At 46.4% G+C, this 288358-nt stretch overlaps 2 protein-coding genes and 2 pseudogenes across 9 annotated transcripts; 3 read left to right on the top strand and 1 right to left on the bottom strand.

The window, feature by feature from the left end:
* The first annotated feature begins 87045 nt into the window (after positions 1–87045).
* Positions 87046–270969, top strand: LOC144122116 (uncharacterized). Of its 7 annotated transcripts, none has more exons than XM_077655643.1 (6): positions 87046–87336; positions 134303–134564; positions 149194–149337; positions 154135–155565; positions 166762–166967; positions 270362–270969. In XM_077655643.1, the coding sequence occupies exons 1-5, from the start codon at positions 87313–87315 to the stop codon at positions 166962–166964; spliced, it is 2064 nt and encodes a 687-aa protein (XP_077511769.1). In that variant the 5' UTR covers positions 87046–87312; the 3' UTR covers positions 166965–166967; positions 270362–270969. The 7 variants fall into 7 exon arrangements, with proteins under 7 accessions (XP_077511769.1, XP_077511767.1, XP_077511768.1 ...); XM_077655641.1 differs by lacking the exon at positions 270362–270969 and adding an exon at positions 167605–169086; XM_077655642.1 differs by lacking the exon at positions 270362–270969 and adding an exon at positions 168050–168176.
* Positions 109065–113588, top strand: LOC144122119 (uncharacterized; annotated as a pseudogene). Its single transcript, XR_013312809.1, has 2 exons — positions 109065–109139; positions 109273–113588. The product of XR_013312809.1 is annotated as an uncharacterized LOC144122119 (transcript).
* LOC144119349 (uncharacterized) lies at positions 117708–118714 on the top strand (annotated as a pseudogene).
* Positions 204211–233082, bottom strand: LOC144120344 (uncharacterized). Its single transcript, XM_077652713.1, has 4 exons — positions 232988–233082; positions 214795–214817; positions 213596–213637; positions 204211–204450 (listed from the first exon to the last, which is right to left on the bottom strand). Exons 1-4 carry the CDS (start codon positions 233025–233027, stop codon positions 204211–204213), a joined length of 345 nt encoding a protein of 114 aa, XP_077508839.1. The 5' UTR covers positions 233028–233082.
* Positions 270970–288358: the final 17389 nt, after the last annotated feature.

Below are 288358 nucleotides of genomic sequence, written 5' to 3'. Positions count from 1 at the left end.
GCTCCTCAGGTCGTCGGACTGTCGCAGTGGCCGGTGAAGAAATAGTGTTTTGTTTATCTCTCTATGTGTTAGTGCACTTCAGGTGCAAAGATTCTGTTGAGTTGTAATCTCTCACTATTACTTTGCACGAGTTGCATTGTATTTGAAAATCACTACGTGTCTGCTCGTATGAGTATTTGCGAATTCCTCTGTATCGTCTCTTCGCTGCATAAACTTTGTTTTGTTTTGTGAACCTTTGGCTCCGACCCATTCTCTGGCTTACGACCGGCGAAAGCTGGGCACCAAACGACCAACCCTCTTGTCGCTTGGTAGCTGGTCTCCGGCTGAGTTTGCCACGCTGAGAAGAGGGCATCTACTTTGAGACCGAGACCGCTACCCCCACACGCTCTAAGGGTGTCTGGGAGCTCACGCAAAAGGGCGCGAAGTGATGGCAGAACGAGATATTTTCGGGCTTGTTGGTTCCATCCTCAGGGAAAAAGGAAGCCTAAAAAGATAGGGACTGAGAAGGACCGACACATACAGTGTTAACGAGAGTCTCTGCACGAATATAGGCCACAGCATTGATTGCTACGGCAGTCGAACGACCGAGAGAATACAAAAAAGGGCTGGTTTTATCAGAAACATAGTTCAAAAGATTATATTGTAAGGCTTATTGGTTAATTACTCTGCGAAGAACTAGGCGCAAGAACAACGTCTGAGAAGGAAAGACACATACCCGCTATCCAGAGTTTTCTTCTGACACTGGCTACCCCAGCAATGGCGACTACAGCAGTCGAATATTCAACAGAAGAGGCAAAAGGGCAGATTGTTTTAGAATTGTAATTCAGAAACTTAGATGTCTCGGATTGTTGGTTAATTATTCAGAGAAAAAATGAGGCTCAAAATAGACAACGGCTCAGAAGGACCGCCACGTACACGCTAACCAAAGTGTTCTTGCGGCAATGTTGGCCACAGCAATTACGACTGCTGCAGGCGAACGATCGACAGAACACGCAGATGGCCCGGTTGTATCAGAAATATAATATAGAAGAATAGATGTTTGGGCTTGTTTGCTGATTACTCATCTAAAAACAAAGCGCAAAAATCTGCTACATTGAGGGTGGAAGGAATCAGCAGTGGTCTAAACCTTTATTTCGAAACTCACCCTCCACACCGTTTTCTGTCTTGCGAATCGTTTTTCCTGAGTAGACAAGGACTGAGGTCAGACACATGCAGCACTAACGAGAGTGTCCATGAATAATTAATGGGCAGACCAATGATGACTACGTGGCCGAGCGATTGACAGAACACGGAAGAACTTTCTGACGGGCTAGTTGGTAGATCTCTATTAAACAGCGTGCGCTAACAGGACGTATGTTGTTCCGTTTTTACTGTTTTTTTACGTGCCTTTTACACGCCGCTGTACGTGCCTTTTTAAGTTTCTTCTTTTACATATGTCTCGTGTTGTTCCTTACGTTTTCTCTGCTCATGTTTTTGCACTTCATATCAACCGTTATCTGCTCATGTTTTTGCACTCCATATCAACCTTTATCACTCTTTGGTCACCTGTTGTTGCTTTCAGCTTTTCGGTCTGCATGGCGAGCTTTGTTACGCCACGTGTTTTTGTTTTTATTGTTTTTTTTTGTTTGCCACTGTTTGAAGTTGTTTTCCTCTTTCATTCTTTTCGCACACCCTCACCCCAGCAGATATAAAGGAGCGTCTGGCATCCTTTCCTGTCATTAAAGTTGGAAGTTGCGCTTCTTTCCTCTGTCTCCAAGTTTCCTGTGTACGTCCTGTTAGCGCACGCTGTTTAACACGGAAGAGTGCCGGTTGTATTAGAAATGTAATTCATAAGCATATATGGTCGAGCTTGATGGTTCATTACTCATCTAAAAACTAAGTGCAAAAATGTGCTACTTTTAGGGCGGAAGGAATCAGCAGTGGTTTTTCTCTTTCTTTCGCGACTCACCCTCCCCAACGTTTTCTTACTTATCCCATTGTTTACTTTAAAAACTGTGCTTCTGTAAAACCACTCGGTAATCTGGTGTCTTCAAATGAAGGCTCAGTCAGAACGAGGGGTGTCCACCATCCACCTCCACCCCAGAATCTCAAGAAACAACCCACGAGTCACTTCTTCAACGCACTCCAATCAGGTCACCTACCAGCCACTAACCTCGACACACCACCCCAACCAACCCGATATCCTTCATCCTCCATAAGTGCAATCTACCACCATAAAGCGTTTAGCCGCCTTGAAGTGCCCTGAATCGAAAGGCACAATTACTTACGCGAACAAAACAACACCTACAGCAAACGCTCTCGCGAGTAAGGGTTATGCAAATTTCTAAACACGAAACTACTTACCAGCGCAATGGTACGGGCAAAATATGATCGTTTTGCTAATTGAAGATTTTACAAAAAATCCTCCGCAGAATATGTGTATGCCTGGAGTAGCTGCTTCTTCAAATCAAAATTATAATCGTCTATTCACCTAAAGTTTTCAGTACCTTCTCTTCGAGAAACGATACACATAATCCTCTAATAACGTCGCCATGCAGAATGCTGCATAATACCGGAGCCACACAAAAGGAAATACAGATTCCTTTCTGTTGTGTTGTGTTGGGTTTAATGGCGCATAATTAACTAAGGCTATCATGAGCCAGGCTCAAGGTATAAGGAATCCTTTTCTGCAGATTTTTAAAAAGATAAAAAATAATGGCGGTGTAGAAAGCTTGAAAAGTGTTTTTTGCTTCTACCTAGTATTCAGAGCAAAAACAAGATTGATAATTGGCTAACATTAAATGTTGCAAAAAATGTCGGGCAACCTCATCAGCCCTTCTTGGCTGGGCAAGGACTGGAGGACCCCAACCAATCAAAATAAAGCAACCTCAGCCCTTTTATCCGCAATGAGAAAGTGGTTGAAGCGCACTAATATACAAGCAGACCTGTGGGCAAAAAATGTTAGAGCCTTTTGAGAAATCCGGTTTCTTTACAAATTCAAAAACACATGATATATCAATAAATGCATCATCTCCTTAAAGCAGTGCGGGATGAAAAGGAATGCTTTCCATGTAGAATTTAGTAAAGTACTTCTTGCTTAGTGTTTGTAGTTTCGCACAAGAAAATTAACTGTGGTTAATCGTAACTTCATCTCCGCATTCTTTACATACCGATTCATCTTGTTTTGTCAGTAGGAAATGGTGTGTGAGGTGCGTGTGTCCTATACAAAGACGACTGATAATCACTTTTTTAAAACGTTCCTAGTGAGTGCAGGACTTCTATTCACTTATAACTGGTTTGACATTGTGTAGTTTGTTTTTTACTTCGTTGTTCCACGCGGACTGCCATTTCTGTCTTATGTTGCGTTGTATTAAGATAATGCAATCTTTTAACGAACCATTTTATTTCTTTATTACCTTATCACGCGATTGAACAGGGAATAAGTCTTCTCTCTTTCGTTGTCTTTAATTCTGATATGGCATGGTACCGAGCAGAGTTCTAGGTTTTTGTCCTTTAGCTGTGGCTGTTACTATGCTGTGTTTGCTTTGGTTTATGGGGGTTTAACGTCCCAAAGCGACTCAGGCTATGAGAGACGCCGTAGTGAAGGGCTCCGGGAATTTCGACCACCTGGGGTTCTTTAACGCGCACTGACATCGCACAGTACACAGGCCTCTAGAATTTCGCCTCCGTCGAAATTCGACCGCAGAGGCCGGAATCGAACCGGCGTCTTTCGGTCCAGCAGTCGAGCGCCATAACCACTTAGCCACCGCGTTTCTAAAGTTGAGAGCTGTAAGTAAACTTAGCGTGTCGGTGTAAATAATAATGTTTTTGATGTTCTCCTTTACTTTTTGTTTAATAACTACATATACGGCGTAACATTCGGCAGTGAAGATTGATGCAGACTGTGGAAGCCTTACTATCTGATTGCAATTCCCTTGTACCACTGCACTTCCAACGTAAGCATCTGTTTTTGAGCCATCTGTGTAAAAATCTCTGAAAGTACTGTATATTTCCTCGAGTGCAAGAAATTCTTGCAGAATATGTTTTTGTGGTTTTTGTTTTTTCGAGAACTGTGTAAGAGTAAAATTGCTTATTGTAGGAAAATGATTACATGGAGGCAGCGGATCGCGTATTCGAGCAATATCAGGTAATGTGTCCAGTAGGCCGAGGTTTTAGCACTTCTCTTCAAAACGCAAGAGCAGTATCTTAGTAGTCTGGGAATTGTTGTCAATGAGTGTTCTAGATGGGCACTTTGTTGCTCTTTGGTGAGAGATATGTTTAGGCAGTGAACGGATCTTGAGAATGTATCAACACGTTAGCATCGTTCTTCTGTCTGTAAGTGATGCTTCGTTAGTTTCTACATAGAGTGTTCATGGAGGATGTCCTATATGCACCAGTGGAAAGACGCAAACTTGAATGATGTACTGGATCTAATCGTTTAAGTTAAGATGGTCGCGCTGACCCATAAACTATACATCCGTAACCTAAGGTAGAACGGTAAATTTCTAAAAGGCATATCCTATCAGAACCCCAGCGTTTTCCGTAAAGTACCTTAAGTATGTTGAAGGACTGGGAGGCTTTCTTTTTTAGAGCATAATATGGGATAGGAATGTCAACTTTTTGTCAAATGTAATGAACAGAATTTTTTTTTATTATTTATAGGCAGTTCGATATTGTTTAGATGTAAGCTGCGGTTGGATTGTAGACCTCGTTTTAGTGAGAACAGTACGCCCACTGTTTTCTGTGTGTAGAACTGGAATCCATTTTGGTCTGCCCCTGTATCTAGTTGTTTACTGTTAACCGTGTTAGTTTCTCGCATGATGCTACATTGGATGATGTACAAGCTGCTTGAGGATAGTCAGCCTAGACTGAGTACATCATGAACTTTGAAATTATTTTGCTTATGAAATTCATTTTCACAATAAGCAATGTTGGGCTTAAAATACATTCTTGAGGAACCCCGTTCTCTTGAACGAAGTTCCTATAAAGGGTTGATCCCAGGCGTACTTAAAGTGAGCGGACGGAAAGAAAGTCATTCAGGCAGTTCAACATCCTGCTGCGGATACCTAGGTCTCCTAAATCGTGGAGGATCCCAAACCTCCAGGTTGCATCATACGCTTCCTCAATATAGAAGAAAACGGCAAGATAATGGTGTTTGTGTATAAAAGGTTCTCTTATTTGTTTTCGAAGAGAACTAAATGGTCGGTCGTTGAGCATTACTTTTTATAACCGCATGGATGGACATCAAGAACTTCGCGGGTTTCAAGGACAAATGTTAATTTTATATTAAAGATACTTTCAAAAGATTTCGCGAGACAGCTTGTCAGGGCTATCGGCGTATAGCTACTTGGGGAAGTTGGTGGTTTCCCACGTTTCAGAATTGGCACTATGACGGTTTTCTTCCACTACTTATGTACTTCTCGTTCTGTGAATATTTTGTTCAAAAAATTCAAGAGTGCCTCTATGGCAGGCTGGGAAAGATGAGCAAGCATTTCGTAGTGTATCTGGTCGTGTCCTGGAGCAGCTTTTTCGGCATACAGTACTTTTTTTATTACTTGGAGGGCAATTAGACAATGGTCTTTTTTTTATTTACACCTCCGCTTGTTAGGAACTTGTGTTTTTCGGCCGTGCTTTTGTATTTCAGGAACGACTGCCTATAGTGTGATGAACTTGAAACTGCAGCAAAGTGCTCCCCTAAAATGTCTGCCTGTTCTATGTTTGTATGTGTGCCGGGCGTTGTCAGAAAAGGAACTGTGAAGGGTGAGTAACTACCATTTAATTTTCGAACTTGCTCGCACATTTACTTCGATGGGGTGAAATATTTATAGATGACACATAAGCTCTCCAGGATGTTTTTTTTCGGCATTGCACCGAATATACTGTGCTTGCGCTCTCGCCTTTTCGAAAACGATAAGGTTCTCGTTCATGTGTTGGGTATCTGCGAAAGACTCCCCACGCTTTATTTTTTTCCTTTTTGACCCCTTGCATTCACGTGTGTACCACACTTTGTGGTTTTGACGGACCACTCCTGATTATTTTGGGATTGTTAAGCGTGCGGCAGTAAGGATGCATGATGTGAAAGCTTCATTTATTTCGTCTATGCCGAGATCTTCTAAAGAAATATTCTCTAAACTGGCCTTTTCTCTAAACAATTCCCAGTTAGCGAAATGTAATTTCCAACGGCGTGGTTTCGCTGGGATGACTGCTGGTGAGGATGCCGGGCTTATTATGACAGGAAGGTGATCGCCTCCATACAGGTTGTCAATTACATCCCATTTAAAATTGTTAAAAACACTTGGTGAACCAAAAGATAAATCTAGGAAGCTCATTTTACCACTGCTTGGAGAACAGTAATTATGTTCGCCTGTGTTCAGGAGGTAGATATTGTTGCCGAGGATAAGATCTTGTAAAATTCGGCCTCTGAAGTCCGTTTGCTCACTTCCTCAAAACCTAGCCTGAGCATTAAACTCCCCAATAAAAAAAAGATGCGGTTCCGGCAGTTGTAATGAAAGAGTTTCTAAATAGTTAAGTGTGATGGCTAGTTGAGGTTCAATGCATATGGAACAAACTGTTATAGTTTTAAAATTGAGGACAGTGACAGCAACGGCTTGATATGTTGTTTTAAGGCCGATTATCTGAGTTGCACCACACCCCTGGACCACAATGGCGGCACCTCCTGAGAGCCTGCTTGAGTCCGCTCGGTGTCAGCGAAAGACTTGGTACTTTTTAAGAATATTTTTTCCTGTTTTCCTAGGTTAGTTTCCTGGAGACAGAGTGCTACTGGGGAGAATGAAGTTAAACTATCCGTTACGTAAGAGTAGTTGTTTAAAAGTTCACGGCAGTTTCATTGAACTGGAAATGCCATGACTAGACTAGTTGGGGATAAGTTTTAGAAACTAGGTTTGTGGGTCTTTTGGATCTCTTATAGAGAATTTATCCCTTTTATTGCGCTCAAGAGACCTTTGTCTCCGCTGCAGCGGGGGCAAGGGAGGAGTTGTGTCCATCACCTCACGCGAGGTTCTGGAAGACCGCGGCTTGGCCGCGGGTGTGTGCGTTTCAGACATCCCCCGATGGGGGGAAGTCCTGCGAGATGCCTACCCGTGGACCGGCGCCCCCTGCTTTCGAGGTGGCAGAACAGACTACGCTGTCCCTACCTGAGGCGTGGATGGTCCTGCCCGACTCTCGGTCCAAGTCACCTGGGCAGATGCCGGAGTGCTGTGTGGTGCCTCGCCTCTTTTCACAACATCAGCGAAACTTGTTCTGGCAGTGGAGGAGAATGAGCCTTGTGAGTCTGCATATCGCCTGCGTGCTTCCCTGAAAGATATATTTTCTTTCGTTTTAATGGCTATGATTTTTTCTTCTTTCTTCTAGGATACACACGCCCTGGAATATGCCGGGTGGTCACACTGGGAGTTTGAACAACAAGGTGTGCCGTTACATTTATCTGATTTGTGATCTTTTGAAGCGCATTTCGCGCATCTTTCGTGGCCGCGACAGCTGAGCGAACCATGACCGTAATTCTGGCATCTGAAGCAACTCCAAGGGTTTGGCAGGTGTGGGCGTACATTTGGTTTCATGTACCCCACTTCTATTTGCTGCGGCAATGTACTGGATTTGAAGTCAGCACAAAATGTTTGATTGAGATTTCCTTGTTATTTTTACGGATCTTGATTCTGTGTATGTTGATTACTTCTTTCTCAGCAATCCCTTCCTGTATTTCTGCTTCTGTTAAATGAAGGAGATCACTCTAAGGCTGACTCCAAGGACTGTGTTTAGGGATCTATGAGCTTTGATGGAAACAGGGATATCCCCTATGGTTACAATGTTCGGAAGTTTGGAATGCTGTACAACATTTGGCAGTTCAAGTAACAAATCACCGCTGACCAGTTTGGTTACTTTGTAATCGGAGCCCAAGGACTTAGATACTATGAAGAGGACAAAATTCTTGTTGGTGTGTCTTCAACGTCGATGTGTACCAAAAGGTACTTTGGAAAGCTTACGTTCTTTTTCAAAGAAGTCAGTTGCCTCGTACCACCCTCTTTTTTGAGGGCAATAGTTTGGTGGGAAAGGAGGAGCCATGAAAAAATTTGGGCTGTTCGGCAGTGGTGCCAGCCACAAACCATGGAGCCCAACGAGGCCTACAACCTGCAAGCAACCTGCAAGGAACCTGCAACCAAGTTCTGCAAACGTCAGCTAAACACCACGACTATAACCAAATATTGGGCAAATCAGTGTAGCACCACCACACAATGTTAACCCTAGCCGCCAGGATAGGAAGAAAAAACCAAGAAGGGAGGAGAGGACAGGGCAGTTGCAAGAAAGAGATAGGAAAGTTAAAGATGCAGGAAAGGAGGACAAAGGCGAGTGCTGATTTCCCCCGTTCGGGTCAGGCCGGAGTTGCCGTCTATAGGAAGCTGGGGCCAAAGTGTTTTGTTTCCTCCGCCAAGGGGCAATAAAGGTCCAAACGCTCGGCATCGGCTCAACCTCCAGGAACCCCTTTTCCCCGACACGGCGATGCCACGCACTGTTAAGCGCGGGTGCTCGAGTCCGTGGTGATGCACGGTTCACCATCATCCCCTTGCAGACATGTCCCTGCGGATGCTCGAGAACCCGTGGTGTCGCCACTCACCAACGCCTGCAAGCTGCAGACGCCAGCCTGCGGGGAGAAGCGCAAAAATGAAAAGGGTAGAGAAGGACTGACACATTCAGGGTTAACGAGATTTTCCTTGCGAGACTACTGGGCACAGCAATGATGACTACGGCACTCCAAAGATAGAGAGAACACTCAAAAGAGTCACATTTGTTAAAGGGACTGCTGCGTTAGAACTGTATATCAAAAATGTAGTGTTTTAGTTTTTTCGTTAATTCTTTGGGGAAACAACAACGCCCAGAAAAGTCAAGGACTGAGCAGGACAAATTCAGCGCTAACGAGAGTGTCCGTCCGCGACTGGTGGCCACAGCAATGATGGCTAAAGGCGCGCTCACATTAGCGGGAAAACGCGCAACGCAGGACGTTTTCCTCGTGCCACTTCCCGCGCAAGCCGGTTTCTCTCCCGCAGACAGCCTGCTGTGCCGTCCCGCAGAGCGATGGGTACGGTACCTATTTTTCCCGTGCCGCTGACGAGAACAGCCAATGGGCGCCTACCGTGAACCGTGACGTCGGTCCCATTTCAGTGACGCCCATTATGAAAAAACCTGGCGCTAACAAACGAGGGAAAACGGAGGTGGAGGCTGCGCGCGTCCGGCCGGCCGGCCGGGCACTCGGCGGCTTCTTTGCCAGCATAAACATGCGAGTTGAGACGGTGCACAAGCGACGGTGCAGAAGCAGCTAACAAACAAGTATAAGTACCAGCCATCCTCGAGACAAAAAGGGCGACGAGAGAGGAGCTAGCAGACGATCAAGACGACGACGCGAGAAAAGGGTGCGCTTTCCAGTCTTCTCTGGTGTCACGTGACTATCCCCTTCTCTTCCTGCTCGTTCGGGTCCTCCCTCAGCACCTCCTCTCTCCACATTCCAAGACAACCGCAGCGATAAAACGCGCGCAGTGTGAGCGTCATTCTGAGGAGCTGCGAGGCAGCGTCGACGTTGACGCTGTGCCGGTGCGGGAAGCTTCCCGCTAGTGTGAGCGCGCCTTAAGGCAGTCGAACGACCGACAGAACACGCTAAAGGGCCTGCTTTTTAGGAAATGCAATTCAGAAATGTAGATGTCTGGGCTCATTGGCTCATCATTAAGGGAAAAAAACATGGCGCCAAAAATACAAGGACGGAGAAGGACAGACAAGTACAGCGCTAACGAGAGTGTCCTTGAGCGAGAAGCGGACTGAGTAATGGTGACTACGGCTGTTGAGCGATCGACAGAAAACGTAAAAATGGTGGTTGTCGACCGATAGACAGAAAAGGAAAAGAGCTGGATGTAGACGCAATTGTATTCAGAAGAGCAGCTGTGTGGGATTCTTTCATTATTCAAGAAAGAACTAAGCGCAAAAAAGACAAGGTCTGATTAGGACAGACAAATACACTCTCACGAGAGTTCCGTCTGTGAATGGTGGACACAGCAATGATGACTACGGCAATCCAGTGATGGATAGAACATGCAAAAGGGCCGGCTTCGATAGAAATGTAATTAAGAAGAATGGAGTCTTCGGATTGTTAGTGCATTATTCAGGGAAAAAACAAGGTGCAACGAAGACACGAGCCGAGAAGGACGGACACATACAGTGTTAAGAAATATCCTTGCGCGAGCAGTGGCGAGAGCAGCGATGACTACGCACGTCAAGCGATCGGTACAATACGCAAACGGGTCGTTTTTTTTTAAATGTACATTAGAAAAATATACCAATGGGCTTGTTAATTCAATACTCAGGAAAGAAATGAGGCGCAAAAAACAACAGGACTGAGAAGCACAGACAAATAGAGAGCAAACGAGATTGTCCGTGCGCGACTGGTGGCCACAGCAATGTTTTATTGAAAGTTTATTCGGCCATATTACAATATGCCCCCGGGGAGAGGCAAAAGGAGGCAGACAGAGCGTGCCTCCTGACGAGGCCTACACCCCGGCTTACACATCTGGACACTGGTGACTAGACGGCAAATCATGTTTACAAAAAAACAATCATTTTCAAGAAAAGAACAGCACACTTAAGGGTATCAAACCTGATCACCAGACAAGAGAGAAAGACATTACTATAATGTTAAAAAAACAAAAAACATGACATCGTTACGCCCGAACTGTCTAATCATAAATGCAACACAGATAATAACTAAAAAAACGAAAATAATTAGAAAATTTGATAACAGGCACTGGAGTATAATAATACAGACAACAAAAAAGAATCAGTACCAACTAGACTCAAGTAATCGCAAAATTACAAAACAGGAAAGAGCAACTTCAATTTTTTCTTAAAGGCAATAGAGCTCGTAGCTTCTTGAGCCATAGTCAGTAAAGATGGGTGCGCATTACATAAGGCTGCAATTTGGTTAGTTACACTTTGTGTTCCATAATTCGTTCCGGATCTTGTAGCAGATAGGGAAACCACGCGGAATTCATATTTAATGTTTCTAGAAAAGTACATATTCTGGAAAGAAGTGAAATCCTCCTTAATTTTATACAACATGTGAATCGCTAAGCTAAAGTTGTAACAGTCAAGGAAACTGCGTGCATGAAAAGTTTTGAAGAGGTTTGTTTCATCAGTTGGATTTATACATAAGGCACGTAAGGCTCTTTTCTGGAGGGCAAATAATTTATGTGAATCAGTTTTATTGCAGGTACCCCATACTAGATTGCAATATACTTGACAAGAGTGCACCAAAGCAAAATATAATTGTTTTCTAACCTGCATTGGTAAAAGGTGTCTTAATCGGTAAATCACACATAACGATCTCGCCATTTTCAATCGGATGTTGTTCACGTGATCACTCCACCCTAGATCACAGCGGAAATACACACCAAGAAACCGAATGCTATGCACTTCTTCAATTCTTAGGTTGTTAAAGTGAAGTGAGATGTGGTGATCTACTGGCTTATTTTTTGGGTGGAAAAGCATGAATTTTGTTTTGTTAACATTCAATTCAAGATGATTAACAGAAAGCCAGATCATTAACTCTTTCAGCCAGACATTTGATTGCTGCGCAAGTGTTTGTAGGTTAGTGCCTGAAAATAACACGTTTGTGTCATCAGCATACAACACAATATTAGTAGTTAAAGGAATATTAACAATGTCATTGATGTACACAATGAACAAAAGGGGCCCTAGAATAGAACCTTGGGGCACGCCAAAGTTTACTAAACCAAATTCAGATTTTAAATCGTGTATTTTCGTGTATTGCCTCCGTGAATTTAAATAACTCTCAAATAGTTTATTGGCAATTCCACGAATTCCGTATATCTCTAACTTTTTAAGTAATAATGAATGCTTAACCGAATCGAAAGCCTTTCAAAAAATCAAGAAATATTCCAACAGTGTAAGGTCTAATTTCAAAATTCTGAATTAAACAGTTTTTTATGTCTAATAGTGCTGTTTGGGTTGATTTACCTTGCTGAAAGCCATACTGCTCTGCGCAAATTAAATTTTTAGCTTGGAGGAAGCTATAAACTTGCTTGAAAAGTATACGCTCAGCTACTTTTGAAAACAGTGGCAGCACTGAAATGGGGCGATAATTATGCGGGTCCTTTTTCTTTCCCCTTTGAAGACCACTGTAACACGCGCAAGTTTTTCAGGAAAGACTCCTGTGAGCAGCATTCTATTACAGATATGTGCGAGAGGGCCAGCGATATTTCTAACAACACATTTAATCGGAAAAACGGCTATTTCGTCATCACCAGGTGAACAAGTGTTCCTAAGAGAATTTATGATGGATTCTACTTCGTTCAATTGAAGTGGGCGACAGAAATATGGAAGAATTACTTCTGGAAAGCATGTATGACTCTACTGTTCTAGTTGCATAAGAATGAGCAGCCCCGTGATGAGCTCCAGCTACTATGAAATGATCGTTAAGTTTATTGGCAAGTGAAACTCCCGTGTAATTGACTCCATTAATTCGTAGTTCGCAGGGAAGATCCTTTTTCTTATTCCCTATGATTGCATTGATACCTTGCCAGATCAATTTAGAGTTGTGCGAGACTGCCGAAAACTTGTTTTTATAAAATAAAGACTTCGCCTTCTTTAAATCCATATTTAGTCTGTTTCGAAACTTCTTAAACTCAATTAAATCCTACGGGTTTCTAGTTCTTAGAAAACGAGAAAACATTTCATTCTTTTCATCAATCAGTTTCAGGAGAGCACTTGTATCCATTCTTTCCTTGCCTTTCTATGCCTTTTTATAGTCACAATGGTGAAGGCTGCATCGTAAAGTTTTAGCAGTTTTTCAATAAATACTTCATACGCTGGTGTAGGGTCTGTTTCATGATATACTTCAATCCAATTAGTAGACGACATCAAGTTACAAAATCGGGTAATATTATTATCATCATAAATTCTCCGCACGCGGAAAAGACCGCCAGGATTCTTTTTCTCTGAAACAAGTGAAAAGATGGGCAGATGATCGCTGATCCCTGATGACAAAACACCTGATGTAGTTCTGTTTGCCGGAATACTTGTAAAACATAGATCAATTAGTGTTTCGGAGTATTTTGATTTGCGCGTGGGTAAATCAATAGTATTCTCGCAACCATTAGAAAGGAATATTTCACTTAATGTGATCTTTGAAGGAATATCTTCCATAAAGTTAATGTTAAAATCCCCAATTACAATAATGCGCCACTTATTAAGGTTTGCTAGCTTCAGGAAGGACTCAATACATCTAAAAAAGTTGTCCACATCACCTTGAGGCGGGCGATACAGTGCCATTATGATAATGTTATGAAAAAGTATGCATACTCATTGTCATTGTCACGAGGAAATAATCAGGCACATTGTCAAAAGATAAGTGGTTCCGGACATATAGAGACACACCACCACCACGCCTGCCGTCTCTAAAAACTGAAATTGGTTTGTAGTCACCAAGCTGAAAAACATCTGAATTTGTATGAAACCATGTTTCTGTCAATGCAATGAAGTCAAAATGAATGTTAAGTTTGTGTAATTCTGCTTCTACTTCTTCGCCTTTTTTTTCAGGCTCTGGGAATTTAAATGATAAAAAGACAAAGTGCTACGAGAATTGTAGGCATTACTCTTCAACATTTTGTTGAATGACTCAGAAGTGAAGTATGCCATTTTTGAGCAAGTTCACTGCGCAACCTTTTAGCTTAATGCATTTAAATTATTTTGACGACGTCTTCCTCGCAAGCGATCCTGATTCCCGTGCGCCTGGCTGTTTCCGAGCAAACACCTTTCCTTCCCTCGACCAGACAAACTCATAGTTCATTTCTTTAGCTTTCTTTTTAGCGAGCCACATTAGTTTCTTGTTGAAAGGGGTCAGGTGATCAAAAAACCTGACGTCGTTATCACATTCTTTTCGCTTCGCGAACCAGTCTGCCTTCGTAGATCGTCTGGCAAAACGGATTAGAAGTACAGGGACCCTGTCCGCCTCGCAAGGAAGACGATGTAGCCCTTCAACGTCGGTTTCTGCAATAGAGGGCAACTCAAGTTTCCTCGCAAGGTCGTTAACTTTGTCAGTAAAGCAGCTGAATGGGCTAGTTAGTTTTGCATCTTAGGTTTTGCATCAGCGCTTGTCCCCTTCTTTCTGTCTGTGTTTGCTTGTGCGCTGTTTTTCACTAAGTCGTTAACTTTGCCCAGCAGCGTTTCACCATCGGTAACAGGCAGTCCATGAATTTCTATATTTTGACGTCTACTGTACTGATTTAGGTCGTTCAGTTCTTGGCGAAGTTTTTGAATTTCAAGTCTGTCGTGGTTTTTCTCAATGATGTCAACTCTGTTGCGAAGCAATTCAATTTCCCTTTCATGCCTCTCCGATGTTTCTAGTAGTTTGTCGTAGGTGTCAGACGTGTGTTGGAGGGACGTTTCGATGTTTGAAACAGTTTTCTTCAAAGTTGTCAAGTCATCGACTTTTGCTGTAAGGTATGCAAGTGATTTACTGATGTCACTAAGCTGCTTGCTTAAACCAACAGGAGTCTGATTACTCTGAGATGCGCTACTGTCATTGGAGCGAGACGCTGGTGTACGGCATGTCAAGCATTTCAGAGCTTTTCTTGTTTTAGCGTCTTTACTTTTAAAAACCCGTTCCCCAACTCCGGCACACTTTCCAACATGATATTTTTGGCAACAATCGGCACATGTCACACAGTCTTCACCTTCTTCAATAGTCTCATAACAAGCAGAGCAGAGATCATCCTTCTCGAGCGGCATTTCACACACAGAGCTGGACACTAGTGCAGGGGCAGCAGCAGCAACGGCAGGTAAGCAAAAAAACGGAATCAAGTAGCAAAAAACTAACCTCCGAAGTCAAAAAAAAAAAAACGCCGCTTGAACACTTTGCGGTTGTTCCTACCGCCGCCACCGCTGCCCGATGAATGAAGAAGTTGCTATTCCAGGCTTTTTATGAATGGTCAGGAGGGGGCGTAGATTGAAAGTGCTGGCCGGTAGGGGGTGTATCTTTTCCAGATGCACCCAGCGTAGCTGAACTGAAGATCATACGCGTTGCAGTTATCTGTGTATAAGATGCGCCGATTTAGTGAACCGGTCGGCACACCCGCTGCTGCCAAGTGAGGATCAACTGCGAGGCACAGTTCCTTTTGCAGTCGGCGCCTCTTTCAGGCAGCCAATCCTGGTCCACGGCTCGCTGGCGTCACACTGGAAGCCATGGCATTTTACAGATGAGCGGCGATACGTGCGATAGTCGAAGAGATGTGGCACATGCTACGGGGATCCGCCGAAGATGCAGACCCAAAGCCACCGGGAAAGGCAGTAGTGTCCTCCGCCGTCGCAAAACGACGCAGGCAAAAGACACTCCGTACCATGGTGGGCCACCGTAATAAGTGAAAGTTCCTTCCCGCGCTTACCACAGTTACAATAAGTGCCTTCGCCGAATGCTGCTTGATTATGGCCGTGTAAGGCCGGACTGTTTCGTTCGAACGAGAGAGCGGGGGTGACGCGGAGACGACGCGGCAAAGAACAATGACTGGAAGGAGCCGAATGTCTCGCACGAACGCTTCCGACGTCTCCCGTACATGAACAACGGCCAGAAACCAAGCGCCACTCGCACTGGAGTCTCTTTAGGCCGGCTCCTTCGTGTGGTTTGAAACCCGCGCGCGGAGAAAAATGTGCGCCCGGAAAATATGTGCCTAGCTCGTTTCCCGGCAGTCGAACGATCGGCAGAACATGCACATGGGCCGGTTGATTTAAAAATGTAATTCAAAAGAATAGACGTCTCAGCTTGTCGGTTCATTAGTTATAGAAAAACGAGGTGCCAAAAAGAAAACGAGCAGGAAGAATATGCACACACAGCACCAACGAGAGCGTCATTGCGCGATTGGTGGCCACAGCAATAACGACTACAGCAGCGAACGATCGCCAGGATACGAACAAATGCCGGTTGTGTTAGAAATGTAATTAAGAAATATAGATGTCTCTGCTTGTCGGTCCATTAGACAAGGAAACGCGAGGCACACAAAAGACATGCATGGAGAATAATATACACATGCAGCACTAACGAGAGCGTCATTGCCCGACAACGTGGCCAGAGCAATGAATACAGACGTCGAACGATCGCCAGGACACGCACAAGGACCGGTTGATTTAGAAATGTAATTCAGGGCAATATATATTTCTGCTTGCCGGTTCATTGTCAAGGAAAAACGAGGCAGAAAACAGAAGGAAAAAGAATATACACATACATCACTAACGAGAGTGTCATTGGGCGACTGGTGGCCACAGCAATGATGACTACAGCAGTCGAACGATCGACAGAACACGAACAAGGGCCGGTTATTTTAGAAATGTAATTCAGAAGTGTAAATGTCTCTGCTTGTCGGTTCATTATTAAGGAAAAAACGAGGCACACAAAAGAAAAGCACCGAGATCAATTTTACAGATGCAGCAATAACAAGAGTGCCATTGCGCGTCTGGTGACCAGAGCATTGTTGACTACAGCAGCCGAACGATCGCCAGAACACGAAAAGAGGCGGTGTTTTAGAAAGGTAATTCAGAATCATAGATCTCTCTGCTTGTCGGATCATTAGTCAAGGAAAAGCGAGGCACACAAAATAAAAGCACCGAGAATGATATACACGAGCAGCACTAACGAGAGCGTCATTGCGCGATTGATGGCCAGAGCAATGTATACAGCAGACGAACGATCGCCAGAACATGCACAAGGACCTGTTGATTTAGAAATGTAATTCAGAAGAATATATGTGTTTGCTGGTCGGTTCTTAGTCAAGGAAAAACGAGGCACAAATCAGAAAAAGACAGAGAAGAATATGCACATACAGCACTAACGAGAGTGTCATTGGGCGACTGGTGGCCATAGCAATGATCACTATAGCAGTGGATCGATCGCCAGAACTCGAACAAGAGCCGATTGTTTCATAAATGTAACTCAGAAGAATAAATCTCTCTGCTTGTCGGCTCATTACCCAAAACACGAGGCAGAAAAAAGAGAAGGACCGAGAAGGATGTACACATACCGCACTAACGAGAGTGTCATTGTGCGCCAGGTGGCCATAGGAATGTTGACTACAGCAGTCAAACGATCACCTGAGAACGCACAAGGGCCGGTTGTTTTAGAAATGTAATTCATAATTATGCATCTCTCTGCTGGTCGGTTCATTACTCGAAAAACGAGGCACAAAAAGGAGAAGGACGGAGAGGAATATACACACACCGCACCAACGAAAGTGTCATTATGCGCCTGGTGGCCATAGCAATGTTGACTGCAGATGTCGAACGATCGCCTGAGCACGAACAAGGGCCGTTTGTTTTAGAAATGAAATTCATAAATATAGATCTCTCTGCTTGTCGGTTCATTACTCGAAAAACGACTCACAGAAAAGAGAAGGACAAGAGGAACATACACATAACGCACTAACGAGAGTGTCATTGCGCGTCTGGTGGCCAGAACATTGTGGACTACAGCAGTCGAATGATCGCCAGAACATGAACAAGGGCCGGTTGTTTTAGAAATAGAATTCAGAGGTATAGATCTCTCTGCTTGTCGGTTCATTACTCGAAAAACGACTCACTGAAACGAGAACGACCGAGAGGAATATACACATACCGCACTAACGAGAGTGTCATTGTGCGACAGATGGCCAGAGCAACGTTGACTACAGCACTCTAACGATCGCCATAACAAGAACAAGAACCGGTTGTTTTAGAAATTTAATTCAGAAATATAGATGTATCTGCTTGTCGGTTTATTAGTCAAGAAAAAACGAAGCACACGGAAGAGAAGGACCGAGAAGAATATACACCACTAACGAGAGCGTCATTGCGTGACTGGTGGCCAGAGCAATGACTACAGCTGTCGAACGATCGCCTGAACACGCACAAGGACCGGTTGATTTAGAAATGTAATTCAGAGCAATATATATTTCTGCTTGTCGGTTCATAGTCAAGGAAAAACGAGGCACAAATCAGAGATGGACAGCGAAGAATATACGCATACAGCACTAAAGAGAGTGTCATTGAGCGACTTGTGGCCACAGCAAAGATCTCTATAGCAGTGGATCGATCGCCAGAACTCGAACAAGGGCCGCTTGTTTTATAAATGTAATTCAGCATATAATTGTATCTGCTTTTCGGTTGATTAGTCAATGAAAAGCTAGGCACAAAAGAGAACGACGGGGAAGTTTATACACATAGTGCACTAACGAGAGTGGCATTGCGTGATTGGTGGCCACAGCAATGATGACTACGCCTGTTCAACTATTGACAGAACCCGCACAAGGGCCAGTCGTTTTCGTAATGTAATTCAGAAGTAGAGATATCTCTGCTTGTCGGTTCATTATTCAGGGAAATAGCAAGGCACAGAAAAGAGAAAGGCCGAGAAGATTATAATCATACAGCACCTACGAGGGAGACAATGCACAAAGGAAGGCCACAACAATGATATACTACGGCAGTCGAACGGTCGCCAGAACACGCACAAAAGCCGGTTTTTCTAGAAATGCAATTCGGGAGTGTACATGTCTCTGCTTGTTGGTTCAATATTCAGAGAAAAAGGAGGCGCAAAAAAGAGAAGGATTGAGACAACTATAAACATACAGCACCAACGCGATTGTCATCGCACGACTGATGGCCACAGCAATGACGACTACGGCAGTCGAACGATCGCCAGAACACGCAGAAGCGCCGGTTGTTTTAGAAATGTAATTCAGAAGAATAGATGTCTCTGCTTGTGGGCTCATTCGTCAGGGAGAAACAAGGCGCCAAAAAGATAATTACTTAGAAGATTATACACATACAGCATTTACAAGAGTGGCACTGCGTGACTGTTGGCCACAGCAGTGATGACTGCAGCAGTGGATCGTGCGCCAGCACAAGAAAAAGGGCCGGTTTTTTTAGAAATGTAATTCAGCAGTGTAGATGTCTCTTCTTGTTAGTTCATTATTCAGGGAAAAACGAGGCATAAATAAAACAGAGGAATTGAGAAGATTATACACATACAGCACTAACGAGGGTGTGATGTACGGATGATGGCCACAGCAATGATGACTACAGCAATTGATCTATCGGCAGAACACGCACAAGCCCACGTTTTTTTAGAACTGTAATTCAGAAGTTTAGTACCTCTGCTTGTCGGTTCATTATTAAGAGAACAAACGAAGAACCAAAAAGAGAAGGATTAAGAAGATTGTACACATCCACCACTAACGAGATTGCGATTGCTCGACTGATGGCCACAGCAATGATGACTACGGCAGTCGAACGATCGCAGCAACACGCACAAGGGCCGGTGTTTTTAGAAATGTAATTCAGAAGAATATATGTATCTGCTTTTCGCTTCATTAGTCAAGGACACACGACCCGCCAAAATGAGATGGACCGAGAAGGTTATACACATACATCACTAACGAGAGTGTCATTGCATGACTGATGGCCACTGCAATGAAGAATACAGGACTCGAATGATTGACAGAAGACGCACAAGGGCCGATTGTTTTTGAAATCTATTTTAGAAGTATAGATGTCCCTGCTTGTCAGTTCACTAGTCAAGGAAAAACGAGAAACAAAAAAGAGGACGACCGAGAATAATATACACACACAGCACTAGCGAGAGTGTTATTGCGCTACTGATGACTACAGCAAAGATGACTACGGCAATCGAACGATCGCCAAAACACGCACAAAGGCCGGTTTTTTTTAGCTATGTAATTCAGAAGTGTGGATGTCTCTGCTTGTCAGTTCATTATTCAAGGAGAAAACGAGGCATAAAAAAGAGTACTGAGAAGATAATACACATACAGTCCTAAGGAGAGTGTCATTGGGCGACAAGTAGCCACAGCAATGATGAATACAACAGTGAATCGATCGCCAGAACACATACAAGGCCAGGTTTTTTCAGGAATGTAATTCAGAAGCGTAATGTCTGTGCTTGTCGATCATTATTCAGGGAATAAATGAGGCACAAAAAAAAGAAGGATTCAGAAGATTACACTGATACGCACAAGGGCCGTTTGATTTAGAAATGTGATTCAGAATTATAGCTATGTCTGCTTGTCCCTTCATTATTCTTGGAAAAACGAGCCACAAAAAAGAGAAGTACTGAGAAGATAATACACATACTTCACTGACGAGAGTGTCATTGCGCGACTGATGACCACAGCAATAACGACTACCGGGTTCGAACGATTGACGGAACACGAACAAGGGCCAGTTGTTTTAAAAATGTAGTTCAGAAGTATAGATGTCTCTGATTTTCTGTTCATTAGACAAGGAAAAACGAGGCACACAAAAGAGAGGGACAGAGAAGAATATACACATGCAGCACTAACGAGAGCGTCATTGCGCTACTGCTGGTCCGAGCAATGATGACTACGGCAGTCGAACGATCGCCAGAACACGGACAAGGACCGGTTGTTTTCAAATCAAATCAAATCAAATCAAAAAATTTATTTTCAACATTGATACAATGTTGATAGCTTCCGTGACAAAAAGCTGTGAGGACAGCTTGACTAGATCAGGGAACCATTTTGGCAGCAGCGACTTCATATGCACTTCAATAATTCAAATACAAATGAAATGTGCAACAGACTACATACATTGTCCTACTTACTGAGTACAATAGTTAAAATGCAAGTGAATATTGTAATGGAATACACGGACTTCATTCATCAACTTAACTATGCCACAAAAGAACAATGTGCACTACAATCAAACTACGCAACAAACGAATAAAAATTAGTACCATAAAGAGTTTGACATGTGAGATCCCGATGAGAAGGCAAACACACATACACACTCACTCTGTATGCCCAATTTCACAATTACCACTCAAAATCATAAAACAGTCTTAGAAAATTGCCCAGAAACAAACATGCTGCGCAATGCGGTGCGCGTTAGGGCAATGGAACCAGAAAATTGCGTTTTAATCTTGTTTAATAGAAATGGTACGTTGTACGTTAATGTTTGCAGAAGATAATTAGTGCGTGGCCGCGGTACGAACCATTCCTCAGACGACCTGGTTCGATATGTGCGAGTTTGCAAAGTAAGAGTACACAGTTCCTTCAGGAACTGCTGGTAAGATACACTAGAGAAGTACAGCAGGTATAGTAGACGGTAATCGTAAATCTGTTGTATACTGACCAACTTGAACTGAGTAAAGAGGTCATGAGTGTTGTGAAAGTATGAAACATTAGCGATGCAACGAACAGCTTTCTTTTCGAGCCTATGTAGTATAGTTATGTTTTTTTAGTAGTCGTGGCCCAAATTAACGTGCAGTAGTTAATGTGGGACCGAAAGACGGAGTGAAAAACTTGAAGTTTAATGTTAGTTGGAAAAATAGCTCGAGATCGACGTATTAAGCCAACAGCGGAAGAGAGTTTTTTCACCAGTTGCTGTATATGCGCATCCCAAGTCATAGGGTGCGATAGTACCACTCCTAAAACCTTGTGCTCTTTGACTATATCGATTGTAGAGCTGCCCAAGCGGAGCTCGCCAATCAAACTTACTGGTTTGTTTTTTGAAGCAAACAGAATGGCTTTTGATTTTTTAGGATTTATTCTTAAACAGTTTTTGCTCGACCAATCAAGCAATTTGCAGAGAGTTTCATTAGCGGTATGCCGTAGGTGAGAACTATTATCTGATGTGAAAAACAAGCTGGTATCATCAGCGTACAAAACAAACTTGACATGCTTATCAATACGAACCACATCGTTAACATAGATATTGAACAAAAACGGTCCCAAAACGCTGCCTTGAGGGACGCCGCATGGTATTTCTTTAAAGGACGACCGACTGCCATCGATAACTACAGATTGCATGCGTGTTGCAAGGTGCGACTTTAATAGTGAGTGGGGTACGCCCCGAATGCCATAGTGATACAGTTTATTAAGGAGAACAGTATGGTTGAGGCAGTCGAAAGCTTTGCTATAATCTACAAACACCCCAAGCGTCAGTTTATTCGCATCCATGTTTTTGAGTATCAATTCCTTTTGAATCAAAAGGGCGGACTCGGTAGAGCACCCTTTTCTGAACCCATGCTGACATTCAGAAAGAAGTTTATGCTTGGTAAAAAAGGGGTCGAGACGAGACAGAATAACTTTTTCAAGACCTTTTGAAAACACTGGGAGAACTGACACTGGTCGGTAGTTGGCAGCATCATTTTTGTCGCCGCCTTTTTATAACTGAAACTTTTGCGCGTTTCATGTTTAGTGGAAAAAACCAGTCTCCAAAGCAAGGTTATAAATGTGTACGAGGGCTGGACAGATGACGTCGAGGACGTATTTGACCGGTCGGACCTGGATATTATCTATGTCAAGGCTTTCACTGTTCTTTAGTGACGTAAATATGTTGTAAACCTCAGCTGTATTAGTTGGCACCATAAAAACAGTGTTCAAGAGGTTGTCGTCAAGGACGCAAGACGTTACAGAAAGAGCAGCATTGTTAGTCATGGCAGTTATGTAGTGGGTGTTGAAATGCTCTGCTAGAGCACCCTCAGTAAGCAGTTGACCTTGGACAGTCATCTGAAACTGATTAGGCGCAGCTGTACGCAGGCCGAGTGCGTCGTTCACAATCTTCCAGATCCGATCAGGACGAGATGTCGAGGCATCCTGAATCAGCTGCTGAAAGTACTGCACTTTGGCTTTCCTTAGTTCTGATGTGATTCGATTGCGTAGTTTCTTGAACTCTGCTAATATGGAAGGCTTACGCGTTTTTAAGAACAGGGCGAAAAGCTTATTTTTATCTTGAATCATTTTTACCTGCTCGATGCCGATCCAAGGTTTTCTTATCGATCGACGCTGCCTAACAGATTTAAGTTTGAAGCATGCCTTGTAATGGGCAGAAAAAATAGTCATAAAAGTGTCGTATGCTTTATCTGTAGTACTTTCTGCAAAAACCTCAGACCAGTCAGTGCTAATAATTTTATTCCTAAAATCATCGATACTGGTGTCATTTATAGATTGAAAAATGAACTTTGAACGAGATGGTTTGCGACGCACAGCGACGTCTGAATAAGCCATAAAAACAGGACAATGATCACTGAGGCTGCAATTGACGGTTCCGGCTGCGGTTACTGGTGTGTTGCTGTTCGTAATCAATAGGTCCAAAACCGATGAAGTTGTTGATGTGACACGCGTTGGTGTTTTAATGACGTTTTGAAACCCACAGGCTGCAAGTTTGTTGTTCAGTTCAGTAGAAGAGGTATTACCTGCAGTAACATTAATATTAAAATCTCCACCAAGAACTAGCCGCAATCGATCGAAGGATGCATATTCGAGTAGGTTATCCACAAAGTCCATGAATCTTTTAACATCGCCTGAAGGAGGTCGGTATACGACAGCGAAAAGAGTGCTCTCTTGTTGCAAACAAAGTGCTTCATAATGTTTGGTGATATCGGTAAACTGGGACACCTTCTCACTTGATAAACTGTCAGAAATGTACATGCCAACGCCGCCACCACGCATGTCGGTTCGATTGATAAAAAAATTATTATAACCGGGTAACAAAGGCGCACAGTTGCTCGTTGTGCACCAAGTTTCAGTTAGCATGATAACATTAAATCGGAAAGAAAACTTATCAATGAAAAGAGCAAATTCATCGTGTTTTTTTGCCAGAGAACGGATGTTAAGGTGAATAAAGGATACTGTGCATTTTGCAGATGAGCACAGTTTAGCTGTTCTAGGTTCAACAAACTGCTGGTATAAGACATCAGAAAGACTGAACATTTTATGGTAGCTGCAATTCGCACCGCTTCATTAACAAAACCATTCAGGATATCTTAGTAAGGTCGTCCACAGACTCAATGTGAACAACATCGCTACCCTCAGTTTTCCGTGCCAATATTTTGCCATTGCGTGTCCACACGAACCGCCATTCACATGCTTTCTTACGTGCAATGACCGATGACAGCAGCTTTTTTAGGCTTGGACACAAGTGTTCGTTGACGAACACTGGATGGCTGCTTGCAGAGCTATCTGTACCGTCAGCACTGCTGTCAAACAATCCTAGACTTTCATTAGTGATGCGCTTCTTCCTTGATTTTTCTAGAACTTGGTCACGTTTCCGGCGACTTCTGAACTGCACAACAATATTGCTCGCAGCGAACTTTTTTGTTTCTTGATTTTCGCTCAGCTCAACAATGTCGCTCTGTCGAGCATTCCGCGCTGACACACGATGGCAGGCCTCAATATCTAAAGGCGAGACAGGTTCGCCGACAGCAGTACCAATTTTACCAACAATTCACAAGTGTGGATGTCTTTGCTTGTCGGTTCATTATTCAGGTAAAGAACAAGGCACAAAAAGAGAAGTACTTAGAACATAATACACATACAGCACTAACGAGAGTGTCATCGGGCGACTGGTGGCCACAGCAATGATGACTAGAGCAGTGGATAGATCGCCAGAACACGAACAAGGGTCAGTTGCATTACAAAAGTAATTCGGAAGTAAAGATATCTCTAGTCGGTTCATCAGTGAAGTAAAAGCGAGGCACAAAAGAGAAGGACTGACAAGATTATACACATAGTGCACTAAAAAGATTGGCGTTGTGCGACTGGTGGCCACAGGAATGATGACTACGGCTGTTGAACGATTCAGAGAACACGCACAAGGGCCGGTTGTTTTAGAAGTGTAATTCAGAAGTATAGATATCTCTGTTTGTCGGTTCATTATTCTGGGAAAAAACGAGGCACAGAAAAGAGAAGGACTGAGAAGATTATACACAAGCAGCACCTACGAGGCTGTCAATGTACGACTGATGGCCACAGCAACGATGATTACGGCAGTCGAACGATCGCAGCAACACGCACAACGCCCGGTGTTTTTAGAAATGTAATTCAGAAGTGTACGTTTCTAGGCTTGTCGCTTTATTATTCAGGGAGAAAAACAAGGCACAAAAAAGCGAATGATTGAGAAGATTATACACATACGCACAAGGGCCGGTTGATTTAGGAATGTAATTCAGAAGTATAGATGTCTCTGCTTGTCGGTGCATTAATCAAGGAAAAATTAGGCACAAAAAAGGAAAGGACCAAGAAGATTATACACATATAGCACGAACGAGATTGTCATTGCACGACTGAGGGCCGGTTATTTTATAAATGTAATTCAGATATATGGATGTCCCTGCTTGTTGGCTCATTAGTCAAGGAAAAAGGAGGCATAAAAAAGAGAACCATTGAAAAGATTTTACACATACAGCCCGAACGAGAATGTCATTGCCCGACTGGTGGCCACAGCATTGATCACTACAGCAGTGGAACGATCGCCAGAGCAGGTACAAGGACCGGTTGCTTTCGAAATGTAATTCAGAAGTACTGATGTCTTTGTCTGTCGGTTCATTAGTCAAGGAAAAGCGAGGCACAAAAAATGAGAAGCACTGAGAATATTATACACATACAGCACTAACGAGAGTGGCATTGCGCGACTGGTGGCCGGAGCAATGATGAATACGGCACTCGAACGATCGACAGAACACGCACGAGGTGCGGTTGTGTTAGAAATGTAATTCAGAAGTATAGATGTCTCTGCTTGTCAGTTCACTAGTGAAGAAAAACGCGGCGCCAAAAAGAGAAGGACCGAGAAGAATATTCACATAGAGCAACAACGACAGTCTCATTGTCCGACTGGTGGCCAGAGCAATGTTGACTACAGCTGTCGAACGATGGCCAGAGCACGCAGAAGGGCCGGTTGTTTTAGAAATGTAGTTCATAATTGTAGATCTCTTTCCTTGTCGGTTTATTACTCAAAAAACGATGCAAGAAAAAAGAGAAGGACTGAGAGGAATGTACACATACCGTACTAAAGAGTGTCATTTTGCGACTGGTGGCCAGAGCAAAGTTGACTACAGCAGTCGAACGATCGCCAGAACACGAACAAGGGCCGGTTGTTTTAGAAATGTAATTCAGAAGTATATATTTCTCTGCTTGTTGTTTCATTTGTGAAGGAAAAACGAGGTACACAAAACAGAAGGGTCGAGAAGAATATACACATGCAGCACTAGCGACAGTGGCATTGCGCGACTGGTGGACACAGCAATGATGACTACGGCAGTCGAACGATTCCCAGAACACACACAAGAGCCGGCTGTTTTAGAAATGTAATTCAAAAGTACAGTTGTCTCTGTTTGTACATTAGTTAAGGAAAAGCGAGGCAAAACAAATAGAGAAGGACTAAGAAGATTATAGACATACAGCACTAACGAGAGTCTCATTGCTCGACTGATGGTCACAGCAATGATGACTACGGGTGTCGAACAATCGCCAGAAAGGGAACAAGGGCCGGTTGTTTTATAAATGTAACTCAGAAGTAAAGATGTATCTGCGTGTTGGTGCATTATTCATGGAAAAATAAGGCACAAAAAACAGGAGAGCCGAGAAGAATATACACATACAGCACCAACGACAGTGTCATTGCGCGACTTGAGGCCAGAGCTATGATGACTACGGCAGTCGAATGTACGCCAGGACATTCACAAGTTCCTATGTTCTTAGAAATGTAATTCAGAAAATTGATGTATCTGATTTTCGGTTCATTAGTCCAGGAAAAACGACGTGCCAGAAAGAGAATGACCGAGAAGGCTATACACATACATCATTAACGAGAGTGTCAATGCTTGACTGATGGCCCCAGAAATGATGACTACGGCACTCGAACGATCGACAGAACACGCACAAGGGCCGTTAGTTTTATAAATTTAATTCAGAAGACTACATGTCAGTAAATTCATTGATGGTTCTTTGCGTTTCTTCGGAGGGCCAGAAGAGCTCTCCAAACGTGAATTCGACGGTGTTGAAGGAGCAGACGATTATCGATGCCAGATGATGAAGACAAAGAGAAAATATATTTACTGGATGTACAAGGGCAAACTGCGTTAGAAGTTGAGTCATACAGACAGTCAAACTGTAACTGAAAGGAAAAGATCTCACACAGAGAAACTCGACACGATCTTACTCATCGACACGAGGTTAGAATCTAGGTCTGTACAATTACGTTCCCCTGCACGGAGCCTCTAGCTCAACTAGACAAGACAGCCCTCCAATGATTTTACGTGCAATTTTAATGCTTGTGCAAACAAAGAAGTTAGCTTGCAAGAGTGGCATTAAAGAAGTTAGGGCGGTCATATTCGAGGCCCGCCCTAAGCTTCGATAACCAATGGAGGTAGCGACAGCCCCTGAAGGTTGGGCCCACCTCCGAGCGCAGGGCTTGGCTAAAAATAAAACGAAACACGTACAAAACATATTGTGAAAACCCTCTCCCCGGGGGGGGGGGGGGAAGTCTCGTCCTTATTGCTTGATGCTTTCCCCTTCCCTGCCGCACCAGCACGTCGCCTCTCGAAGGATGAAAAGTTGTTTTTCAGCTAATTGGCGGGACCACTAATCCACTGGCTCGCCGCAGGAATGTCAGACGGCGAAGAACCGCGGCGCATCGCTGCCATCGAGAATGCCAAAAAAGAAGAAAAAAAGAGGCCCATCGCAGAATGCGAGGTGGTTCGCATTCTGCCGCAGCAGGAATGCTGCCTAAGACCAAGCGGCGCCATGTGCTCGTTGTGTGCGCCTCGCATGCTTTCTTGGCGCTCTTAAAAAAGCCAGGTGCCTTGAGCAGTCACAGTGGTCAATCAGCCAGTTCCTCCTGCGCCTTTGCCACTGCTTGCGGGGGTAGGGGGGGTGAGCACGCGGGAAGGGGGGGAGCGTAGACTGGAGGCCCGCAGTGACCGCAAGCCAAGGGAATAAAAAAAATGTACGCGTTGGTGAAGCGTGGCTTTACAATGTCTCTGCTTGTTGGTGCATAGTCAAGGAAAACGAGGCACGAAGCAGAGAAAGACCGAAAGAATACACACATACAGCACAAACAAGATTGTCATTGAACTACTGATGGCTACAGATATGATGACTACGGCAATCAAATGATCGCCAGAATACGCACAAGGGACGGTTTTTTAGATATGCAATTCAGAAGTGTGGATGTCTCTGCTTATCGGTTCATTATTCAAGGAAAAAAGAGGCACAAAAAGCGTAGGAGCGAGAAGAAAATACACATACAGCACTAACGAAAGTGTCATTGCTCGACTGATGGCCACAGCAATGATGACTACGGCACTCGAACAATCGCTAGAACACGAAAAAGGGACGGTTGTTTTAGGAATTTAATTCAGAAGAATAGATGTCTGCTTGTCGGTTCATTACTCAAGAAAAGCCTAGGTGCCAGAGAGGAGGACCGAGATTATACACATACAACACTAACGAGACTGTCATTGCACGACTTGTGGCCACAGCAATGATGACTACAGCAGTGAATCGATCGCCAAAACGCGAACAATGGCCAGTTGTTTCATAAATGTAATTAAGAAGTATAGACGTCTCTGCTTGTTGGTTCATTAGTCAAAGAAAAGCGAGGCACAAAAAAGAGAAGCACTGAGAAGATAATACACATACAACACTAATGAAGGTGTCATTGGCCAACTGGTGGCCATAGCAATGATGACTACAGCAGTCGATAGATTGACAGAACACGCACGACGGCCGGTTAATTTATAATTGTAATTCAGATCTCTAGAACTCTGTCCTGATCGGTTCATCAGTCATGGAAAAAGGAGGCGCCAAAAGAGCAGGACTTAGAAGATTATACGCAAACAGCACTTAAAAGGCTTTCAGTGCACGACTGATGGCCACAGCAATGACGAATACGGCTGTCGAACGATCGCCAGAACACGCAGAAGGGCATGTGTTTTAGAAATGTAATTCAGAAGAATAGATGTCTCTGCTTGTGGGCTCATTAGTCAGGAAAAAGCAAGGCGCCAAAAAGATAATTACTTAGAAGATTATACACATACAGCACTTACAAGAGTGGCACTGCGTGACTGTTGGCCACAGCAATGATGACTACAGCAGTAGATCGTGCGCCAGCACAAGAACAAGGACCGGTTTTTTTTAGAAATTTATTTCAGCAGTGTGGATGTCACTTCTTGTTAGTTCATTATACAGGAAAAAACGAGGCAAAAATAAAACAGAAGAATTGAGAAGATTATACACATACAGCACTAACGAGGGTGTCAATGTACGGATGATGGCCACAGCAATGATGACAACGGCAATCGAACTATCGCCAGAACACGCACAAGCCCAGGTTTTTTTTAGAAATGTAATTCAGAAGTTTAGTATCTCTGCTTGTCGGTTCATTATTAAGGGAACAAACGAGGAAGAAAAAAGAGAAGGATTAAGAAGATTGTACTCTTTCAACACTAACGGGATTGTGATTGCGCGACTGATGGTCACAGCAATGATGACTTCGGCAGTCGAGCGATCGCAGCAACACGCACAAGGGCCGGTGTTTTTATAAATTTAATTCAGAAGAAAAGATGTATCTGCTTTTCGGTTCATTAGTCAAGGACACACGACCCGCCAAAATGAGAAGGACCGAGAAGGTTATACACATACATCACTAACGAGAGTGTCACTGCATGACTAATGGCCACAGCATTGAAGAATACAGGACTCGAATGATTGACAGAAGACGCACAAGGGCAGATTGTTTTAGAAATCTATTTCAGAAGTATAGATGTCCCTGCTTGTCAGTTCATTAGTCAAGAAAAAACGAGGAACAAAAAAGAGGACGACCCAGAAGAATATACACACACAGCACTAGCGAGAGTGTTATTGCGCTACTGATGACTACAGGAAAGATGACTACGGCAATAGAACGATCGCCAGAACAGGCACAAAGGCCGGTTTTTTTATATATGTAATTCAGAAGTGTGGATGTCTCTGCTTGTCAGTTCATTATTCAAGGAGAAAACGAGGCATAAAAAGAGTACTGAGAAGATAATACACATACAGCCCTAACGAGAGTGTCATTGGGCGACAGTATAGCCACAGCAGTGATGAATAAAACAGTGAATCGATCGCCAGAACACATACAAGGGAAGGTTTTTTTAGAAATGTAATTCCGAAGTGTACATGTCTCTGCTTGTCGATCATTATTCAGGGAATAAACGAGGCACAATAAAAAGAAGGGTTCAGAAGATTACACTCATACGCACAAGGGCCGTTTGATTTCGAAATGTGATTAAGAAGTATAGATGTGTCTGCTTGTCCCTTCATTATTCTTGCAAAAACGAGCCACAAAAAAGAGAAGTACTGAGAAGATAATACACATACATCACTGACGAGAGTGTCATTACGCGACTGATGGCCACCACAATAACGACTACCGGGTTCGAACGATTGACGGAACACGAACAAGGGCCGGTTGTTTTAAAAATGTAGTTCAGAAGTACAGATGTCTCTGCTTTCCTGTTCATTAGACAAGGAAAAACGAGGCACACAAAAGAAAAGGACCTAGAAGAATACACGCATGCAGCACTAACGAGAGCGTCATTGCGCGACTGGTGGTCCGAGCAATGATGACTACGGCAGTCGAACGATCGCCAGAACACGGACAAGGACCGGTTGTTTTAGAAATGTAATTCAGAAGAATACAGGTCTCTGCTTGCTCGTTCATAGTCAAGGAAAAACGAGGCACAAAATAGAGAAGCACTGAGAACATAATACACATACAGCACTAACGAGAGTATCTTTGCTCGACTGATGGCCACAGCAATGATGACTGGGGCACTCCAACGATCTCCAGAATACAAAAAGGGACGGCTGTTTTAGAAATGTAATTAAGAAGAATTAATGTCTCCGCTTGTCGGTTAATTAGTCAAGAAAAAATGAGGCACAAAAAAGAAAAGAAATGAGAAGATTACACACATTTAGCACTAACGAGAGTGTCATTGCGCGACTGATGGCCGCAGCATTGATGACTGGGCAATCGAATGATCGCCAGAATACGCACAAGGGCCGGTTTTTTTAGAAATGTAATTCACAAGTGTGGATGTCTCTGCTTGTCGCTTCATTATGCAGGTAAAGAACATGGCACAAAAAGAGAAACACTGAGAACATAATACACATAGAGCACTAACGAGAGTGTCATCGGGCGACTGGTGGCCACAGCAATGATGACTACAGCAGTAGATAGCCAGAACACGAACAAGGGTCGGTTGTATTATAAATGTAATTCAGAAGTATAGCTATCTCTAGTAGTCGGGTCATCAGTGAAGGAAAAGCAAGGCACAAAAGAGAAGGACTGATAAGATTATACACATAGTGCACTAAAGCGATTGGCGTTGCGCGACTGGTGGCCACAGGAATGATGACTACGGCTGTCGAACGATTCAGACAACACGCACAAGGGCCGGTTGTTTTATAAATGTAATTCAGATGTATAGATGTCCCTGCTTGTTGGTTTATTAGTCAAGGAAAAACGAGGCATAAAAAAGAAAACCATTGAAAAGATTTTACACATTCAGCACGAGCGAGAATGTCATTGCACAACTGGTGGCCACAGCATTGATCACTACAGCAGTGGAACGATCGCCAGAGCAGGTACAAAGACCTGTTGCTTTCGAAATGTAATTCAGAAGTACTGATGTCTCTGTTTCTCGTCTCATTAGCCAAGGAAAAGCGAGGCACAAAAAAAAGAGAAGCACTGAGAATATTATACACATACAGCACTAACGAGAGTGGCATTGCGCGACTGGTGGCCAAAGCTATCATGAATACGGCACTCGAACGATCGACAGAACGCCCACAAGGTGCGGTTGTGTTAGAAGTGTAATTCAGAAGTATAGATGTCTCTGCTTGTCAGTTCACTAGTGAAGAAAAACGCGGCGCCAAAAAGAGAAGGACTGAGAAGAATATACACATACAGCAACAGCGGCAGTGTCATTGTACGACTGGTGGCCAGAGCACTGCTGACTACAGCTGTCGAACGATGGCCAGAGCACAACAAGATCCGGTTGTTTTAGAAATGTAATTCGTAATTATAGATCTCTCTCCTTGTCTGTTTATTACTCAAAAAACGAGGCAAGAAAAAAGAGAAGGACTGAGAGGAATGTGCACATACCGCACCAACGACTGTCATTTGGCGACTGGTGGCCAGAGCAAAGTTGACTACAGCAGTCGAACGATCGCCAGAACACGAAAAAGGGCCGGTTGTTTTAGGAATGTAATTCAGAAGTATAGATTTCTCTGCTTGTTGTTTCATTTGTGAAGGAAACACGAGGCACACAAAACAGGAGGACCGAGAAGAATATACACATGCAGCACTAACGAGAGCGTCATTGCGCGTCTGGTGGCCAGAGCAATGACTATGGCAGTTGAACGACCGGAAGAATACGCACAAGGACCAGTTTTTATAGAAATGTAATTCAGAAGAATATAGGTTTCTGCTCGTCGGTTCATAGTCAAGTAAAACGAGGCACGAAACAGAGAAGGACCGAGAGGAATACACACATTCAGCACTATCGAGAGTGTCATTGCGCTACTGTTGGCTACAGCAAAGATGACTACTGCAATCGAACGATCTCCAGAACACGCACAAGGGCCGGTTTTTTTAGATATGTAATTCAAAAGTGTGTATGTCTCTGCTTGTCTGTTCATTATTCAATGATAAAAGGAGGCATAAAAAAGTACCTAGAAGATAAGACACATGCAGCCCTAACGAGAGCATCATTGGGCGACTGGTGGCCACAGCAATGGTGACTACAGAAGTGAATCGATCGCCAGAACATATAGAAGGGCAGGGTTTTTTAGAAATCTTTTCATAAGTTTACATGTCTTTGCTTGTCGGTTCATTATGCAGGTAAAGAACTAGGGGCAAAACGAGAAATATTGAGAACATAATACACATACAGCACTAACGAGCGTGTCATTAGGTGACTGGTGGCGACAGCAATGATGACCACGGGTGTCTAATGAACGCCAGAACGTGAACAAGACCCGGTTGTTTTATAAATGTAACTCAGAAGCAGAGTTGTCACTGCTTGTCGGTGTATTAGTGAAGGAAAAGAGAGGCAATAAAAAGGAGAGGACCGAGAAGATTATACGCATACAGCACTAACGGGATTGTCATTGCACGACTGATGGCCACAGCTATGATGACTACGGCAGTCAAACGATTGACGGAACACGAGCAAGGGCCGGTTGTTTTCAAAATGTAATTCAGAAGTTTAGATGTCTCAGCTTGTCGGTTCATTAGTAATGGAAAAACGACGCATAAAAAAGAGAAAGATTCAGCAGATTATACACAAACAGCACGAACGCGAATGTCATTGCCCGACTGGCGGCCACAGCAATGATGACTACAGAAGTCGAACGATCTCCAGAGAAGGTTCAAGAACCGGTTATTCTAGAAATATAATTTTGAAGAGTAGATGTCTCCGCTCGTCGGTTCATTAATCATGGAAAAACGAGGCGCAAAAACACAAGAAACGAGAAAAATATACACTTATAGCAATAGCGACAGTGGCATTGCGCGACTGGTGGCCACAGGAATGATGACTACGGCTGTCGAACGATTCACAGAACACACACAAGAGCCGGTTGTTTTAGAAATGTAATTCAAAAGTACAGTTGTCTCTGTTTGTTTGTTCATTAGTTAAGGTAAAGCGAGGCAGAAAAATAGAGGACTAAGAAGATTATAGACATACAGCACTAACGAGAGTCTCATTGCTCGACTGATGGTCACAGCAAAGATGACTGCGGGTGTCGAACAACCGCCAGAAAGAGAACAAGGGCCGGTTGTTTTATAGATGTAACTCAGAAGTAAAGAATCTGCGTGTCGGTGCATTAGTCAAGGAAAAATGAGGCACAAAAAACCGGAGGGCCGAGAAGAATATACACATACAGCACCAACGACAGTGTCATTGCGTGTCTTGAGGCCAGAGCAATGATGACTACGGCAGTCGAATCAACGCCAGGACACGCACAAGTTCCGGTGTTTCTAGAAATGTAATTCAGAAAATTGATGTATCTGGTTTTCAGTAAATTAGTCAAGGAAAAACGACGTGCCACAAAGAGAATGACCTAGAAGGTTATACACATACATACTAACGAGAGTGTCAATGCACCACTGATGGCCACAGGAATTATGACTACAGCACTCGGACGATCGACAGAACACGCACAAGGGCCAGTGGTTTTAGACATGTAATTGAGAAGAATACATGTCAGTAAATTCATTGATGGTTCTTTGCGTTTCTTCGGAGGGCCAGAAGACCTCTCCAAACGTGAATTCGACGGTGTTGAAGGAGCAGACGATTATCGATGCCAGATGATGAAGACAAAGAGAAAATATATTTACAGGATGTACAAGGGCAAACTGCATTACAAGTTGAGTCATACAGAATGTCAAACTGTAACTAAAAGGAAAAGATCTCACATAGAGAAACTCGACATGACCTTACTCATCGACACGAGGGTAGAATCTAGGTCTGTACAGTTGCGTTCCACTGCACGGAGCCTCTAGCTCATCTAGAGAAGACTATACAAGACAGCCCTCCATTGATTTTACGTGCAATTTTAAAGCTTTTGCAAACAAAGAAGTTAAAGCAGCCATATTCAAGGCCCGCCCTAAGCTTCGATAAGCAATGGAGGTAGCCACAGCCCCTGAAGGTTGGGCGGCCCAACTTCGAGCCCAGGGCTTGGCTAAAAAGAAAACGAAACACGTACAAAAAACATTCTGAAAACCCTCTCCCCGTAGGGGGGGGGGGGGTGTTCTCGTCCTTATTGCTTGATGCTTTCCTCTTCCCTGCCGCACCCGCACGTCGCCTCTCGAAGGATGAAAAGTTGTTTTTCAGCTAATTGGCGGGACCACTGATCCACTGGCTCGCCGCAGGAATGTCAGTCGGCGAAGAACCGCGGCGCTTCAGTGCCATCGAGAATGCCAAAAAAATAAAAAAAGAGTCCCATCGCAGAATGCGAGGTAGTTCGCATTCTGCCGCAGTGTTAATGCTGCCTAAGACCAAGCGGCGCCATGTGCTCGTTGTGTGCGCCTCGCATGCTTTCTTGGCGCTCTTAACTAAGCCAGATGTCTTCGGCCGCCACAGTGGTCAATCAGCCAGTTCCTCCAGCGCCTTTGCCACTGCTTGCGGGGGTAGGGGGGGAGCACGCGGGTAGGGGGGGAGCGTAGACCGGAGGCCCGCAGTGACCGCAAGCCAAGGAAATAAAAAAAATGTACGCGTTGGTGAAGCGCGGCCTTACAATGTCTCTGCTTGTAGGTGCATAGCCAAGGAAAACAAGGCACGAAGCAGAGAACGACCGAGAAGAATACACACATACAGCACAAATAAGAGTGTCATTGAGCTACTGATGGCTACAGCAATGATGACTACGGCAATCAAACGATCGCCAGAATACGCACAAGGGACGGTTTTTTAGATATGTAATTCAGAAGTGTGGATGTCTCTGCTTATAGGTTCATTATTCAAGGAAAAAAGAGGCACAAAATGCGTAGGAGCGAGAAGAAAATGCACATACAGCACTAACGAAAGTGTCATTGCTCGACTGATGGCCACAGCAATGATGACTACGGCACTCGAACAATCGCTAGAACACGAAAAAGGGACGGTTGTTTAGGAATTTAATTCAGAAGAATAGATGTCTTCTTGTCGGTTCATTACTCAAGAAAAGCCGAGGTGCCAGAGAGAAGGACCGAGATTATACACATACAACGCTAACGAGACTGTCATTTCACGACTGGTGGCCACAGCAATGATGACTACAGCAGTGAATCGATCGACAGAACACGAACAATGGCCAGTTGTTTTATAAATGTAATTAACAAGTATAGACGTCTCTGAATGTTGGTTCATTAGTCAAGGAAAAGCGAGGCACAAAAAAGAGAAGCACTGAGAAGATAATACACATACAGCACTAACGAGGGTGTCATTGGCCGACTGGTGGCCACAGCAATGATGACTACAGCAGTCGATAGATTGACAGAACACGCACGAGGGCCGGTTGATTTAGAATTGTAATTCAGATGTCTAGAAGTCTGTCCTGATCGGTTCATCAGTCATGGAAAAAGGAGGCGCCAAAAGAGCAGGACTTAGAAGATTATACGCAAACAGCACTTAAAAGGCTTTCAGTGCACGACTGATGGCCACAGCAATGATGATTATGGCAGTCGAACGATCGCAAGAACGCATGTAAGTGCAGGTTTTTTAGAAATGCAATTCAGAAGTGTACATGTCTCGTTGTCGGTTCATTATTCAGGGAAACACGAGGCACAATAAAAAGAAGGATTGAGAAGATTATACACATACGCACAAGGTCCGGTTGATTCAGAAATATAATTCAGAAGTATAGATGTCTCTGCTTGTTCCTTCTTTATTCTGGGAAAAACCAACCACAAATGAGAAAAGTACTGAGAAGGTAATACACATACATCACTAACGAGAACGTCATTGCGCGACTGATGGCCACAGCAATTATGACTACAAGAGTCGAATGATCGCCAGAACGTTAACAAGGGCCGGTTGTTTTATAAATGTTACTCAGAAGTATAGATGTCTCGGCTTGTCAGTTCATTAGTCAAGGAAAAACGAGGCATAAAAAGGACGACCAGGAAGGTTATACACACACAGCACTAGCGTAGTGCCATTGCACCATTTATGGCCACAACAATGATGACTACGGCAGTCGAACGATTGGCAGCACACGCACAAGGGCCGGTTGATTTAGAAATGCTATTCAGAAATAGAGATGTCTCAGCTTGTCGGATCATTATTCTTGGAAAAACGAGCCTAAACAAGAAGTACTGAGAAGATAATATACATACAGCACTAACGAGGGTGTCATTGCTCGACTGATGGCAACAGCAATGACGACTACTGGTGTCCAACAATCGCAGAACGCGAACAAGGGCCGCTTGATTTATAAATGTAACTGAGAAGTACAGATGTCTCTGCTTGTCGGTGCATTAGTGAAGGAAAAGTGAGGCACAAAAAAGGAAAGGCCCGAAAAGATTATACACCTACAGCACTAACGAGATTGTCATTGGGTGACTGGTGGCCACAGGAATGATGACTATTGGTGTGGATCGATCGCCAGAATACGAACAAGGGCTGGTTGTTTTAGAAATGTTATTCAGAAGTATAGATATCTCTGTTTGTTGGTTCATTATTCAGGGAAAAAACGAGGCACAAAAAAGAGAACGACTGAGAATACTATACAGATACAGCACTAACGAGGTTGTCAATGCACGGCTGATCGCCACAGCAATGACGAATACGGCAGTGGAACGATCCCCAGAACACATACAAGGGCCGGGTTTTTTAGAACTGTTTTCAGAAGTCTACATGTCTCTGCTTGTCGGTTCATTATTCAGGGAAAAACGAGGCACAAAAAGAGAAGGATTGAGTAGATTATTCACATACAGCACCACAGAGATTGTCATTGCAGGAATGATGGTCACAGCAATGATGACTGCCGCAGTCGATAGATTGACATGGCACGCAGGAGGGCCGGTTGATTTAGAATTGTAATTCAGAAGTATATATGTCTGTGCTTGTCGGTTAATTAGTCATGGAAAAACGAGGCGACAAAAAGAGGACTTAAAGGATTATGCACATACAGCACCACCGAGATTGTCATTGCGGGAATGATGGTCACAGCAATGATGACTGCCGCCGTAGATAGATTGACAGAACACGCACGAGGGCCGGTTGATTTAGAAATGTAATTCAGAAGTATATATGTCTGTGCTTGTCGGTTAATTAGTGAAGGAAAAACGGGGCGCCAAAAAGAGAATGACTTAGAAGATTATGCACATACAGCACCACCGAGATTGTCATTGCGGGAGTGATGGCAACAGCAATGATGACTGCCGCAGTCGATAGATTGATAGAACACGCACGAGGGCCGGTTGATTTAGAAATGTAATTCAGAAGTATATATGTCTGTGCTTGTCGGTAAATTAGTCAAGGAAAAAGGAGGCGCCAAAAAGAGCAGGACTTAGAAGATTATGCACATACAGCACCACCGAGATTGTCATTGCGCGAATGATGGCCACAGCAATGAAGACTACGGCAGTCAACCGATTGACAGAACTCGAACAAGTGCCGGTTGTTTTAAAAATGTAATTCTGAAGTTTTGATGTCAGTTTTTGTCGGTTCATTAGTCAAGGAAAAACGAGGCACAGAAAAGAGTAGGACCGAGAAGAATATACACATGCAGCACTAACGAGAGCGTCATTGCGCGACTGGTGGCCAGAGATATTTTGACTACCGCAGTCGAACGATCGCCAGAACACGCACAAGGGCCGGTTGTTTTATAAATGTAATTCAGAAGTATAGATGTCTCTGCTTGCCGGTTCATTAGTCATGGAAAAGCGAGGCAGAAAAGAGGACTGTTAAGATTATACACTTAGTGCCCTAACGAGAGTGTCTTTGCACGACTGGTGGCCTCAGCAATGACTGCGGCTGTCGAACGACTGACGGAACACGCACAAGGGCCGGTTGTTTTATAAATGTAATTCTGAAGTATAGATGTCTCTGCTTGTCGGCTTATTATTCAAAGAAAAACGAGGCACACAAAAGAGAAGGTCCGAGTAGAATATACACATGCCGCACTAACGAGAGCGTCATTGCGTGACCGGTGGCCAGAGCAATGACCACGGCAGTCGAACTGTCGCCAGAACAAGCACAAGGGCCGGTTAATTTAGAAATGTTATTCAGAAGAATACATGTCTGCGCTTGTCGGTTTTTAGTCAAGGAAAAACGAGGCACAAATCAGAGAAGGACCGAGAAGAATGCACATATACAGCACTAATGAGAGTGTCATTGCTCGACTAATGGCCACAGCAATGATGACTACGGCAGTCGAACTATCGCCAGAACACGTACAAGGGCCGTTTTTTTTTTAGAAATGTCATCCAGAAGTGTGGATGTCTCCGCTTGTTGGTTCGTTATTCAGGAAAAAAACGAGGTATAAAAAAGAGAAGCACTGAGAAGATAATACACATACAGCAATAACGAGAGTGTTATTGGGCGACTGGTGGCCGCAGCAATGATGACTACAGCAGCGAACGATCGCCAGAACACGAACAAGGGTCGGTTGTTTTAGAAGTGTAATTCAGAAGCATAGATGTCTCTGCTTGTCGGTTCATTACTCAAGGAAAAGCGAGGCACAAAAGAGAAGGTATTGTATTGTATTGGGATTTTTTGCCGCATAAGCATCCAAGCTATCATGCGCCAAACACATGGTATAATTTATTTCAAGAATTGGGTGTCCTCAGTGAAAATCCTTGTCCGGGAAAGTACTTCGAGGAGCTCAAATAATCAAATGTAGACCTATGCCTTCTTCTCTGGCCTGAGAAAATGGATGAGGTGTATCATAAAATGCGTCAAACCAGAGGGTAAGAATTTTTAGAAATAATAGTTCTGTGATAATATATTTGGTTTAAAATTGCTGCGTCTTTCAAAAAACTAAAAACTGATGAAGTTCTTACAAGTGGATTATCTCCTAAAAGAAAGTTGAGGTGGAAGGGAATGCGTTCAGTGTGGAATACGTTAAAATATTTTTTTCCTCAGCCGTTCGAGTTGTGTGTACGAGAATAGAATGTGATTTGCTGTTAGCTCATCTCCACATTTCTCACGTAAAGGTCTGTCTTGTTTTGTCATTAGAAAGTTGAGTGCCAGGTGTGTGTGCCCAATACGGAGACGTCATAAAATAACTTAGATGAAACGTTTCTGGTGTGAGCATGACTACCATTCTTTTATTAAGGGTTTTACTAAGTGTAGCTTAATATTTCTTGCTGTATTCCATTGGGACACCCATTTATGCCTGATATTACACTGTACCAGCTTCATGCCATCTTTGTGTGGAATGTTCACGTTCTTTATTTCTTTAATTCGAGCTTTCGCAGCACATGCATCTGCCTCCTGATTGCCTGTGATTCCGATGTGGCTTGGCACTCATCAAAGTTTTGTCTTGTCCCTGTGTTGTGTCTCTTCTTATGTTATGAATGATGTCACCGATTTGTGGTGTAACCGTATTTCTATGGTGAAATGAGGTGAGTACGCTCAGAGAATAAGTGTAAATGATTCTATTCACAATGTTCTCATTTATAATATTTTTTCTATAGCCACACAGACTGCATAACACTCTGCCATGAAAATGGATGCGTACTCAGGCAGCCGTATTGTTTTTTTTCCCAATTATTTTGATCCACAGCACTTCCGACGTAGTGTGGAGATTTTGACCCATCAGTATAAAATGCTGTATATTTTCTGTATTTTTCATGTAGGGTTAAGCATTCTTGTAATATATGCTTATGTGGTGTTTTTTTTATGAAGCTGTGTAAATGTGAAGTCGCACATAGAGGGCAGGCAGTACCAAGGCGGAATTGGGCCAGGTTTGCGGGCAATGTTAGGCAATGTGTCCATTACATCTATTTCTTGGCATTTCTCATCAAAGCGCAGAAGAGGCGGTCTGATTGCCAGAGGTTTGTTGGTAAACAGTGTTCGAGATGGGCACTTTGTAACTATTGTGTAGCATATGTGTTTTGTTATGGAACGAATTTTAAGAATGTATGAGCATGCGAGCATAGTTCTGTCTGTGAGTGATGGTTGATTAGTTTCATCATCAAGACTATTTGCGGGCGACATTCTGTAAGCACCAGTTGAAAGACGTAAACCTAAGTTTTGCACTAGGTCGAGTCGTTTTGAAGTACGATGGTCTTGCTGAGCCATACACTATGCAACCATAGTCTAAATTGGAACGCACTACAGAGCGATAAATCTGTAGAAGGGATACCCGATCAGAACCATAGTGTTTATGTGAAAGGACTTTCAATATGTTCAAATACTGCGATACTTTCTTTTTCAAAGCGTTTATGTCTGACTGGAAAGTAAGTTTTTTTATCAAAAGTTATGCCTCGGAATTTGTGTTCATTCTTAAAAGGTAACTGGGTTTTGTTTATGTGTAGAGTGGGATCTGTCGGTTCGCCCCATTTGAGTGAAAGAAGTAAGGCCACTGTTTTCTGTGTAATAAACCGGAAGCCACTCTTGTCTGCCCATGTTGCCAGTTTATTTATTGTAAGCTGTATTTGTCTTTCGCATGTAGATATGTTGGAGGATGTGCATGCTATCTGAAGGTCGTCAACATAGACAGAATGCATAATAGACCTCGGGATTATTTTCCTAATAGAATTCATTTTTACTACGAAGGGTGTTGTACTTAAAATAGATCTTTAAGGTACGCCATTCTCCTGAATAAAATTCTTTGAGAGGGTTGAGCCTAGGCGCACGTGGAAAGAACGGTTTGTTAAGAAGTCTTTTAAGCAATTCAACATTCTGCCTCGGATTCCAAGCTCGGCAAGATCTTGAAGAATCGCGAACCTCTATATCGTGTTATATGCCTTTTTTCAGTCAAAAAAGACTTAAAGACCGTGTTTTTTGTGTATAAAAGCTTCTCTGACGGTATTTTCTAGAATAACTAAGTGATCGCTAGTGGAGCGTCTTTTTTTAAAACCACACTGATTGATATCAAGAAGGTCACAAGATTGAAGGACAAAAGTTAATCTGATGTTCAGGACACTTTCTAACGATTTGGCGAAACAACTGTTAGAGCTATGGGTCTGTAACTGCTGGGGGTGGTTGGTTCTTTCCCGTGTTTACAAAATGTTACAATATAAGCTTTTTTCCAGACTGCGGGTAGTTTGCCTGATACCCAATTTTTGTTCGAGAATCTTAAAAGTGCATCTACGGCACACTAGGAAAGATGGGCCAGCATTTCATAGTGTATTTGGTCGGGTCCTGGGGCTGTTTGTTTGCCGGCAGAGAGTACTCTATTGACTTCCTGGAGGGTAATTAAAGTATTGTATTGTTCATTAGCACCTCCATGCGTTGGGAGTCTTCGTTTTTCGGCCATGTTTTTTCATTCTAGAAATGACTGGGCGTAATGTGATGAGCTAGAAACTGCAGCGAAGTGCTCACCTATTATATCTGCCTGTTCCCTTATATTTGTTTACCAGGTGGTGTCACAAGTGACATTGTGTATGGTGAGAAGTTGCCATTTAGTTTTCTTACCAGTTCCCACATTTTTTTATGTGATTTGACTGTTTATGGATGACACACACCTCTGCCATGACGCTCTCTCAGTATTAAGACGGGCATACCGAGCTTTAGCTCGTCCCTTTTTAAAATTTACTAGGTTTTCGTGTGTGGGGTACCGGCGAAAAATAACCCAAGCACTATTTTCTCGTTTTTTTTTTTGCATCTTTACAATCTTGTGCCCACCAAACTCTTTGATTTGGTCGTACCATTCCTGAAGACATTGGAATAGCCAAGTGTGCGGCAGCTAAGGTACAATCAGTGAACTTCTCATTTATTTAATCGATGTAAATATTTTTAAATCTATTTTTTCTAACCTGGCTTCTTATCTAAAAGTTACTAGTCAGCTAAAGAGAGCATCCAGCGTCGCAGTTTTGTCGGGGTTATTTCAGGTGCAGATGTTAGTCTAATTATTACGGGGAGATGGTCACTGCCAAATGGGTTGTCTACGACATCCCATTTAAAATCGTTAAAAACAGACGGCGATTTAAAAGAGAGATATAAACAGCTCATTTTCCCTGAAGCAGGAGAGCAGTAAGTGGTTTTACCGGAGTTCAACAGACAAATATTATTGCTCAGAAGAAAATCCTCAATAATTTGTCCTCGGGCGTCCGTTTTTTCACTCCCCCAAAACGAGGAATGTGCGCTAATATCACCGACTACCAGATACGGCTCTGGCAGCTGCTATAAAAGATTTTCTAATTCTGTATTGTTACTATGAGATGGGAGTCCAGGTAAATACAACACAGTGTATTGTGTGTGAGCAGAGTAGCTGCAACAGCTTCAAATTTAGTCTTTAGTTTGAGCTCACGAGCCGGGACACCATTTCTCACTATGATTGCAACGCCACCTGAGAGCCGGCTTGCGTTCTCTCGGTCGCGGCGAAATACTTTTTTTCTTGAGTACATTTGTGTTTTGGGGGCCTTAGTTTGTTTCTTGGATACATAAGGCCACGGGTGCGAATGTGGCTAAGATGTCTTTTATGTCGTTCAAGTTATTAAATAATCCCCTACAATTCCAGTGTACCAGGAATGTCATTTTGATTTTTTGGGGGATGTATTTGAAAAATTAGGTCCCTATTTCTTTGGGGCCAGTTATTACGATTTTTGGTTTTTTCTATCAAGAGAGTTCCGCCGCCGCTGCAGCGGAGGTGAGCTGTGTGCTACGTCCATCACCTCGTTAGAGGTTCTGGCACGCCGCGGAGAGCCCACGGGTGTACTGCTGGTAGGCTTCTCCCGACTGAGAGAAGCCTTGCGGGCGGCTGACCCGGAGGCCGCCGTGCCCATTTTAGAGCTTGGCAGGGCAGCCTTCGCTGCGTCTGACTGGGGCACGGATGGCCCTGCCTTCGGCTCACTGAGTGTGTGGCCTGGGCAGATGACGAAGCCTGGTGTCGTGCCCTGCCCCGTCGCACCACATCGGCGAAATTTGTTTTTGCCGTGAACAACCCTTACAAAAATGGACATGGAATCTTAGTTGAGTTTTCATGGGGTTCTTGTGGACTCATCAGGATGTCGACAGAAACTCCGGTTCTGTAGAGAGACCTCCATTAAAACCACACGAAGCGTTTGATGCGCTTTTACATCAGAAATTTAGTCCATACAAAGTCGTCAAAGATATTGATGTATTTTCACCACAGAAATTCATCCAATATAAATTCCTGAGATATCTTTCACGTGATTTCACTACAGAAATTCAGTCCACACGAACACAGCAAAGTTCTTTATGTACTTTAAATACAGAAATCCAATAAATATAAATTCTTCACATATTTTTGATGTGATTTCACTATAGAAATTCGGCCCACATGAACACATGAAAGTTCTTGATGTACTTTCAATACAGAAATTCATTCAGTATAAATTCCTCAGATATTCTTCACGTGTATTCACTATAGAAATTCAGTCCACACGAACGCATGAATGTTCTTGATGTACTTTCACTACATAAATTCATTTAGTACAAATTCCTCAGATATTTATCATGTGATTTCACTATAGAAATTTAGTCAACCCGAACACATCAAAGTTCTTGATGTACTTTCAATACAGAAATTCATTCAGTATAAATTCCTCGGATATTTTTCATGTTATTCTACTATAGAAATTCAGTCCGCAAGAACACATCAAAGTTCTTGATGCACTTTCAATACAGAAGTTCATTTATTATAGATTCCTGAGATATTTTTCATGTGATCTCACTATAAGAATTTAGTCCACTCGAACACATCAAAGATCCTGATGTACTTTCAGTACAGAAAATCATTCATTATAAATTCCTCTAATATTTTCCTGGGATTTCACTATAGAAATTCAGTCCACACGAACGCATCAAAGTTCTTGATGTAATTTCAATACAGGAATTCATTCAATATAAATTCCTCAGATATTTTTTATGTTATTCCACTATAGAAATTCAGTCTGCACGAACACATAAAAGTTCTTGATGTACTTTCAATACAGAAGTGCAGCTTGTCAAAACAGCGCGCCAGCTCAACGTCACTCAGCGAAATGCGGCAGCCGAAATATTAGCAAGAGAGGTGGTTGCCAGAGCTAACCTTCGCGGGCCGCCGCTAATTCCCGCGAGGGGAGAGGCACTTGAACTTCCTTGCTTGTCCAGTCCGCCGGCCAACAGCCCGCCTCTCGATTTGGTGACGCACGAACACGTGAAGCGCGGGACGCGGGCGAACAGTCCGTCGTGTGAATCGGCCACACTGGGCTAAATGACCTGTTCGTTCCTAGGCGGAACCTTTAGAGCATTGCAATAGCGGAGCGCAAGCGGGCATGTCACGGGGTATTTTTTGCTTATTTCGCGGGTACCTGCAGAGTGAAAAAAAAGCCGATACATAATATATGGAAAGTTACAAACTGTTCAACTGGACGTTTCGTGGACCGTTCCACAACTTTCTCATTGGCGGTTTCCGCCTATTTTCATTGCTTGCGAAGTTGGCTAATGAATCTCGACTAATTATGCTATAAAGTACAATACAAAAAAACTGTGACATGCTTCATATAATATCCAGTAATATGCATTTGGTCGCGTCGTCTTAGAGTGCCTCTGCATAGTTTTAAACACTGGTTAAAGTTAGCTAGGACACCCTGTATATATTATGCCTTGTATTTCTTCACAAAATAAAGTATTTCTTCATAAAAAAAACTAGATGGACACATCCTACGCGTACCGGCGGAGCGCCTACGCGCACAGGAGTACGCTGGATTCGGTCGCGCGTGCGCAAAGGGCGACGCGCGCACAGGCGCTTGCGGGCACGTCTGAAGAGGGGTCCGGTTTACAACAATAGGAGGACCGCGTGGCTCTCGGGGACTCTTTTCTTCATGGCTTGAACCTCTCCCAGGTTCCTGGAACTTTTCTTCGCCGTTTAAGTTGTCCTTTTTGAGCCCCCAAATTCCCTTTCTTCGCGCTTGAAATTCCTTCGGTCGGCACGAGAGGGCAAAATTAAGTCAGGGCAAAATTAAGTAGCCAAGAAGACAAGGACTGAGAAGGAGAGACACAAACAACACTAACGATAGTGCCTGTACTCGACTGCTGGTCACAGCAATGATAACTACGGCACTCGAACCATCGAGTGAACACGCAAAATGGCCGGTTGTTTTAGATATGTAATTCAGAAGAAAAGATGTCTGGGGTTGTTGTTGCATTATTCAGGGAAATAACGATGCGCCAAAAACACAAAGACTGGGAAGGAAAGACAAATACAGCGCTAACGATAGTGTCTTTGCGCTACAGGTGGCCACAACAATGATGATTATGGCACTAGAATGAACGACAAAACAGGCAAAAGGGCCGGTTGTGTTAAATGGCCGGTGTTTCTAGAAATGCAATTCAGAAGAATAGATTTTTGGGTTCGCTGGTTTATTACTCAGGAAAAAAACGGGTAGCAAAGAAGACAAGGACTGTACGAAGACACACACAGCACTAACGATAGTGTCTGTACTCGACTGGTGGTCACAGCAATGATGACTACGGCACTCGAACCATCGACTGAACACGCAAAAGGGCCGGTTGTTTTAGAAATCTAATTAAGGAGAATAGATGTCTGGGCTTGTTGTTGCACTATTCAGAAAAATAACGCTGCACAAAAATAAAAGGACAGGGAAGGAAATACAAATACAGCGATAACGATAGTGTCCTTGCGCTACAAGTGGCCACAACAATGCAGATTATGGCACTAGAATGAACGACAAAACGGGAAAAAGGGCCGGTTGTGTTAAAGGGTTGGTTTTGTTAGAATTGCAATTCAGACGAATATATTTTTGGGCTTGTTGGTTCATTACTTAGAGAAAAATCAAGTCGCGAGGAAGACAAAAACCGAGAAGGAGAGACAAGTAGAGCACTAACGATAATGTCAGTACTCGATTGGTGGCCACAGCAAGGATGATTTGGGCACTAGAACGATCGACTGAACACGCAAAAGGGCCGGTTGATTTTTTTTTTGATACTGTAAGTCCCATCAGGGACTGTAACAGGAAGGGCTCTGAATGATACAGTTGTAGTGCTCATGTTGGTAAGTAAACAATTTGAACAATAACATATGGCAAAATAGTAACAAAATTGGTTAGAGAATTCAAGTTGAGGTAGAAATAATAGGCGCGAAACATGATGACAAGCATACCAAAAAAGGAAATCTGCTGCAGTTAGTGTTGTATTTTCAATCTAGGCACAAACAAAACGGTAAAAATAAACAGGACATAAAAGTGTGGAAAATGAGAATAACTACTGGGAAACAAACAGGTGATATATAACCAGGACAATGAACGCATCTAATGATGAGCTGTTAGTAATATCTATGTTTAGATTGTTCCATTCTCGTGTAGCTCGAGGAAAAAAATGAGCATTTGAATATGTCAGTACGGAATGGAAACTCGTTTAATTTGTGTGTGAGGTTTTGGCGGGTCGATCTAGTTTTTGTGGTCGTTATGTGTTTTGTAGCGGGCACTTTTAGTTGGTTGTGTATTAGCTGATACAAATTTTAAGTCTTGCGGATTTTGCTCTGTTCTCCAGGGTTAGGAGTTCTGCACGTTTTAGTAATTGTGTTGGTGAGTCTGTAAGGGAGTGTTTAATATATACACATCTTAGTGTCTTTCACTGCACCCCTTCAAGTTTTTTAATGAGCTTGTTAGTAAAGGGAAACGAAACGGTGTTGCCGTATTCTAGAATTGGTCTGACAATAGTTTTATACGCTAGTAATTTTGTTTCAGAGGGTGCTAGTTTAAGGCGTCTGTTAATGAAGAAGACTTGTTTTAGTGCATTAGATGTGATGATATTAAAGTGCGAATCCCATCTGAAATCAGAGGTTAGTGTCACACCAAAATACTTATGCTCAAAGACAAAAGCAAACTTGTTAGCAAGTACCAAAGTCCCTACCGTATTCTTCAGCAGACATGCCCCGCCAATTACCTCATCGAACCCCTTACGCCATCCCCTGATCATCGTCGCCGAGGCCGCGCCATTGTCCACACGACCCGCCTCAAACTATACCAAGACCCCGCAGTCGTCACATCACCCTAGGCCGCCAGGATGGCGCCCTTTCGCCCGGGGGGAATTATAAGACTGGACACGGGATTTGGAATCTTCAGAGGCTGGCGCTCAACGAAGAAGACGACGAGAAGCGCCGAACATTGCGAAACTCGAGCGCCAAACGCTCCTTCCCTCGTGCGTGCTCTGGACTGACCGCTGCCGCTGGTCTGTGCCTGGACTGTACCACTGGTTGTTCGCGACGCAGTGCTTTGCAAGACGTTCCTTATTACACAGCTAATAACTAGCAAGAGAAAATCATTTGAAAATTGAAAACAGACTCTGGAGTGTAATCATACAGGCAACAAAAGAATTACTTCACCATCTGGACAAATACGGGCTCACTAAAAGAAAAGAAAGAAAGACTACAGGAGGCCGCGACCTGCGTAGAGAACTACGTAAAAGCGAGAGGGCTAGCATGCTCCACCGAAAAATCAGAACTGCTCAGAGTCTGGAGAGGGAAACAAAACCGCACAATCCCGAACAGCGACGAGCTTAGGCTCAACGTCTACCTAGAGGAAAAACCCATACCAGAAAAAACACTCCTAAGAATCTTGGGCATGTGGATACAATCAAACCAACGGTGTACACATGCACTTGCTCTACTCAAAGCTTCCACAGTACAAGTTGCCTGCATGATCACGCGCGTCTCCCATAAACGCTCGGTCATGCGAGAAGAAGACACGCTAAAGCTGGTCAGGAGCCTGGTGATCAGCCGAGTCACCTAGAGTCTTCCATACTACAACCCAATCAAAAGTGAAATCCCACATATTGATGCGATTATACGCAAAGCATACAAAACAGCACTCCATCTACCGCAACGCACATCCACAGAGAAGGTTTTAGCACTGGGACTTCATAACAACTTTGAAGAACTGAGAGAGGCACAACATGTCGCCCAGTTGCAGAGACTACAACAGACTCCGTCTGGCAGGGAGCTTCTGCAGAAGTTGGGATGCAACGAACAAATACAAGAAATCTAGCGAACCGCGACTATCCCGGACGGCATACGGGGCACAATTAGAGTGACCCCCATCCCCAAGAACATGGACCCCAACGAAGAACGCAGAAAGGCGAGAGCCCAGTACATCCAAAAATCACTAGCCCGCCAGACAACAACGGTGTATGTGGACGCAGCCACATACCCCAGAAGGACGGGACAAAGCAACCCCAACGCGGTAGCGGCTGTGATAAATTCGGGCATGCGGGAAATCATCAGCGCGCCGCTACGGGACTCCACGGTAGTCGAGGCTGAAGAAGTGGCCGTCGCTCTAGCGGCAGCGGAGGGCTACCGGACTAAGCGATCCTTAACAATACTAACCGACTCTCAAATGGCATGCCGAAACTTCATGTTAGGCAGAATAGGTCACAGAGCGCTCCGCATACTCCGCTCTGGGGACCGACCCAAACTAAGCACAGATGAAGAACCAATAAAACATACGATAGTATGGACACAGGGACACGCGGGAGTGGAAGGCAACCAAGCGGTCGACAGGGTAGCTCGAGGGCACACGTTTTACCGAGCTCGCCCCACAAGCGACCTCGAGGAAGCCGAACCTGTCCCTAGAGATAACTCGGCAATCTTAAACCACTACAAGGGCTGCAGGAAACGGTACCCCCCACCACATAAATCTCTCTCCAGGGAAGACGCCGTCGCCTGGAGGCTGCTACAAACGGGCTCATACTCGAATATAAATACACTCAACAAAATACAACCCACACAATACGCAGACAAATACCCATGGTGCCATGAAACACCCACACTCTATCACATAACGTGGGCCTGCCAGAAAATAGAGGTGGCACCAAAAATACCAAACCCAAGTGCGGAGCAGTGGGAAGGAATGCTCTCCAGCGACCGTCAGGACGTCCAACTTGGGCTAATCCTGCGAGCACAGCTGGCAGCGGCATCCAGCGGAGCCCTGGACTAGGGGCAGACGACCATTGCTAAGAAGACGGACGACACAACTGACTCCGCCAATTTGCTCACCTACTATCTAGAGCTCAATAAACGTTTTCCTTCCTTCTTTCCTTCCTTTAACATTGACAAAAAGAAACAGTGCCAACTGAACACAAAAAATCGCAAAATTACACAACAGGAAAGAGTTAACATCAACTTCTTTTTCATGGCAATACAGCTCGTAGCTGTTTGAGCTATTTCCACTATAGATGGGTGCGCATTACACAAGCCCGCGATGTGGTTAATTATACTTTGTGTTCCATAATCCCTTCTGGATATTGCAGTAGATATGAAAAACAATGCACAATTGGTATTGTGTGTTTCTAGAAAAGTGCATATTAATCTAGGAAATCAGGAGTAAAAGTTTTATTTCGTGGTGTCCACCAATGGGAAGTTAGTGATGCAATAATTTTTCAGGTTTCCCGATCGAATGACCTCGATAGGTAGCTTTTGGTGCTCGAACAATTCAGCTACGGTGGCGGCACTCCAAGCATTATACCTTCGAGCGTATTTGTATTTTGTGTGCAACTTAAGCTTGAAAATATTCAGCAGCGCCGCCCTTGACTATCGCAGTGAACGTAGAACCTCCCTGGTTTCAATGTCGGCTGGCTTCTTCCTAATGCGACGCCATAACGAGCCCCTCTTTTCCCTATTCATGTCGGCTCCTTAGCTAAGCGTGGGCCTCTGTGGCAACCTTCATCCCAAAGGTACCATAGTAGCGTTCTCGCTGAGGTGTCATCTTCACCGCTCGATCCCGTCCCACGTCAAACTTGCAGGTATTACACGCAGCCGCTATAGCCGAGATTTAAGCAGGGTAATACCCTGAAGGTTACGCTGCAAGCAAAACACAAATACATTAAAAAGCAGAGGTTTGGACGGACGCCGTCCTACCTATGCTGGTAGAGCACAATACGCGAGTTACAGAGGTTCTCATGCCATCGCGGCACGTGGTTGACGTTTAGTTTACTTTGTAATAAACTAAGTTTCAGGCAAAACATAATTACACTGCTTAATTTCTATTCACTAATTAAAGAAGAATACGTCCGCCATGCTTTCCTTGGTTTGAACGCTTGTTGTCTTCACTGATATGTTATGTCATATAACGACCCTTCACTTCCTTACAATTGATGGCTGCCAAGATATTGATAACCCTAAATATTACCCAAACAGCCACCGCTGTGGCTTAGTGGTTATAGTGCTCGGCTGCTAAACAGAAAAACGCGGGTTCGGTTCCGGCCGCAGCGATCGCATGTTGATGAAGGCTAGATGCTAGAAGCCTGTTTAGTGTGTCATGTCAGTGCATGTTAAAGAACCCACCAGGTCGAAATCATCTGTAGCCTTCTAGTAAGGTGTGCCTCATAGCCAGAGTTGTTTCTGTACGTTAACGGCCGTAAACGAAATATGACCGTAAGCTCATTTACTGTGACTACCGCACGGAGGGGCAAGATTAACACTTGACGACGTCCTGATGTTTAACTACAATAGCCTAATTGTTTCTTGTGATTTTCTCAAACGACTAGGAAACTTGTGTCCAATGTAAGAGAAACCCTATTGCCTTTCAATTTGATTCAGTTATTCTCTCAGCTTCTTGGTCAATTGGTTTGCTCAGTGGCTGATTTTTTGTCTGTATGTCGCTACTGTTATTGTCCAAAATGTGCTAGATAATAAAGCTTTTATTTGATGAGTTTTATTCCCTTATCGCCTCTTTACATATACCGCTGCATTTTTCTGTTAAAGCAGAACCGCGCTGATCGGTCCTGCAAAGCTTTTATATAATATCTCTGAGATGAGAAGTGAGCTGCCGGAGGCTCTCTACATAGAAGGCACAGCAAATATTAGGCCAACAACGCAACATATCAGTTAACAAACGCCATTGCCAGAGGAATATACAAAAATAAAGAACGCAAGTTTTTCACAAGTTATATCCGGGTTTCGTGTAGATTTTTTATTGGTTTCGTCGTCTCCAAAGCGCACACTCTGATGTCACCTGAAAAACAATTGCCGCGTAACGCAATGGACACGTAAACCTTTCTTATTTGTGTTAAAGGTAGTTGATCCGCTGATTTTGGATCCACTGAACTGCTTGAAACTTTATTCAGACCTCCAGTAGAAACTCCTCAGAACCGTTGCTAAAAGTCAGATATAGGCACCGTTTAACGTTAAGGGTTGCTTTGTAGCGCGGCGCCAGTCGGTCGTTGACTTATCAGTACTAACCGACATCGCACATTAACCACTCAGTAGACAGCTGCCAGCTTATCTCTTTCAGTGGTGTCAGTGCCTTCCTAAGAGTAAGAATACCAGCTTTTAACAACTGGAAAGGAGACAGCATTGACCCTGTTGTCGTCTAACGATAAGATATATACACTCCAGGCAGGCGAAATAGTTTGGAGGACCAGCTGCAGTTCTATGCACCTCGTCAGACGATAACGCTGCAACGTTTGGGGCCTGAAAAGGCAGGGTTTTAACAAGTAGTGATACGATATGACGGGTTTAACGTCCAAGACAATTACGTGGGTCTTGACAGCTCCCGTAATGGAGGGCTTCGGAATAATTTGGATAACTTGGAATTTTTTTTAAAGTGTACTGACATCGTACAGGACAAGAATCGTAATGTGGCCGTCGCGGCAGGGATACATTCAAAATAAATACTTAATGAAGTTCTTCCTTTCCTACGATAATGTTTCCTCATAATTCCCGCATTCACAGGTAGAAGATCTCTCATCAAATGCAACCACATTCCACACCACTTCCACTGCATAACAGATCCTGTGACTACCGCGTATGAGAAATGAAAGACAAATGAAAATATATTCAGCGAACGCCCATAACATGCACGGATAATTCTCACCATTTTTCACAGTGGGCCTTACGGACGATGAAAACGCCGGGAAGCGGCGAAGTTCGACCGGCATTTCAAGAACGCCGTTACCCACGGTGCAGTGGCGCAACAAAGTTTTCCAACATGGCTGCGAAATACATGCGCTTTACAAAAGCTTGCCGGCAAAGCAACCCTTGCAGTCCACGTAACTATTCGGTATAGACAGAATTTTTGGGCCGCAGCGTCGAGAGTACCTGCGTTTTCAAAATTATTAAAACTGATATATATTTTACGTATGATGAGCTACACGCCTCTCAAAACATAAGAAGACTAATAGTAATAACTAAATAGTCAACTAATTATTACTAATTAATCAGCCTACTATTTCACACACCTTAGCTGTACTGTGATGCGCTGCGCCGCTTACTATGCTATCCAGAAAAAGTGTTCCAAAAAAAAAGGCACCTTAGTGAACTAAATTCTTTCTACTGACTCAAAAAGCCTATTTTCAGAAATTGCCGAAAAACATGGGTGAATCACTAACTATAGTGATTTTGTCATTCTCTGTGTGATATTCATAGATCGCGGGGCGTTCTCAACCAATCCTGTCGCAGTGGTGCAGCGACTACGTGACGCGCCACTGCCCCAGCCTATGGCTGTTTCCAACACACGCACTGCAGGGGTTGCGAGATCGTTTGATGCCGCGGCGGGTACGTGTGCCTATTTATTTTTTATTTGCGTATCATAAGGGTCTGTAAGAGCATTAAATAGGGGCAGCTGTTGAATACAAAAATCTGCACAGTACAGGCAAAGTCATAAAAAAAACCAAAACCAGGAAAGGACGCCATGTATAAAAGAGTGAAAGAAAAAAAAGAATAATACAGTACAATGATGGCGAAATAAAAACATATTGTTACAAAACACAAGTGATGTGAACTGGAAAAATTACGCCGAAGCACTTATGAAAAAACAACGCTTCAGGCAAAGCTGAATACAAAGGAATTTTGTTATAATACCCTTGAGATTAGAAGAATGAGTGAAGCGAAGAATGAAAACAATGAAAATCGTTTATAGGTGCAACGCTAGCCCGCCGCGGTGGCTCAGTGGTTGGGGCGCTCGACTACTGATCCGGAGTTCCCGGGTTGGAACCCGACCGCGGCGGCTGCGTTTTTATGGAGGAAAAACGCTAAGGCGCCCGTGTGCTGTGCGATGTCAGTGCACGTTAAAGATCCCCAGGTGGTCGAATTTATTCCGGAGTCCTCCACTACGGCACCTCCTTCTTCCCTTCTTCTTTCACTCCCTCCCTTGTCCCTTCCCTTACGGCGCGGTTCAGGTTTCCAAGGATATATGAGACAGATACTGCGCCATTTCCTTTCCCCCAAAAAACCAATTAGTATTAGTAGTGCAACGCTAGATGGGAATGAATTCGTTTGAGCTATTGCTATTATGTGTTTCTATAATAAATTCTTTCGGTATGGGTTTATGTCCCTCCCCCTTGTAATACTCTCGCACGAGGCTCCTCATAGGTTGCGTAAATAAATAAGTAAAGAGGTGAATTTAGGCATTTTTAAGTGTGGGGGAACACTGGTTTTAATCTATAAACGTGATATGTCCTAAGTTAGGTGTGATGGGCTGGGAAAATGTGTGAACTAGAAAATGACGTGTCGCTGTGGTACAGAATGTGGAAAAAATTTGGCCGGACTATTGTTTTGCGCATGGCGAGCGATGGCATATTGAGGGTACCTTCCAGATTGGTGACGCTTTGAAATCGTGAATAAGATGACAGGGTGAACTCTGCTGGTTTGTTTTCCACCGCTTCGAGGTAGTGACGTGATGGGGATGTCAGATGATAGATGCGCATTCCACTGAGGGACGGATGACCGACTCATAAGAGAAAAAGTCTGGTGGCACGATTCGCGAGGTGAAGTCGTAACTTCAGGAAGCCGAGTTTCTTTAATGCCTTTTGCGTTTGGGTTCGATATGGACGTTACAGAGGAGTTAAATATTATTCGAAGATAATTTAATGTTGAAGCTGAGTCAATCAGGGCATTGCTAATTTTGTATATGTTAACCGGTGGTGCTAACGTACAAAAATGAAAATTAGTTTTATAGGAAAGGAAATGGCGCAGTAACTGTCTCACATATCTCGGTGGGCCCCCGGACCACGCCGTAAGGAAGGGACAAAGGAGGGAGTGTAAGAAGAAAGGTGCCGTAGTGGAGGTCTCCGGAAATTATTTCGACCACCTGGCGATGTTTAACGCGCCACTGACATCGCATAGCACGCAGGCGCCTTTTTGCGTTTCGACGGACGCGAAACGCAAAAAGGAGCCCGTGTGCTATGCGATGTCAGCGCACGTTAAACGTGAGGCAAATTTGTGACTTCTTTTCTGCACGTTGATTTTTATTTGCCATATAATGCACCATTCGGTTAGTTTGTTGTGGGAAGGCGGCAGGTCAATAATAACGGTAATGTTTGTTATTTTATTCTTTGTTATGCAGGTGTCAGCGACTTATCAAATTGTCGCATTTATGTTATTTGCTGTCATTAACATAAACTAAATATTTAAGCTGACCCGACACTGACTCCTGTGGCACATCTGACGCGAAGCGCACACGACTCGAGGTGTGCTTTTGTTTTTCGAAAGTCTAATATGCGTGGGTTGGTGTCCAACTATATATGAGACAGATACTGCGCCATTTCCTTCCCCAAAAACCTATTATTATTATTATTATTATTATTATTATTATTATTATTATTATTATTATTATTATTATTATTATTATTATTATTATTATTATTATTGGTTGTGTTTTTTAGTAAAGTTTGTGATTACAGATATAACCGCTGCGGTGGCCAAGTAGTCGAGCATCCGCCTAGCACGCGGGACGTGCGGAGTTCGATCCCCAGTGCCGCCGGGTGCCCACCGGTGATAGAATGGGTACAAGCTTTCCCCTGGTCAGGTGCTCGTCCTCTTTATGACGAAATGCTTGAGAAATGGGTTTTAGACCCCATTTTGAGAAAGTGAAAATACTTTGTGTTTGGTGCTCTTTGGCCGTAGATGCCCTTGCGCCATAAAGAAAAAACCCATAATTATAATCAGATTACGGATATTTAACCTTAAACGATTGTGGGGGCGCATGCAAATGCTTTTGGAAAATCTGTGGTAGTTAACGCACTACCTTCTTTCTACAGAAGGTTCGCATCGAGTGATTTCTTTTACTTCTGCAAGCCAGGTAGGCGTTTTTGTTGTTGTTCTTATTGCCTTAGTGACGTCAACATTAACAAAAACACCTACCTGACTGGCAAAAAGTGATGCTTTCATGTAGGCTCTCTTCTTTTTTTAAGCGCCTATTCACTTCTCGTGTGACCCACGTGTCGTCAGCGCGTTATTTTGTTGTCAATTTTGGAACACCTGAATCTTCTATCTCTTTTAACTTACCGAGAAATGTACACAAGTTCTGAGTGATCGCACGACTACCAAACCTCTCCGAAAGCCCTTAGAAATGATCTGCAGCATTGGATGAACTTTGCCGAATTCAAGGTACGCATAGTTAATACTGACTTTTTTTCGTTTTTGTTTTATCCGCTTGCGGAAGCAAGAACGATCAATGTACAAATTTATGGTCACTTACTTCTAAAACCTGGGTGTTTGCAAAATAGTGGTGGTGGTAGTGAAAAGCATTTATATAGCCATATATACAGAAATAGGCTTAGGGAGAGGCCACTAGTGGGTCTCGCTCCTTACAATAGAAGGCGGAGTTCCTCATTCCAGGACCTGTTGGTCCTGACCGCTGCGCAGGTCCGCCGAACCAGGACCTGTTGGGCCGACAGTTACTGGGAGCCGTGCAGGGCCGCCTCACAGTCCTCTTGAAGTCTAACGTTCGACGGAATACCGTCTGGTCAGGATGAAGCATAATAACAGGGTGAAGTTTGGGTCACTGACCAAGTCAAAAACAAACGAAACTGACGTTTCGGGTCCCGTACGGGACCCTTGTTCACAATAAGACTGTCAAAGAAGAAGGCGGGATTATATAGTCTTCAGGATTGTTCCTAATCTTTTTGCGTAGATATGTTGAAGGGAGCCTTGATTCCTGTTCAAAGTATCTTTCGTCGTCTGGATGACTAATGATTCTAGATGCAGTCTATTCAAATTATTTCTTTCTGTGGCTACAATCTCCGCCTCGTCCCAGGCTATCTCGTGGCCAGTGGTCAGCACGTGCTCGGCGATAGCGTTCTTTGATGCGCGATGGTTCCTTACGTCACCTTGATGGTCTTTCATTCGTCGCTGGAAGTTCCCGGTTTCGCCGATATAGACGGATGTGCAGTCATTGCAGGGAACTTTGTAAACCACACCAGGAAATTTGGCGCGTGGCAGGGGGTCCTTTACGTTCACAAGTTCGGCACGTAGCTTGCTTGTTGGCACGTGGGCGATGTGCACTCCGTGCTTCCTGAAGATTCGGGAAAGGGTTTCACTGACTCCAGGTACATAAGGAACTGCAACACGCTTCATGGTTTTTGCGCTTCCATCTCGTTGTCCCCTCGGGCGTTGCAAGTTTTTAGACATATTGTTCACAAGGTTCCTGGGGTAACCGTTACGCTCGAGATCCCTTTTTATCACCTTGAGTTCGTTGCTGAAGCTTTCCGGGTCTGCGCAGACATTTCTTGCACGGTTCAGTAGTGACGAGATAGCTGATCGCTTGTGAGCCAAGGGGTGGGACGATTCAAAGTCGAGATATCGTCCGGAGTGCGTCGGCTTTCGGAACACGCTGAAACTTAAGCGGCACGCGGCACGCTTGACGTTGATATCCAAAAATGGGATGCTGCCATTCATTTCCTTTTCCACGGTAAAATTTATAGATGGCTCCATGGCATTGAGATGGTCAAGGAAGCTTTGTAGATTCTGCTTGTTCAGAATGCAAAAGCAGTCATCCACGTACCTCAGGAACACCTTTGGACGTGGCTTGAATGAGTTCAGGGCTTTGCTTTCAATGGCTTCCATTGTAAGGTTGGCAGCCGTCACTGAAATTGACGCTCCCATAGCAGTGCCAAAAATCTGCTTGTACACGCGACCTGCAACAAAAGGTTCGTTGTCGCCTCGCTTGTCCGCCGATCGGAGAACCTCTGCTCTACGCTGGAAGAGAAAGCGACATGTCTGGACACAGTTCGCCGCGACCTGATGGCTTCGGGTTATCCCAGTTCTTTTATACGAAAATCCGAGGACCGCCTAGCTCACCCGCCGCCTCAGCAACTCCAGCGAGAGAAGAAGAAAAGGATTCCGATACCCTACTTCCCCGTAGTAAGTGAAAGTTTATCCCGCATATTCCAGTCGTACGAAGTTGACGTCGCACATGTACCCACGCGGAAGCTGCGACACGCGATGGTTACAGTGAAAGACAAAATAAAGAAGGAGAAGTTCCCGGGCATCGTGTATAGGGTTCCCTGCGCTGATTGTGAGCACGTCTATATCGGTGAAACAGGTGATTTTCGGAAAAGATTGCAGCAGCACCACAATGACGTCAAGAACAAGCGCGTGGCAACAAACGCACTGGCTAATCATGCTATCTCCGAGGGCCATGCCATCGACTGGGACGGCACGCTGTGATGGTCGCTTAGATTTCTTTACCTTTCCTGCCCTCCTCCTTCTTTTTTCAGTGAAACGTCGACATATAAAGGCGCTGCCTGGTTTCAATTAAATTAGTTGTGAGTTAGCGCTTTGTGTCTCGTCCTTGTCTTTTCAAAGTGGTTTGCATGCTCTGGCGCTATTTTCTTCAAATAAAGTATGCACCAACTCGCCCAAAAAGAAGTGTTAATAATAATTGGAAAAGAAAATAGCAAGACGACAATGCTTTACCTAGAATGTTTTTATATTCAGACGACGGCAAACACGCTTAATCGCAACGAAGGCAATCTACCCCCGATATACTCCCGCTGCTTGCGTCATATCATGAACCTTATTAACTTCACCCCTGTCTTTCTTTCATTGTGAACAAGGCCCCCGTAAGCCGCAGCCGAAACGTCATCTTTTTAAAATTGGTCGGCGCTGGAATATTTTCCGCCAAGATATCTAGTCTATGGCAGGGCAGTTAAAGTCGCTGCCTAGTATTTGGAGGCAATTAGGGAACTTGTTCGTAAGCTGCTCAATTGCTACATTGAATGAGCCGACAAACTCAGGGCGGCTGTCTGGTGGCCGGTGACAGACGCCTAAAAAAATCAGGGGGCACTTTGTTGACCTAAAGTGCGGTGAGGCGAAAGCGTTTAGCGCGGTGTTGCTGCTTGTGTCACTGATGTGTGGTTAAGGTGTTAAGTACGTACACAATTGTCTGTGCATCTTAAATGCTGGAGACACTGAAGGGCACTTGAGAAGCATCCGTCCCGTCTGATTCGACGCCTTTCTCCAAACACTCTCCAGCGTCCTACACGAGCAGAAGTACATATGCTTTGGTAGGAAGTAGCAAAGTAAAGTCCGCTGAGGCGAAAGCGTTTAGCGCGGTGTTGCTGCTTGTGTCACAGATGTGTGGTAAAGATGTTAAGTTAGTACACAATTGTTTGTGCATCTTAAATGGTGGAGACACTGGAGGGCGCTTGGGAGGCATCCTCCTGATTCGACGCCTTTCTGCAAACACTCTCCATCGCCCTACACAAGGGGAACTACATTTGTGTTGCCAGGAAGTAGCATAGTCGTTAGCCCGCTCAACTGCGGAACGGAAGGCTGGTGGTTCGAATCCGATCGTGCACAAAGTTTTTCTTTTCTTATCGAGTTGAAGACTGTCACGGACGGGCCGACGGACGGACACCGCGAGCATGATCTATTAAAGGCTTTCGCAATAATACACCGTAAACGGTTAAATTTCAGGGAATCCCAAAATGCAACTACAAGGCCGAGTCGAGAGCACTAATAGACATAGACGGCTGATAATCTTCCTAGATGGATGGATGGATGGATGGATGGATCGTCCCCTGTAACTGCGTTGTAAGTTATTAAAACCCGCCATTTTCTTTAAATACGTCTTCCTAGATTATGTAACCTCTCTACTTTTGGCCCACCTCTTCCAACATTTTTTACTAACTTTCACAGTGCTAAGCATGCCACCTGGTAGAGTGGCAGTCCTATATTCTCCAAAAATTAAAAACAGTGAAAGGAGCGAAAGATCTTCGTTACTGATGTGATCTGAACGTAAAGTTTTTTGTGCCAAGAATATTATCTGATAATGTGGCATGAAGTATACGTTTCAGGAAAGATACTGCGAAATTTCGCCAAGGGCAAGGACACTGGGCTCCAATTAGTTGGCGCGTTGTAGGCAGTCGCAGGCTATCCTTCAGATTGGCTCTTCTCTACTTCTTTTATGCAAATTACACTGTCCGAGGCAGGACCGTACCGGTAGATCCCGCTGAGAAAATGCGGCTTGTTGAAGCGTACTGAAGAGAGAGTTCCATTGGTTTTTTGGTTTTGTGCCGCGAAGTCACGCACCTTTTTCCGCTCAAGTTTCACCATTGGGTAAAAAACTTCTAACCAAATTTTAGTTGACTCCGAGTTCTTGAGCTTGCGTGCGATGCGCTTGTTCGGTCTCCCCTGCATCTAGGTTCAGGTGGGCTCTGAAGAAATCTTTAACAGCTCTTTCCGATTCAGCGTAACCAACATGCCGTTTCTCATAAAGTCATTTTATGATGAGGTTATTACTTCTCATTCCGTTATTCATACCTTCAACTGCTCCCTTAAGCTCATTATTTATCTCTATGTCAAATTTCACTTTGAGCACGGAATCAAGGCTCTTACGTCTTGGCGCTTTCTCTTTATGTTTTCCAGAGCGCTACCACGGGCCTTTATGCTCCTAATTTCTCGTATGATCTCACTCAGAGGGGCAGAGATTTCGCCGGGGCATTCACAAAGTAATGTCAGAACTTCCTCGATCTTTTCTTCCTGGTTAGCGCGAAGCACTACGTGGGCAAAACACCCAGACATAAAAAGCAAGGTAGGGCCAGGGAAAAGCCTATTTGTAGTCTGTTCGGTACAGGAAAGAGTTATCATTATTGTGTTTCAACTTATTGTAGGAAGAAAATGAGCCGATGCGCACCCGATACGCGGGAACATCGACAGCCATTTGTACAGCTGATGTACTCTATGGCGGGGGTTGACGGCCACAAGACTTTGCACCCTGGGAATTGAGCAAAGTAGACGCGACGCCCACCTAGAAAAGCGAAGAGCAGAAGTTCAGTATCCTCCTCCAGTGGCTGCATGCGAAGCCTACCTAGATTAAAGCAGAGCAGAAGTTCTGTGTCTGCTACCAGTGACCGCTAATTCAAAGACAGTGATATCGAGATGATGTATTTGTAGGGTCCGGGCGCCGTATATTTTGCTGTTGGCGGTGCTACAGAACGTTCGGTCACCGCCCAGACGATCACGCTGGTGATGACTTATTGGATGGCGACCATGCGAAACTTCGGCGGCGAGCAGCAGCCGGACGCTGGGTCGGCGCGAGGCGACCCGCTCCAATTAGAAAAGCGAAGAGCAGAAGTAGAGTACGTTCCAAAAGCGGCTACAAATCCCGACTGCAAATGCTACTGCTTTCGGCACCGGGTTATTTTACGCTACTTCCTGTTCTCCCAGCTGGGACTGCTTGAATGGTCGGAACAAAGCGAGGACGTGGCTTTCTCGGGGCTCGTTATCGAAATGCAGTGATCGAATGTTTGTTTGGTTCATCGGTACGACTTCTTAGAACATAAATTCAAAGTAGCGGTATGATTAACTATCCGGATTTTTAAAGACAAACGGCCGGCCTCAACCCACACGTTGCCACATTAAGGTACAGGAGCCTACTCGTACATTCAACCTTTGCTAGATCAGTATTGTGCACAGACGCTCTGAGTGTATGAGGTGCGCTATGTAGAAAACGTGATTAACTGCGGCCACCTTGGGTTCATTCTCAAGGGCGTTTCCGCATCTTTCCTGCATGAGAAACACTGCGTTCGCGGCCGGGAGTCGAACCCGTGCTCTCGTGTTGAGTAGCAGGACGCCTCCGCCGATACGCGCAAGCACCGAGAGTGAAAAGAAAATACGTGTGCAAAGTACATTTAGTCATGCGACGCGAAAATGATTTGAGAGAATTCCCCTAGCGTTTTTCCAACCAAGCTCATATTTTACGTCGATAGCGACGAAGCAGAGTGGTTGGAGATATCATGGAAAGACCGGCGTGCATTTGAAGACGTAACATACTAACGCAGCTGTTAATTGGGCTTAGCGAATGTCGGTTGAGAACAATTGCATTCGGCCAGCTAATGCACCGGTATTAACATCAGTATTTCCTTATGCATGAAATACTCCACCAAGGAATCAAAAGTCATAAAAATTATGCAGGTGCTTATTCCTATTTTTTTATAACTAATTTGACATCGTAACTTTCTTGTACTTTCTGGAATCGGCGAAAAATTGCCATCAGCTGTGGCTGCACACTTCTTGAGGCGAGTGGAATATTGGTTGGATAGGCTGAACTTTCTGGGAAATTGCGGTGACAACAATGTCCTAAGGGCGGGGTTGGCCTCTCAGTTCGCCAGATGGCGCTTCCCGGCTGCTCCACTCGCCTCGGCGAAAGTTCTGTCGCTGCAGACTGCAGTTATTAACGCGACAGCGTTAAGGGCCCCATGTCGCAGGAAAGCCGGTGTCGTCAGCGGCATTGGCCGTGAGAGAAAAATCTCTCCTCCTCCTCGCAATATACGCCACTGCCCCAACAGATAGCGCGCGACGGCAGCGCCTCCCACTCGTCTTCGGGCGCAGTGGGGCTGTGCGGGCACGCAGGAACCGCGTGGTGAGCGGCGAACAACGCAGAGCACATCCAAAGCACGTTCACTACGAAGCTTGCGGTTTGCTGCCACCGTTCGGAGCGGAAGCTATGCTTGCGTTCGTGGCATCGGGTTTGTCGAGAACGATGTGCCGACGAACTACGACTGCAACTTGACTCCCGCGCGCTTCGGCAAGGCGCCTGGAAGCGCTTCTACGTGGTTTGCCGCTCCGCGCGTCCGTTTCACCGTATGCAGGAGAGCGATTTGTCTAACGGGCAATGCGTCGCGCCGAACGGGCGATGGTGTTCCGTAGACTCCCTGGCAGTGCTGCAACACGCTTTCGCGTTCCACTCTCAAAGGCGACGCTTAAGCGTCCTCCGATTTTTTTGCCTCAGCGTACAACCACGCAATACCCCGTGCTATTGCGTTCAACGCTTGTACATGTATTAGCAATACGAGCGGGAACACGGGAGCCTGTGACCACCTCACTTCGCTTAGTGCTGTCGCCGGGAGGCGGCGAGAATCGTCGGAAGAGGCGCGTTCCCAGTAAGCATGGCTGGCTGCGCTATCAGCGCATGCCTCTGGTTCCGCCGGCGCAGCGTTTTACGAAACGCGGAAAGCGCGCTCTCCCGTTTCCCTCCAATATTGATTCTATATTACTACAGTGCGAACACTATCAGTGGGCGCTCTGCGCGATGCCCGGCTATAAGTGTCAACTCTGGGGTACATTTTCAGACCGTGGGCATGAGAGACTTTACCTAAAGCTGCATTAAAATCCGGAAAAACTTGTCAATGTTACCATTATTATCGAGGTTAGATGCGAGCGAACGAATCGCTAGTTGCGTAACGGGGGAGTTCCTTTTCTGAATCCATGCAGAAAAACTATTGAAGATGAAATGCACTGCTATATTTATTTATTTCAGAGCAACATCTTGTTTCATTAGTTCCCAACAAGAAGGCGTTAAAGAAATACTAGGGATCCTTTGAGATAAGTAGGGACTGACTTTTAAGAAGAAAGATGCAACTCGTGGTCTTGTCCAGTTGTTTGTCAGTTGTACATTCAAGAAACAAAGGCGGAAAATGATAGAACACAAGTTAAGCAGTTTTATGGCTGCTAAATGATAAAACCAGCCACAACCGTTCAATGTTTATTTTCGGTAGTTTCCCTATTTGTGTGGTTGGCTTATAATTTATAGTCCTACTATACGCTGAGCACAGGGCACACGGGCTCTTCACCACGTCTTTCATAGAAGCACTGTGAAATCATCTTACACTGCGATTTCTTTTGAAAAGTGTTGTAAACAACACTCTTTAGCTTACAGAGAAGCATTTGCGGGATGATTTTAAATCCTGAGAACATGTGATTTCCATCCGCATGGAAGTATATTTATACCATGGAAGGGAACAATATACAAATGAGCTAAATAAAGAAAACCAAATAATTCAAATGAAACCCGCACGTAACAAGAACATGTTGTGAACAAGGAGAGAAAGGTGTGAGAATGCTGTTTGTTATGGTTTAGCGCTGTTTGTTTAAATGGAGAGGTGTGAAAAAAACTTGAATTTAAACTTAGTTTCTTAATGTAAAGGATAAAGAAAAGAATGGGTTATTTTTTTAATCTATTGGTCATGCCTACGGTATTGCCGCGATATGCCTAAGGGTCTCGGTCAGTGGAGATACGTTCGCGTTCTAAGACACACTGGCATAACTTCAAAGAGTTCGGAGCTGTCTATTCAGCTATGAAGGATTGATTGCTTTCTAATTTTTTCTAATTTCTGTTTCCAAAATCAAGTTATCTTCCAGTTATTAATTTGGTTCTCACCATCCGAATTTTTAAACTGCCGTTCAAAGCTGCTCATTCCTACGTCCTGGCTTCATGAATTTTTACGTGTTAGTTTGCTGGTCCTTTTCCGCCCCTTTGAGTCGGCGCTGTTTTTGTGAAAATATTTAAATACCTTAGCGGCTCAACTCTTATCGTCCAATCTCCTGCGGCGTTCTTGATGGAATACTTTACTCTCCGCTTTCTGCGCTTGAAATGATACCCGGCCCATATCCCCCAGTTGTGCCTCATTTCTGGTTTTGCCGTGATGCCCCATACAAGATGAGAGGGGATGAAAGAAGAGGAATATGACGTCGTGAGGTGCTAAAAAGGTACAGGATTCAAAGAAGCGGAAGGCGACGTGCAGAATATAAGGGTTTATAGAATGACGTGGCAGAATACGGCAGAGGAGCAGCGAAGAGAGTGGCAAGATCGAAGATGAAGCTTCGTTTTCAAGCCAGTGTTCGGAAAATTGGATGGTCTCAGCAGGTCAGCAAAGCTTCGTCTGGGAGGGCGCATCGCCAGCTGCTGCGCTGGTATGGCGGTCTCGCTTGAACAACTGTACTGCTCTGTGGGCCCCAGCTGTGCCTGCGCCTGTTCCTCGGTTTCAGCGCCTTCAACGACCACCTGCAGCCGTACACCCTTAACAACCAGAGATTTCTTTGATGCCGACTACGGCGCCAACTCCGACGCCAGTATATAAGACACTCAGTGGTGGATCCTGAGAAGCCGACGCCTTCCATTCTTCTGTCGCGCCCACAGCCCAAAGCTAACAGCGCTCAAGCCTCCCTAGAAAAGCACACCCACAAGACTTCAATTGCCATGAGCAAAAACTCTGAACACTCTTCACACTTACTCTTGTTTTTTTTTAACCTTGTTGAACCGAGGACGAAAGGGGGTTTACTTAGTTGCGCGTATGTTAGCACTTTGCAGAGCGTTAGATTAAGAGTATATATGCGTGTGATTTCGTAGTAGGTTTTGTATTGTAGCCTTTGTTGTTTCATCAATAGCATCACCCTGACTAGGTGGTGGTATAAACATTATTGGCCATTAAAAATGCAGGTGGGGGCAGAGCCACCTCCCCCCCCCCCCCCCCTCATGGCTTATAAAAGGGGCCCGCGTAGCAGGTGTCTCCCTTGAAAGTGGTGTACCAGTCGTTGGAGAGCCAGCCTGTTAGCGGCACTGGTGATGGTGCGTCTCTGGTCTTGTATTGATGTCCTTACATGAGCTGTTTCCGGTAAGCGAGTGCCACCTCAGGGGGAGGAGGGGAGGGGGGATATGGGCAAGGGGAGCAGGTTAGCATTACATGTAGGAAATCGGCTGGTTTGCCGCATAATCGACAGGAAGCGGAGAGAACGTCGGGTAAACGTCCCCGCATGACAAACAGGTACGGTAGTGTGCGATACTGAAGCCTCTGCCAAAAAGTTGATTGCGTGGCCGATGGAGATGGTTGAGGAGGCGCGTATATCTGTCTGTTGGAGCGGAAGTGTTGTATAATGTCTCTGAAGTTTATCAGGCACTCCCTTTCGATTGAGGCGACGGATTACTCTCCCGCCTGGAGGGTAAGATCTTTGGCGAGGGCGTGCGCCTCCTCGTTCCCGGGTAGTCCCGCGTTGGCTGGCGCCCAGTTGAGCGTTACTATTCTGGTGGAGTTCAAGCCCCTTAGTATGTGGCTGGCTTGCCGAGAGTTGCGTTCAATGCTAAAATTTAGGATGGCTGTTTGCGAATCAGATATAATTTTGGTGGAGGCCGAGAAGAGATGGCTAGAGCGATAGCCGCCTCCTGAGCCGCGGTTATGGATTAGGTGCGAATGGTACCTGCCGTGATAATGCAGCCGCCACGGCGAATAGTCACTATTGCTGCATTTACGCCTGATGCACAAAGCGAGACATCAGTGTATGTTACACTAGGATCATCTCCGTAGGTACCGCGCAGAGCCAGGGCCCAAGCCTCCCGGCGCTTTTTCTCACGCTTCAGATGTATGGTTTTAGGGAGAGGGGTATCTGGAGTGCAGGTCGTGTAGGAGTGGGGATTGGGTCAGTGCTGGATATTGTGCCCAGGGCTAATAGGTGAAGTGGCTGCAGCAGATCTCGTCCCGCTGGGGTGCGTGTGAGTGGATAGTTGTGCATTTTTGTTGCTTCACGCGTAGTTCCTGGAATGTGATGTGCATTCCTAGCCGAAGAGGGACCCCGTGGAAGCGCTTTTTAGGAGGCGTAAAGCGGCGCGCGTGCTGCTCCTAATGAGGCCGTCTAAGTGCTCTCTATCTTTCGCTAAGAAAGGCAGGTACGGTAGTGCGTATGTGATTCTGCTCCTGATGTAAGCCTGTGTTAGTCGAAGCGTGTTTGGTTCCCGTAGGTCCGTTTTCCTGTGTGTCACACGTTTGATGAGCCTATTTTCCTGCTGTGTGTGCTTATGGAGTTTTTGGATTGTATCAGTATGAGAGCCGTGGGCCTTCAGAAAAAGGCCTAATATGCAAATCTCTGGGACTGTGGGAATTGACTCCGCACCTAAAGTGAGCTAAATATTGTGTAGTGTGCCAGACATTCGGTGGGATTCTGATTTCGCGAAAGGACATGAGAGTCTTCTGTCATTAGCATAGGTTCAAACGATTTTCAGCGCTGTTCGTAAGCATTGTTGTATCTCTACGTCGCTACCTCAGAATGTCCAGAGCGTTATGTCATCGGCATAGAAGCTGAAGTGTTGGCTGGAGATCGAACTACGTAATTTGCGTAACCCCATCATGGCTACGTTAAAAACAGGGGCAGAAGACCGGTCCCTGTGGGGTGCCTCGTGCAATCAGGGAGATGTCGCGTAGGGAGTGCGGGCCGAATGAGAGATTGGCAGTACGGTTGGCGAAGAAATCGCGAATGCAATTGTACACGCGTTCCCCAACATGGAGGGTTTGAAGGTTCGTTAATACAGCGGCATGAGTAACCGGACCGAAAGCCTTAGTGAGGTCTACCCCCAATATTGCTTTAGTGTGCTTCGTTTTGGTCTCAAATATCTGATGTTAGAGTTGCAATAATACGTCCTGCGCTGCCAATCCTGGTCGGAAACCGAACATGCTGGAAGGCAGTAACTGATTATTCTCCAAGGAGTTGTTCAGTCGCGTCTGATTAACATCCTAGATGATTTTGGCTATGGATCAAGTTAGTGAGATGGGCCGGATACTAGCCTCGTTTAGCGGCTTGTCTGGCTACCGACGCCCCTTCACCAGCCCTATAAAAGGATCCGGCGGCAACCTCGGACACATCAGAGAGGTGCTGGCGGCCGTCTGTGCTACTGCTAACCGTTTTACTGCACCGATGCAGATGGGAACTCACGCATTCTTGTGATATGCTATTCTACTGTATTATATGGTTGCTGAAATGCTCTGGTGCGTTGGGTTTTGCTGATTCCTATATGTGACACGTTTTCTCTAAAGCTTCCAGTTGAAATGGGGGACGATGGGGCTCGTTCATTTGACAGTTTTTCTAAGGCACTCGCAGACGAGGCACCCGAAAGCATTAAAAAAGTTACCAAGGTTCTAGTTGATACGACCTCCAAATTTATTAAGGCTATGACTGAAATCAAGGTCACAATAGGCAACTTAAACTCAACTGGCGCGGCTGTACAGGCTTTGCTGGTAGCCGTGAAAGAATAAATTGATGATAATAACACTGCCTTTTACGATTTCAGAACAGAAGTTAAAACGCTGAAGGAAGAACTCACAGGGTAAAGAAGAGCAATCAGGAATGTCAGCGAGAAAACAATAAGCTGACGAATGAGGTGAATGAGCTAAAAATTCAGCTGATTGAATTGAAGCAGTATAGTAGAAGAAATAACACTGAACTGAAAGGCATTCCTGAACCTGATAATGAGAACCTCAGCAACATGATGATGCAGATATCCACACATCTACAGGCTTATCTTTTTTCTGGGGACATCGATGCGATGCACCGTGTTCCAACAAAGTCAAAAGGAATTTCTAATGTAATTGTGAAGTTTAAGTCAAGGTCCCCCCCGAGACAAAATCTTGCAAGCTGTGAAAAAAATAAGCTAAGTACTCCTGTGCTTGGCTTCTCAGGGAATGATCCAGTTTTTGTCAAGAAACACTTGGGTCTTGAAAAAAAAGTTTTACTCGGAAAGGCTATCGGAACAAAACGCGATAAGCGATGGTAGTATGGATGGCTATCCGAGGGCAAAATTTTGATGCGAAAAATGAAAACTTCAAAGGTAATGCTCATAACTTGTGAGGATAATGTGAGAAAAATTGTTTGATTACCAATGCTCATAATTTTACAGTGACTCTTTTCTCCAGCAATGTCTCTGATGTTGTTGATCTATCACGCAGTGATAAAAATACATCAATATTTTGCATTATCCGCCGTGGAAAAAAAAACCTAAACCTTCTGCTGGCCAATTTCGCAAGACAACCAGACAGACAGACAAGTCGATTGACGTCGAGCACTTACCGAAGCAAGGTTGCAAAAGAAGGAGCAAGTTACGCTTCCTAACTACAACATGAAATCTTGTTCGAGAAAATCGAAACACCGAGGAGAGGGTGTTGTCCCTTTTTGTTAAAAACGGTCATATTTTCTCGTGTTTGGCACCAGTCACAGCTGTCAGGACCTACAGGCAGAGAGAGGCAAGGTGCCACGAAAGCTGTGAGCTTTGTTTTAACATCGCTGAATTCCATTCCCTAGGGAAGAAACTGCAGTCTGCAATAAATTATAAAAAATTAAACCTTTTTTTTCATCAGCGAGTTAGAAAGAAAATAATCGAGTGTAATTAAATTTCTCCCTGATGCAGCGATGGTAAACGTCGTGATAAATGCAAGCCTGTTGAAGCACAAAAAAAAAAAAGAAAAATACGCCTGAATGCGACTCGGGACGGAAACCTACACTGTATAATGTAGCAACAAACAACAATCCGAGAAAGCTTCAATTATAACATCGATTAAATGCATGGACTATCGACTGGAACGTAAAACATACGCAATTAAGTCAATGCTTCCTTCTATCATAACAATAGGTAGGTTTTCCTCGATGCTATATTCACGTGCAGTGTTGTCATTAGTACTAGATTCGATTATTTCAAGAGCTTCTATCCTGGAGACCTTTGCCGGCCGGCATCCCGTCAAAGTTTTGCTGATTCTCTTTTGAGGCATTTGCTTTGTTTGGTTAACATGTGCGTTTGATTGTATAGAGGGAACTGCGCGCCGCTGGTTATCCGCGGATGTTCCGCGGGAATTTTTTCCAGCTCTAAGTTTACCACATGAGTGAAGGAATGTACAATCAGGTGGTCTATAAAGTGTACCTCGCACACCGCTGAGTGCAGTTGTAGCTCATGATCCGTACTGTGAAGGGCGAAACCACATTTTTTAAACAGTTCATGGTCTCGTGGCGCCGAAAACAGCGACATTTTTGACCCTTCACTTCCATGTCTACAGCCAGACTTACGGCTCGCCGGAAAGCTAGTGATACCGCATTTAGTTTTCGCTAGTTAGAGAGCTGTTTCGCTTGTTCCGGAATCGTCAAGAGCTTCTCCGTGCACTGCAATATGTGCACGCTTTGTATCGTGATAAACTCATTTTCATCAAAGGAAACAAATAACGAAATACACCGCTTTTACGAGCGCAGCTGAAGCGTAAGCACACATCATTCAGCCGTTTTCTCGTTCTATTGGTGAAACAAGCATAAAACTGCTACAGTGTCTCTGTGTCATTAAATAATTGCTAATGAGCTTCATTTCAGCTAGATGCACCAGATATATATATATTTACAAGATTGTTTTGAGAGCGGCCGAGTAGCAGACGACACGCGCCGCAACGATATGGCACTAGTCGCAGCGCCATTTTAAGGGGAAAGCCTTTATTGGCTCATTGTTGTCCATCCATCCGTCCGTCCGCGAAATCTTTCACACTATAGCTGCCAGTCAAACGCGGTTAAGGTGTCCGCCATATATGAGACAGGCGTCATGCCCTTTCCTTAAAGCCAATTTTCATTTCATTTTCATACCCTATCGGCGCGGTTCGAGTGTCCACCGAGATATGTGAGAAAGGCGTCATTTCCGTTCCCTAAATTGTCCAACGGGCAAGGCTTCACGCCGATCGTGCGGTGGCGTTCCGTGGACCCCTCAGCAACGCTGAAACACGCTATCGCGTCCCAATCCACACGCTACCTGAACGCCGATCTGGAAGGATGCCACCTAGACGCCCTATATAGTCTTTTATCCACATCTTCACCACGCATCAGCGACACATCCAGGAACACCGGGCTAAAGGCTTTTGCCTCATCGCACTTTAGGGAAAGAAAGCGCCCCATGAATTTTAACGCAATAGCGTGAAGGAGCTCGTGTAGCAGAAAGGCCGGTGCCGGCGTCGGCGGCGTTGGCCGTGAGTAAAAAATCCTCCTCGCACTCCTCCTTCTCCTCCTCACAACGTACGCCACTGCCCCATAAGACAGCGTGGCTCCTTAGCTCATTCTAACTCCCTCTCCCCCGCGACGCAGCGCGCGGCTAGCCCTTCCCCTCGTTTCTCTCCCACTTTCCCCCTCCCCCACAGCGCAGCGATCATGCCCTCAGAAGAGAGAGAAATGCACGCACTGTGTCCCCCTTTCCCCACCCAACAAGAATCACAACTCGCGCGACGGCAGCGCCTCCCGCTCGTCTCGTTCGAGCGCAGTGGGGCCGAGCGGACACGCAGGAATCACGCGGTGAGCGGCGAACAACGCAGCGCATATCCAAAGCGCGTTCACTACGAAGCTTGCGGCTTGCTGCCCGTTCGTTCGGCGCGGAAGCTGTGCTGGCGTTCGTGGCATCGGGTGTGTCGAGAACGATGTGCCGACGAACTGCGACTGCAACTTGAGTCTCGCGCGTTTCGGCAAGGTGCCTGGCAGCGCTTGTACGTGGTTTGCCGCTCCGCGCGTTCGTTTCACCGTACATACGTAGCAGAGCGATTTAACGGGCAAGGCGTCGCGCCTAATGGGCGATGGCGTTCCGTGGACTGCCTCGCAGTGCTGCAACACGCTGACGCGTTCCGCTCCTAAAGGTGAAGCTTAAGCGTCCCTTTGTCCGTTTTTTTGCCGTCATGAAGCGGAGCAGCAGTGAACTACTAAATATGCAACACCTACTAATCTATAGACCGTACCCAGGTGGTCGCAATTATTCCGCAGCCCTCCGCTTTGTATTTACTTTACTAGTTTATAGTTCTTGACAACTCTCCAGACTGTAGATCCTGACTATGCCCTCACCTTTTTCAGTTAATTTATTCAGTCTGCCTGCTATCCCTATACTTCCGCAGCCTAGCAGATGCCGGGGCTGGCAAAATTCTTTTCCTTCTTTTTCATTATTTTGAGTAAAGTACTACTACTACTACTCGACTACAGTGCCTCTTTCTCTCTTCATTCCTCCCACCTTTTCATATAACCTTACTGCGCGGTTGTGAGACAATTACTGCGCCATTTGCTTTCCTCAAAACCACATTTTCGAGGCAGCCCACGATAAAGCTCGAAGATATGTCGGGAGTGCTGAGGGTGCTAGCTCGAATGTCGGAATGACAACTTCCCTTTCCAATCTACTCCTTGCTGTTGCCGGAAATTTAGTGTCCGATAACTTAGACCGACATTCCTGGTGGGGTTGATTGCAATGAACTGCCATGTGGCTCCCAGACTTTTTTTTACGTAAGGAAGAGTTCGCTAGTTCTCTCGTTAAAACAGCGCCCGGTCTTCCCGATGTATGCGTTACTGCATGTGAGGGGAATCTGGTAAACAACTCCGGACCGATGTTAGGTGTATTGACTCGAATGGTTTACTGTGCAGGTCGCCTGACTCTTGCGGTTTACAATCGGTTATATTTTAGACAACTTACATGGGGCAGAAAACACAACGTTAACATCATACCTGGCTGCTACCTTTTAGACATTGTGCGGAAGTTTGTGGATGTATGAAATGACCGCCTAACCTTTCTTTTCTTGGGCACCTTCCCACCTTCGCCAAGCTTCGCTTTCTGGAGTGACTTCGCACAGGCCTGATATGAGGAAAAGTGAGTAGCCAGCAAAACGAAGGCATTGAATCTGGTTGTCGGAGCCATGTGTCCACAACTTTTTGCTAGTGACGCATGAAGGGCACCAGTTACGCCTGCCCGCTTGACAAGTTTAGAATGCGCACTGTCGAAGGGTAACAAACCTTTCTTCGAACGAACGGTTTAGGACCAACACACACGCTCGCAGCTAAAAACCAGCATCAGATTTAGAAATAGTGCCCTGGTCCCTTTTGTCATTTCAAACGTGAAGTTCATTCTACCAGAAGAGGCCTTGAACACACCGACAATGTCCTTGACGGCTTCAGTCATGTCGATGGCCGCTGCATTGTCAAACACAATGAGAAAATCGTCCACGTAACGATGGAACTTGATTATGTGCTTGTCATGTAGGTGTTCTTTAACTGTTCTATACATGGCGGTCAAGACAGCACTTGAGAGCACTGGGGCGACGGAAGAACCAATACAGATTCCCGAACTGTGTATCAGGAGCTGGTCAATGGACGACACTACTGTGGGCTGCAGGTTAATTTTCGCTCTTAGCCTACTGATTGTGCCTATTGCCCAGCAAGTTTTCATTTTTATTCGTACTTTGAATTTGCACCCGTTTTCATCGCCATTTGACCTTCGTCATCGTCGCGTTTCATCTACTCTTTACCACCCCTGGCACCACCGATGTTTAGGGCATAAGAATGGCGCACATGCACCAATCTTATGCATTTGCGCTTTCTCGCCCTCTTAGGCAATTTATTTAGCTCCAAGATTTCGCTGCATTAATAATAATAATAATAATAATAAGAAGAAGAAGAAGAAGAAGAAGAAGAAGCAGAAGAAGAAGAATTGGTTTTGGGGGGAAAGGAAATGGCGCAGTATCTGTCTCGTATATCGTTGGACACCTGGACCGCGCGCCGTAAGGGAGGGGATAACGGAGGGAGTGAAAGAAGAAAGGAAGAAGAGGTGCCGTATAGGAGGGCTCCGGAATAATTTCGACCACCTGGGGATCTTTAACGTGCACTGACATCGCACAGCACAGCCTTAGAGTTTTTCCTCCATAAAAGCGCAGCCGCCGCGGTCGGGTTCGAACCTGGGAACTTCGGATCAGTAGTCGAGCGCCCTAACCACTGAGCCACCGCTGCATTGACGTACTAATTTTCGCTGCTCGTGTTTCAGAGCTGTTGATGTTTAAGGCCTGTAGCTAGTTCATACACACCTTTTATCTGTGGTCCGTTTATCAATACTATAGTAGATGCTGACGTCGTCCAAGGGTCGCGTTATAAGTGTCACGTGACAACAATGACTTGCGAAATAGTTAGCGATCTAATCCAAGGGTCACGTGAGCAATGTTAGTGTGGCAATGACATCTAGGAAAAAAAAGTTGGCGACGTTAAATCGCAAATGCTTTCCCCTTTCTCCAATGGAGCAGAGTGCAGTGCTCCCCATTTTTTCTCCTCCAGCAGATAGTAATTTTTTGACCAAGCACCTAGTGATTTTTTTGGGGTTGACATGGAAACCAGCCGCGAACTTAGAGGGAGCTGCGAAAGCCGGGGTGACGGTGGAAGGCTCGGTCCGGCTTGGCGCGGCACTGCGCACGTGTTTTTGCCCCATTTTGGAGTGTACAGCTGCACTGCAGTGCTGTTTTTAACAAGTTCTTTTATTTTGCACCAAGGCCTCGTGTTTGGCTATCGTCGGCAAAGTAGAACGCAGCAGGTGAGCGCTGCGCCGAGTGCAGCGCAATGGGAAGAAAGTGCTCCGTGCCGGACTGTAATTATCACTACCGGACATCTGCGGAGCGTGTGCCATTATTGGAGGCTCCGTCCTACAATGTTCGTTTGGAGAAGTGGCGCAGTGCGATTCCTAGGGCAGACCGGACGTTAATGCCCACTGATTATATCTGCGCCAAGCATTTTGCAGAGGACGCGATATCCCGGGCATATTACGCCTGGGCATATTATTAAAAAAATCACCAACTGTCTTACATGTAAATGAGCGTTCAGTTAAGAGAAGAACAGCACAGCTGAGGCAGCACTGACCAATGCAAAAAACAGAGGAGGCCTTATACACCCAAATAGGCATCTTCATAACTTATTGAAACAAAGTGGACGTTTGTTTGCAGCATATGCAGGCACCCAGACTTTCTACTGGGACACAATCGATGGTGTTCTTGACACCTACACCATCACTATGCCATGCGATAAGCACGAGGAAGAAAAGTGGCTCATTTGTTTCACTGCTATGTTAGATGCGGATGAGGCAGGATTGCAGGCAGGTTAACATGAGCATTAAAAAGTAGGCTCAAGAGAAAAGAAACTAGCTAAGCTTGGTTCCTCTCAGCGGCAATTTTCATTAATATGCTCCTATTTGCCACAGTTATTGCGACTTTTGATGTTTTCATTAGAAGGAAAACTATTGTCCGAGCAGTGACACTGTGTACATATTGAACATTTCATCCAGTTAATGCAGTTTTTTGTTTGCACTGGGCATATGGCGTGCAATAAAGTTCTGAAATTTTTCATTCTGTTTTTTATTTGTGGGAGTATATGTCAGAGTAAACATCTCAGATGGCGATTTCCTTATGCTTTTTTCACCTAATTGCCCTGCCTATCCCTCTGTCTGTCTGTCTGTCTGTCTGTCTGTCTGTCTGTCTGTCTGTCTGTCTGTCTGTCTGTCTGTCTGTCTGTCTGTCTGTCTGTCTGTCTGTCTGTCTGTCTGTCTGTCTGTCTGTCTGTCTGTCTGTCTGTCTGTCTGTCTGTCTGTCTGTCTGTCTGTCTGTCTGTCTGTCTGTCTGTCTGTCTGTCTGTCTGTCTGTCTGTCTGTCTGTCTGTCTGTCTGTCTGTCTGTCTGTCTGTCTGTCTGTCTGTCTGTCTGTCTGTCTGTCTGTCTGTCTGTCTGTCTGTCTGTCTGTCTGTCTGTCTGTCTGTCTGTCTGTCTGTCTGTCTGTCTGTCTGTCTGTCTGTCTGTCTGTCTGTCTGTCTGTCTGTCTGTCTGTCTGTCTGTCTGTCTGTCTGTCTGTCTGTCTGTCTGTCTGTCTGTCTGTCTGTCTGTCTGTCTGTCTGTCTGTCTGTCTGTCTGTCTGTCTGTCTGTCTGTCTGTCTGTCTGTCTGTCTGTCTGTCTGTCTGTCTGTCTGTCTGTCTGTCTGTCTGTCTGTCTGTCTGTCTGTCTGTCTGTCTGTCTGTCTGTCTGTCTGTCTGTCTGTCTGTCTGTCTGTCTGTCTGTCTGTCTGTCTGTCTGTCTGTCTGTCTGTCTGTCTGTCTGTCTGTCTGTCTGTCTGTCTGTCTGTCTGTCTGTCTGTCTGTCTGTCTGTCTGTCTGTCTGTCTGTCTGTCTGTCTGTCTGTCTGTCTGTCTGTCTGTCTGTCTGTCTGTCTGTCTGTCTGTCTGTCTGTCTGTCTGTCTGTCTGTCTGTGAGCTTCGAAAGCGTCCTCGGCTGAACGCTGACCCCTGCACACTTGAGTCCAAGAGCCATTTAGCCTGCAGTGGAAATAAGCTTATTGAAAATTATGCCTGTTCTATGATAAATTGCATCGGAATAGCAATGCCGTTTTCTCAATCTTGCTCGCGGGGACGAACCAGTGTGTTAGGAGCGACGGGGCATAGTATGCGGTAAGCAGTTGTGGTACGCGCTATGCTAAATGTGTCTGATATCTTGCGCAGGCCGTCACACCGTCGCAGTATCTCGCGCCCGAGTTCGGATCCATAAGTCAGGGAACGTCACTTACAGTGTTCCCTTCTGCGCCGTCGGCGTTACGATGAAGCATCGCTGGATCAGCTGGGCTTTCACATGGTTGTTGTAACCATGCAAACGGTGCTGCCAGCCTTGGAAAGAACGTTTTACAGAGAACAGGCAACCATAGAGTGCAAACTTCCGCGACGTTCTCAGATGGGCTGTTTTGATTGGTCCTCCTAAGTGTCGGCATTTGGAGAGTGAAATGAGAATTGGAAGCTGCGCGAAAATCGAGTTGAGGGCAGCATTTTGTTTGCTTGTATTTTGAAATTTCTTCATTGAAGAACTCCCGTTCCTATGCACCGATTCTTGTAAATCTTTTTGATTCATCATCCGTGTGACATAAAGAATCCATCTGAAGTGTAACCGGCATCCGTTCAAGCAATGTTTCGCAGCCCATTTAATGTGGAAAAGCTTGCCTTACAAATTAAGTGCCTACAAATTCTAACTCATGATGGCGTATATTCTAGAGATTGCCAGTCGCGAGTTACGTGTATGTGCGAAGAAATACCTACAACTATTTAAACAAGTAAACAAGAAAGCAGAAAAATATCAGCTGCAGTACGGAAAAGCTTGGCCGGAAGGGCTGCGTGCTCCGTCAACTGCAGTACGGAAATCTCAGTAAGAAGTGCAGCGTGCTTTGCCAGACAACCGATGTGGAGGTCGGAGTGGGAGCGTGAAAAGCGGCTAAAGAGAGGAAGGGTGCATGGGAGCCTGGAAATTCCTCGACAGGGTGGCGACATCATTTGGGGTACCGATGAGTAGGGCAATGTGGAAACGGGAAAAGGAGGTTGCAGTGCAGGCGGGAGAAGTCGTCAAAAATAAAAGACGCGCTGCACGCTGCGGGCGGCAGCTGCGTTGGGAGTATTTCCGTGACTATGTGCTCTGTACGCGCTGCGCACTGCAGCGCGCGGCGCCGCCATAGCGGCTAGAAGGTAAATTGTTTGGTAGGATATTTCTGAACGTTGAACCTTTACACCAACCTGGAAAAGAAGGGTTTTGGTACCTGCCAGTGTCGCGGGCCGCTCCTTTTACAAACGGGAGAAAATCGCATTGGCGACACATCGCACACTAAATACACAACTGCGGCAAGCAATTAATACGCAACACAGAGAAGAAATGAACACCCCAGAAATACACATGAACAGTGAATAAAATGAATAAAATGAATAAAAATATCTAAGAAAGAGTGGATATGATCACATTACAGTTTAAATAAGCAATAAAGGCCATATATAAATAACCAGTAAGCTAGACTCATGGATCAACTTTTTAGTTAAAGCGAGAAATTGGTTCACGTGTTAGGAAAAAATCCAACGCCGTACAGTTAGAAGCAGTGCAGATTTAGTGGGGCATACGGTGAATTGTACCGTGGACAGAATAACATGGACTCACTGCACGCTTCTGCAGAACTAATACGACGGGTTTGCGGGTGAAAATTACCCCATTTTGACATTTATGAAAAAATACGATTCATGGGGTTGTGCCTAAATTAAGGCAGAAGCCTCTCTGTACGCTACGCCAGTGAATAAATTGATTTGAACCAGCTTGGGTCTACAACGAGCATTTTTAAAAAAAAGTGCCTTACATAGGCGTGTGAAACTGACTAGGTGGGTGTTGCTAAAAACGTGTGGCCTGTATAACCTGAAAACTAAGTTAATTTTTGAATAATAATATCGTTTTATATTGGCCTACAGAAAATCGCGTGATAGCATTAAGCGTCTCAAGACGGCCGCTCTCTGAAAACAAAACCCGTGCATATCGCTGTTCGTGACTCGGGTTTGCATTTGGAGTTGTCGAAATATTTTCGCCAGCAATCTTCTGACCCGTTGGTGGGCTACTTCTTTTAGGACGGTAAAAAAGCTACGTAAACGGTTCTTTATTTTTTCAAAAACTTTCACTCTGCTTTCTAATTTACGCACTTCTGGATTTACTATCTTCTCCCTAGCCAAGATTTAAGAACTACTTTTAAACTAATTTTTTAGGACAAACAAACTGTAGACTATACCAAACAGTTCCCAACAGCACTCATTTGGTTTTCCTTGACTAAGACAACGCCTTTTTTAAAATAAACTTGCCTCACTTTTGTATTCTTCGACCCGAGGCTTGCAAAAATTCCTAGACTTAAGAAGTTCCCGGCGGGTGCAGGGCTAATGTAATATACCTATCGCTCATCTGGCCATGCTAATATGATACAAAGACCCCTTGATCAAGCATGCTGATGCCGCGCGAAGACGGCATATGCGGGCTAAACGGATGAGCATATATGCGATCGGTGCATAGGTGCACAAAATGCGGCAGTGGTCGTATACAAGTAAATCATGACTATATAGCGTAAGACGAGGTGAAGAAAAATTAGTTTTGTAGCATACAGTAGTGCGAATACTTTACATGAAGCAATTAAATAAAAACTCTCAGGACAGTATAATGTGTAACAAAGTCGAATGCTCGGGTGTTCGCTGCAGAGAAGGGAAACAATTTTTCAGACATCTTATTCTGTTTCGCAGTTTTAATTTTTAGCGGAGCGGTGACAGCCTTGTGATCACTAAGGGAGGTGGTTTGCTGATTATCGTGGATTATATCATTTGTTAACCCTGTCACCCTGACCACCTGTAAGTGAATGATGTACGTACGCACCTGTCATACTGCCTCATAGGAAGATATCGATCGTGCTTGCTGAAATCTTGCTCATGAATGCTCACAATTTTCGATCGGCTTGGGGTCATGCGTGAAGAATCACAGTCACTCCAGTCGCAATTCTAGCGCACAAATTAAGTTTGTTTGCTTGCTCAAGCGGCCCCGTCCCGTAGCAATAAAAATTCCGATTCGACCTGAGGCTACAACACGCTGGCCGCCCAAACCACAGAAGCTATATGTCTGGTAGCGCCTACAAATGAATTAGCGGAAAGTGGTCTTTCTGAACACGGGCACGCGTGGATCTGCTTAGAGACTTGCACTGTGCATGCGTCCAGCGAGTCTCCTTGTTGGCTCCGCTCTCCTGGCGATCACTTCACGTGAGGCAACGGGCCCCTCAACTTCTAGAAAACTCCCAGGTGTTGCACAAGCAGGGTTCACTCAGCAACCCAAGCGTGCGTTTCGGGACAGCAGGTCGTTCGTCGTTGGGCCCGCGCGCACGTACGGCGCACGCGTTTTGTCCGAGCATGGGGGTGGCTTAACCACACTCGACCCAGCGCATGACGATCGAGAGAACCGAATAAGGGATTACGTGCTGCGGATGGCGGTGCGGCCGCCGCCAACGACGATGACTCAAATCTGACAGACTAAGGAACTAAGAGCGCACGCTCAGTGTTCAAGTTAAGAGAGCTACGAGAGCTTCAAGTGTTTACATCGGTCTGCTTACCAAACGTGGAGAAGACCAAATGGAAACATCCCTTGGATGGATGGATGGATGGATGGATGGATGGATGGATGGATGGATGGATGGATGGATGGATGGATGGATGGATGGATGGATGGACGGACGGACGGACGGACGGACGGACGGACGGACGGACGGACGGACGGACGGACGGACGGACGGATGGATGGATGGATGGATGGTGGATGGATGGATGGATGGATGGATGGAAGGATGGATGGATGGATGGATGGATGGATGGATGGATGGATGGATGGATGGATGGATGGATGGATGGATGGATGGATGGATGGATGGATGGATGGATGGATGGTGGATGGATGGATGGTGGACGGACGGACGGACGGACGACGGACGGACGGACGGACGGACGGACAAACGGGCGGGCGGGCGGGCGGGCGGGCGGATGGAAGGTAGGAGCGGCGTCACCTTTGAAACGGGGTGATGGCAGTTGCCACCATGCTCAGCTTTTTCCTTTTATTTGTGTTCGTCTCTGTTGTAAGTTATTAAAATTCGCCATTTTCTTTAAATACGTCTTCGTACACTTTTAACCTTATGTCACCTCTCTGCTTTTGAGCCACCAATCCTCCAATCGCCTTTTGCTAATTTCCGCCGCAGATTTATTTACAGGACTATTGTTCTTTCTAAACCCTAGGGCCTCAGGAAGAGTGACTATGCCTGCATCGACACCGGGATAGATACCATCACATCAGAGTATGAGGTGGCCCACATGCCACCTACGTCATGTCATTTTATGACATCACAACCCGCCAACCAGACTGTGAGCAAACAGCCCACTGTGCCAGGTTGTCTCTTAAAATTAATTATTCGTCGCGAGAGGTTACCCTTGAACAGGAACCGGGTCTCACAAGCCCCACCGGTGGTTCTGCTTGAAACAGCTGCCTACCGGGGCAGTGGCGTATCGCTTAATCGCTGCATAATTGCGACAGGGGTGGTATAGGGACCCCTATGAGTGTCAAATAAAGGATGACCAATTGCGGATATATGAGCACGTGGGCAGAACCTAGGCAACAGTGAAGAAATACTTGCGCATGAGGGATCTCTAATGCAGTCGCACTGTGCCCTGTAGGCCACGTTAAGCGTTATGTGCTTGTGGAGCAAATAAAAGTGCCCTTGACTGCAAATATATAAACAAAGAGGACAGAAAGCTTCTCTTCACCTCAAAAGAGCTAAGTTCTAAAACTAGTTTCGGGCTTCTCCCAAGTACCTCCTATATAGTACACACATCGATACGCCACAGCACGCGCTTGCATATACATGCTTAGTACATACTTGCATACATAAACGCATAATAATCTAAGATAAATTGAAGTACTAAACAATGATCACAAAATATTCAATACGTAACATCACGTCACTGAACACTTTGCGGGACGCCGTCTACGGTAGTGCAAGCGAGTTTCGACAATTTTTCCTGAAGCGCTGAGGGCTATTTTGACAAAATAAGCAATGCCGGTGTTTTTCAAATTTCCTACTAGAAAAAATGGCTTAGCCATTTTGTATCTAGGAAACAGAATCGCTCCTTCAAAGCACGAAATAGATACATACATCGCGAATACATACGTCGCGAAATACGTCGCGCTGCGCAAGTGCTCTCTGGTGTTGTAACTTCTTCCATCTCTAACGCTGAAGAATGTTTAGTACAGGACACTGCAGCCATATTTTCGATACGGAAACAACTTTAGACTTTAAAGCAAGCAATGATATTGAATGAAATTTGTTTTTTGAAGAACATGGCTGCAATTCCGTGACCATGGAAGTGTCTGCCTTGCGTTAATTCATAAAGGCTTTGAGCCATTCCTGTCATTTTTGTCAACTAGGGGCTGAAAATATAAATGCTGAAATTTTCAGATTTATCCCGAGAGTAGATCATGATGTAGACATGAAACTGATAAATTCCAGCAAAAATAAAGCTCAATGAAAGAGGTTAATTATTCCATGAAATTAAGCTCGGGTGATCAATTTTACGTGAAAATAAAAACATGGTTTAAATTTATCAGAACAAGTGAAGTGTGACTTTATGTTAAGTTAAAGGTGACTCGAAGCTGAGAGGAGGACATATAAAAAAATGCAATCATTACAAAGATGAATTAACGATGCAATGCGGGAACCTCAGTGACGCGATGTTCGAAAATGTTCAAGGCTCTCTATCAAAGAATCAAGAGTAGTGCTAGAGAAGGTCAGTTTTGCCGTTGCAACCCGTACACGTAGTTTTCTGATGCTTGAATGTTTATCGGGCTTCGGTGAGCGCAACAAGTATTTTAGCTTGCTTAAGGAAACTCCTTATTACATTATTAAGTGCTACAGGTAAGTGAACAGTTTTCTTTTTTTTCGACATAAGCGAAATCCAGAATACGAAACTAAGTCAGATCGTACTATGATTGCATAGCAATCATATTTCTTTCCTACGGAAAAGCTATGCTAAGGAAATAGGCCCCGCAAGGCCTCAAAAACCTCCGCGCAAATTCCGTGTCAAATCAAACATGACCCAGATCCTGTTAGTGTGCGCAACAGATGAGCCAAATGCAGTAATCAGATCCTCCTTTCTCAGGTTGAACCTCTACTCTTTTCTCCTGCGCCACGTTTCTCTTGTCAGCGTTCGATATGAGAGGTCTGAGGGAAGTGTGAACCGAGGAGACGAGGATAACAATGGGATCATTAGTCCCACGCTGAGGAAACAAGGTTGTGCCTCTGCTACATTCAGCTTGAAATTCTTTAGTTAGGCAAGTTGGTACTGGCTTCACACATTCAATATTGCTAGCGAAATCACAGGCACGCAAATACAGGACTAGTAGTTGCACTGCCTTTCTGTGGGCTGTCTTCGTTTACATTTTTGCTAAAAATCAATTCTTTATGATGGTACCGTGATACAGGATGACTTTTGGAGCTAATACATTCTAGAAAGTTTCATTTTCGGGTACTCAAGTGGGAACACACGAAAAGAATGCTGTCGCGTCAGTACTTGAGGGAGGAGCCTGCTACTGACTTTTCTTTCATGCACTGAAGCACCGCGTAGTGCCTTGAATTGCAGAAAAAGCATGTTCTACTACTTTAAAGCATAATCATCTGCTAAATTCACAGCATAATCATTATAACCATTTTTTTCAAAAACAGACCATCAGATATTATTGTGAAAAAATATTCTTGGAACAAAACTGTGCTGTGACGACCCCCCATAATGCGCAGGTCCACACGGGACGGAGAGGCAAAGAGACACCGTATGGCTCAGTTTAAACGAACAGATATATTCAATAATTACACTTGATTATGACTATACATCAGAGGCTGGGGCGTCCGAGCTTACGTGCCGACGACTTCATGGGGACGATGGAGGGGCTCCGGAGTTGAGCTCGAACGGTTGCTGGCAGAAGCTGCACGCCGTCGGGCTTCGGCGCTGAAGGCCCCCTTGGCGAACGATGTCGTCCTGAGCGTTGTTTCTTCCGTCTACGCCGCGCCGTCGAACGCGGACCCTCGTAGCACACACAAGGAACGTCACAGTGCTAAATTTAGAGTTTCACTTCGAAAACATTGCAAAATTTAAATAGTGAATTTCACTAAATTATTTGCATCATTTTTCAGCACATGGTGGCTTCCAAATCACGGACAACAGTTATGGCTAAATTATCATAATTTACTTCATTTACTACAGCAAACACGCCGAATCTCTTCTCCCCAAACTGCAGTATATAGGAAGATGTGATTTGCAATAGAAAATGCTGCCGTTGTTTTATCAGACTGGTGCCGCAGCTAATACTGTTAAATGAGTTTCGTAGTCTTTAACTAGTGCGTTGAGATTGTGCTTTTTACTTTAGGGGTTGTCAATTTTGTGTAGTGATACAAAGCCTATGACATCGAGTCGCTACCCTCCATGCATTCGTGGCTTTCAGAAGTGTGTACCAGACAGGGGCGCCCACCGTTGATAAGTGTGAGGTCACCAATTTCGTGACGCGATGGCCTCCCCGAAAGACTTTATTGTGCTGGACGAAAACTAAGCAGTAACCGTTTGCATACTGAACCACATTTTGTGAGGATTCTTCTTCCGCTTTTTTGTTGCTGTTGCCGTTTGTAAGCCCAGCCTTTGAGTCCAGTCTAGATGTGAAACAGCACTGCTTGTCGGCTGTCTACTTTGAGGCTACAAACTGCAGCTCCCAATGAGAGAGCTACGCAAGAATTTATCGGGAAATTGATCGCTAGAAAATAACGTCACTGATTGTTGCAGCGTAGCCTGAATTAATAGATTTAGAGCAGAGAATCAAATTCTTTACAGCTTTCTGTGTAGCAAGGCAAAAATTCCCGCTCATATTGACGCCATCACCGTGAGGACTTCGAAAGGAGCACTTAGAAGACTCTTAGAAAAAAAGACAAGTCATCTGGTTTTTGCTGGCAGTAAATTTTGATATTTGTAGCATCTTTCTTCCTCTTCGTGCAGTACAAATTCCCATGTATTGTCAAAAACACAAAAAGATGCGAATAGGCTAATTCCATTAGCATTCGCTTCTGTGTCTCTCATCAGGCGTAGTTCATGCAATGTGAATAATGAAGGAGAACTGCTTCTACCTACTGCTTTGATAATTCCACAGCATCGCCATTCATATAAATAAATATGAGGCTGTCGCAACAAAAACGATCTTCGAAGTCACCATGTCAGACGCGAAATATTGCAGTTTCTTCAAGGAGGTTGATGTTTTCTCGGCCTTCATTCTCTCTCGGTCTTCATGTCTAGCTGCCAAATTCTGAAACATGTAGTTTACCGTTAGCGAGCTGCAACACATTCTTTTATTTGGCATATCATTTATGATATGCAGTCATGCTTTTGTTTCGGAAGTATATGACATGTTATTTGGTTTTCATAAATTCTGATCCCCTATTAATGGCTTCCTTTGCCGTTCTAAGCTATTCACCGTAGTAATATATTTCAGTTTCGGTTTTTTTTTTGGACGTCATCGCCACAAACGTAGCGAATAAAACGGAACTACTTCTGCCTGGGCATCCAGGTATAGCAATAAGTGCATCATCCGATTAGAAGCATTCACAACCAAGAAACTAATGGTTAACGCGGGCAAAGCCAGCAGATAAGTAGAGCAGACCGTTGACCTAGTTGGTAAAGCATCAATTACTTCAGTTCGCAATGCAGCGCTTTTGGTGTCCAATCTTTTCTTCGTCTTTCGTCTCTTCGCGCTGATTTTTTCTGGGAGAGAAGATAAGCTCAGAGTGCCTCATAATCGGCATATTTCCATTCCTACTGACAAGCAGCGCTCGACGCCGGCTTTTGAAATGATAAGGCCTGCTTCCAAAACGGTACGTAAAAGTTGCAGCCACAGGGTGTCTGCAAGCTTTGCAACGCATGCATACCGCCTGTACGACGAGGGCTTCTCGTTATAAATGTTAAAAGCGGTACCTCAATTTGTGTTGCAAAAATGTTGGCCACTTCAGCTGTGACTTTAAGGTTGTGATGCAATAGCATTAAGGGGTCTCGTCAGCGGCTCTTGTTGCTTTCTCAGACACAGACGCGCTTTTTATAATACCTGAAACACCACACGACATACGTGTACATTCTTGCTTTGACATAGCTCAAGAAACGTCCCTGTGCGGCCTATAGGTCACCTGTCTTAATCGCAACTTCATGGTTAGGGATTCTGTTCCCGGCTTATCACTCTGATTTTCTTTCAGCGCAATGAAATTTCTTAAAGACGTACATATCCTAATATTGCTTGAACCAGCTTGCAACCTTCTGAGCACCATTTTTTAACGTTTTAATCACTTTTAAAACCGTTACTTAACGTGTGACGTAGCCGCCTTTTTCAGCCAATGCTGGTTTTCGCTCACGTCTGTGACGGATGCCGCAGGTTTTTCTGCAGAACGGGCGTCTAAAACTATCGCTCTATAAGAAGAACGGTCATGTTTAGTGAAAGGAAAAGATTGTAAATTATGGCAGCGACAAAAGCAGGTACAGTCATGTCGTTCCTTATAAGCAGCATGTAGAGTAGAGGACAAAATGTCTCCGAGCGCCAAGGCAAAAGTCTTTTATTCAGTTAAAGCACAACTATGCACTCTTTTCTCCCCACTTTTTCCCCGCAGAAACAAGAAACTGCGTCCCTGAGCATCGCAACCAGTTAACGAAATGCGGCACAGAAGTTTTATAAAACACCCTGGCGGAAAAGTTCTTAGCGGCCGATTGGGCAGCTTCTTGATGACAGGCTGTTACCACACCGAGTGATCGCTGATGGCAGAAAAAATATCCAACTTGCCTTTACTGTAGCAGATGCACCGAGTATGTACAGTGCGTTACACTGAATCTTCCACTGTGGGAAGAGAAAAGCACGCAGGGCGAGAGAAACTGCGATATTTCCGGCAACGAAGCACTCGCATTACTCTCTGAGTTCAGCATGTGCAGTTAAAAAGATAAAAGATATAGTTTCTATTTAATTTGAGTGCAGTTCTCTCTCTGCTCTACTGTTGGCCTATGAATCACTCTGTCATTCGGTGAAGTGTTTTGAATACAAAATTTAGTACTTAGTCTACTCAGTTTCCTAAGCAGTTTTTCTCTTGTTTCGTATTTTTATCCGAGCATGACCCATCTGAACATGCTGCCCGGAAGGGCGAACCATTCAAATGCGCTGTTAAGCAAGTTTGATAGTTCTTCAGTCCATACCTTTTCAACAAGGTCCTGAAGTGTCATTTTCCGAGATTTTTTTAATAGATGGTTCATTCCCTTTCAAGAAGCATCAAGTGGATTCTCTAATTGCTCTATCATGAATTTCAATTCCGTTCACTTTAATCAGGTTTTTACGGTAGGTGCTCATCGATTCTATGTTATGTTCATCTTCCGCACTGCATTCACAACCGATATTCTCGGGCAAGATAACCAACCATCAGTTTCTAAAATATTGTTGTCATTTAAGATCTTATAATAGCATGATCACAATACCTTACGCACCCTACAAGTCGACACCTTGCACGACGTGCGGCTGGGCCCCTTTATGAAGGCGATTCTGATTTTTTTTTCTTGCACGCGCCACCCACACAGGCCGGAAATTAGAACATTCTCAGGCGTAGTTAGTAATCCTGACTAAGTCACATTAAATAATAATTTAATCTGCATCATACGTGCGAAAAGTATAGAAAGGTACAAATAGAATTTAATTTGACGCGAACTTGCATCAAGGGCAAAAATCACTTGTTTGAGCTTGGTTCTAAATTCGCACTGGTGGAAAATTTTTTATACTTAATATGAGATTTTTGAACCATTTACGACTTTCGAGTCAGTAACAACAGAGTTACAGCGCTGTGTTCCGTGCATGATTCATTTAATTGGCTTAGCGCCAGTGAAAAATACTGATTAATAAAAAAAAAACGATCTTTGCTTGCGCAATCAACGCTTTGTCATGGTTTCTTTCGGTGCTATTACTTTTTTCCTGTAAAAATGCCAGTAAACTGAGTAGTACAAGAATGCAGTCGTTAATTTAACCATTATGCCGCCAAAGTTAGAAATGATATGAAGGCAGAACTGCAGTAAAAAGATATGCGTTGGATGCTTCACGCGGCATCCCTTGACCGAAATGCTTTTTTCAAGTAGCGTTTCCGACAGCCATAGTTGCAAAAAGAAATTGCATGATCGGGTGTTGTCTTGCGGGGCTATCTTCTTTGTCTGAATGGCGTAATCCAGGCACAATATGCGAGGAGAGCGCTCAGCGAAGCTCCCAGGAATGACCCTGTTTGGCAGCATGGAAGGATCATCAAGTTTAAGAGAGCCACTTGGTCAGGCAAGCAGGCAAGGGCCTGGACAGCTTCTTTTGCGCCCGGGCCCTCTGTGAAGGGGAGATCGCAAGAGAAGCCGATAAGAGAGCGGCAAGAAAGGTCTCGTTAGGCGTCGTTACAGTGGCAGAAACCAGTTGAAACCGCATCGGTCGCACCCGCACGGCAGGCGCGAGCTGGGCTTGGCGCTGCGGCCGCACAACCTCCTCGCTCGGCCTTGATAAGCGGAACCTCCTTGACGAGAAGTGCCGATCGCCGCCGCACGCTGGGATGACAGGCGCGGGCGTCTCTGGCGTATCTCGTATAACGATTAAGGCTTCCACTCGCACGTGCCATTCGGTAGGGGCAAGCGAGGGAAGGCGGCGAAAAACGACACCTTTAACCGCGGTCCTCCTCTTGCATGAAAAGAGGAAACCTCGGGGGGAGGGCTGCATTGGAGGGAGCTCACGCGGCTAGTCAAGCGCACGAACATAGTGCAGATCGCGTGCAGTGGAGGAAGCCTAGCAACAACAAACGAGGGGCCTAGCCTGCAGCTCCAGAGTATGCGGACGAAAACTTGGACACTGGTAAGCGGCTCGAAAAACTGCACTCGTTCGCTCTCTTTCTCGCACGTGCACAGCACGCGCCGAACGATAGAGGTAGTCGAAGTATTTCGGACGGGCGACTGTCTTTGAGAAGCCGGCAGTGTAGACTGCTCTTTCTTCGCCTGTCAGCATGTAAGCGATTACGTAGACAGGGTAGCGTCAATGTAGAGCTTCGGACTCCTCATCTTAGCAAGCTTAACGGAATAATGGCGCAGATCAGGTGACAGGACAGCAGGAGAGCACAAACACACACAAGCGCTTGTGTGTGTTTGTGCTCTCCTGCTGTCCTGTCACCTGATCTGCGGCATTATTCCGTTAAGCATGTCCGACCAACTTGCCCAATTTTTTACGCTTCTTAGAGAGCAAGGCACGCGAAGGCTCCAGTTTTCTTACAAGTGCGTTGTTCTGCTTAAGCGAAACTAATGTGTTCAAAATCTGGCATACAGGAAAGGGTGCCAGGCAAACAAAATATAATTTAAAGTCTTCTAAGTCCTTTAACACAAATTGAGGCTCGTTCTGCAAGAATGAATATGAAGGTTTCACTCACAGGCTGCAGAAATATTGAGTACACTAATTCGCATGCTATCAACGTTTACTCTCAAGTATATAAGTAAGAATCATCATTATTGTTTTTTAATCAGTTTACATTTATCTCGTTGCCTCCAAACGGCTTTTCAGGATCGATATTATTGAACTTGTGGGCAGGCTTAAATCGAGAGGCGCCATGATGGACTCTCGTATGGCAAGTTCTCACCATGTTATGTATATTAAAAACAGACTTTCTAGATCTTTATACTAAATTAACCCGAAGCATGAGCTGCAATTCACCATACATAATTTAAATCATGCATAAATTACTGTCGCCTACTTTGAGGCAAAACATCTAAAACAAACGTTTTCCTACTCGCTCTCGAATACAATTAGAGTTATTTCGGTGCGTGTTACACTGCTCATAAGAAAACAATATTATTTCTACGATACAGAATTATTTGCGCACATGCCACGGTTGAGTATCGCGTACTGTACTGCCCTGGATTCTCGCCGCAATGCGCTTTCAACTTTCTCAGTTCTCTTACTCGATTTCAGTATAAAGAAATTCGTTTGTTTCCCAAACCTAAATAAGAATGGAACACTCCTCGAACGAGGACATTACACGGCAACCAGGTCGTTTGGTTTACTTTAAAATACACGCTAAACAAGCATAGCATAAATAAGCCAAATATTTTTACAGCACCCATGAAGCAGCTAAAATTGTATTTTATCAACGTTTCTCAGTGCTTCGTTGGATTTATTGGGCGACCATTGCCGTTAGTGTTTTTTTATTATGTTTAGGCCACGAAGTCTAGCATTCTTCTAAAAGGTCTCTGGTCGCTCACTACTTTGCTTGTTTTTGGCGTGCTCGTTTCATGAGCGCAAATTTCGTTGTTATTTGTGTTGCTTATGGTTTTATGGCACATAAGCAGCTCATTCTTCGCCGTTATTTACATCGTCCTTTGACTCCCTACGTATATGTTTGCCCAAGAATATGAATATGCTTCGTTGCTCTGCCTTGTTTGTGTGTTTTTTTATTTATCTGCTTAATGAGAATCAAGCTACCCTCCTAGCTTTTCGTGTACAACACATATCGTGTACGGGTAAAATAAGCATTTGGCTACAAATAGAAGAAGAATAATTACGGTCATTTTTTGCAACAAAAGCGCTCAGTTTTATGTGGGGCGAGCTTGTAGAAAACTGAACACAGCCACACGCGCATATATATATATATATATATATATATATATATATATATATATATATATATATATATATATATATATATATATATATATATATATATATATATATATATATATATATATATATATATAGTGTGTGTGTGTGTGTGTGTGTGTGTGTGTGTGTGTGTGTGTGTGTGTGTGTGTGTGTGTGTGTGTGTGTGTGTGTGTGTGTGTGTGTGTGTGTGTGTGTGTGTGTGTGTGTGTGTGTGTGTGTGTGTGTGTGTGTACACCTTATAACCTTACACCTTATAACAGCGCATTAGGACTGTTCATACGCGTAAAGCATAAGGAATATCAAGATTATTGAACTTTCATCATTTGCATTCTGTGCCAGGTCTACGGTCATCTGTGGACAGCTGTTTATGTTTAAAACCTCCGCCGCTGATACCGCGGTCAGTAAGTACCGAGATCTTTTGACCAGCAGGAAGAAAGTGATGTCCCTCTGCAAAGATTTTCTATCAGTGCTGTTTACCGAAGGCATGTAATGGCGTGCATCAATTTGAGCAGAGATTGTTTCTTAATGGACTTTACACCAATTACCAATTTCATGAGTATCGCTAAGAGAATGCATTCTGTTGCATCGGGAATTTTTTCTTCATTGGTTTCCAGACCGTGACTTTCTGAAAAAAAAAATTCCGAGAATTCACCGATCTTTCGCAGAAAGATCTATATATATCTTCACTATTCGCATAAAAACGTAGCTCTAAAATATTAAACATTGCAGTTGAGGTGGAGTGTGAATGCTTTAGTGAACAGAATTGCAGATGCATTGGATTTTTAAAACAATTTAGTGTCTGGGCACCATTCCTTTCCATACATGAAGGAGAAACCCTGAGCGGATGTCATTAACGTTCTTCCGAATGAAGGTTGTCTGCAGTGTGCAACTTATTCCTGGATTGTTGTAGCAGTTTTTATAATAAATAATGAAAGCAAACTGAAACGGAAGAAAAAATGGGTGCCAGCCGCGGCAGCTGTTTTCTATAATCTTCCGCACCTGAGCGGCGGCCAACAGAGATAAGAGGAGCAGGGAAGAGGATAGGGAGGTGAAATACAAACATAAGTGTTGGTGAAAAAGTATAGCGGTGAGGATATATATACACAGCTATTACAAGGTCATATTTACATACACATGTACACAAACTAAAGGATACTAAACCGCTAACGCTCCGTTCACTAGGCATGATTTATCAAGCTGCACCTCCCGAAGCGCAGAAACCATCTCTGAGTCAGTGCGCAGTTCAGTCGCTGGAATTCGGAAGGTTCATGCGGGACCCTGTGTAAAAATAGAAGCCTTTGCCTCATCATTTTTGAAGAGCTCTATGTACTGACTCCATCACACTTTTTTTGTTCCTCAGAGCTGCGCACACATTAAAGTATGTCTACTCTCTAAACATGCATACATTGGAGTCAAAAGAGAGCAATGTGTCCTCTAGCGCACTTGCTTTTAGAGCCAGGTATGCTGCCAATGTCTCGGAGCAGAATTCCCTCAAGAAATATGCGCAATGCTTACTCTTGGTAACACAGGCATATTTCTACCTGGAAGCATATTAACTTGATGCAGTTAGCCATTGGGCAGGCTTTAAACGCGGCATCGCAGGTCGTGAGGTTAGCAAATACAGGAGATTGGAATTCGGTTAAAATCAATGTAACAGGTAAAATTTACCATCGCATTCAAAACCAGCGCTAAAAAACACACACAGAGAAAGAGACGAGACACACGGAAGGCGCTTCAGCGCCTTCCGTGTGTCTCGTCTCTTTCTCTGTGTGTGTTTTTTAGCGCTGGTTTTTAATGCGATGGATCACTACCACCTCGCCCAATCCTCAGTTCTTCTACAGAATTTACCATGTCTAAAACAGGGATTTTCTTTCCGTTCCCAACTGTAGAGTATTACGTATTTTAGGGTAGGAAATCTATTCCAGGGACTGGGCAGAATGCCGTGCCATAAAAGCGAGTGCGCTGGAGGAGTGGTTGCTACCTCTTACAGCGATCGCTGTTAAGCACCCCTTCCTGGGCTTGGCGTCGTAGTAGTATGTCGCTATCTGTCGTTGTTCGTGGGTAATTGTTCCTACGGCAACGCACCAGCGGGTGCGTTGGCGTGGGAGCCACTAAAAAAGTTGGGTACCGTGTTAGAAGCAAGGCATCATGTGAGCGAAGAAATGCGTAGCCGGAGGGTGGTACCATGGAAGGAGAAGTGTATCGGCAGCAATCTCCAACCGGTCGATGGTTACACTGGAAGAAGAAAGGTGTGGCGCAAGAAGACGCAAACGGTCAGCGATTCCCACGGCAACCACCCGAAAGTTAGGTACCCTGTAAAGACGAGGGGCGTTACCACGGAAGGGGGCTTTTTGTGGAGAGCTTAGAAAGGCCACTACAGCGATGACGGGCACTGTAATACTTTGGATACGTGGAACACTGAAGTAACAGCCTGTTGAACTAAAAACGAAGTTCCGAAGTGGGGCGCATCGGTTTAACTCGAGGATGATTACCACGGTAACTGTCCGCAAGGTGGTGAGGCTGGAAGCGCGGAGGGTGGCGGAAGCGGAAAAATAGAGTTATAGCATATCGTTACCGTGTTTACGTTACCGTTTACCGGGCCCGGCAAGCGACGTCTGCGCATGCGCCACCACTTACCGGTCCGCAAACACTTGACGGAAACCCTTTTAGCGTTGCGGAGAGTTAGCGTTCGCTTGTAAACAAACATGGCGGCGCCCTGCACGGCCGCTTCGGACCAAATACAGCACCGCCGCCGCGTTCTTCGGCGCCATTTCTTGGTATACATGAAGGCATTCGCTTTTAATTTGCAAACTCTCACTCATACGTTGAGGTTTGAGTAACAACTAGGCCATGTTTTTGAGATTATTTGCCGATTTTTGAGCAGCTAAGCCTGACTATATGACGTGTACATAGCCAAACAGCAACGACTCTACTGCAGCTCTTCAGTTTCGTGCCCGATTTAACATTCTTCTATATTTACATGCTTTTTTTTTCCTAAAAAAGACTGGTAATTTTCTTAGTATTCTTATCAGTAATTTCAGAAAATAAAAAAAGTCTCTCAGGCCAGATGTTGGCGCGCTTTAACTTACTGCCACTAGATCGCGCCGCAGTGTTCACATCCAAACACAAAAAGAAGCGGTGTTGCGGCACGGCGAACAGGTGTCGTAGTTGTGCTTTTTTTTTTACAGCACTCGCAACGCAATGTGCGCTGTGTATGCAAGCTTACTGAGGTCTACGTAGTGAAATTGTCTACTGGCCAGGGTAGGCAAAGGTGAATAGCTTCACGGCACATTTGAAAAGCAGCTGAGTCGGCTGTTAGCTGAAGGGTAGTCGGTACGTATTTATATGTAGAGAAAAAGATTATTAAAGTATAGCATTTCACTTCATAGAAATAATTGCAATGCATCCGTTTTTTTATCATTGAAAGCTGGGCATCTGCCATCATCATCACTCGTTTTAGCCCAACGGTAACTTGTCACGGGATAGACGGTACGCTAAAACGTCTTCTAGCGTGCGACACGCTAACCGAGAAATCCGGCGTCCGGTAACACGGTAAACGGTAACGTAAGCACGGTAACGATATGCTATAACTCTCTAATCTCCAACCGCAGAATGATTACCGTGTAAGGAGGAGGGTATGCCGAGAGCGGGGGAAGACGTGCCATGGAAAACATCCGGAACGCGGTTACCATGGAAGCAGGAGGAACGGTACGGCGAGAGTCGAGGAATGCAGCACGGTCCATCTGTGACAGCTGCTGCGAAACGTGCGCCCGAGTAGAACATTATCGGTGGCGCTGCGCTTCTAGAATGGTTGACTGCAGGGCAGACGTCGAAGAAACACGACTATGCTTGGAAACCTAAACAAAAAAAACGCACCTTACAACTATAGAAATGTGAGGTCGCTCTCATACTATCTAAAACATATCGTAAAGTACAAACACATAACAGCTATCACTGAATCTCGCATTAACCATTGGTAACCATATTGCTAACTTCATACCACCCATAGACTCTTTCAGGTTTAGAGTGTACCCTTCGAGAGGGTGTATACTCTCATTGGGTCTAGCAATGATAGCTCAGTGTATAGGGCACTCGACTGTTTGAAAATGGAGCGAAGTTGGGCGATATTTTAACAAGTTGACGCTGAGACTGAGCAACACTAACCCGGATCTCAAGATGGTTATTAAATTCCTCAGCGAATTTATATGTTCGAGGGTAACAGCTCAAAATCCGTTGAGCAAAGAGGGAGGAACACAGGACGAGCTGTGTTCCTCCCTCTTTTCATAACGGTTTTTGCGCTCTTACCGTCAAGAATATGCGATCAACTCGGCCTTTTAGCAGTTGCGTTCAAGTTGCATCTGACATCGACTTTATTATTTATATTTCCATCATGTTTACTCTGGGACATTTGTGATAAAGTTGCTAATTATCTTCTTCAACATAACTATAGATTTTTTCATAACAACATATACTTATTAACGCTATATATGCTAATGTAATAACAATAATGCATATAATAACAATAATACCAACGCCGCTTTATTCAGCTGCCTGAACAAACCATTTTAAATCCCGCTTAAGCTCGTTGCTTGAGCGAAGTCTTCATTTATGCTCAACACACAATATGTATTAGATTCCCCTGACACAGTGCGGCGGACCACACGTATCCGTGATGACAACGAAGAGAAAGGGCAGGTGAAACATTCTTCTGCGCACCAAATTGTATTGAATTTGTCTAATTTTCCTCTGCACTTTCTCATCACGAAGAAACCAAAATTTTAAGCCAGATCAGTCAACGGTACGAAGAACAAAATTTACCTCCTCTTTCAAGTTTAGCTGTCGTGTCGACGTCTCTTCCAGTGCTATGCTCACTGTTAGCAGGTGTTGTGCTCCTTTTACTCATTCTGCACAATGAACGGTAGATTTACCAAGTCTCTTCAAGAGCAAGGCGAGCTTAGTGTATGGGTTTTCATGTGCACAGAAGTTTTGCAGGATCTTATCCAGCTAGCACGAGGAGCATCGCGTCAGACGGAGCGTCTCATGTGTGACACAAGGATGCTGGTCCATGCAAATAGGACGCTTGAGAAGAGCGCAAAAGAGAAATTTAAAGGATGGCGGTCGGAGGAGCATATAAGAACCTCTGGATTAGCGAAATGATGTGCCAGTTAGCAATGTTTTTTTCAGAAGTAAAATAGAAAATCTGGTTTATTTATTACAAAAAAACATAATTCTGCAATTTTCAAAAACTCAAACTATCGGTTCTGTCTGCATCAACTGGTACCTTATTACTGGTACTGGTTATATACAGTGGTACACCGTTCTGTATAGGATTTCATAAAGGAGACTCGACAATAGACCATATTCACATTATCAATTAGAAGATAAAGAAATGCGCGGAATGTAACCAACCGCGCTATACAGCGTTCATTGATAACGAGAAAGCATTTGACTCGGTAAAATCCTCAGCAGTCATGCAGACATTGCGGAATGAGGGTGAAGAAAAGCCTTATGTGAAAATACTGGAAGATATCTTTAACGACTGGACAGCTACCATAGTCTTTCGTAACGTCAACGATAAAATTCCAGTAAGGAGTTGCGTCAGTCAGGGAGACACGATCTCACCAATGCTAATCACCGCCTGTTTACAGGAGGTATTCCGAGGCCTGAATTGGTAACAGTTGGGAATAAGAGTTAATGGAGGAAAGCTAAATATTCTGCGATTCGCTGATGACATTTTCCTTCCTGAGTCACTCAGGAGATGAACTGCAAAGCATGATCAACACGTTAGACCGGCAGATCATCACGGTGGGTCTAAAAATTAACATGCAGAGAACCAAAGCAATGCTCAATAGTTTCTCAAGGAAACAGCAGTTCACAATTGGTAACGAAGTGCTCTAACTGGTAAGGGAATACGTCATAGGGCAGGTAGTGGCCGCTGATCTGGACCTTTAAAGGGAAATAACTAGAAGAATTAGGATGGCGTCGAGCGCACATAGCAGGTTCTCTCAAATCATCAATAGCAGTTTCCCAATATCCCTCAAGAAAAAGTGTACAACAACTGTATCTTACCTTTACTCACCTAGGGGCAGAAACGTGGAGGCTAACGAAAAGGGTTCAGCTTAAGTTAAAGGGAACGCAGCGAGCTATTGAAAGAAAAATTACTGGATTGCACTAAGTCTCCATAAGAGTGCAAATGCGAAAGCCTTTCCCTGTCCTCATTCCGCCTTCATTTTTCATTTTCTGTTATTTCCTGTACTTTTTTATTTTTTCTTGCGCGCAAGCGTACACTGCTCGTTCGGTCGAAAAGCCGTTGGTGTCGTAGTATTAGTTGTAGTAGTAGTCGGCACAGCGCATCGGCTGTGGCTGATAGAACTTTATTGCGCAGTAGCGTAGCGCATTAAGGCAAGTTAGCTAGCGTGACGCAGACCTTGGAGACCTTTGTCGACGCTGGCCCACTCGACGGCCTTGGACTGAATGTCGGGATCATCTCTGGACCTTAGCTTATTCCATGCTTCTTTGGAGCGATCAGGCAAGAGTTCTGGGGGAGGCTTACGGACTTGGCACGCCCTTATCACATGGTCGAACTTATCTTTCTCACCACAAAAGCGGCAGGAGGAATTCATATTTTTATTTATAAATTTAGATATGTAGTTAATGTCACGTTCCTTACGTCTCGGTTCGGGTTTCCACTGAGATGTATGTGTGTCAGGCGTCACTTCCTTTCTTTAAAACCAATTTTCGTTTCATTATCCTTCCCTTACGGCTCGGTTCGCGTGTCCACCGAGATATGCGAGACAGGCATCTTTTACTTTCGTTAAATTGTCCAACAGGCATCGCGTTGCCGGGAGCGGGCGATGGCGTTCCGTGGCGTCCTTGAAAATGCTGCAACACGACGTCGCGTCCCAAGGACGAAGCATAAGCTTCCTACAATTTTTTTACTTTCTAATTTTTAATGTTAAGTTTACTTTTTGTTTTTATTTTTAATTTGTTGTTTATTTCATTAAATATGCGTCGCTTAAGAGCTGTAAAGATTCCAAGGGAAGCTTAGGATTCCAAGGCAAGGAAATCGTTGCGGAGGAAGCAGAAAGTTAAGTGGGCGGATGAGATTAAGAAGCTTGCGGAGACACGGTGGACGGAGCTGGGGAAAGAAAGGGGGAAACAAGGGAGAGGCCTTTACCCTCTAGTTGGCATAGTGAGGCCCCAGTCAAGTTGTAGGCAAGTCAGTCAGGGCCCCAGTCAAGTTGTAGGCAGCAACTTTTAGCCCTGGAGACCGTCCAGTTTTCTGGTGAATAAAGAATTGAATCGAATTAAAAATTGAATTGTGATGAAGCTGTGTAGAATACAAAGTGCGCAAAGAAAGGCTGTTAGATATATTTCCAATAGATATCAAAGCCACGACTTTCCCAGCGATCTTAGTAGTGCATGCCTTCCAGGAATCCCAGCCGAGCCTGTTCCCTACGCATGAAATTCATTTTTGCCTTGTGGTGTTTAGGGCTAAAGGTCTGCGCAAATCACTGCTTTCACCTTCAGGAAAAAGAATTTCGACGCGAATAAATTCTATGTAATGAAAATAGTCACAGAATTTAATGCAATAAAGTAAAGTATTTCTTTCCACAACCAATCAGGGAATAAAACGAACTCACAAATGATACAGTAAGCCACCCGTCTCTTTCAAATTTAGGTCATGGTCAATTCAATAGATATTATAGACAAAAACGTAGCATATGAACAGGATGAAGAAGGGCGAAGACATGACGGTTGCTACACTTACAACTGAATAGAATGAGACGGTAAACCACGCCCCATCCAGGAGCAACAGCACGCATGCGCTTGACTTTAAACGAGGTAAAAACAAACTTATAATCTTAAAACGTGCAGAAAAAGAGCAAAAAATAAAAGAGAAATAGAGATAGATGATAAAAGGTAACTCAAGTGCGTTCTAAAAACTCCAATTCCTTCTCAACCAGATACACAGATTGGGTACTAATGCACGTGCCTTTACTCCATGTCAATATTTTCTGGGCTTCCAAGATTTCCTTACCCAATTGGTCTTTACCACTTCCTGCATTCTTAGTACGATTAAGCAGGGGAAAACGACCATTGCAGTTCTTGCAATGCTCTGGTACGTGTTCCCCAGTTAGTTGGCGAAGTGAAGAGGCATGTTCGCCCTTCTTCGTCCCGTCCATATGCTACGTTTTTGTTTATAATATGTCTGACCAACTGGCCCCGCAGTATACTCTGTTACAATTCAATTCACCTTTATTTTACACTTTACAATGTTGACGGTCTCCCAAGCAAAAAAAAAAAACTCTAGGGACAGCTTGAGGACGCCTTCCTCTTTATTCTCGCTATAGAGTGTGTTGTTCATTTTTCCTTAGATTTAGCAGATTTTCACATCAGAGCAGTTTTCGTTGTGTCATTTCTATAGAGTCAGTACTCCCTTTTTAGTCATGTTCGCTTTTAGCTCTTTTTTCTGTGTAACAGGTGAATTCACCTTGCCGAAGTTTTTATTTTGCTCTCTTGTTTGGCATACATACTTGCTTCTTGCAAAATATTCTTACTCGGAGACTCTTTCGCTGACTTGCCAAGAATGGGAGTGCGTCTTCTTTTATATCACATAAATTCGTTTGCCCTCCTTTGTATCCTGAAGTTTTTGCCCTTTTATATGGCAGTCTCTTCCAGGCTAACAGTATAATCTAAACAAAAAACAAATATCGAGGTTGATAGAACAGATCATACGATAAACACTGCGCGCAGCTAGTGCTGCGATAGAGGTTGGTGAAGTTTTAAGGAAGCTGCATGCTTTAGACGAAAGCAGGGCATCAAGGGGAGAACGTAGGTCAGCGAATTCAATACAGGTTTGTAGTCGGAATAATTTATCGTACAGTTGAATTCACTCAGGTGATGACAATAATGATTATAATTACCATTGCAGTATTTTTAATTACGGTGAACGTGTTTGCCAGCATTGACGCGACGAAGTATGCTTTTTGGACACCAGTTCACTTAAAGAAGCGCCTCACTTTAAGTTAATTTAAGCCAGGGTGGAGTCGGCTATATCTTCTCTCGAAAACAGACTCTTAAGCGCACTAAGGTCATAGGACGTACAATTTCACGAAATTTGAGCAACTTTAGATTCAGATTCAGATTCACACCATTTTATTTCCTTTCAGTTGAAAGTGGAAGACGAGGCAAAAGGCATGGAGCCTGACAAGGCCTCGACTCCCATCTTTAGTTCGGAGCAGGCAAAACTTCATTACATTTGCAGGGATTTCTCCTGATGAAACGATGTAAACATAGACATAAAATATAAAGTACATATGAACATAAAATGCTGGCTGTCGATTAACGCAACGTTCGAAAGCACATCACAGGATCCGCGACAGCGCACTGGCGAGAAAAAGAATCCGCTGGATAACAAGTTTACAGAAACATAGAAAAAAACTTTTTGCAAGACTGGTGATTTGCATGGGCATATGAGTGCAGCTATATACATAAGAAATCATCAGTGATCATTAGGAATGCTTTGCACTGTAATTTGAAGGGCTTAAATGGTAGCGTAATATCAATGTAGGACTCATGATGATTAAATAACTTTATTGCTTGATAATCAGCATCCTGTCTCCCATAATTTGTTCACACTTTTCTTTTTTATATGTATGGGTTCGAAAGCTATAGTGTGGCGATATAAATGTAAATCTAGTGTAAAGTTTTTTTTATGGATTAATTCCATCAGTTTGGAGTAATATACTTTGTTGGCCGGTAAAATATCATGTCTTAAGAAGAGTGGCTAAAGAGTGGTAAAGAAGAGTGTCTAAAGAGTGGTTAAAACCAACGCCCGTCTTGCCATCTGCACCGAGAGACACATGCTTCCTCCTCCTAGGCGTCGGTTTCATATCTACACAGGCAACATTCTTGCCATTCTTCGCCGAACTTCAGTCCGAAATCAGCAAGATATCAGAACAGTGCAACATCTGGAAGATGCGCTTTTACTCTGATAAGTATAAAGCAGTTATCTCTCGTTGCACGGCTGCTGTTTACCCCGAACTTTTCGACTGCCACATCGAAGGTTTTTTTTTAGGAAAGGTCACATCTTGCATGCCAATGTGTGTACATATCCGATAATCTGTCCTCGCAAATGCATATTAACTATATTGTCAGCAGTGCCAATCGCATGCTTGTTCAACTGAGGCGTAACTTCGCTATGGCACCATCTTCCTTCAAATTGTTCCTTTATAAATGCCTCGTGCGGCCAAGATATGCATGCTTGGTGTGAAATTCCTTTCTTGAATGGATGGTTCAATCTTCAGAGTAGGTGCAATATAGCAGCGCGAGATTTATATTCCTTAATAACTGCTCTAGTTTATTAGTCTGTCATTAGCGAAAACTACTTTGAACCTTCCTCTTCAATAATTACGAATGAAATTATCCCGTTTATCGCCCTTTCAATAAATTTGTCATCACAATCACTGTCTCCAAGAACAACTCCTATCTGAACCATCCTACGTTACATCCCGCAGAAATTACCTCCATGAGGTTCATGTCCCATTTTGCTCAAATAATTCATTTTTTGTTTCATTTATCCCCAAGGCAAGTAAACAATTGACCCATCTGCCCACATTAGTCGGCAAAATTACCGACACGTTCCTGTTCAAATCAGGGATTGAAGAACGTGTTTACTTCCAATGATCTTTATCCTTCTTCATTCTCCTCTATTATGGTGTCACACTTTTTTGTTTTATTCCTGCAGTATTGCCTCATTGTTGTGCTATGTTATACTCATATATTCCACTTCCTTCTATAATGCCGCCTCCGCCCGGAAGGTACTTAAGTGAATAAATAAGCTTTTTAAACAGAAACTGGCATCACGGAATCCCTCAGCTCATTGAATATTAATTCAGTAAGGTCACAGTGCACTCCTCCCTGACTGACCTTTCGTAGAGAAATAAATAATAATTAAAACAGGCAATATAGCAGCTTTAACTGTACGTGATTTTATTTGCGTGATGGATGGTAGAATCAAAATAAATTTTTCTTCGCCTATCTCCTCTTCTGACGGCCACATCGCTGCAAATGGCAGATCCGTACGGCAGGGGGGTGGGCTGCTATTTAAGTCTTTGATAAAAACGCAGGGAAATCAAACTGAACATAAGAAACTGACAGAGAACTTACACTAAACCTCGAATACTGTAAAAAAATATTATATAATCGGAGCCCTGACTACTGCGGCAAGTAATAGGTTGATTTATACAGCCTATAAATTTCTCTTTGAAAATTCTCAACCGAAAAGTTCTCAATTATTGACAACGTGCAAGAATATCTAGGTCGAGTACTCAGGATTGGGAACGCAATCTCTTCGACCCTTTTGCTCTTCATTGAAATCTTATAATAAACTGCACATCTCCAACCAAAATTTTAACTTTAACCCAAAGTTTCGAAGCCCACTCGGCTCCTTCACCAGGGGTGACTGAGGGCAGTAGCTAGCGTCTTTTGAGTACGGAAGAGAAAGAGGGGGGGGGGGGGGGTGAAAAGAACAACAGCTGTGTCGCGGAAGGCCCGGGGGAGGGGGGTTTAGGCTGTCACGCTGGCGCACTGCAGGGAGGTGCTGAATGGCAACTTTTTTTCGTTGCGTTGAAGAGCGAAGTCCCTGGGCATATACTGGGGGCAGGTTCCCTTTTGTGCGGTTGATATTGTTCGGGGTGGTTTGGATATGCCAGGATTCCAGAAGGAGCCTCTTGTGGCAATTTGTTTCGGTTACGAGGATGCGGGTTCCTTCAAAGTTGATTCTATGATCGGACTCCTCGGAATGTTCGGCTACTGGATTGCGCTCACTTGCGAATTTGCGGACGTCGCAAGTACTGTTGCAGTACTTGGCTCCAGCCTTTCATGAACAAACCAATTAACTGAACATGGTTAATTGGAGAGACATGGGAGAACCTTTGCCGTGTAGTGGGTGTAGTGATGGCTGATGATGGTAAATAATCTTATCAGATCTTTCTTTGTTAACGTTGTGCGGCCGATATTCTGTGTGTCAGAGTGGTTTAACATCATTCGAAGCGTATCCTGAATTCTTTGTCTACTATACTGGGTGCGCGAAAACGAACAGTCAAAAGTTGTGTAAAGTGAAAAGTATATCCGATTGGGATGGGCTCAATTTGTGCAATGTGGAAGAAAGCATGTAGTCTGCCTTGAACCGCCTTATTATAGGAACATAATTGTGTATATGTGAACAAGTCTTGAATTTTAATGAATATATGCTTTTTGAAAACACGTGATATGTGCTCTAAATAGGAAGCGCTCGATACTGCGCGGACTGCAATTTTTTGCACTGCAGCGAGTTTGAGTAAATTTTCAGTGGTAGTGGTACTCGAAACCAGTATACAAAACACATATTAGAGCTACACAGGGCATCATGAAGTAGTCGCCTAATCGTTACTGCGAGGGTTTGTCGGTGCCTATTCATTCCGTCCACTGTTTTGCTTAATTCAATCAGTAATAATTGAATGTGCTCGTTCAAAAACATATGTTCAGTAAATATGATACCAAATGGTTTCACAATTTATTCTATTGAAACATTGCAAGGGCCAAGCATAATGGATGTTCCCACTGCACGAAACAATAAGCGCCTTCTTTTAGTTTGGTTCATCATCAGACAGTTCGTCTTGCACCATTTGTCTAAACTACAGCAAAATGCATCTGCCTCGGTAGTAACAGGCGCTAGATCTTTTCCTACAAAACCACAGAGCAATCATCTGCTTATATAACAAACTTCCAAGCTTTATTTATTTGTGCTATGTCGTTGATGTAGGAAACGAATAGAATATGGCCGAAAATACTTCCCTGCGGCACCCCTGTTACCATCTCTCGAAAGCGCGATTTCTATTTTCCTGTTTCAGTATACTGCGATCGCCCAGTGAGGTATGAACGAATTAGTTCCAGCGCTACTCCTCTGAACTGAAACTTTCAAATTTATCCATTAAAATGATATCATTTACACGGTGAAAGTTTGTGCTAAATTTCAAGTGTATCCCTAGTGTCATCACTTTATTTTCTATTTTTATAATATCATTACTTCCTGCAACAAAAGAACACTTTGTGTGAAACGGCATTTCTTAAACCCAAATTTATTACTTATGAGGTTATGTTTGCTAGAGAAACTGTCTATTCGCACATTAATCACTTCTCCAAAGCCTAAAGGACGCCAGAGTCGTCCGTAAGGCTTTCTAGGATGACTCTTTAACGCCTTTTTCTTACCATCCACGTAAAAGCGCGATCAAAATGAATTCCAACAGCGGAGCGCGTAGGCGCCGGGTTGTTCGCGTTTCTTTCCATAGCGATAGTACACACGAGCCCTCATGTGTACGTCTCGTCTATGCTAGCTCGTATTGCTAGCGCTGTTTCGTATTGTTAGCTGCACGGTTCACTCCCATGAACGACAAGGGTGACCGTCGTCCCTCTGCAGGGCCCCCTCTACAAATTGTAGCTGACCAAGAAAATATATGAAATGTTTTAGCCCCCTATAAAGCTACATGCAGACAGTACCCTTGATATTGGTGTTTAAGGCAAAAACAGAGCTCTGGCTCTCTGGCCCCTGTGAAAATTTGGCATCCGAGCTCACTGCTGTAGTGCCTATCACTACTTTTTACATAACAAAACCGCCTTCCATTTTGAACAACCGGAAGTAAAGAGATTCTGAGTACCAGAAAATTAGTCGGTGCGCTTAGACCTGGAAAGGAGCTGTTAGGGTGAAATTCCATTTTCCATCATTTCGGCTGGTCGTTCGAAGAATGTGCCTGCCAGGAAGCCAAGATTTTCTGATTTTTATTTTACAAATATTTGCACTTCCAATGCCAGCTTTGCCTAAAATTGGGGTGAACATGTTTTTAATTGTGTGTAAATTTTTGCGAATAAAATGCGTTTCAGTGGCCGATGAACCGCTTCAGGAAAATTTGGAGGGTGCTTATAAGCTTCGCCTTTGAGAGCAGGACGCGACAGCCTGTTTCAGCATTGCCAAGGAATCCACGGAACGAACGCCATCGTCCTTTGGTGCGACCCCTTACCCGGACAATTTAAGGAAAGGAAACATATCTTGGTGGACACCCGAGCCGCGCCGTAAGGCAAGGAAAATGAAAATAAAAATTTTTAAGGAAAGGACGCATGTCTCGCATACCTCAGGGGACACCCGAACCGGGTCATAAGGGAAGGAAATTGAAATAAGAATTGGTTTTAAAGAAAGGAAATGACGCCTGCCTCACAATTCTCGCTGAACACCCGTACCGCGCCATAAGGGAAGGAAAATCCCTTCCCTTGCGGCGCGGTTCACGTGTCCACCGAGATGCGCCATTTTTGCTGACGACCAAAGACGCCGACAACACCAGCTTTTCTGCGACACGAGCTCCTTAACGCTGTCGCCTTAAAGGGGGGAAATGTTATTTAGGAGATCAATCTTACAGTGCCCTCACAGATGAATCACTAGGGTAGCTCAATAGTCGCTTGTAAATAAAATCAGCTCACTAAAAGATGCACCTCAACAAGTTACATCCACCAGCAAAACTCTGAGCATTTCGCATTGCCCTTTGTCGGTAGCAGACGACATAAAGCGACGCGATTATTCATCATCGCCAAAATGCTCGAAGGTGCACGGTGATGGAAAAAAAGGTGCCTAAGAGGTTACGTTGAAGTTAGTTTAAGCCAGTGGCATGCATGTTTCTTAACTACTAGCGTATTATGCACCCCATCGTTACAACGACGCGGAGAAACATACACAAGCTCCTGAAACAACAGCGACGGCGCCGCTAGAAAAAGTTGCAGTTGCGCCATCTGGTGCCGTCTACGCCAAAGAGCACGCCCGCGCCCTCCCGTTGGCGCCGCTAGACCAGTATTCTAGTTCACGCCGCACCAACACCCCCTAGATACAGAAGGCCATCCATTCTCTCCTTTCCACTGGCGGACGTCATCACGGTGAGATAGGCAGCGGATCGTGGCTGCCCGGGCAGTAGTGCCTATAATATACTTGCTAGTGTGCCGAGGGCGCGCACTCGTGTGGCCGCTGCGGTGATGCCTTCCTGCGGCCACCGCGTGGTGGCGCTGCCAGTCGCTAAGGTGCCACCACGCAGCGTTCGCTGCCGAGGCTGCGTAGGTGCGCTGCGCTTTTCACTACTGAAGCCTGTCTCTGAACGCTTTGAGAGCACTTTTTGCATAAAAACACTACTGGCTGCAGACAATCTAACCGGCCTGGCATTACCAGGAGAAAATCCTGGACTGAAACAGCGCTCGCCGATGCGTTTGACAGGTACCACCAGGTCCAGTCTGCTAAATTTTTATTCGTTTATTCTTTGTGGTGAACCGCGGAAGTCATATTGACTGCCTAATGTTCTGCGAGGTACCCAACTTGAAATAAGCAACGAAAGTTGATGCGTTGGCCACATTACGTTATTGTGTTTGAACGATCAGGTATCGTCCGGACTCATTGTTGCTACATGGAAACTTCAGATCGAGATTTTATTCGACTAGGGGCCAGTCGATTGCGATCCACGCATCGCGATCGCGGGTGAAGGATATAGTATACACCTTCATGCTGAGTGAGCGCTCGGCTAGCTCTGTCCAGGTGGAAAGACCGAGTCGTGGCCCCCATTCTGAATGGCGAGCAGAACATCTAACCCGGAATGGCATCGCATATAGGTAAAAGAAAACCAGGTCACTCTCGCTCTTTCCCACGGCGGGTTCCGTCTTCAAAGACCGCATGCTACGATAAACACAAGCAGTTGGAATAGGTCTCACTATATTGATGTGTTTTATTTGAGAATCACAGCTTGCTTCATACAACTTAAGCAGGTGTGTATGAGCTTGCGCTTCCCTTTGTAACAGAAGAAAATAAAGTGGTGATTGTACCATATTGATTCTTATTTACAAATCTGGGATACAGTAAAAACAGATCAAAAACAGAGCTTGTTGTAAGCACGTGCTTGCTTTGTTCTGTTCCGAGAAAATACAATGCAGCGATCACAAGGCTGCGCTCTGGCATCAAGCTTCCAAATGTTACCATTCTTTCTATATACAAAATGGCAAAGTTGTTTTTCTCCGCTCCATAGCGTGCGTAGGCTACAGAGCCAGCAGGTGCTCCAGATATTTTGGTCCAGGTTGCCGGGATACAAATTGAGTCCAACGGATGCTGATCTTCAACAGCAATACAACCCATCTTCTGCTGCGGGCATAAGTTCTCACTCGGCTCCTCTGTTGCTGCCGCCTCGTCGTAAACATCATCGAGCGTGCTTGACGGTCCATGGCTGATGCCTGCGCCGGCACTGCGCGTTTGCCCTTTAGCGGCAGGTTGGTCACACATGTTCCTAACTTTTCTTTTCAATGTCTTCTTAGGCAGAAGGTATTTCGGATAGCCTTCGAATACTGCTGGCATGACATCGGGCATGAGATGTGGTCTATCTCTGGCGAGCTCGTTGACGACACCGTTCACCGTTCCTCGATGTGGCAGTCTTCAAAATGTTTCTCGCAGACAACACACGCTGGAGTCAACTTGTGGTCCTGTCTTTTCATCAGCCGCTCCCACTCCGCAAGCCGTGTTGGGTCCGAGGACACACGGAACATGGAAGCCTTGCCCGGATTCGACTGGTAGCCACTCCGACAGAGCGGCACGAAACATGTTTTTTGTCGGCCTGGATGCTTCGACTTTACCATCATTAGTCGCTGTGGTTTTCCCTCACATGGAACAGCGCAGACAAAACGACAGAAAAAAGCGTAGATGCGACCAAAATGCTATATTCCACACCGCGCTCGAGCAATGCAACTGCGGCGACTTCGGCATGTCTGGCAGCGACGACACCTTTACGATGAGCAGCGCCCCTTGCGGCAAAAGTTGGAAGGCATCGCGCGCGCTGCCACCCTCTCCCATTTGGAGAGCACTCCGCTCGACACACTAGTAGGATATTATGGACCTCCTGCATGTTTGTAAACAAACAAGGTGGCGCTGCAGTCGCTAGCGAGCTCGTGGTAGGCAAAAGGTCGGGGAGTGGCGTCGCGGATAGGTGTTGAGTGCGGGTTTCCAAGGCTTATAGGCGCATTTCCAGTTTCTGCGAATCATAGCAATGGTCGATGCTTCCAACTTAGTAATTTGTCGAAGTACACGAGCTCGCGTTGCCCACGTGCGGCCTATAAAGAGAAATAGTTTGCCACTGTGTATTGTATATATGGTTAGTAGTAAACATGTAGAAAGCGTTCCTGCCGTTTATTTATGCGCTAGGCATTGAATAAAACAAGTTTTGACACTCTGCACTAGCCGGGATGATTTTACTTCGGGACAGTAGTGAGGGGAAGTGCTGGCGTTGTTTCGTCGGAGCAGACATGCGCTCATCGTCTGCTGACATACGTACGTGTCGCGCTGCGCGAAAAGTGGGGACAGCGTCGTGTCCCCGATCTCCTGTCTCGCTTAGCGCTGTTTTTAGCCGCATGACCACGCACCAGCCAGGCCGACTTGTCCTCTTGTTAAGCTGGTCGATTTGGTGAAATTTTTTGATTTCTAGACTTATTTTCTTTCCTAGCCCTGAAGTCCAGTTTCGTGACGAAAAATTATAGCAAAATATTGAGTACAAATTTATAAATTACGCTTTTTAAAAGTGTGGTCGTCAAAAATTATGAGGTAATTTCTTTGATTTCAGTGCCGCATTTCTTTGACCAAAGCGAAAGCGAAGATGCCATAAACGAGGGAATAAACTTTAAAGTTCGTTTTCTGACCTCTCACATTTTCTGCGACTGGATCACTCACCTTCATAATTCGCATGAAAATCAAATGATTCCATTTGTCGCAAACTATTCCTGAGACGTTGAGGAGCGTAATAAATCTCTCGATTTTTTTCCCTACACGCGCAGTATTGTGTTAGTTATTTTTTGTAAGAAACGTTTTCATGTAACTATGCATGCATAAGTACTGATCATATAGAAAAAGAACTAATCGCGTCATCATACAGAACAGGGCTTTATGTACATGCTGGCATAAAAAAACTGCGGACTATCTACTCAATTATTTGAGACCTTGGGGGACTTGACGACGGTGTTAATTATAATTGCCCAGAACTGCACCAGGTATAGCTATAATTAAAAGGAATGACTGAAACTAGCGCAGGAATTTCATATTTGCACCAAGTTTAGTTACATATCGCATGCATGAATAACGAAAACACTTTTCATGCCGCGTCCCCTCTCAATCTCGCCACGTGTCTGTTAGTAGCACGCCTGCGGCTGCTTCTTTCCAAACAAGCTTCGCGATCATGTATTACCCCATGAAACATGACACATGCATGATACAATGAAAAAGCATATGGCGTTTAGCACACTTAAGGTACGCTATTCTAAGCATACCAACGCGACCGCGCAAGATTGACACAACTTACCAGACTTCTTTCTACTCGAATGAAATAATTACGTCGTCATATCAAGAAACAGTTTCAAGTAAATATTAAATGTCACAAAACGCGCCATTAAAACATGGTGTGCTATTAACAAAAAAACGCATTCCTTGGGGGCGAGTGAACCTGTCGGCGCCCCGTGCACCCCGGCTCAAGGTGATAAGTATGTGTGCAGCTACATATGTCTTTTTTTCCTTGAGCAATTATCAGCCTACTATCCTCAAGTTCAGGTGAATGAACGCAGTAACTTGTATGCTATTAAGTGCATTGAGTGGCAGTGCCTATCGACTCCCAGACTTCGCGCTTTACTACCGTGGCCCAATGCCTGTTAGCCAGTTTCCGAATGCGGCATTTATGCGCGAGAAACCTATCGAGGCTAATTTAATATTTTTTATGCTCCTACGCGGATCCAGCAGTGACGCAGCTGGTCAATATATGCTGCTTCTGGAGTGCACAGGCTTGAAGCAGCCGCCGCTAACTGCGGCAGCTGCGGTAGGCACGGGCAAGCGGAACCTGTTTTGCCTACCATGCGAAAGTCGCTGCTAACATCAGCGCCACCGCATCTTCGTGACGTCGCGGGGTGAAGGAGGTCCATAGGCACTCTATCCGGGCGAAGCTAACCAGAAACCGGCATGGCTTGTCTCGGCTCGCTGCTGTCGACTATTGTGGGGCCAATCGCACTCTAGGGCGCGACCTTAGTAGCTTTTTAAGCCATCCAGTTTGAAGTTTGAAAAGTTTGATCTTTGAAAAGTATTTATTTGAAGTGTGTTTCATACACTTCAGGAAGGAAGCCAAAAGGCGTGGTGCCTGACGAGGGCCTTCCTCCCTGGGGGTAAGCAAACTGCACTCGGCACATACACACACAAAATAAACAAATACAATAAATGTAGCGGTCGCCATTACACTTGCTGGCATGTTAAAAGAAAAACAAAGGAAAACTGTACAACAATTTTAAGGTATCTTCGAAGTTGTTAAGATGCGTGCTTTGGGTTACAGGGAATTATAAAAAGGAAAAAAGATATATACAATCATGCTGACTGTTATCAATTTATAATATGTCACAGGATGTACCGGTTAGTCATGTAGTCAACAGTGCAATCACTTTTCTCTTGTATATTTTTTGAGTTCTGCATTGATGGAGGAGGCCATGAAAATTTCTGTTTTCATTCAAAAAGGTAGTCATCTGTTTCATTCAAAAAGGTAGTTGAATAAACATACTCTTTTCGCTACATATTTTCCAAAGAATGTATTTTTGTTGCTGCGTGGCTTTAATACTACCACCTCATATTATTTACTGCCCAACAGACGTGGACATTTCAGGCTTCAAAACTCGGCAGATCCGTAGCCGATAACGCGTATCGTGCTCTGGCTACATTGTGCGCAAGCCACACTGTTTTTGAAGTTGGTCGCGTCGGTCGCACGCTACTCAGTGACTCTCACGGCTTGTTTTCACAACCGAAGCAGTTTGCCTGGATATTGTTGTGCCCCGAACTGCAATTCTAATTATGCTGGGGGACCTTCAGTTCGCGTTTACAGGATCCCGGCTAACGCCGCGGAAAGAACTGCGTGGATTTTCAGCCAACGAAATACACAGTGGTACGGAAGTCTTCTTTTTATTTCAGTTCACTTCGCTCTCATAGTTCCGTAGTTTCTTTTGCGATCGAATAATTGTGAAAACTGCTGAGCATTTCTGTGGTTGATTTACTTGTAACATGCCGTCCGATTCCAGCTCTACGAAAAGCACTTCCATCCGGGCGACTTCATCACTTCTACAAGCTACACTGACACGGAGACGAGTAAAGTCGTTGAAGTTCCCCTCAAGCTCAGGTGTCTAAGGCCGGGGACTACGCCGAGCATTTTTCCCGGATGCCCCGCGTACCTTTCTCAAGAGAAAAGTACAGACCGCGAGGGCCCAGAAGAAAAACGTGCTCGTCTGGAGGCTCAAGCGTGGCAAGAGGCAGTGCAACAGTCAATCAGAACTCAAGAAGAAGAGGGAAAGAAAAACGCAGTCTACTGTTTCAAAGACCTTCTGTGTCTTGTGAACAAGCTTTCCACGGGAGAGTTCTGGAACAATATGGTCACGAAAGACAAAGTGCTTTTCTTGAACTTTGTGCCTCAAGATGATCCGGATGTGCGCTGTGATGTGGTTGTGAATGCAAACCTATCTTTGAAGGTATACTTTGGAGAGATGCAGATTGAGAAGGTGGGCACCGTGGTTTTCCCCGTTTCTATTTCTGACATCAGACAACTAGGAAATACAGTTAATCATCTAGAGGAGACACTGAAATGTTCAGTAAGGAATGAGGCAAAAGTAAAGCTTCTTTTGCGGCAGACATTGGCACTGCTTGATGAACTGTCGACTTCACAGTTTCTACCTGACTGGCAGGCAGAAGTAGTGAAGTTCCTCAGGCAGCAAGTCGAGAATAATTGTTTTGATTAAAGCTGGGAAGTACCCTTCAGAATTGCTTGTATTCGCAATTATTATGTTTACCGTATCACCTCATGCTTACAAGTTCATGCAAAGTACATCAAAGGTTAAGCTTCCCCACCCCAACACTATTAGACGTGTTTGTGCTGCATATAGCATTAGCCCTTCATTAGAACAGCAAGATTAACTATATTTGTCGTATGCGAAATAAAATGGCATTACCACTGAAAGACCACGAACGGACTGTGACACTCATGATAGATAAGATTTATATACAGTCTTATCTGGAATACAAAGGTGGATTTGTTACAGGCGCAGCCGCAAACAGCAGTAGTGCTGCAAAGACTGCGTATGTGTTCATGGTTCAGAGCATTCTCTCATCAAGCAAAGACGTTGTGCATATTCTGCCTGTTTCAAAACTCTATGCAAAGGACCTACACTGCTTTCTCAAACGCATCATTAAAGAGCTAGAGGATGCTCGACTTCAAGTGATTTTAGTCATTTCAGACAATAATTGCACCAACCGGGAAGCAATGTCATTTTTTTTCTGATTCTCCCTAATGCAATATTGTGTATGCACACCCATCTGATCCTTCAAGACCTTTGCTCTTTGTCTTAGACAGTGTTCACGTTCTGAAATGTATCCGCAATAACTGGCTTAATCAACATAATCCAGGCACCTGCATGTTTTTTCCTGATATAAGTGAACTTTCTAGTAATACGCAGCTGCTAACAGCATCATTTGGCACGTTGAGGAAGGCACATGAAGAACAAAGTAATGAGCTCCTGCAGTTGGCCCCCACATTATCTTTAAAAGCCTTAAATCCATCCAACTTAGAGCGTCAGAATGTGAAGCTTGGCCTGAAGGTTTTTAACACTTAAACAATTGCAGCACTGACTAGCTCCAAATTAGCAAAACTTCAGCATGCCAAAGGCATGGCTGGATTTATTAGTATTATCTTGACATGATGGAACATTGTCAATGTAAAAACACCTCACAAAGGACAGAGACTACGTGACAGCTTTCAAGAGCCTGTCAGAAGTCTGTGTTGCCCCCAGGTCGACTTCCTGAACAGTGTAATTGATTGGCTACATTTCTGGTAAAGCCTAAAACATGATGCAGGTCACCTGACCCGGGAAACACATAGGGCATTCCGTCACACTTCCCATGCACTTGTAGAACTGTCGCGGTACTGCATTGAAGAGCATGGCTTCACATATGTACTGTTGGGAAAGTTTCAAACCGACTGCCTAGAAGACAGATTTGGAAAATATCGGCAGTTGTCAGGAGCACAATACCACGTGTCTATACGGAAGATATACGAATCCGAGCACAAACTCAGACTCCAGAAAGTGCTAGAGCTGCCCGAACTCCCTCAGCTAGACGTGCTCACTCCTTTTGCTGGTGTTAACGGCCTGCAAGCTTTGAAACAGTTTAATATTGTCAGGACTCGGTAGAACCCCGAGGAGAGCTGAAAGTAAAACGGTTTACTGGTTAACCAGAAAACGTCCCTGCGCACTTCAGCTTCTTCTTCTTGCCTCGCGCTCGTAGACCAAGTCTTCATCTTTGGCGTCTTCTTGCATGCGGCATTTTCCCCCCTCCTCAGGAAGCATCATCTCGATGGTAACAAAAGGAAGTAGGAGGTCAAGATCGGTCCGAGTAGTACGGCTTCATACGTACATCATGGACGACGACGACTTGTTGCTGGCGTCTCTTGGATGTCGATAACCCGTCCGGCACCACCTCATACGTGACGTCGGTTAAACGTCGCAGCACAACATAGGGCCCGAAGTACCGCCCTAATAATGTTTCGGAGAGTCCACGACGGCAAATAGGCGTCCAGACCCACACTTTGTCGCCAGGTTCATACATGACATGTCTGTGGCGAAGATTGTAGCGTCGTGCGTCAGCCTACTGCTGAGTTCTGATGCGCACACGCGCTAGATGGCGAGCGTCTTCTGCGCGCTGTGCGAATTCCTCGGCGTCCTGATCGTCATCGTCGCCGTCGGCATTCGGGAGCAGCATGGCATCTGGCATAGTTGTCACTGGTCGGCCATGAAGAAAGCTGAAAGGCGTCATGCGAGTGGTGTCTTGTTGTGCCGTATTGTAGGCGAACGTGACGTAGGGAAGAATTTCGTCCCAATTCTTGTGGTCTACGTCCACGTACATACAGAGCATGTCTGCGATTGTCTTATTGAGGCGTTCTGTCAATCCATTGGTTTGGGGGTGATAGGCCGTCGCTTTATGATGACTGGTACCGCTGAGGCGGAGAACGGTTTCCAAAAGCTCGGCCGTAAAGGCAGTTGCTCGGTCAGTTATAATGAGTGCCGGAGCGCCATGCCTGAGGACAATGTTCTCAACGAAGAACCGAGCTGCTTCGGCGGCGGTACCCCTGGGCAGAGCCTTTGTCTCCGCGTAGTGAGTTAGATAATCGGTGGCGACAATTATCCATTTATTCCCGGCAGTAGACGTCGGAAATGGTCCCAGGAGATCCATGCCAATTTGCTTGAAAGGTGTCTTTGGCACTTGAAGAGGTTGGAGTATACCGGCTGGTTTTGCAGGGGGTGATTTACGACGTTGGCAGTCTACGCACGTAGGTAGTTTCGGCCAGTAGTATCCGCGCTGTACTCTAGCCAACGTGCGGGTGTAGCCTAGGTGGCCGGCGGTTGGCTCGTCGTGACACGCTTGCAAGACTTCCGTGCGAAGAGCTGTTGGGACGACGACTAGATGACTGTTCCCCCCAAGACGGAAGTTCTTGTAAATACGTCGTTGCGAAGAAAAAATGATGAGAGGCTGCGGGCGAAAATCTTAGGCACATCCGTAGTTTGCTTCTCCAAGAAACCAATAAGAGGGAGCAATTCCTGGTCCTCTCTCTGCTGTTGGGCAAGAGTTGCATCATCAAAGACTCCTACAAAAGCAGTGTCTTCATCGGTCATTGTGGAGGGTCCGACTGGTGCTCGCGAAAGGCAGTCAGCATCCGCATGCTTCTTTCCGGATTTGTAAATAACCGTCATGCCGAACTCTTGTAACCGAAGGCTCCAACGCGCGAGTCTCCCTGAAGGGTCCTTTAAGTTCGTCAGCAAACAGAGAGAGTGATGGTCGCTAACGACTTGAAAGGGGCGAGCGTACAAGTAAGGGCGGAATTTCATAACCGCCCACACAACTGCAAGGCATTCCTTTTTTGTTGCCGAGTAGTTCGCTTCAGCTTTAGACAGAGTTCTGCTGGCATAAGCAATCACTTTTTCCACACCATCCTGGCGTTGCAACAATACTGTACCTAAACCCACATTGCTTGCATCGGTATGAAGCAGGGTAGGGGCGTCGTCATCAAAGTGCGCCAGGACAGGTGGCTTGTGTAGGCGTCGCCGGAGTTCATTAAAAGCTTGGTGCTCTTCTTCGCCCAAGCGAAAGCCAGCGTTGTCGCGTGTCAGTGAAGTTAATGGCCAGGCAACTCGTGAGAAGCCAGCAATAAATCGACGGTAATAGGCGCAAAGCTCCAGGAAGCGCCTAAGCATCTTTTTGTCCGTAGGTGTTGGGAACTTGGCGACTGCGGAGAGCTTCACGGGGTCAGGCCGGACACCATCTTGGCTAAAAACCTTTCCTAAGAATTTCAGCTCCTCGTAACCTAAGTGGCACTTCTCGTGTTTTAGTGTGAGGCCCGCAGATCGTATGGCCTGAAAAACAGCAACCAAACGGCGCAGATGCTCCTCGAAGGCTGCCGAAAACACGATCACGTCGTCAAGATACACCAGGCATGTTAGCAACTTGAGTCCTGAGAGCACAGTGTCCATCAGCCTCTGGAATGTTGCTGGTGCCGAGCATAATCCGAATGGAAGAACCTTAAACTCATACAATCCGTCATGAGTGATGATTACTGTTTCCTCCCGATACCTCTCATCTACTTCAATTTGCCAATATCCACTTTTCAAATCCATTGAAGAGAAGTAAAGTGCATTCCGTAGCCGATCAAGGGAATCATGGATGCGAGGGAGGGGGTACACGTCTTTTTTGGTCACTCGATTGAGCTTGCGGTAGTCAATGCAAAATCGTAAGCTGCCGTCCTTTTTTTTAACAAGTACCACGGGCGAAGCCCAAGGACTCTGTGACGGCTGGATAACGTCGTCTCGAAGCATTTCGGCCACCTGACGCTGAATAGCCTCACGCTCTTTCGGAGCCACACGGTAAGGATTTTGTCGAATCAGGCGAATCGCGTCATCCGTGATAATGCGATGTTTGGTCAAAGGTGTTTGGCCGACCCGCGATTCTGAAGCAAAACAGTCTCGAAAATGATCTATGAGATCCAAAAGACGTTCCCGTTCTGAAGACAACAGATTTGGGCTCACATCGACTATGGGTGTGGGCGCCTCGCTCACTGATCCTTCCAGTTGCAGCACAAAATAGTCTTGGTCACTTGGAACGCTATCGAAGAAGGCCACAGCTGTGCCTTTCGGAATTTGCCGACGCTCGCCGCTGAAGTTTGTCAGCAGCACTTGGGCGTGCCCATTGGCCAAACTGACTAGTCCTCGAGCTATAGAAACACCTCGGCTGAGTATCAGGGTGACGGCCCGTTCGGCGACGCCATCGCCGGTATGCGCCACGTCGCACTTCACTTCAACAAGAGAGCACGATCGCGGAGGTAATTTCACCCCCTGATTGGCAACTCCTAAGGGCATCAGTGGTACTTGCGAATAACCAAGGTCTCCACGATTTTTGGTGAAGGCAACGACGTTGTCCCGAAAGCTGACCACAGCCCCATGAAGGCGCAGAAAGTCCATGCCCAAGATGAGGTCTTTGCAACAGTCTGAGAGGATAACGAAGCTGCCAACGAACACTGAGTTTCCAATTCCTATGCGGGCAGTGCACGTCCCAGTCGGTGCCAGTAGCTGACCCCCAGCACTTCTTATTACTGGCCCAGTCCATTCGGTTTTTACTTTGCGCAGCTTGTCAGCCAATTTTTGACTAATGATTGAAAAATCAGCCCCGGCATCCACCAGAGCGTGTACCTAGAGACTGGCGCTGCTACCAGACTCACATGACTTTCCTTTTCGTTGCTGCGCATGCCCGCTGTATGCTATATGTAGTCGCTGCATGCAGCAATAAACGTTGTTGAAGTCGGCGCGTTTGTGGTGTCTCCACTCAAGTCCGTGTTTGTCTTTGCGCTGTGAATGTAACCATCAATGCAAACGGCGAGGTCAGCGCTAACAACGTCGTCTGGGTTGCTCGTTTCTCTCGGCATTTGCGGCGGAAGTGCGGTAAGGTCGGCGCTGTTATTTTCGTCGTCGGGGATGCTTATCTGGTTCGGCATGTTCGGCGCTAATGTAGGGGGCATTTTCGGTGGTAGTGCGGCAGTGTCAATGTGAACAGAGGCGTCATAGTCATGGGTTGCGGTCGGCAGTTGCGGCGGTAGTGAGGGCTTTGAAACTTTTCGACTGGTTGCAGCCTCCCCTCGCGAGGTTCCGGCGGTTAGTTTCCCCGGCTAGGGCTCGGGGTCCGCCGTCCGCTAACGTCAGCATCGCTACGACGCGTCGGTGAAGAATAACGCCGTGGAGATGGGGAGCGACGGTGGAAGCCCGGTCAGTCGGCTTCCCTGCTGAGCGGCGAGTCCTCGAGTTGGGCACGGCCAGAGTCGATATGGCGTCGAGCAGAACCAGGCGGAAAGGCCTGACCCTCTTGGCGTTAGCGGCAGTACCGATACACATGGCCAGGTTGTCCGCAGAAGAATCAGAGTGGTCGGCTGTCATAAGAGCGCCACAGGTCAGTTCGGCGCGGCTGAGGGCGGCCGGGACGTGCCCACTGAGGCTCCTGGAAGAACCGCGTCTGCTGACGGCTCGCTGAGCTCGGTGGGGCGTGGTCTGGCGGCGGACGACGAAGGACTTCCGCATAGCTCGCGCGTTGCGGCTCCGGCTCATAGTAAGGCGCCGTGTTGACGGCCGTGTTGCTGTTGGGTTGGGGCACGTGGTATGGTTCGCAAACGGCTGCCGCGCTGTCAACTGGATGAGACTCGTGGTATGGTGCAGACGGTGACAGAGCATGCCGGAGCTCTTTCCTAACGGCTGCTGCGACAGCCTCTGGTGACTGAACGCTCGTAGCAGTAATTCGCTGCAGCTCCTCAAGGACAATTTCTCGAATGAGGTCTCGAAGCGTGTTCCCATCGGTTGCAGTGAGTGCCGCCGCAGTCGGTGGAACACCGGTGAATGGTCGGTCGTACTGGCGGCACCGTTCTTAGAGGATCACTTTCGAGACTGTTTTGCTTCAGAATCGCGGGTCGGCCAAACACCTTTGACCAAACATCGCATTATCACGGATGACGCGATTCGCCTGATTCGACAAAATCCTTACCGTGTGGCTCCGAACGAGCGTGAGGCTATTCAGCGTCAGGTGGCCGAAATGCTTCGAGACTACGTTATCCAGCCGTCACAGAGTCCCTGGGCTTCCCCCGTGGTACTTGTTAAAAAAAAGGACGGCAGCTTACGATTTTGCATTGACTACCGCAAGCTCAATCAAGTGACCAAAAAAGACGTGTACCCCCTCCCTCGCATCCATGATTCCCTTGATCGGCTACGGAATGCACTTTACTTCTCTTCAATGGATTTGAAAAGTGGATATTGGCAAATTGAAGTAGATGAGAGGGATCGGGAGAAAACCGCAATCATCACTCATGACGGATTGTATGAGATTAAAGTTCTTCCATTCGGGTTATGCTCGGCACCAGCAACATTTCAGAGGCTGATGGACACTGTGCTCTCGGGACTCAAGTTGCAAACATGCCTGGTGTATCTTGACGACGTGATCGTGTTTTCGGCAACCTTCGAGGAGCATCTGCGCCGTTTGGTAGCTGTTTTTCAGGCCATACGATCTGCGGGCTTCACACTAAAACACGAGAAGTGCCACTTAGGTTACGAGGAGCTGAAATTCTTAGGAAACGTTGCTAGCCGAGAAGGTGTCCGGTAAGTGATCTAAAAAGTCGAGCCATGTCTTCCGCAAATATAGCTACGCTTTCATTTGGCTTCTGGACGCGCACTTCAAGCAGGCGCAGCGCATTCTCTCGTCGATCAGTAGTGGCAAAAGTGTCCACCAGCTGGCGGTGGAAGTCATTCCATGTGGACAAGCTGGCCTCGTGGTTTTCATACCAAGTTCTAGCAGTACCCTGAAGTGCAAAATAAACAATGCAAAGCTTCTGGTCCACGCTCCACTGGTTGAACTTGGCCACTCTTTCAAACTGGTCGAGCCAGTCTTCCACATCTTCAAACACGTTCCCGCGGAAGCACTCCGGTACCTTGGTGTTGTGAAGGGTCACCGACGTAGGGGTGGGAGGTGCTATGGCTTGGAAGACCCGGTGAACTTTGACGTTTGAAGAGTCGTCCGGTAGATGGTTATACTCCGGGGAAAGGCCTAGACGTCGGCGGCTAGCGCGATGGACAGGCGTGTCGATGCCCGGTACTCGCTGTAGACTGCCGGAAGGAGTCCTGTGCACACCCAGCACCTCCACCAGTGTCAGGACTCGATAGAACCCCGAGGAGAGCTGAAGGTAAAACGGTTTACTGGTTAACCAGAAAAAGTCGTTGTTGTTGTTGTTAGCCTATCAAAAGATGGCACATACCCACACTGGGGGATCGGCCAAGAATCGGGTGGCTATTCACCTGAACGCAGTTAACAAAAAGGAGAAGCACGTGGGAGCATAACACCGGTGAATTTTTCGTCATGAACAGAAAAGGGATGAGTGTTTTGATTTTAAAATCCTGCGGACTTCAGCTTCTTCTTCTTCTTCTTGCCTCACGCTCGTAGACCAAGTCTTCATCTTTGGCGTCTTCTTGCATGCGGCAATATTGCTGTAAGAGAGCAAGATGTTGCAAAGAAGCAGCGGATGCTTCCAGCAATTACATATGTGGCTGGTTATTGTGCACACGCCGCTAAAAAACAGCTTGCATGTACTTCTTGCAAGGAGAACATTGTACTAGAAAACAGGAACTTTGACACCGATGATTTTTCGTTAATTTCCAGTGCTACGAGAGGTGGCCTCTTGTTTCCTCAGCCCGTGGTTGTACATGCAGTTGTAACAATGAACATAGTGTTGGAGCAACTTGTAGATGAAAAAAATGCCACGAAGTTCTATGATTGTGCGAAGCAAAAGGAGCTTCTGGTTGCCTTAACATCGTCTCTTATTGACAGCAATGAAGATCTTGACACGTGTGATCATGGACATTCACCACAGCTCATCATGAAGTAGATTTTGATTGCGGTTGCAAATGTTTTACTAAACAATCTTTGTAAAGTGCAGAATGACAAGCTTGCTGCCAGTAAGCAAGACAAAAAGAGAAAACTGAAGGCACTGCAAACTTAACCTTATTTAGCTGCATTTGCAGGCGATGTTCATTTTGTTATGTTGGTTTTTATAAGTTCACAATAACTTGCATTTTTTGATGACACTGTCATATGTTTGAATGAAAAATTTTGTGTACATATCTGCATATTATGTTCATCATGTTTAACTGCGCAAAGAAACGAAGACAGAGAAGAAGAAGGCACGACATGAGCGCAGTCTCTAGCTTCGTATCTTTGCGCAGTTAAACATGATTCCCTACCAACTCGCCCAGGTTTCCGTTCTTATATTATGTTCATTTCAAAATGTGTTTCTTATTAGCAGAAATTGTAATTTGTTTCAATGAAGAATGTTATTTTGTAGATAATGGCATGCCTTGTTCTTTTCAAAATGAGCGTGGTAATAAATGACACTTTCTTCGTTCGAATAAAAATGTCTCTTACTTGTTTTTGCAGTTAGATTCAAATACCATACAAAAGACTGGGGTATTAGTTTCAAGTAGTTTAAAGTATGGAATGCTTTCCTGCAACCAATCTCGATGAGTCACGAAATCATGCAGCAGTGTCCTTATCTGCCACTCTCCCGATTCCTAGCGATTATCAAGAGAACTAACTCAAAAAGAAAAAAAAATCTCAAGAATCGTAATGTAAATATAAGGGGAAAAAATGGGATGTCGATTGCAGGCAATGGTGCTCTGCGGATGCATTTTTCACGCGCCAGTGCGGAAGAATATTGAGAAATCATTTGCATTCATGTCCTGTAGCCTAATAAATATTGGAACGGTAAATGTGAGCTCACAGGCTTTTGACACGCGAAAAAAACCACATGGGTAGCTCTCTTCTAGCATTTGTGCGCACTGAAGTCGACTACCAGGGGGATCTCACCTCCTTGACTTCACTACAGCGTGGAGAGACCTTCAGTATCTAGGGGGTGTTGGCCAGGCGCACGCCTCAGGCAGTTTGGAAGCTTCATGGGCGCGCCGATCATTGTAGCCAGCACAAGGTACGGCCTTCGCGGTACTCTACTCTACAGGGCACTGCGCTTGCAGAGGATCCAGTCCCGTGAGTGCCGCGGACACGTGTTTTTCCGCGAAATTTTAAGGTGCTCTTCGTGGCTGCCGCAGCGTGCAGCCCGTTTTTTTTTTATTTTTTGAAGACCTCCCCAGCTTGCTTTGCAACCTCCTTTCCTCTGCACCTCGCGAGGAAACGAGCGTCTTTACCTTATGCCCTTTTCCCCTCCTTCCTGGCACACGAGGGGCCCTTCGCATACTGTCCTTTCAATCCCCCCCCCCCAACGAGGCGCCTTGTCTTGGAGAGGTTAATGCCCGTGCTGAGTCCCCCCTTTCCTCCATCGTCACCAAGACCGAAAGTCCATTCTCTAGACCTTGCGACCTTTTGGAGGCTACGGTGTTTTATCCAGCCACTCCCTGTTTCTCACGGCTTTTCGCGCCCCCACTGCAACCTCTACTTCGTTTGACTGAAGGAGCACACAGCCCTCGGACCCGGTTTCTCTCTTCTGCAGTTGCTATTTTTTCAGAGGTATCGCCAACCATTTGGGGCCACCTGGTTGATAGGTGAGTACAATTCTTGTATATTTATTTTAATTGTTGTAGGTATTGCTTCGCACGTACATGTAACTCGCGTCACGCAATTTGCAGAATACACGCCGTTATCAGTTAGCACACGCAACACTTTCAGCAATTTTTAAAATAGGCTCCTTGTGCCACAAGAGCGCGTTTTCCGACAAAGCATTGTCAGTGATGTACCACGTCAGAATAAACCTATGATGTGCTAACTAGCAGGTTGGTTAACAAATATAGCATAATCAACTCTTTCCCTATTACTGTTAGGATCCTTAGTTATTGAGAAGCGCAAACCCACCGTAAGTAACATACAAGTCAGTTTTTTATAGTTTCGAAAACGTGGTTACCCTCGGTGCCGTCGCCCAACAACTTTAGACAGTTTTTAGCTCTTTTGGCTGGAGAACATCTAGAAAACACACGTATTTTGGCGCGATGTAGCCAAAATTCGTCGGGCCAAAGCGCCTAGGGTAACCGCGTTTCCGAAATTCAAAACCTGATATGGAGATTACTTACGGTGGACCACACGCCTCTCAGTAATTACGCAGCCTAGCAGTAATAGTTCAAAACATAACTACTCAATATTAGTTAAGCAGCCTGCCAATTAACTAGTTTTTAATGTAATATAATGCATTACACCACTATCAGTTTTATGCCGAAAAAGCGCTCTTCTAACTCAAAAAGCCTATTTAAAAAAATTGCAGAAAGTTAGATGAAACACCTTGTGTAGGATAAATTTTCATGCCTATATTCTATCGCTGACTTTGCACGTGATTTTGTTTAATGGCAGCAACCGATGTGTCATTGCGCACCGGTGGACGTTACATATCATTCAAGAAATTCTTCCTCGGGTATGGTATTTCTCTTTAGTTGGGATACAGCTGTTATGTTTTTCCGCTTCCCTTTTGCTCCTTTTCCTATTCATATTTTTAATGACAATAAGCCGATGGGTCATTGCACACCGGAGGACGTTGCATAAAATTTTTGAGTTGTACGTCTTCGCCGAAGTTCTTGCGATGTGGCATCAACGGATCGGAGCATGTCTTGAGCAAAGACTTCGTGCAATGTTAGTAGAGTCGAAGTAGAATTTGGAAGGAAACAAAAGTAATTGACACAAACAAAAGAATATTGACAAAACCAATAATTTATTTTCAGCCGAACATTTCGAGACAAACTCGTTCCCTTGAAGGGTGACTGACATGGGAGCTGGTAGCATCAGGGAACGACCTTCGCTTTCATTCTGTTTTCACATGGCGAAGTCTATTAATGGGTATTCGCACGGCCCATTCACACTTGAGAGTCGCAGAGGTCGCGCGACCAGCAGTCGCCTGTGACTAAACCGCAGCTCGACAACACCAATGTTCACACTTGCAAAGACGACCCGCAGGTCGTCTTCTCGTTCGATTCTCGTTTGAAATGAGAACTCTTGCGAATGACGACGTTCGCGCGCTTTCGAGAGTTTCGTCTGCTTTGGCGGCGTCTCCTGCGTTCGCGCTTGGCCCTAGAAAGTGCTCTGGTCCCTCGCTATTATCAATATACTGCGATGACCTGAGCAAAGAGTAGGTTATCGCGGCAATGTGCACCGCGGCCGTTGCACAAGCGGCCTGGCAGCCGGCCTGAATGCCGGCCGCGAGCCTCAGAAAAATGCGGTAGTATGTTGTTTGTTCGCGTTCATACCAAGCTCTGGGAAGTATAAATTCAAAAATTAATCAGTTTTGAGGGTCGCTGGCCAATACCGAGCTGCTGGATACAAGAAAATTTCTCATAGCCGCTTTGCTGCTGCTGTCCAAAGCGGTTCGATCGCTTGGCGTCTGCTTTCTCCGCTGCTGAAGGCGTCGCGGAAATCGAGCCCATTTTTATATTATCATGAGAAGGGGTTCACAATAAAGCCGTGACGAGAGTAGCATGCATCTTGGTGACAGCGCTGGTCAGTTCCGAAACGCCCTCAGCTGCGGCATCGATGTGAAACCGGCTAGGCTTAGCGATGACTAGGGCAGCCAAGGAGCAGATCGCGCAGTTCGTCGCCCGGCGCACCCGCGAGCGGCGTCGTTGCCGAAAGCTCGGCTCACTCGTTGATTGGTTCAGCGGCTTGCGACTCGCAGTCGCACGGGTAGAAAATCGAGCAGCGAGCGACTGGCCCATGACTGTCGTTTTTCGAACAAGGCGACCTTTTGTGACTCTCGCTTTTCGACCAAAGCGGTCGCGCGACCTCTGCGACTCTCAAGTGTGAATGGGCCCTAAGTGACGGCGGCTGCGTTCATGTCCCGCCTTCGAGAGTGCTCGCGTCGACGCAGCTGTCGGTTTTGCACCGGTGGCCGCCGCCGACCGAGGAGCGGACCGCTCGTTCAACCGGTATGTTAAGTGCCTTTTTTTGGTGAGATGGCATGGGTCGGGTGCAGCCTGCTGCCGTCTTTCTTTTTTTTGTCTGTTCCCCTTCTGCGCTTTTCTTCTCCTATCTCCCTTGCTTTCACGCATCTATTTTGTTTTCCCCTGTTTTTTTTCGCCTCCATTGGTCCGACACTGACACAACCCCACAAGGAGGTATTGTTTTGGCTCCTTCCTTCCTTTTCGACCCTTCCCCTCTGCCTCCAAAGTCCGGACGCTTCGCTAGTCCCTCTCGGCTGCTCCCTGCCCGCCCGGTGCTTGCACACATTCGCAGTGCATCGAGGCTCCCCTCCCTTTTGGGCGCTTACGTTGCTGCGGCGGTGCGACTCCTGAACGGCTAAGGACTTACAGCCATGTTTACATGAGCCCGACAGCGGCGGGTCGAGTGGGGCCGCGCCAGATGTCGGGATGACGACCCGACGCGACAGCGTTTATATGAACCCATTTTCTGTCGGGCAGAGATCGCCGCTACCTCTAGCGTCGAGCAAGCAAACCACGCGCGGATGCTAGAAGTGGAGGTGCGCCCAGGCTTGCGCAACGCCGCCAGACCAGAGAGGAGGCAGGAGAGGAGGCGCTAAGCCGACGCGGCAGTCCTTTAAACCGGTTCTGGCCAACGTCGGGACGAGTCAACCCACCCCCTGCAGCCGGGCTGGCCCAGCTCGACTCGGCGATCACTTAGCTCGAACCCCTAGCGTATACATGAGCCCGACAACCGGTTTTCTGCCCGACAGCCGACTTAACCCGACTTTTGTCGGGCTCTTGTAAACCCCCAGACGGCGACCTTCCCCCTCCCCTCCTTGCATCCCCTACCCCCCTCCCCTGGTCCCCACGAGTGATGCCCAAAGGGCCAACATACGTCTGGACCAGTATCCCCCTCCCCCCTTCATAGCAGCAACCATTACCACCACTGCTCCCTGCAGGCTGTGGGAATCGTGACTCCAAGTGCAGCGGCGGATTTCGGCGGATCGGTGACGTCGCTCACCTGTTCTCTATTCAATGTCGCCTTTGCAGCTTGCTCTTGACCGGATCACGCTTCACGGCCAATTAAGACGTTCATCTCCTTAAGCGATTCTGCAGTTGATGCGTTCACAATGCTCGCGTATTGTGTTGCCTTCCGAATGCATTGACCGGGCGTCATTCTTGTGCTGCCTGATTCTCTGATCCAGGCTTTTTGTCTAGCCGATGAATGAGGCCGGGCACATGGAGCATGGCATTTTGTAAATTACATCCGGGTGTTTCTCTGTGGGGACGCGATCTTTGGGTCGTGGTAGAAAGCGGCTGCTTGTTGAAACGGGTTTGAGACACGCAGATATGTTTTCGCATAAAGGACTAGGATCGCCGTGCTTCTTCAAGCTTGTTCCTTTTCCTTTTCGCACAGTAAGAGTCAACATACATGACCAACCAGCCGAAAAGTTTGTTTTGTCGCAGAAGGCATTCCATTTGTGTGATTTCAAATTGTCATTCACTATCATTTGCTTCTCGTTTTCAGTGCCGGCAGCTCGTCCAGCTTGGGGCCAGCAAGCTGCCAGAGGTTGTGGCCAGTGTTGTGAAGGCAATATTATTAGGGGTCTTCCTGATCAGCTCAACTTCAGCAAGAAAGCCTTTATTTTGACAAGGCCCTGCAGAGGAGCTACAGGTGACATTTTAGTTTTAATCCTTACTGCATGTACTAGCTATGCTAGCTACTAGTGTCCAAAATGCGTTTTGTCAAATAACGTTTTCTTTTGTTGTTTACATGTGCAGACGTCATCACCGAAAAGGAGAAGACAGCTGTGCAGGTTGTCCCGGCACACATCGGCAGGTGGCTGTCAGCAGCTTGTCACCGGGGAAGGCGGCCGCAAAAAGCGCGTGGCTGAGGTGCTACCGGGCTGGGATATTTCACCTGGCCCTGCCCTCAGTGCAGCCGCTACCTCGAACCCGGGGAGTGCTCCAGCAGAGGAGCCTATGACGAGGCTGTCGAGCACTGATGAGAACCAACGATAGTAATTAATTGCCACTGTGCAGAATCCACTGCCCGCGTAGACCTGCAGCTCTTTGTTATGTTTTAATAAATGTTCAAACATTAAACTTCACTGCTGGTTCGATCATTTTCAATCCATGTAAGAACAGAATGGGGCATTTACAAAGTCACTGCATAGACAATGGTTGCCAAAATGAAACATTCGACATTGATGGATTTGGCAGTACGAAACACAGAATGCATAGTAAGCAATGTTGGTAAATGACTAATGGGACTGCTAGAGAGTGTGCCTGGGTGCATGCGGTGAACAACCAGTGGGTGTACTTGGGTGGGAAATATTCGGTAGAGAGTGAATGGCTGGATGCTTCCGATAAACTACCAGTGGATAAGCATGGGCGGGAATTATTGGAGACCGTTGAGTTGGGCCGGCTCCCTATGACTGATACGCTAATGAGGAAGCTTGGATGACTAATCTTCAATACCCAAGGAATGCCATTCAAGCCAATCAACAAGCCCGTCACAGTACAGTTCAGGACATTGTCTACACGAGTGGAAACCAGACATACATACAGAAGGGAGGCTGCACGCCTTCTTTTAACATTTCTGCAAGACACGGATCTTGTTTCTAAATGGTGATAGCAGGAACGGACTATGGCCTGCTGTGATTGAATGTGTGCGTAGATGGTGTCTTCTGGAGTGGACTGCGATGAGGACCGTGTGCAGTGATTGTGTGCATAGATGATGACTGCGGGAGAGGAATGCGTGCTATTATAAGAGACTGTGAGCAAAGCGGGTAGATGCGAAAAGCTTTAGGACATTATTAACATAGAAGGTACGCTGCGGTGGAGCAATTGCCGGCAGAAAAGCAAGGCTAACCCCACCTGTAGCATTCAAAACCTCAACTCAACTCAACTTCAAGCCCACCAATAACCTTGTATGCCATTAACGGATGCTGATAGGAAAGCCAGTGGATTTCACTGGCTCATACACTAGATTAGGTGCCGCCCCAGTATGATGCCATGGCCTCAATGCCTGATTTGGTAACAGCCGGAACAGGAATCATTCCAGCGACTTCATTTAGTTTCAATACCATGTCTTCGTCAGGCGTAGCTGCTATTCCATGAATTTCGAAGTTAAGCGAGCGGCTATGCTGTTCGTTGTGTTCAGATCCTGCCGAAGGAGGCGTATCCCTTCTGTGCACTTGCTGTTTACGACTGTTTTCACTCGTTTGTGCAGGTCATCAAGAAGTTTATCATGCTTCTCAATTCGCGAGAGAAGTTCGTCATATTTCGATACCAGCTGCACTTACTGCTCTAATTCAGACATAGGGTTTTTCACGCTGTAAAGTTCGTCCACCTTTCTGATTAGCTCTGCAATTGGAACAGCATCCGCCTCCATCTCATCAGATTGTTTTCCTTTTTAAATCTGAGCTTTACTCGCCCCTGTTTGATATGTAGGACACTTCTAGTCCTTCCGAGCGGCATCGCGCCTTCTTTTAATCAGTTTCTTGTATTCCCGAGCATGCGGCAATATGAAAAGAGAAGAAGCACTCCGTGCAAACAACTGAATTGTCATTGGAATGTAAAGTCTCCTTACAGTTCAGGCAACAAGTGACCAAGATGACCACACATGAAGTGCTTGGCAGCAGCGGCATGAACAATAGCAAAGTGTGTGCCGTTACAGTGAAGTGGGAAATGAACTAACAGGCAAAATTGAGACGCTTTAGAATTGTGTCCGCGATCTTTCGCCGCTGCTGCCGATTTGCTTCCTTGTCGATGGAGTTTGTGCCTTTATACTGTGCTCCACTCCAGAGCATCCGTTGTCAGCGTCACAGTCATCCGGTAGACGCCGAAGGGCCGTAGCAGTTGTGCTGGCATGTATCGGTGGTCTCGGAAGCCAGGATAGGGGGCTGTATCTTTGTACCCAGTTTTAGTAAACATAAGCACATAAAAATGAATACCCCAGGAATCCAAAAGCAGCAGTACGTCGTCTCCGTTTTGTCAGGATGGACTTTGCGTTTAAGTCGAAAAGTTTAAGCCACTTTAATTCCTGCATTCATGTTTCTTACGATAGGAACAAGTCCTTCTGAGGAACGCTGTCATTATCCATGGTTAACCAGACAGAGAAAAACTTTTATAGTCCACCGAAATAGGAGGTACCACTAGCTTCCTAACTCAGATACGCGGACCCGACATATAAAAGCCTCCTTTAGCGTCTGCTCTAATCATAATAAAGCCGCTGTCGCCCTGATTCTACAGGATGGGAGACGTGACAGTGCGGCGCGCGAAAAATGGATCCATTAGTTGTCCAAACTTGCTTCCACGCGCACTATCACTTCCCAAGCAGGACAGGTAATTGGCCCAACGTTGGAATCGTATTGATAAAGGCCGGCCCTACAAAGGACCAGGGTGGAACCATCCTGTTGCAATATTGGGCCGATTACCTGTGCTGCTTGGGTTACGTGCAATGCTCGCCCAAATCAGTTTTTTCACACAAATATGGACAAAAGTGCTCATTTATGTGGACCGGCCAGTCTTGTTGTGCATCTAGTTGTACTTCTTGGGATGGTGAAGCCAAGCCAAGAGTTGCATTGGTCAGCCTTTCCTTTCGTGCAGCTTCTAGCACCTGGTGGCACTTATGGCGCCTTTGAAACTGTACAATTATGTTCGTCAGTTTCTCGTCTTTTGTGGGGGCTTTGTGGCACACATTCATGTCAGAAAGTGATGTGGGCACAGGCAAAGCATCAACTATTTTTTATAGATCCCTCGAATGCTTTCATTTAGTTCTTGCAGACCTCATTCGACTTCAAGATTTTTGTTTCGCGAATACTGTTCTGATTTCACAAGGTTTGTTTGACATTCAAGTAGGCTGTGTTCATTCATGTTAACTCTTTGCCGAAGCGTTTTATTTTTTTTCTTCAAGACACTCCCTTAAGCAACGGCAGCTGCTGTTGGACGGTTGGCATCTTGAAAGCTTTGGGTTATAAATTCCAAACTTTTCTTAATTTCTTCCAACTCGTCACGAACACTGCGTTCCTCCGTACGCATGTTCCTATCGATTGCTTCTTTAAATTCTTTGAATTTAGATTTAAGCCTATCCTTGAGATCGTGAAAAAGGTTTGCAAATTCTTCCGTCATATTGTGTGTGAGCGGTACATTAGAGAGCCGCACAACAATCATACACTCTTATTTGGCAGCATTGGCAGTGGAGTAGCCGCAAAAAGAAGTACAGTGAGGGCAACAAAAAACTGTAACCTGTAATGGGCAGAATGTGCGGTTAGCTAAAGCACGTATTGCCGCCACCACTGTCACTGCCACTTCCCAGAGAGGCGCTGAATTTATACACACAGGAAGGAACACGTGGCTGGCCCAGTACATGATCTACCTTGATTACTAGGTGCGCAGTTTGGTTAGAATGCGCAGCGTTCTGCGGCTGTTGCCTGGTGATTGTTTTCCTGGTCGATGACGGGTGACGGCAGATTCACGGAAGGCAAGTTCGTGGTCAGCCAGCGATGATCCAGGTTCTGTGGCTCGGTGCTGTGTAATGTGCAGGAGGCGCGGTTAGGTGCAGCAGGTATCGCCGCCACCACTGCCAAATGTGTTGTGCTCTTTCACTTAGTGAACTTTCTTAGAGACACGTACTGATGCGCATATGAATAATTATGAGTATACTAGATAGAAATTATGCAAATGGGCAGGAGATTGGAACCGGACTCGACAATGTGAATGTGGTGTACTTTTTTTATTTGTCTCAAGAGTGCACCCTTCCCACTCATGAACGCTTGATTGATCGGGCTATTCCAGCCGAGCGGCGGCGCTACACCTGCTGTTCCTTATCGCAGGTATCATTTTGCTTCATCAGCTGCATTATATTAATCGGACACTTAAAGTTTTTCTTCCTTAGATGCAGCTTGGGGTGTTACACGAAGAAGGAGAGAATAATAAAAAAAAGGTTAGAGGAAGGACTAGTTCTCTTCTGAGCATGATTTTGCGTTTCCTGCTGGAATTTTTAAAATGAATTTGACTTGTTCATGAAAGCATGATTTAACGACTTGGTTGGAGTATTTAGGATTATCAGGGCTCCTTCAAGGCACAAAGGAAATTTATTATAGGGTACCCTGCCTCACACTGAAGAGCCTCGTCTATGTATGATAGCAGAGCGCCATGGTTTGCGTTGCGCACAGTTATGCTTGATCTGTCTCGGTCGAGAATGCTTTGTATCCTTAGCTTGACAACATTTTCTGTAGAACGCTACTTTGTTTTGCGCACATTTCATGGTAAGGTGGAGAAGAGGATCAAAGCATGCCAGCACGGAATAAGATTTTTATTCTTGTTGATTAACTTTGGCAGTCGCCGGCAATTAGAAATAATGGGCAGCGTTAGCAGAGCTTCTATGACGTCTGCTCCAATGGCACCCTAGGATCAAGCAATGGCTATAGCAAAGAAGCCTCGGGATTTTTGTCGAGGGCAAGATGGCTGCTCCGAACGACGGTACATTCGCAGTGCGCCTGCGGCTTTCGCAGCCTCAGGCACCGTTCCTCGTGTACGCAAGGAAAGCAAGATAGAAATGGTTACACTTTTTATTCTGCTTTGTCTGAGCACAGTTGTTTCTCACTGCCACTCCAAAACGGTTCCACGAGCCAAGATGAGCTATGTGATCTATTGCCGATTTTCCAATTTAGATAGGGGCCTGTACAAATAAAAGTACATGTTTTCCATACAGTAGAACAGGGGCAAAATCTGCAGTATGGCGAAAAGAAAACCCTCAAAACGAAAGGACTACCACTTCCCACTTCAACACATGCGCGCACACCTACACATGCATCCTAACAATTTTTACGAGTGCTTTTGCTCCACCGCGCAATACCTCGAGTGCTGCCCGCTGAATAAAAATCCAAACCCAACATTCTCTCACTCTATATGGAAGTGCCCAAACCCACCAGGCAGCGAAGCACCACATCTTCCACCCTGCATTGTCTGCCTGAGAGGCTGCGCTGTCCTGCTCGCACCCGAGCGACCAGCAATCCCTGATCGAGCTAGCACGCCAAATCGTATCAGGCATCGGGGGTCCTGGACTGAGGATTGCACCCATCATGAACAGGCATAACTATGTCCAAATAGATGTTTTTGCTACCACCACACACACGCGAGTTAATCTTCATCAACAACATCAGCCTGACTACACCCACTGCAGGGCAAAGGCCTCTCCCATGTCTCTCGAACTAACCCGGTCCTTCGCCAGCCGCAACAACCCTATGCCTGAAAAGTTCTTAACCTCATCCGCCCGCCAAAACTGCTGCCTCCCCCTGCTACACTTACTTCCTCTTGGAATCTACTCCGTTACCGTTAAAGGACCAGCGGCTTTCTGCATGCCAGAAAGACCGAGCGTCCTGCTCTGCCTGCCTAACTCATTGATCGTGGTTTGCAGTGGTTTACGTGGTTTGAGGTTAGAAAAATTTATGCGCTCTAAAATGTCTTCCAGAGTTTACGTGGTTGGGTCCGCATTCCAGGACTCCCGCGGTGTTGGCTTTCTTGTCTGGCCGGCCTATTCAGCAAGCTAAAGTTGGTCTTCCTTTTCCCAGCTGGGATGCCCAGGTTCCCACTCTTCCGGCGTGGTGTTGTGGATAATGGGCACTGCAACTATTTTAAGGCAAAAGCAGCATTACTTGCCTGTGTTGACGGGGTCGTGTCACCAAAACGTGTCTTAAAGATGTGTCGGTAGCAGTTGTGGGGAACTCTTGAAGAGATAGCGTCAGACAAGTGGTTGTAATCGACCGAGAATGATGTAAGAATGCTGCAGAAAAAATTATGTCGATAGAGCGGTTATTTAATTAATAAGAGCAAAAAATCTCCAAAAACTGGGCGGAGCTAGAACACCATGTGGCGCGAAATATGAAAACCCGAAATAGGTACTGAGTAAATTATTTAGTGAAATTAAATAATTAATGTCTGAATTACAATGAAAGTACACAAGAAACAAATTAAGGCAGAACTAAAAGTGAATTAAAGAATTAATCAACGCTTTGGCATTCCTTCAATGGTGCTAGCTGCAGTGATCTCTAATTTTTCTGACAGGCCCATGTGGTATGGTTAAGTGTGGGTCCACATTTGTCGCCACACCAGAGACATTTGTCCCTATATACGATCGGATGTATCTTGTTATATAGAGAGAGACAAGGATATTAATACGTTTGTAGCTGCCGCCATGACACAGACAGCTCCCTATTTAAAAAATTTGTGGGGCGGGGGATGCCGGCTTCTGGTGCCCCGGAAGTGCGCCAAAATGTCTGCGTAAGCACGGGTCAACACCTCGGTCTCTGACCTCGGTCGGTGAGCGTAACCTCGATCTATGAGATCGGCCTGGAGATTCCCGGCGATGCCATCGTGCCCCAGAGTACAAAGTATGTGGTGGTTTTCGTCGCTTTCGCCACCGGCCTTCTAAATCTCAGCTGCTGTCTGTTGCGGTCCAGGCTTCTCTTTGGGTCTGCGGCCCAGATAATAAGAATGATGACGCAAGTGACATGTAGAAGAAAGGAAATGAAGGCGGAAGACACGCTCAAGTTAGTGAGAGTGCTAGTGGTGAGCAGAGCTACCTACAGTCTTCCCCATGAACAGCTGAACCAAATGAAGAGGGAACAACTAGAAGCGATCCTCGGGCAGGCTTATAAAACTGCGCTAGGGCTGCTAATAAGAAGGCACCTTCTAAGATGACGGACCTCGGCTTAGAAAAAACACACGAAGAGCAGCACATATGAGGGCAACGTGTCTCTCAGAAGATGAGGCTGCAGCGAACTGCGATGGGGTGAGCTCTTCTCCTGGGCTATCACGACAACATACCGGAGATTGAACTGACGGTAGACATACCGGACGGATCCGGCTATATAGTGCTAATCTCCAAGAACATGCATCCTGTAGTTCATCAATATAGACTTAAGGCCAGGGCGGAAGTCTTAAACAAGACCCAGCATAACAGGAAGAATGCCGTCTACGTAGATGCGACAATGTGCTCAAACGGAAGAGATGCGGCAGTAACGGTGATCGGCTGCCAGTAAAGGAGAATTTCTGCGCATCGCTACAGAACTGCACCGTGTCTGATGCCGTGGAGGCCGCTGTGTCTCCAGTGGACGCTGATGGCAACAGGTCCGGACAATAGCTAGTAATTGTGACAGATTCACAAGACGCTTGCCGGGGGTTCACTAATGGCAGACAGAAGCTTTGGGCTAATTGATGCGAAGGCTCCTGCTTCTTCGAAGCACGTGGTTTCGAATGGTGCTTCAAACACAAATGTAGAACATGCTCTCGTTAGAACACCTGCTGTTACCCCTACTGACGGGAAATTTATACGATAAAATATGTACAATGTGCCTGCGCTACTGTCAGGATGACCGCGCCAGCGCAAGCATAGCGTACCGCCAAAGCAATCGCTAGGAAAAGTGCACCTGCAACCATTGAACTATTGGTCAATAACGAATCGACGGCGATAGTTAGTGTGTTCAAGTCATCACTGGGTTCGAGAGTCAAGAACCAATATATTGGATGATCATAACCGAGCGAAATATCGCCTGTGGTCTTGATCTGTTCATTCCGGTTTAAATGTGGCGTGTGAAACACGCTATTCTTGTTTTGAACTGCACTTGTGAGAACAAATAAAATTTGTATACAATGTATGCAGGTAAAGGAGATATGATCGCGGCAGTGGTGTTTGTTCAGTGTTTCAGTTAGTTCTCAAGAAAAGAAGCAGACTCGAGTGAAAAGGCAAGTCTCACGTGAGACTCTGAGAGGCCGGTTGTTTATGCAGATTACAAAGTGCGGCCTGCAAACAGGAAATCCTTGTGAAGCACACCACAGAAAGCGCGTACTTCTATTGAGCCACATTTCCGTAAGAATGACAAGATCAATTCTGTTGAATATGTGGTCAAATGTGTAAGTTTTATTTCCTAAGATCTATTTGTCGTGCCTGCGTTTATATTTCCCTTTTGTGCCTTACAAACTTCCTAGATGCGCTTGACAGCGGTAAACATGCCTGGACAGTAATCTTCAGAAGTATTGTAGTTTGTACCCTTCAGAATTTGAGGACATGAAAGAACCTTTCCATTTAGCTTAAAATGAACAAATTTACGGATGATTGGTCTGTCGCGGTCCGCCCTCAACGTTCCCAGTCTGTGAGCTCTCTCGATATCCATAGGGGCAAGGGTAGTGTTTAAGCGCGTACTGTTGGTGGTTTGAGGAAGGAGGCGGCGCAGCGCTCTCGAGCTGACCTTCTGGCTACTCGCCCGTGGGAAAGGAGGAAAGCGTCGGCTTTCTTGCTTCTCCACATCGCGCCTCGCCGGCCAGGGAAGGGTATGGCATTCCTTAATTCCCACATTTTTCATGCTCGACATCTTTGAGGCCAAACAACAAGAGATTTTTTTTTTCTGTCGTTCGGATCATCGAGTCTGGTTTCAATACTGCCAATGCTCTCAGCTTTTTGTTAGGAGAGCTCTTGGAAGTTTTCACTTGTTTCTTAATTGCTATCATCGTTTAATTCTCGGCTTCCACTCTGGTTAGTGGGTCTTTAATTTCATCGAATGTTTAATCACTCTGGGAAAGTTTAAGGCGAGTGGATTTTATTTCTGCACGAAGAGAGGCTTTCTGCACGAAGAAATGATCGCTCAGAGTGTCAATGCAGATGTCATTCTTTCAGCACCCTATAAATTGCACAGGCTTTCTATGCTTGCGAACCCATCGGAGAATCTAAATATCGGGTGCCGGGCCCGGCATGCCAACAGGTATGCTGACTGTATGGAGGGTATCGTCTACAAGATACCATTTTCACGTGGCAGCTTTCGCGTTGGCCAGAGTGGACTATATGCATGCGACAAAACGCAAGAGCACGCCAACAATGTATGAAGGATGCTTGACACTCTTTCGATTCACTGCAGTGCCTGTGACTTCGATTCCGGCGGCCACTGTGCTCTTGATTTCGTGTGATGTATAGTCACTGACGCCTAACGTACGCAGATCACAAGAGAGATACTTGAGGCGCTGTAGATAGGACGGGCAGTGGCGCAGCAAGCGCGCCATCAGTCGCTCTTTCGGAAAAGGAGGTTCGGTATATGTCTCCTTACCCCGTGACAACTTTGGATTTCTCTTGTAAGTCTTTGGTTTTGTCCTTTTTCATGCGAAAGCTTTTGTTGTCTCATAAGTGGCGTGTACGGGACCTGTCGGCAGACAGTGTCCGCACGAACTGTCAATCATCTATTATAGGGGCCACAGAATAAAAGTTGAATAAATAATTATTTCCTGAGCGTGAACGAATAATTAAATTACTAAATGATTCAACAAATAGGTAAATACTTGAGTGGACCAAGTGGTTAATATTTTGAATTTATTCAATATCTTTACAAATTATTCGGTAATTTAATACAATCTTCGATTAATTCACTAAACTTTTAATTGGGTATTGAACTATATTACATCATTATTAATGAGTTCAGTTAGTGAATTATTTCACACATCCATCAGTAATATGATCGTATTGATTAACTACGCAATTTCTGCTGCAGTCAAAAACTAATGAATTAATAATAATTTGGTGCACTTACTAGACGGTCTAGCAAAGGGACCCACGTCTTCGGATGTAGTAGAAGTGAAGTTAGACCGAGAACACTACTTAGGAAGTACAAGGGCAAAAAGAAACGAACACGCCGCAACATAATCGTCAGCAATAAGAGAAATGTTTTCGCATTAGAGCACCTAAGCAGATTTAAGTGCACCCCTGGAATTCTTTCTCCCTATCGTCTTCGTATATATTTCGACCAATGTTTCGAAAACAAATTTATTTCGAAGTTAGTGCTTGTCAGTGTCTTTTCTCATTTTCTTGTTTTTCTCCGCCCTTTTTTCTCAAGAATGAAACTGGTTTATGGCAGTTAAAATTATGTGCCTGATTTTACCTCGAAATGAGTATTTTAACACTCCTGAGGTTCCTTGGACCGCCTTTTCACGCTCTTTGTTCTATAGCCCGTGACACGCTCTGCTCATTCATTTAGCCGCCAGATTCATGACACTGTGATCGACACTATGCGTGTCATGCGTCTCTTCCTGCCAGGAGACATGGGACGCACCTTCGAAGACGAAGACCGAAAAGAGTTCAGAGGAGCCGGCGCATCTGGCTGAGCAACAAGCCGGTGGCCCCGACGGCCGGCTCAGCTGGTTCATAGCGGCCCTCTGCTTCCTGGTGAACCTGCTCTTCTCATCCTTCTTCCGCTGCGGCGGACTCTTCTTCACCTCCATCATGAGCACATACGATGCTAGCCGCGGCTACGCCTCGCTGCCTCTCAGCATGTACAGTGGATTCGTTCATGTCTCCGGTGAGATTCTGGATGGACCATTGATTTTCAGCGGGCACAAATGTGAATGCCGGCTCTTGCGTCAGCAATTGATAGGCAACGCCACGAGTACTGGACTTTTTGAACGCTAAAATCATGACCTTCCTGCACAGCAGGCCATCGAGGCGCGTCTGCGTCGTTTTCTGGCGTGACAAGCCTAGTACCCGCCACATATTGTTGAAAACATTCTGAGCCCTTTTCCTTTAGAGCAGCGAATATAACTAACCAGTTTTATGTTTGTACCACTGCTCTTTCGCAACCAATTCAGCTCGTTTGTATTAGATACACACATCTGTGGCACTCAAGAAGCTGAGGTTCATTTTTCAGAGAATTTAAACAGAGCGTAAGATTCCTTCTAGTGCTTACACCAGAGTTATTGAGGCAACTTTGTTTTTTTTTTATCAAGAGAACATTCACAGTTGTCTAGCTACTGCTTGAGTAGGTGTGCTGATTTCCGAAAAATACTTCGTTGATATGCAGGCTACGCCTTAGTGAGGAGGAAACCAAGCTATCCTTTTCGAATACCCAAGCGGGAGCCAGGTTTGAGGGAAATTTCTTTTCATTTCTGCTATCGATGCACTCAACCACCTAACGATATATGCACTATCATGAGTAATGTGAACAGTAACACAGGAGCGCATGCCAAATAGCCTCGAACTCTACCCGCAGCAGTTCGTAGCGGCTGCTTTCTGAAATAGAGAGGAAAGGGAGGTGCGTTCTTGCGATTATAGAAGCAGGTAACAAAGCAAAATCCTTTCCACAGTGTTGCGAAAAGCGGCCACAATGTATCGCCACCAGGAGGATTAGAGGCTATCTGCCACGCACGCCCGTGTTCCTTCTCATATTACTCAAGATAATACGTGTTCCCTGCTTTGCAGTAGGTCACCAAGAGGACAACAAACCGTGAGTGCTTGCTGCACTTCGGGAAATTAACGTGAATGTCGAAATAAATGTTGTGACTATCACACCGACTTCATCGCTGTGGTTCGCATAAATTTACTGCAACCGCACGTGTCATGGACACATGCTCGACAATGATTTCCAGCGCACGAGATACAGTAAATCGCGCCTGCAAATTAGGCGCGGCCGTGGAACGATGGCGACCTGCCGTTTTCAAAGAACCGCTTGCACCGCGGTGCGCCAGACAGCAAATTTTGTCTGCGCCGCAGAATGGCTCGGGATCCTGGTCATTACCTCGACAATGTCGGCCGCTGGCCATTGAAATTGGTGCAAAAAGAAATGGCCGCATGTGCAAGTTATGCGCGTGCATCAGGCGCTCAAGACACGTCAGTAAGAATATATCGTGTATTTATGCGTTGAAGGAGCTAAAATTAGTTGCTTGAAGAATTTCACTGTCTCTTGTTGTAAATGAAAATTCGAAATATTCAGGCATTTCGACCTCTACGCTCCTGAATGCAACGTTTTTGGCACAATAACAATTCCCATAAAAAAAAAGATGTGTTGTTCTAAGTTTTTATTATGCTGTTCCTATCAACAGTAACTTATAAATATCTCTATATCGTCAATATAGCAATTAAACAATAAAACCGTTTGCATCTTTCAATTACTCATAGATTGTCATCAAAATTTTCTTCCTTGCAAATAATGCACTTTTGTTATGTACAGATATTTGTGTTTTAAATTTGTACTCCAAATGGGCGGCTATACACTAACTGACGTGTCCTTTGTACCTCTTGCAGTGTATCTTACTTATTCGGTACTTTAAAGTGTTTAAGAAACTTCATGTTATTCTGTTGTTCTAAACAAGATGCAACCCACCATTGTGTTATTTTATGTGTTTTTTAATTATGCTATAGACGTTTGGTACTAGATTCTAATTTACTTATTGGGTTCCTGCTTTACCCCCGCCATCTTTTTATAATTCTTACCAAATAATGTATTATTTTCAGACATTATAATTAACCATATAATGCCTTCCTGGAACAATCCAGACGTGCTTATCAGTATGTTTAAATAAAGAAAATAAATATTTTTATCACGCAACGCCTGTGGGTTATAAAGGGTTAATGTGTGGGCAGTCCCGATATTTGTATGCTTTCAGCCCTTCCGTATATTCCGTATATGTAGCGGGGCTGCCCGCGGCTGTTTTTCGATGCACGTACACGTGGCATCAAAAATTGCTGGGGCACACGTGCCTTCAAGAACATCATTCCTGTATAGCCGGGGCACATAGGCTGAAAATGACAGCGCTTGTAAAGAGCTGCTGCTCTTAATACCAAGCTGTAGATTTTCATTTCAGGCTATATGCATGAAGTAGCTTACTCAAAATTTGCGTTTTACCCAACGTGCGGTCCCCTTAATGTTTTGACGCTGGGTGTACAATGGTCAGTAAAGAAGAATTGAGGCTGTGCCTCTCGCCGGCACAACAACTACTGCCGGCCGGATCTTCAGCTGACGTGCGCGACGGCCCATTTTTCTGTGCTTCTGCGCTTTGCGACGAAGAACTTGCGGAAAGCTCAATATTAAACGCGGGCTCATTGCGCCTGCGCCTAGGTTTGATATCTTTGCAAAGTTTGCTCCGTCATAAGCTGCAGGAGCATAGAAAACGCGTCCTCAACGTACACCAGCTGAACATCTGGTCGGCAGTATTATTATGGCGCAAGAGGGATGGGGAGCAAAGGTACAAGACTGAAAAACGGCTAGGGCTAGAAACCACGCACAAAGAACGGGAAAAAAAACACGACACACAGTGCTCACTGACTAATTTCACAGAGCAGCCTCATATTTCCATAGCAGTCCGTGGCACCAAAAAAGAACAATATATGAAAGAACACTGCAATGCGGCATAAGCAGGGGCACCCACACGTTCCCCGTGCACGACGCAACCAGAAGTGACAATAAAACAAGAGTTCAAGACGAGGTCGACCAATAACGAGGGGTGAGAAAACCAGATCGCCATATCGAACCTACGCCTACCAGGGGAAAACCAACCCTCAAGGAGCAAAAAAAAAATATTATACAAATAATTTTTGCACTCAGCTACAGAATCCAGGCGACCAGGACAAGCCTTTTCTATTTATGTACAGAAGCATGCTCAGTGTGTGTTGGGTGAAAACAGCAATGAAGCCACAAAAAAATGAGGTGCTTCAGTGCAGAGCTCTGTACAAAAGGCAGCACTATGAAATGAGTACACCTAAACAGTAATAAACAGAGAGAAAATAAGGAATGATAACAAAACAAAAAGAGCAAGTATTACCACAACTGGAAACTCACACAGATAAAGTAAATTATAAAATAAAAGGCACAATAGCCTCTTTAGGAAAACGAATACATCCACCACGTATAACGAAAAAAACAGCCAGTGTCGCTGCGGATATTCCATTCGCACTCAAACTTTCAACACATTCCACTCGTTCTCACACCTGCTGCTTCAAGCTTTCAGCATCCAAGTGCCCTCTTCCGCGATGAACGAAAAACAAGCCATTGGAAGCTATAAGGTTAGGCCTAGATATAGAAGGCATAAAAATATCGTGTCCGTTAGAAGCAGGGATTTACAACATGCACCGTGCCTCCGAGACCTCATTCGAATCGCAACTTATGTATGAACTGGACAATCTCGGGACACGTTTGTGCATGCGCAAGCGGGTTGTCTTCAGTCGGTTGTGGTATGATCGAAACGATTTCCAGGGGTAGGCTGGCTGAGCCCGCACTGACAGGCGAAGCTCATGTCCATGCTTTCAGGTTCGTCTTGCGCGAAAGGGGGTCAGATTTTGAGATTGTTCTGGCCCACGAGCCGTCATGCCGAAACGTCTTGAGAGAGCAGCTATCCTGAACGCCACATTTGCATGCCTGCACCGTACCGATCTGCATTGGCCGTGACTGCAATCGTGCCGGTGGATCCCCTTTGGAGTCACTTTAATGCAAACACGCACTCGTAGAGTCGCTTGCTCTTACGCAGACCGTGCGCCTGACTCGACTTAGTCCGGTTGGTGCTAGGTAGGTGACGGTTTGCGTCGCAGATTATAAAGGATAACCGACGCGTCTGTCCTCAGCTCAGACTCGCTAATTACGGAAACGAACGATGGCGGAGCGCTTGCCCTCGTGATTCTTCTTTTACTTACTTTTTTTCCCCGGCCTCTGGGCCCTGCGGTCTTTCCGTTCACTTCGTTCGCTTTCACATCAGGGCACTGACCCAACTCCTGAGCCCATCAGCGACACTTTGCTGCCTTTTTTCTCGTTGAAATGGCACCACACTGTCATACGTTGTGGTAGAGCGATGTTGACTCATACCAAAAGCGACGTACCGTCTCGATGTGGTTCCCCATAGGTTGCAGTTAATAACCAAAACTGCAGTGTCACATTCTTCAAAGGGTTTTACTTAAACAAACACATTTTCCAAAAAGATTTATTTAAACAAATAAAGCCGCGTTTCAAATACAAACCTCAAATATTAGGTTGCGATCGATGTTCGATGAGACAGCAGTAGGAGAGCGTCATTCGTTTCCATGGTCGGTCACACTCCGCTGCTTAGGTTACTCTTTTTTGATTTGGCTTCCTAATTGATACACAAAATTTCCTTTCACTTTATGACATTTTAATGCACTTCCAATTTTTGCTCTTCCTGCTTGGTTCACCGGGTTCCTTTCGTTTATAGACGAAGTTGTCCGTTTGCTCTCAAGTCTTTTCTTCACTGGGTCTTTTTCTGCTTATTGAATGAGCAGCAACCATTATGTTATCGGCATCACGCGTCCGTCTATCCCTCACTCCTCTCCGCGATGAAATCGCTTGTGTAGCACAGCCGAAGAAATCACAGCTCACTTCACAACAGTACAGAACCGCGTGTTTAGGGCGCAACAGAAGTGCAGGCTCCACGCACTTCTCGATTCCCTCCTCTGCCTCCACGCGCTGCTTCCGTCTTACGTCGCAGCTGAGGTTCTCTTTGCTTCCCTCCCCGCCCGCCACACACTGGAAGCCCACCGGTCGCGTTCTCCAATTTTCCTCGTCCACCTCGTATCTCCTATTTTCCAGCTCCGGTTCTTCGACGTGCTCCCCACCACCGGCAACTTCCCGAAAGAGTGCGCCCTTGCTCTCCCTCGCCGTTTATACTTTTCGTCTTGGCTCTTTCTGTCGTTCTTGCACTTTCCTCATCCTACGTTTCACCCATCATAACTGCACCACGTTCTTTCGCCCTCTAATGCCCTTCGATTAAAAAATACGTGGACGAACGTTGCAATTGAATTGCGCAGAAGTGTTCTCCATACGCGTATCTCGACCTCCATTCGGGCTGTAATCTGAAGACTTGTGGAACCGCATTCCGGTGGGACCTGCTTGCAGGGACTGAGGCTGCAAGCAGGCGCTTCCGAATAGTAACCTGGCACCGCTCCTCTGCGGCCACGCTCAACCTACTTTGCACGTTGCAGTTATCGCATCGTATTTACGACGTTCGGGGCACTAATGACCTAGTACTGCTCGGCAGGGCTGAACTAAGCTGCAACTCTCCGTAAAGCGATGCTTTCTCATGGCGAATAATACATAAACAGCGCATTTACCTTAATGTAGCGCGAGGAACGACTTTTTGGGTCTAAAACAGGACAGAAAACAACTGTGCGTTAGCAACACGTGAAACAGGTCCAAAGTGTAGTGGATCATTGTACCTTTAAGGCGCCAACCCCCCCCCCCACCCACCCACCCACCCACCCACCCACCCACACACACACACACACACACACACACACACACACACACACACACACACACACACACACACACACACACACACACACACACACACACACACACACACACACACACACACACACACACACACACACACGCACGCACGCACGCACACGCACACCCACGCACGCACGCACGCACGCACACACACACAAGAGAAGAGTACGGGACAGAGCGCCACTCACAACTGGTTTATTTTGCAGAAACCACATACATGCATATATATACAGTGAGCCAGCGAATGCCCAAGGAGCATGTTCAATACATCAAGTCGTACACGATAAGCACCTTTCAAAAAACTATTTTTCCGCCTTGTACAAAGATATTGATGTTTCGCTGACGCACAAACTGCCTTTCTTGCTTATATAGAACGCTTCAATCAGTTCTCTTGCTTTTGCATTGCTACTCGTGGCAAGAATCCGCACCATTGAAAAACATGGCTCACAAGAGCGTGAAGGGCAAGATCTGATATGTTTAGGTAAATTTGGGCCCTCTCTATGTTGTTCCACCTTTATTTCATATTATCTGATTCGCTCATTGACAAAGCGCCCAGTTTGTCCTATATAGGAACCACTATATAGGTACCATTTTATTAAAGTTAAAAAATCATCAATAAAAATACCGGCAGAGTTCTGCAAGGAAACAGGATCATCTATTTCATTTATTCTCTGACTGCAATCAATAGGGCTGCCTGGGGTACAGAATAAAAGAAGTCAACAACATCTACAGAAAAAGCACACATAACCTCAACTTCAGATTTCAAAAATTCACCAACTTCTTCGGATCTTTTCATTAGAAACAGATCTCCTACTTCTAGTTTGCTCAAATGCTTCAAAAGAAAATTCTAATATGCTTGTAACACAAACCCTTTTCCGTAACTATTGTTCTGAATGGGAAGCCTTACTTGTGCGTTTTAACCGCAAAGAACTCTCAGCGCTTTATTTTTGCACTTATCCCTGTAAAGTCTACAAAAGTAAAAAGCCGCCCAGTGGCAGTGTGTGAACGTCTGGGTTTGGTCAGCCTTGCTAAAAAAATTGACAAAAGCAAACGTAAAGCGCTGAGAGTGTTCTTTGCGGTTAAAGCGAAATAGCAAGGCTTCCCTTTCAGAGCTATAGTTACGGAAGCATTTGAGCAAACTAGAAGTAGGAGATCCGTTTCTGACGAAAAGATCCGAAGAAGTCTGTGAATTTCAGAAATCTGAAGTTGAGGTTGCGTGTGCCTTTTCTATGGATGTTGTTGATTTATTTTATTCTGTACCCCACGCTGCCCTATTCACTGCAGTCAGATAATGTATTGAAATAAATGATCCCGTTTTCTTCCAGAACTGTGCCCGTAATTATATCGATGATTCTTTAACTGTTTTAAAGTTTTAGCTAGAGCCCACTTTTATAACATTTGACCAGCGGTTTTCTCTGCAGAAAGCGGCACTTTATATTGGATCGTGTGTCGCGCCGGTATTATGTAACATCTTTCTTTCACAAATGGACCAAGTCCTTCATCAAGTTTTACCAGATAAAGTTTTTAAAGTTTTTAGATACGTGGACGATATTTTTTATTATTTTAAACAAGGACGCAAGCTTGAACTGTGCTGAAGCTGAAGACGATGTTTTATCTATATTTGACAACATGGAAATGGCTGAGATTTTACAGGTGAATTGCCTGTGGACGATTTTTTACAGTTTTTAGTTCTTAAAATTGAGTTCTGTACGGATCATGTGTGTTGGTCTTACGCTCCGCGAGCAAAAAAAGGGCTTCTGCCATTTGACTCCTCGCATTCGATGTCAGTAAAAAGAAGCATTGCTTCACCGTCTCTTGCGTCTGCACTAAGGAAGACATGCGTTCAAATGATGCGACCAAGTTTTGACAACCAATTCGCCAGGCTGGCTTCAGCCGGCTTCCCTGGTTCGCTCGTGACAGGGGTCGCCAATAGCCTGTTGCAGAAGATGAAGTCGAGGGCAGTGAGAGCTGGAGCAGATGTCCCTAGGGAAGAGGCGAGACCTGTGGTGGTGTCGTATGTGCACAAGCTGGCCCACAATGTTGTGATCGCGCTTCCTTCCTGCTGTGGAATTCGGCGAAGAGACGTGACTGCAGGGCTGCCAGAGGGAACGACAACAATAGCGTCCCCACGTGTTCGAACAGGAATGCCGGAAGCAGCGACGATAGCGTCCCCATAGCAACGATAGTGTTCAACAGGAATGCCAGCGACGACCATAAGCGTATTCGTTCCGGCCACCAATCAAGCTCTTTCGACACCTGCGGGGAGACAGCCTGCGTTCCTGTGCCATGCAGCTGCCCTCCGGACGCACGTGCGCGGCCACCTGGAAGCCGCGGGGACGACAAAAAACGTGACCGGCACCTGTTCCCTTTCCGTCGACCGAGCTGCGAAGAAGCATCAGGACCGCCCTGCCGTGGGTGGTACCATCAGTGCCATCGTGTGATTGGACATCATTCTTCGAACTGTATTCCCCAGCTAGGGATCTGGGGAATACGAAGGGTATTTAAGGAGCTGCGGGTTTGATGCCAAGAGAGCCCCCTTCTTGAGAGGTATCGATTGAAGAAGGAAACCAGCGCAAAAGACGAAGACACAGGAACAAGGAACACAGGACACCGCTGGACTATCGACTGTATTTATTTGAGAAACGATCACATTTATACCCTTCAGTTATCAAGCAAGCTTGCGCACACATGACAGATTCACAAGACAAGGTAAATAGCAGCATCACATACAACCGCGTGAGTTCATAAATCTAATTTCTTTATCAAATAGACTAACCGTCGTGTCACTTACACATAGATGTCTTTGATTAACGATATGGTATGCCTCTAGAATTTCACGTTGGTATCAGAGACTCCCGACTCCTAAGAATCTCTCTTTACGTAGAAGCCCTCTCAGTTGCCCGTACTTGTACATACTGTAAATAGTCCTTGTATAAAGTTTTCCCAGTTTTCTTCCTCCGATCGTCCTCGTCTCTTCTCCGGCCCAGTCGCGCTACCTGAATCCCAACAACTGGTGGCAGTGGTGGGGTGCTGCTACCTGAGATCCAACAACTGGATGGCAGCTGTGGGACGTCCACGTGAAGTTACCGGCTCCAACGGACCTCGGCACCTACGGGACTGACAGGCGTCAGCTATACCTTGGCAGGGTGAGTGCCCAATGTTTTCCGTTCATTTCGCCAGACCGTACTAGCACAGGCAGATGGTAGGTGCGGATTCCTGTTGTCTGGAAAATTGATTTAGGGGATTGCTTTGTCCACTTCAAGCTAGGGCTTTTTGTTTTAGTGGGCTTGCCAACGCATGGTGGAACTCAAGATAGAGAAGTTAAAAGTGCAGGAGCTGCTCGAAATTTGCCAGGAGCTGGGGATTTCGCTACGTTCTGCGAAAAGAAAAAAAGAAATTCGTGAGGTTATGCCGCAGGAGGAGGTGCCTACTGAGGAGGTCGGCGAGGCTTGGGAAACGATTGTTGGACGCAACGAAGATCAGAAAAGACGGGAGTTGTGCGAGCAGAAAGGAAAAGAAGAGCTTCGGTTGGCTGAAGAGAGACGGGAGGTCCGTGAGGTAGAGGAAAAAGCGAGAGAACATGCTCGAAGAATGGAGCTCGAAATCGCGTTGAACAGAGGGAATATGGCGCGTCTTAGCCCTGTAGCTTCGGTAGAGGAGCAAGGGAGGCAGAGATGGCAGGATCTCGTCTCACCATACCGCATGGGAGGCGATATTGCACTCTTTATGGTAGATTTCGAACGCGCATGCGCGAAGGTGCACATCGACAAGAGCGCTTGGTCTGAGTAGTTACTTCCTCTCCTTCTGTGCGAGGCGGCCGAAGTGGTGGCTCGCCTCTCACGGGAAGAGTGTGATGACTACGAGAAGGTAAAGAGCGCACAGCTTAGAAAGTACCGGCTTTCTGCTGAAGCCTTTGGCAGCGATTCAGGCAGGCAAACAAAGGCGGAGAGTCGCATACTGACTTCGCGTACCGGCTTAAAGTCAACTTAAACGAGTGGCTTAAGACCGCTGAGGTGCACGGAAGTCATGAGAAGGTACTGGAGTGCATCGCACTAGAGCAGTACTATAGCGCGATTCCAGAAGATCTGAGGATATGGCTGCAAGATAGGCAAACAGATATAGACCTAGACAAAGCGGCACAGCTCGCGGACGAGTATTACGTTCGCCGAAACCTCCAAAGCAAGGCAGGGTACGATAACAGGTGAGGAAAGGGAGAAACCTATTTAAAGAGAATCCCCGACCGAAGGGTGCCACCAGCACGCCGGGATCGCCGAACAGAGAAAGCGGGATCAAAAGGAGGAGGTAGCGAAAACAAGATGGAGTCACCCAAATCTGCCGATTCTCCGAAACAGCAGGCACCCGGTGCTCGCGCGTTTGAAGCGCGAAAGCCCATTGTCTGCTATAATTGAAACAAAGAGAGTCACATCTCAGTGAACTGCCAACAGCAAAAGATGGCGTTCGCGTGCATGCGAGAGTCGGAAGAAAACCTTAATATGCTGGAGCCATACATGCGGGACGTCGTTATAAATGGCAAGAAATTCAGGGCACTGCGGGATTCAGCGGGTAGGCAAGTCGACGGATAGATGGAAAACACCTATGACGCTAGTGCCCATAATTACAGAGCCCTTTCGGCGTCTTGTAATAGATACTGTCAGCCCACTGCCAGCGTCCAACTCTGGCTGTCGCTTCATTCTGACCTCACTGTGCGTGGCAACCAAATTTCCCGAGGCCATTCCCTTGAAGGAGCTATGTTCCGCATGTGTTGTAGACGCCCTTTTGTCAATTTTCTCTCGCGTGGGGTTCCCTGCAGAGATACAAAGCGATAACGGGAGCGTGTTCACAAGCTGCTTGACGACAACGTTCTTTGAACGGTGTGCGATTAAAATAATCCGCAGTTCCATTCACCACCCTCAGTCAAATCCAGTCGAGCGTATGCACTCAGTGCTAAAGCGGATACTTAGGTCTCTGTGTTTTGAGAATAAGGGAGATTGGGCAGGCTGCATTCCAGCAGCACTATTTGCAATGAGATCCGTCCCCCACGAAAGCACAGGATGCAGCCGCACTGAACTAGTCTACGGGCGTGACCTGAGGACCCCGTTGCGCATGCTGAGAGAGTCATGGGAGGGTTACGGAGAGGATCCCTGTGTAGTGGAATACGCCCTGATGCTACTGGAAATACTTGCGAAAACCAGAGACCTCGTGGAAGCAAATGTCAGAGCAGCGCAGTCACTGTCTAAAGTGTACTACGACAAATTGGCACGCAAGCGCACCTTTCAACCTGGTGACCAGGTGATGTTGCTGCGTCTGTCAAAAAGGAACAAGCTTGAGGTGCAATGGGAAGGTGGTGTCCAAGCATTCGGACACCAACTATGAGGTCAAATTTAAGAACAAACACAATCGGATAATCCACAGTAATTTGATCAAGCCTTATGTGCAGCGTCAGGTCATGGTTAACATGGGGCTGAACATGCCAGAGGAAGAGATTTTGGACATACCTTATGTCCCTCATGAGGACGAGCAAGCAGCGAATGAGCTGTTAAATTCTGTCGACAGAGAGCCACGTTTGATGGAAAGTCAACGGGGAGACATGAAAAACGTCCTCCGTGACTTTGAGGCAGTGTTTTCAAACAAGCCTGGAAAAACAACCCTCATCGAACACGGCATTCAGCTGTCCAGCGAACAGCCGATCAGGCAACATACCTAGGAGTACGTTTTCCTATTTCGGCCAGGATAAGTAAGAGCGAGTCGTGTAACGTTCCTTGACTCTAGGTATTGAGGCGGGCAAAATTGAACGCCACGTCGGCCAAATCAAGTCACCTATTCTCGTACCGCGTGCCCTCTAAGCACCAATCTTATTTCATTTAGTGAATTGTTTTTCCTATCCAAGTGCGCCTCAAGCCTGAGCACTCTCCTTGGACAGGTGCCCTGTCTATACTACTCGTCGGGCGACACCATGTGTTCATTCAGGCAAAACATTTCATCTCTTCAAGTTTTAGTTGAAGTTTTTTTGCAAAGTGCAGTTTTGGCCCCGAGTTTTGGTCTGGCGGTATGAGTGGGCTCTGAGGGCACGTGCTTTTGTCAGGTGTGGTTTGGCGTCTGTGATCCCTTTTGGCTAGCATTGCAGAGAATTTCCCAAAACGGCCACCTGACGAGGGGAAGCGATGCCGAGCTTCGGCACTGAAGGTCATCAGAAGACTCCCAAAGAGCATCTGGTTCCTGCCACGCCCAGTCAGCCGAGCTACGTGCGAGCAGTTCATCTTCCGGGTGCAATATCTGGCGGCAGGGCTGCTGTTGTGATCGCGCTTCCTTCCTGCTGTGGAATTCGGCGAAGAGACGTTACTGCAGGACTGCCAGAGGGAACGACAACAACAGCGTCCCCACGTGTTCGAACAGCAATGACGGAAGCAGCGACGATAGCGTCCCCATAGCAACGATAGTGTTCAACAGGAATGCCAGCGACGACCATAAGCGTATTCGTTTCGGTCACCAATCAAGCTCTTTAGACACCTGCGGGGAGACAGCCTGCATTCCTGTCATGCAGCTGCCCTCCGGACGCACGTTCGCGGCCGCCTGGAAGCCGCGAGGACGACAACGTGACCGGGTCCTGTTCTCTTTCCCTCGACCGAGCTGCGAAGAAGCATCAGGGCCGCCCTGCCGTGGGTGGTACCTTCAGTGCCATCGTGTTATTGGACATCATTCTTCGAACTGTATTCCCCAGCTAGGGATCTGGGGAATACGAAGAGTATTTAAGGAGCTGCGGGTTTGATGCCAAGAGAGCCCCTTCTATAGAGTTATCAGAGACTCCCGACTCCTAAGAATCTCTCTTTACTGAGAAGCCCTCTCAGTTGCCCGTACTTGTACACACTTTAAATAGTCCTTGTATAAAGTTTTCCCAGTTTTCTTCCTCCGATCATCTTCGTCTCTTCTCCAGCCCAGTCACGCTACCTGAATCCCGACAACTGGTGGCAGCGGTGGGGTGCTGCTAGCTGAGATCCAACAACAACCTGGAAAAGGTTGCGAGCAGGCATGGGGTTCCGCTCGTCTTAACAGCCCCTGAAGCTCGGAATTGTTTGCTCTCGAGTGGAAAAAGAAACCAAAAAGAAAAAGAAACCGGCTACGGTACCAATCATGGGCGACCGTTCATGAGATGTACCGAAGGGGTAGTTTACGAAATTCCCCTCTCGTGCGGTCGTTCCTATATAGGAAAAACTGGGCGCTGTGTCAATGAACGAATCAGGGTACACGAAAGAAACGTGGAACAAAATAAAGAGGGCCCAAATTTACCTAAACTTATATGATCTTGCCCTTCGCGCTCTTGTGAGCCATGTTTTTCAACGGTGCGGATTGATGCCAGGAGTAGCAATGTAAAAGCAAGATGACTTATCGAAGCGTGTTATATCAGCAAGAAAGGCAGTTTCTGCGTCAGCGAAACATCAATAATTTTGTACAAGGCTAAAAACAGTTTTTTGAAAGATGCTTATCGTGTGCGACTTGATGTGTGAATATGCTCCTTGCGCAGGCGCTGGCTGACTGTATATATATGCATGTATGTGGTTTCTGCAAATTAAACCAGTTGTGAGTGGCCCTCTCTCCCGTACTCTTCTCTTGCGCACACACACACACACGTGCGCGTGTGTGTGTGTGTGTGGAATTCTCTTAAGTGTAGTGGATGTTGGGTACAAGTCTTTTTAACAGGTGGAGCAGTGGTCAGAAGGCTAGATACCAAGGGGTTTGCTTCTAAACCGTATGAAAGGGCTGTTGCACAACCCGCCGAAGTGCTAATTTTTAGTGAGATATAGACGAGCGTTCTTAACAGCAGTAAGATATTTCAATCACTGGCGATGCATAGCTGACCACACAGCATGGCCCAGAAGAAAACCCCTTGGACTCTGCGCTTTTGAAGAAGGCTCTACCGCAAAGAATTGCTTTCCTGTGGCTCGTGTTCAGAGGAATGCGAGGGTGTGCAGTCGATCCTTAAGCTGGCCACTTAATCGCGCGAAGCTTTCATGCGCCACTTCTTTTTCAAGAGGGCCACGAAAAGCTTATCATATCAGGCGGATAGGGTGCGATGAGATTCCCGCCGCGCTGTACAACGTCCACCGTGCGGTTTAGAGGCCTTGTCACAAAGACCAAACTTTTCCCAGTCACTCAATCGTGCGGCGAGCCGTGCCTCCCGAACGTCGGTGAGGAAGTACTTAAACGGGCTGTCGTCTTGCGCGTGGAGGTGTAGAAACCTTGCGCTGTGGCAGGAAAGTCTGATGATGCCGGTAAGGGCGTGAGGCTGGTACTGAGGAAAGCAGTGGCAAAGGTGCATTAGCTACCGCACCACGCCTAGCTTACACGCAGAACCACTTTTTAGCAGCCTTCGCAAAACCACCATTTTCAATGATTCCCTATTTAAGAAATATCTAGGAAGCAAAAATAACGATAACTATTTGACTCAAGAGGGATCTACCTTCAGAAGAATTACGTTTACCGCACAAGGAATAATTACCGTGGTATGTTCCGAAGATACTAACTACGGCAGCCAGTCACTAAGCTTGAGGCTACGATAATTACTCAACTTATTTGACGATGTTAATGCGATTTATTAGGTTTCAGCATTTATATGTTTATGTGGGAAAACGTCTGCGTTGTTTGCTCTGTACACTGGTTATTTTTTATACAATTTTTGTTGGACTGTGTTATGCTCCCCAATCTTATTTAAGATTACTTTGTTCATTTTAATCGTGACCTATACTAGCAAGTGTTTGCCCGCGTAAAGTTTTCACCATACTGCAGAGAACGCGGGCCGTTTAGGTCATGGCAGCCATCACATTAGATTAGAGTGTTGTATTTCGCTTAGCAGCTCGTTTAGCCAGTCGAAACTTCGCAACCCAGCAAAAAGCCCATCTTCGTGGCTGTACCTCTCTCGCAGGTCTCATCGCCGGGCCTCTCATCCATTGGTTTGACGTGCGCTGCGTGGCCGTGCTTGGAGGCCTAATGATGGCCGTGGGCTGCATGAGTTCGTACTTCGCCAACGGTATACCTTTCCTCGTGGGTTCCCTGGGCGTCGTCACCGGTAAGCCGTTCTCTTGAGGCGACTTAAACGAATGCTACTAAAGAGTAGGAATAACGGAGTAAACATAGTACACTTAAAGCTATTGCATTAGCCCAACGATAAATGGACGCCGAAAAAAAAACGAAACCACTGAAAGCTCCGATATATATATACCGATAAATGAACTTCGGCGTAAAGTAGTCACGCGTTTTTAAATGAAAAAATGACTACAATGCAGAAAAATTTGTAAAAAAAGTACTGCGCTCTTCCCACTTCTTATTAGGATCGTATACACCAGTTCAGCTACGTCGACAGCGGGAAAAAGAGCTCCGCCATTGACTTCGGGAGTAAAACTGTCCTATAATTCTGCCGAAAACAGGAGGGCAAATAGTTTTTCGTCACTTTTACGTCCACCACAGCTTTGCTTGTGTCAGAGAAAGCCTTTCAAACCGAAACTGCTTGAACCCGTAATCTCATCGGCTTTTTTTGCTGCACTGATCAAAACATTGTGCAACAATGCTTTACCGCCCGCCGACATCATCTGCTGAATCCGGGTATAGAAAAAAACGTCCCCGGAAGATACGTCCCGTGAAAAATCTCTCTGAAAAAAAAGGTCCCCTGATGAAGCGGCGTCTAGCAAGAGATGTCCCCAAGTGAAAGAATGAACTCTTCCGTTACCCACTTGCCAAAAAATTGCCCTCTTAATTGTGCTCTTCCTGGAATTTTAGAATAGATGTAAGCATGAAATATTTAGCAGTTCCAAATCGCGCTACTGTCATTCATTCCATGTGATGCTAAAAAAAAGCACTTAAGCCGGTGACTTCATTTAAGCGCCGGACGGTACAGAAACGCACTTGCTCGCTGTTCGTAGTTATTCACTTCCATGCCAACAGGTGAAATCGCTGTAGCTTACAATGATGCAGCTGGCCAAGAAGAAACGCAGTCCACACCTTAATAGCACAGTAAAGAAATGCAACGGGAAGCAACGAAATACGTTGACAGGATTCGATGGGCACATTCTGGCGAATGCAGCGTTTCTGGCTCTGCTCTCTGCTCACACGACTTTTTTCTTATGCAATAAAGTCTCCGTCGGCATTTGCGACAATAGTGGCAGGATTTTCTTCGAGACAAGAGTGGTCTCTTCATTTTCTGCTTTGTTTTCGCGATATATATATATATATATATATATATATATATATATATATATATATATATATATATATATATATATATATATATATATATATATTGTGGTTAACACTTAGGCAGTCGTCTTTTGAGGAATTCTACAGAATTAAAGCACCTCTGCAAATCTTGCACTTAGCACAGCACCAGCGGCTGCCAGAGGAAATACCTTTTTGTCTCATGTACATAAAACTGTCCAGGCACAGCCTGAAGTCTCCTTTGGTCGACTTAACCTCCATTCGGAAAACGTGGAGATCAGATTGACGACACGTTTTTTGACTAGTCGTTTACACTTCTGAACAAGAGCTCTAATTATACCCGCCCGCGTGCTCCTCCATCAACTCCGGACCTTACGTGGTGGCTGGGTCCCGGCAATTCCTCACTGGTCTTGTGACGCAGACACCTGTGGCAGTGATTCGGAAAACAAATTCCGCAGCGTTTAAATCAATTCTGGAACAGGTATCCAAGTCTTAGCGCTCAGCGTACCATTACAGCATTTCTCGTAGGCAGTGCACTTTACCTGCAAGAGCTGGTGCAAGCACGAAGCTGCTGTCTCCAGGTTTAATGCATATGCTCTGAACTACAACCCATCCGGCTCACGTGGCAGCTCGGTGATAGAGTGTACAGGACATGCGCAGTACTTGTGCCAAGCTATCATTAACCTATAAATTAAATGCCCAGCTATAACGCATATCCATGATGTCAAGTGACTCCGTTATGGTCAGATGCATATATAGATATACAGGGTGTTTCACCTAACGTTTTGCACAAGTTTTAAAAACAGTTCAAAAGAAAAAAAAAATCAGCAGAAGGACGCCTACAGAGAGAGGGACACAGGACGACACGTCCTGTCTTGCATTTTGAAACAGCGCAACAAAGACGGGACGTGGAAACTGAGGTGTAAAGACAAACATGCACTGTTTGTCTTTACACCTCAGTTTCCACGTCCCGTCTTTGTTGCGCTGTTTCAAAATGAATACGTACCAACTTGCCCAAATTTCTGCTTTACTCAATGTTAGTCCTGTCTTGCATACCTGTCTGTGTTTGCATCCCAACTGGCCCAGCTATCTACCCTACTGAATCATTTTAAAAACAGGCTCTTTGTGCTAGAAGCGTTTTTTTTTTTGGAATGGCATTGTCACCGGTGTAGTACATCCGCTAAGGATGTACTAAGTAGCGTGCTAAGTAGCAGGTTGGTTAACTATTATTGAAAAGTATTCTTTTACACTATCACTGTTAGGCTTCTTAATTACTGAGAGGCGTGTAGCCCCCTGTAAATAATATCGCTCTTAGTTTTTAGGATTTCGAAAACGCTGTTACCCTCGGCGCAGTGGCTCAACAAATTTTGGCTTTTGTGACGAGTTACGTGCACTGGAGAGGTTGCCTTGCCTGCAAGATTCTCGAAATCTCATGTATTTTGGCGAGAAGCTGCCAGAAATTGTCGGGCCACGGCACCGAGGGTAATCGGGTTTTAAAAATTCCAAAAACTGATGCAGATATTGCTTACGGTGGGCTACAAGTCTCTGGAAAATAATTAAGGGGCCTAACAGTAATAGTGATAAAGCTAACTATTCAAAAATTTTTAACCAGTCTGCAAGTTAGCACGCCTTTGCTATATTCAGACGTACTGCTATGCCGAAAAATCCACTCTTCCAACTGAATAAGCCTATTTTTAAAAATTGTGTAAATTCTTAGGTTAAACACGCTGTATATTTTGTACAGTTGAGTTCTGAAGTCTACGTTTTCTACTCCTAATTAGCTTGTATCTGTTGTTTGTATAAAAGTATATCCTTCTTATTTAGTGTTGTGTTGCCAATCTCCGGAATCTTGCGCGATAAATCACTGCCACAGTTGCGTTGCGTTCACCATAGCGTTGCTTTTACGGGTCAGTGATTGTTTCCATCGTCAAACAACTCAAATCCGCCTCGTTGTGTAAAAGCCCACTAAAGGCATCATCGGCGTGCCAATCGGATGCTTACATCAGTGCTGGTTACGAGACGTGTGATGGCCCTCGTTTGGAACATTTTTCCACTAGGAAAATGGGACATTTTTGGGGGGACGTTTTTTTCCGGGGACGCATGTTCCGGGTACCTATTTTCCGAAAACCGCTGAATATTTTACAAGCTGAGAAACGTGGAGGAATTTTTTTTATATAAAGAAGCATAATGCTGTAATTGTTCACTGGGAGTACTTGATTTTACCCGTAATTAATTAATTTACTTCTTGGTACAATTTATCAATTTTTCCTTATTGAAGACTCTCATGACTAAGTAAACTGCAGGCAGAAAGCAAGAAAGGGGTGTAAAAATCACTTGGAAAAGTCATAGTATACGAGGAAATTGCAAACTGCTGGCGGCAAAGTAAAGCCAGTTTTATTTAGAGAGAAGAAAATATAAGACCAGCAATAAATGGTACCGACGTATCGGAAGCAACCAACATTTCAAAGAATTATCAGGAATTTGAGGGCAGCTGACTTTAGTACCGGCAAGGCATCCGGCCTATGCCATTTCATTGTGAGAAGACGCATGTTTTAGCAAGCTTATCTTGCAGGTAGCGCACTCGGTTTTGTCAACAGAACGAAGGTTGTAGGTGACTTCCCGTACAGTGGAAAGGCGGAAGGGATAGGAGGGCACAACCAATTTTAATGGCCGCCATCGTGTATTACAGAAACCGAAACTATTCCGCCATTGTGTCCCCTGACGTTATGCTCATATAGTTCAACATAGTTAATAAACCTCTATGCACCATATTAGACCGTGCCGCCATCATTTTGCACGTGGCAGGTGGTTGTTTCAACAATGCTATTATAGATGGCGCCACAAGTCTCAATGCGAGATGTGCTGTTTTCTAGTTCCTGCTACAGATGGCGCTATGATCGCAGGATGGCATTGTGTGTTGCGTGCGGAGAGGAGGTGGAAACGGAGGATACTTTTCTGTAAAGGGCTTCACCCTAGACTTTAAAGCAGCGGGGCTGATTTATCAAAAGCATTGGGGTTTAAGGACAGCGAAGGAAAAGTAAATTTTAAAGGGGTAAAAGTAACGAAGCGGAGGTTATCTGAATGGTGGCTAAAATCAAAATCAAGACAGGAGTAAAATTTCACAAGGCATGGCTAGGTGGCTTGAACACCCAACTTAAAGGGTTCAGCCTTATCCGTCCGTCCGTCCGTCCGTCCATCCATCCATCCATCCATCCATCCATCCATCCATCCATCCATCCATCCATCCATCCATCCATCCATCCATCCATCCGTCCATCCGTCCATCCATCCATCCATCCATCCATCCATCCATCCATCCATCCATCCATCCATCCATCCATCCATCCATCCATCCATCCATTCATCGGTAGCAGACCCCAATAAATCTCGAAACGTGATGAGTAGTTGCTGCCACAGATGGCGCTGTGATCTCATGGTGGTAGCAGACCCACGAAATATCTAAACGTGATGAGTAAGAGCTAACGCTCTTAAAAAAACAGTAACTTTCTAGTGACCTAACTGTGTAGAACATGTGCACCAGAGCGCTGTCCCAAATTCCTGGAAAGAATTTGGATTTGTACTTCAGTATTTGGGAAGCGCTTTCATGAACGGTATCTTTTCACTAAGGGTATCTACTCGTCGGTTCTGTTCGCAGGCATCGGACATGGCCTATTGTTCAGCTGCGTCATCATTGCCATCAACGAATATTTTGACAAGCGTCGCGGCGTCGCACTCGGCATCAACATGACTGGAGCAACGGCAGCTTCTTTCATCTTCCCCAAAATCTTCGATGTCCTTATTGATGAGTATGGCCTGCACGGTACCCTGGCACTGACAGGGGCTCTCCTGCTCAATATTGCGGCCGTTAGCATTCTCTTCCGCAAGCCACCTTGGGAAGTAGTGGCGAGAAAGGAACATGCCAAAAAAGAAAGCGCCGAGAAACACAAACAAGATGCACTTACTTCGAATTCAAAGGACTGTAACCTGGCCCATGGCCCCAGGCCGTCAATCACAGTCACTGCGCCTGGTACACCCATGGGCCGGAGAGGGACGCAGATGTGCGTGTCAGACAAAGACTTGCTGCACCACAAAAGAATAACCCTTCTCACTCAGCCCGACAACTCGCCCTTTAGAAGCACCACGTTTGACATTTGCCACGGTGATAACCTCACCGCTGAAGAGGAGATCAACGAAGCACGCTCCAGGAGAGGCACTCTCTTGAGCGTCGCCAGCTCACTGATTGAAGAAGAACGGGTAATGGTGGGCTCTAGGCGCGCAACAGTTATCAATCTCACAAAGAAAGGATCAGTTGTTGGCGAACTTGACCTGAGGAAAATCGCCTTGCTGCAGGAAGCGGTGGACCAACTATCGAATGGGAACAGCGCTTTGAGCAGCACCGAAGAAAAAGCTGCTTTCCTTGATAGTGGACATGACGTGAAAATGGAAAGCCACCCGAGTATGCTGAGACGTCCTAGCAGTTGGAGCCAAGTAGCAGTTTCGCGACGAGGCACATTCGCTTGCATCGAACCGCGCTGCCAGATTGAATTTCCCTCCAAGCCTGACGAGCCTATACGAGTGATCATTCCACCGCTGGAAAAGAAGTCGGACTCAGCCCTGGACAGTGCAAAAGTTGTCCTTGCTTTGCCGCGTTTTTACTGTCACATGATTAGTTACTTATCGTTCTGCTTTTTCCTAGACACTTTCCTCGCTGTCGCAATTGACTACGCGGTCGACGTAGGGATTGAAAGCGGGAGTGCAGTTTTCGTGCTCACCTTCTTCTCAGTGACGGACACCGTGGGTCGCCTATTTGTGCCCCTGCTGACGGATTACAAAATTGTGTCCCCGTACAGCCTGATGTCCTTGTCGTACCTGGCGATGGCGGTGATCGCGCAGTCGATGCCGTACGCACAAGACCTGGTGCCTTTTTGGACCTCGATGATTGCGCTTGGACTGCCCGTGGGCTATATCATGGTGGCCATCTCCGAAGGTGTTACCAATGAAGTCGGTGTTCGCAATCTGCCCATGGCCTACGGCTTTATGGCTGGACTGACCGCTGTCGGCGCTTTTATGAGACCTGTAGTCGTAGGTGAGTGACCTTCATCCATATCCGTTGATTTCCCAAAGAACGAGCTCGTGAGAACATAATGTTGAACAGCGCAAAATGTGTTTCCTGGCTTGAAAATTGCGTGCACTCGGATGTATAATATGCCAGTAACAAATCCGTGCTATTTCGCCTTGCTTCTAAATGTTATGTAGAGAGTAGATGGAAAGCAAAGCAGTTTACAGAAGCGAAGACAGAAGAATAGGAGAATTTTCTTCTCGTTTGTTTATAATGACGGACGATTTGCCAGCAACAAGTCTGGCATGTAGCATTAACAAATCTAATTGTAAAATAGTAGCTTCCTTGGTGCGGCCTTGGACTACCAGTGATTGTTTCTGAGGGCAAAAGTGTAAGAAAGAATACGATTAGATTAAGGCTGCGAAACATCAGTCCAGCTCCGGGAAACTGCGCTAAATGAATGCACAATAAATTCTGATGTTCCTTTAGCCTACTTAAATAGGTATTTTTTAAATGCCACTCGTAGAGCGCTGTATCGAGTCAAGTTTATGGAGAGCATTGCTCTTTCAGCTCTACATACGCGCGGGTCTCCAGAAGTCCGCGTTATGGTCAACGTTCGTTCTGCTACAGCACTGTGCGTAAACGAGTTTTCGAAATTATGCGAGCTGTTGTGGCTAGTAGTACTACCCGCTATCTACAAATGATGGACTTTGGCCCAGCCACATATTGTGACGACGGAGACGAAGCTGGCAGTGGCGCGGGACGGATCGCTCGTTGTTTTGTGGCCGATACATCATGATGAGAAGACGGCTTTTAGAAAAACCGCTACGACAGCTTGGTCTTTGTTTGAGCAACGCAGTCATATTGTCGTTTGGAGCCACTATACTTGGGTACAGCCACAAGTATGTTTTTACCATCATCCAAAATTTTTTAATGGAATCAAGACGGCTACCTTGTTAATTTTTTTTTAATTTTTTCAATATCCTTTTTATTCTTACAATTACCATTAACATTTAACTACTCGGCTATAAACATTAGTCTTGATCTCCTGCGTGCGTTATGCATTTCCCGTTCCACTTTGTTGTTCCTTTTTGTTTACTTCTTCCTTCCTTACCATTCATTTTATTTTCGTCCAGGAAATATTTACCTGCAAAACTCCCTGTGCCCCCTAATTCTTGGCCAAACCACCCCTGTGAGTATGTGCCATATTATGAGGATAACAACAACAGCAGCTCGCGCTAGGCCGGCAGCCATTAAATCATCTGTTATCCGTGGTTCATCGCGTCTCATTCTTCGGCTGGCCGCCACGTAACATATAGAATGAAGTGCTTAGGAATCATCGGCATCCTGGTCCTGAAGTGTCGGCGTCCTGCGTCAGCCATGATCATCAGCCGTGAGTTTTTTGCCTGCTCCGGCCGGCCGCGCCCCAATATTTCAGGCCTGAACCGACCTCGCCGCTCACCTTAGCCCCGTACCCCGCCCCGACCAGAAGACACCGAAATGACGCTGCCGCCACCAGAATATATGACCCGACCGACTCGGACGCTGCCCACACGTGAAGACACCGTTTACCTGCTCAGGCCGTTTAGCGCGTCCCGGGGCCTCGGCCGTCAGCTCCTGCAAACCTGCGGCCAGGAAGGTTCGCGGGCCAGGAATCATTCAGCCATGTCCTTCATCGTGGCGGCCAGTGCTTCACCACTTTCTCCTTACTGTTCAGCCCTCCTATCAAGCCCCTCACCATTTCCCGCGTCTCTTTATCGACGATCGGGACAATCGCTCGGTGGCCCCGGGTAGTGCGACGAAGAATGAACACGAAGCTGGCAGTGGCACAGGACGGAACTCTCGCGCAAATTCAGCGGCTATTAAATCATCTCCTGTCAATCGTTAATGGCGCCTGATTGTTCGGCTGGCTACCACGTAACATTATAAGAGACATAACTTCACCAGCGAAAGACCGGGACACCAGGAGAAGAAGTAGACAGGACAACGCTGGACTGACAACTGAAGTTTAATCGAGAAACGTCCTGGGTCACCAAACGACGCATGCGTATCATGCTCACAAAAAACCCCTAAACGACAAAAAAACAAAAAACCTATGTGGCGAATCACCTAGGAGAGGATGCACGCACCATAATTGGCAAACAAAAAACAAACAAAAAGCACAAAAGCACAAAAACACATAATTTGCCTGTCAACCTTGCACTCGTACACTTTTGCTCAGGAATCTAAATTCCTTGTCAGTGAGATTTAAAGACGGTGCACTGACGCATGTGTCAATGCCTTGCAACCTAATATGGTAGGCCTCCAGGATTTCCCTCTCCTCCCTGTTTTTTCCTTTTCCGATGACTGACATGTTGTTAAAAGCTGGAACGCAGTCTTTGCAACTCCTGCAGTGACGTGGGAGATTATTCTGATCAGATAAAGTTCTCAGGGAATTGTTATGTTCTCGTGCCCGGTCATTAACGCATCTGCCAGTTTGGCCCGTGTACACTCTACCACATGATAAGGGTAACTTGTTTAACGACACGAGTCGAACAAGCAACGAACTTGTTGGCATGCTTCACAGTGCAGCTCTTGGGCTTCCTCCCCTCACTGGCCATCGCGATACGTGAACATAAACCAGACAGCTTAGAGGGTGCAGACAAAACTGCCATCACGCCGTGCCGTTGTGCCACTTTCTTCAGGTTATGCGAAACACCGTGAAGATAGGGCACCACTTCAACTTTCTTCCCCTCCATTCTTTCATTCCCGGAAACACGTTTGTTCTGGTTTTTTATCTTCTGCAGCATCGACTCACCAACTGCAGTCAGCACGTCAGCCGGAAAACCTGCGTCACCAAGGCGGCGGATTTGCTGGTAGAAGCTGTCAGTCACAGCATGTGTGCAGCTCTTCTGCAAGGCATTCCTTAGGCAAAGGCTAGCTATGGCTCTTTTAATCAGTTTAGAGTGCGATGAACCATAAGGCAATAGCGCTTTCTTAGTTCTAGGTGAGTAGCTCCAGCAGATATGGCCTTCGTTAAAGGTTAGCATTAAGTCTAGGAACCGAATGGTATTGTCACTGAGCATTTCGTGGGTAAAATTCAGTGCATTGGCACAGTCATGAAAAACACTCAGCACATTGCTGACAACGGTTGTAAGCGAGTCACCAGGTGCAAGCTTAAGAACAATTAAAAAATCATCAACATATCTGAACACACGAAGAACGTGGCCATCATTTAGGCTGCGTCGAAGACAGTTGTCAAACCTAGCCAAAACAATTTGGCACAAAACCGGAGCTACACTATGCCATTGCAAATGCAAATGCCATTCCTTTGCACGTACTGTTTCCCTTGAAATTCAACAATAGTTGACGACAGGTAAAACAACAAAAAAACATTTCATAGTGCAGTTTGTTATCCTGCACGTGGAAATCTAAATCAATTTCATGAAATTATATTGTCTTGCTGTAAACCGGACCGACTCGTCGCTGACGCATTCAGTACCGAGCTTCTTTATTTTAAATGTTTCTGGATTTCCCGTTCAATCTTTAAATTCTTGGTCGATGACTCCGAAATTATTGAAGATGGTAGGGGCTGGTGTAGTATTTACATCTTTGGCCTTCATCCAACAGACCGTTTATTGTATTAACAATCGCTTAAGGCAGCAGAGCACCTCGCTGGCTGCAGCCAGGTAACACAACCTTTGTAAAACAGCGCAAAAGACGACGGACCAGAGAAGGAAAGACCTAGGACAAGCGTTGCCCTGCCCGGCGCTTGTCCATTACAATTCACTGAAAACCGACTAGCCCAACTCAGAGTTTTGCTAGATAACATAGCCAATCTACCTAAACACTGGAACCTGTGTGAAGACTGCGCAGCCGACAGCACGCTTAAGACGAAAGCTCAATGAAAGAGTTTTACCTGTCGTCCACTATTGTTGAATTTCAAGGGAAAAAGTACGTGCAAAGGAATGGCATTTGCATTGGTGCTAGTGTAGCTCCGGTTTTGTGCCAAATTTTTTTGGCTAGGTTTGACAACTGTCTTCGACGCAGCCTAAATGACGGCCACGTTCTTCGTGTGTTCAGATATGTTGATGATTTTTTAATTGTTCTTAAGCTTGCACCTGGTGACTCGCTTACAACCGTTGTCAGCAATGTGCTGAGTGTTTTTCATGACTGTGCCAATGCACTGAATTTTACCCACGAAATGCCCAGTGACAATACCATTCGGTTCCTAGACTTAATGCTAACCTTTAACGAAGGCCATATCTGCTGGAGCTACTCACCTAGAACTAAGAAGGCGCTATTGCCTTATGGTTCATCGCACTATAAACTGATTAAAAGAGCCATAGCTAGCCTTTGCCTAAGGAATGCTTGCAGAAGAGCTGCACACATGGTGTGACTGACAGCTTCTACCAGCAAATCCGCCGCCTTGGTGACGCAGGTTTTCCGGCTGACGTGCTGACTGCAGTTGGTGAGTCGATGCTGCAGAAGATAAAAAACCAGAACAAACGTTTTTCCGGGAATGAAAGAATGGAGGGGAAGAAAGTTGAAGTGGTGCCCTATCTTCACGGTGTTTCGCATAACCTGAAGAAAGTGGCAGAACGGCACGGCGTGATGGCAGTTTTCTCTGCACCCTCTAAGCTGTCTGGTTTATGTTCGCGTATCGCGATGGCCAGTGAGGGGAGGAAGCCCAAGAGCTGCACTGTGAAGCATGTCAACAAGTTCGTTGCTTGTTCGACTCGTGTCGTTTACAAGTTACCCCTATCATGTGGTAGAGTGTACACGGGCCAAACTGGCAGATGCGTTAATGACCGGGCACGAGAACATAACAATTCACTGAGAAATTTATCTGATCAGAATAATCTCCCACGTCACTGCAGGAGTTGCAAAGACTGCGTTCCAGCTTTTAACAACATGTCAGTCATCGGAAAAGGAAAAAACAGGGAGGAGAGGGAAATCCTGGAGGCCTACCATATTAGGTTGCAAGGCAGTGACACATGCGTCAGTGCACCGTCTTTAAATCTCACTGACAAGGAATTTAGATTCCTGAGCAAAAGTGTACGAGTGCAAGGTTGACAGGCAAATTATGTGTTTTTTGTGCTTTTGTGCTTTTTGTTTGTTTTTTGTTTGCCAATTATGGTGCGTGCATCCTCTCCTAGGTGATTCGCCACATAGGTTTTTTGTTTTTTTGTCTTTAAGGGGTTTTTTGTGAGCCTGATACGCATGCGTCGTTTGGTGACCCAGGACGTTTCTCGATTAAACTTCAGTTGTCAGTCCAGCGTTGTCCTGTCTTCTTCTTCTCCTGGTGTCCCGGTCTTTCGCTGGTGAAGTTATGTCTGATACACACCAACTAGCCCACATGCTTACCTTGTTACAGATTATAAGAGATAAAAGGAGATAATTGGACCTTAACTAACAAGGATTCTATTTAACATGATGCACTTGTTGCCCACCGAAGACGATTAGTGGCTCTGAGATAGTTTTTTCGGCGCCCTGGGATGCGCTAACCAATCGGTGCCTTCGTGGCCGCAATTCACTGGAAATGAAATGCCAAGACGCTGTGAGACAACGAGCTCCTTAATAGACTCCAGGTGGTTGAAATTAATCGTCAACCACGCATTATGGCATCTGCTCTTATTTTTCGCGTACAGCTGTGGAACGTTATATCCCACGTGCGAAAGCAAGAGTAATCTATTCCATGCTTTAGAAATTCTTTTTTTGAGAATGACAGGCAAGCTTTGCTGAACGCATTCTATAATTGACCAACTTCTCATTATGGTGTGCGTAAGGTCAAGCCTATTGAGCGCCAATATCGGGAACGGCCTTTTAGGTAAATAATTTTTGGCCGCATGGAGAGATGGAAACCTCTACAGATACACCCTGGTCGAGACTGGTGGTGTAAATGTGCGAAAATTCAAACCCGCCGTATAACTCACGTAAAACCAAAAACAACAAATTCAGTCTCTTGCTTTCCTTTTTTTCTTTTGTGCAGGGCTTCGCGCCACTGTATAGATGGACGTATTGAGCCAAAAATCTTTCAGAAATCAGCGCACCTAAGTCTGATATATTCTGATACCGCCAAACACCCAACTGTTTCAGGGCAGAGGCTCCTTGAATGCGAACAAATTTTCTTAAATATCTGGGCACTACTTGTGCTCTAGTTCATTCTCGTATGTGCAATAGTCCTTCAGCCTAAGACCAATTAGGCGAGTACACAAGGTGACTTTGGAACCATGAGTGACGCTTGAAGCGCTCATACCTGGAAAGGATGTGCGCATAGCTGGCTCCGATCGCTTTAACGTTCACCTCAATTCGCTGAAGAATTGGAGTGTTTTACTGCCGATAGCCGGACTAGGAGTGGAGAATGTGCGTAGTAAGAGCTGTGAACGAAAAAACGCCGTGCCAATCAGTTAGGGCCAGTAGGGTAAGAACGTGTTTATCGGGTTTTAGTCTTATCTTTTTGAACATTTTATTCCCCCTCTGCTTTCCTCAGAAACGTTGATTCACAATGAGCATGTTTTGAGCTCTGTCCATGAAATGCACTTCCGAAACATGTGAGTCCTCTCGCACTTTATATCCCTGTTGGGTGCAGGGGACTCCACCCCACATGCGAATCATTAATTCATTTATGTCAGAAAACTCTCGCTCTCAAGCGAGAGTCTAGAACACGGGCAAAAACAAGTGCTTGATTTTTTCCGCTTAAAGCCAGAAGTGCAAGTAATACAAAAAATTTGACATTAAAGCGATAAACGAATATAATAAATTGTTCACTTCCTGTTCCTATAATAGGTTGCATGAAGCCCCTCTTATTGCGATCCTGTATGGGCTGATAATGCATCTGAATAAATATACGCACAAATAAATGAATAATGCACTAAAGTGCAATAGAGTGCAAATGCAGAATAAAATGAACAACAGTACGGGCACATCTTAGAAAGCGGCAAAACTGTATATTTTATGAAACAATAGTAGGTGTATTCGATTTCACTTCTACGTATTGTAAGTGTTACTTACATCAAAGAGTTTCAGAAGCAAACCGATCCAGAGTTAATAATCTTAGCAGAAACAGCAGAAAAGGACGCGTTCCCAAGAAGGAGTAGTCAGAACAACGCTCGAAACAGCTCTTTACTCACTTAGAGTTGTGACAACAAAGCCAGGCGAAAATGCGCATAATCAACTACGCCGATACAAAACAAAAACAAAAAAAAAACATTCCATAGTGCAGTTTGTTATCCTGCACGTGGAAATCTAAATCAATTTCATGAAATTATATTGTCTTGCTGTAAACCGGACCGACTCGTCGCTGACGCATTCAGTGCCGAGCTTCTTGATTTTAAATGTTTCTGGATTTCCCGTTCAATCTTTAAATTCTTGGTCGATGACTCCGAAATTATTTAAGATGGTAGGGGCTGGTGTAGTATTTACATCTTTGGCCTTCATCCAACAGACCGTTTAATGTATTAACAATCGCTTAAGGCAGCAGAGCACCTCGCTGGCTGCAGCCAGGTAACACAACCGTTGTAAAACAGCGCAAAAGACGACGGACCAGAGAAGGAAAGACCTAGGACAAGCGTTGCCCTGCCCGGCGCTTGTCCATTACAATTCACTGAAAACCGACTAGCCCAACTCAGAGTTTTGCTAGATAACATAGCCAATCTACCTAAACGCTGGAACCAGTGTGAAGACTGCGCAGCCGACAGCACGCTTAAGACGAAAGCTCGAGTGTGCGTCCTGCACTGACATTAGAGCCGCTGAGCGCTGGACCCTGGCTCCGAGACGACGCTGAACGGTGTGTCTGCGGCGGTTGGAGAGAACCCTGCTTACACCGTAACAATTTCACCCTAGCGCCCGACGTCCAGCGGCGATAGAGTTTATTGGAAGACACACGCTCGAGCGCTCGTGTTAAGTGTGCTGTCGTTAGCGCCCCTCTTCTATGATGCCATAATCACCGGCCGCAGAAAAGCACAAATAGAGAAAGAATCCTAGAGGCACTTAAAATCAAGAAGTTAGGCACTGGATGCATCAGCCACAGTTCGGTCTGGTTCACTGTAAGAGAACACTATTTTATGAAGAGGACATATTTGCCACGTGCTAGATAACCGCACCTGCACTATAAAATTTTTCGCTGTGGTTGTCGTTGTGTAAGCGTTGTTGCTTGCGCGCATGTGCGTCCGGCTGTCTTTCTGCAATTTCCGCCGAGTAAAACTTGCATTTCCAGCGTCGTCCTGTGTGCTCCTTTTTGTGAATGTGTCCAAAGCTGGCGTTTTTTTCGTGAATATTGTGAAGAGTTTTAGCTGTAAACCAACTAGGATAGCGATGTTTTCGTTCAACGCAATATGGTTAAAGACGCCTTTACGCAGAAAACCCGTTTTCGATGATATCGGCGTTGCGACCGAAAAATCCCGGGCGTGGCTCTGGTTGGTGGTCCCCAGACAGCAATATAGGAGGCAGGACGGCTACCGAAGTCACGGGACCTGGTGACGCCATCACAACCTGTCCAGCGGAAGTGGCAGTTAAATTAATGATTGGTCGCTCAGGAAAGGCAACCTGGGCCACGCAAGGTCCACCCCTGGGAGCATCTGCCATGGCAGTGCCGCTTCGCTGAACCGCTGCGCCACTGCGGCAGGAGGGCTCCCAGTGATCTGTGAATGTAAAGCAGAGAATGGCCTCCTGCATATATTGAATAAACCCATTAGCTATTGCGTCATACCGTTAAAATAGAGCTTAAGTACCTCCTTCAGTTTTGTTATTTACGAGTTTAGTTTACTCCAATCTCCCAAACCGGAAGAAAGAATGATTGCCTCATTGAGCAAATGAATATTCGATTTGCGCAGGCTCATATTGGTGCCACTTTATTCTAGATTGCGAACACGAAATATACAGCGTTATATCCATTTTAAGCTTACTACGCAGAACTTGAAAATGAAATTTTTCTCAAGCTTGTTTCGCTCTCGTCGATAGTGTGCTAAGGTCTGTCAAGCTAAGAGACGTGAAGATGAATCACGATAAACCAGACGTAGAGGTACCTCACGATTTCTTTATTAGTGTTTTGGGTGGCCTCCACTAAATGATGGTGCGTAAGAATCGAGTTTGGCACGCTCGGTTCTGTTAGCACGCCGCTGACATGCTGTTGGCGTTCTCAAATTCATCATCTGGAATAAAAAAATTGCTTCACAGGAAGGTTACAACTTCACGTGAGAAAAAAAAAGCGAGAAAAGACGCAAGACCAGAGGAAGATACACACAGACTGTCGCCGATAGTCTGTGTGTGTCTTCCGCTGGTCTTCCGTCTTTTCTCGTTGGTTTTTTTCACGTGAACATGTACCAACTCGCCCAAGAATTCACGCTTCTGGGTTACAACTTGCAGCACCAATTTCAGCGAAAGAGGCACTTGTTGAAGAAACGTATGAAAAGCTTCGCGCACACGGTGTTCTGCCTCCGCGCACTCTGCAGGCCGTTCTCGCAGGTGTTGTCACGCTTCAATTTCACCGTACAAAAATTGTCTATAGATTACCTATTCACTTTTTACAGACACTATTGCCTTCCTGTTGGCATTTTCCATTGCATAATCATTGCCTATAGACTGCCTATACGCAAATTTGGGCCAGGAAGTTGGCTTTGGCGCTTTTCTTTGGAAAGTTAGCGCTTTTTCTACCTTACAGCTATACACAAAAGCCTGCTACAACATAATGCCCACAAATGTACAGACGTTCTATTGACTATCTATAGGATGTGTATTGCTTACAGACTAGTCTATTGAATTTTCCTGAAGAAAATGTACAGACGTTATACACAAAAGTCTATGGACCGTCTATAGAGTGTCTGAATTTTTTGTAAGGGTCATAGAACGCACTGTTTGGTCTTGGTGGGCTCGGCGTTTCTTTTCGCGATTTGTTGGCCGCCGTAAAGCTTGTGCCTCCACGGGGTGCCCGGTGCTTGTGTGGCGTCCGCGGCAAAGTCACTAAGTATATTCTTACCCAAGCGGCTAATTCAATTTCAGCCCATGATATAATGGAATGAACTGATGCGTCGAGGTGAATCCTCTCACATCATCATACGGTGCGGTGTGCACAAAGGCCCCTCAGCTGTGTGCTCCTCTCGCCAGGGATCGCTTTAGCTTCCACCCTCGCCACTGACTTCCTCTCCCTCTCCCGTGTTGTAGAAGAGAATGTTGCTCAAATTCACCGAATCGTCCCGCCGAGTGTAACCTCTGACGCGCTCGTAGGAGGCCGGCCAATCGTCAACGTTCCGGGCGTCGGTGCCGCTCAGTAGAGAAGTGTCACGCTGGCGTTGCACCCCGGAACAGAGGACTGTGGCGGGGATGGGCAGCGATGGTTGGCTCGGACCTCCCGGCTAGTTGGCCAGGGCTAGTAACGTGCGACTACGAAGTTCCGGAATGAGGATGCGAAGCAAGCCACCTCCAAAAATTGCAAATATCTTTATTCGAAGCGCCGATCATTGAGCGTCACGACGGACATACAGGCGTCGTTGTTGTTGCTAGCCTATCAAAAGATGGCGCATACCCACACTGGGGGATCGGCCAAAAATCTGGTAGCTATTCACCTGTACTCGGGTAATAAAAAGAAAAGCACGCGGGAACCGAACACCGGCGCCACTCAGGCGCCCGACTGCACTTCGTCTACCTCTTCGCTGAGCTGCTTAAACTGCTACCGGTCGCCCATTACATACTTCATATCTGGAATTGCCACAATAATGCAAATGAATTGTTCCAGTATACATGAATATAGATCTCGGTCACTTTACGCGCGCTTAGATTTTGACTAGCGCGAAATAAATTTTGAAAAAAAGTCATTTTTTACAACAAACTTTCTATTAAGTATGCATGCCCACCTTGCTGAAGAAGGTGCCGGAGAATGCGATCATTACAACGGAGTAACAAGGCCGCTCGTGAGTAGACTGAAGCGCAGAAAAAGCATATTTTTATTTTGATGTTCTGGTTGGGTGATGGGGAGAAATGCCGCCTTCTCGGTACTAGTATCCCTTTACGCTTGCCATTTAATACTACAAGAATTTCTGCCTTTACCTGTACAGCTGAATTCCAATGAGAAACGTTCTCCAGCCGCATGCGATATTGACTGCCAGAAAGATTTTTTTCTTTTTTATCCTCTCTGTGCGCGTTCTATGCTGGGGAGAAAATGGAGACAGCAAATATGAGCCCGACCACTGGCGCAGATTGTGGCGTCACTGACGCATGCCTCGCGTTGCGTCTGCTTGCACTGTTCAGGTTTCTTCCGAGACAGCTACGGATCCTATGACGGCCTTTTCCGGCTCATGGGCGGAATGGTATCTGTGTCTTTCCTGCTCACCGCAGCACTGTGGATTTCTGATCAGCGGAGGAGATCGACGACGAAACGCTGCAAAGTCGACGACGACGATGATGTAGTCATGGATGATGATCCCTCTGCGCTGACACAAAAGCACCCGTGACGTGTAAGGGTTGAGAAACTCGTGCGAAGAGCTCGAACGTGTTAAATGTAATGCGTCGCACTATAGCTCAATGAGAGTTATGGTGAGCAAGACTGATAAATGTGTACGAATTATGTAATTTTAAAGGCCATCAAAGTACATTACTCAGGGTGGGTTTCATCTCGAGAAAAGCACTGCAGTATACCTCTTTCCACTCAGGAGTGCCTGATAAAGTATTTTTTTATCGAGATAGGTGGTTCCTAAAGTGTACCAAGCTAACAACGTACCTCCCCAGGATGGAATGTCCCTGTCCCAGTACAATATTTCCAGGCCGTAGAGGCAGGACATAGAAACACAAGCAAAAGGGAAGTGCGCCCACTAATGTCCTAGAAACTTTTTTCCAGGGTGTTGAGCAGAAACAAAAACAAATCATAGCATTTTGGTAACTGGGAGAACGTTTTTGGGACCAATGCTTTTCAACAAAAAATACAAAGTGACTCCTCGCTCCCTTTTCTCTCTCCCTCGTGCCAAAAGCTACGGGGAGAGAAGGTTTTGCGCTTGCACTCGCCATTTTGAGAGATCAAACACTTTTGTTCGAACAGCCGAAGGAAGCGCAGTTTACCCCGCATCTCTCTCGTGGGCCGTCGGCTCCATGTTGCAGGCAGGCAGGCGGTCTGCCTTTTCATCGCATCGCCGGGAGTGGCGGTCACCAACGTGCCCGTCTTCTATAGTGTTTCCAACTTCAGCACGGTGCGGCGGTCCCTGAAGGCATCTACAACTACCAGCAGTCCTCGTTGCGCCGCTGTCTATCAGAGGCGCAGTAATGATCCTCCCGTCGCTCGCCCGGCTTCCTCGCTGGAAGGAAGCCATCTTGCGCACACGTATTCGCGCAGCACCTAGCCGCTCGCGCGCAAGCCCCAGCGCGCAGTAGCTCTTGCTCTCATCACTGGGCTGTCGTGAACTTCATAGCTGCGGATTCATGGCAGCTTTCCCGCGCACCTCGGCGTGCCCACATAATTCCCTTTGGAACTGGTGCAGCGGCGCGCGGCGCATCGCAAGTCTTTTGCACAGCTTCATGGCCTTACACCATAATGGCGCTCTTACAGGCGTCATTCGCGGCAGCGGATTTCAAGGCAATGGGCGACTCCTAGCGCGCACTCTGCATCCCTCAGCGCCTCCAACGACTGTGGCGTGTTGTTGGTGCCAGCGTGGCCGTCCACTGCGGTCATAGGCGGGATAGATCTTAAGAAGCCCGCCAGACTCTGGCTGCGAGTGCCCATGGACTAACCTGTTCTACCTACATTGCCGTCCTGTCGCAGCGGTATAGTTTGTGTTGTGTTCGCGTCGCTGACACCCAACCCACCCCCGCCGGATTACTTGTGCCTTGATCACTTTGGTCTCGCCTCCCACGCCGTATTGTGCCGCACGCGTGGTCTGCTGTATCATGGGTGCGGCGAGCCAGGGCTCCTACCTCAAGACGTCCCCCCTTGCCATCCGGCTCCAAGCAGTCTTATCTCTACACTTAGTCACAAGAAAATAAAACGGGGCTGTAACGAGGATGTAGCGCGTATGTTTGAGCGTTCGCTGTGCCGTGAAAAGGCGCAGGACAGAAGGCTGCGATGAACTCATATATATAGTTGCAGCATTTTATTTCATCCCCGTGTTTCTGTTGGCAACGTCGTCAAGGTACGTGGTTTATGCTCGTTTTTTTTTTATTTTCGCCATGTAGAATTAATTTTTTTTATGCTTTCATATCACGCTCAAGCTTACTCCGAGGCTCGTGCGTGAGGCAGAGCGAGAGGGAGGTTTCACACTGCAGAATATCCGTAACCTGAAACCGCGTATCTGTATCGTACGCCCATATCGTCTTTTATTTTGGTACCCAGGTTGCTCTTTACATGCGTTTGCTTTTGCGTGTGCATATATGCTTTTGTACCCTTTAGAATGTTTGCTTAAGGTGCATCAACTTTCAGCCTGTATTATGCTTTTATTGCTCTATTTTTTTTCAGATTGCTCAGAGCTAGAGAAAATTTTGGCCATTATTATTTGCTCCGTACATTGTGTGTTAAATGGTGCATACTTATGCGTCTCCTGTTTGTATTCATTTAAATGCAATGAGCACATCTAATAAACTGAAATTACATCTGTATTGCGCTGCTCTTTCCTGTTATATGGGCGGGATTGGGCGACTTTTTGAATTAATATTTCCTTTGTGGTGCAAAATTCTAGCACATTTCATGTTCTTGTGGCAGGAGCATCGCAGCACGAAACAAAGAAGAGAGAGACCGGAATCAACGCTGACTAACAACCAGATTTTTAATCCACGTTCGATCGAATATATACATCGCGCTCGTGCAATAAGGAAAGAACAGAAGCATGACAAACGCATAAGATGTACATGTGGTAAAAGATTTGGACAAGGCATGCAGATAATAAATTTCGCTGTCACGAAACGCTATCGAAAGTATGCTTACGCATATACGCCGCTCTTTTGCCCGATGTTGAAGGCTTCTTCAACCTCCCTGGTCCGTTGGTCAAAATACGACGGGATGACCATTGTGTTGATAAGCTGCGGAGCGCATTATTGCTCTCTGCAATGTTTTGCTAATTCACTGCTGATGGCGCCCTTTAGGGATATTTTGTGCTCTCGAAGCCATTCATTCAAACAGCGCCCTGTTTGACCAATGTAGGTGCGTCCGCATGGCAGAGGTATTTTCTAAACTCCGCTTTTCACACATTTCAGGTTTTTTTCCGGTGCTTTTTCATGCATTGATTTTTCTTTGCTCGCTGTTTACTTTGGCGCACAGGCTTCTTAATTTGTTGGGTGCTGACATGAGCACGTGTACACAGAGCTCTTGCGCCTATCTTTTTGAGAGCGTGGGAAATTTTCACCTTTTTAAAGCACATTTTGTGTAAACAGGTAAGTCTGAATGGCCTAGCCAGCAAGCATTCACGCGTGTTGACAGACGTATTACACCACCTGTAACGTAAGCATGTGCCTGAAATTTGGCACATGTGCGCCTAGATTCCTGAAGTCTACATGAAAAAAGAAATAATTTTATTGAGCCAGAGCCTAGAAATCTAGGATTAACCTTTTGGGGCTGTCCCTGGGACGCACAACTTTTTGGACACGGCTAGTTGTGGGGACGTTTTTTGGACGTCTTCGGGAAAATGAGAACCTCCTGGGGACATTCTAAACATCCTGATGGGATATTTCTGGGAGATATTGAGGAGGTTTTGTGTTTGTTGGGTATTATTTATTATTTTCGAAATGTTGCAGAGAAGTACGCATTTGTTGGCTTTAAATTGACAAAAATGGCCTGGTGCGCATCATACTGACGAATATTTTCTGCCAATTTGTCGCCCAGGGTCGTTCGTTTAGCCAACTTGTCTTTCGCTACGCAGCGTCCATAGTGCCGAACGCTGTTTGAAACAGACGCGAGATAAGACGAGGTTAGTGCTTGCCACTTGTTTTTAGTTGATAGTATGCCTGAGTGGAAAAGTACTGATGATATCGGAATTGAACATTCCATCCGCGGCTAACGCAGATGTCTTCGACAAGTTGTCTGAGAAGGGCTGACCGCTCGCTAGCGTCCTTCGAATAACTGATGGCAGTTTTGCTACGGAATTTGTGAGCGTCTTTCGCATCTCAGCTCCTAGCGAAATGCATATCTGTTCAGAAATACAGTACTTAGCAAGCATACCACAGTGACAGGCCAGGCAGCAGGACTAATATACTGGCAGACGAAGGCTTGACATCGCCGTAATGCGCGAAAGCTGTTTGCAACAGTTGCATTGTTTTCAGATTTCTTGCGCACTGTAATAAAGAAGGGGAAAGGAGAGATACACCCACATGGAAGACAAAACAATTAAGGGGACGATTCTGAGGCAAATTCAGTTTCGTGCAAAAGAAGAGAGGTAACATGATGGCACGGAATTTAATAATTTCAATGCAGCATTAACAAATGATAGATTCAACTTGAAGAGCCATTTAATCAGAAACAAAAAGTGTACAGTGTGGGGGTTGATTGGGGAGATAAATACGTTCTCCCCACTCAATCGCGGCTGACACGGTTCAAAGCCGCCCGAACCCCACCCCGTGATCGCGTACGCTACCGAGCGCTCGCCGACCACGGCGGGCCTTGCTCTGGGGGAACAAAGGAACGACACATTGGCTGACACAAACAGGCATTTATTGCTACAGCAACAATAACGCCAGCTAGCAACAAGGTACGCTAATGAATCGAGGACGTCCGACTCACCAGCAAGGTTCCGAGCGAATGTTCGCCCGCGCTAGGGCAAGGGATATATACTCCGAAGGCCGGACGGGACGAGTACGGGAGCCTGTCTCCCCGTGGCTTCCTCGCCCAGACGGCGAAGAGCGGAGCCGCGAGCGACACGTCCGCCCGCGCCGACGATCCCAGCCGAAACCCCCTCTCCCGCGCGCGGGCTTTGGCAGTCTCCGCGCAGCGGTGCTGGCGCCCTCTCTTGCCAGTTAATGTAACTCACAAGGGATTGCGCTCAGCCTCGAGGTGAGACCGCCACTGCACGGTGCCTCGCGGGAAAGCAAACTCAGGGGGCTGCAGGGCAGGTCCCCACAACAGTAAATGAATTTTTTTGCTTCCAGCTCAAGACATCCATATCCAGTTCATAAGAAATGAAAGCAATGCGATGACATAAACTCACTATAACAGTGACTTGAAAATTAATCAATGTTCGCAAATAAGAAAAACTGGCAAGACGAGGCAACCGTGGTATACTTTTCTGTGCCAAAAAGGCAAAAAGATAATTCTTAGACATTTAGAATGAAGACGACAAGGGTAAGTAAAGAAAGAATCGTTACGATGTGCACACGAAAGATAGCTGAAGTCATGGAAGCTGTTAAGAGTGCAAGAAAATGTTTATTTTATTTGGTCATGTTATGCAATATGCCACCCAGGAGAGGTAAAAGGAGGTAGACAAGGTATACCTATTGACAAGGTGTGCAACATGGTTTTCAAATCGTGACAGCGGCGGGTGAAGAGGTAAACAGATTCACGACAAAGAGCATTTTAAATGGACACGCACATCAAAGTGGAAAATTAAATTAATGACACCGGCAGCTTAAGAGGTAAATGGCATTTCCAAAACGTACACTCTACTAATCTTTGCAGAGAAAGAAAAACAGCTTGGCCCCATGCCCATGCACATCTTGAGAGGTTTTGCTAGCTGATTCTAAATGCATTTAACTCGGACCGAAAGACGCAATATTTGTTCCATGTCCCACTATTTATTCCATCGCCCAATGCAGAGTACACAATTCTAACGGCAGGCTCTGCGTTTAGCCTGGCTACGCTATGTTTTTATTTCCTCTGGTCATCATAACTTCCGTCTGCTTTAGTGTGACATCTGTTACTCTTTCCACGAGGCTTGTTGAATGGACATACGATTTCGTTCGATTCGTAGCACGCGAAGACGATTGAGAAAACTGCGGCTCAACGACGACAGTAACCAGAAAGAGAAGCACAACATATGCGCACATGATGTTTCTAACGTGATATTACGCGAGACTGAGAAAGCCTTGCTTCACTGTCGTCAGATGTGGTCAAATAGCTGTTCATTCTAGGTGGCAAAAACAGCGTCGTTGAGGTAAGAAAAACATTTCTATAGAGTTTCTTCTGTTCAAATCCTGTAATTTTATTTACTATCATGTGGTGGGAACCTTTTAGAACGCCTCAACTCGTGATGGCAGCGGCGTTGCTTTTGTTAGCAGAGCTTCCTCCATGCTTTGTACGGGGTAGTTGACATTCATTGTTTTCCTCTTGCACGTTCACATCATCCTAGAGAGCGGGTAACGGAGGTCGATGATGATGATGATGATGATAAAACCATTACAGTTATTTTGCTCTATCCAGAATAACACAAGTCGCGTTTTGCCCCACTTGTAGCCGGCTGTCAAAATAATTCTCTCTTAATTATCCGAGGCGCAAAATTTTCGGAACACCCAATGATATGAGACGAGGAAATAATTGTGAGAACGAAACACTTGCGCAGATCTAGAATGCCAGGCTGATGTAGCTGCACACTTATGAAAAATTCGATTCACAGAATTTCTCGCTTTTTTAACCGCGGTCTCATTTACAAAGGCCAACTTCGGAATTATTTGCTCAAGAAAATCAATCTAGTCAATCCTAAATAGAGCTGCAGCAGAGGTACCACGGGTCATATCAGCTAAAATTCAACTTAATGTATTCTCAGATGATCGCTCATTGAATGTTATTGATAAAATGTTGCTTTTTGCCCTTTTCCACACTGTCAGTTACCTTCATTACAGACGAAAAATGAAGCACGCTTTAAAGAGTTTACAATAATAAGGTATAAAAAGTATCAAGAGAAACAAAATACTTAATACAGCATGGGCAATTTCTTTAACTGATGAGAATTGTCAAGAAGGAAGAAGTACGCTCTGTTTTTGTTAAAGACTAGCACACTGGCAATTTATTCAACAATTTCTACAAAAGATTGACATTTATTACAGAGGGTTGCAATTGGGGTACTTACATGCTCTGCGTTTTGCATCTTGCAGTGGATAGAGATTCCGCACCTAAATGACATGCTCTGTTCTTAGAAAGATAAGTATTAGGAAAGGGAATGAAATTCTGCATGGTTTTATAGAAAATATCAGCCTCCAAACGCAAGGCGCAACAATAAAAAAGATTCCAAAGAAGAAAAGTTCCAAAACTACATTTTAATTAGCTGGTCCTCAACTCAAATCATGGACATGCTGTTCTAAAGTGGAAGCAATATAATGGAATCGGTTTTACTGCACGCAACCTACTGAGATCGCAGTACACAACGTTGGCATAAACAAGATAGAAATATATGTCTGTTTTAACCAGCTGTAGCAGGATGTGCTTTGTAAAATAAGGCAATAAGCTCTAAACTTATGTGACAGTCTAATGGTTTGCATTTTCAATTGAAAAGCATAAACACACTTTCCCTAATATTTCATTGAAGTTGTAATGACGCTAAATAATTAGCCGGTTGAGCCATGGATTTGATGACTGCTAAAGAGCTCAGAGATCTGAGATGAAAAAAAAAAGATGCTGTAAGGCAGGACGCACTGAGATTAATTCCACGTCTCCGAAGACGAAGATGGGTGATGATGATGTGTGCCGATGAAGACGAAGTTCGCGCACTTTCTCTTCTCACGCCTATTTTTCCCTGCGCAAATACTTCATTCGGATTATCTACTGAACCTTGGCGAATACCTATGCCTGGGTGTGTGCCATGCTTACTAAGGAGAATAAGAAGGAGAATGCTCTCAAATTCTTCCTTCACGGACGAAAGCGAACGGCCCGGGTGGACTGTAGCGATGTGGAGTGACGAGCAAATGGCTTTACGCACAACGCATGCATGATCTCTGTACCACAGCAGCGACAGTCATTTGCAGGATGGATAGGGAAAAAGTGAAAGTTTTTTAAGCGAAATTTATTGCCGCAGGGCATGAATAGAGGGTGAAGGTAAGATGAAATATGTATCCGTGATTAAATGAATGGAAAAAGGCTAGCTGATTTGATGAAGTCCAGTAGAAAACGATGGTACGGTCCCTGCGACCAGGCGATGTATGAAGCAGGGTTGCTTGGTGAAAGACCCGCTACGTTCAGGTGCCGGATCCTTGCAGGGTTGAGAGCAGGACAGTCCCACAGCAAGTGATGAAGGTCGGCTTCAATGTCCTCGCGTTTACATATCGGACACCCTGACCGAGGAAACGAATCTCGGTACTGAGGCCACTTCCGACTGACGGCTGGCGTGAGGGCAACCCCGACCCGGATCCTCCTAAGCGCAACCTCCTCTGCACGAGTAATACCGCGGGGAAGGGTTGCCGCACACGGAGGGATGAGAGCACGTGTGCGGTTCCGCAGAAGTTCCTTTCTTGATAAAAGGACAGTAAAATTGTCCAAATGAAGGAGTCGAGGCAGTGATGAGTTTGGATTCGCAAAGCGGGTCGCTAAATCTGCCTGATTTTGATAGGTCAGCAGATCCCGTGGAACCAAATAAATGCATGCCGCGAGCCGGGGGATGTCATGACGTATTGTTGGACAGCGGCTAACACGTCGTAGCAACCGGACAACTTGAAGTACGTCAGTGCGGACGACAACGCGGGCCGCAGGGAGCACAGATATGCCGGCCACGGAGCAGAGTGCTTCTTGAACTGCAACGAGCTCAGCACAAAAGAACGAAGGGGGTTCCGTAAGCTGAAACCTAGAGGTTTGATTCAGTGAAGGTCTGCACTGGCAGTGAATTGCTGTTGTTGCTTCGCAGGCTTGTATGGATGCGTCTAAGTAGGCAACAATGGAACCTTCAGGCAGGCAAGCATCTTGTTCCTGAAATTTCTGGTGGAGCAACGATGCCGAATCAGCAGATATTGGCCGGCGATTATCTGTTGGCTTGTCGCTGAGCTGTACAAACTTCCATGGGGGAATAACTGGCGTTGGCAGCTCAATAATGGAGTGTGACGTTGCATAAGTCATCAGTGCATGCGTGGAGTGCGATAGACGCCTTAAAGCTGCGCGCATCACGGCGCTGCTGCATCAGCTCATCAATGGTATGGAGCTGCGCATTCTCTTGTAAAGCTACGACCGGTGTGATGCGTGGAAGGCACGTAATGGGCCTCATAGCCTCTCGGTTCACGGCTTCAAGGCGATCCCATTGGGTTCTTGTAAGATGTTGAAACTGGGCTTGATAAACAATACGTGGTATGCAGAACTGCCCTCGGCAACTGCGGTGCAACGAAAGAGCCTGCGTCATCCGTTTTAGTAGCAATTCTAATAATCAAACCCAAAGTCTGAATAGCTTGCCAATTTGCCTCATAAAGCCATGTAATCGCTGATCCTGGTTGGTGAATCATTAAGCCAAGGATTTTTACACTCGGACTTTCCTGTAGTGGGGTGCCTTATAGACAAAGACAGATTGGACTTGAAGTAAATTTGCGGCGTCCCCAGCGGTTGACGACTGACGTGTATGTTGTTTTATGCACGGATAGCTGAAGTCCGATGGAAGATGTGTAATAAGAGGTAACATCAAAAAGGCAGATTGAAGGGCAGCCTCCTGAGTGCGGAGATCTTGATGAGTACTCCACACCGTGATGTCGTCAGCGTATTGAAGGAATATTATGTCACGGATATCATATAAGCGCCAAGCCAGCAGGATGAAAGCAATATTAAATAACTTCGGGGACAATATTGATCCCTGGGACACGCCGCAAAGGGTAACAAATAATCCGACCGCTTCGCCGCTGAGGCATATTGAAAATTTTCACCCTTTCAAAAAGGATTCCAAAAAACTACGCATTCTCAGAGGGAGATGAAGCATGTCAATAGAGTCCAAAATGGCTGCATGACTGATGTGTCATATGCCTTTTCAACGTCATTGCTAAAACGGTACGCATATTGCGGCTGCGGATAGACGACAAAAGTGCAGATGCCAAGACAGCCAACCCGTCCTGTGTACCAATATATGGACGAAAGCCGATTTGTGCGGGGTGATAAAAACCGTGCTGCTCTAGCCATCATGACAATCGAGTGGCTAGCATTTTCTCCGACAGGTTGCACAGCGTAGGAGGAGATAGGTCGTAAGTTTCCAAGGTCCGTCGGAGGCTTTCCTGGTTTCGGGATATGAATCACGACACCGGATTTCCAGCTCTCGGGCACGACGCCATCCAGCCATACTTTGTTTATGGTGTCTAGTAGTGGAGGGAGTGCAGCGCTAATCAAGTTCTGCACCTCGCACTGAATATTGTCCGGGCAGGGCGCTGTTTTCCGTTTCGCATAATCTATTGCAGCCATTAACTCAGGCATAGAGAACGGACACGCAATTCAATCTTTGTCGACATCAGACGGCATTTGATATACATGCGCTGGGATGCCGGCCATATTTAAACTGGCAAGTGAAGAAGGCGTATCATTGTATCTTGAGAAAAGCTTTCGCGCTGTTTCTTTCGCGAAATCATCTGGCGACAATTAAGCCGCGAAGCATGCTGTTGCTGCTGCGTCAGTCGAACGGCGACCGCGTTCTATTGTACGGAATGTTCGCATTCGAAGATTTTGCCGAAAATTGTTCGCAGCACGCATGCCACTGCCGTCGAGAGAGATCGCGTTCATATTTGCGTGCCTTAGCTGTAAGATAGTGCAATCGCGTACCTGCCTTAAACGAAGAAGGATCTGTCGTAGCAGCCAGCTCGGCTTGACGGCGTGCCGCGCACAAGTTAAGAACGCCGAGGTCTGGTGCCGGTCGACCAACATCAGTCGAGGTGGTAGTTGTAGCACTGTTGTGCGCTGTTTGTATGGGCTGAACAAAGATTGGCGAAGAATCTGAGAGATTGTCCAGACAGGAGCGAAAACTGTCCCAGTTCATCACAGAACATTTATAGAGTAAAGGTCGGAAATGTGAGGTGTGAAGAGCGATGATGATAGGGTGATGATCACTTTCCCAGCAGTCTGGCTCCATGAGCAAGGAGGGAGTACCCGGATCCGACCACCACGTCAAGTCTAGAGCATAGGAAGCACTGCGAGTTGGATGCACTGGCCGTGTAGCTGTCTCAAGATGGTTGAGGCATCCCGCACACGCCTGCCACGAGGGCTCGAAGTGGGGTGCCCCCAATCCTGGTGAAGGGCATTAAAGTCACCTCCGACTAAAATCGGACACCTGGGATACTACCGACGGACACTTATTAACCAGCCAAGATTAATACGGGAGGAAGCATCACCAGCCGGTCTAACGTAAAATGAAACGACCACAACGGTTTCCTTCTTAAATTTCGCAGCCATTGCCACTACCTCTTGATACGGCGTGCACCAGTTCTCGAGAGCAAAGCGTACATGGGGAAAACGTGAGTCCACATACACCGCCGCCTTTCCCGGGGGAAGCAGTTTGTACACGACGGTCCGTCATTGAAGGAGACATGTAGGCACTGAAACCTTGAATCGATGGCAAGGCGTTTGTTCCCTGTAGCAAGATGGGCCATACCTGTTGCTTGTGAATTTGAAGTCGGGTCATGCGCTCTCCCAATTTCGTGCAAATTCCTCTGAAGTTCCACTGCAGCACACCAGCACGACTGGGACTTGCCATTTCTAGTTACTAGCCCAAGCGCTGTATAATCACGGTCGCCAGGTTGGACAACTGGTTGACCAGTAACCGGAGCAAAGAAGTCGCAGAGTTGTCCATTGGCATTGCGGTAATCTGGGAAAAGGCGGCAGGAAATGACACTGTTGGGCGGCAGGGAGGCGTTGTTGCCGCGCATTGATAGATGTGGCGGATGATTCCGCTGCCCGTCTACATCGAGCGAGCAGTTCACGGTGTTACCGGAGCTTGGTGACCTCCGCTAAAAGCCGTGCGATTTGTTCGTCTTAGTAAAACACGTTGCGGGGTTAGTTGGTTATGCATATTCTTTCGTTAAAATTTAAGCAGCGCTAACGTTTAGGACGAATACACAGAAGACATGACATGACAGACGGACATGACAGGAAGCGCCCGTCCTGTCATGTCTTCTGTGTATTCGTCCTAAAAGTTAGCGCTGCTTAAATTTTAACGAAAGAATTTGTTCGTCGACTGCGGCCATATCGTCCTGCGGTAGGTCAGGCACACTGCGCTGCTTGGTAGGCGGTTTTCTGAGGCGTTCTTTTTGCACAGTATCATTAGAAGGCTGCTGAGGTGAACGTTCATGCGAGGTGTGCTCAGAGATCTCCGGCACATCGTCGTCATCCCACTGGAGAGCTGCGAACCGATTGGATGTCTGCAATGAAGTCATACTGTCTTGTATTGGACAATGCTTAGTCATTCGACGACAAGGCTATTGTGTTGCCTTTTGTTTTGTGGGGCAGCTTGAAGATGTTATCTCGTGGTCGTCCGATTTACAATGGCCGCATCGATAAGCCACTTTCCCTTCCGATGTACCTTCACTGGCATCAGTGAAGGGGCAGGATTTGCGCATATTCCCAGTACGGAAGCAGTTTTAGCAATATACCGCAACCGGTTTATATGGCCGAGGCCGTAATATACAGCCATAATAGTACAGACGAACTGGTAGTGTCTGAGGGCTTTGCAAGGTGAACATGCAAGAGCGCCCCTTTCCCATCCGTCGGGCGTGGACGACACGGTGCGTGGGACAGTACAGCTCACGCAAGAGTGCAGTTTGATCCTCAGTGATATCGACGTTGTAGACGACGCAGCGCAGCAAGTCGGAGCCTTCAACTAAATACACTTGTACTGGTACTGAGATTTCGCTTGTCAGTGAAATACTGGTGAGCGTTTGCAGCCGTTCTACGGTAGTCGGAGTCGTAAGCCACACAGCAGTGGTGTTGGACTTTGTCCTGGCTTTGAACCCCCGAAAAATTTGTTTCCGAGGCACGCGTCCAAGTAAGCTTGTAAAATCTTGTTTGGTATATCCGGGAGGCTTTTGTTGGCCAGTGATTTAATGGTCACTTTATAAGAAGACGATCCGGTTGTAGGCTCCACTGAGTTCTCGATCGTAGGAGAAGTGCGCTTACCTTGGGAGCCATCACTTGCCGAAGATGGAATCAGTTGGCTGTCGTTTAAGGGACGCTTGTGAGTTGCACTACGGCACTTCTGCACGATTAGAAGTGGCTATAAGTCAACTGGAATGCCCGGATCATCATGCCGTGCGGATTGAGGCCAATCCAGAACTGTAGAGTTGGTGGCGATTGGCCCCGGGGGCAGGCAGATCACTTACGAGCAGTTCGACATTTTGGGAAGACAGGAGGGGTGCATTTGCCGATGAACCGGGAGCACAAAGCTGAACTTGGCGCCGCGGATCAGGTGTCGACTGCGTGGCAGGTGCTGCCACGACAGACGCCCGGCACAGCTAACTCCTCCAGCGCGGCAGCGGAGGCACTAAGCCGAGCTTCGAGGACGCCGGCGAAGGAGCCGCAATCGGAAGAGGGAGCCGCAATCGCTACCGTGACAGCACCCGGGACAAATTATACATATTTTAAGTGCAACCACGACAGGGACACAGAGAACAGAGACAAACACGAGCGCTAACTTGCAACTGGTTTATTGAGGGAACCACGACGGCATATATAAAACCACAGGCCTGCGGAGGCGCAGCCTAACAAGATCCTTGGAAACTGCTATAGAAAAAGTCATCGCACTAGGCGAGATAGGAAATTGACTTCAGCGTTATACAAGGCAACTGATGTGTCACTCACGCATTCTGAATAAGATTTCCTTATAAAAAATGCCTCCAAGGTTTCACGAGCGGTTTTTGGTAACTTCTGCCTAGGACTGACACGCAACGGAAACGTGGTTCACAAGCTCTGCAAGCAATGCAGTGGTCAACAAGATTCGTGCGCTCCCTATTAACCAGGTCTCTTTTATGCTCCCTGAGTCGGTCGTTAACGCATCGCCCCGTCTGGCCGATGTACACTGCCACAAGACAGGGGAATCTTATAAACAACGTTCATGGCGCACTTAACAAAACGGTTTTCGTGGTTCTTTTGACAGCCCCTTTTTTGTCTGCGCATGTGATGCGGCCGCAAGGTTGAGCGAGTGACAGGTGGATATTATACTTCTTTGTCACATTTTCGCGCAAATGATCGTTTTGTTTTATTGCTGCTGCTCCCCGTTAAAGTTTTTGAAATGCTCAGTGTGCTATTGTCACATCTTTCTCATCTTTCTGTTATGCTATCTGGAGACATTGAAACCAAACCGGGGCCAACAACAGAGAAGTTTTTACTGCAAATCCTGGATAAGCAGACGCTGATGGAAGCCAGACTAACCGGCATTGAAAATAAGATGAAATCATTCTCTGAGCTATGTGTTAAGCCAACTGCCCTTGAAAGTGCAGTTCAACATCTACACCGCACAGTCCACCTACAACAACAAAGACCAATTGAATTGGAAGATAGAACGTGGAGAAATAACATCATTCTTTTCGGTGTTCCGGAGGGCATTAATGTAAGAAGACAGGATATTGAAGATAAAGTTTTGAAAGGAATATTCTCTGATTCTCTTGGCGTCAGTGCTTCGTCGCTGGAGCAAATTCACAGGATTAGTCAAAGGAAAGGACACATGCCCGTAATTATGAGGTTAAATGACTATAATGAAAAATCAGCTCTATTCAAACAATGCAGGAAACTTCAAGGGACCAACTATTCTATCTCCGAAGACTATTCTCGGGAAACATCACAAGAAAGTACACAGCCTTGACGTTCAGCGCAAGAAGGCAAGCCCAATAGGGCCAAAATTAAGCTGGTCCGCGATAAATTTTTTATCGCTCGTGCTGCTTACACGGGGGATTCGCGGTCGGACACGGGTGTCAGGCTTACGAACAATCAAGACGGTCAATCGCTCCAACGATATTGATGTAAGAAGTGTAAGACCAGATTGTTGAATGCTAAAGCCCGAAGAGAAGTACCTTACCTTACGCTCTTAAATGTGAATTCTCGCAGTTTACTTAACAAAATTGTTTATTTTAACAGGCTTATAGAAACACACCACCCTTCTAAAATTTGTGTGACTGAAACGTGGCCAAACAACTCAATCTTAGATGAAGAATTTGTACCACCTGGTTATTGCGTCTTTCGAAAGACACAATATTTCTTAAAAATAGCATAAACTTTTCTTCGCTGCCTGAACTACCAGAAACCGAGTCAATTTTGTGCAAAGTTAATATTTCCTTCTCAACATTAGTTATAGATGTTATATATCGTCCTCAAAATGCAGATTGCAATGTGTTTTTTTCATCTGAATGATTATATCGCAACTCATAGATTATATAACTTCAACATCGTTTTGTGTAGTGACTTTATTCTGCCTTGCATAATATGGGCCTCCCTTGTATAGACTGGTCGTGACAGCCCAAAGTGTGACTCACTCATCGACATATTTGTCTCTTTTAATTTTTCCCTGGTTAATTGTCCACTCTCCTACGCGTGGTGAATGTTTGCTGGAACTTGTGCTTATGAATGCGCAGTTGGTACAATGTGGGCTCGAATGCGAGGTCACTGAAGGTCTGTCTGATCACCAAGCAGTCCTTCTTAAATTGAAGATCGCATCTGAACGTAAAAGACCAAAATATAGGTTGATTACTGACTTCGCTCGTGCTGATGATAACATGATACTAGATGCTTTGCCGTCAAATTTTGATAACTTTTTATTTGGTAGCGCCCACTGCAATATATATATATATATATATATATATATATATATATATATATATATATATATATATATATATATATATATATATATATATATATATATATATATATATATTGGTCGAACCATTTTATAAAGTTGTGCATGACTGCGTGTGTAACTTCGTGCCCAATAAGAGTGCTAAAAGATCATCATCATCATCATCAACCTGAGTGCATCCACTGCATGGCAAAGGCATCTCCCATGTCTCTGCCAATTAACCCTGTCCTTTGTCAGCTATATCTACCCTATGCCTGCAAACTTCTTGATCTCCATCGCCCACCTAACCTTCTTACGCCCCTGCTGCGCTTAATTTTTCTTGAAATCCACTCCGTTACACTTAAGGACCAGCGGTTATCTTGCCTTCGCATTACCTGTCCAGCCCAAGTCCATTTAGTCCTCTTTAAGTCGACTAGGATGTCATTAACCCCCGTTTCTTCTCTCCCACTCTGCCCGCTACCGGTCTCTTAACGTTACACAAACAATCTTATTTCCATGGCTCGCTGCGTTGTCCTTAACTTAAGCTGAACCCTTTCCGTTAGCCTCCACGTTTATGACTAGTAGGTCAGTACCGGGATACAGCTGTTCTACACTTTACTTTTCTCTTGAGGGATATTGGTAAACTCCTATTCATGATCTGAGAGAACCTGTCATATGCTCTCCACCCCATTCTTATCCTTCTAGTTATTTTTTCTCTCATTATTCGCATCAGCTGTCACTACCTGCCCTATGTGTATTCCTTTACCGCTTCCAGCACCTCGCCTCTGATTGTGAACTGCTGCTACCTTGCTAGGCTGTTGAACATTACTTTGTTTCTGCATGTTAATTTTTAGACCCACCGTTCTGTTTTGCCAGTCTAATTTATCAAGCTTTGCAGCTCATATCCTGAGTGACTTAGCAAAGCAATGTCATCAGCGAATCGCTTATTGTTAAGGAATTCTCCAATAACTCTTATCCCCAACTGTTCCCAATACAGGCCTCTGAAAACCTCCTGTAAACAGGCGGTGAATAGAATTGGCAAGATCGTGTCTCCTTGCCTGACGGCCTTCCTTAAGGTAATTTTATTGGCGACTTTATGGAAGACTATGATAGCTGTGAGTTGCAATATATATCTTCCAGTATTTTAGCATAAGGGTCTTATACACATTTAATACGCAATTCTTCTATGACTGCTGAGGTTACCACTGAGTCGAATCCTTTCTCGTAATCAATGAAGCCTAAATATAAAGGTTAAATATATTCTGCGAATTTCTCTATCACCTAATTGATAGTCTGAATATGATCTATTGTGGAATATCTTTACAAAAGCCTGCCTGATCATTCGGTTGACTAAAAGATAAGATGGCCTCCGCTCTATTAGCGGTTACCTTGATAAATACCTTGTAGGCAACGGAGAATAAGCTGATCGGTCTGTAGTTTTTGAAGTCCTTGGCGTCTCCTTTCTTATGGATTCAAGTAATGTTTGCGTTCTTCCAAGTTTCTGGTGCGGTCGAGGTCATAAGGCATTGCGTATACAGGGTGGCTAGTTTTTCCAGCACGATCTCCCTTTCGTCCTTCAAATAATGTGCAGTTACCTGACCCTCACCAGCTTCTTTTCTCCTTTCTATTGCTCCTAAGGCTTTCTTTACTTCCTCTTTCGTTACTGGCGGGAAGCCGCATTGCAGTGCACTACTGTCGCTCTCATTAACGTTCTGGTTACACAGGCTACTGTTCAGATTTGTGTAGAATTCTTCGGCTACTTTAACTATCTTATCTATATTGCTGATGACAATGACCTCCTTGTCTCTTAACGCATACATCTGGTTTTTACCTATGCCGAGTTTCGTCCTCACCGCTTTCAAGCTACCTCCGTTTCTTAGAGCACGCTCGATTCTCTACATATCAAACTTCCTTATGTCGGCTACATTGCGCTTTTTATTAACTTCGATAGCTCTTCTAGTTCTCTCCTGTCTGTAGGTTCGACGCCCTCATGCTTTGACGTTTCTTAATCAGATGTTTCATCTCCTGATATAGCTTGCAGGTATCGTGTCATACCGTCTTACCGCCTACTTCTACTGCGTACTCCGCAATGGCAGCTGTCAGATTATGGCTCATTGTATCAACATTAAGATCTTCGTCAGTTAAAGTTGAATATCAGTTTTGCAGTGATATCCTGAATTCCTCTATATTCCCTTTAACACCTAGATCGTGAATGGACTTCCTCTTCAATATCTTTTTCCTTTCTCTCTTCAAGTCTAGGCTAATTCGAGAACTTAACATTCTGTGGTCGCCATAAAGCTCCTTTCCGAGGACCTCCACATCCTGCACGATACCAGGGTGAGCGCACAGTATGAAGAAAATTTCATTTTTAGTCTCACCACTAGGGCTCTTCCAGGTCCACTTCCTGTTCCCTCGTTTGAGGAAGAAGGTATTGATGATGCGTAAATTACTTCTATCTGCAAACCCTACTAATAGCTTCCCCTGCTATTCCCAAATCCCATCCCATAGTCACCTACCACCTGGCCGCCAGTCTGCTTCTTGCCCAGTTTCGCATTGAAGATGCCCATCAGTACAGTGTACTGCGTTTTTACTTTGTTCATTGCCGATTCCACGTCTTCATAGAAGCTTTCAACAGTCTGGTCATCATGACTAGATGTAGGCGCGTAGGCCTGCACCACCTACAGGTTGTACCTTCTACTGAGCTTAATTACAATACCTGCTACCCTCTCGTAAATACTATAGAGCTCCTCTACGTTGCCAGCTATATCCTGATTAATGAGGAATCCCGCGCCTAGTTCTCGTCTATCCGCTGATCCGTGATAATACATTGTGCGTCCGTCCATTAGTACTGTATACGCCTCACCTGTCCTTCTAACTTCACTAAGCGCTATGACATCCGATTTAATTCTCGCTAGTTCCTGTAACAGCGCTGCTAGGTTAGCCTCACTAGATAAAGTTCTAGCATTAAACGTTGGCAGGTTCAGAATAAAATGGCAGCCGTCCGGAGCTAGAAATTATTAGCACCCTCCTCTCCGTCACAGGTCTGACCGCCGCCGTGGTCAGTTGCTCCGCAGCCACTGGGGACTGAAGGCCCAGGGTATCCCAAAATATATCCCAAGCATATATGGTACAGCAGGGAAACCGTCCTCCTTATTCGTCGCATAAAGAGACTTCGCAGGTGATGTAAGTCACAGCATAAATTCTGTGGTGCGCTTCTAGTTTCCTTGAAAGTGGCTCTGCGAACCAAAGATATGACGCTATGAAAATTTATTATTAGAACACGCTGACAACATTCATGATTACCAACCCATCCAAAATCTGGAAAACAATTATTCCGTCTTGTCCATGTTCTTCATTATTTGTTGTTAATGATTAACCACGTTCTAACCTTTTAATTATCTCTGAAGCTCTTAATAAATATTTTAAATCGGTGTTTGATAGTGACAACGGCACTAGACCGATGTTCAGTTCAGTCAATGAATTGCTATCTTCCCCGGAGTTGGATGTAAGTTACATCGGAGTTCTTAATCTTTTCTTACAAATTGACATGGCCAAATGTGCTGGAGCCGATGGTATACCGAATATGTTTTTAAAAAAGTATTCTGAGTGGTGTGCCCGTTACATGGTTGTTATTTTCCAAAAATCCCTCCAATCAGGAACCGTTCCACAAATCAGGAAAATAGCTAATGTAGTGCCAGTATTTAAGGCCGGTAACAAACAAATCCTCTCCAATTATAGACCAATTTTCTTAATCTGTACTTGTTGAAAGAAATTAGATCACATTATTCATAAACACATTGTCTCGTATTTATCTAACACTAATCTTCTTTCTAATAATCAGCATTGGTTTCCGGGCTGGGTTCTCTACTCTCACGCAGTTAATTGAATTCACACACGACATTGCATCATGCCTAAATGATCGGGGTCAGATGCACGCCATTTTCATCGACTACTCTAAAGCATTCGATTTGGTTTTTCACAGTAAGCTCATGACTAAAGTTGGTGCCTTTTCAAGAGAACTCACGGTGTCCGACTACTAAGGTAGACTAAGGACTACTTATGCGGTTAAGATCACATTTTATTACGTTTAATCACTCTCAATCAACGTCTTTCTCTATAATATCTGGCGTCTCACAAGGATCAGTTCTAGGGCCACTTTCATTTCTCATTTACATTAATGACGTCGTCCAGATTACTGATAACACATCCGTTAAAATCTGTTTATATACAGATTAATGCGTTCTGTTACTGCGTTTTGTATTCAAATATAAACAATACATGTGACCAGCTCACTTTAAATAATGTGTTTCTTTCATTTTGTGATTTTAGCAACACATGGCAAATTAAAATAATTTTAGCAAGACTGTGCCGATGACATTCACTAATAATAAAAATCTTTTTTTGTTTCCCGTATACTAACAACACATACCAACTAACGCACGTAAACGTCTTCAAGTACCTAGGTTAATGTTCTGTTCAAACATAAATTCATCTACACATGTAGATTTAACTGGCTCCAATGGTCTCAAGAAACTTTGGTTTTAAAACCGTACGTTAAAAGATGCGGCCAAAAACTCTAAGCTGATGGCATACAAATCTCTAGAAAGGCCTGTTCTTGAATATGCCTCGGCGCTCTGGTCACTGCACTTCGCTAAAGACGTCGCTAAACTTGAAAATGTACAGAAAAAAGGAATAAGATTTATATACAAGCGTTATGACCGCCATTTCTTTCCCACAGCTCACGCCCACACCTTATCATTTGACACACTTCAACGCAGACGCATATGTGATCGAGCTATCCTTCTTCACAAGATCATCAACAAGCGTATTTTTATCGACGCGCCCTTTCGTGTCACTCGCTGTACCAACTCGTTTAACATCGTGCCGTTTATGCCGTTTTTAAACTGCTTTAAATTTTCATTTTTCCTGTCACAGTCAAAATATGGAACGAGTTAGATGGCACATTACGTCAGATGTCTGTTGATCGCTTTGTTCGAGAATTACCTACTCATGTATTTTCTTTCTGTGTAATGTTTTCTGCGTAATTTTTGAACCCAGTAGAGTTAGTCCTTGAGCTAGTTAGTATTCTTGATTGAAGCTGACATTTTTTTTTCTGCGCAACGGCACGCAGCCAAACAAAAGAAGAAGGAAGAAAAGCACAGCGCTTTGTTCGTCCTTCTTCACTTCCTTCTTTTTTTTGGATTCAAATTTTAATCGTGCGCTTTCCTAATAATGCAGTTTCATGTGAAGCCCTCTGTACCACTCCTGCAATGTCCAATTCATGGCACAGCAGTATTTGTAAGTAATAAACTTAAATAGGACCCCGACTGGCAAGGCCCATAGACGCCAATGTATTTCTTGGTTGACATTTCGAATCCTGACTGGTGCCTGACGCAAGTTACGAACAGTAATTCGGTTTTAGGTAGCCTGCAGACTTGAATGCGACACTGCGACACCTGTGTGACCATTTGGGGACTGACAGTCATTGCGCAAAAACCGCCTCAACGGGCAAGATAACCTGTCGTATCTCGGTGGGTGTATATAAGGCAAGCCAAGTGTCATGCTTGTAGCAGCAGTTCTAGTTTGCTAATGAAACTTTCTGTAGGAATTTGTTGTGTGGCGACATCTTTCCAGTTCAAGGCGCGCCACGTGACCTCGCATTGTAATCGACTTCATGATGAAAAACGCGTTTTCTTTGTGATGGGTCCTTATGCTTGGAAAGCTGATACCGGGGCCAGTTGGTTGATCATTATGCGAACGTATGTGCTCAATGTTCTTGAGACTATTCTATTGTTTTATGCAAATGGCTGCATTTTTTTGTCTTACTACTACCTAAATAATAATAAGAAGAAGAATACCTAAATAATCTGCGAATCTATGATGCATTGCCTTGCTGAGTCACTCATGAGGTGAACTGAACATCATGATCAATGAATTAGATAGGCAGAGCAGAACGCTGGGTCTAAAATTTAACATGCAGAAGACCAAATTAATGTTCAACAATCTAGCAAGGGAACAGCAGTTCACAATTGGCAGGGAGGCGCGAAAAACGAAAAAGGAATACATCTACTCAGGGCAGGTAGTGACAGCTGATTCGAATACTGAGAGAGAAATAACTATAAGGATAAGAATGGGGTGGAGCCCATATGACAGGTTCTCCCAGATCATGAATAGCAGTTCACCAATATCCCTCAAGAGGAAAGTGTAGAACAGCTGTATCTAGCCGGTACTAACCTACGGGTCAGAAACGTGGAGGCTAACGAAGAGGGTTCACCTTAAGTTAAGGACCACGCAGCGAGCCATGGAAAGAAAATTGTTTGTGTAACGTTAAGAGACCGGTAGCGGGCAGGGTGAGTGAGGGACCAAACACGGCTTAATTACATCCTAGTCGACTTAAAGTTGAATAAATGGATTTGTGGTGGGCATGTAATGCGAAGGCAAGAAAACCGCTGGTCCTAAAGGTTAACGGAGTGGATTTCAAGAGAAAGTAAGCGCAGCAGGGGGCGTGAGAAGGTTAGGTGGGCGGATGAGATCAAGAAGTTTGCAGGCATAGAGAGGATGCAGCTGGCAAAGGACAGGCTAATTGGGGGAGACATGGGAGATGCCTTTGCCCTGCATTGGATGTACTCAGGTTGATAATGATGATGATGATGACCTTTTAGCACTCTTATTGGGCACGAAGGTGCACAGGCAGTCATGCACAACTTTATAAAATCGTTAAACCAATGTACAAATATTGCAGTGGTCGTCACTAAATAAGAAGTTATCAAATTTGATGCCAAATCATTTACTGTCATGTTATCATCAGTATGAGTGAAATCAGTAATCAGCCTATATTTCGGCCTTTTACGTTCAGGTACGATCTTCAATTTAAGGGCTCATTCACACTTGAGAGACGCAGAGGTCGCGCGACCAGCAGTCGCCTGCGACTACACCACCCCTCGACAACACCGATGTTCACACTAGAAAGGCGACTACGCGGGTCGCCTTCCCGTTCCGTTCTCGTTCCAAACAAGAACCATCGAAATGACTCGTTCGCGCTGTTTTTCTGTCGGCTGCTTGTTGGCGCCAGACCCTCGATTTCTCGTGCTTGTCTGTTGTGATGTGCCTGTATTGTATAATATGTACTACGACGACCAGAGTGAAGAGGAAGACGTCGTCGCCGTTCTGATGTGCTCTGCGGCCGCGCGAGCTCTTGCAGCGCGTGGGCGTACGGCACAGAACATCGGCGACGGCGTCGCTGGTAGGTCCGGCCCTGTCTCCGATCGCTGGAAGTGGCCGCGCACGCAAGCCGCCTGCTAGCGCAGCTTCGGGCGCACGACGTGCACTACAGAGAGTAAGTTTTCATTTCTGTCTTCGTGGCACAAGGCAGAACTTTGCCATCATTTTCCTCAAACCTTTTTTCTCCTTTGCGCTTTGCAGCTTCCTCCGGATGCCTCCCCGGACATTAGACACACTCCTGGATCTGGTACGAAGTTTCATAACTTTTGAGGACACCAGGTTCGGCAGTGCGATTCCGGCGGTTGACAGTTTGGCCAGTACAATTAGGTAACTCGCTTTGGTTGAAAAATTGTAAACTGTATTTACATGTACTGCATTTATACAGTATTTCAGTTCTGACCATGTCATAACAGAATGCGTGCTGAATTTATCTGTTTCATGAGTTCATGTTGCATAGTAGTGAGCATTGTTTTCATTGTAAATAATCAACGATAAATAGTTCATCTGTGGTGTTTAAATCAATTTCATAGTTAAGCGAATATCGACGCTATTCAACCTTTTAATGTCATTGCTTCGGCTGGTTCCTGGCCACGGGTCAAAGCCTAAGGAAGTTATCGTAAACTTTATGGTAGGAAGGTCTACGGCATGCTCCCTTGTGGCAACAGTCTGCCAGGCACTGTGGAATGTGCTGAAGCCACTTTTTGAGGCATCCACAGGCAGCAGATGAGTGGCTGAAGGTAAGCTTATTAACCAATCACCCAGACAACGTACAGCCCATTAAATACCTATGTGAAATAAGCGACCACAAAGTAATTCACGGTAACCTTCTCCTTACGCCAAACCGGCGCCGCAAATACCATAAAACCATCCATCTTTATGACAATGAGAATTATAACGTCATAAAAAATGAATTTAACGCGGTTTTTCAAGTTTTTTCTTCACGTTTTCATTTCCAAAGTGTTCAAGAAAATTGATTGCTGTTCAAAGACAAACTAGAAATTCTAACTATTAGATTTATCCCCCCAAAGCTCTAATTCACAAAATCCATGGTTTACTAAACCACTGAAACGTTTCGAGAACAAAAAGAAGCGCCTTTACCGTTCAGCCAAGTCTCAGGGGACGCATTGCGCATCGGTAAAATATCGCGAAACTGAAAGATCATATCTCGCCGCTATTTCTAATGCGAAGCATACCTTTTTTACTTGGACTTTCCGAATATGCTAACTAGTAACCCCAGAAAGTTCTGGAAAGTTATCAATCCGCATCACGCACCAGAAATAACCCTCACCGATGAGTCAGGCACAGTTTTCACTGATGCTGAGAGCGCTTCCGTGTTTAACTCTGCCTTCTCATCTGTATTTACGAAAGAAACTGATATACCACAATCATTTTCAGCACCACCCTCAATGATAAGTTATGCTATGCCACCAGTTGTCTTAACGTCATCTGGAATTTCGTCCCTAATTGAAACCATGAAAATTTCATCTTCATCCGGTATCGACAATATTAACTCAAAGCTTTTGAAAAATAACAAGGATATTTGTGCGCAATTTTTATGCTTACTTTTTTCACAGTCACTGTTATCAGGTCAACTACCACGCGAGTGGAAAAGCAGTAAAGTCGTTCCAGTCTTCAAGTCGGGTAAAAAAAAATTCAACGCTTAACTACCGTCCCATTTCCCTTACCAGCGTACCCTGCAAACTCATGGAACACGTCATCTACACCAATGTCATGAGTTTCCTCGACTGTCACAACTTTATTCATCCTGCGCAACACGGTTTTCGAAAAGGCTTCTCATGCGAAACACAGCTGGCCATTTTTATTCATGATCTGCACGCTAATATTGACTCTAACCTACAGACCGATGCTATTTTTCTGGACTATGAAAAAGCGTTCGAAGAGGTTCGTCACAAACGCTTACTGCTAAAACTTTCATATTTGAACCTCCCCTATAATATCTTTAAATGGATAGTAGAATTCTTGACTAACCGCTCACAGTACGTCACCGTTAACAACCACAACTCTAGTCCTATCCCAGTAACGTCAGGCGTCCCGCAAGGGTCTGTCCTCGGTCCGCTTCTGTTTCTAATTTATATTAACGATTTACCAACGCATGTATCTAGTAATATTCGCATGTTCGCCGATGATTGTGTAATTTACCGCAAGGTTAATAACGCTTCTGACCGAACATCTCTTCAACACGGCCTTAACCGCATCCAGGACTGGTGTGCCAATTGGTTAATGAAACTTAATTCTCAAAAATTTAAAATCTTGTCCTTCACGCGTCACCGCAACCCACTTCATTTCCCATACGCCATAGCTAACGTCCCTGTACACCCGGTTCTATCATACAAGTACTCAGGCATTACCTTGTGTAGCGACTTGTCCTGGAGCACACACGCTACGAACATCATTTCATCCGCTAATAAAACACTTGGATTTTTAAGATGTCATCTCCGCCAAGCCACTAAACATGTGAAATTATTAGCGCACAAATCCCTTGTGAGACCAAAACTAGAATATGCCTCACCCACTCGGAACCCGCACCAAGATTACCTTATAAATGCCCTCGAATAAATCCAGAACAGAGCAGCCACATTCATTCATTCATCATATTCTTACGACACAAGTGTGTCAGCGTTGAAAGCTGAATCCGACCTAATGCCCTTATCATCTCGGCGCCGAATTGCCAGCCTTTGCTTGTTTCATAAATTTTTCCATAGTTCACTCGGCCTCCCTCCAGCCCGCAATCTCATCGCACTCGTCATCCTTTTCAAGTTTCCCGACCTCGTGCCCAAACTACCATATTTGCCGATTCATTTTTTTCCCGTACTGCAGCAGAGTGGAACGACCTACCCAACGACATCGCAGCCGTCACATTCTCATCCAACTTTGCCAATAATGTTACCAATCATGTTTGGTTGTGTTAACACCTGCTTACCAAAATACATGTATCCACCCCTTATGTAATAACCCTCGTGGGTCTTTAAGGCAATAATATGAAATGAATTGAAATCGGGCGGTGATTCTAGCCACCTGGCCATGACTTGTGAAATTTTAATCTGGTCTTGATCTTAGCCACCAATCAGATAACGTTCGCTTGGTTACTTCTACCCGCTTAAAATCTACTTTTTCCTTCATTGTCCTTAAACCCCAATGCATTAGATAAACCTGCCCCACTTGTTTCCACTGTAAGTGAAGCCCTTCACAGAAAAGTAGCAAGTGTTCAGCCGTCTCTTCCTTCTCTCCGGACCCAAGGCACAACGTGCCTATCTCGTTGTACCTGACTCTATATGTCATAGTCCCCAAAACTACCGTCCTTGCCTCAAACAACAAAGAGCTTTACCTGCAATTATTATACATATTTTCTTTTCAATTTCCTGCTTAAAAATCCTGTATGTTTCCAGTGCTGATTTAGTCAGCATCCCTGTTTGTTTTTCTCAGAGCTCTCATTGTTTATTTAAACTTTTTCTCAACCGATGATTGCTGATTTGCCCCCTAGTGCTGTTCAGATGATTGCTTGTCAATTTTCTAGTTCGCTTTCTTCATTGCGTGTCAGCATTCCTTTTGTACAGGCATCTGAAAAATTTCCTGGCCCATCGCTTTTCCCAATTTTTCTCAATCGCTTCTCAAATTCTATCTTACTGCTAGCTTCTCTGCTCTCGAACGACGCCCATACCATATCACCCTGTACCCCCTGATTTGGTGTATTGCGATGTGCTCTCAAAGCTAGCCTCCCTACGCCGGCAGTATTCTTCAAGTGCCAACAGCGGGGCCATATCGCCCGAGCGGGGCCATATCGCCCGAGAGAGAGAGAGTTCATTGAAGGGCCACTAGGGCTGTCGCATCAAATACCCTGCCTTCGCGGGAGGAGAGCTCATCTGTGGGCACGGACGGTGTATTTGCGTCTGAAGCAGCGGACGGTCATGTCAGGCAGGTCGGCATCACGCAACACAATGTACGGACATTGAATTGTGTGAGCGATCCAGTGGACATGCAGGTCGATACATGGTCACCAGTGTCGGTCATCACATGGCTCACCTCTGAGCAAAACAAGACAGTTTAGCCCAAGTTGCGTGAGTCGTCATTCAAACTGACTTGCTTTCTGTGAAGGCTTCCCGTTCGGGGACAACTCCAGCTCAAGGTTTCGTGTGGAAACCAGTCAATGGACGGATCCCTGACAGTCCTCAGCTGCCCCAGCCCCAACCTGTCCGGAGGCGACCTGATCCAGGCGTTCAGCACACTGGATGCGCCAGTAATGAACGTGAACACGAGAGGTGAGCGCAGGCCTTTCGTCAGGATGAACGATGTTAACGTGCGTCCGTTTGGTAACGGAATTCGCTGACGTGTTCGCGCCAAGCCTAGGTCTCATCAGGGGTCCGCCGCTACACTTTGAGATGCGGGACAACGTGGTACCGAAATTCTGGAAAGCACGCGAAGTTCTGTACGCCTTTTTTCCAAGTGTAGACGCTGAGCTTGAGCGCCTTTTGGTCGCGGGCATTATTGTCCCTGTGCCTCATTCTATGTGGGCCGCACCGGTGGTGCCGGTGGTAAAACGTAACGGCCACGTTCGCCTCGGCGGTTATTTTAAACTCACGGTAAAGAAAGCTTGTAACACTGAGCAATATCCGCTACCCCGGGTAGAAGATATCTGGCGACGTTGAACGGTAGTCAGGTTTTCACCACGATAGATTTGCGGGAGGCTCACAATCAGCTATCGTTAGACGAGGAAACCATGCTACTTACGACCATAAACACGCATAAGGGAATATTTAGGTTCACTTGCCTGCCATTTGGAGTGGCTTCCACGCCGGCAGTGTTCCAACACCGGATGGAGACCAACTTTCAAGGTCTTCCTGGGGTTCAGGTCTACTTAGACGCCGTCATCATCGCAGACAAACACAATGACTGCACCATACTGCACGAAGTGTTGCAGCGGTTTCGGGAAAATGGCGTGCGCTTGAATGCGGACAAGTTCAAGTTCCATCGAGCACAGGTGGATTTCCTGGGACATCGAATTAGTGCTCAGGGACGGCAACCAAAGTCTGAAAACGTGAAGGCCATTCTTCTGATGCAGGTGCCGCGGAACCTCGCAGAATTAAGGGCGTATCTGGGCATGGTAACATTCTACCACAAGTTTCTTCCCAATGCATCTACAGCCATGGCCCCCGTATCAACTGCTCCGCAAGGTAGCTAAGTGAGAGTGGGGTCACGTCAACAACGTGGTTCAACACGGTGAAGGACCTCCTCAAGTCCGCTGATTTCCTGGCTCATTTTGACCCACTCAAGCCTCTTGTCCTGGAACGCAACGCATCCCCGGATGGGAATGGTGCTGTGCTTTCTCACGAAGTCGGGGATGGGGGGCGTCGGCCCATAGGTTTTCCTTCTGGGGTATTGACGGAAGCCGAGCGAAATTGTTCACAGCTGGAGCGCGAAGCTCTGGCTCTAGTTTTGGGGGTCTCGAAATTCCGACAGTACCTACCCGGTAAGCCATTCACAATGTTGACTGACCATAAGCCGCTTGTGGGACTTTTTAATCCAGATCGGGCTGTACCAGTTATGGTCGCCGCCCGAATCCAGGGATGGGCCCTGCTGCTGAGTGCAGAGGACTACGTCATCAAACACCAGCCAGGAAAGGACAACGCTCCAGCAGAAGCCCTCAGCCTACTCCCGACGTCCGGAAAGTCTCAGCCAGAGACCCTGGAAGAAACCGCGGATGGGGAGTATGTGTTGCTCATGAAAAACCTTAATGACATAAATTATGGTGAGGCAAAAAAAATAATAAAACATAAAAGAGCCTCTGCCTTCCTTAATGACAGCATTCATTCCGCGAAGCAAGTGGCCGCTGTCACCTCGCACGATGACGACTTAGCAAAGGTGCAAAAATGGGTGCGCGAAGGATGGCCAAGAAACTTGGGACCCAAAGACCGGCATTTGCGACCGTACTTCAACCGGAAGGCTGGGATAACCTGGAGTCACGGGCTTCTATTCTGGGACCATCGCGTAATCGTCCCTAACAGCGCAAGAGCGGTAATGTTACACCTACTGCATGATTCCCATCACGATATTTGCTCAATGCAGCGGCTAGGCCGCTCCCTGCTGTGGTATCCTGGGATATATAACGAGATTGAGAACATGGATTAGTCGTGGCCCAGTTGCGTACAGGCAGCGCCTATGCCCCCCAAGAAATCCCCGGTCGCATGTGCAGAAACGAGCGATAGTTGGTCTAGGCTGCATATTGACTTTTCGGGCCGGATCGATGAACACATCTACTTATCGTTGTGTATTCACATAGTAAATGAATCGAAGCAGTACCCCTGAAAAGAATCACAACCCACGGCACCATAGAAACCCTGCGCACCTTGTTCAGCACGTTCCCATTGCACCGCGAACTCTGGTTTCTGATAATGGCCCGCAATTTACAAGTGCAGAATTTCGGGAGTTTATAAAGCTGAATAACATAACACATCTCCGGACAGCACCGTATTATTAGCAGTCCAACGGGCTCGTGGAACACGCCGTGCGAACTGTTAAAGAGTTTTTGAAGAAGAACACCCATAGGTCTTTGAGAACACGCTTGGCAAGGATTCTCCACAGGTACCGAAGGACGCCTCAGGCCGGGGGCAGTACCCCAGCGAAACTCCTTATGGGCTATGAGCTCTGTTCCAGACTGGACAATGCAGTGGCAACATCGGGGCATGTCCCTATGCTGTCCCCAGTTGAACGCCACGTTACTGGTGTGTAGCGGCCGGGGAAACCTGTCTGGGTAAAGAATTTCGAACGAGGAGAGCCAAGGATTCCCGCCCGAATCACGTAATCGGACGGCACTCGCATGGATGAATACGGATGGTCCAGAGGGGGACAACATTCGTCGACACAATGACCAGATCAAACCACGTGTGGGGGAGCATGAAGTGGACGACGGAGCCTGTGACCCTGAGCGCCAAGAAGGAACCGCCAGCCCCCAAGTAGTTTGGACACCAGAACAGGGGCCAGGAATATGCGAGACTGCCACAAGCAACCCGACGCCAGCACTGCGCCGGTCGGGCCAGACACGAAAACCCCCAGACCGCTATGTATCGTAGGTGAACGAGATGCTGCATCGAAATGACGTCACGCCAGCTTACGGCAAAAGTTATCACCGATGTCCTCCTCCTCACACTTACGGCAATATTTATAGCCGCTGTCCTCCTCCTCACACTCCTTCTCTAAGCGTTTCGCACTACGCCTATATTAACACGCATCAAAGCAATAAACGTTGTCTTGGCCCAGCCACCGCTGTGTTATGGTGCGGATTCTTCAGAGTGCAAACCGGGTTGGTGGTGTCTGTGGACGAACAAAATACAGGCTCCGGCAAAAGCTGCGGAACCGCCTTTGGTCCCTGCCCATTGACTACTTACTATAGTCGCGCGCCGTAGCGTAAGCTGCTAGCTGACGCCCCGGAATTTTTTACCTTGTCCTCGCGTGTTTTCCACTGCTCGGGCCCTATCTCGCAACCTGTTCTCATGCTTGCTGCCACGATGACGAACGTCTGCTTATTGGTACCCGTTAGCATGAGAGATGCCCATGGTAAAACGTGAGTACCTTGCGAGGACTGTGGAGGCGCGTCGATCAAGAGGGAAATGTCTGGCATTTGGACAGTGGTTGGAAGTGTAATTGCTGCCACAGTAATTGGTTTTGGTTTAAACTGTTTTTTTTCAGGAAATGAAATAGTGTAGTAACTGTCCAACATACCTGTATCTCATTGTACACCTGAACCGCCCCGTAAGAGAAGGGATATAGGAGAAAGCAAAAAAAGAAAGGAAAAAAGGCGTGCCGTAGTGGCGGTCTCCGGAATAATTTCGGCCACCTGGGGATCTTTACCTTGCACGGACATCGCACAGCACACGGGCGCCTATGCGGTTCTCCTCCACCGAAACGCGGCCGCCACGGTCTGGCTCGATCTCGGGTACTGCGGGTCAGCAGACGAGCGCTTTAAGAACTGAGCTACCGCGGCGGGTCCAGAGTAAATTGGCGGAGATGTTTTCTGTGGCTGAGCTTGTATATAGCTTAAATATTTCCTTGTTTTCCTCAAGGGCTGCGATAATATGATTGAAAGAAATGTTCAGCGGTGTCTGAGCCTGATTTAGCTATGTTTATCTACAAGTTAGTCACTTGCACTAGCTTTGACCTTGCTTACTTCTTTCTATTGGGAATTAACAATGACGCAGCTAAGGAAATTCCTAGCAAAACGTGAATTACCAACTACGCATTAGCACACTGTCATGTGATACTGTCATCATTGTAATGAACCCTCAACTCTCTTCGCGAGCAAACTGAAAACCCCAAATGAAATGAGTTTGTGACACGCGTGAAGAGCCCGTGATCCCGAGTAAGCCATTATTATCGAAGACGCTTTCAATACCGTAAGAGGTAGACGTGCTGCGCTTTCCGTATTTCGTTCCTGGTGTAGCTGGCGCCATCCATGGATGCTGCTTGCAAAACGTCGTGAAAAGCAAATTCGTTGTAATAATAATAAAAATGCTTTTTTTCTGTGAACTGTTAGAAAGTGTGCAGAGGTGACGTGCGCGATGAGAAGGAATAGGTACATTACGGGCGCTGACTACCAGCTGATTGATTGAGCTTCAAAGAGACATATTTTGAAGATACAACCATAGCCCGTCTATCACAAGATCAAGCGGTAAACCTACTTTGATCCGCGCTGTCATTGCATACTAAAGGCACACGCAATAGTTCTAAACAGCAAAAAACAAGAAAATAGAAACAAAAAAGGCTTGTAACTCGCAATAAACAACAAATAACCTGTGTTTATGAACGCAGAATTGTATATCTCTTAGCCAGGCTGCGTCAAAACAAAAACAAAAAAGGCGTGCTCATTCGCGTTCAGCGAGTGATCTGACTTTCGCTCTTAATGGGGTAGAGGTACTTTCGTGGTCGCCAGTTGACGGTGGCACGTCGAGTGATCACTACCCAATAAATTTCACTATATTGTGCAGTCTCATTAGGGTGACCGGTTCAAGTCAAAATTTCATTAACACTGTACAGTTTAAGAAATTGCTAGGTCATGCGCTTTCGTCTCCTGACCCCGGGGTTAGCTCGGACCAGGCCCCCTAGGTTTTTAACTTCTCTGTTACAAGCCACTCACCGTTCGGTGTTAACGGTTAAATCAACTGTGGAAAACAAGATTCCATCGTGCTGGTTAAATGAAGACAGGGAAACCGCACGTCGGAAGCATAACGAATAACCAGTCCCCTAACAACTGGATAAGTAACAAATAATTTGCAGCATCGTTTAAAAGTACCATATCTAAAGCCAAGGAAGAATACAATGTAAATTTAAAAAACTATTTTTCTAGCAAAGAAAATCGAAAAGCTTTGTAGAAATTTATGGATTGCACTAACACTTTGCTTCCAGTCCCGTAACCCGGTTTACAGTTCTAGCCCTCTACCAAAAAACTCGGAGCACATTCGGGACACCGGCGCGGCGCGCAAGCAATCTTGCTACTGCGCGCCCTAGAGATTTCAGGAACAGTCAAGAACACCGGAGAGCGCCGAACCTTGTGTCCGGCTGCTATCTCCACTTCGTTTGCTCGCTGGCGCGGCACCAAAGAAAAAAATTTCCGCGCACGCCGTCGCACAATCCAGAAGGTTGGAGCAAATTCTACTCATTGCCGACGGAGAGGGCGTAGGTTTAAAGAGTGATGTCCTTTCCACTTCGCTCGCGCGCATACGGTGGAACATCAGAAGAAACAACTGGTACTTTCTCGAACACGATCTCCACGCCTGACTAATGGGGACGCGCGCGCGGCGCGAGAATGAGAAGGAGATTCTACAGTTAACACTGTCTGTATGTATGCGCCCTCCTTTGTGCGAAGAACGAACAGACGTGTCGCGCGCCAGCATATGAAGGGCGTTCACCGCTGTTTGTTAGCCCGTGTAGCCGTTTAAGCTTAGCCGAAGCGTGCCTGCATGGCTACCGGCTCAACACCAGTAGCCCAGACACGGACCAGTGGGGCCACGTGCGCCACCCTGCGGGACGCCTCCGTCATCACTATCCGGTCGTCAGACCGTCGCAGTGCCCGGTGAACAAATTATTTCGTTTGCTTGTCTCGTGTTAGTGCACTTTGGGTACAAGGGCTTTTTTTGTGCAATACTATTCTCTCAAGTCTTACCTTTGCACGAGTTGCATTTTTTTTTGCGGAATATCTTCGTGTGTATTAATACGAGTGTTAGAAATCCTCTGTACCGTATTTTTGCTGTGTAACTTTTTGTTTGTGAGCCTTTTTCTCAGAACCTCTCTCTGGCTTGCAATCGGCGAAACCTGGACTCCAAACGACAACCCCCCTGTCACTTGGTAGTTGGTTTCTGGCTGAGCTTGTTACGTGAGTCGAAGGTAATTCCTTTAAGACCGAAACCGCTACCCCCGCACGCTCTAGGATGCCTGAGAGCACACGTATAAGTGCGCGAAAAGGTGACACCCCCAAGCAATAGACAGTTGGAATTGCATACATCAGTAGCTAGACGTGCGTTATCAGGCACTAAGCACGGTTTCATCGATTTTACCGCGTGTGCGTGCAGAGTTCACTGAAGCTGTTCCATCTGTGTTAATGTCCATAGTTAGTGGTCTGCAGTCCACCTCCCCTGGCTCTGACGGAGCCGCAGGTGGCATGCTGAAAATATTAGCTCAAGACTTTGCCCAGGATGTCCTATGCATTGGAAGTGGTCTTTGGAAAAAGCTTGGGTTCCACAGGACTGGAAAACAGTGAATATAATAAAACCTGGGAAAGGGATTTGATCTTGATAATATTCGGCCAATTTATCTCACTGTAAATTAGCTAAAACTTGTCGTGCGGGTTGTACACAGTCGCCTCATGAATCATGCATCGGCTCTACCTGCCTTCAGTGGGGCTCAGATTGGCTTTCGCAGTGGTTGTTCAGTTTGGTCTGCTCACATAAACTTGCAAATCAGAGTTAAGGTTGCAGTAAAGAAGAAGGCGGTGCCAGCTCTAGTTACGTTAGATGCGACTAAGGCGTACGACAGCGTTGAGCGCAGTGCTTTGCTTCATAAAATGGCTGACCTGAAAACTCCCTACATTTTTCTGCAGATAAGAGAGTTTTTGAACGATTAACCGTTTCTTTTGCACGAATGGTAAGTACGATACCAGAATGTTCGCTCAGTTGAGGAATGTGCCTCAGGGTTCGGTGCTCTCGCCGTCACTGTTTAATGTACTCATGAAGGTATTGCCGCGCGCCAGCAGTGAAGGTATATGTGTATACGAAAGAAATTGCATTCTTCGTTTCTGCAAACAATACCGATAATTTGTATCTCATTTGCAAGCGTACCTCAACGCTCGGGAAGTGTGGATGGACAGCCTGAATTTAGTCCTAAATGTTAATAAGAGTGCCCATATTGCTTCCCTCCGGAATCCCTTCTTTTCATCTCCTTGCTGAATCGCAGTACTCCAATCCCACAAGCTTATCCCCACAAATTTATGGATCGTGAGATATACGATCCGCAGTTAGCCTGACGACTACAAATTTGAACAGATGTGTTTGAAGGTGAGCGGGCTTTTGGCAGGTTGGTGAAAATTAGTCGCAGAAAATCTTTCATCTGCCGTGACACTTGGATCCTTCTTTATAAATCTTATGTAAGGCAGCTGCTTGTATTTGGTTGCGTTCTTTTTTCTGGTTGATGGTAGAAGACTCAACCTTTGGCTTTTTTGGAAAGACGTGCTCTGCATCTTTTTCTTGGACTACCAAAAACAGTGACAAATGCAGTGGTGGTCTCGGAGGCGCGAATACCTTATTTAAACTCACGTTTTCAGCTTCTCACTGTGCGAACTTTCCTTAGAGCTTTAGAGCGTATTCTAGGATTGGCTAGCCCCATATTTACGTCATCCCCGACTGTGCTCTAAGGCATTTTTTTCGGAATAGGTATAAGCTCCCTCAGATTAAAATCTCTGCTGTAAAAAATCTCAGTCACAATCAGTTGTGTAGTATACATTCACAACCTTCGTAGCAATGCTGCTCTTAGCTTTTAAACCACCCTCCCAAAGAATTAAATGAACTTTCCTGGAAATGTTTTAAATGGTCTTATAGAAGAGTATCTGGGCAAATTTCCAACACATAGTGCGCATGCGGTTTTCACAGAGGCGTCTCAGCTTAAGGGAAAGGCAGCTATTGACGTTTATTTCAGGGTTCTTAATTGTATTTATTCCTTTCGGGCATCTGATTATGCGCCTGTATTCGCCACTGAATTTCTACCGATTCACTTGGCTTTACAAACGAATCCTTGCAATTTTAGTCAGGCCATTATACTTCCTGACAGCCTTTCTGTCCTGACTGCACTCGAAGGCTCGAGGGACGCTCTTCTGGGCCGTTCCCTAAGATTTTTCATTTCACCTTATATTAAAGGAGTGCGCTTCGCTGGACATTTGGACTGCGGCATTGATGGTAATGTTACCGCCAATTTTTTAGTAAATTCTGCCCTCTGTGGACCAGTGGTACCATTTACTGTCAACCCTGTGCATTCGACAACAGCCCGCTTCCAACGGTTCCTGCACTGCATTCTTTCAGTCAAGAGCCTTTCCTTGCTGCAGCGGATTTTCAGCATTTGGCATTCCCTTGGAGTGGGCGCCTATGTAGTTCACGGCAATGTGAGGTTTCTATGACCGTCTTGCGGGTCAGAATTCAACGACTAAATATTTAGCTGTTCTAATCAGAATTCTCTCTGTCGAATTCGTTCGAAGCATGTGCTGAATTCGAAACAGTTGATCAATTTCTCCTATGCTGTCAGCGGTTTGCTTCTCTGCGAGAAGTTAATCTGCAGATTCCTCTCGCTTGATTAGGGCTTCCTCTTTCTTTTCCAGTTTTTCTGTGCTTTGAGGCATGCGCCGGGGGGTATTTCCTAAAAGCAGTGTGAGATTATCTGCAACATTTCATCATTGCATCAGGGGGACTCCTTTGCTAGTGGTAATTCACAATTTTGCATTTTAACCCAAAATTTAACCTCGTCCACCTTAAATGAATCAATATTTCTCAACTGTTCGGCTGTACAAGGCTACCCTGGCCAATCTGCCGCTGTACATATGTGCCAGTTTAACAGAGGACAACAACAACAAGGAACTAGTGTAGACAGTTAAGCCCATTCGTAGCAAAGCAGCGCCAAAAATAAAACAAGCGATCGAAGTCAAATGGTAATCAAGTCATATGAAAGTCGCAGAAAATACGGCTACAATTACATTGTGAAAAATAAAAGTGCCTACACGTCTCCGCCCAAAAATCCGAGGTCTTTATCAAGGAGTGAAAGAGAGGCTGTACCGACACTTGTCTCCCGCTTTAGAGATAGAAAAAAAAACTTGGATAATATTTTGGCTTCGTTTATCTTTGGTGTATGCAAGTTACTTGGTTTTGATGAATAGCGGTTACAATGGCGTGCGAAGAAACGGCCGGATTTATTTTTTACGTTAAGCTGTGTTCTTAGACTCATCTTTTTAGCATATTCCTGGTGGTTCATTGTAAACACCTGTGCAAGTGAGTGGACCTTATAGATAAGTTTGATCCTTAATTTGGTTTGCTTGGTGACGTGATTCTCAGAGCATTGTTCATGCTTTCAATCACTAAGCATTGCACAGACCTTGACAAGCTTGTATGGGCCTCAGGAAACCACGTCGATAGCATATCTATTTGCCATCCTCTTAATATTGTTCGAATTCCAATGGAAATACGAAATAGCCTGGCTGTCCGTTTAGAGCTTCGATTTTCTGTTTCTGTTTCTTTTTTTGTAGAGCCAGCTTTCACAAATGATGGAAATAAATGCTTTCGGATCACCAGCACTAATTAGGCGAGCCCCTTAGTCATCAAAGCTTTCACTTCGATGACCAAGTTAAATATCAAAAGTAACGCAAAAGCAACCTAGTACGTTTCTGCTATTATTTAGTTACTTTAATGGGGCGATAATAGATTACTGTCATCAATTATATTTCAGGTGGACTAATTGTAGTTGTAATCAGTTAGTTATTTTTTCTAACGTGTACAAGACTGATCACAAACAACAAGAAATGTTGCCGACATGTCTTGCTGCGTGCAATTCCCTTGACATACTCCTTCTAAGTCTTAGAGTTCGCTCGGTTGTTTTGGCTGCTTCAGATGTGCACATTTCTTCTGACAGTTACTTTGCGCGCTACGGCGTCACAGCTGCCTGAGACGTCGACAGGTAAATCACGATGCATAACAAGTACCCGTGAAAGGGCATGGAGCAGGCGCTTACAAAATATCGTTCTAAGTAAACAAGGTGAAGATCTGTCTACATTTATTGGACATGAGAAACCACCCAATTTGAAATAGCATAGAGAAGACTGGGTGTGATCCCTCTTTGCAAGTGACAGACGTGCGGATTCGTGGGGCCAATTTGGCGATACAGGAAGTTGAGGCTCAGGGCGACCTAAACATTGTGGCTGCCTCAACGGCGGATTGGCGAAACGGATCCCACGCCGCGCATGTCATTGAAGTGTACGTTATAATTTCAGCAATATATCACCTATTCTGCCCAGTTTGTTAACAGGATGGGATTGACGCATGTGGGTCGAAAGGTACCACAGATTAAATTAATTGCGCACCCTGTGTAGATGCCAGTGTTTTTCGGCTTGTGAAACCCAGCAAACAGCATTGGGGACCAGTTCGAGCGTGCTGCATGAACAAACTTTACGATCCAGGAAAGTCCAATGTAGGTTTAAAGCATTTAATAAGAGTAAAATGTTACACATGTTGCCATACAACTGCGTTTTTACTTGCAATTGTTTATTAGCCGAGATGGCATGGCGACAGTTTCCTCTAAATTCTGTGCAGCGCCGAAAGGCTCGGTGCGCTCTTCAATTCCCAATGGGAATCTCGACGCCGATGCCCACGTTGGCCTCTGGCTTGCCCTTGTACGTCTTCCCCTGGTACGTCTTCCCCTGGTAGCGCAGCACATCCTGAGAAACACCTCCGCCCACGACAACCTTGGCTCCGTTCTTTGCTCGGTACACGTCGTACTCGCCGCTCACTTCTGCAGCGCCTTCGAAGTTTCGGAGGTTGCGACCTCCTCCTCCCGCCTTCACGTCATAGCGGAACTGCAATGTTAACAAATTTCGCCGGCTGGAGTCTGCCCGGCTGGCTCACAACCCTTTCAAATGAAAGTCGTGGGTTACTGGCTTCTGAGAAAAGGTCGCCAAGTTTCTGTAATCAACATGTAACGGATTTCTTTTCCCCACTACGAGTGGTCGCGTTGTGCATGTCACATATATTAAGGAGCCTAAATTAAATTTTAGCGAAAAAAGGTGTAAAGAAGACGACGCGAATTAACCGAAGAATAAAGAAGAGGAAGAAGAGGCATTTGTTGAGGTGGAGAGAGATGATTGGTGGAGAAGCATTCCGTGAGGTGGAGAGAAATGATTGGTGGAGAAGAGAAGACGACGACAAGGCTTACGTGGACTAACACCGAGGCTATAATAGGGCGAGTGAGAGCGAGGCACGAGGGGGAAAAGCAAAGAAGGGGAGGCTCCGGCAGGTCAGGGACGCATCGGCTGGAAGAGAGCGACGCCGGCTACTGCTCCGGTGAGCTCGCGTTATACGACTCCGCATCGTGGACTTCCTGCCGTGCCTGAGTCCGTTCCGGGGAGTCAACAGAGGACGCTACCACCTGCTACGGCCAGGGGTGTCTCCAGCGCTGTTGCCACCCATCCGGGTGGTGCCCCCAACGCCAACACCGGCATCACCTCCACGGGCGCTTGGACCGGGAGCTTGTACGACGGAGCCAGCGACGCCAGCCCAAGTACGGCGAACGCCGCCTCGACGCCGCAGCCACACCGAACGAACCGTGAGCACGAACGCCGACCACGAATAGTAGAACGCTAGTAGTAGACGCTGGTAGTAGTGTGCCCGGGTCGTGTGTATTTATAGTCGTTGAGTTTTGTGTTAGTTTTGTTAGTTTTGTGTTCTAGTGTGTGTGCCACGTAGGGTGTATTAAATGTGCGCTTGTGTGGGTACACCCGTCGCCTAGTTCATTCTTTCGGTCCGAGAGTTCCCCGGAGAGATCCGTGACAAAGATAAGTGGCGAGCCTGTGCCAGGATACGTCCTTTTTCTTTTTTGCTTTGTCTCTGATTTTTCCGATCTCTCGACGGCAGAAAGTATGGATTTGGCAAGAACGTTAGAACTGGCGCACAAGCTAGGGTTAAGCAAGGAAGAGGCGATGCGTCTCTGTGACGAGGAGAAAGAAGAGGCAAAAAGGCAGAGAGAGGAAAGGGCGCAAGCATGCGAAGACGCTCGCGAGGCAGAAGAGCGCGAGGCGAAAAAAGCTCGCGAGGCAGAAGAGCGAGAAGCTAGAAGAGCCCGCGAGGCAGAACAGGAGAAAAGAACGATAGAACGGGAGAAGGAGTTCATTTTGTGGAAACAGGCGCATGTCGCGGGAGGATATGAGGAGATCACTGACAATGATCAGCGTTCCTTAGCGGGTACAGAATCTCCTATACCGGACAGAGTTTGTCCAAGAAAGCTGATGGCTCCTTTCGATGACAAGAGAGATGATTTGGATGCATATCTGCAACGATTCGAGCGGATAACTTTGGGGCAAGGCTGGGAGCGCAGTGAATGGGCCACGGCATTAAGCATGTGTTTAGTCGGAAAGGCGTTGAATGTGTTTGGAAGGATGCCCGCTGCTGATTCCATGGACTACGAGAAAGTCAAAAAGGCACTCCTCCAAAGATTCAGGCTTACGGTAGAGGGTTTTCGTCAGAGATTTCGCACCGCGAAACCTGAGGATTCGGAAACCGCAAAGCAGTTTTCCTGCAGGCTGACAAACTATTTTGATAGGTGGCTTGATATGTCAAACACAGAAAAGAGTTTTGAATGTGTGCGTGACAAGCTGGTCACAGAGAAATTTTTAGCGTGTTGCAGCTCAAAGCTGGCGCTATTCCTGAAGGAAAGAAAGTTGTGTTCGTTGGAAGAGTTCGCCGACACCGCTGACCAATTCCTTGAGTCTCAAGGGATAAGGAATTTGAGTAAGGCAAAAGAGGAAACCCAAAAGACCCTAAAGACATGCGGCAAAACCTAGAGCATATGGCAGTGCATCTAAGATGCCAGTAAGGTGTTTTCTCTGTGGCAAGGTGGGACACCGTGCAGCTGACTGTCGGACTAGTAGTGCTACCCAAAAAACACGGGTTGTGTGTCAAGGTTGTAAGAGGAGGGGTCATACTCTGGATGAGTGCCGATACAGAACGCAGGACCGAGCTGCATGCGTTGTCGACTCGAGGGTGGAACTTGTCACGCCACCCGAAGTTCCGCAGCTGAAAGGAGAGCAAACGCCGCTTGAAAATGAGGCAGTGAGTGGAACACCCAAGTCGAAAGCAGCAATGCCAGTGGTGGTTGGGCAAATAGGGGACCGTCCTATATTGGTGCTTAGAGACAGCGGAGCTAACACAGTCTTGGTTCGTAGAAGCCTGGTGAAGGACAAGGATCTTACAGGGGAAGCGTCGGCCGTCACTCTTGTAGATAGCACAGTAAGATACCTTCCTGAAGCAAGGATTCTAGTGTCCACGCCATATTATACTGGGCAGATAGTGGCAAAATGCGTAGACCAGCCCATCTATGATCTCATCCTGGGAAACTTTACTGGTGCAAGAAGTGTCGAAGAGCCCGATCCCGAGTGGAGGATGCTCGACGTTGAAGAAGATCCAAAGGAGGAAAGGCCTGCGACAGCTCAGACGGGTGCAGTCAGTTTCTCGTCGGCGGTGGAGACAAGAGCTCAAGCGACAGCCCGAGCAACGCAGCGTCCGCTCTCTACGCCTGTTACGATGTGCCTGAGCGTAACACCGGGCGAAATTGCAATTAGTCAAAAAGAAGACCCGAGCCTGAAGACCTGCTTCGAAAGAGTCGGGGAAAAAGTGAAAAGAAAGAAGAGTCGCACGTCCTTCGAATGTCAATTGGTAAATGGTCTTCTGCACAGGGAAAACATATTTAGTTCAGGAAGGCGCGTCCAACAGCTGGTGTTACCGAGAGATTTGCGAGAGACCGTGTTGCGCTTAGGACACTACGCTATTATGGCCGGACACCAGGGTGTTCAAAAAACGGTGCCTAGGATCACCGAGGAGTTCTTTTGGCCGGGTGTTCAGAGTGACATTAAGCGCTTTGTTCGTTCATGTGACGTGTGCCAGCGCACAGTTCCCAAAGGAAGAGTTGGTCCCGTACCTCTGGGCCAGATGCCAGCCATCGACCTACCGTTTCAGCGAGTGTCGGTTTACATGGTGGGGCCAATCTGTCCAGTATCCGCCAAAGGCAATAGATATGTGCTTACTCTCGTTGACGTGGCCACTCGTTATCCTCACGCTATTCCACTGAGAACTATTGACAGTATCCAAGTGGCGGAGGGCCTTGTGGAAATGTTTTCGCGTTATGGGTTCCCGAGGGAAATTTTGAGTGACCGGGGCTCGACCTTCAAATCGGACCTAATGAAGGAGGTTAACCGCCTTTTGTCAGTAAGGCAGTTACTGACGACGCCTTACCATCCCATGTGTAATGGGCTTGTAGAGCGGTTCAACGGCACCCTCAAAAATATGATGAAGAAAATGTGCCAGGAGAGACATACTGATTGAGATAGATATCTCCAAGCTCTTTGGTTCGCTTACCGCGAAGTACCACAAACGAGTCTTGGTTTCTCGCCCTTTGAGATGTTGTATGGGAGAACCGTTAGAGGTCCACTTACAGTACTCAAGGAGCTGTGGCCTAATAAGGAGATTGCATCAGATCACAAGACAACTTACACATACGTTCTTGAGTTGCGGGACAAGTTGGAAGAAACATGCAGGCTTGCACATCAAGGCCTGGAAAGAGCGCGCGAACGCTATAAGGGCTACTGTGACAAGAAAGCCTCTCACAGGAGTTTGAATCCGGGCGACAAGGTTCTCATCTTGCTTCCCACGAATCATAATAAGTTACTGTTGCAGTGGAAGGGCCCTTACCTTGTGACGCAGAAGAAAATGACATGGATTATGAGTTACTGATAAATAACACCAAGAAGGTGCTCCTTGCAAACATGTTGAAAAAGTACGAAGAAAGAGTTCCCGTACAGTGCGCCCCCAAGGTAGCATACTCGGTAGTAGCGGAGGAGACAGATGATGTTGTCGAGATGCCCACATGCAGTGGGAAGAAAACTGTAGGTTGGGATAAGGTGCTAATTAACCCCAATATGAATGAAGACCGAAGTTCACAGATAAAGGTCCTACTCCATAGCAAACAGCATGATTTTTCAGATGTGCCGGGCAAAACAGATGTCATATGTTGCAGACTAGATCTCTCTACAGATAGACCAATCAGGGTGAAGCAATACCCTCTGCCTTTAGCAGTTAAAGAATCAATAGAAAAGGAGGTGCGGGATATGTTGGAGCTTGGTGTGATTGAGAGGTCGTGGTCAGCATACAATGCGCCTCTTGTGGTTGTCAAAAAACCCGATGGTACTAACCGACTGTGTGTAGATTTTCGTCGGCTAAATGACATCATAGTACCCGATGCAGAGCCCATACCAAGAGCGGACGTGTTGTCCGCTAAGGTGGCTCACAAAAGGTTTTTTTCTAAATTTGACGTAACTAAAGGGTATTGGCAAATACCAATGCAAGATTCTTCTAAAGAGAAGAGTGCCTTTTCGTGCTCGGCGAGTTTATTTCAATTTAAATTCATGCCTTTTGGTTTGAAGACAGCATCTGCATTATTTACGAAGGCGATGAGGAAGGTTTTGGATGGGCTCCAAAATGTAGAACACTATATTGATGACATCCTGGAACGTAACAGATACGTAATTACATTGGAAAAACTATTTGATATAATTCAGCAAGCCAGGTTAACCATAAAACCGGCGAAATGTGAGGTGGGCTTTGAAGCCATTTGTTTTCTCGGACACAAGCTGGGGATGGGCCGCATCGCGACGAAAGACGACATCTTGGACAAAATACAGCAGGCCCAGACACCGACGACCAAGAAGGAGGTACAGTCGTTCCTGGGGTTAACCGGTTACTACAGGGACTTTATTCCCGATTATGCCCACATAGCCTACCCACTTCTCGAACTCACTAAGAAGGGGGCAAGCAATAAGCTGAATTGGACTGCTGAACATGAAAATGCATTCGTGATGTTAAAAGGGTGTATGGCACAACCGCCCGTTCTGCTTGCTCCGAATATGGATAAAGAGTTTGTGCTTCGCACTGATGCATCAGACCGAGCTTTAGGAGCCGTACTCTTGCAAGAAGAGAATCGCGTGCTACATCCGGTATTTTTTGCAAGCAAGAGATTATCGGCTAGTGAACGCGACTACTCTACTATTGAAAAGGAATGTCTGGCGGTGGTGTGGGCGGTAAAGAAATTCCACATTTATCTTTATGGGAGACATTTTAGGATTCAAACAGATCATCAGCCGCTTGAATACTTAACCAAGGCTAAAATGAACAATAGTAAAGTTATGAGATGGAGTTTGTTTGGCCTTGCAAGAATACTCATTTCAGGTGGAATATATTGAAGGCAGAGATAACGTTGGAGCGGACTTCATGAGTAGAGCCAACTGAAGAGCTCTAGGTATCTCTGGAATGTAACTTTTTGGTGTTGTAGTTGATTTGTTGTTGTTGTTGCTGTGGTAATGTATCTCTGGGATTTACCTTGTTGTTGTTGCTGTTGTTGGTGTTATGTGATCATATAAGGGAGTGTGTTCTGAACACGAACATGTTTATTAAGGACTCTGTACGGACAGCGGCAGTGGTGCGTTAGTGTTCTGAACACGCAGTTTGGTGTGCTGTGTTCGTGGTATGCGTTGGGTGTGCGCTGGACCTCTGCGGTGTGTCGTGTGCTGGGTCCAGAATCCCCACAGAAGATAGTCGGTTGGCTGGATGGCTTGGTGATGAGGGTGACGTGAGCAGTTTTTCATTGAAAAACTCTTGAGAGAGGGGGCCCTTGTCACATAAATTAAGGAGCCTAAATTAAATTTTAAAGGAAAAAGGTGTGAAGAAGACGACGCGAATTAACCGAAGAATAAAGAAGAGGAACAAGAAGCATTCGTTGAGGTGGAGAGAGATGATTGGTGGAGAAGCATTCGGTGAGGTGGAGAGAGATGATTGGTGGAGAAGAGAAGAAGACGACGACAAGGCTTACGTGGACTAACACCGAGGCTATAAAAGGGCGTGTGAAAGCGAGGCCCGAGGGGGAACAGCAGAGAAGCGGAGGCTCCGGCGGGTCAGGGACGCATTGGCTGGAAGAGAGCGACGCCGGCTGCTGCTCCGGTGAGCTCGCGTTCTACTACTCCGCATCGTGGACTTCCTGCCGTGCCTGAGTCCGTTCCAGGGAGTCAACAGAGGACGCTACCACCGGCTACGGCCAGGGGTGTCTCCAGCGCTGTTGCCACCCATCCGGGTAGTGCCCCCAACGCCAACAACACCGGCATCACCTCCACGGGTGCTTGGACTGGGAGCTTGTACGACGCAGCCAGCGACGCCAGCCCAAGCGCGTCGAACGCCGCCAGCGACGCCAGCACAAACACGTCCAACGCCGCCTACCCGATCCATACAACGCCGCAGCCACACCGAATCAACCGTGAGCACGAACGCCGACCGCTAATAGTAGAACACTAGTAGTACACGCTGGTAGTAGTGTGCCCGGGTCGTGTGTATTTATAGTCTTTGTGTTTTGTGTTAGTTTTGTTAGTTTTGTGTTCTAGTGTGTGTGCCACGTAGGGTGTATTAAATGTGCGTTTGTGTGGGTGCACCCGTCGCCTAGTCCATTCTTTCGGTCTGAGTGTTCTCTGGAGAGATCCGTAACAGTGCACACATAATGTTCAATACTCGAGCTCTCCTGTTAGCTTCTTATGGGCATACAGAGGGGATTCCTGGTGAACAGGTTGTTGTAGAATTGACGAGATTAAAGCAAATAAAAGGAGCTCACTTCCTGTACTAGTCTTGATAAATTACAGCAAAGGACCCCGCAAAGTATTAGCAGAGCTAAGCTCTACGACGGGCATACGAGGAGCACGGTAGAACCGGAAAAAGCATATTTACTTAAAATTTTTTGGGCACGACGAGCCAAACTGACACACAAACAAATTCTTGGCTTTGCTTTTCTGTTTCGCGCAACCTCGCTGCCAGGCTTCGCCTCTCTTTCCAGCATGTTTAGCTGTTTGGCTTTGGCCTGCTCGTTTCCAGCACGTTTAGATACTTGACTTAGGCTCTCTGTTTCGTACTCGCTTTGCTACTTTCTGTTTCGTACTCTCTGTTTCGTACTGGCCTTCACTCTATCTTATCGAAGGGAGAGAGTGAACAGCGGGAGTGAAAATAATCGGGGTGTTTTGAGGAAACAAACGACGCAGTGAATTTCTTGCTTCACGATGGGCACTTCAACCTCACATGCGTAACGCATTACGGCTTCCGTTGTGCACTTCAAATGGCTTATACAAAGGTAATGCAGTTTTCGCTGTAGAAGTGATTACTTGTCTCTGTAGCGCAAAGTAACTGTAACGTGACGTCATAAGCTGCTATGTGAGCATTTCAAAATGTATTTCACATAAGTTATATTTGTCTACAAAATTCTTGACCCACTGCGCCAATGTTTTTTACAGAAAGAAACCCAAATAGCACTCCAAGCTGTTCTAGAAATCTTCCTTTCTGCGAGTATTAACTGACGGAACCTCCGAACTTGTAAAAAAAATTGAAAGGCCTAATTGGCAACGCTTTTTCTAGTCTTGTTTCAGTATATTTTATGTTATTGTAATATTCCAAACATTCATCGAATAGTTCACTTGATTAGATTTCATTTTCATTCCTTCCTCTTAGTGTGGTTTGTTGGTTACATGGTGAAATCTTCAAGGGACGCAGCTAAATTTATCTTTATAGCGAGAGCTGTGTCTCCTTCTCTCACATTGCGTCGATCGCTCTCTTCGCGGATGCAAGGAGTTAAAAGAGGTGAACGAGTCAATAGAGGAGATGCGAGAAGCGGAAGGCAGGTGCGCTTAAGGCGAAAGACCTGCAACCAGGGCGTCTCAATGAAGCTTTTCATGGTAGGGTGGTAACGACTCTCACATTTTCAAGCAAGGACTCAATTTGTCCGCATGGAATTATATTTCCGGAAATCAGTATTTTCATGTCTTTGATACGTGACAGCATCCAGTACTGCTTTGAGACAGAGAAGCCTTACTTGAAATTAAATTTTAAAGCCTTTCTCTTCCTTGCATGGGTCGGCGAGATGCGTGTGATTGAAAATGGCGTCTCCTAGACTGAACCATATGTGTCACCACCCTACCAAAGAAACGTTGCATCGAGGCAACCTAGCATCGGTAGCTCCGAATGTTTGCGTGCCATGCCCATTGACTCTTCGAAGGCGATAACGTGGCTGGGCGCGCGTAAACCCTGTTACGTAATCTGATGCGGGAGTGAGGGGTTCACACCTACACACCTGTGTAGCCAGTTCTGCCTCCAGTGCATAGACACCCGCTGAGAACCGCCGCTGGAATTCTTAGAGCTAGGTGACTGCGTTGTCAGTTTTACTTCGTTCTTTGCCTGAGTTGATATTTTTGTTGCCCTGTTTTCTCATATCCTGCAACACACATCTTGCGGTAACTGAAGCACGCATAAAATAAACAAAACAAGGTAGGTGTTGAACAGCGTGTAATTTTCATGAGGACACCGAAAAGTCACAGACTGGCTACTGGCAACAAGGTACCGCGTTTAGCAAAGAAATTATGTCCATCCGCAAGCACCTTCGACGGTGTTGAGGCGGCTGTTGATTGAGGCACGGCTCAGGCTGATGTAAGAGGCACTACTGCAGTGTATGCTGATTGGAGGTAAATATAGAAGAGCAGGAGTCAGACATCAACGCAGTGAGAGACGTCGACGAGCCCTAATTTTCTATGGGTCTCATACTTAACCCATGCATGTCTAAAGTTGATGTGCCGCTTTTTTTCTCTTATAGGAATCAACCAACCCAGCAGCAATCCTGCTCCGTTTGTTTTGAACGCTTATATACACCACGGGATCGTAACGCAATCAGGGTAGTTCGCTGCGGTCAAAGCTCCAGTAGTGCTCACTGTTGAATACACTGACTGTCTTAAACAAAGAAAGCAATACATTCTATGTCAAAAAGTCATTGTTTCACGCCGTCTCACATCTATAATCATTAAAGACGAGCAGTTCTTGTTTTAATGCCAATAATCAAAATGCACTGACTCCTGTCCCACTGTAAAGAAGAATACCTACGCGGCTGGGCTGCGGTCTGAAGTTCAACTTGGGAAGTCGACGCTACAAAACCAAAAAAAAAACAACGTAAATTAGCAGCATAAGCAGGTTAACGTGAAGCGGCACTACATATTTTCAGGAAACTAAAGTTAAAGGAAAAAATCCAGAGAACAGCAAGTACAAAAATGGCACTATTGCGCGATGAATGTTATTAGGCTAGGCTCAGTGAAAAAGCTTTTGACAGAAGCGTAATTTATTTACCAAGCAGTATAAATGACTTCTATAGAGTTATTGCGCCAAAACTACGAATACCATCCGTTGCTAGGCACATTAAGTTCACTTGAGTGGAAATAATATATTTCTAGTTTTGGAACGGCTACAAGAAAATGTAGATGAAAGCTATATCAACTGTTGACCGTCATCAACACTGCCGTTACCAGTGCCGCGTGTATATAAGAGATTGAAAAAAGAACCAGAGTCAAAAAGAAAGATTGGGCATTGTTGAAAAATCTTTGACTACCTCAAAGCATAGGTCACCAAGGCTCTTTCAGACATTGAAAAAAAGCTGAAATGTGCTTCAAGCAAATTATGAAAGCAATTGGAGTGAAACCACGGACTGCTGCATGGAAAAATATACATGAGCAATATAGTTTTCTACTGAACGGATAAAATGTTTATTCTACAAAAACTTCTTTGATACAGTCTCAGGTGGTACAAAGCAGGCTTAAGTTTGGTCCGAAGTTTCGCAATTTCCCAGCCGTAGTTTTTTGTCCTTATCATTTCATTCGCAGAAAAAAAAATTTTGCGTAATCGTATCATAACTAATTTATTTATTCTTATCGCTTTATGCTTCGAAAGTTTATTTTCAAGGCTTCTTTCTGAGAAATAATGACAGCAAGAGAGTTTAGAAATAGAACTAATGCCTACGTACAACACACTTTTTGTGCAATTTGATTTGCAGCCAGAAACCAACGTAAACAAGGAGCACCGCACGCGTTATCAATATGCTAAAGATGTGGTAAACCTTTTTTAATTATCCTTTCCTGTGCCCAAACACCCAATGACATATCGATTTGTACGCTTTACGCAAGACACCGATTCATGCGCGGCACGTGACACTATCGGAAACATTGGCGAAATCACCGAAGAAAAGGCAGCAATAGCGCTAAAGTTACAAAAATCTTTCAAAACACTAATAAATACCTGTGTAGAACACTTACATCTGCGCTGACGATCGCCGCAACTGCAATGTAAACAGCAAGGAGAGAATGAGAACAAAATCACGTACACTAACAACTAGGCGAGGACACTAAACCCGTGTATGTACTTTTTTTTTATTCGAGAAGTGTGCCATGAGGCATAAGTTGAAAAAGGAAAGGGGGGAAGGAATGCACGGGATTGAAAGTTAAAAGAAGGAGTGAAGAGCCGTTGCGCTGAGGTAGTCACAGAGGTTGTTAATGAAACGGTTGTCCATTGTCCACTTCACGAAGTCACTTTCGCGGTTCCACCGCAGGCCCACCTCCCTGAGGAGCCGTTTTCTGATAGCAGCCGTCGCTGGGCACGTCCACAACAACCGCACATCACATATGTCCGGTGCAGCGCCACAGTGAGGGCACTTGTCAGGTAGTGGCAGATCTTTGGCACGCCACCGATGACGGACAGATGGTGTCAGAGCCGCCCCTGCCCGAATCCGGCGCACGGATACCTCCTCCTGCCGAGTAAGACTACGGGGGAGAGGGTGCGAACACGGAGGAATTAGAGCGCGTGTTCGCTGGCGCAGAACTTCGGAATCGGAAACGTGGGACAGGAACGGATCTGGGGGAAGAGGGGAAGGTGGCGGATTGTCTAATGTATGAAGATGAGTCATAGCATCCGCTTGAATGTTAAGTGGATCCTGGGCATGGCCGCGAATCCAGTGTATGCGCACAGGACATGGATACTTTGCGCAGAGCACATGAATAGATTGTGAAATCTGGAACGTTCGTCGAACAGCCTTAAGCTGTTTAAGGGCGGCGCGGGAGTCGGTGTAAATGTGAACTGTATTGAATGTTGGAACGAGCGGAAGGGAAGCAATGGCATTGTAAATGGCTTGAAGTTCCAATGCCAGGGGAGTGCACGTATCCGCAGTATACGTTGCGCGTGAGTTGAGATGCGGATGAGATGGACTATACACAGCAGTAACTCCCCTCTCTGCAGAATGAGATGCATCCGTGTATAATATGCACCCTTCAGGCAGATACGCTGCAGATACCGACGGGGAAACAGTGGGGCGATTGTCAGTGAGCTGGCAATAGGACCACGGTGGAAGTGTCTTTAAACGATGAAGTTTGAGAGACTGTTTTCGAGCTCTATTTGCCACCCGTTGGTCGATGATTTCACTGAGTGTATTAAGTTGGGCGAACTCCTGTAGCACAGGTATGGGTGTTAAACGAGGCAGATATGTTATAACGCGCATAGCCTCACGATTGATAGCTTCAAGGAAGTCCCACTGTCTGCGGGTGAGATGTTGAAATTGAGCCTGATATACTATCCGTGGCTGAAGGATAGAGCGCTGGCGGGCCGTATGAGCACAAGCTGGCGGGCCGTATGAGCACGTGCGCCACCAGAGCGCATAGCCATGCGACGAATCAGACATAGAGTAGCGTGAGCCGATTTACGGGTGGCTGTCAGCCACGGGGTGCCAGTCCCAGATGTATGGAGGAGAAGACCAAGAATACGAACAGTTTCTACCTGTGGAATCAGAGAATTATGTACCGTAAAATTTAAAGGGGGAGCTTTCCGTAAGGCGGCTTTATTTCCAATTCGAATGAAACATGATTTAGTAGGAGAGAGTGTTAGACCCAAAGGTGGGAGGCGAGATGTCAATACATCCAGCGCGTGTTGAAGGACCGACTGATGAATAGACGCATCTGGATGACAGCACCACAAGGTGATATCATCGACATATGCAAGCACGCGGATAGAAGGGATGGTCTCTAGGGCTCGAACAAGAGGAATTAAAGCCACATTAAATAATGTGGGGGCGAGAACGGAGCCCTGCGGCACTCCTCTATTGGAAGTGAAATTACCAAAGGGCTTTCCGTGGACACGCACGCTGAAGGTTCGATTTGCTAAAAAGGCGTGAATGGAGAGGAGGAACCGGTGAGGAAGACCAAGAGTTTGAAGGGAGGCAAGAATGGCGGAGTGAAGGATGTTATCATATGCCTTTGTTATGTCTGTAGCGATTACGGTTCGTACAAGGTGACTCTGTGGAGAGTGGTCAAGCACGTCAGCAGCCAAAGTAGCAAGGCCGTCCTCCGTTCCAATTTGTGGGCGGAAACCAATTTGGGAATCTGGGTAACAATCATGGGATTCCAGCCACCATGATAAGCGTGCGGCTAGAATGTTTTCAAAAAGCTTGCAGATCGTAGGGGTAAGGGAAATTGGACGAAGGGCCGAGAGAGATACTGGAGGCTGACCTGACTTGGGGATTGGAACCACAATAGAATGCTTCCAGTCTCCCGGCATGACGCCAGAAAGCCACACTTCGTTAAAAGTATCAAGTAGGGTTTCCAAAGCCCTCCCTTCCCAGTTACGGAATAAGGAGTTAGGTATGCCGTCGTGCCCGGGAGTAGTAGTAGTTTTTAAACGGTCAATGGAGGCCAGCAGCTCTGCTATGGTGACGTCAGAAGTAATCCCATCGGGGGGCTCTGTTACCGATAAGTCAGGTGGAGACGTAGCGGTGCAGTCATGGTTTGGAAAAAATTGACGGGCCGCTTGTTGTGCAAATGTGTCCTCATCCACATTTAGCGCGAGGCGAATGCTCTCTGTGTAATCTGCAACCTGAGAAGGGCGCTCCATGGCGTGAAACACTCTCCAAAGATGTCGATTGCCCTGCGTAGAGGACAGGCGGGCACACCATGCAGCCCAGCGTTGCCTGCCTAGCCGCTTTGCATAGCGCCGCGCCCGTGCGGTAGCGCGGTGAAGAGTAGGAAGAGCCGAAGGGTCATCGGGGTGACGAGTAGCGTAAAGATCCGCCTGGCGACGAAGAGCCCACAGATTCAAGAGATGTATGTCCGGGTTTGGGTCGTCTTCATTTACAGTAGTGGCAATAGTGTGAGTAGCGAGAACAGCAGAAAGAGTAGACAATGCTGAAGAGGGGTTGAATGTAGATAAATGATTGTCTGCGCGTACAGAATCCCATGATGTTATTCGTACAGTGCGGCGTATTTTCCGTAGACGCGTAGGCGTGAGGGAGATAAAAATAGGGCTGTGATCGCTACCCCAAGTATCAGAATCAACAGCCCAACGAGGGTTACCGGGGCCTAACCACCAAGTCAAATCAGGTGAATACGGGCCACCTCGTGGGCGGGTAGAAGTATTCGGGTGGTTTAAAAGTTGAAAGGAATGATCTGAAAAGCTCCCTTGGATGTGTGAACCCCTTGAGCAATCCGATGGGTAACCCCACGCAGTGTGTGCGCCGTTGAAGTTGCCACCAACTACAATAGGGATACCCGAGTTGGTAGAACGTAGAAAACGAACCCATCCCAGATTAGGAGATGCGGAGCCAGGACGACTATAAAAAGAAACTAGAATAAGGGGTGTGCGTGCAGGTTTTACGAGAAGGGCGACAACCTCTTGACGTGTGTTGCACCACCGTGAAAGGTCGAGCGGTGTGTGCGGAACGGAACTGTGAATATAAATTGCAGATTTACATGGGCTGAGGGAGGAGGCGGTGCAACGGCGATCAGGGATAGATGGTGAATGGTATGCGCAGAAACCTGAAAGGCGTGGGTGTGCATTATGCTCTTGCAGTAGGACGCCCATGCCCTCAGCTTTCCGTCGCGAAGGCGGATGTTCACTTCAGAGGCCTTATTAGCGAAACCTCGACAGTTCCACTGCACCACCACCGATGATGATGCGCTATCCATGACGAGGCCGAAGAGCTTCCACGATGAGGGATGTCACCTGCTTCATCAGCGCTAATATCTTGTCCACTGTCGGGGTAGTCACGGCTAACAGGTGGTCAGCACCTGATTGTGGGCCAGTGCTTACCCTAGGTGATTCCTCTTATGATTGCTCCCGAGTTATGAGAATTCTTCGAGAGGATTGAGAACGACGCTGTTCCCGGCGCTGGGTGAGTTCGTCTAGCCGGCGGCGAGCCTCCGCGATTGCATTGTCTAAAGCTGTGTCTTCATCTGTGGTATCCACATGTGATGGATGCACTGGACGTTTGGGCGTACCATTTGATCCGGGAAGGTGAGCTGCTTGTGCATATGTACGCTGGCGAGGAGACGTATGGTGAGCAGCAGGCTCAGATAAAGCAAGTTCAGGGAAGTCGTTGTCGTCACATGCGAGAGCTGCAAAGCGATTACTTGTAGGAACATCCGTTTTTGCAGGCGTTTTGTGAAACTTCTTCGCTTGCTTCTTCTTTGGACAAGCGGGGGAGCGAATGTCATGGTCCGGCGATTTGCACAGGGCACAATGAGCTGTTGGTTCATTCATGTCGGGCACAGCTGCTGGATTAGGGCATGTATTTTGCATATGTCCTTCTTTGTGGCAGTTATAGCAAAAATACGACAAGGTCGGAAGGGCTGTGGTTTGACGATCGCACCGTAGTAGGTAAGGTACTTCGGGAGAGTCAACGGGCCTTGCAGGATGAGCAGGTATGAGCCCCGGCGACCCATAGGCCGTGCTTGCAGTACAACATGAGTTGAGCAGCGAATATTTGCGCGCACCTCCTCGGGAGGGCTCGTGCTGTCGACATGATAAACCATGCAGCGGAGTGTGTCAGGACCAGATGCAAAATATATTTGCACCGGGACATGCTTGCTGTCGTCCAGGGGGATCCGCGTAACTGCGCAAAGTTTCTGGGCGTCCATCAAGGATGACAAGTTTACCGTGATGGTGTTCGATGGGCGATGGACGACATACCCGCAGTAGTTCGAAGAGCCGAGGGCATGGTCAATTGTGGCTTGAACATTCCGGGCAGGGATGGCAGTCATATCAAAGCGCAATGTAGGCTTGATGGTAACGCGGAACGAGTTCGCAGCAGGCGGAAGAGAGCCTTGACTCACGGGAGGCATCTGTGGAGGAGGCTCAGACGCTGGTGACGGCCCTTGGTGGGAATACTGAACTGGCGCGACGGGCACAGTTTCTTGAGGGAGTGCCACGGGCACGGAGGCGGTAGAGCAGTCCATGTCACAGGCCAAAGTCGTAGCATCGGAAGACGGCGCAGGCTGGAGGCCCAGAGGCGCTGACGATTGCGTGGACGTGGAGGCTGCGTCAGGTGGCAACACAGCGGGCATCCGCGTAGCCGTCGTCGACAACGCGGAATCCATGCAGACGCGTAGCGCGGCCTCGCTCGGCAGCGCCGAGCTAAGCCTAGCTTGCCCCTGAGGGTTCCGGTTGGGTTTTCTCACTTGAGAATGCGCCCGCCGTGCCGGGAATTTCTCCGCAGGGGCGTCGTCAGCATTCGGTCTCACGGAGGTCACTGTCCGACCCACGCCACACACGAGAAGACAGCGAAAAGCGAAAACACAGACCTAGAAGCAGACACGTATCCACCCACTAGGTCTTCGTCTTCTTCCACACTTGATGATGTACTTGATGAGTCTGCGTGGCCTCCTGCTTTGACAGTGCAAGTCTCCCTTTTTTTTATGGGTCACTGAAGTTTGGAATATTTTTTTTACTTGATACCACTTATTCTAAAGCTTATTTTTACTAATTATTTTTTGTGCTTGATACTTCGACGTGTAAGGAGTTATACATCACCTGACGGAGTGTTCAAAGCATCTGCAACCCTCCTCATAACAAGGAAAACATTCAACCAAATTTATGGAGAACTTATTTTTAACAGTATATTCATCCCGGTTATAGGAAAGCTTTGAAGCTCGAATGTTTGCCAGTTTGTGCGTTGTCTCTGAGAAGCGATTTTCTACAGATACTTCATAAAATAGACAAGAAAGAAACAGTTATCATCGAAGCATAAATGTTACTGCTAATGCTGCTCCTGCCACGGGGATGTTCCATGTGCTGTAGCAGTAAGAGAGACGCTGTGCAATACATGCTGACTGCTATGTCACACTGAGAATACACTACACAATGAGGCGGTCTGTGAGGTACATATCATTCAAACGATGCGCATGCGTCCTTCTTGTTGATGTCAGTAAGCATTCTTCTCTTTCTACGCGGCTGTGTCGTTTAAAGTCCACTGCGTCAGGAAAAGATGGAAGAAATGTTCACTTAGCAAAAAATTGAGCTGATTTGGTCCTCACGGGACTTCGAAACCCAGGTTCTTCGAATTGCGAGATGGCTTGTTACTCATGTGCCACAAAGCCTTGTTGGTTCGAGTTGTATAATGGTGTGGCACCTGCTGAATTCGCTGTCGTTTATGACTCAGTGCGGTTTCTTGAAAACATGTGCTCGTGCGCGATGAGTAGTGATGAGTATGCTAACTAGGAATTAGGTAATTATACGAAATAAAGGCGAATGTTTTTATGGTTCATTGTACATGAACAATCTGATGAGACTGTATTTCTAATATACCGGTCTGTAATATGTTATTTGAATATCTCTTAAAAAGTGTACATGTGAAAAATGTAAGTATGATGTTTGGCGTGTGAGTTGCGGTGAAGTTTTTTATAGTACTGATAGATTACGCCATTGAAATCTTAAACGTCCCCTAAGTTTTATGAGTAGTCGACGACTTTGATTTCGCACACAAGACAGCGCCTTCAGCGGGTCCGGGCATGTCGTTCACGCTGCGCGGGATACTTCGTTTTTTTTTTACGATCATGTTAAAAATGGCGTTTAATTGCTAGTTGCCGCTGCTATCAGAATTTAATTAAGTGATGTTGTTCGTGGAGGTAACGCAAGCAGAGCTTAAAAGGAGTCACTGTAGCATATCCTGACCAGAATAAGTGAAAGTGTGGCAACCGCACGTATCAATATCGATGATCTTTAGGTGCTGCGCTCGGCGGCCTCCGTCTGAAAAGAATGCTAATCACGCGAAGCGTAGGTTGTTAACAGGCCAACAAGTTATCCACAGGCGCCAGGCGGTTGAATCAACTTGCGCCATGCCACGCATGCGCAAAAATCAAAGCCGCGGCCAACGACGATAATCCCCTAGAGAGCACGATTGTCTTCGTATGATGAAACGCGCGTAACAAGCAATCGAGGACGGAAAGCGTGCCCCCATGAACGTCTTGCATGCTTTCGCGGCGTTAGACACAAATGCCACAGCCAAGGCTTCTGCCTGCCAGGCTTTGGACAAACAACGGTGGGACAGCGAAGGAGAAACGTCAACGTCTGCACACGATGCTGTCTGCCATGCAAGGCGGAGTATTCGCGCCCTTTGGATTCATGTGCCATCGGCGGGCGATAGAAGACCGTCGGAAAAGGCGAAAATCCGAAGAGGATCCGGCGTCTACCTGCGCCTCTTTCGCCCATGTTCGCCGCGCATTGAAGGCAGTATAGAAATAATTGCGTGATCAATTTCATCTTCCGTGCAGTGCTTCAATTCTGCTCATCGCTTTATTACCAGAGCACAAGAGCACCGTTTCTGCAATTTCAGTGAACGATGAGTGTGCCTTTCGCAGGTTGCGTTATTAGCGTTTACCTAAAGGACAAGAGTGACGCAGTGTGCCTTATTAAGGCCGAATTAAAAACGAACAGTTTCTCAAGATTTATATTTCAGTGATTGGCATCTATTATAGAGTATATGTAGCCGCCACGGTGGCTGAGTGGTTACAGCGCTCGGCTGCCGGCCCGAAAGACGCGGGTTCGATCCCGGCCGCGGCGGTCGAATTTCGATGGAGGCGAAATTCTAGAGGCCTGTGTACTGTGCGATGTCAGTGCACGTTAAAGAACCCAGGTGGTCGAAATTTCCGGAGCCCTTCACTACGGCGTCTCTCATAGCCTGAGTCGCTTTGGAACGTTAAACCCCCATAAACCAAACCTATAGAGTATATGTACTGAAGAGCGAAGAAAGCTGCACGAGTTGGTGTATATTCATGCTTTACAACAGCGCCACACATATGTCGGTCACCGTACCTGCCTAAGCTTCTTCAAGACGGGTTTCCCTGGGCAGCGCGAAGGACACAAAGACATCGACGGCAAAAATAAGAGACGGGGACGGGACGAGTCCTTTTGTTGGCAACACGCTGAACACAATAAAGCTGCCGCCGAACCCCCGTCAGGCGTCCCCCTGATGCGAAGTGGTTCCACAAGCGCCGAATTCCTCGCTACCAATGGACTGAATGTCACACAGGCATGTTCAGCGAACTTCACAGCAGCCTTTACATGGATTGCATGCTTAATTCTGGAGGCACCTGCGTCAGTAGGCCATATCACGCTGTAGGTAGCTCGCCCAGTCCTTGATCATGCTTCCGCGGTGAGGGACTCAAAATATGTGAAAGATATCGCATAAGTGGAACAAATTCAGCGACTTGCTGCCCGATTTTTGTTTCAGACCACCGATCCTCATCTTCCATTACCGATATGCTGCAGCGACTGAAACTCGAGCCCCTTCGTGTACTGCAAAAAATTGTGAGACTAAAATTTCTTCATCTAATCTATCACACAAGGATGTCTTGAATTAACCACTCGAATGTTTTTCGGCCTTACTTTGCGAGGACTAAGCAGTTCTAGGTATCATTTCATCTGCTCACAGTTGATGAGTGGAATAGTATGACAGCGTTGGTTGTTGACTGAGCCGACGCAAATGCTTTTGTGCGCTCGTTGTCACCACTCTTGTGGTAACCCTTTCTTGCTTGGGCGATTTTCTGTAGAATAACTGATAATGCAAGGTGATAAGTTATGGCTGTGATAAGGCACGTGGAGTGAAAAAAGTGAACTTATCCTGAGGCTATAAATCTATGTGGTTGTGCTTCTGCTGTCCTGTTCTTAGCGCGGTTTCTACACCATGCAATACCAACTAGCCCGTCAACTCGCTCTCCTAAAGATAGCTACTGACGCCTCACAATTTGATGAAAAGGCAGGAGCGGGAATATATTGCCCGCTTCTAGAATGGTCTTTTTTTGTGCGGCTTCCCGACTACACCTACATTTTGCAAGCGGAGTTTCTGGCGGTGGTGCTTGCTCTTCGAAAATTAGAGTCAGCTTTCTCTTCAGTGGCTGTCATTACAGACTCTCCTTCTTTGTGTTCGTCCCTTGCTTCGGCAGTGGATTCGCCAATCTTAAACACTTTCCATTTATTACTCCCTCCGCATTTGAGCCTTGTTCACAAGATATGGGTACCAGGTCATTGCGATGTGACAGCTAATGAAGTTGCGGACTACCTGGCAAAGGCGTCCCTGAATGGCCCCGAGCTTCCTATCGTCCCTGCTACAGCGTACCTCACAGCAGCGAGGTTTCGAAGATAGAATTTGTTAAGAATGACAACTGGCTCTCTTTTAAGGTCTGATGATTTTCTGCAGCTGAAGTATTCGTGGAGCAGGCAATCATGCCATTCACGGCAGCTTGAGGTATCTTTATCGAGGCTACGCTGCCGAATCCCACCCTTCATTTTTTTATTTGTACAGGTCCGGGTTGGCGCCTAATCCCGTCTGCGTATTCTGTGGTGAGCACGAAACCATAGACCATTTTTGTTTTTTTGTCGCCGGCACACCATGATGAGAAGGTGGTTTTAGAGAAACCACTACAACAGCTTGGCCTTTGTTCGAGCAGCCCAGTAATATTGTTGTTCGGATCCACCATACTTGGGTACAGCCCAAGTATGGTGGCTGTACGCAAGTATGGTGGCTGTACAACATTTTGTAATTCGATAAAATCGGCTACCTTGGTAATTTTATTTTTTTCAATATAATTTTATTCATACTATTATCACTATCATTTAACCACTCGGCTATAAACATCAGTCTCGATCTCCTACGTGCGTTATGCATTTCCCGTTTAATTTCGATATTCCATTTAGTTTACTTCTTCCTTCCTCAGCATCCATTTTATTTTCGTCCAGGAATTATTTATCTGAAAAACCCTCTGTGCCCCCCAATTCTTGGCCAATCCCCCTACGTGGGCATGTGCCATTATATGAGGGTAACAACAACAACCTTGGCCAGGGCCGGACGCGGCCGCTGCCGCTACGCTGCTGACTCCGCTTCGGCAGCCTTCAATAAATGTGGCCGCGGTCGCCTTCTTTAGCGACCTCCACATTGTGCTGACCTTTGACAGCTCGAAAGCCTTAATAGCCGGAGCCCCGTCACTGTACCTTCGCGTTCCTGCCTCGTCATGGACCTCCCGCAAGATGAGTGGCGCCCGATCCCGCCCCAGGACCCGTTCCGCGTAAAACTGTGGCCATTCCTTCGGCACAGCACCATTTCCTGGTTCGCGCTAGTGGCAGCCCAGCTGTACGCCAACCGCGTGTCGTCCCAGCATTGGCGGTTGCTCCTCGCGAAGTGGCAGCTGCCCGCCAACGTCGTTGACCGGCTCGACCTTCCGCCAACGGACGGCCACCTGTTCGATTAACTGAAGGCAGCTTTTTTCCGTTTTTACGGCGCTCCAATCCGCCCCCCCCCCCCCCAGCAATCCGCCTCATTGAGGGGCACCGGAAGCCAGTACAGCTACTGAAAGCGCCCATCCGACAGCGGCTCCGGATGAGGTACCACTATCCGAGCGCTCCATCGCCTCGACTGTTTCTTCAACGCCTTCCACGCACCGTTCGTCGGCAACTCCGTCCTTGCCTCCTGCGCAGCCCACTCTGCATACTGTGTGTTCCTCTGTGTGTTCCGTTTTTCATGTGTCTGCCCACGTTGATGCATCCCAAAGATCACGCTGGCCCAAAGATGGATGAATACCAACTGGCTCAGAGGAATGCCATTTTTCACTACCTTTCTTGTTCGCTGGGCGCACTTCGCGCTTCTTCAATCCCCACAACAGCTGTGTGTTCCTTGTTTCATGTGTCTGTTTACGTTGATGTGTCCCAAAGTTCACGCTGGCCCAAAGATAGATGAATACCAACTGGCCCAGAGGAATGCCATTTTTCACTACCTTTCTTGTTCGCTGGGCGCACTTCTTCGCGTTTATTCAATCCCCACAACAGCTGTGTGCTCCGCGTTTCATGTGTCTGTTTACGTTCACGCGTCCCAAAGTTCATGCTGGTCCAATGCTGGATTCATAGCAACTGGCCCAGAGGAATGCCATTTTTCACTACCTTTCTTGTTCGCTGGGCGCACTTCTTCGCGCTTCTTCAATCCCTACAACAGCTGTGTGCTCCGCGTTTCATGTGTCTGTTTACGTTGATGCGTCCCAAAGTTCATGCTGGTCCAATGCTGGATTCATAGCAACTGGCCCAGAGGAATGCCATTTTTTCTCCTAACGGCAAGGTATGCTCTGCAGCAGCATGTGTGTCGCGTTTTTCGGCATCTCCGTCTGCCTCGCCAGTGCTGTTCCAGCCGCAGCCAGCTGTTCCTACCTCGCTCTCGGCACAGCCACAGCCTGCCAGTGACACCCCCAGCCCCTCCAAAGCTGCGCGACGCACTCCTAGTTCCACGACGCAGGTTAAGAAAGCCCACCCGGTATCAGCAGGACCATGCATGGCGATTGTAACTCGCTCTCCTTTTGCCTGCCAAGGAACCAGAACCAGTGCCAGCGCCTGCCCTCAAGTCAAACCTGGCTGCTCATGTGGACCTTTCTTGTTCCCCTCAGGTGTTTGCATCTTCAAAGAAGCCTGACACCCGTGGCTCGGCCGTCGCCAACCGCCAGTTCAATGGGAGCCCACTGGACACGACCTCGTGCCCCAGCCGATTCTGGTCACTGCAGCTTCGTCCGCCGCCGCCTAGCACGGCGCCTAGGCTGACCAGTCCCACGGACGTGCTCCCGGATGCTGTCACGGTACCGAGGCCTCTTCCGATTGCGGCTCCCTCGCCGGCGTCCTCCTTCGTGCCCGGCTCGGCGCCAGTGGCAAGGACATTACTCGTGCGGCCGCCCGTCACGTTCAAACCAATCGCTTTAAGGATAGCTGTGAGCGTGTCCCTGCCGCCCTATGCAGTCCACCACTGCCAATTCCCTGCCTAGAATCCCGCTGCGCCTGCTGCAGCCGCCCTTCTGGGTACCGGGCAGCTCGACCCGGCATCAGCTGCGCCAATCTCGGGACCCCGGACACACCCGGTCCCCTCTGCCGCGCCGCACTTCATGCGCGGGCCGGCAGCTGCGTCACCAGAACTTCTGGCACTGGGGCCACTTAGCAAGTTCTTTCTTCGCCTGCCCCTTTGCGTCTCTCCGCGCCCCCTGAAAGCTCGGCGGCAACGCCACAGCCAGGGTCGCCCGCCAGAGCCTGGTCTTCGGTTCCCGGACACCCTGTACGGGCCTTTTGACTCTTACCGACTACTCGTCTAGGGGGGATCCCTGTAGCGACCCACGCGACCGGCTCTAGCGAAAAGCGGAAGAGGCCGAAGTGTTTCCAGCACGCGATGGTTGGAACGCTCGGGACCTTGGCAGGGGCCGGACGCTGCCGCCGCCGCTCCGCTGCTGACTCCTCGTCGTCAGCCTTCAATAAATATGGCACCCATGGCATGGCCACACACTTATCCCCCGCACGCGCAACGTTCACCGCCTCGATAAGTTCTCTAACTCCCTGATAATTATGGTTACCTTCAATTGTGCATTGATTAAATTCTAGCACGCATGACTTTTTTCTGCGCTGACGTCTACAAGTTTTGTTGCAGTTTCAAAAGTGCAGGCTGAGCTGACCCTGTTTTCCTTCTTTTACTTTGTTATTGTGTTCTCTCGATCTTGTGCTGACCCATATGCCTGTCTGTCCGATATATTCGCGGCCACAAGACATAGGCACGCGATATACAGCACCCTCTTGACAATTGACGAAGCGGTTTTGATGATTAATACCGCAAGGGCTCTCCTTGTTTGCGAATGGCTCGAGCTGCCACTGAAGCCATGTTTACCACTAGCCCCACAACCATCAATCTTGGTTCATAGACTTCCCTGTGATGAAAAATCAGTTGGAAGAATTCTTGACATCCTGCCTGTACGAACTGCCAAGCTCTCAAGCTGTGCTTGAAATGTCGTCGTCTTCGGCACATACCTGCGTTCACGCTTATTATACTACCAGTCTCTCACACTGTAATTTGAAAGCGTGGTCTTCATCATCTTCAATCCGTGCGCGTGGAAGCGTCATCAGACGAGCATGCAGCAAACTGAATGAAATGACGGTAGAATAGAATAAACAGTAAAATTCAGAAGACCCTGTGCTATCGCAGTGTCAACGGGTAATGGAAGTTAAGTCACCTACGAACATTGCGTGTTCTGAGTCTACTCTGTGCTTAGGACTTATAGTAATTGTCTTGGTAAACGCTACTGCATTGTTTTCTAAATATTCTTGTGTATATTAGCTTTTTTTACACAGACACAACAACGCGCTGACTGAACTGAGCACTGCACATAGATAACAATGAAATGTTACAAGTTCAGGGCACATGTATGCATGCAGTGTATGCATCTTTGTCTCACGTATTAGCTCAAACAACACACATACACACGCACATGCATATAAGCATACTGCCTTGAAGGCTTGTCTCTTTATTACTCACTAATATCATCAAGAGTTACCTACAACAAAAAATAACTTGAGTTTTAAAGCTACTGTAACTGACGGTGAGGGACAGGGAGGGCCGATGATGTGAGGATGACGGCGAGAGAGGGCCAACAAAATTTCCGAAGTGAGGACGAGGGTGAGGGAGGGCTGGATAACTTTTCAAATTGAGGGCCAGAGTGAAGGAGGGCCATGAATTCAAAATTGAGGGTGAGAGAGGAAAAGTAAAATGAAGGAATTTGCGCACCTCCGATCTTGAGAGATCGTAAAATACAAATGCCTTAACAGCTCTCGCTGTACTTCGTGCTGCACATCGGTAACCGTCTTGTGTATCTTTTTAAATTTAAAGACAAAAGCGACAGTGAATACCCAACTTCCTAAATTTTCTTGTTTCTTAAGTAAGGATTATGGGAGCAGCTAGCACGAACTAAAATCCAAATTTTTTTAGTTCTTCTGTGTACAATAAATTTGCTTCCAAAACTTTTTGGACCTATAGCCACTGGATATTTAAGGATCCACCAAATCAAGTACAATCAGACACTTGATCACATGTACAATACAGGTGGGACATAAATAATTGTTAAATAGTTAAAGAAAGCGATTAAGTTAAAGGCGGAGACCTCCGGCTAACCGACACTTCCGGCGGACCATGAGCCATTAAAGCCTGTCGCCTTAAAAAGGTTTGTGCTTTATTGGGTTTAACGTCCCAAAGCGACTCAGGTTTGACGGACGCCGTAATTGAAGGCTCAGGATGACTTCGACCACCTGGAGTTATTTACCTACTTAGGGCAGTACACGGAACTCTAGCATTTCGCCTCCATCGAAATGCGATCGACCTGACACATGGAAAAACTTCCCGTAGAGAATGCATGTACTGAAAGAAATTGCTTGCCGTAGGAAAAAACCTTGAAGCATAATTTAATTGGAGTGAACTGTATTTCTTATTTAAGCACATATGAAAGAGCTGTCATTCTGGACATACGTAAAGGGTGGACAGTAGATTAAAATTTCCTAGTGTTTGATTTCTGGCAGTTCGTGATGTGTGACAGAGGGATTTAAGGAAGTGGCGGTCGTATCTTACGGTGGTATTTTTTGATAGTCGCTGCTTCTCGGAGGCCCAATGAGGCGTAGAATGATGGTTTTGATTGAGTGAGCCTGCTTATAATTCGTTATAATTCCTAATTATCATTTCTGTGATTCTCGGATTGCCTCATAACTCTTGTACGTTCAAATCCTTGATCCTGGACAGCATGAGTGGTGGCTGTTGAAAAAGCAGAAGAATCAAAAACGCAATACATTCGTGTCAAAGAAGTCACATGCTTGTAGTAGTTTATAGCACTCTAATGCCTGATGCGCCCTCACTGCTAACAAATGAAATAACTGACGCGGTTGCCTATCAAAGGCTGCGCCAAGATATTGAAATGTGGTGTTTATTCTAGTAAGCACTTGTCAGTGATTCCTACACAGTTAATATCGATTTCTTTACAACATATATAGTTAAACATAGTGTATTTAGTTTTTTAGCAACATATGATTTCACAATCTCCTTGTTTACTATGAGTGTGCAATTTAATATATTTAGTTGCCTTAATACCACAGAATATATCACAATTTAAGCTTTGGCAATCACGCGCGGAACGGCTAACCGTTATCGGCATCTTTACTGATTTGAACTTCCCTACAAAGGGCGCGTCGGCTGACTGTAAAGCTTCCACGCCAAATGCTTCCAAACACCTGCCATCCATTTGTTCTTCCTTGTCTCTTGTTCAAATCCTGGTACCCAGAAAAAATGCAATCGTTTATACCCGAAATTACGCGCACGAAGTTCTGGGGCCTGCATGTCACTTATCTCTTCGTGCACTACAGATGTACAGGCGCGCACAGAACTAAACGGAGCGCGCCGCACAAGTAGGAACTAGTGTTCCTATATATGCTCCCTGCGGAAGCATATACAGGAACACTTGTAGGAACTGCGTGTCAGCGCCGCCTAGCCGAACCAGACGAAAGCTCGAAATCGCCACGCGCATTTGCAGGCCCGCTTCCGGCGCGACTCTCTCAATGCTCCGCTTGCCTCGCATTCGTCCGGCGTCTATGTGGTGCTGATGATGATCATGATCTGATGGTCGCTCTCTGTGTAGCTAGTGAGCATTTCGGAATACACAGACCGCTGTCTTGATATGGCAGATTGCGCGGGGACGGCTCTACCATTAAGCCGCTTCGTGTGAGACAGCTGGAGGCGCGTTTGCGCCGCAATAACCCGCGTGTTCCGAACTTTTGCTGCCGCTGGGACTCTTCTGCGTCTCGCTCGCAACCAAACACGCTCGAAAAACTCGTCGTACTGCCGCTCTTTTGTGTTAATTTTCTACGGTTATCATTGATGATTCGCCGGTGCCGACGCAGCACTAGTGCATGCACCCTGCCTGTCTTCCCCGAATCAAACTCTCCCTATACTGGATCCTGCTCTTATCGCCACCGAGACAGTGCGCTGCGTACCACGCTGTGATGTGCAGAGCAGAGCTCATGGTTTCCGCCTTGCATGCACCTTTGGATCTTAGGATGACTACAAGCACACGCTGTCTCACCCACGTGAATGCCGCGGCAGCAGTGCGTCAGTGTTGCGAGCCCCGCGTGCGAAATTCGGCATATAATTACCCGTGTGCGCCCACTAATCAGATAATGGGTAACGGCGGACACCGGCAAGCGATCCTAACTCTTTTGTGCGAGCTGCATTACTTCACTGCTACCGGTATACATATCGACATTGGTCTGTATGACAATATAGGCGTGGCAACTCAGCAGCTGCATCCAGCACATTTGTAAGCAGTCGCTATCCTTGCGACGCTGGATCGCGCTGCAAGAAGCGCCAAGAGCGGTGGCTTCGTCTTATTTTAAGATTACCTCCTAGGCGAGGTTCCAATGCAGGAGCACTGTGGTGCAGTACAGACACACAGGGCGCATGCTTTGCCGCTCTGTCGGTTCATCGTAGGTGCAAGCCGAAAATGAACGGTAACTGTATTAAAAGAACCCGAAACTGCGGTAATGGATCGAGTGTTTTTGAGTTTATTTGGTCTATAGCGAGACGGAAATGAATCCCAGAGGCAACTAAAGATCGAAGGACGCGCGCTATTTGCGATGGAAACGCGCTTACAGCTATCTCAGATGAAACGGCATAATAGTGGTGTCGCCCCCGCGGGATTTGCGGCATAAAGGCAGTGGTCTGTGCGTTCCGAAATGCCCACTCCCTACAGAGGGCGCAACCATCCGACCGCTATCATCATCAGCGCGTCCCTGACGCTGGCCGAATGCGAGGCAAGCGGAGCAAGGAGAGGGTAGCGCAGGTAGAGGGCCTGCATATGCGCGTCGCGATTTTTAGCTTACGTCTTCTTTGGCTAGGCGGCGCTGACGCGCAGTTCTTTCTAGTGTTCCTGTATATACAGGAACACTAGTTCTTTCTTGTGCGGCGCGCTCCGTTTACTTCTGTCCGCGCCTTTACGCCTCACCATGCCGGAAAGGAGAAAACCTTCCACTTATCTGTGCTTTTTGTGCGTTATTTCTGTTTGGCTTTCAATTTGACTTTTTGTTCAATCTGTGGGGCGTGTTTTTCTGACTTTCCTCTAATATCCTTTGTAACTTTTGATGCAAGTCTGACCTTTTGTTCTTTCGAAAATTTTGAGCGTTCATCAAGGCTTACTTGCAATTTCCAACTATCGTCCAGCGTCAGGGATTCGAGATTTGGCGTACTTTTGTTGATCGAAAATTGTTGATCGAATTGCTGGTAAGTTGAATTTTACTGCAGAGTGTTAATACATCTTGCTCAGTGTTACCCCCCGCCCCCGTCCACCTTTAACGTGGATGAATTGAAAAATTTTACATTCGTCCGAACAATTGTGCGGACTAGTCCATGATAGACTGCCATCAACCCATGGCTGACGGCGACCTGGGTGGCCCACTCCACGGCCCTGGTCTGGACGACTGGGTCTGAGCTGGACAACACGGCCTCCCACTGCTCGCGAGAAGGACCACACATAATATCCGTCGGTGGCGGCGCTATGCTACAGCTCTATAATATGTGGTCATAGGCTGCCAGTTCCTGACACCCTTTTCATTCCGGCTGAACGTCCAGGTAGATTTTGTTTAACACGTATGGGTTACAGAAAGATCTCGTCTGCATTTTTCGCCAGGTGATTCTCTCCACTAGATGGAGCCTAATTAGGTAAATAGATAAAAAGTTTGGCTGAAAGGCGGTAGTCGCTCACGGCCAAAAAGCACTCTAATGATTCGTCACCCCATGGAAACAGGCGCGATTATGGCTACGATTATTAGGAAAGGTCTTTTTAAAGGCCAATATTGGCTTGATTGAGGCGCCCACTCAAGGTCGCAAAAATGTGCAGGATGTTGCGTGTCTTCCGAAACCGCAAGACGGAAACATTGGCCAAAGGACGATTTGCAGATCTGTTCTTGCTTGCAAGCCAGGCTCTGCTTTTTCCCAAAACAGAAGGAACGCACCCTTTTACGTCGGAACCGTGGTCCCGTGTGCGTCCCCCTTAGCAACATGCAATGAGAACATCATGTCTTGTTATTTTCACTCCCAATGTAGCGCATTCGTTTCAAATGTTTTCTGCTCGCGCAGTTTAGTTGCCTACAAACTTGTCACATATCCCCTATTAGGTTTTTTCCACCGTACCGTATACAAACCCAATCTAGAGTGGACACAGCAAACTATTCATATTCCATGAATTATTAATAGCTTTTCCCTTAGTTCTCTTTAACAGACTAGAAGACGCATTAGAAGTACTGCGCGGAGAGAGTTTAAAAACCACAAAGAGTGCATAGTCAGGCTAGTGCCGTGACGCAAGAATAAGCGCTTACCTATTAAGATGACCGCGAGTGGAAGAAGATAGCGCGACATGTCTGTAGGCTGGTAGCAAACACCCGGGATGTAGCGCACTCTGCGGAGCAGAGAACCGGCGAGGAGCACCGGGCACTGCGCCTATTTATGCGCAGTCTGCATCCCGAAGGTGCGCAACTTCCTCGGGCCGTTCCGGAGGCGGGATGCATGCCGCGAAGGAAACCGCGTGTCCGCCACAAGCGCCGTCGCAAACAGTGTCGACCACGGGGAAGTCGGAAGCCGGTAAGCGCTGCTTTGCAATCTGGCCCCGTGCAGGGTTTCCTCTCCCCAAACAACGTATGAAGGATGGTCCGATTGCAGCCACTGCGACCTCCGCGCACCTCCGGCTAGAAGGGCTCTCTGACACGTGCGCTGCGGCGGCTGTTGATCAGCCCGAAAGCTACGTCACTCGAAAGAAACGCAGCCTCTCAGGGAGACGTGAGTAGTGACAGCAGGCGTAATCTCCAACGCGTGTCACTAATTCTTTCACACCTAACCATTCTGGACAAAAGCATTTTTGCGCAGGAAAAAGTATGGGAACGCAATTATTCTTAAAGTGTAAGATTTCAGTATAACAATCAATATATTCGCCAACAATCTGACACTAGTCTTGATATTTTTTTGCTAATACCGTTTTTGCTGTCGTCAAAAGCGTTCCTCATTGGTTGTTAATTCAACCTTAACTGCTCGATGCGATCGATGGAAACACTTGAAAATAAAGATTTTGTTACACATTAGAAGAATGGACCATTAGCTTCATTGTTTTCATAAAAGTATCATAGAATTTTTCAAAATTCTAGATGTTTGTCCAAGAATATTGGGCATATACTCCTTGTGCTTTTGCTCTCGATTAGCACTTTATGATCCAAGCAAGGTTTGGAGTAATCTGGAATGACATACGGGATATGGCTTGATATACGGGGCGTTCAGAATGGTATGTTGTGAATATTTAATAGATACGCGAGAAGCCATTCACGAAAATTACTTGCTTAATACATTTCTTCGCGTTACTTCGTGACTTTGATGCGGACAAATTTCCTTATGGCCCGCAGTGTCTAAATATTCAAATGTCCTCTCAAAAGTTGTAATCACATCGCTTTTTAGTGCGCAAGCTTCACGAGGTCTAACAGGCTCATCGAGTTTTTGCGAAGCTTGACCTTCAGTGCAAGGAACGCTGGCAGCGCAATAAAGAAATCGACAAACGCAAGCTCTGATTGCTAGCAACCAAAATGATTTATTTCTTTGCGCAGCATATGCCGGCAAGAAAAGGAGAAACATCACACGATCGCAGGGATAAAGCATTCGCCGCAGTCAAATAGTTGGAAGTAGCTATTTAGGCGCCAAAGTAGAGCGAACCTTTCTTCAGCAGTGCGATGGAATGTGTGCTTACTCAAGTCTCTGACCTCGTGTGAATGATACAGGAATAATAGATTTCCCTGGCTGTTATTTCTTTGTATCTTGTCCAAACCTTCGTCTGAAGCAGCTTGTGCTTGCAGCCTTCACATCTTGCAGTGAGCTGCAGGATTGCTGCAAGTCCCATTCTGCAAAGAACTGGCATGTTCGCGCAGCCGGTCGCTCAGGCACCGTTTTGTCTGAACGGCTTACGTGGGACCACATTTCAACGGTATCTGCTCGACGGCGCCCTCTGGCGCTGCACAGAGTGAATGTAGTGTTTTTGATGCACGACTGGCCCTAGGCTTCTTACAGTTCACTTTTCGACAAAAATAGCTAAACTTGCTTGAAGAAGAAAATATCGATCGTAATGACTGCGAGGTTTGTAGCCTTATTTAGCCGATGCGACAGCGATTGCCCATAAATAATTATAGCGTATTACCGTAAATCGACAGTACATTCAGTTGATCAGTACAGCATTCTAGGACATGGAAATCAAAGGATATAAAGACAGATTAGGGAAGCATATGCAATCTTCGAAGAGATATTGAAAAGTGTGTTAGTGACGCTTCTATTGCGTCAACATAAACACTGATAAACATAATCAAAAAGAGATAGTTTTGGGGTGTCACATGTATCTTCAAGATGAAATTATTATACATATCACACAGTAAAAAAATGTATAAATACAAGTGTTACATGTGTTTGAAACAGCTGTGAGTTCGCGCTGGCACGTACATATTTGCTTTTTTTTTGTCGTGTCGTTTGGTGTCCTTGGTAGTAGCATGCAATATTCAATGAAGCAAAGCCAACTGGCCCCTGCTTTTGGCTTGCTTGCATGCCTGACCTGAGTCAGACGAAGGTATTGACGAGAAGAATTAAAAGCGTAAGGACGGGACAATGTAAAAGGAGACACACGCCAGCGCTACTAACGATTGAAAAAATTTTATTGGGGCAAGAGCAATATATACCCATGGGCAACGCCCACTGCATGAAAACATAAAAAAATAAAAACAGTAGCAAGGCTTTGCGCATGTTCAGCCACCGAGGAATCTAATCTCTTTTCTTTTCAGCATTAAAGAAGCGCGCTGACAGGGGTTTTCCCTCTGCAATGAATAAGATAGGCTTCATACATTTCGCGCACGCGCTGATGCTGGTATTTTCTTAGAACCGTGCTTTTGCAAATTGGCCGTGCACTTGCATAAGGTCACGTGGTAAGGTAAGTTTTTTCTGGCGTCTTCTTTTAAGTCGTTATGCTCCCGTAGCCTATAGTTAAGGCAACGTCCCGTCTGCCCAAAGATGACACACATGATAGTGGTATCTCATACGCGACTTCCTTTTTGCATCTTGGTGAAAAAACAGCGCACAAGCAGACACAGACAGAAAGAAGGGGACAAGCGCTTGTCCCCTTCTTTCTGTCTGTGTCTGCTTGTGCGCTGTTTTTTCACCAAGATGCAAAACCAACTAGCCCATTCAGCTGCTTTACTGACAATGAATCCTTTTTGCAGTCAGCGAACTTCTTGTCATGTTACTTTTCGCATAGTTTTGACGATGGGCGATCCTTGTTTACTAACTTGCAAAGCTTTTCCAGCCTGTTGGGTATTGAGAAGATACAAAATAGAACAGCCAGGGATACCTACAAGGCCTACATCATCCACACGAGGCATAGACTAGCGTCAGCACACATTCAGTCGCGCTGCTGAAGAAAGTTATTCTGTGTTGAAATTTAAGTATCTACTTCAAACTATTTGGTTGCTGCGATTGTTTTGTCCCTGTGAACCGGTGATATTTTTCTTTTCTTGTCGGTATATATTGAGCAAGCAAATAAACTGTTTCTGTTGGTAGTAGCCAGCGCTTGTGTTTGTTCATTTTTTTGCACCAGCGTCGTCCCTTGAAGCCATGCATCAACCAGCTCGTATGACTAGTAAGTCAGGCGAAACCTAGCACAATAACAGCCCTCGCAGGAACAGAATAAATATTGCCGAGACTCGATTTTAAGCCCGTGATAGCGCGAACAGATTAGCTTCGCTGGCCACTGCACGAGGGCACTGCGCTATAGCCGCTGCCGGTCACGCCAGGTTTTAAACTGCAACACACTAGGAAGGAAGGAAGGAAGGAAGGAAGGAAGGAAGGAAGGAAGGAAGGAAGGAAGGAAGGTAGGAAGGAAGGAAGGAAGGAAGGAAGGAAGGAAGGAAGGAAGGAAGGAAGGAAGGAAGGAAGGAAGGAAGGAAGGAAGGAAGGAAGGAAGGAAGGAAGGAAGGAAGGAAGGAAGGAAGGAAGGAAGGAAGGAAGGAAGGAAGGCCTCAGACGTTGCTGGCACATACCCACTACGGGGGAGTGGCCAAGACACAGGCGGTTAATTACTGGATACAGGAAAGTTTTGACGGGAAAAGCAGTGTCAATAGTATGTAGTCTGATAGATTGGAAGAGGGAAGGAAAGGGGTCCAGTTAAATTGGAGATCGAAGACGGGAAAAATGCTTAATGTGCATAATGAGCGGGAAAAAGAAATTAGTATTGGAGTCGCTGCGTTTCTTGAAGAAAATTTTGCACAGTAGAGCGCACACTCCTGTCGCTTCGTCCAAGCAAAGAAGCGCCAATGGAAAGAACAACCGCGGAAGACACAAGCAAGCCCAGTTGATGAAATGGAATTTGCAAAAGACGCTTCCTCAAATGAGAAAAGCGGCGGCAGAACAGCAGGAAGTGATCTATTGTCTCAGGGTCGGCACAAAAAGGGCACAGTGGGGTAGCTGCCAGGCAAGATCTGTGAAGGTAGAAATTTAGAAGGGGAACCCGGCAACGCAAGCGCGTGAAAGAGACCTCTAGTCTGCGTGAGCGCCAGTCTTTGCTACTCCAAGGACGCAGAAGATGCTGATATTCGGGAGATGATGTAAGAGCCGAGGCAGCAAATTCCTGAAATATTGTGTAGCTGCGAAACCTCACCGCAGCTGTATATGCACACGATGGTAGGACAGCAACAATTGGGCCGCTGAGAGAGGCTCTTGCTAAGGAATCTGCAACCTCATTTAAGTGAAAGCCTATGTGACCTGGTACCCAAAGCAACCTTACCGAATTTAGATAGAGCGGAATCAGGAACTTAAAGAGGCATAATGGCCGAGAGTCAGTGGGTGAGGATAAGGAAGAGCAAATGGACAGAGAGTCTGTCATAACCAGGACCAGGGAAACGGTAGATTCTAATTTTCGTAAGGCTAAGATTACCGCTAATAATTCAGCCAGAAAAATTGGAGTGAAGTCAGGAAGACGGAGAGAAAAAGACCAATCCAGTGAAGGTGAAAAAATTCCCACACCTGCCTTTTCGCGATCCTGCGAGGCATCGGTAGCAATAAGAACATGAGAGGGAAAGGACCTTAGGTGGTCCTGCAATAGACCCTGAAGAAGCGGGAAGGGCTGCAGCTTTGCATTCGATGGGAAAATGTCATCGAATTCAATCTGGACAGATGAGGAGTTGTTATTAATTTGGCAGACATCTGCGAAATGAATATTTATGCGATCAAAGAAGGACTGCACGTAACATATCTGCGGGGTATGAAATCGAGACCAGGCAGCACTAAAAAAGGCGGAAGGTTGACTGAGAAATATTGACAGGAGGATTGGAAGTAGAAGAAGAAAGAGATCGCAGCCTCTAGAAGTAGACGACGCTGACCCTGAGATCCTGACGTTCGTCGGCGACGTTCGATCTAACCCTTGCGCCGTCCTGTTGATCGCTGCCCCGACGGCTCTGCTCTGCTGGGAACGATCGGCTAGGTTTCGGGTGGCTGATTGTGGCATTTTCTCTCTGCGTCTTTGCGCGGTAAGGCAGTAACCCCGGACTATGTCCACCCAGTCTCCCGGCAAGGGGAGTTCCCTCTGGTCGGCTTCTCTGTCAACTGATGTCCTACCGTTGGAAGCTTTTTTGCGCAGTGGTGTCGGCAGTATCCCTGTCGCGCTGGTGCCTAAGGATGGTGGTGCTATCAGGATGAACAACCCTGGTGCTGTTCGGGCTGCTCTCCAGTCGACGACTTCTCTTTATGAGTCCATCTCAGAGGTTCGCCAGTTTGGACGCGGTGGGATTCTGTGCAGATCGCCAGACCTTGCCTGTGTAAGAGATTTACTAAACTCCTCATCCTTTGCCTCCCTTCGGGTAAGTTCTTTCATCCCTTCTCATCTGGCATGCACGAAGGGTATTGTACGAGGTGTAGACTCTTCCCTATCTCCGGCAGAGACTCTTGAGCTTCTGTCGGCTGCAGGTGTTGTTGCTGTGCACCGCTGTAGCCGGGATGTAAACAACGTGCGGATGCCCACTGAATCAGTGATTGCTACCTTTGCCGGCACTTCCTGCCCCTCTGAAATCAAGGCATGGCCTCTAATTTTTCGGGTCGACCCATTATCATGAAGGCCTCTGCAGTGTAACAACTGCTGGCGTTATGGACATAGCGCTGGCGGTTGCAAATCCAACTTGAGGTGTTGCATCTGTGGGGATGGTCATACAACAAGCACCTGCACTGAGAAGAATGAGAAGTGTTGCCTTTGCGGTGGTGCGCACTCTGCAAACTACTCAAATTGTCCCTCTCGAGCTCAGGAAATTCAAATTCTGGAAATAATTGACAGGAAACGCTGTTCGCGCCGTGACGCTATTTCAGAGGTCAAAGAACGTGCACGCGGTTATGCCGGTGTGACCGCTCGGCAAGGTGTCATGCTAGACTCAACGCTGTCCCAGGCAATTGCGGCTGCTGTGGAGGCTTCGATGTCTAAAATGGTAGAAAAGATTGTCGCAAGTGTGTCGGAGTGCTTTACAAATGTTCTAGCGGCTCAGATTACACATGCCGTGCAGGCTAGTTTGGCACCTCTTTCGACAACAATTCCCTCTTCTCTTATCCGGTCTCAAATTCCAGTAGTATCACAACCCCAGGAACAAACTTCTGTCACTTCCGCTGTACCTACCTCGGGTACTTCGAGGGATGTTGATATAATGTATGATTCCGAGATGGTGGAGCCTGATGCGCGGCTTCTTAAGCGCAGTGGGTCCCCCATGTCTCATTCGTTGTCTTCTCAGGGCACCCAGCCCAAGTCAAAGAAGAAGCAGCTTGGCACTAAACCCAAGGATACCATTTTGGAGCAGGCAGTTGCTGCTGCTAGACTTCCGCAACCATAGCGTCGTTGCGAGTTCTGCAGTGGAACTGTCGCTCTATTCTTTCCGCTTCCACAGATTTACACTGCCTTTCTACTCAGCTTAATCCGGATGTCATTATTCTGCAAGAAACGTGGCTTTCAGCCGACAAACATTTTCATATCAAAAATTACCGGTCATTTCGCCTAGACCGCCAGTCAAGAGGCGGGGGTTTACTAACTTTAGTCTCTTCAAAATTTTGCCACAGGGCTGTGGTATCTTTTCAACAAATGTCTCCTGACTGTGAGATTTTGGCAATAGACTTTGTCCTTCCTGGGTGCTCTCAATTTTCAATAGCAAATTGTTATTTCCCCAATGGAGTTCAGGATGTTAGACCTCTGGATTTTTTACTCGTAAACTGTAAAAACCCAGTTCTCGTGGCTGGGGACTTCAATTCTCACCATGTGTCTTGGGGTTTTAGGACTAATTCGTGCGGCAAGCGCCTTTGGGACTGGGTTTCTGATCACAACCTGATGTGCTTAAATTCAGGATCGGCCACTTATCTTCGCTCACACACTCAATCTGTTTTAGATCTCACGTTCATTAGTCCTGGAATTGGCGTAACGAATTGGTCGACAGTTGATAGCGGCACTTCAAGTGATCATATACCTATTCATTTTGATATCATATGTCGTGTTACTCTGGCGTCTTCTCAGTTGCGGTCACATGTAAATTATGACAGATTTCAGACGGCGTTGCGCTCTGCCCTTGCTCCAGTGTCTAACATCGCCGAGGTCCACCAGTCAGCAAGCATATGTCTGGCTATTGAGGAAAGCCGTAAAAAGTCGGAGTTCCTGGTGAGGCCAATAAAAGGGAATTCTTCTAACTGGTGGAATGCGGACTGTACAAGAGATTACAGGCGGAGGAAGGCAGCATGGAAAAAGCTTCTTCATAACCAATGTCCGAATAACTGGAGTGATTATAAATTTATTGCAGCCACCTTTAAACGCACAGTTTCTCGCGCAAAGGAAAATTATGACTCAGAACACTTCGATTATCTTTCAAAGGCGGGAAACCGACGTGCACTATTCGGTTTTCTACGGTCTAGGAAACAGCTCATGTCCTCTCATAATGTTCAGTCATTAGTTATGTCACCTGTAGAAGCTATCCAGGCGGTTGAATTAATAGCCACAGGCCTGCAAAAGCGGTTCTCGTCTTTACTACCTATGCGACCATTGTTGTTTGCACCAGTTGTACCAAATGATAATGCCTCACAAGTAAATCTATCAGAGCTTTCACAAGTTGTCCAGAGATTGCCAGCTGCTGCTCCTGGCCCTGATGGTGTTACCACAAAGATGCTCAAGATTCTATTTGAAGAGTCTCCCAACTCCTTATTGCACCTAATAAACTACTCTCTCAAACACGCTTGGATACCTTCTGAGTGGAAGCTGTCCAAGGTGATTCCTTTACTTAAAAATCAGGGTGGAGGCTATGAATTGGATAATATTAGGCCAATTTCTTTAACATCAAACGTGGTAAAGTTGATAGAAAGGTTGTTACTAATTCGGGTGTCAGCCATTGTGGACCGCAAAAGTATACTCAGCCCGTGCCAACTCGGTTTCCGGCCACGGTGTTCGATATGGAATGTACATGCTGATCTTGAGAGCAGAATTCTCCTTGCTCGTCGTCAACGCCTGGTCGCGGCTTTGGTTACGTTAGATGTCGCCAAAGCTTACGACAGTGTAGAACACTCCATCCTGATACATAGGCTACAGTCTCTTCAATTTCCAGATTATATAGTGGCATGGATATCTGCATTTCTTCATAACAGGGAATTCTTTTGCATCCATAATGGTGTTCATTCAGAGAGGTATAGACAAACGCGAGGTGTACCGCAAGGAGCTGTTCTTTCTCCTGTGCTCTTTAATATTCTGTTAAGCTCAATTCCTCTCCACCGCCATGTACGCACTTACGTCTATGCGGACGACATTGCGTTTTTCGCTGCTGCGCCGGATATACATTCTCTGTATGGTCTGTTGCAGTCATATTTGAATACACTTGAGCACTGGTTGAGCGGATTACACCTGAAGTTAAATGTTGGCAAGTGCGCTACTCTTGTTTTCCCTCTATTCACTCCTGTAGTGGTCTCTCTCACTTGCCAGTTAAAAATAATACCGCAGGTTCAATCCCTAAAATACCTAGGGGTCATTTATGACAACAAACTCACCTGGCGACCTCACATTGACCATGTCGCGGCGAAAGGGGCTCGTGCCGTGGGCATGTTACGGAGATTATGTCATCACCGGTACGGCATGCGCAGAGATGCGCTATTAATGGTCTACATAATGTATGTCAGGCCAATTTTAGAATTTGGATCAGTGTTGTTTTCAGGCTCGGCTACATATAAACTTCGCCCTCTCGTCCTTTTAGAGAGGGAAGCACTTCGCATGTGCCTCGGCCTTCCAAAATGTGTGGCTATCAATGTGTTGTACCTTGAAGCCCGCATTCCGTCTCTCTTATCACGCCTTCAATTTTTAACTGTGCAAACTTACCTCAGGATCTATGAATCCCATTTCCACCGTTCCCAAAGCATTTTCTGTTCTCAGCCGACCTCCTTTTTTGGTGTCCCCTGGTCTCGTTTCAATTCCCCTCAGGTAGTGTTTGTGCAAAGATTACTTCAGCCTTTAGATGTAAACATTTATGATATCCTTCCTGCGCTTCGGAATGGGCCCACTATCCACATTGTTTTCGACGACATATTCCCAAAAAATGCAAAACTTTTGCCACCGAGTATTCTAAATGGCCTTCTAGAAGATCATCTGAGGACCCTACCAACCGATATAGCAATAGCCACTGATGCATCGCAATGCAATGAAAAAGCAGGTGTGGGAATATTTTGCTCCCATTTATACTGGTCCTTTTCTCTGCGCCTTCCAGATTTCACCCCTATTTTTCAAGCAGAGTTTCTAGCAGTTGTACTTGCTCTACGCAAGCTAGACCCCTCTATTACAGCAGTTGCAGTAATTACTGATTCTTTATCTTTGTGTTCGTCACTCGCTGCACAGGTTGACGGTCCCATTTTATCAACTTTCTTATCCCTACTTCCTCCGCATTTGAGCCTTGTTCATTTAGTATGGGTTCCCGGCCACAGCAGTGTGACAGTAAATGAGATTGCTGATAATCTCGCAAAGGCTTCCCTCAGCGGCCCCGTGTTGCCAATCATCCCGGCTACAGCCTACATTACAGCATCTAGATTTCGGCGACGTGCGTTTTTAAGCACGCAGAACACATCACTTTTAACATCGGCGGATTATGAGCACCTTAAATATTATTGGAACAGGAAAATTTGTTGCTCTCGGCAGCTTGAAGTATCACTGACGAGGCTACGCTGCCGCATCCCCCCTCTAAATTTCTATTTACACAAGTCGGGTTTGGCGCTCTCTCCCCTTTGTGCATTTTGCCGTGAGCCTGAATCCATTGAACATTTTTGGCTGTATTGTCGCCGATTCAACTCACTGAGAAAAAGGTTGCTGGAGGAGCCCTTGCAGCATCTTGGCCTTAGTTTGAGCAGCCCGCTCTTGCTATCATTTGGCGCCACCACATTTGTGTTCAGCCACAGATCTGTTTGCACCGCTGTTCAAAATTTCCTGATAGAATCTAATCGACTGCCTTGCTAAGTGTTTCAACCTTTTCTTTTCTATCAATTATTACATTTTGACTAAATCATTATTATTTAATCACTCTCTTTATTATTATTCATAAAATTTTAAAATCAAAACACTCATCCCTTTTCTGTTCTTGACGAAAAATTCACCGGTGTTATGCTCCCACGTGCTTTTCCTTTTTGTTAACTGAGTTCAGTTGAATAGCCACCCGATTCTTGGCCGATCCCCCAGTGTGGGTATGTGCCATTTTTTGATAGGCTAACAACAACAGACGACGCTGAAGTGTAGGTCCGTTTCTCTGGTGCCCTCGTTCAGCCGCTGCAGTTCCTTTTCAGTGTAACAACTGTTACACATCTGGTGGAGCAGTGCTGGGTACGCTTCCCGACCTGCGTACGCCTACGTGATAAAGACGGCACTCACACCGGTCCATCAGCGCCCAAGCCGCCGCCTCCGCGGTGAGACACCTGAGTTCGGGCCTCTTGACAACCCGACGAGGAAGACGCAGCCTCGACCGACGGTCCCACCGGAAATGGCCACAGACAGTAGGTTCCCGGCGCCCATCCTCTACCACACGCCACGAACACCGCCATCTTTTCACGGCGCTTTACTTGATACTGGGGCTGAATATTCCGTGATGAGCCACACCCTCGCCCAGGAATTGAGCAAAGTTTTGACACCATGGTTGGGCCCTAGCATTCGCACGGCTGGGGGTCACCTCATTAGCCCGGCCGGAAGGTGCGCAGCCCGAGTCGGCATCCGCGGTTTCGTCTACGTGGGTGAATTCGTCGTGTTGAGCGAGTGTTCGAGAGATTTGATCCTGGGCCTCGACTTTCTACAGGCAAACGGTGCTGTGATCGATCTACACGAGGCGCGAGTCACATTTTCGACGAAGCAAGCCGCAGCGCACAGTAACATAGAAGGGCCAGGAGTCAACGCTCTGCGTATAGTCGAAGACGACGTAATGCTGCCACCACGGTCCAGTGTGCTGGTGTTAGTGAGGAACGACTCGTTTCACGACTACGAAGGTATTGCGGAGAGTCACCCTTCGCTGTTGCTTGAGATCGGGTGTGGCTATCGCGCGCGGTCTTGTTGAACTGAATGACGGCTGTGCGACAGTTTTTCTGACGAATTTCACGAACGAAATTCAGCACCTCGCCAAGGGAACGGCCGTCGCCTTCCTCGACGACGTGGATAGGTTGCCGAATCTATGCCCCGTGCAGGTGAATCTTCACGACGATGCCGCACCAAGTAACGCCCTTCAGAAGGTTAAAATCAACCCGGAATTGTCACCTCATCAGAAGAACCTTCTGTCGTCGCTGCTACTTGATTTTAAGATTGCTTCGCGGCGAGCTTCAAGGTCGGACGTACTCCGGTAGCCAAGCATCGCATTGTCACCGATTCGGCCACGCAACCAGTTTGTCAGCGTCCATACCGCGTTTCGCCTAAAGAGCGCGAAGCTATTAGGACGCAAGTCGATGAAATGCTTGCAGACGACGTTATACAGCCGTCAACAAGTCCGTGGGCGTCGCCGGTGGTCCTGGTGAAAAAGAAAGACAACACGTTGCGATTCTGTGTTGCTTACAGGAAACTGAATAATGTTACCAAAAAGGACGTATACCCACTCCCGAGGATCGATGATGCCCTTGACCGACTCCGGGACGCCAGGTTCTTCTCTTCCTTAGATCTGAAAAGCGGATATTGGCAGATCGAGGTGGACGAGCGAGACCGCGAGAAAACGGCTTTCGTGACACCCGACGGTCTGTACGAATTTAAGGTGCTCCCGTTTGGACTTTGCTCCGCTCCGGCCACATTTCAACTCATGATGGACACTGTTTTAGCTGATTTGAAGTGGTAGACGTGTCTTGTGTACCTGGACGACGTGGTCATCTTTTCGTCTAGCTTCGAACAACACTTGCAGTGATTGCGCATTGTCCTTCAAGCTCTTCAGTCTGCACAACTAACGATCAAGCCAGAGAAATGCCATTTCGCCTTCGAGGAGCTCCGTTTCTTAGGACATGTCAGCGCACAAGGTGTTCTTCCAGACCCCGACAAAACTTCCGCCGTCTCCAGTTTCCCACGCCCAACCGACAAGAAGGCCCTCCGACGTTTTTTGGGCCTCTGCTCGTATTACCGCCGCTTTCTTAAAGATTTTTCTCGCCTAGCTCAGCCATTGACTGCCTTGACTCGAGATGACACACCCTTCGTATGCGGAAGTGCCCAAGACGCAGCCTTCGAGGAACTCCGCTGCCACCTTCAAAGTCCACCAATACTAGCTCATTTTAACGAGAATGCAGAGACTGATGTCCACACTGACGCCAGCAATGTCGACCTCGGAGCGATCCTCGTACAGTGGCAGGACGGCGCAGAGCGAGTAATCGCCTACGCGAGCCGCACACTTTCTCGATCGGAACGGAACTATTCGACGACCGAAAAAGAGTGCCTTGCCGTCGTCTGGGCGCTGAGTAAGTTTCAACCTTACATCTTCGGCCGACCGTTTCGTGTTGTCAGCGATCATCACTCGCTATGCTGGCTGGCCAGCATTCAAGACCCTTCTGGCCGGTTGGCCAGATGGAGCCTCCGTTTACAGGAGTACGACGTTACGGTCGTCTATAAATCGGGTCGGCAGCACCAGGACGCAGACTGTATCACGAGCGCCCGTGGAACCTGCTACGCAAGACATCCCCGAAGATTGCCCTGTTCTTTGTGCCATTAGCATCTCCCGTATGGCGCAGCTTCAACGAGCAAATTCATAGTTGGCGCCACTCGTTAAGTATCTGGAGGGTTTGAATTCTCATGTACCTCGTGTGTTTTGCCGTGGACTACAGACCTTCATTCTGCGGCGTGGAGTCCTCTACAAGCGCAACTTTCACAGCAACAAAGAGACGTTTCTGCTTGTTGTGCTATCCCAGTTACGGTCCGAAATCTTAAGCGCTTGTCATGATGAACCATCCGCCGGCCACTTGGGGGTTAGTCGCACACTGGCAAAGATTCGGCTTAAGTATTACTGGCCCAATTTACTCCCATCCGTGCGTAGATACGTAACAAAATGCCGGGATTGCCAACGGCGCAAATCTCCTCCTCTGAAGACAGCCGGCTTTCTGCAGCCCATTGCACCACCAAAGACCCCTTTTCAGCAAATTGGCATAGACCTCCTCGGCCCTTTTCCGAAGTCGACCAGAGGAAACCGGTGGATTGCGGTCGCGACAGATTATTTGACTCGATACGCTGAGACCACGTCACTTGCAAACGGTACTGCTGCTGAAGTCGCCGACTTCTTCGTCCACAACATCGTCCTGCGTCATGGCTCTCCTGCATCTATCATTACTGACCGTGGAGCTGCATTTACGGCCCGCTTCACTCAGGCTGTACTCAAGCTCACGCACACCAGCCATAGACGTACAACAGCCTACCACCCGCAGACAAATGGCTTGGTAGAACGCCTCAACAGGACCTTGACCGACATGCTTTCCATGTGTATTGATATCGAGCACAAGACATGGGACGAAATTCTCCCATACGCAACATTTGCGTATAATACCGCGCAGCAAGAGACGACGCAGTTCACTCCGTTCGAATTAGTCTTCGGTCGACAGGTTACCACCCCCCTCTATGCTATGCTACCCGTGGACCCCCCTGACAGTGAGAGTGAACTTGTTGTCGACGTCGCCACCTATGTTGAGCGCGCGGAAGAAGCACGGCAACTGGCCAGACACCGCATTCACCGTCAGCAGCAGATCGATGCTGACCGCTACAACCTTGGACGCCGCTACGTTACCTACCACCCAGGCGACTATGTGTGGGTTTGGACGCCCGTTCGTCGTCGCGGGCTGTCCGAAAAGTTACTGCGCCGCTACTTCGGCCCTTACCTTTTTGTCCACCGCCTCAGCGACGTAACGTACGAAGTTGCACCAGCCTCGCCAGCTCGTTCATCGCACAACGTCAAGCGCAGCGACGTTGTGCATGTGGTGCGAATGAAGCCGTACTACGAGCGACCCCCCGAGCGACATTTTGGCTGCATGTAGTCGTATTCCGTGATGTCAGACTCGTGGTGTACCTCTTGAACACTTTTTCTCCCCGCTATTCGGTCTGAGGGTAACACCGCATCGGGGCGATCTCCTGAAGAGGGGGCAGTGATACGAGGATTGGAAGTAGAAGAAGAAAGAGATCGCAGCCTCTAGAAGTAGACGACGCTGAAGTGTAGGTCCGTTTCTCTGGTGCCCTCGTTCAGCCGCTCCAGTTCCTTTTCAGTGTAACAACTGTTCCAATATTATACTGGAAGCGTGAAGAGGTGAGTCGCACAATTTTAAAAATGTTTGAACTGTTAAAAGGCGAAACCTAGCTGATAACGAAGGCATTCGCGCCTCAAGGTGCAGAACAGCATTGGCGACATATTTTGGAAGCCCGAGACAAAGGCGCAACGCCTCACGTTCCAAAAGCACAAGAGGGCGAAGTTTATAGGCAGGAGCTCCTGAAAATAAAACACACCCGAACTCCAAAATAGGGCGGACGTACATTTTATAAATCATCAGAAGCGTATGCCTTCTCATGCCTGACCTAGCACTACAAAGCCTGCGCACGATGCCAATGGCCCGAACTTCTTTTGCAGAAACTTGCTCAATGTGTGGCAGCCAGGAGAGAGTAGAGTCCTATATTACACCGAGATACTTCACCGTCTGAACTTGAGGTATTATCTTATTTCTATAGACCAGGCAGATATTTACAGGAACAGAAACTGGAAATACTAACAATGTGCATTTATTCACATTAAGGGACAGATGAATTCTTCCTAGCCAGTTGTCAAGAACATTGAGGTAATTTTGCAGGGTTCGATAAAGAGTGTGAATGTCACCTGCTGACGCAAAAAATGCAATATCGTCGGCGTACACATAAGTTTTCACATTTTGAATGCATGGAATTGAGCTTAGAAAATGTTAAAAAGAACAGGTGAGAGAACTGATCCTTGCGGAACACCTCTTGACTGTGGAAATCTCCTTGAGGAAACACCATTTTGGCAGCAGTAAAATTTTCTATTTTTCAAAAAAACAGAAATCCAGGCTACAAAATAGCTTGGGAAGTTGAGTTCCTGTAATAGTAGTAATAGAGTCGAGTGCTCCACGCTGTCGTATGCTTTACTGACATCCAAGGTGACAAGCGCAGCAAACTTTTTTCTATTGCGAGCTAATTTAATACGACTCTCAAGGTCAGTATGAGTACACCAAATTGAACAACCCGGCTTGAAACCAATTTGACATGGATTCAATACAGCATTTTCTGAAATGAATGACATGACATGGCTGAGAAGGACCCCTTCCACCAATATCACTAGGTTCGATGTTAACGAAATAGGGCGTATATTATCTGAAGTTAAGCCCTCCGCTTGCTTTTTAAGCAATGGAACTATTTCAGCAAGACGTCACTCATGCGGTATCCAAGGAACATTAATAGAATGGTTAATTGGAGCCTACAGGTCTGCAGGAGATTCATTGAACAAAATTTTGATCATAGATGAAGTGACCTTACCGGGGCCAGGAGCCGCAGGGGATAAGCGCAGAACAATTTGCGACAGCTCAGGCATAGAGACCTAAGTGAAATCACTTGAGGTGCATGTGAATATAGTAGGAGAAGGTAAAGCAGATGTAAAGCGAAGCTCTAGGCCCCACGCAATATCCTCTAAGGTCTTTGCGAGGTCAGCAGGGGACTGAACGAGGGATTCAATGTTGGTAGCCGGAGGAATCACCTTGTTGCGCCTCATGAAATTAAACAAAGCTCGTTTACTTCCTGATTGGGAAAGGAAATCATAATGATTTGTATTATACTCCTCCTTTGCACGGGCGACAGTGCGCTTAAATGCTGCTGCAACATACTTATAATCCAGCCAATTTTTTGGGTATTGATTGATGACAAGTTTCTTCCAAGCTGCTTTCCGTCGTCTATATGCACGCGTGCACTCAGCATTCCACCAATTGTTCGCGATTGCACCCATTGTTCTCTTAACCAAAAATTCAGACTTTTGCCTTGCATGGTCCAGTACTGAACATAGATGTGCAGCCTTGCTTTCGGCACTTCTCTGAGCGCAAGTGTCTGCAGTGATTTGGAGGGCTGATTTTAGCGTGTGTTTAAAGCAATTGTAATTTATCAACGTGCGCTGATGTCGCTCAGGAAGAGTTAATTTACACGCAAGCTTGAAACTAATCAGTAGATGATCACTGTTTGTTGCACAGTCAACAGGCGCCCAAGACATAACAGAGACTCCTGGGGAGGAAAAGGTTAAATCCAAGGCAGAGCGGCATTGACTGCGAACACACGTAGGCAATCCGGAATTGTTGCAGATCAAGCTGTTGCCAGAAGCCCAATCAAATAGTCTAGAACCAAAGCTGTCGGTTTTAAACCCCCAAGTCACATGGTGCGCATTGAAGTCGCCAAGTAATAGAACCTGAGATCGGCTACTAGACATGAGTGAGTCAAGGGGCCGAGTGTCACGCACACCCGACGGGAAATATGCATTAGCTACCGTAAAGGGCTGTTGACCTGGGACACTGAGGTCAACCGCAAGGATTTCACATTCATTGTCCGCATACTGAAAAGAAATGCATGCCCTGTGGCAAAACTTTGTAGATATGAGCACTAACAACCCTCCCCCTCGTGATTACTGGTCAAGCCGGAACGGATGGTAATCCTTGAGATGATAATTGAAATTTGAAGTTAGCCATGTTTCCTCTAAAGCAACTAAATCTGGTAGAAGCTGATTGCATAGGCAATTTAAATCTGTTGAAGCTGAGAATATAAGTCGCCAATTCCACTGGAGTACATACACTTAGGAACCCTATCTTGGCGGGAGTGCCGCAGCCGCGACTGCTTTTCTAGAATCCTGGTCTTAGCATTTTGACTTGTGTTACTTTGTCTTTGACGGGGGCAAGATGGACCTGCAATATTCAGAGAAGACCCACTTCGTTTCTGGGCGCCGAGATCACACTCCATATCCATACAATCCATAGAGGATGCGTCCATAACGCTATTCGAAGGAGAGGCCTGAGAGGCCTTTTGTTGCTCACATTGTTTTTGGCCCTGTGGAGCGGAATCGATTACTACAGAAGGAGGGGTAGCTTCCGAAGCCAAAGAAGACAAGAGCGGCGCGGTGGACGCCTGCAGAAGATTGGTCATCTGAGCAGCTATGACCTGCGAAATGCACGTGGACACGGTTTCCATAATGCAATCCATTGCATTTGCCACAGCTTTCTCAACTGCCGCTGTAATAGCCTGGGACCAACTAGAATCTATTATGGGTGGGCATTTGGTGGCCACACTAGAGTAGGCTGAGGCTCTCTCCTTGACTGCGGCAAAAGCCTCTCTCCGCGTGCATCTGCGCTTGTCTATAAGCTCGAGCACCTGAACTTCTTGTGCTCGTGCAGGACAATCAGGCGAATGAGCAGGGTGAGCACCGCTACACAAACAACATTTCTCTTGCTGTTCAGGACATTCCTCTCTGCAATGACGTTCCCCACAGGCACAGCAGCGTAAGGCCGATTTGCAGGCTTCGCCCTGTGGCCAAATCGCCAGCAGTTTTGACACTGAAGTGGACGAGAGTTAAAGGCATCTACTCGAAAAACCAATGGCCACACCTTAATGTCTGACGGGCAAAATATTCCTGCAAATGTGGCAATGACGGACTCCGTAGGAATTTTTACTCGGTCAACCATCCTGCTGCATCGATGGACAGCAATCACTCCAGCGGGCCAGAGGTTCTCAAGCGTTTCCGCAGGGCTCAATCGAGAGTCGACCCCTCGAACCAAGCCCTTGGAACATGCTAGATGAGGCGGAATGAATGCGCTCACCGGGTGGCTGGCGAAGGTCGTACACTTTAGATCTTCAATACAGTCTTTATCCGGCGACCGGCACAAAATACCACCCCTGCCGAACTGCCGGACATCGGTAATGTGCATAAAGTGTTTCGATGTGGACTGAAGGGCCGCCTGCACTGCCTCCGGGTTGTTCAGTCGGATAACGTCTCCATCGGAAGGCACTAATGCGTCTGGAATGCTTGAAACACCGCTGCGGAAAAAGAGATCATTTGTGAGCTGATCTTTAGGAAGAGATGCCGACCAAGGGGAAAACCCCTGGCCAGGAGAAGAAGTAGACATTAAGCTCTCGTCCCGCACCCAATCACCCCAGAACAGGAGCAAACAGGCACAGACAAAAAGAAGGAGAAATTTAGCAAGCTAACGCAACACCGCCAGGTACTTAGCCACTGCCCCGCAGCCTGGGTAGCTGAGCCACGTCAACAGAACAGCGACCAGCGAACAGGAACCGCAGCAGCAGGAACAGCCAGTTGCCGAACAGCCAGGCCGAGAATGTTTCGTTTCAAACACACTCTTGCGTTGTGCATTGCACATCGTCGTCTTCGTCAACTTCGATCTGCGGCACTATCAGCTCAGATCAGTTTAACCTTGATCAGAGCTGAACCTGTGTCTAATATCGTCGTCATACGTGCCGACGACTCAATTAATCAAAACCATGACTCAGCCAGGCTAAACACTGCTTTCGCACGTCTACTCAGTTTAGCTGCGTTAGAACTCTGTCACTGTTTATTATATTCAATAGAATATCACGTGTTCAATTCATGGCCAGACACGCGTTTCAACGGAGGCGATGAACAGAACCTCCTTGTCGGAACTTCTTCATCGACGGATGAAGATGTCATCATCATTTTTAAGTTCGCGTGAAGCTGAGCCTCTCCTGCAGCGGCGCTTCATCTTCATAATAAAAAAATGGCCTGGCTTAGCTTATGGTTAAGCCTAGGATGCGAAGCATACGTCGCTTGGCAAGCCGTACTTCTCGTTCTTCTCCCGTTTCCGTGGCTCTTTGTAACTTGCGCTTTGCGGTCTGGCGAGCCGCCCTCTCCCTGGCCGACATCTCGCAGCTCAAATGACTCAACGAGTGCGTCGCCTTTTATACAATTGCGTGACGTCAGTATCTCCTAGCGGTAGGAGCGAGAGTTAGGCCGCCGGCGGAGGCTGCGCGTCCGCAAGCGAGCGCACGAGTTGAGCCCCAGCTTTCACAGCTGTTGTGACGTCATATCACGTGGTGCGCCGATGTAGGTCAAGTGGTAGCTACGCGGCCGCGCGAGGCGCAGCAAGGAAGAGCTCGGTTGTGCGGCTAGTATGCTTCGCATAAAAACCACTTCCGTTCCATTCGGTCACAGTCGTCTAGGCGACGCTCCTTTGGAGCGTTCACCCAATAGCAGGTGGACCCTGAGGTCCATCACTTGGTGCCGAAGCCCGACCCTCTCACACGACGTCACACACAGCGACGCAAGGCGAGGCATTAGTAAAGAAGACGGGACAAGCTTGTGACAGTGGCGAAGAGGTCTCCTGCTGTAAAGCATGAAACGCTACCTGGGACAGCGACAAAGCCTCCGCACCCTTATCTACGGTGTTCTTGCCGAAGCGGAAGAACAGCTGAGACGGGAACCATAATTCATCGGTCCCGAGGTCAACGTTTTCCTCTACAGGACTACAGCAGACAAAGAACCTGGGCGAGATCTTTGAGGAGACACCGGATGAATTGATCGCAGGCCAGTCTCCAAACGCTCCTGCTTACGGTGACAAGGTAGTGAAAACATCAGCGAGACTGCGACGCCGGCTCCGGACGTAGATATCCATCCAGACGGCGCGTCAAGTCGACGAGCCGCGGACATCCCAAGCGAAGCGTTGGTTGCCCCAACTGCACCTCTTTACATTGAATGGGAACCCGAAGAACTTATCAAGATTTTGGATTCAGTTCAGATCTACAACATACAATAACTCGGAACCTAGCCCTGAAGACAAGTTTAACTACTTGGATACGCTCTTGTCCGCGATATCAACGTCAGCAATTGCAGGCTTTATGCCGACTCCCGTCTGTCACAGAGACGCCATCGAGTTGCTTCAGCAGCGTTTCGGCGATGAGCAGGCTATAGTTCATGATCACCTGCAAGGTCTGCTGAACCTGAAACCGATATTTTCATCAGCCGACGTTCGTCCGCTGTGTAATTTATATGACGATGGGCACGGGCATATGCACATTTTAAATACCCTAGGAATAATTTCAGCAACGTATTGCTCCATGCTGCGAGAAGTTTTATTGAGAACGCTTCCTTCTGACATGGTACTGCGGTTTCACCAACCGCACAAGCCCAGGCCATCAACATATTCGCTTTAAGACGCTTCTCAACAGTGGTTGTCAGAGGCGTAGAATGATCTTCAAGTGCTGCTGATTTTTTTTTGACGTCAACTTGAATGCCTAGATGCTGTGGCGAAACACACAGCGCAGCGTCCTAGGAACAGGGTGAAATCGCCAGACACTCGGAAACCAGCATTCCTGTGCAAAATACCAACAGCTTCAGCCATCCAAACAACCTATTTGAGTCAGCTGAAAGGATGTTCTTTTCTGTCGATCACCCAAGCATTTATCAGACAACTGCGACTCCACGCAGTTGACTGTAGCCCAAAAAAGAGTTTCTGAAGCATAACGGCTGGTATTTCTGCTGTTTAAAACAAGGAAACTTTGCGCGGAAATGCAAAGGTCGAACAAGATATCCTAAATGTGCGCCGAGGTACGTACCATCCATGTGCACCGCTTACGTACCATCCATGTGCACGTACCATCTATGTGCATCCATGTGCCCCATTTTCCCCAGGAAGTTCAGTGGGGAGCCTTGGGTTCATATTGACAACGATGGGCTGCTGCGACTCCTGGGGCGAGTTAAAAAACTCAGGTGACAAGTATTGAGCACGGAATATCATACTTCTGCCGAAGAAACTCTTATTTTTCCCAATTGATCGTCCAGCAGGCACAGACCAGGTTTATCACGCTCGCGTTCGAGATAATTTAACACAAGTGCGTGAAAAGTACTGGATTCCTCTTGCGCGGTAGCTTGTTAAGAAGCTGCTCCGACAGGGTTTCATCTGTCAACGCCTGGCCAATCAGCACATGTAATCGACCCAATATTGGAAATGTATTGGCAAATGCCTGGTCCTACAAAATACCGTTGTGAAACCATCCATTTGTAATACTGGGCCAATTACCTGTTTCCCGTTTCAACAGGTGACGCCTCCACTGCCCGTCGACTACACCAACCAGTCTTGCCCTTAAGCCCACTTTGCTCGACCTCATGACAGCGTGTACATCATGAGAGCGTGTACATCACGCTATTTACATGTGCCGTAACAAGGGCTTCACATTTGGAGCTTGTTGCAGATATGACAACAGTACACTTTTTGTACGCCGTGCGAAGATTCGTTTATCGGCGTCGGCCCTGTCAGACAGTGTACAGTGATAACACACGAACGTTCGTAAGATCGGCTAAAGAGCTAGAAAACTCCTGGGGGATAATTGAACATCCTGATGTTCACACATACTTCGTAGCTCACAACGTGCTCCCTAGTCCTCCCTGATGGGACATATTCTATGAAACCCGAATGCTCCCTTGCTGGGCGTATTCTATGAAAGACTCATACGTTCAGTGAAAACGTCGCTAAAAAAACATGCTGGGCAGGCGTCTACTCATGTCATGCTGAGATAAGCACGCTTCTCATTGAAATCAAGGCGATAATCAATTCTTTAGTGACGTTGACGACGTCTTTAGTGACGTTGACGAGCCTTATCGGCTGTCGCAGGCCTATTTTCTAGCGGGTCGATGGCCGACGGCGCTTCCACCCTTTCCTGCGTCATATCCACCGAATTCTTCTTTAGATAAACTGATAAAGGTTTGATCACATGGCAGCAGTGGTGTGAGCAGCACTGTCCACATCTCGGAACTGAGCCCCCGTTTTCTTTCTTTGCAACAGTTTCAACGGTGTCGGTGGTGAAGCTCGGATTCCTGCCCTTGACCAAGGCCGCCCAGCTCGCAAGAAACGGCGACAATTGTACGCTGGCGGCCCCGAAAGGAATAACTGCATCACCGCCACGTCACAGACCTGCGCCTACAAATACAGCATCAACGGGACAGCCCGCATTACATGGCAGCAGTGGTGTGAGCAGCACTGTCCACACCTCGGAACTGAGCCCCCGTTTTCGTTCTTTGCAACAGGTTCGTGATTTTGCATTCATGATTGCTGTAAGCGTGACATTCTAAAGTCTGCCACACAGCTGTTGCTATGATTTTTGTGCTACTTTGCTCTCATAGAAAATGTCAAAACTGAACAAAGAACTGGCCTCTGCTTTTGAAGAGCTTAAAAAGGAAATTAAGGCGGAACTTGGAACTTTCAAGGACTCGTTTGAGCGTGACATTCGCAATGAACTCCGAGATATAAACGCTAGCCTTACCTTCATAAATGATAACTATGAGGAAATCAAGGTGAACATCCAGAAAACCTTAGACGAACACGCAACACTGACAGAAGAAAATGCTAAATTGAAGCAATGCTGTGAGTCGCTTACTGCTCAAGTAAAAATGCATGAGCAGCGGATGTTACAATGTGAGTAGTATTCGCGGAACGCGAATTTGGAAATCAAAGGCATACCAGTGCAAGCAAACGAAAAACTCGAACAATTCATGGTAACACTGGGTGATAAGCTCGGCGAAAGCATCTCTGCTTCTGATATCGACGTGCTGCACAGAACATCCGTTGCAAAGAGTGAAACTGATAAAAACATTGTTGTGCAATTCACAAGCAGGCGCAAACGAGATGCCGTTCTCGAAAAGGCGCGAAAGGCCAGGTTGACCTGCGAAGATATTGGGTTTCAGACTAAAGACTTGGTCTACGTCAATGAACATTTGTGCCCAGAGCGGAAGCGACTACTTGTCAAAGCGATTGGAAGGAAAAAGGAGAAGAGTTGGAAGTTTGTCTGGGTACGCAATGGCCAGATCTACGCGCGTCAGTACGAGAACAGCACGTTGCTCAAGATCAACACTATGGATAATATAGCCAAAATCAATTGAGCTAAGAATCCATCAGTACATTTTCGTTTGTTTGCTTAAAGATGGCTTCTCACCATCTCCTTTCCTCCTTAGCCTTAAATGAGCTAGCCTGCAATACTGACCCGGGTTGCACCAAAGTTTTTCATTTGAATTGTTCTGCAAATAACAAAAGTGAAGAAATAGCGTCATTAATTGAGTCTCTTGACTTTTCTTTTGATGTGACCATGCTCACGGAAACGTGGTACCACGATGAATCAAATTATCTAAACCTAAATGATTATAGTCTTTTTGTTCTCAACAGATGTGGTCGCAGGGGCGGTGGTGTTTCGATACAGGCTCTGAAATCCCGCAATGTCGATGTAAATAGCAGGTTTACAGAATCTACGCCAGACTACGAGATTTTAACAGTAGAAAGCGGGAAATACATGTATAGTGTGCTGTATCGTCCACCCAATGGAAATTTTGATACATTGCTACGTGCCCTAGAAATTCTTTTTGACCATGTGTCATTGAATGAGATTACGTTATTTATCGGTGGTGATATTAATGTTGATATAACTGTTTCTGCGTCACAAGAAGAGCTCCTCACAATGCTCGACAGTTGCGGTTTTTGCAATCTTATTGATGTGCCAACGCGTATCACCTGTACGACTGCAACGTCAATTGACCTCATCATCACTAACATCGATAAAACAAACACGCATGCTGGAACAATTCTGTCCGACGTCAGCGACCACCTTCCTGTGGTTGCCTTCATTCCAGACCACTGTTCTTCTCCGATACCAGAAAGGACTGCGTCATACTATAGAAGAATAGACAACAGCACTCTTGAGCGTTTTTATATGGGCGTTAGTGAGATGACATGGGAGGATGTTGAATGTCTCCAGGAAGTCAACAAAGCATATGATACTCTGTTAACTAAACTAAAGGCAGTTTACGACAGGTGTTTCCCACTAGTATGTAGCCGTAAACGTAGAGCAAGAAAGTCATGTGTCACCGAAGAGTTACTGCGCAAAATAACGCAAAAACAGAGGCTGTACGGCAATTTCTGAAGTCTAGGGATCTCGCAGAACTGAAACAGTATAAAAAATTCCGCGACCTCCTCAACAAGGAGCTACGTAACGCAAAGCTTGCATACTTTACTAAAAAGTTTTCTAGATGGCCCAGCGAAACTTTTAAACCGTGGGATCAACTGAATAAAATTTTGAATTTTAATACAAAGACTGCAATTGATAGTATCATAAGGGATGGTAAACTTATTAAGGGCGAAGAGCTTTCAAATGAACTAAACAGTTTTTTTGTTAATTTCACAAAGGACCTTTGCGGTCCTTTTACTGGTGCCACAGGGTATGATTATCAAACGCCAAGTGTTCCTGAGTCGATGTTTTTTGAGCCTGTAACAGAGCACGAAATAATACGGTATTCACAAACCTAAAACTAGTAATGCAGAGGACAAAGACGGCTTTCAAATCAGGCCTTTTAAGTATGTGATTAACTTACTCGCACAGGTACTGGTAGGCATTTACAATCTTGCTCTTTCCACCGGAACTTTTCCAGACCAAATGAAAATCGCTAAGGTTGTGGCTATATATAAGGGTGGTGCGAAAACAGAGCTGTCCAATTATAGACCCATTTCAGTTCTTCCTGTACTATCCAAGGGCCTAGAAAAAATTATTTATACCAGAATAACCAAATTTTTAGGGAAACACTCCGTGCTTTCTGACAGTCAGTACGGATTCAGGCAAGGGAGGTCAACAGAGATCGCGCTTAATAAACAAAAGGAACTGATCATAGATTCTTTTGAGGACCGAAAAATCGTTCTTGGAATTTATATTGATTTTACAAAGGCGTTTGACTTAGTCCACCATCGTCTACTACTGCATAAGCTACTCCATTATGGAATCAGAGGAATAGGTTTATCCTTAATGGAATCCTACCTAGAAAACCGCATGCAAATGGTTGTCAATGACCGCACATCGTCAACATTAAAACCTATTTTTTCTGGAGTCCCACAGGGCAGCATTTTAGGCCCCTTACGGTATTTTGTCTGTTGCACCCGTTCATATTGCCAGGTGGCGTTCGTGACGGGAATTGGACTGGAGCTCCGACTAACGGTTGGGGTACGGGACATGAGATCGATCCGACCTCCACCAGATTTGAACTCGGGCGGTGCACATGCCGAGAGGTGCAATCAAATGACCGCCCGCAGTGCGAACGTGTGTGCCAGCCCATGGCGTGAGAACCTTTTTGAGGACGGCGGCGAGCTGGCTGCTTAAAATCGAATAATCAGCACCAGTATCTAATAACGCTCGAACGTGGCGACCATCCAGCATCACAGGTATGTCTAAGGAAAGCCGCTCACGAGATGCAGGCTCCGGAGAGGATGATCGGGCACAGGCGTCGTTGTCTGCAGGCTGTGCCACCGGTAGTTCGTCAGCGTGGCGTGTGCTTTCTAATGGGGTCAGTGCGTCGGAAGTATCGGAGAATGCGGGCGTCTGAATCGGTGAGGCGCCGTCATGTGTCAGTGTCGATGTGTCGAAGCGAACGGGTACTGCGGACCTCGGAACCGTCGAAGCGTCGTTATGTCGAGGGAGTGTCGCTGTGTCGGAGTGAATGGTGACCGCGGACTTCGGAACCCGCGAGGCGTCGGCATGTCGTGCCCGCGGCGATGGGGAATCCCCCTCAGAACGACGTCCAGCGAGCCCACCCCCTAAGGTCGCTGGTTGCAGTTTTCCCGCCGTGGGCTGGGCGACCGGCCTTGCGCCGCCCGGGAAAAACTCGCGGTAGAAGGTGAAGGACGACTCCCGGGCGATGGGGATCGAGCCCGCTGGCGACGAGACTGTTGCCAACGTTGGTCTTCAAGAAAATCCGCGACGGCCCTGGGTCGTTCGCCATAGCGGGGTCGAGGAGAATCGGGGGGAAACCCTTCGAGGCCCAGACGGCGGTAGGGGCAGTGCCGATACAGGTGACCTGGTTCCCCGCAGTGAAAGCATAGGGGGCGTCTGTCGGATGTGCGCCACACGGCGGCTTTGCGCGCGGACGGTCGGGGAGCTTCCACGTACTGCAGCACGGGTGCAGGCGGCCCCGGCACTTCAGCAGGAGCCGGAACGAAGGACGCCGGTGCTGGAGCAGGGGACTGCAGGGCTTCGGCGTAGGTGAGACGACGGTCAGGCGCGAAAGGAGGAGGGGATGGACGAGCCTCACCGGCAGGTAAGGACGGCCGGAGCACTTGCTGCACCTCCTCGCGGACAAAGGTCGCCATGGAGCTTTGAGCTGTGGTAGGGGCCCCGTACAGCTGCCGGATTTCTTCGTGCACAATCGACCGTATGAGATCGCGTATCCGGGAGGCATCGGTGCCGTGGAACGGTAACTCGCTGGAAACGGAGGCGGCGGATACGGGTCGATCGTACGCGGATGCTCTTTGCTGAAGAGCCCTCTCGATCGTGGAAGACTCAGTGAGGAACTCGGCGACAGTCTTCGGAGGGCTGCGGACAAGGCCGGCAAAAAGTTGCTCCTTGACGCCACGCATGAGATGGCGCAGTTTTTTGTCCTCGGGCATTGCAGGGTCCGCGCGTCTGAAAAGGCGCGTCATGTCCTCGACATACGCTGCAACATTTTCATTGGGCAGCTGAACGCGAGATTGCAGAGCGCGTTCTGCCCGTTCGCGACGATCCGAGCTGCCGTATGTGTCTAGGAGCCGACGCCGGAACTCACTCCAAGAGACCAGCTGATCTTCGCGGTTCTCGAACCAAATCCGAGCGCCGTCCTCCAGGCTAAAGTAGACGTTCCGGAGCTGGGCGGCGTCATCCCACTGGTTGAATGCGGCAACGCGCTCGTAGTGCTAAACCAGTCTTCCACGTCTTCAAAGATGTCGCCGTGGAAGGACTTCGGGATGCGGGGGTTCTGGAGCGTGAAGTAGGGTGTCGACGCCCCAGGCATTGGGATGCTCAAGGCAGGTTGCTCCGTGGACATACCGGATGGAACAGGCTCGGGGGGTAAGCCTCGAATCCGGCGGCGAGTACGGTGAACAGAGATCGTCCATGTTTTGCGCCTGAAGCCGTATTTGGCACGGTGACCCACCCAGAATCTTCGTGCCTCTCTTGTGTGATTAATTGTGCTTGTGTGTGCTTGTGTGTGTGCTTGTGTTCGCGCGCTCTTCTGCGCGTGTTTTTTTTTTAAGAGGGGAGGAATGCCAGGTGGCGTTCGTGGCGCTCGGAAAGAAGACGACGCTCGTGGTGCTCTCGTTTTAAAAAAGACGTTGAAGTTTGCCGTCTCGCCAACTGAAGGACGTGCTGCCGAGCCCTGCCTTCTAACAGGTCCTCTCTTGTCACCAACACCGTGACAATATTGTTATGTGCATACAAAAATGCAGTTACAATCAACTGTTCCTTGCAGCCTCTAATCTACATCAATACACACCAGTGTACAATACCCGATGTCTTTTACCTTGGCTTCTACCCTTTTGCCGTACTTTATACCGTAAACAGTCCTTATCCTATAACCTAGGAAATTACCCCAACACACTGGCAGAGAATAATGTTTGTATAGAAGACATCTCAAAGAAACAGTTATTATCTGTCATGTGCATTTTCGAATCTATTGTGGCATCAATAAAAATAGGTTCGGTGTATTATATTGACTATTGTTCCTATTGTTTATGTGCATCTCTGTTGTGTACGCGGTCGGGGTTACACTATTGTTGTCCTTTTTTTTTGTTTTGATGGGGATATTCATCTCAACTTCAACCTGATGTTCGCGAAACACACTGTTGTCGTTGTATTCATGGGGCACTGGGTGCTACTTCAAGCTGCATCATGCAGCTTTTTGCCCAGTGTCCCCTTTTTCCCCTGTAATGTGTGTGGAGAAATAAATTTTCAATTCAATTGTTGTTCAATAAAGGGTGAACTCAGAAACTTTACTACAAACCAAGTGAAGCAACCCGACCTATTGAACCCTTGAACAATAGTGCTTCTCGGGGAACGACAACGTCCGAGACATACCTGGTCCATTGAAAGAATTGACCTTCATCGTGGGCGCGATGGCACAGTGCGTTCCCTGCCGTTGCCTTCGAGAACTGTAGTCAATCGTCCCGTCTAGCTCCTGTACCCGTTGGAGGTTGCCAGTATCATTTTGGGCCGGGCAGATTGTTAGAACTTCATCGACAGATGAAGATGTCATCATCATTTGCAAGTTCGCTTGAAGCTGCGCCTGTCGCGCAGCTGTGCTTCATCTTCAGCCATTCCTTTCGGTCACGCTCACCTTGGCTCCACTCGTTTTAAACGTCCAGCAGCAGCAGGTGGACCCTAAGGTCCATCACACCCCTGTTTATTGTCTAGTATATGCTGGAAGACTCGAACTGGCCAAAACCCACATGCTCTTCCCCAGTAACGTTGCCCATAACGCACAGATGTGGGTTTGTGAGTTGAAGACACACAATTAGGTCTTGAATAAGACTGGCAAGCTTTTACTGTAACTGTTGAATCAGAAGACAACGCACAAGCAACTTGATATAAAAATTCCAGGGCAAAACACACCCGCGCGTGAACTGCACTGGACAGATGCGGAGGAATAGAAGACAACATTCTCCGTGTTAGTGCATTAGTAAAATATAGCTTCTCTTTCATTAAGAAAGCCTTTTGCATTCCCGACAAAGCTGGTGAACTGTAGACGGAGGCTCATTTTGAAACGTCCGCAGATGGAGGGTTCTCAAACAAGAAATGCATAAAAACTACACTTAAATCATTAATCTTGTTTTGTATTTTAACAAATATAACTTATATGCATATTTTCACCAAACATCTTGTCTGGGCGCATTTGCGAAATTCTTTACCGATTACTACCCAGTCTCAAACAATAGTGTCATTATTATGCAGATATCTATCAGCAGCTGCTAGGCAAAAAACGCAAATTCGAAAATTACACAAAGAAAATTGAGATGGCTTCACTCGTATGTCCAAATTGCACTGCGTTGAAGAATGGGGCAAATACTGAAATTATATAGCGTGAAGAAGAATATGCGCATTAGTTCAGCCATGCTGCCATCCCTTTCGAAAGAGAGCCTGCTTAACCTGACCTACGGCGGACCACCGCTGCTTCACCGCTACTTCCGTGGACCTAAGCGCCACCAAATAAAGCAATGTTACATTTGTTGAAGGTTTGGTCTGCCGTCCCCGTACGCCCTGGAACTCCGGAACTGCACGCTACCGATCACCGGTATGCCGGGAGACGCCACCCATCAAGTCGTGCAAATGGGCCGGGCAGCCGTATGTTCTGGTTGGGTACTGGTCGCCAGCAGGACCCAGGCCTCTTCAGCCGGACTGACGACCCCGAGGCTGAAGATTGGCTCAAAACGGGTGAGCACGTATAAAAAACAGGAAGACGCTACAACGTGACCTTCCGTTTAACCAGCGCTGCGAACCTCTTGTATTACAAGCACAAAGCAGACCTCCTCACGTGGTCTACCTTCTAGAAGAACCGTTCCTAGTTGTTCGATGGTCCTGCTGTCGGCAAACTGCGTGCCGAGCAGCGCTTGGCGAAGGCTGACAGCACTTAGGCCCCAGTTGTTCGAGGCTATCAAAATAAAATATATTTTAAAAGGGCTCGAGGACGACGCGTTTCAGATGCTGATATCCTTAGGCCTCCGTTCAGTTTCGGAAGTTGCCAGTCTCTGTGAGGGTTACTACGAGCTGCGCAAGCAGCGGCACCTCACTCGCAAGCCCGCTGCGCCTTCCGAGTCGCTTGCCGGCCTGGCAGCTTCACCTGAGCACTCGGCGCTATTGCAACAGCTCAAAGTTGGTCGTCAACTCTCCCTTCTGCCGCCCTAACACCGCCTGTCTCCATACCGGGAGCTCGACCTTTGCCATGTCACCACCGTACGTGTTGCTGAAGCCTTTCCGTCGGTGTGTCCGGCTTCACCAGCGCCTCAGCCCGCCCCTGTCGCTGCTCCATTGACCTACGCTGATGCCGTTGCGCGGGCGAGGCCACCTAGCTACCGTTCGAGGTAGGTTAAGTCTCAAGCGCCTGTGCCTCAGGTACGTCAAGCGTCGAGGTCTTTTTTCCGACTGCTACCAAGAATCGAAAATCCCTGGCGTACAGGTGACACTTGTCATTCTTCTGAAGTGCCTTGGCCATGTGGACCGGCTTTGCCGTCGTGTTGTGCCAGTATCCTCGCAGCCTTCCCCAATTGTCGGCTACTGGCTTCATCAATCGCACTGCTCAGCGACTGCCGAGCCGCCACAGAGTCGTCCTCTTTCACCTGACCGCTCTGCCGTTCGCTCTCTCCCATGCGCCGGAGCCTCACTCTTCTGCGAAAGGAAAACTATATGCCGCAGTTCGTGAGGCGCGAACTGCGCCGCCAGTGAAATGTCAAATTCCTCATATCTTTCGCGACAATCTTGTTCAAGTTTTTGCAGACGGTGCTTGTGTTCTGGTGCTCGTCGATACCGGCGCTGCAGTTTTTGTCATGGCTAGGGTGCCTCGATGGCAGCGCCGCCGTTCAGGGTGGTGCCATCCTTTGACCGCACCCACGCCGCCTTTTCTCGCGGAGACGCCATTTTGAATCACAGCGGGCGGACGCTGTTTCTCGGTGCAAGCAGCTGTGCTTGCATTCTACCAGGCACAGTGGCTGCGTATTACTCGCTGGTGGTTTTACTTGTTTGAGAGTTTTCGACCGCATGGTTGATGAGCTTGTCAAGTCCACATGAGCCATCACGACGGGTTGTTGTGTGCCAATGTGCTCCGGATCAACACGTAAAGGCCTGCGTTGTTTTCGCTTCCCCCGGAACTCGGAGCGGAGAAAGAAATGGAAAGCTCAAGAAAAGCGGGATCGGTGGAACGCAACTGACAGCTCATATATCTGCGAGGTGAGTTGCGAAACAGCTAAGTCTTATGGACCCGTATTTTGCAATTAAAGCAAACGTGTATATGTACGCCGCTGCTGCGCAGGCAGCGTGTAGGTACGCGCATAAGTACGGGCGCGAGCGCGTTTCTTGTTTTGAACTTCGCTTTCTTTGTGAGTAGTACCCTGATTATAGAGTCGGACGAGGATGTTTTTTATTCGCGGAATACTTTAGCACCAGCAAAAAATCGTAACGTCGCACGCCTGTTTTATATTTTCACGGGAATCACTGGCGTTTCTTTTGCAGAGAAGTTCGCGTCGCGGTTGTTTAGACAGCAGAGTTACTTTTGTGTTGAGCTAAAAATAGACGAAACAAAATTTAAGTGCTCGTTATTTGCTACTGAACGCACACATTGCATCGTCTGGAGAGCGCGACTGTTGTGCTGGTGCCACTCGACGCCCTGTGGTTATCCCCGAGCTTTCAGTAGATATACTGCGGCTCTTACGTCAACGTGCATAGAGGTTTTTTTTTTATTGGTATAAAATTGCCTCGTACTATTCGAAAGCGACATAGCCGATGTTGTGGTCGCACGGAATATTTGCGCTACGCTGTTCGTAAGCAGACCAATCGTTGCATTTTCATACCCGATCGTGGTTACTATACTGTGACAGAGCTAAATGCCTAAGCAGAACGTGCAGCAAACCCATATTATGGGTCAAATTTTTTCTCGGCTTTCTGGCTTGGCGTCTGCCGTAGCTTGCGCGTTGTTTGAAAACGTGCGAGGTTCGGTAATACAGCAACATTCTTTATGAACATTTTTTGTTAAGCACGTTAAATAACTGGTTCTTTTTACAAGTACTTTTGTATCAGTCCAAACAAACGTGAATGATCACATTTGGTGTTTTATTTATTTTTTAGCTCCACTTTGAAGAGGACCAGTTTAAGAGAAATCGACAGGATGGACGCCGCCTGTTAAAGTGTACAGCTGTACCCACGCTGTTTGAATTTAGACGTGAGTAATAATTGTACTTTAGCGCATTATTTCCGCGATTTGCAGTTATTGCAATAAGCATTGAGACGTCTTTTTTATTTTTATTAATTCAGCTCTACATAATGAAAGGAAACTGCCTACGAGACGGCCTGCCGAATGTGGACCTGCTGGCGTGGAAGGCACCAACTCGTCCTCAACAGCTGCTACAGAAGCTGACCAAGAAGACTCCGAAGAACTGAGTCTTTCGAAGTAAGTGCCGTCTAGGATGAGAGCAATGAAGGTATTTCCTCGCTCTCTGCATGTGAGCTACGAAAGGCCCAGCAAGATGCGAAAAAGAAAAACACTGATTTGCATGAAAACTTGTCGACAGCAAAAAAGAAGTTGAAGACTGCTGCCAGAAAAACAAAGCGGCTAGAAAAAGATCTCTGTGCGCCGACCAAAAATTTGGATTTCTTGAACGAGGACCAGAAGGCTGCCTTGAAGAAAAAGAGCCGGAAAGGTAGTACATGGAGTGCAGAAACCATAACGAAAGCGCGGCAACTCAAACTTGCTTGTGGCTCTGCAGGCTGCGACTTACTTTTAGAACAGGGCAACCCTCTTCCTTCACGAAGAACACTCTGCAGACGACTGCAGCACCTGTCATTTAAGCCCGGCGTTTTGATTGATATAGTAAATATGATGAAAGTGAAAGTGGCCGCAATGTCAAACATTGAAAAAGACTGCGCCATATTTCTCGGTGAAATGGAGATTCGGATGAGTGTCGAGCTTGACCGCAGTGGTGACTGCTTCCTTGGCAAGGTGACGCTCCGTGAAACCGAACGAGCAGCAAACCATGTACTCGTCTTTATGGTTGGAGGCGTAAACACACGCTGGAAGCAGGTGATTGCTTATCACTACACAGGTGCTTTTGTCAATGGAGAGAAGCTGAGAGACTTTGTCTTCCATTTAATCAACCTTTGTGCAGACATTTCTTTGCGTGTGTTGTGCGTGACATGTGACATGGAGAGCTCCAACCGTGCGATGTGGCGGAGCTTAAACCTGTCAAGCTCCCGCTACTCTGTCACTACATGCACTGTTCCCCACCCACGTGACAATTCCATGTCATTGTTTTTTATGCCAGATCCTTCACATACAGTGTTGTGCGTTTTTATCGTGAACACTTTAAAAAATTTCCCCGCCTCAACCGCTGGCTCATTTTCCGTGAAACTGCACACAGAGCTTGCGTAATATGGTAACTTTTGTATCGTAGCAAGTTTGACAACGGTACTTACTTAGATGAGCCGTGCATGATGCGAAAACATAATCGTCTACATAGAGATCGGCAGCCAAAACCCGCAGACGACGCTTTTTCGCTGAAGGGCGGCAGTAGCGCTATCTGTTTTCGGCAGTGGAAAGCGTCCCGACAAGGCCGCCGAGACGAGCAGTATTCTTTGAAAGGTAAAGGCTCTTTAAATTTGTTGTTCTGATATTTTTTCCGCTCAATTAGTCGAAAATGTTGCAAGCGCTTCAGTTGAAGCAGACGAAACGCACGGAACGGCATATTCAAAGGGCCGCGCTTGTCGAAACGCTGGCCTCGGCGGCCTAGTCGTGACGCTTTCGACTGCCAAAAACAGATGGCGCCACTTCCGCAGCTTAGCGAAAAAACGTCGTCATCGGGGTTTGGTTCGCCGATCTCTACGTAGACGATCGCGTTTTCGCATCATGCACGGCTCAGCTAAGTACCATTGTCATACTTGATACGATACAAAAGTTACCGTAATACGCAAGCTCTGTGTGCAGGTTCACGGCAAATGAGCCAGCGGTTGCGGCGGGGAAACTTTTTAAAGTCTTCACGATAAAAACGCACAACACTGTATACTAAAAATATTAGAGGCCACCTTGTGCGAAAAGATCCCATGAAACTTAGTGAAGAAATAGTGGCAAAGTACAATTTACGAAGCAGTGATGTGTCGATTGAGTACATAGAAGCGGCAGTAGCGCTATCTGTTTTCGGCAGTGGAAAGCGTCCCGACAAGGCCGCCGAGACGAGCAGTATTCTTTGAAAGGTAAAGGCTCTTTAAATTTGTTGTTCTGATATTTTTCCGCTCAATTAGTCGAAAATGTTGCAAGCGCTTCAGTTGAAGCAGACGAAACGCACGGAACGGCATATTCAAAGGGCCGCGCTTGTCGAAACGCTGGCCTCGGCGGCCTAGTCGTGACGCTTTCGACTGCCAAAAACAGATGGCGCCACTTCCGCAGCTTAGCGAAAAAACGTCGTCATCGGGGTTTGGTTCGCCGATCTCTACGTAGACGATCGCGTTTTCGCATCATGCACGGCTCAGCTAAGTACCATTGTCATACTTGCTACGATACAAAAGTTACCGTAATACGCAAGCTCTGTGTGCAGGTTCACGGCAAATGAGCCAGCGGTTGCGGCGGGGAAACTTTTTAGTCTTCACGATAAAAACGCACAACACTGTATACTAAAAATATTAGAGGCCACCTTGTGCGAAAAGATCCCATGAAACTTAGTGAAGAAATAGTGGCAAAGTACAATTTACGAAGCAGTGATGTGTCGATTGAGTACATAGAAGCAGTCCTAAAGATGTACACAGAACAACTGAAGGTGGCGCCTAACCTGAGTACTGTGCACATTTCCAACGGTCACTTCACAAACATGAAGGTAGGGGTAGCTGTTCAGTTATTCCAGGAAGCACCTGCAGCTATAAGGTACTTTGTAGAGCACATAAAGCTGCTGCCCAAGGCTGAAAAAACAGCCTGGTTTTGTGAAGCCATTTTCAAATGGTACACAATCATGACTGCACGGCACCCTGTTGTTGCTCTGAGCTTATCAATTGAAAGTTAATATGAAGAGGTTATTGCAACGCTGAAACTCGCTGTTGAAGTCATTGAGAGCTTAGGCACTGGCATCAAAAAGGTCTGGAAACCATGCCAGGCAGAGGCGCTAATGTCCACTGCTGTAGTGCTTCAACTGCATGAATTTCTGTTAAAGGAATGTGGCTACGCATTCTTCTTTACAGGACGATTGGCCCAAGATTGCCTGGAGAACTGTATTTGGTCATCCGGATGATTTCTCCCGTGCCCTGTGCATATGATGTAAAAAATGCGCTCAGAATTTTGTCAGCCAGTTCCTCAAGGTACGTAAGAACTCTGGTTATGAAGCTGACGACAGCAACTACTTACTAGATTTCTTCTCCGCAGAGATTCAAGAAGTGCAGAAAGAATTTCAAGAACCCTCGTACGAAGATGAATGCACAGAGGGCCAGCCATTGTCTCTTGTAGAAAATGACATCATTGCTCACTTGGCAGGGCATTTGGTGAAGTCTTTTATCTCTACTAACAAACCATGCTCTGCCTGTACTGAGACCCTCATTGCTGATGAGGCTTCCGATGAGCATGCTCTTGTGCAGCTCAAGGAGTACAATCAAGGTTTTAAAACTTTGGTGTATGTAAGCCATACGGTACTGCGCTTTGTTTCTTCCTGTGAATGTGTCTTGAAGAAATTTTCACAGGAAAAGGATATTTGTCATTTGAATCACCCAATCAATACATTGACGAGCCTTATTGAGCGATCAGTTTCTCTGCCACCTAGGGAGTGCGCTGACCACCCAAGCGTTATGAGAAAACTGATGTGCCGTTTTGTTGTCATGCGATTGCGTATTTACCTCCGCTGGCTAAACGAGCCTGATGATTAAGACGACGGTTATGACAGCAAGACTGTGGCTGGTGTGAACTTGCCGTAGAGTACTTTGCTTTAAATGTTACACCACACCTTAAATAGCTGCTTTTTTACCAATGACTTGCTGGCTTTTTTGTAGTTTGCATCTTTCTTTCTGCTTTGTTTTCATGTTTGTTGCAAAGGTTACACCACAGTGTACACAGCAACTTTTGCCTCTATGTCTTGCTCGCTTATTTTCTGATTTGCACTTTTTTTCATGTTTTGCTTTTATGCTTTCCTTTTAAGGTTAAACCCCACAGTACATACCACACTTTTCTGTCCCTCTGTCTTGTTTACTTGTATTGTAGGCGGCGTTTTTTCATGGTTGACTGCCCTTGACATTAAATAAATAATTTGCTTTGTTTTTTTTTGTAGCCTGTTCTGTCTGTAAGTGGTGAGGTTGACAAGCTAGGTTACATATATTTCTGCAGCAGTAATGAAGCTCACCCTTTAGGTAGCAGTTATTTTGAACAGCCTAACCCATCATCACCCGATTTTGCAGGCAAAATTGCAGTAGACCATTTAGAAAATTCAGTCTGGCAACTTGGCAGGCATCATCATCAGCAACTTCCGTCGGCGCCGTCGCCATATTTTGGGCACCTAGAAGACGCACAGGTGCTCTGCTCAGCCTTTGCACCAGTTTCCACCTTGTTGCGTCTACAATACTTTGGTTCCATTTGTGAAAACGATGGTGGAAAATTTGCAGTGGTCGAAGGACCTGACCATCATCCCGGACGGATTTTTGGAAAGGGTTTTGGACTCCTATTGTGATGCCCACGGTGTGCGCGGTTCGTCCGGCCGCACCTCTCAGCGAAGCTACAAGCTGGTACGCGAAACTTACTGCGATCCGTCGACAGTGCACGTTGCCGTGTCATCCTGCAGATAGAGTATTAGTGCCTCTCTTGCGGACTTGCAAAAATTCGCGTTCACGGTGCTTCTACTGAGTCCGTGAATACCACTGAAGTGCGTCCGCGCTGTACGTCAGAGGCAGAGAACGCGTTTAAATTTAGTTGCTAACCGCAGCATATATGTGCCATCACTAGGAACAATATAAGCGTAGCATGTTTAACAACATTTAATGCACAGACTTGAACTCGGGCGTCATGTTGGGCGAAAATGCGATACGAACGTGACCTCGTACTTAATGTTGTCTGAAACCGTGTTGATGTGTACACGCTGGTCTAGAGAGCTCAGAATCGGTCTACTACACAAGTAACCAGAAATCTCAACGCAGCTGCTTTGTGTGAGAACTGCATTTTTTTATGTTTTGCTTGGCTCTGATGCAGCGATTGCGTGCTGGGATTACCCGTGAAAACGCCTGTTTTTAAATTTCTCATCTCTTGCTTCGCGGGCCTCAGTTCGGGCGCTCCAGACAAGCCTGCGTCTGTACAGTGTTCTGCGCCATGACTGAAGCGTGCTGCATGGACTGCTCTGTGTTCTCTTGGAACAAGCGTGTAGAGGAAGCAAGGGGGAAGCGACGCGACACGCCGGTGCCGTGTGTTCGGTAACTAAAGACGCCTCCTCGCCCATCTGCGCCGCTCGTCGGTCACGGGAGGCGCGCTACAGCATAAACCTCTAGCCGCTTTGCCCTTTGAGATATATATATCTCTCTCTTTGACTCCACACATCCTTTACAATTAGTTTTCCTTTGTCGAGAATCGAGTCTGTGGTGAACCTACACGCTCAGAGCATGTTTCATGCTGTCTGGCGAACGAGGCTCTCGCTACAAATGTATATTCATGTTGCAGGTACGGCATTACGAATGAGCAGCCGTCTGTGCAGCGGTACGTGACTGTGATGAAAGCCAGGGGCCATGATGTCGAAGCCTGTAGGAGCGAATTGGTCGTGGACCCTTCTACGTGTCCATGGCTGGGAGCTTCATCGGACAGGCTACTCTTCGACCCGTGCGAAATTCCTTAACATGGCCTTCTTGAGGTTAAGTGCCCCTACAGTTTGTAGGAAAAAACTCCTGACGATATGGGGGATGGGCACTGCCTCAAGAACGACAGCATGGGTGTGTTTAGGCTGCACCATGGCCATAAGTATTGCTATCAGGTCCTTGGCCAGATGGCTTTATCTGCTTCATCCTGGACCGATTTTGTTGTTTTTTCTGATCAGTTCCTGATCATTGACCGCGTCATGTTTTCTGCTTAAGATTGGGCTGTTGCAAGACAGAAACTCGACAATTTCTTTTTTTCTTTCCTTTCCAAGGCGCCCGTGTACTGTGCGATGTAAGTGCACGTTAAAGATCCCCAGGTGGTCGAAATTATTCCGGAGCCCTCCACTACGGCACCTCCCTTCTTTTCTTCTTTCGCTCCCTCCCTTATCCCTTCCCTTACGGCGCGGCTCAGGTGTCCAACGATATATCAGACAGATACTGCGCCATTTCCTATCCCCCCCCCCCAAAAAAAAACAATTATTATTATTTACTTTTGCCATATATGGCCTCGAAACGCCCTTAACGATGCACTAAAGAGAAATCTGAACTCGTCTTTTTACTGCAGGAACTCTATCTACACATTCCGGGCATTCTTAGAAAATTCAAATTATCCCGTGCGGCCGATTGCCCTAATAAAATCGGATAAAACGGCCCGACTCCAGCCTTTTCTGAACTGAACGCGGTAGGTAATATAACCACAAATGCGGACCGCGAAACTAAAAATTTCACGTGGGTTCTTTGAATTACGTATCACTCCACCGATGGCAGAGCAGAAAGCCGCCACGGGACTGGCTGACGCGTTGGTTGACTCCTCCTACCTACCGCGTTGAGTTAAAAAAAAAGAAAAGGCGGGAGCTTGGACGGTTACTGAGATTTAATCAGGGCAATCGGCCACCCAGGAGAATAATTCTAAGTTTCTAAGAATGCCCGGAACGTGTAGTGTTCCCGCGGTAAAAAGACGAGTTCAGATTCCTCTTTAGTACACCTTTAAGAATGCATAGTGCCTGTAAACCAACGATTCTGCTCTCAATATTGTTAAAGAGAGAACAACGAAAAAGCGGGCAGTGGCACGGGACTGAGCGATGACACTAGGCCCACAGCCATTAAAATTGTATTTCGCCTGCCATCAAGTCGTACTGTTCTTTGGCTTGCCACCCCGTATCAATGTCATTAAAGGAATGTAGACTCCAAATGTTTGTACGTTTTGCCCCTCTGTCATGTGTGTGAGACAAGAAAACTTCAGCATAATTTCTTTGTCATCTTCATTCACTGTAGCACTAAAGGCAGCCTGCCTGAACCGCCAGAAATAGTTGGCGAGTACCGCCTTTTCTGTATTTACTAGTGTGGTATGAACCATGAAGAAAACCTAGCAACTAATGTTTGGTGTCAGTACTCCTTTGTGGCATGTCTTATGTGACGGGGAATAGAATAGTTTTTGTAATGTAAAGGAGACGACAAGCATGTCACAATATTTAATGAACACTGGAAAATACACTCAAATATTTAATAAAGTGGATAATACACGGGAATCACTACAAATATTCAATGGTGGCCCGTGCGTGCACAAATACTTGTTCTGTCTGTTCGATGGATATCCAGCAACCAGTTTGGAGTGTCCAAGTCTGCTGACATTCGTGCCTCTCTTTATGGCAGTTGTAACTTCCACCTTCATATGCCTGTCTATACAACCTTATCCTTCCATTTGTTCTTGCTTATTGTTGTGCTGTTATACCGTAAAGCTGCTAATGTGCCAAATTGTGTTTTTCATACCAGACTTTTTAATGTGCTTCTCTGGTAACCAAGAAACGAGGGATGAAGGAGACCACGCAGACCTTGTTGCTTTACCTGAGAGAATAACGAAGTCGAGCACAGACATTTATATTGCTCAGTTCTTGCGTCAAGTCGTAATGTGTGTTGGGTGCATGGTGCATTTACTGATAACTCAGATTTTCTGGCATGCACGTTTTATTCTGTATATTTCATCCTGTAGCCTTTGTCTTCCTCTTTTGTGTCTGTGTAAATAAAGAATTTCATGGTTGTGTGGAAACGGGTAATGGGCTGTACAGCTACCCTATTCACAAAGTCCATTGTCAGTTTTCAAGCATCACTTATTTGCTATCACATACTACATAACATCAAGGCTCAGAAAAGGGAGAACAAAGCTTGCCTTTTATAATGACAGGAGCAGATTTGTCAAACTTTCACTCATCAGTTGCACCAGGGGAGACTAGAAGTTAGTTAGTATAGCACATACAATCCGCATTTCAATTATGATGGGGCTCATGTTTACCAGCGCAAAGAAATGAAGACAGAGAAGAAGGCACGACATGAGCGCTCGTCGTGCCTTCTTCTTCTCTGTTTTCGTTTCTTTGCGCAGTTAAACATGATTCCCTACCAACTCGCCCAGTTATCCGTTCTTATGATGGGGCCCAGAGAAAGCGGTACCAGCCTATCGAAGATATGAAATCTTTTTGATGCGCTGTATGCGTCGCTGAGCATGTATCCACAGGGATGCTATTTCTTCCGTTTCTTTTATCTCCTCTTCACTGAATAGACCTCTTCTGAGGAAAGGGGGGGTTGTTCAAAGCTACGTTGATTGTCTCGAGCATTTCTTCAATCTTGAAACCTTTGTCTGCCATGACAACATCACCATCATTGAAAGGAAGGGCCAAGAAACCACTCTTGCTCACACATTCTTTGTCAGAAATAGAAACTGGAAACAAATTGGAGACAAAGGTCACATTACCATCGGGCGAGATGCCAATCAGTCCTTTGAAGCTGTTCGCTGATTTGTACGATGACAATGTTGCCGACTGCAGTGCAAGTGAGCTGGCTCTCTGACGTTTAATATATGTTGCATCCAGTATTTACTCGAGTTGCAGAATACTTTCCTTGGAAGGAAAGTGGCATTTCCTTTTGAAAATGTCCCTTTGACATCCACAGAGGTATCTGTGTTAGTTTAGTGAAAGCAAAACTGGCCCAGGTAATACAGATTCTTGATACTGTGGCAGTTGACACACAAAACCTGTCAGCAATGTCCTTCTCAAAAAAATCCAAGGCGCATTCTTACAAGAAAAAGGAAAAACTCGTTTTCCACTGTCAGGCTTCTTGGCCAACCTGCCTGCGATGGGTGTGCATGTGATGAAGATTTGAGTCTGATGTTTTCTCCCTGTTCCCCTGGATTACAGAAAACTAAAATTGTTTTAAAGATTCCATATGATGACAGACCGGTATAAAATCTCATGTCATCATCACTGTGATTAAATCGGTCAATAGAAAACTCTCTTCCAACTTTCTTTTCAAGCTTCTCTGCTGTTGCTTTGGTGAGTTCCAGTTCTCTGCTGATAAGAAACAGCACTTCTTTTACTGATTTTATTTCTTCTTCTTTTTCTTTTGCTTCTTGTTTAGCTCTTTGAAGTTCAACATGAGCCTCTCGGAGATGCTCTTCGGTAACGTTCAGTTCATTCTTCAAAGTTGTGAGTGATTGCCTCAGATCTTGTGCTTGTTTTTGTCCCGTGCAATCCCGTGTACATTGAGGCGGCTGTGATTTCAAGGAGCTGAAGTTAATTTCAGCATCCAGACATGCGGTTGGTACATGAGGCGTTCCAGAAAGTTCATCACATATGTCGTCGGCTTGCATTCCACTGGCTGTTGTCACTTCTCCATTCATAGCAACATTCTGCACGCAACGCTCTTTCGGTGGCTTCCTTTGCACTTTACTTTGCTTCTGTGCGAAACTAAATATGCTTGGCACTGCATCATTTTTGAGTCGCCCTGTGCCGGTAATATAGCTTGCATAAAAGTCACCATCGGCAAAGTGCTTTGAGCACACCTTTGTGTGCTTGTTTATGCGGAACTCCTTGCCCTCATCTCTCCTTATTGCGGCAATCCATTTTTTTCAAACCAGGATTTGTGGGGAACCCTAGGAAAGTGACCTGCAAAAGTACAGCCCACTTAGTAATTGGTCAAGGTGCAGGTGTAAAAGCATCAATAAACATGCACTTCGAAAAATGGTGTCAGATGCCTTGTTGTGAAGAAATGAAAAATGTACATTTTCTTCACCTCTTCAGTACATACAGTTGAAGACAGAATAATGTGGACCATGCTTGTGCAATCAAGCTCGTCTAGGCACCATCTAGCAACACTAATGTAGTGTCTCATACCTCTGCAAGTGTCGCGTGCACTTGCACATAGGGGAAGAAAAGATTCTATGTTCATTAATAAATGTGAGGCAGGAGTTGAAGCCACAGAGTGTGGCCCATATTATTTTGTCTGCGAATGTGCTTCAGTCTGGCAGAAAGCTCCGGGGATGCGTACGCACAGGAAAAGTTTATCCGTCGCGCGTAAGGAGAATTAGGTGTCTAAGCGCACCCGCGTACCGTTAGTTACTACTAAGCTAGTGGGACGACTTTGAACACACTAATAAGGCTGCTCAAGGCTGAGCTCTATGCACACAAAATTACGAGCGGAGGCCCTAGCGATGAACGGCGCTGTCGCGCTATTTTGCCCGTGTCGCGCTAGGTTCTGCATTCACAAAAAATGTTGCCCGTAGCCCAGAAATGCATGCCGCTTATGCTTTGTTTTAGGCTTTCAGTTTGTGCACTCCTCCCATGATCTGTCGTCGCCTCAGCAAGCGGACCGGCTTGGGTCAGCGCCGTTGCCGTAGAGAAAATATTCCTTTTGCCGTGACTGTGAGGCAGAGCTGCAAAACTTAGCTTAACTTAGTAAATAAATGTGCTGTCGTTAAAGGAGGCCTAACAACTCTTGGAGCGGACTCGACTACGAGCAGGTGCACTGCAGGCCGAAATGCGCGTCGATCCTGGTACGGGCGTTCGATCAGCAGAGGCGGTGCGCCTAGCCGTCGGTGCAAAATCACTCGCGGTTTGCTCACTTGAGATCAAGACGACAGATTACGGGAGTGTTTGCTAAGCCAGAGTGCGCAGGCACTGCCCCAACGAAAACGCTGCCGCACTCCACTTATGTCGGCGTCGTTTGCTGCAGGTTCGCAACGGAGAGAACGACGGCGCTCCTCGCGTGCCGCACCGTCGTTCTTTTTTTCGCGCACACAGAACTCACTATGAATGGTTGAGACGCGGGTGCTAGCAAATGCAAAAGAATTGCGCATGAGCAACGTTTTGATTTTCTGACGAGCAGAAACAGTCGCCAGCATCGGAAACAATGCATCTGCTCGAGTGCACGGAAGGCGGCACCTTTATATTTGTGCTCACTATACAGCGGAAAGGCTACACGGTAGAAGGAACTTTTCGCTGCTCTTGCAATACTTATACCATTTATTGTAACGTGAAAACGAACAGGACACAGACGAGAAGGAGCAAGCATGCAGCTGTTTCATGCGCTCCGTACTCTGGATACATATCTTGTTTCCGTGCGCGTCTCTTACGCCGCGCTGGCTGCAGAAGGGCACACAGTAGCATGCCGGCATCGTGACTGTAGCTTGGAGCAGAGAGCCAATGTCAAGAAAGATGTCTAGGACACAGAAACAAGAAAATTGCGTTTCTTGTGGCTGCGCTGGGCGCCGTAGCTTTCAATGCGACCGAGCGTAGTCCAGCAGGCGTATGCCCAAGTAATGGCGGAGGCACCGCAGTTCGCGCGCCACATACCAGATGGCGCTATATTTTCTAAAGGTTTTATTCTATGCACAGGCACCGTCAAAACTGCAGTTTTTTAATAAACCTTTTCTGGTTGAGCGCAAGTGAAGTCTGCATATGAGCGGTCGCAAGAACGCTCTGTGGTTGGGCGCCCGTCAGAAAAATGAAACGAGTGGAAAACTTGCAGTAGTATTTTATCCTACCGCCAACGAGGGGCAGTCAGTTTTCGTGGGCCTCGAGAAAGAAAATACAGGCGCAGTGGCAACTTTGGTATGCACGGCATCGTTTGTATATACCAGCGCCGGCCTGTAAACAGATGTAATTGCATCCCTGTGAGCAGTAAACAGTCGAAGCACTCGCAGGTACACTTTGAAAGATTAAAAAGCAGAAAGGTTTAGTCTTTGCGAGCACGACAAAAGGAAACAGCCCGCGCGACAAAAGCGAAACCAACCGCCGCGCGCGAGCGGCTGTTGTCAAAGCGCATGACTTGAAAGACCAAAAACCACGTAGAAAAAGAATGAAAACCATTCTTCCACTCGCATGGAGCGGTATCACCCGCTGGGCAGCGGATCTTTAAAATGCCAGCCAGCACACTAATTTTCCAACCCCTCAGGGCCCTAAAATTAATTCGACACTCGGATGTTAAAATGGCTAATACGAGTAAAAAGATGCAGTATTGATGAAAAAGTCAAAGCACTCGAAGCGCGCATGAACGGCGCCGTTACGAACGCTAGCGCAGCCGATCCCGTGTGCTTCAATATGGCGGCGCTGGCTCGAGGCACCCTATGTCATGGCCGCAACCTTATGATCTTATGATCTTGCTTGCGGAAAGTGGCGACACGACTTTCTGGATTCTTGCTGCGCACAGCAAGCGCGTAATCCATGGAGCCGTTAGCGACGTGCACTGCACGAGTTGTTATACAGGACGTTCTGTACGCGCCATAACGCCGTCATGTATTGTGCTCGTGCTGAAAAGGAGTTGTTTGCGTTCAGCGATTCCTCGTCACACACTGCCTATTATGCACCTTCTCCCAAAGCCGTCGTTGCCGCAGATCTTGAATTACAAGCGTGCTCTGCTGTTTTTGAGCCCATCATTTGTGACTTTGTTCGCAACGGCAACGTACTGTTTACCCAATTGCCCATTATTCTCCGCCGCAAGAGACTGCCCCTACTTTACGCCGTACTCACCCTGTGAGCTGGCTTTAGCGCGTTGTTCGTGACCAATACGTTTGCGTATCCTTCCTCTGTGCGTCGCTGTGAGTGCCTCGGCACCGTCCAGCTTATTGAGTCCATCCTTCATCGTGATGAGAATAGCAGTTCGATGTCCTTCCCTGTAGACGCCCCCAGCCCGCCGGTTCCGCGCTGGACACTTCGCCTACAGACGTTTTCCTTCACTCAATCGACGCAACGCTTTCAGCACATCAACGCACTAAACTACTTGCGCTACTTCATCAGTTTCGCGCCTCCTTCGGTTCCCACTAACCCTCTGTGAGCCGCATGCACACTGTCGCCCACCACATCGACACCGGTGGCCACGCCCCTCTTCGTGAGCGCCCGTACCGCGTCTCCGCCACTGAACGGAAGCACGGTATGGGCTCACAGTTGGTTCACAACGTGCTTCAGAGGGGCCTCTCACAGTCCGTGTGCCTGCACCGTGGTATTCGTAAAGAAAAATGGCTCTATTCAATTCTGCGTTTACTGCCACTGCCTGAATGAAATAACGCGGAAAGACATTTGCCCTCTTCCACGCATTAATGATGCACTAGCCTGTCTACAAGGGGCAGAACTCTTCTCCCAGTTCATGCTCTGGGTACTGACAGGGCTCCATGGCGGCCGAAAATCGATCTAAAATCGCATTTGTCACTTCTGACGTCGTGGATGAATTTAGCATCAAGCCTTTCAGCCTCTAATGCTCCTGCAACTTTTGAGCGCATGATGGGCACTATATTCCTTGGTCTGAAATACAAATCCCGCCAGTGCTATCTGGACGACATCATGGTTTTTTCGCCCCACTTTAAGACTCATCTGTCCGGGCCAAGAGCGCACTGACATGCCTTACGGACGCCAGCCTTCAGCTCAACTTAAACAGTGTCGTTTTGCTGCTCGCGAATTGACCATTTTAGGCCACCTTATGTCAAAGGAGGGTGCTGTGATTGGTTTTCAGAAACCTTCATTCTTTAAGGAACTGAGCAGCTTCCTATGCTTCTTTTATCATTTTCGGCTTTTTATTCGTCACTTTGCCGCTTTTGTTGCCCCTTTAAATCAGCTCCTCGGCAGCAGCGCGGATTTCTCAAGTTGGACCTCCGGCCCCGCTTTCCTTCTCCTCCTCCTGCCCTCCTCTCACGTTGCTCACCAGCATGCTACGACACATACAACACCTCGCACGCTCTCCTCACGGCACCACCCATAGTGCGCCACTTTGACCCGCAAGCACCAACCGAAGTACACACGGATGCCAGTGGTATTGTGCTCGGGGCTGCGCTTGCTGAGAGAAAATCTGTATTTAACGAATGCATAGTCGCTTACGGCAGCCGCATCCCGAAGAAAGCCGAGCGCAACTACACAGTCACAGAAAAAGTGTGCTTGTGTATAGTTTGTGCTGTAGGAGCCTCATCCTTACCTCTATGGCCGTCTTTATTTGATGTAGTCAGGGACCACCATGTCCTTTGTTGGTTGACTTGTTAAAAGGTCCTTCCGGCCGACTGGCTTGAAAGGCTGTCAGGATCCCGATGACTTGTGCCGCACTCCGCTGCCTGACGAGATTGCCAGGCTCCTCACCCTCGAAGCCACTGTGTCTTCGCTCACGATAAGCAATATGCCGTCATAGCAGCGTAAAAACAAACGGATTTCCTCTCTTGTCCACTTTTTATCCGATTCATTTGCGGCTCCAGCTATCCGCGCCCTTGCGATAGCCTCATTTATCGCTGCGACTATAACGCTGATGGACGCAAATGCCGTCTCGTCATTCCACGGCATCTACGCTCCCGAATATGCACCTGTTTCTACGCTCGCCTGCATTTCGGACACGCCGGAATGTTCAAAATGTACACTGGCATCCGTATCAGGTACTGCTAGCGCGGCAAATACAACATACCAAACAATTCTGGAGAAAGGCATTTTTGCTCGAGAATCCATTCATGAACTCAATTTCTTCGTATAATGTAAGATTTCACTAGAACAATCAATATATCCGCAGATCACCCAATGACATTCTTGAATTTTTTTCTATTACGTTTTTGCTAACGTTAAAAGTGTTCACTATTGGTTTTGCATGGCAGTCTTAACTTTTCGATGCAATCGATGGAAAGACTTTAAAAGGAAGATTTTGTTGCATATCAGAAGAATGACCGTTACCTTCAATATTTTCATGACAGTGTCTTACAGCTTTTCAATTTTATAATTTTTTTTCCGGGAATGTTGGACATGCCTCATCGAGCCGCTGGTGTAGCTGGCGTAGCTGCAGCCACTACCCTGCCCGCCTCGCCTATTAGACCGTGATGGAATCTACTTATACAGCCATCTGCCGTATGTTAGTGCTTGCAACCGTTGGGTCATTATTGGCATTGATCACCTGATCCCCTAAGCTGAAACTGCAGCGCTTCCGGCTGCTACAGCTGGTAATGTGCCGTCTTTCATTTAGGAACGTTTTGTCGATCGCCTAGGTGGTTTCGTGAACTCCTCAGTGATACGGGACGCGTGTTCTTGTCTGACGTTGTTAAAGCTCTGCTCCCTGAGGGAAACAAAATTCATCGGACTTGTACCGCTACAATCCTCGAACAAATGGTCTAACCGAACGCTTTAATCGCACCCTGCTAACATGCTGGCCATGCATATCACTGCCAACCACACGAACAGGACCTTATTCTGCCCTATAGCGGGTGTTTCAGCGAACGCTTACAAAAATTTTCAGAAAGAGGCTTTTTCGGCATAATAACGGTTTTTGCAGCATAGTGTCACCAGTGTTGGCCTACATCAGAGAACCGGTGAATCGTCTTCAGCATTAAGATGTTTAACTGATTTTTAATAATAAATTTTCAACTACTACAGTTAGGCGCCTAGCTGCAATTAGAGATTTGTAGCCTGTCGTTAGTAATGGCCATGTCAGTTTTTAGGATTTTGAAAACGCGATTAGCCTTGGCACTGTGATTCCACAAAATTAGACTTTTTCGTGCACTGGAGGGGTTGCATTGCCTGCATGCTTTCGAAAACGCATATACTTTCGCACGATGCGTCCAAATTTTGCCGAGCCACAACGGCGAAGGTAATCACATTTTCGAAATTTTAAAAACCGATATGACTAATATTAGAGACCGGCTGAAAATCTCTAATTGCAACTAGTTGCCTATCTGTGATAGGTAAAGCGTTAGTTATCAGAAATTATTTAGCCAGCTTACTACTTGAGATCATTCACCAGCTTTCAGGTGTCCGCCAACGCTTACAATACTATGACAGAAAAGCCATATTTTACGCAAAAAAGCCTATTTGTGAAAATTTTTAGTCTTCCCGGAAACACCTCCGATAGCTTAGGCTGTAACACTGCTACACAGTCTACCACGGGCTTCTCTCCGTTTTTTCTGGTTCACGGCCGGCATCCGTGCGCTCTGCTCTCATCCACACAGATTTTTCCTACCGCCCTGCCGCATATGAGAGCAAAACCATCTCTGAAGCTGCCCAGCACGCTGAAGACCGCCGCCAGATCACACGATCGCTCACGACATACACACAGGGGAGCCACAAACAGCGCCAATGTGAAGATCAGCTTGAACCGACCTTCCCACCCATTCACACGTGTGGCTGTGAATGCCATCCAGTACCCCCGGTCTCTCCATGAAACATATTTCCAAATATCATGGCCCCTACATTTGTCCTGAAGCGCAGATCCCCAGTCAACTACACACTAAACACGAATGATACGAGATGGGAGGTTTATCGGTGTTCGTCCGCTTTAAAGCTGCGCATCGCCAGAAGCGAACACCGGTAAAACGGAGCGCATGGTATCATAAAAACCAAAGTAACACCAGCTAGAACTGACGACGTGCTAACTAGGTCTGCAATCGTTCATCATGCAGCCGTCTCTAACGGAGTGGTTACGGGCATTCCGAATCTTCCGAACGGTGTAGAAATAAAAACTCCGTATGGCAACTAAGACGGAGCGAGGTAGTTCAAAAGAACGCGCCAATGAAATGTGTACTTTTATCTGCTTCGCTTAGTTCCGGAACGAAGCAGCAAGGTTTGGGCGGCGCAAAGGATCATGAGGCAGCGAGAGAGTCGCGAGTGCGGACGCTACGAGCGGTGTAGACGCTTGGCCTAGCAGCGCCAGCGGGGCCGTCTCGGATTGCGTCGCAGAATTGAGCACGGCGGGCTGTCTGGAGGCTCCCTTGGAACAGGTATCGTGAGCGGCGACTTCGCGTTTGCCTCTGCTGCTTTCCGATGTGCGACGGAGAAAGGAAAGACGTATGCTTAACCGAGTTCACCGAAGTGGATATCGTGAACGACGGCTGAGCTTGCCCCTCGCTCTTGCTTCGAATGGCGGTATGGCGCCGTTGTGGGCGAATCGAGACAAGCGCTGGCTTTGCCGCGCCCTTGGCCAGCGGGAGAGAAGTTTCCACTTCGACGCTGCTGCCCGGAAGGATATTCTTGAATCCCTGCCGTCTCACATCCGTCTTGCCGTCATGGTGAGTGATTCTGCGTCTTAAATGTCGTTGTACGATAAAAACGTGAGCAGGCTTGTGTGGAGCGCTGAAGCACTGTGCTGCGGAATGGAGCAAAACATTAGCGCAGTTTTCTTAACGACGCGCTGCCTGTGTATGGGTTGTTTTATATGACTATTCGCCAGCGCTTGAGCGCCTGCATTGTCAGTCAATCCCACTGCCTGCGTTCGAAGTTCACCTTCATTCCTCAAAGCTCCGCACGAACGCTGTGTACAAATCGGCTTGCGTCTGCACTGAACTACACCATGTGGCGGATGTAGCTTTTCGGCATTTTTATTTTAGTGCTCTCCAAAGCATTTGTCTCATTTTAGTTTGGATGCGCAGCATTTTTGGCCACTGTTATTTTTATGCATGTTCGCAGAACGAGATATGCGGGTATTGCTATTAACTTAAAAAAAGCAGGTCGCTTTTCCTTTAAAAAAATCAGGTCGCTTTTTTCTAAAGTGCCACGGTTCCCGCCCAAAAAACACAATTTTGCACATCGTGCGCGTCGCAGCAAATGAATGTGCTCAAACCTTCTGAAGTGCATCCTTGTATTCTGCCGTCATTGATTCGGCCGCCACATTTAGAATTGCAATTTGATTACTTGTTGCTTTTAGCACAATGGTGCGACCACTTTTTCACTGGAAAACGAGTGAAAGCAAAGAAGAAACGGCTGTCAGTTCTTATGTTCTGCAGACAAGCGTTTGCGGGTCGGTAGGCTGGAAACGCTGATTGGTCAAAAAATGTGACGTCACGTTTGTAACGTCATGTTCACGTGACTTTTAATGACGTCATGTCCGGTTGGGGGTAGACACACTTTCCCTAGGTTTTTCTCGGAATTCCCCACGTTTTTGACAACGCGCGCGGGATAAAGAAAGCGCATCTTGCACGTGTGCACGTGTCTCTAGTTAAGCTAACTGCGCCGCTGATTCCGCATTGACTATTCCTGTCGAAGAGGCTCCAGGGAAGTCTGCCCTGTCTGCGTTTTATTTGTTTACTCGTTTTGGCCAGCGGCACGCGAGTACATGCATCTATAGAAGGTATTCACTGAGGCAGCGCTACCAGACGGCGAGAGCGTCGCCGCGGCAAATGCGCCACGTTTGCGGTCGTTTCACGAAAGCTCGCGCAGTGTCACGGTACGCCGTGAGGTATCCGGCCTGATTTGTTAGTGAACCGTAACATCTCTGCACGTTGTTAAATGCGACAACGTCCAATTTTCTTTGTGGAACGCTAATTGTGCATAAAGTTTGCAGCAGAATTCTGTGCCGTAATTTAAACGAGCTTCCTGCCGCAACTCGGCAGCGAAACTGGCCGGCTGCATTGCACGCAAGAATGTACACGACTTGCAGCTTTTAATATCAGTTCGTAACTGTCAGCTACTCATGCAGGATACATCGTGGATAACACATCACATGATTAATTGCCCATATTCCAAAACTGACGCTGCAGAAACTCATATTTCCAGCGGCCGTATAGTCCGCGAACTGCCGAAGCCTCATTTTTTTCAGCAAAAAGGCACATTGCGTCATAGCTGCTTTATTTACGCGACAAAATGGTCGAACAAATACTGGCATGCACTCGCAGCACGAATGGCAGATATAACAACAATATTTTGCAGGTTTGATTGTAGAAACGCAACGTTGCTTCGAGTGCACCAGACCTGGAATCTGTAGGCCGGTTCGCAGCAACGCGATGTGCAGCGATTCCGCTACAATCGGTAGTAACACGTCACTTTCAGCAGACAGAGACGACAAGTTAAGCTAGCTAAACGAACAGACACGTTTAACTACTCACCTAGGTGAAAAGCGGCACTTCAGCCGTTGGCACCCTCCGCACGGATGTTCGGCTTGACCGCTTGTCAACCAGTTGCACCCTCTCATAGATTTGCATGTTTTAATTCCTCGGCCTGTCGGCAAACTTACACCGTGCACAAGGCGGACCTCAATATCGGTGAATTCAGCGCACGGCAGCCGTCTTATAGTACGCCTCACACCACGCCGGCACCTGCGCACATTCCTACGGGTCGACGTTTTCACAAAGTGTAACCTTTTCAGCGTGTCCGCTCTTTTCTGCTTCGCGCAGTTCACGGCGTATCCACTCAGTCACACGGTGTTACCGGTCGGACAGAAATGATCTGCGGCGAGACGCTAAATACACTCACATTTCACACATCACAAGCGAGGTAAATGCTGCGGCTGCCGCGCACGCGACCACCAACCAACATGGCGAATGCCGCGCCGGCCGCTAGCGCCCTTGGCGGACGGCGTCATGTGAATACCTCCTATAATTCTTATCTGTTCCGCAAATCCTCCACCGTCTGTTTCTGTACGAGCCGCCGCTCTGCCTTGAGGGGCGCCTATTCTCCCCTCCTGCTCCTTGTTTTCCTTTCTTATTTCTCTTTTTTTCTGCCCGCTCTCCGCGGCTGCTCGGTGGACAGGGGGCTACAGCGCGTTTTATGCGAAGCATATTAACGTAGGTTTCGGGCCTTCGCGCGACGCCCGGCGGTGGCCACCATTGACCCTGAAGTGGGGTCACGTGACATGACGTCACGTGATGACGTCACACAGGCTGCAGATGGGGCCTCATATCGCGCCGTCGGTCGCCTCCCGGCGGTGACCACCATTGACCTTCAAGTGACCTTCAAGTAGGTCACGTGACATGACGTCACGTGATGACGTCACACCGGCTGCAGATGGGGCCTCATGTCGCGCCGTCGGTCGCCTCCCGGCGGTGGCCACCATTGACCCTGAAGTGAAATCACATGATGTGACGTCACGTGATGACGTCACACCGGCTGCAGATGGGGCCTCATATCGCGCCGTCGGACGTCGCCCGGCGGAGGCCTCCACGCTTTGGTTCGTGCCGTCGAGCGCGACGCGGCGGCGGCGCCACGCCACCATCGCTGCATCACGTGATATGTGACGTCACGCCAGGGATGAAGCGGCGCGCGCCCGCCGTCGCGTCAGTCTCTGTGCCCGCAACCGCGCCAGCGTCTTAGCGCCGGGCGTGTATGCGGTCAGATGCCTCCAAACGCTAAGGACGTTAATAATAAATAGGAAGGCAAAACGAAGGCTGCAGCGTGCTACGGAAACCGATGAAGAACGCGAAGAACGCCTAGCCATGCTTCGCATCCACTGGGCTTAACCTTGATAAGCCTCCAATTTTTTTCTTTTTCTCTTTATTTCTCTTGCTCCTTTGAAAAACGCTCTCCTTCGAGCAAACAAACAGATCACGCAAGAGACAAACAGCGAGCGACCAGATCCTCTCTTCGACATAGGGAAAGGAGGAGGAGGGTGGTCAAAGGAACAGACGAAAAAAAAGGGGGGGGGGGAATAGAAAGCAGAGGAAAAAAATGGTGGGGGGGGGGCGCAGACAAGAATTATTATTGGGGGAAGCCTCCTTCGGCGGAAGCGAGAGGTTCGAACACGAGGACAGAGAATATCATAAACATGAAAGCAGCAAGAAAAGAACAAAGGAACGGAAAACAACACTGCGCGCATATGCCTCAGAGCTCGATGCGTTCCCCGCGGGTGCGGCTGTTAACAGTTAGAATGTAAGTTACGGTGGCGGTGCGGCCGGCCAAACGCACCGCAGAAACCCGATCCCGGAGCCGGGCGCCGCAAAGCGCAAATGTCTCCGCGCTGCCTCGCGTCAGAAGGGCGCCTCCGCCCCGCGTTCCGTCGCGGAGACAAAAAGAGGGCTCCTTCCTAGAAACTGAGAGAGAGAGGAGAGTAGTGTAGAATAGTGTAGAATTCACCACAAGTTACAAGTATCTTGGCATTAACCTACAATCCGACTTATCATGGAATCATCATATTAATCTCACTCTTGCCTCCGCTAACCGTACTTTCGGACTTCTCAAACATAATTTAAAAGAGGCCACGACACATGTAAAAAAAACTAGCGTACACCACATTAATCCGTCCGAAACTCGAATACGCGTCTGCCATTTGGGATCCTCATCAGAATTATATCATCAGTAACATCGAAGCCATGCAAAACCGTGCTGCGCGATTCATCTTTTCTGATTATTCATGTTACAAGAGCGTCACCTCATTGAAGACTAAAGCCGAGTTAGATAACTTAGCACTGCGCCGAAAAATTTCCCGTCTGTCACTTTTCCACAAGCTTTATCACCATCCTTCCCTTCATGATGAATTCTTTCAGCCACCGCCAGTTATCTTTCCACGTCGCGATCATCCTTACAAAGTTAAACGCATTAACTGCCAGTCTTTCCATTATGCCTATTCTTTTTTACCACGCACAATAACCGAATGGAACGCTTTGCCATCAGAAATTGCCACTGAATCTGATCTAAATAAATTCCAACATCTTATGCACTCATGTTTCAACAACTAAAAAGGTATTTTTTGAGCGTTCTTTTCTTCCGCCTTGTCTTCCTTTTATTTTATATTTTTTTTTGTACTTCAGCGCACCTTTTCCAGTGTTGTCTTTTTCTTTTTCTAGCGGTGCTGTTATTTATGCTCAAATTTTGTTGTTATGTGCTTGTTGCGACCCTTTCTGTGAATGCCTATTTATGATTAATATTTTGTGATTTCTATTTTATTTTAGTGCAATATCTTTAACCTTATAACAATGCTTTGTACTTACTCCCCCCCCCCATGTAATACCCTCAAATGAGGGCCTTTGGGGGTATTTTGAATAAAAATAAATAAAAATGGGGAACGAAGGCGCGAAATCGCCCAAGTGTCTGTTATTGCTATGGGTTACGGTCCTATATCGAGCATCACGCTCTACTATCTGCAAAGCCGGAAAAAATAAAACTATAAAAATATATAAAAAGTTGAGGGGGGAATAGGCAATATGCTTTGCTGTCACAACTGTTTTCTCTGGTCATGAGCATGAAAGAATGGCAGGGGGAGAAGGGCGGCATGTGGAAGCAAGCACGCAAATTGGCATGACCTCAGGCGATGCAGTCCGGGTGCTGTGAATTTCAGTAGGGCTAGTCCTCTGACCTCTGAAGTGTGGAGAGAGTTCCAGGGTTTTCATTCATACCAGCCTGCACAGTATTAAACTTATATATAAAGTATGATTCTCTTTGCTCACGCTCTCGGGTATTTTGGAAGCCGCTCTGTAGAAGCGTAACTTTTAGTTTATGAAACTCGTGACCTTCCTGGGAAAGATGTTTCGACAGGGGGAGGAGAGGAAGACACACACACACACACACACACACACACGCGCGCGTGCGCACACACACACACACACACACGCACGTGCACGCACACACACACACACACACACACACACACACACACACACACACACACACACACACACACACACACACACACACACACACACACACACACACACACACACACACACACACACACACACACACACACATGAAAAGTTGAGAAACGCTTCATTTAGACAGATTTATTTTGAGTCGACGTTTTGGACAGAGCCTGTCTGTCCTTTCTCAAGACTGAAGTTACAGCGATCTTCCTTCTCTTCTTAAGGAGTTGGAATTGGCACACGTGTCAGCCACATGAACAGAGCAACAAGCAATCGGATTCTGGAAAGAAGATGGGCACAAAAGAAAAATACTAGGAAAGGGAGAAAGAGAAATAAAGAGAACAAGAAAAACGCGCTGTCACCCCCTGTCCAGCGAGCAGCCGCGGGGAGCGGGCAGGAATTGTCGAAGTCGCTATTCTTCGCAAGATCGCATAACTGAGCAATATAAACCTCTAACAGATCTAGGCTCACTAGGGTTCTGTAAACATATCTTGAACCACGGTGGCGTTCCGTCGTTGCTGAGAACAGACGGTCGCAAGTGTTGAGCGCGGTTAGAAACGCATCTTCGCCTTTTGTAACTTCATTTAATTGAGGTCCCTGCTCCTTCGTTTTAAAATTGCGCCCGTGGCGGGAGGCGTTCCGCAACGACGCTGACCTTCGACGCCGCGCGAATGCAGAAGCATAGCTTTGCGCCGGGATGCAGCAAACTCAGGCGCCAGACGCCTCTAAGTAGGTAGAAGACAGTACCTTCCACTGGTTCCATGGCATTGGTGGCTGGCCCGGGGTTTCCAGGAATATACAAGGGGGCGTAAGATACCGTGAAACTCATAGTAAGGGTTTACTGCGTCGGCACGTTGTTGTAATGTAGATGGAAGATCGAACGACACACCGGAGCGAGCGATGTCATGCTGACGCCAAGTTTCCTCCGACCCCCCCCCCTCCCCCTCTACTTTTCTTGCGTCACGTATACGCGGTGTCAAGCAACATGCATGTGACTGAAACTGAAACTCTGAAGAAGCGGAACTGAAAGTAAGAGAACCGAAACTGAAAATCAGAGAAGACAAAACTGAAACTGCCGCATAGTTCATTACCTGATGGACACAACAGTATCACGTATTCCTTAAGGTTTTCATGAAACCGCTGTTTGTTCTTCTATATGATTAGTAGCATCAGTATATGTTTTCTATTAAAGACACCCAGGTAATGAACATGATTTACCAACTTAAGTACTGTTGGCTCTGGTGT

The sequence above is a fragment of the Amblyomma americanum genome, chromosome 2, assembly GCF_052857255.1.
Source record: "Amblyomma americanum isolate KBUSLIRL-KWMA chromosome 2, ASM5285725v1, whole genome shotgun sequence".
NCBI classification, from domain to species: domain Eukaryota; kingdom Metazoa; phylum Arthropoda; class Arachnida; order Ixodida; family Ixodidae; genus Amblyomma; species Amblyomma americanum.
Note: the sequence above shows the minus strand (reverse complement) of the source record. Positions and strands in the feature narration are given on the sequence as shown.

Coding starts and splice junctions, on each gene's coding strand:
- LOC144122116 (XM_077655643.1), top strand. CDS start 87,313: ATGCGGACGAAAACTTGGACACTG. Junction 87,337..134,302: donor GGACGAAAACTTGGACACTG/GTAAGCGGCTCG, acceptor TCTTCCTGCCAG/GAGACATGGGACGCACCTTC. Junction 155,566..166,761: donor TATGAGACCTGTAGTCGTAG/GTGAGTGACCTT, acceptor TGCACTGTTCAG/GTTTCTTCCGAGACAGCTAC.
- LOC144120344 (XM_077652713.1), bottom strand. CDS start 233,027: ATGTCGCGCTATCTTCTTCCACTCGCGGTCATCTTAATAG. Junction 214,818..232,987: donor ACTCGCGGTCATCTTAATAG/GTAAGCGCTTAT, acceptor TTTACATTGCAG/TTGCGGCGATCGTCAGCGCA. Junction 204,451..213,595: donor TCAGACCGCAGCCCAGCCGC/GTAGGTATTCTT, acceptor TTAACATTGCAG/TTCCGCTATGACGTGAAGGC.